The sequence below is a fragment of the Pantherophis guttatus genome, chromosome 8 (assembly GCF_059756535.1).
Source record: "Pantherophis guttatus breed Tessera chromosome 8, ASM5975653v1, whole genome shotgun sequence".
In the NCBI taxonomy this organism is placed as follows: Eukaryota; Metazoa; Chordata; class Lepidosauria; order Squamata; family Colubridae; genus Pantherophis; species Pantherophis guttatus.
Window position 1 is genome coordinate 7338783 of NC_142070.1, and position 239471 is coordinate 7578253.

Below are 239471 nucleotides of genomic sequence, written 5' to 3' on the forward strand. Positions count from 1 at the left end.
CACGCTGTTCCCTTGATTAATTGTTTTTACTGTCAGGAGAGAAGCAACCTACTAGAACCAAGGAGGAATTTCCTGACAGAAGAATTCATCAGTGGAACAGTTTACCTCCAGAAGTTGTGGGTGCTCCATCACTGAAATGGCATAGGGCCGTGATGGCGAACACGCCAGAGGTGGCACACAGAGCCCTTTCTGTGGGCACGTGCGCTGTTGCCAACTGCTCTTCTGCTTTCCAATGCGCCAGCCAGCTGTTCTTCCCAGGTGCCAGAGAGCCGGAAAATGGCCTGAAAATGATCCAAAAAAGGTCCAAAAAATAGGCCATTTTCCAGACGATATTTGGGCTTTTTCGGTTTTTAGGGCTGTTTTCAGGCCATTTTTTGGTCATTTTCAGGTTGTTTTTCAGCCCGTTTTGGGGGCTTTTTGGGGGGGGGGTTCACGGCTGTTTTCAGGCCATTTTTTGGGTTGTTTTCAGGGCTATTTTCAGGCCATTTTCAGACCATTTTCAGGGCTGTTTTCAGGCCATTTTTGGGTCGTTTTCAGGGCTGTTTTCAGGCTGTTTTGGGGCCTTTTCCTGGACCGTTTTCAGGGCTGTTTTCAGGCCATTTTTTGGATTGTTTTCAGGCCGTTTCAGGCCTTTTTCAGGCTGTTTTCAGGGCTGTTTTCAGGCCATTGTTGGGTCGTTTTCAGGCTGTTTTTCAGGCTGATTTGGGCCTTTTCGGGCTGTTTTCTAGGCTGTTTTCAGGCCATTTTTTGGTCATTTTCAGGTTGTTTTTCAGCCCGTTTTGGGGGCTATTTGGGGGGGGTGTTCCCGGCTGTTTTCAGGCCATTTTTTGGGTTGTTTTCAGGGCTATTTTCAGACCATTTTCAGACCATTTTCAGGGCTGTTTTCAGGCCATTTTTGGGTCGTTTTCAGGGCTGTTTTCAGGCTGTTTTGGGGCCTTTTCCTGGACCGTTTTCAGGGCTGTTTTCAGGCCATTTTTGGATTGTTTTCAGGCCGTTTCAGGCCTTTTTCAGGCTGTTTTCAGGGCTGTTTTCAGGCCATTGTTGGGTCGTTTTCAGGCTGTTTTTCAGGCTGATTTGGGCCTTTTCGGGCTGTTTTCTAGGCTGTTTTCAGGCCATTTTTGAGTCATTTTTAGGCTGTTTTTCAGGCCATTTTTGGGCTGTTTGGGGCATGAAAAATAGCCTGGAAACGGCCTGGAAAACAGCTCAGAAAATGGCTGAAAAACAGCCTGAAAACGGCCCAAAAACAGCCTGAAAACGGCCTGAAAAATGGCCAAAACTGGCCAAAAAACAGGCTTGAACGCGCCGGCCAGCTGGTCTTTGGGTTTCCAGTGCTCTGGCGTGCACGCACGCACATGAACACACATGCACACATGTATGTTCCAGTTTGGGCACTCGGTGCCAAAAATGTTCACCATCACTGCTATAGGGTTTCCTGCTTGAGCGGGGGGGGGGGGGGTTGGACTAGAAGACCTCCAAGGTCCCTTCCAATTCTGTTATTCTGAAATTCCTCCTTATTTCCAGGTTGGATCATCTACCTCTGAGAAACTTCCACCCATTGCTTTTTGTCCTGCCTTCAGATGCTATGGAGACTAAGTCAATCCCCTCTTGTCTGTGGTAGCCCTTGGAGGTATTGGAAGATGTCTATCATGGCTTGGAACAAGGACATCCAGGTTCATGTCCCTAGGATCTTTGGGCCAGACGAGCTCACAACCGTCTTCCAGGGTAGTTATTCTGCGAATCAAATGAAGAGAAACCTTTGGTTCCAGCAGGAGCGTTGACCTTCTCCAGGGGAATAGTATGGGTTAAAGAGAAGCCTGGAAGAAAACCAGAGCTCCTCTCCGTGGGTGCCCACTCTCACATTTTAAAAACGATTTGGAATCATAAACTCAAAGAGTTGGAAAGCGCCACAGAGTCCAATTAAAGCAACCCGGACAGATTGTTGTCCAGCTTTTGCTTGATCACATCTAAAAAGGGATGTTCACCAGCCTTCCTAGACCATCTGCTCCAATTTTGAAGGGCTGTTACTGTCAGGAAGGTTGTCCTAACTTTCAACAGAATCTGTGCTAGAACTAAAAAGTCCTCACACAAGAGATCTATCTATCAACTATCTATCTATCTATCTATCTATCTATCTATCTATCTATCTATCTATCTATCTATCTATCCATCCATCCATCCATCCATCCATCCATCCATCCATCTCTATCATCTATCTATCTATCTATCTATCTATCTATCTATCTATCTATCTATCTATCTATCTATCTCTATCTATCTATCCATCCATCCATCCATCCATCCATGCAACTATCTATCTATCTATCTATCTATCTATCCATCCATCCATCCATCCATCCATCCATCCATCCATCCATGTAACCATCTATCTCTATCTATCTATCTATCTGTCTGTCTGTCTGTCTGTCTGTCTGTCTGTGTCTGTCTGTCTGTCTGTCTGTCTCTCTGTCTGTCTGTCTATCTATCTATCTATCTATCTACCTACCTACCTACCTACCTACCTATCATTCTATCATTCTATCATTCTATCTATCCAACCAACCAACCAACCAACCAACCAACCATCCATCCATCCATTCATCCATGCAACCATCTATCTGTCTGTCTGTCTGTTTGTCTATCTATCTATCTCTATCTATCTATCTATCTATCGTTCTATCGTTCTATCGTTCTATCATTCTATTTATCATTTTATCGTTCTATCGTTCTATCATTCTATCTATCCATTCAACCATCCATCCACCCAGCCACCTACCTACCTATCATCCATCTATTATCTATCATCATCTACTAGCTTTTTACATCCATCAATCTCCCAAACTAGTATTCAGTCCTAGTGTCTGTCCGTCCGTCCGTCTGTCCATCCGTCTGTCTGTCTGTCTGTCTCCCTCCATCCATCCATGTTGGCTGGGAAATTCTGAGAGTTGAAGTGCAGAAGTCTTAAAACTACCACATTTGCAGACCATTAAACTGTCTAGGGCTTCCTGCTCCATGTAAGATCTCCTGTTCGAGGACGAGATTGGACTAGAAGACCTCCAAGGTCCCTTCCAATTCTATTATTCTATGTTCTTCTAATTGCATGGAATGATGCACGGAAGACCTCCAGATGGATTGAGTTCCTTTTAATTTGAACTGGTCAAAGCAATCCGAGGCCATTGGAATCATTGCTTTATTCACCCCAGATCTCAGTCCCTGACAAAGAAACTCAGAATGTTTGCCTTGCCAGTAGATGGCCTATTGGACCATACTCTCCAATTTTTACACTTAATTTAAAAAATCATTACATAATGCAATACGACTCAGACATTTGCAACTTAGCTATCAGTCGACTGAGCAATAAAATCCTTTCAACTTTATCCCCTATTTATTTTCCTTCGGCGAAATGCCCCCGTGATAACATTCCTCTTTGTTTCCCCCCCCTCTCCTGAAGGAAAAGCAAAATTTCCATCACCTCAAGTGGAAAATATTTTCTCTTATGGTGGCCACAAATGTCCGTGCCTCTTTTGGTTTATCCAAACAGTTGGTTTTTGCAATCTGCTATAAATCATACGAGGCCCAAAGCACGCAGTTGTTTTTATTCCTTTGAATCTTATTTATGAATAACAATCTTCCCCGTTTGCTTAGATCTTGAGATGAAGGCCAACTTCTCTGCAAAGACTGAAGGGCAGTTTTCAAATTCAAAACCTTAACCTGATGTTGCTAACTCAGGGTCAGGAAATCTACAGCAGGGGTGCCCAATCTTGGTAACTTTAAGACTAGTGGACGTCAACTCCCAGAATTCTGGGAGTTGAAGTGCACACCAGGGGTGTGAACCAAAAATTTTAGCAACCGGTTCTCTGCCTGGTTGCTGGGTGGGCATGGCCATGGTGGGCATGGTCTACTCAGCTTCCTGTTCTGTCCCCAACCACACGCACACACCAACAGACGTTCAAGAGTTAAAGACCAAACCAGCTGGCAAAATCCTTTTCCTTATGATAACAGAACTTGGCAACAACCTAGTGGCTGCCTGCCAAGAGTTTATTATTTACAAAGAGGAGAGATAACTTCTCCCCACTTCTGATACATCAAAAGAAACAGCTCAATAATTACGGAGTCAATCAAGTCCAGAGATAATCCAGCAAAGTCTATAGCCAAAAGTCCGGCAATGCAGAATGGCGTGGAAGCTTTCAGTTTTGTTCGTCACAAGGTTTGACTGGCCACCACGCTCCCTTTTATATCCTGTGGGGTGTGGTCCAGTGACTCAGCCTAATCTCAGGCATGCCTTTTCTTCTGTTGCGCGCGCTTATCTCTGCGACGCTGGCGTGGATCCAGCCAAGACTCATTACCCTCATCACTGTCCATCTGTGGCTGCATGGACGTGCTTGGCCCCGGCCCTATCTCTTGCCCTTCGGCGGACACCGAAGGCATTGCCAGAGGGGAGGGTCCTGGAGAGGGAGGCCTTGCCAACTCCTCTCCTTCACTCTCGGAGTCCTCTCCTGCCGATGACACAGGCTCAGATAACAGAGCCACAACACTTCCTGCACCACGAGGGGAGGGCATTTTCGCCTCTCCCAAGGCTCCGGAGGCTTTCCTTGAGCCCCTGGGACTCCGTAGCCCAGAAACGGCCCCAGTTCCGGATTTCCGGTAGGCTCGTTTTTCGCCCTCCCCAGGCTCTGGAGGCTTTCTTTGAGCCTCTAGGAAGGCAAAAATGGCCTCCCCTGGGCTCCGGAGGCCCTCTGGAGGCCAGAAACGGCCCCATTTCCAGACATCCGGAACTTCTGGGAGGTCCGTTTTTTGCCCTCCCAGAGGCTCCATGTGGGCCCTGCACTTACCTGGCATCCAAAACAGGCCACATGGAGACTCCTTGGAGGGGAAGGGCGGGGTGGGGCCAGCTAATTCTTGCAACTACCGGTTCGGCAAACTGTAAAATTAGTTTTCCCGAACTGGCTGAATCCCACCCCTGGCCCACACATCTTAAGAGTTGGTAAACTTGAGAAACATTGGTTTAGAAATCCCTATTGTAGAATTCTGGGAGTTGAAGTTCACAGGTCTTCAAGATTGCCAAGATTGGACACTTCCTATCCTACAGGTTCACCTGCTAATTCAACTTTCCATGTGCGTTTCTTTTTGTAGTTATGGATGCAGAGACCCCATGGCTAATGCCCCCCACTTAACAATCGCTTTGCAGGTCCAAATATAAGCTTCTTGAGGAGGTAAGTCTAGCTCCAGGCAGAGCTCTTGATGAAATTGACCTCCAGCTCAGCGATGCCCAGCGGTGCCTGGCCACATAATTATTTCTCCTGTGGTTAAAATTGGAAAATTTGACACCTGAATGAAACTCAGCACTGTATCTCAGCGTGTCTTGGAGCACCTCAATCAACAGCCATTGCCTGAGCTGTAGGAGATGAGAAGGATAATTTTCTCAAAAGGTCAGGAGGGTGACGTCAGGACCTTTATACCCCACTGGCCAAGCCTCTTGAAGTTACAGGGCCTCCAAGCCAGGCTGGTGATGAAAGTTAGTTAAAGGAGGAGACAGTGAGATCCTACAACCCATAACAAAAGCTTTGAGGAAAGTCTACAATAGAAATAAAGAAAAGATAGAGATAGAGGATGTAGATAGATAGGTAGGTAGATGATAGATAAGATAGATATACTGTATGATCGAAATAGAGATCAATTAGACAGACAAACATAGACAATATAGATATAATAAGAAATCAATTAGATATAGGTAGATAGATATAGATATGATAGAAATAGAGATCAGTTAGAGAGATGATAGATATTTGATATAGATGATACATAGATAGATGATAGAAATAGATAGATAATAGATAGATAGATATAGAGAAATAGAGAAGAGAGGTGGAAAGATAGATTGATGGATGGATGGATAGATGATAGATAGATAATAGATAGATAGCTGATAGATATAGATAGATAGATAGATAGATAGATAGATAGATAGATAGATAGATAGATAGATATAGATAGATGATAGATAGATAACAGGGATAGATAGATGATAGATAGATAGATAGAAATAGAGAAGAGACATGGAAAGATAGATTGATGGATGGATGGATAGATGATAGATAATAGCTAGATAGCTAGATAGCTGATAGATAGATAGATAGATAGATAGATAGATAGATAGATAGATAGATAGATAGATAGATAAATAGATAGATAGATAGATAGATAGATAGATAGATAGATAGATAGATAGATAGATAGATAGATAGATGGTTCGCCATCACTGACCTATTCTAATACACTTTTGGCTGCCTTTAAAAGTCTTACGTTTTCAAGCTTTGTCCAGCAATCTTCTTTTGGAAAACTTTGGTAGTTACCTTGCCTTTCTACAATGTTTTTATATATATTTATAGTTTTTTCTTTAACATCTGTAGTTGCTTAGTGAACAGTGTATTGTCTGCGTCAATATACTTTATACACAATACTCATGATAATACTAAATATACATAATCATAACCTTTCCACTTCTAACACTTGTGCATACATTGTAGTTACAATATATTCTATTATATATCCTTTCTACAATGTTTTATTGGTGCAATATACGTGTCAAATGCCACCAAGTAGTTCAGTAATCATGAGGACTAGAAACCGTGTAAAATGGAACTTTAGGATTCTTGCAAGACTGGGGAGCACACAGCAAGTGTGCAAGGGCCAGTGTGCCCAAATAACTTATTTTCCATCATGGAACAAACACTTATGGAAGGAGGACTGGCAGAAACTGGGGGCGGAGTTAAAAGAGAGATTAGCCTAGAATCCCTATGTAGTCACAAGCGAACCAACGTTTTGGAATTCTGTTTTTTTTTTTTTTTAATTTGATTTATATGCCGCCCTTCTCCGGAGACTCAGGGCGGCTTACAATGCGTTAAGCAATAGCCTTCATCCTTTTGTATATTTATACAAAGTCAGCTTATTGCCCCCACAAACTGGGTCCTCAATTTACCTACCTTAGAAAGGATGGAAGCCTGAGTCGACCTTGAGCCTTGGTGAGATTCGAACTTACAGTAATTGCAGGCAGCTGCTGTTAATCACAATGCTATTAGTCTGCTGAGCTACCAGGCCCTAATTCACCATATTAAACTCCAAACAGGTGCTGTTACTTGACAGTCGTCCTGTGCATAGACATTGGACCTTCCCATGTAGATCTGATCTTTTGGCACATATCCAAGTTATATCAGATGACCACCCAACGCACAAAAATGCCACAGACCGAAAATATGCATAAAATTACTTTATTTTCAGTATACATGTAATTTTGAAAAATAGAAATGCTAAAATATCTCATCTTCTTCATTTCTTGATTCCATAAAAGTCACAATAGAAAGCCTCATAAAAGTGTAAAATCATATGTTATATATAATATGGAATTTCACGGTTTTAGTTCTTAAATTATTATTATTATTATTATTGACAGGAGCCATAGGTTCCTCTGAGGGTTTCCTTCCCGCAGTTTCCATCGTCTCAATCTTCATTTTTAAATAAAGTGGCTGTGTTTTTCTTTTCCTTTTTTCTCCTCCCCCCATCAGTCACTCCTCCAAAGCAAATACAGACTTTTCCATCGTTTTTAAAGTCAACAAATAACAAATAACAATAACTACCCCAACAAGAAGACAAAGTTGTCTGAAAGTGCATTTCGATTTGCGGAAACAACATCTATGCAGTTGTGTAAAGGAGGGTAAAAGAAAAATAAAAAAAGAGAGGGGGTGGGGAGAGAGATAGGTGATGAGGAGCTTCACATTGTGACAAAAAAAATTATCTCTGGCTCTTTAAAAGTTCACTCCATGTTAACCCTGAGCAGAAATATACTTTGTAGAATTTGGCAGAAACTTCTGGGCATGCAGAGGGTAAAAAACGGGACGTAATGACGTCCCAGTGGATGGGCGGAGCCTCCTGACACCGGCGCTACCGGTTCGCGCGAACCGGTTAGAACTGGTCGGATTTCACCGCTGTTCTAACCTCAGCAAGTCCAAGTCTCGTCTTCCTTCTCTGCCTCCTTCGCTGCCTTGCGGTTCACGGAGGTTGTTACAGAACCCGAAAAATGGTAGAGACACACTCACATATTTTACCATAGAGAGGACAGGAATTGAGTGGCATCGCTGTACCTCTGTTGAGTGCTTGGCACGTTCTACAGATGCAGAACGAGGCCCCTCAATTCCTGCCCTCTCTATGGTGAAAGGCATTGTGCGTGTTCGCCTGGATCATTTGAATTAGGACCTCATTCTACAACGGGTAGTTCTCAACTTACAAACAGTTCATTTAGTGCCCGTTTGAAGTTACAACGGCACTAAAAAAAACCCCCAGACTTACGACCTGTTTTTCACCCTTACAAACCGTTCCGGCATCCCCATGGTCACGTGATCGAAATTCAAGCTCGACAACTGACTCATATTTACGACATCCTCGGAGTCGTGTGATCACTTTTGTGACCTTCTGACAAGCGAAGACAACGGGGGAGCCAGATTCACTTCAGAACCGTGTTACTGCAGTGGTTCACTTCACAACCGTGATGAGAAAGGCTTTGAAAGGGGGCAAAATTCACTTAACAACTGTCTCGCCTAACAACAGAAATGTTGGGCTCAATTGTGGTCGTAAGTCGAGGGCTACTTGTAAATCCTAAAAAAAGTACGTGAGGCTATATATCCCCTTTGGAGATTGGCAATACCCTGGTTTCCGTGTTTTCCTTATTTGTTGGGAAATTTAGCTTGGCTGGAAGGAGGAGTCAAGCAAGGGCCTAGCTTGGAGTCCTTGTGCGGCCGCAAGTGGCATAAGCTTGACTTCACCCACAAAATCCATAAAGCCTTATCTGACCGTTCCCAGGAGAAGGCAAGCAGCCTGGGGAGATTCTTGCAACATAGGTGGTAAACAATAAAGTTTCTGACTTTTGCAATTTACAAGTGGCTCTGGTTGATTACACCTGATATTAAGATACCGTACCTTATGTACTTTTCTTTTCTGCATGGGATAAAAGACATTTCTAAGGGTTGCAGGTCAATTTAGTAATACCGCAGGGAAGTATGAGCAAAACATTTCACCCTTAATATAGTCCACAACCCTTTCAAGAGTTATGGGTTGTCTAAACCAGCGTTTCTCAATCTTAGCAACTTGGCTGGCTGGGGAATTCTGGGAGTTGAAGTCCACACATCTTAAGCGTTGCCAAGGTTGAGAAACACTGATCTGAACACTGTGATTGGTTTAGGATTTGAGCCCACCTGGAGGTTTATCCGTATCCTACCAGCTGTCTGAAAGGAGTATAAATCCTTCCATTCCCCACCATCCAGTCAGAGCTGAAGAAGCCCCTTGGATGAGAAGCAAAACATCTTCAAAAGAAAACCCAAGAAAGTCCAGTTGCCTCTTGAAAAAAAAAAGCACCTTGGGGAACCACCATGACCTTGGATGACTGAGAGTCTCCACAGACAAGAATACAGGTAGTCCTCAACTTACAACAGTTCATTTATCATTGTCATTCCTAATGACAATGGCGCTGAACAAAGTGATTTATGACCGTTTCTCACACTTACGACCATTGCAGCATCCCTATGGCCAACATTCAGACGCTTGCCAATTGGTTCGTATTTATGACGGTGGCAGTGATCACACTTTTGCGATAATCAAGGGGGGAAAGCCAGAGTCACTTAAACACAATTGTGTTACTAACCTTTAACAACGGCAGTGGTTCGCTGAACAACGGTGGCAAGGAAAGTGGTAAAATGGGAGCGAACGTACTGAAGAGCCGTCTCGCTTAGCAACAGAAATTTTGGCCTCAATTGGGGTTGTAAGTTGAGGACTAACTGTACTTTCTTTGTGGCAGGACGTTGTGCCAGTTCAGCTGGCCTTAAAAAAAAGACCATTTTAAGTGCAAGGTCAATGCGCCCTTAAGAGCCAGCCGTTTAAACACAAAATAAAATAAATAAATTGTGCAGCTAAGTGTTCCTAGTACCTGGAATTCATACAACGAAAAATCCTTTCCCCAAATTTAAACAGTAAGAAGAACCCAATGAGGGATTTTTTTAAAAAAATTCTTCTTGCTGTAATAATGCCAGGCTTAGTGCAAAAATAACAACAAAACTTTTGTTCAGTGAGCATTAGATACCGAAGGGAATTCAAGTACATTTCATATCATTCAGCAGACGAAGACTGAAGACTTAGCTGTCGGAATCAACAGATAATTTGGCATATTCGGGGAGGTTTGCAAATGCAGGTAAGTTTTTATATTACGGGTGCAAAATATCACTGCTTGTTTCCAAATTCTAAACTTCCTTTTGTGCTCTTCAACGTTTATTTTGGCAGCTGGAGGGAGATGCTCTGAGGTATAGCCAGGTAAGGAAAGTACAGTAGTCCTTGACTTATGAACGTTTTGTTTAGTGACTGTTCGAAGTTACAATTGTTTGCGACCGGCCTTTTGGACTTGTGCCAGACAGTGTCCCCCACGGTGACATGATCAGGATGTGGGCATTTGATAACCACATGATCACTCATTTATGACGGTCGCAGTGTCCTGTGGCCACTAATTGTGACTTTCCTAGCCATCTTCCGATGGCTAAAGTCCACGGAGAAGCCAGCAGGGAAGGTTGCAAGGCAGGATCACGTGATGTCTCGCTTAATGACTTTAGCACACAAGGCAGAAAAATCAGGTGGGGGGGGGAAGGGGGTCACGTGATGATTCCTCATTTAACGGCCATGCCACGGATTGATGGACTTTCCACACTCCAATTGGTGGTCCTAAGTCAAGGACTACCCGTATTTCCTCTCCCACACATTAGAAATTTAATCCAGCAGTTTAGCCAATCATTATTGCATTGGCCCAAATACCAATTTGACGGCAGTGACAATAAACTGAATGGATAAAATCCTAAATTCTGTTGAATCGGTAAAGAGAATATTTTTTTTCCTAATATTGTTAATGCCGATTTGTTTTTTTTTAATATTGCCATTTTTTTTCCTATGCCAATGCCATTTTTTTTCCTAATATTGTTCCTGTGCTAAAAGGTCCTACTTCAACGCTCCAATTCATAAGTAATTTGTGTTATTACCACATTCATACTAAGCCGCTATTCATTTAACTGTGATTGGACGAAACCACAAGCTGTAAGCGGCTTACTATTTACATCCATGGATTCAGCACTAAACCGTCGACTAGGGGTCTCCAACCTTGGCAACTTTAAGACTTGTGGACTTCAACTCCCAGAGTTCCTCAGCCAACTGGCTGAGGAACTCTGGGAGTTGAAGTCCACAAGTCTTAAAGTTATCAAGGTTGGAGACCCCTGCCGTAGACCACTTTACAATTTACAATAGCTGGCTTCTCACAATTCGCGGAGCCCAAATCAAACCCTCCCAAGCCATGGTTTGTTTCCTCAGTTGAAGTACCAAACATCTTCCCGCTATCTGAAAACTCACCTAAGATGCCTCCACAGAAGTTATCCCTGCCCAAAGGGTTTGTTTGGATTCTAGTCTTGATATCTTTAATTTCCTGAAGGCCATTTAACCAGTTTCTGATTATTTTACTTCTTCCATTTTAATTCCTGTCATAGGGGAGTTTTTCAATCTTGGGAACTTTGAGAAGTCTGGACTTCAACTCCCAGAATTCCTCAGCCAGCCATTTTAATTCTATCATAAGACTAGAGGGTTTTTTTTCAATCTTGGGAACTTTAAGAAGTCTGGACTTCAACTCCCAGAATTCCCCCAGAATTAAGGAAGTTGCAGAGAGGACAGGAAAATGTACAGCTTGAAATCACAACAGTCCAGAAAACTAAGCTAGACGCAATTTTAATTTTAGGTCAAGATGGAAATCAAGAATTTAGGAGAAAGAGCGTCAATCCAGCCAAAATAAAGGTGGTCCTTGACTTACAACAGTTCGTTGAATGCCCATTCAAAGTTACAATGGCATTGAAATGACTGTTTTTTCACACTTACGACCGTTCAGCACCCCCATGGTTACATGATCCAAATTCAGAAAAACTTGGCAACTGTCTCATATTTATGACGGCTGCTGTGTCCCGCGGTTAAGTGATCCCCCCCTTTTGCGACCTTCTGACCAGCGAAGTCAGTGGGGGAGCGGGATTCAACGAACGATCGTGTTGCTAACTTAACGACCGAAGCCATTCACTTTAACGGCCGTGGCAAGGAAAGTCGTAAAACGGTGCAACCTTCACTTAGCAGCTGCCTCACTTAGCAACAGAAATTTGGGGCTCACTTGTAGCCGTAAGTCAAGGACTACCTCTCTTTTCGACAGAGGTGGATAAAGTAAGACCAGGGAGGGTTGGTAATTAAGGCGTAAAACCCACTTTCGTATCCAATCCGTTTTCTGCCCAACGTGCACACAATCGCACGCAACGGCGATTTTGCAAAAATGAAAAACGAACCACAAAGACGAATTTCAACAGAGACCTACCCAAGGCAAAAAGTCTGGGCCTGCCCCCCCACTTTTGCATTAGCCTATCCCATCTGAAGGCAATGTGTTAGTGATACCGCTGCACAACCTACTCTGGTGTCCTAAGTTGTTCGCACAGGGAGGGGGGTGTAAAAATCTCTGTGCGATCAAGACAGGCACGGCAGAAAAGAGGAAAGGGGCTCGGCGGATTGTTCCACTCGCTTTTAAACAGGTATCAGTTGGGGGGGGAAAATTGAGTATTCTGAAGAAGTATCCTTGATTTAGATTAGGGGTGTCAAACTCGGATTTGGCCTGCGGGGTGTGCTTAGATCTGGCCTGCAGGGCCGCCTTGGAAACAGCAAAGGACTGGCCTGAGGGTGCCTCTGCCAGGAAAAACGGAGCTCAAGAGCCCATTTTCGCTGGCAGAGCGCTAGTGACTAGTGACGTCAAGCTGGCCACGCCCACCCTGGCCACGCCCACCCCCAAGGTCAAACACAACCCTGATGCGGCCCTCAATGAAATCAAGTTTGACACCCCTGATTTAGATTGTTAAAAGGAAAGAAGAAATGGAAAGAAAAGAAAGACGATTTTTAAAAAAGTATTGATACAGCTGGTTTTTAAGTTCGATGCTAATATATAGCCATCTTTTGCAAACTTGGGCCACTTTTCGATGTGGGGACTTCAAGTCCCAGAATTCCCCAGCCTGCATGGGGTTCTGGGAATCGAAATCCATGCCTCTCAAAAGTTGCCAAATTTGTAAAAAAAACACAGGTATAATATACCCTTGAGCATGTATTTTTGGTGTGGTTTTTTTTTTGTTCTTTTTGTAAAAATCACATTATATAATATATTATACAATTATTATTATTATTACTACTACTACTATTATTATTAAAACATTTTATTTTTCTTTATATATTTTTTTTAAAGAAAAAAGCCCAAATCTAGAAACAAGAGGTAGAACTACTCAAAACTATATTTCCTGCTGCAGGAAAAAAGAAAGTCATTTTTTTTTTTTACACTAAGTTTTAAAAAAATGTTTAAAAATCAACCATTCTCACCCCACCCCACCCCACAATAAATGTTACAGATTAGGCCCCCATAATTTAAAACAGATAACACTTTGTCAACACAGCCGACAGCTTAAGAATCCATTTCAGTGTTACAGAATGAAAGTTGCATAGGAGCGGGTTATACAAACGTCACACATTAATGGTGAAAAGAAGAGAATGCATCTGTGTGGATTTGCACCTTTTCGACTGCTTTGCACCAAAATACAAAAGCAGAGGTGACATTAAGAGCATGTTAAGATAGCAGCATTTTTGCAGGAATCGAGAGTTTACCGGGCGTTTGCCTGAAAGTCAGTGTTGTTTTGCTTAGAGAGAAAGAAAAGAGAGAGATTTAAAATAAAAATTAAAATAAAATCAAAACCTTAATATCGACAAATGCCCCAAAGGAGCAGATAGGATGGGAAACACTGATTCGCATCTAAAAAATAAAAATAACAGTCCGTTTTGCTGACAACAAATCACGTTGCAATAATATATCCTTAATACTTGCACCCTCTTCTGAAATGCAAACAGAGGAGGCGCATATATTGAAAAGGCAGAAAAAAAAATTGGTCAGAAATGAAAGGGAAGAGAAATGGCTTGCGACGAAAAATACACAAATGGGTTGAAGCGAGGAAGAGAGGAAATAGAATAAAATCTAAAGGAAGAAGGATACATCTGGGTCTGTTTTTGTTTTTTTTAACCTAGATGGATAACAGCAACTGAACATTCGACTAGAGAAGACGACAAAGAAAATCCAGTTCCATAAAAGCAGGGCTGGTCTCCTTCAAAAACCTGGCTGCTTTCAAGACTCGTGGACTTCAACTCCCAGAATTCCCCCAGCCGGAATTCTGGGAGTTGAAGTCCACAAAGTCTTCAAGTGGCCAGGTTTTTGGAGGGAGACTCCCGCAATAAAAGATGAAGACGCAGTAGTTATGAAAGTGTGTTCTGTTCCCTTGCTATTCCGAAAGTAGGCGTGGTCTTCAGGGATGAGCGCTATTCTAATCTGAGGCACAACTTCCGTCAGGGTTTTGCGTAGGCCTAGAAAGATGAAATCACAGAGTTACCATTCAGAGATTGTACACCTCCAGGAAAGGCAGCACAATAAGACAGAGTTGGGTGGCACAGGAATTAAAAACCGGTTCACCCAGCACTGAAAATGTGAGCGTGTGCATAGGACGGCATAGCGCCAGGGTTGCAACTACTGATTCGCCTGAACCGGCTGCAGCCCACCACTGGCTCCGGAGCTATTGATGGTGAACCTAGGACACACGTGTCAAAGGAGACATTGCCGTGATGTTTTGGGCGACCTACCAGCGTTGGCCAACACCTGACAACTCTTCTTGAAAACCCACCTTGTTCTTATGTATTTTCGGAGATCATGTGAGAAGGAGATGAGGTCTTGCATAGTCTTTTGGACCAGGGCTCACCAACCTTTTGGACCCCAGGGACCACTAAATTCATAATTTTAAATCCTGCGGACCACTAATATGATCTGCCTAATGACCGGCTGGGTGGGCGTGGCTAGGTGGTCATGTGACTGGGTGGGCATGGCCAAATCGATGTCACTCACGTCAAGGGGCGCTTCACCAGCCTCTACTAACCTCCCCTCCCCTCCCAGCCACTCCCCGCCTGGGCTCCTTAGGGCCCCAACAGGAAGCTGTTGTTGGGGCTAAGTAGCCACCATGAGAAACAGTTGGCAAAACAGCTCAGTTCAAATTGGATCTGACCGAGGAGGAGGCTCAGCAGAAGCACCACACTGAGGACTACAAGCATAGGCTTTCCAAGCAGAGGGAAGACCTGCGGGAGTGCAAGGCCAGGTACCGGCACCTGGAGGCTCAGCGGGCTGAGATGGTCAGCCAGTTCCAGGCCATGATGTGGTCCCACTGGAATGAGGCCCTCCGGCTCTTTGCCACCAGCAGTACTTCCCTCTAGCCTTCGCCCAAAGCCCCGTACCAGGAGGCTGAAGCAGACCCTGAGTCAGAATTTCTGCCCCCCTCCGACCCACAGAAAAAGACCCCGAAGGGGGAGACTCTCTGCAGCAACACAACCGTTCATTGCACATATCCAGTCCAGGGACCGTAATTTGAGGAGACTTGATTTAGTGCAATATGAAAAATGCAAATAATTTTTCTGCGGACCCACCAAAGTTTTCTCGTGGACCACTGGTGGTCCACGGACCACCAGTTCGTGACTGCTGTTCTGGACCCTCTAGAAGTCACATATGAGAGCCGTCTGTCCCAAAAGTGCTTTTTCAGGAGGCAACTGGACTTTCTTGTTTTTTTTTTTCTTTTCTTTTGAAGACGTTTCGCTTCTCATCCAAGATAATTCAAGATGAGAAGTGAAACGTCTTAAAAAAAAAAAGAAAAGAAAAGAAAATCCAGTTGCCTCCTGAAAAAGCACCTTTGGGACAACTGTGACCTGGATGACTAGAATCTCTGCAGATTAATAGGCAATCCGTGTTCTTACGTGTTCTCTGGAGGCTCTGAAAATCTGTTCTGCCCCAGCTACGGACCCCAAAGAACACAGCACGCAAAAAGTCTATACAAAACTTAAATTTACTAAAAACTCAGTCTTTTCCAAACAAAGGCTGTTAATAAACTTTCTTAACAGCCTACAAGAAACCAAAGATAAAGTAATCACAATCTTACTAAGGTTGGCCGAAAGCCCAGAAGCAATTTGCAGAGAATCCAAACGCAAAGGAGAATGAACTAAAGTTGTTCCCTACAAATTGCTTTAGTCGTCTATCCTTAAATAGGCTAAGGGAGTGGCCAATTAGCCCCAAGCCTTACTCTCGAGGAGACCTCCTCCTGAGGAGCCACTCCTGCCTTTTGGCAGCTCTGCACGCCCGTGCATCGAGAAAAGGCTCCTCCTCTTCGTCCTCTTCACTTAAAGGAGCTTCTGGAGGTTCTGAAGGCCCTGGCTGAATCCCTGCTTCTGGCACATCTTCTCCAGCCTCCTCATTGTCCGATTCGAGTGCCAGCTGCACAGGCTGCTGGCGCAACACCACACCAGCCTCCTCGCTGTCAGAGTGAGCTACAATCCGCACAGGCCGCTGATGGGCCACAACACAATCATGGAGAACAGGCTGTATTTTGCATGATTTTTGAGGGGCTGCAGAGACCATGGGTTATGCTCTCACACAGACTCCAGAATCTGCGGAAGTCTCACAAGAGGGCCGTGTTCTCATGTATCCTCCGAACGTCCAAAAAACACATGGGAATGGACCACGAATTCAAGTGGTTTTTGGAGGCTGCAGGAGAACATTCTCTAAAGCTGCTTCAAAAATGAAGGCCTTATGTGACCCAGACCTGCCTTCATTTGTCTGTATGAAGTTTATGCCTAATTTATTGACGGCAACATTCTGGATGAAAGCCGTTTGAAACGGGTATCCTGGTGTTTTCATTAGGGGTCTGTGTGTGTTATACGTGTGTGTGTATGTGTGTATAAAATTTGGAAATACACAAAGCGGCTTACCTTGGCATATAGGAATGGAAGTGAGGAATTTGATCAGCATGATGTATGGCGTTCAAGGAATGTTGATTTTTCTTCTGTGTTATTGAAAAAAACAAACATTTTACTTAGAAAGTCCAATCCTTCTTTTCTATATGAAGACACTCACATGACTGAAATAAAACCTTGTGTTGCTTTTCTGGTCTGGTTATTAATTCCTAATATACTTTAAACAGAAGCTAATAAGGTAAAAGTTCCCCTGGCACATATGTGCTAGTCATTCCCGACTCTAGGGGGCGGTGCTCATCTCCGTTTCAAAGCCGAAGAGCCAGCGCTGTCCGAAAACGTCTCCGTGGTCATGTGGCCGGCATGACTAAATGCCAAAGGCACATGGAACGCTGTTCCCTTCCCACCAAAATTGGTCCCTATTTTTCTACTTGCATTTTTTACCTGCTTTCGAACTGCTAGGTTGGCAGAAGCTGGGACAAGTAATGGGAGCTCACCCCTTTACGAGGCACTAGGGATTCGAACCGCTGAACTGCTGACCTTTCGATCGACAAGCTCAGCATCTTAGCCACTGAGCCACCACTAATAACACTCTCAAAATATCAACTCTCAAAATAAACTAAATATGACATGGTAGTTAAACAGCTCCTTATATACAGACTATAGTACATCACTGCCTTCCCTTATATACTTCCTGCCCTAATGGACTTTTAAAAATTTTGAAATATGACTTTAATCAGAAGAAAGGTGGCATGCTTCAAACAAGGGCCAGCCCTCAGATTTCAAAAAATATTATTTCCCAGAATGAAGACAAGTTGGCAGTCAAGAGCTCTCTTTTTATGTGCATTATGACTGCCATCTCTTGATCACATGTTGCAGGCACCTCTGCAACAGATCTTTAAGATATTCTCAGAAAATGAAAGCAGCAAGTGAGAAAGAAAGAAAGGAAGGAAGGAAGGAAGGAAGGAAGGAAGGAAGGAAGGAAGGAAGGAAGGAAGGAAGGAAGGAAGGAAGGAAGGAAAGAGGGAGGGAGGGCAGGCAGGCAGGAAGGAAGGAAGGAAAAGAGAGGGAGGGAGGGAGGAAGAAAAAGAGTAAGTATGAGAGAGAGAAAGGAAGGAAGGAAGGGAGGAGGAGGGAGGAAGAAAGAAAAAGAAAGAGAGGGAGGGAGGGAGGGAAGAGAAGGGAAGAAAAAAGAGTAAGAGAGAAAAAAGAGAGAAAGAAAAGAAGAAGGAAGGGATGGATGGATGGATGGAGGGAGGGAGGAAGGAAGGAAGGAAAAAGAGAAAGATAGGAAGGAAAAGAGAAGAAGAAAAAAGAGTAAAAAAGAAAGAGAGAGAAGGAAGGAAGGAAAGGAAGGAAGAAAGAAAAAAGAGAAAGAGATAGGAAGGAAGGAAGGAAGGAAAGGAAGGAAGGAAGGAAGGAAGGGAGACAGGGACAAAATAATCTGGGGGCTAAGACACTCTTCTAAGGGGCCAGAGAGAGAGGCCCTAATCAGCTATATTAATTTGCCATTATCAAGCTATTTTCTAAATACTCAATGATCTTCTTTGCAGACAGAACATTTTCTATATGGTACAAATGAGAAGATTAGACAGCAGGAATAGAAAACTCCAGGGAAAAAGAAAGCATGCAGATCTACATGTGGAAATACATATATATATAAAAACTGGGCTAGAGACAGGCTGGGTGATTTGAAAGCTTAAAAGAGAATTACAGTGAGAGACAGCACTCATAGTATCTGCTCGCTTAGCAGCTGCTTCAATAACGCCAGAATCTCAGGGAGGGAGGGAGGAGAGAGAGAGAGAAGAGGTCAAACGTCACAATATGTCTAAGTGCTTCAAAGCAAATACATTCTTTGAAAGTCAACAAAAATTCCACAGGTCGGGTGTAGGGAGGGAACAACCTCTACTGAACAAGATTTTAAAAAATAAATAAAAATCCATGAATGTTTTAATGCAGACCTGTAAGGATGTCTACCCATCTACGTCTGCTCAGTTTTGGAAATTGCAATTATGGAAGCGTGCGAAAAAAATCAGCGCTACTCACTCTCGGTAGGCTTCCCATCATTGAGGAAAGGTTGCTGCTCCATGATGTCCATCGGGATTTTAATACTGGGCACGTTTTCCGTGAACGGACAATCAGACTGTAAAGGAAACGGGCACAGCGTTTAAAACAAAAAATGTTCACGTTCCTATTTCGCATCATTTATTTTCATTTGCTTGCTTCAGACCAGAGTTAAGGATCAGGTGGTATTCAGACGGTTCGGGAAAACCGGTAATGGTGACCCCGGTGCTATGCCGTCCTATTCAGCCACATTTTCTAAGCTGTGAGCATGGAGGACTGAGAATCTCTACAGACTTTTAGCTATACAATTTTGAATGGTGTGGGAGTAGGAATGGATTTCCAGAGGAATAATTGCAGACTACAGGAACCATTTGCACTACTCAAGTGACCCTGAGGACACAGAAAAATCTCCAGGTGCTTCAACGACCCTCTAAAAGGATGCAAATGACCAGCTGTCTGCAAGGAACATAAATCCTTCCATTCCACGCCATCCAGTCAGAGCTGGAGAAGCTTCTTGGATGAGAAGTGAAACATCTTCAAAAGAAAAAACTAAGAAAGTCCAGTTGCCTCCTGAAAAAAAAACACTTTTGGGACAACCATGACTTGGAGGAAGGAGAATCTTCACAGGCTCCCATAATCCTGGTCCTTCTTGGCTCTTATAAATTAGCCAAGATAAAGATGTCATCTTTTGTTTTAAAAGAGCAAACATGCTTACGTCATCGTTGTCACTGTCTACGCTGCCCTTCTTTTTCTTCTTCTTCTTTTCATCTTCTTTCTTCTTCTTGTCCTTTTCTGGAATGACGTCGTCAAGGAAACTGAGGTCATGTTGGGAGAAGAAATAATCCATCCCCTTCCTGACGGCCACAAGGGCGAGGATCTGTCAAGACAGAATTCAACATTCCCTTATTGGCACGTAGGCATTTTCCACCTCAATCCTCTAAGCTTCTACAGGTGGTCCTCGACTTACGACAGTTCGTTTAGCGACCGTTCAAAGTTACAATGGGGCTGAAAAAATGACTTACGACCATTTTTCACACTTACGACCGTTGCGCATCCCCACGGCCGTGTGATCAAAATTCAGACACTTGACAACTGACTCATACTTATGACGGTTGCGGTGTCCTGGGGTCATGGGATCCCCTTTTGCGACCTTCTGACAAGCAAAGTCAATGGGGAAGTCAGATTCACTTAACAACCATGTTATTAACTTAACAATTGCAGAGATTCACTTCACTGGCAAGAAAGGTCATAAAAATGGGGAAAAACTCATTTAACAAAACTCACTTAACAACATTAATTTTGGGCTCAGTTATGGTCGTAAGTCGAGGGCTACCGATACCGCAAAGCAAAATAATCAGTTGTGCTCCTAGAAGATTTAGAACAAAGTCAAATTTTGCTATGAAAAGTTAGAATATGAAGGCAGTGGTGAAATCCAATTTTTTTTTTACTACCGGTTCTGTGGGCGTGGTGTAGCTTGGTGGGCATGGCTTGGTGGGCGTGGCAGGGGAAAGATACTGCAAAATCCCCATTCCCACCCCACTCCAGGAGAAGAATACTGCAAAATCCCCATTCCCTCCCCAGTCCTGGGGGAAGGATATTGCAAAATCTCCATTCCCACCTCACTCTGGGGCCAGCCAGAAGTGGTATTTGCCGGTTCTCCAAACTGTTCAAAATTTCCGCTACCGGTTCTCCAAAACCTGTCAGAACCTGCTGGATTTCACCCCTGCCATTAAGGTTCAAGAGAACTAAAATTGACATTAGAAACCCATGAAAGAGGGGACCACTGTAGGCAAAATCTTGGAGACTGGTTTTAGGCCTCAAACAAGCTTAGATTGTCCTTAATGGATTTTGATTCTAAAGTTTAAAGAAAATTGCCAGTTCCTGTCAATATATTGGGTAGTATAATGGTGAGACACAACATTTGATAGCTCCGAAAGATGCAAGAGAACACCGGTGTGAAAATTTTCACCTACCATGACTGGGAATATGATAGCAGCTACCGTAGACTTCAAGATCCAAAGGAGGGCCAAGCACAAGGCTTGAAGGAAGGTGAAGAGGTGGACTCGGCGGAGGGGGACATGTCGCAGGTAGATGAAGTCAGGCTGATGCTTGAGAGGCATCAGGAGCAGCTTCAGGCGATCCATGAACTGAGGTGGAGAAAGGAACGTTCAAAGGGGCCATCACGGGGCAGAAAGAGCAAGTGATAACTTTGAGTTCTAGAAGTCAAGGGATCACCTTCCATCTATTATCACAATCTCTCACTCAAGTTATCAAGGAGAGGAGGGGATAGGGAGGAGGAGAATGGAGGGGAGGGGAGAGGGAGAGGAGGAGAGGAGAGGGAGAGGAGAGGGAGAAGGAGGAGAGGGAGGGAGAGAGGAGAGGAGGGAGAGAGTTGAGAGGGAGATGAGGAGAGGGAGAGGAGGAGAGGAGAGGGAGGAGGAGAGGAGAGAGAGAGGAGAGGGAGAAGGAGAGGAGGAGAGGAGAGGGAGGAGGAGAGAGAGGAGGAGAGGAGAGAGAGAGGAGAGGGAGAAGGAGAGAGGAGAGGGAGAGGAGGAGAGGGAGAGAGATAGGGAGAGGAGAGGGAGGGAGAGGAGAGGGAGAGGAGAGAGGGAAATGAGGAGAGGGAGAGGGAGATGAGGAGAGGAGAGGAAGGAGGAGAGAGAGGAGGAGAGGAGAGGGAGAGAAGAGGGAGAAGGAGAGAGGAGAGGGAGGGAGAGGAGAGGAGAGGGAGAAGGAGAGAAGAGAGGGAGAGGAAAGGGACAGGAGGAGAGGGAGAGAGGCAGAGGAGGAGAGGAGGAGAGGAGAGGAGGAGAGGGATATTACACAGCTTAACTTTTAGTTAATATTGATATCTGTGTAAACACTGGAGTTGTGTGATTCTACCACATGGGTTCTTTAGAAAAACACGAACCGGTGCAAAAACAATAGCTAGGAAGTTTTTGAACACTCTCCTAATTCCATACTTGAAAAACTCAAGAAGTCTGTTGCCAGACCGTGTAAAGTCTCAAATGTTCTTGAGTATATATCTATGGATTATGTTCTCGCCTTTCTTCCAAGAAGACCCTACTTTAGGTAAAACCTTACAAGGCAGTTGAATCTGCTCCTGATGCAGCAGAATATTCACGGCGAGATACTGGAATTGTGGAGTACATTTTCCAGAAGATCCACCTGGCTGCTCCTTTTGTTAGAATTTACCAATTACAACGTTCTCATTCTGTTTTATGGTTTATTAGACACTCTTTCCATTTTCTGGATATTCAAAGATTGCATTAATTAAGGCAAAGATTGCATTAATTAAGTATCACATTATGATATACAGTTGTGTCTGCTAAGGCTTATCTAGCTGATCTTGATCTTGGAACACTAAACCGGGTTTGATCTGCTCAAACGCAGAAAGTGGAAAATTGTACGAAGAGTGTGGCCAACCAACTCCTACAGTACAGCTGTTGACAAGGAAACCACATGGATACAGCCATGAACTCACCAGGAAATGAACTTGATCTGAGAAAGTCGACGCTAAATAGTTTATTATATACTTTCTCATGCGTTTGTTTCACAAGGAACTTTGTGGGTATTTGCTAAAAGACCAGGGTGTGTTTCTCGCAAACCTTATCTAAAGCTACGGGTAAGATTTATCATCTCAGGAGGACAACCTTTGCATTCAATAAAAATGTTCCAAAGATGAAATCTGAGCATTTCTGTAGAGGGCAGGACTATCTTGCTTCTTAATACGTTTTTTTAAAACTACTCTTCATGAAAACAAATATGTAACAATGGTGTAGGCAAGGGGGAAAAAAGGACTTGTGTAAACACCATGTGACTCCTTTCATACTTTCTCCAGAAACTTGATATTCAATAATAAATGATCAAAAATCAATAAGTCCTCAAATAACCACAGGAGATTTAGCTAGGTCCAATTATTTCTAGATTTAAGTTTCTATATGGTGACTGACGTACAGATAGTAACCACTTAATGCCCACAATTGGGACAATAGAAGAAGGAAGGAGTATTAGGTATGTTTGCCACCTTATGTTATTCGTAACAATAATAAAGGCAGGATACAGATAAATAAATGCAAGGATCTGTCATAGAGTCATTTTTCAGTGCCATCCTAAATATGAATGGTTGCTAAATAGGGCAGTCATTAAGCAAGGACTACCTATATGGGTGCTCCTTGCTTAACGACCATGTGAACATAACAACAGTGCTGAATGGGCGCAACTTGCATCGGGTCCTCAAAGATGTTGCCGTTGCAACATCTCTGCAGTCACTGGATTGCAATCTGGATGCGCCACAATTGGATCACAATTGCAGAATTGCATCCGTTGCAACCTTTACCGACAGCTTCTGGCCAGCAAGGTCAATGGGGAAGCCAGCAGGAAATCACAAATAGCGATCGTGTGAGGTTGCGCTTCATGACGGCATGGAATTCGCTTTAACGACAGCAATAGGGACTCCCGGGATTGTTGCCGCTAAGCAATGGGGACATAAGATGTCACACTTTAGGACCCCTGGGGAGGGAGGGCATGAGTGTTGCAATTTAGCAAACTAGTTAAATGTGCTTTTTGTCGACAATGAATGGCCATTTCTAGGTTGTAGAACAGGGGTGTCAAACTCGATTTCATTGAGGGCCGCATCAGGGTTGTGTTTGACCTTGGAGGGGGGGGAAGGTGGGCGTGGCCAGCTTGACATCAGTCGTGTCGGGGGCACTTGTGCTGGCCCGAATGGTCTGCCAGTGAAAATGGGCTCCCGGGCTCCATTTTCAGCTGTGACGGCCTCCTGCAACCCTCTGCCAGTGAAAACGGAGCTCCGGAAGGCCGAGGCACCGAGGCCGGTCCTTCACTGTTTCCAGGGCAACCGCGCGGGCCAGTTCTAAGTACCGCGTGGGTCGGATCCAGCCCGCAGGCCTTGCGTTTGACACCCCTGTTGTAGAAGAAAGGCAGTATGGGTTAATGTTTACCCCTTTTCCAGCCTGGGTCTCTGGAATATCTACTGCACCTGTGAAAAAAGAGCTGGATTGTGAAGGCTGACACTTACCTGCACTCCGTTGAGGGATGCAACACCCATGTAGAGGAACACACCATACAGGACAGGCATGGGAATAAACTAAGCAGAGAGATAAAAGGAAAAAAACTGGAGTTAAAAAAATCTGTAAGCTTTAATAACAGAGGAATACATAATCTCCAAATTTTCTACACATGCTTGCTGAGTGTCTGATTGTTTTTTCAAGTAAAAATATTTTATTGAAAAATAATTTTGAAACAAAGGCTACAGATCCCAAATGAATAGAGAGACAGTTAGCTCTCTGTTACTGAGCCCAAACTCTTTTGTTGCGAGGCAGTTATGAAGCAAAGCATGCTCCATTTTACAACCTTTTTTGCCACGGCTATTAAGAGGATCACTACAGTATACGGTCATTAAGCAAAACTGGCTTCTCCTTTTGACTTGGCTTGCCAGAAGCAGCACGCAGAACTGAACGGAGCTGAATGTTTACTGGCCGGATGCCTTTCCTGTCACCGATGTGGAGTTTTGTTCAGCAGATTTATTCTCATTGTGCCCAGAGAGAGAAATATCCGCTTCTACCTAGGATCGAACTCACAGCCTCCTGATTGTGAGGCAAGAGAGGCATCACTCTTTGAATTGTTGTTTAATGAATGTACAGAATCCTAAATTGCCAATGGGGAAAAATAAACACATAAAGAGCCCCATTCAAGATTATGAGGTAGGCAATCAACACAATTTTATCATCTTATATGACAGTGATGGCGAACCTTTTCCAGCTGATCATCACATGTGCGTGCATGCCAGAAACCAGGAAGAGGAACAGGCAATGCCGTCTGTGCCAGGTGACATGGCTCCGTGTGCAACTTCAGGCACGCGTGCCTTAGGTTTTCCATCATGGTTAGATAACATGCAAAGCTTGTCTAATATTTTCACAAATTTGTTCCATGGCAGTGTTTTAAAAAGAATGGCTGTCAACTTTCCAACAATAACAGAACCTTCCATTTCTGAGCTCTTTCATAGCATCTTTCATAGAACATGACATCTGCACATCAACATTCCTTGCCAAAAATGTTGTGCCATTCTAATTTTTAGAGCACAAACTGTATTTGCCATGAAATACACGTGTTATGGGATCAGTATGTTTCTGATTACTTTGTGCTAGACATTAGACTTAAAGTTTGACAAGTCACACACACACACAAAATTAAATTTAAACAAGGTATCTTCCCGTAGTAGCATTTTTTTCTTCTCCCTTAGCACAGGACTACTAAATATATTTAAATCTGTGTCATGTAATAAAAACTCAGACAAGTAGTTTGGATATTCTGGTTTCTGTTATTCACAAGTAACAAATGTTATTTACAAAATTTGTAATATTTTTAGATGCTGGATGCTGGAGAGCTGAATTCAAAGACAGAATCTACTGAAAAACATACTGCTCAGAAACACAGATTTAGGAACAGAACACTTATTTTATTTATTAAATTAAATCTGTTCCCCAGCCATCTCGTTGCCATTTGTCCATCCATGAAGGTAACACTGTGTTTCATATCCTTGCTAAGAATATACTGACGATCTTTACATTCAAAAAATCTATTCGTATTTGATAACTTGGTTACTAGAGATCTGATGATCTGCAATGAACGAGGAATGAAAGGAGGAAGGTGCGTTGAATATGTTCACTGCCTGGAGTTATTTGTAAAAATAATAAAAGCAGAATATAGATAAATAAAATAAAACCCTCCAAAGCACTATTAATAGAATGGTCCTAAATTGAGAACTTATACATAGAGTCTTTGAGCTATGAATATGCACATACAGAATAGAATAACAGAGTTGGAAGGGACCTTGGAGGTCTTCTAGTCCAACCCCCTGCTTATGCAGGAAACCCTACACCACTTCAGACAAATGGTTATCCAACCTCTTCTTAAAAACTTCCAGTGTTGGAGCATTCACAACTTCTGGAGGCAAGTTGTTCCACTGATGGATTGTTCTAACTCTCAGGAAATTTCTCCTTAGTTCTAAGTTGCTTCTCTCCTTGATTAGTTTCCACCCGTTGCTTCTTGTCCTGCCCTCAGGTGCTTTGGAGAATAGTTTGACTCCATCTTCTTTGTGGCAACCCCTGAAATATGGGAACACTGCTATCATGTCTCCCCTAGATCAAGTTCTCTTCAGAAAGTGATAACTACAATTCCCTCAGTCAAGAATGCCAGTTATTTTTCTCAAATTATCTAGGAATCAACAAACTGCTTTAATTAAACAAGATCTATCTCATTCAGTATTTTCAACATTCTTCTCGTCTTACAAGAGTTTGTTTTGTTTCAAAGTTACAATGCCACTGAAAAAAGTGACTTATGACCATTTTTCACACTTATGACAGTTGAAGCATCCCCCATGGTCACGTGATCAAAATCCAGGCATATTTAATTGTGAACGTTTTAACAGCGGCTAGAATTGTATTTGCTAAAAACTGGAAAGGAGAAAAGATACCTACTGATGAAGAAGTTATTAAGAAAATGATGGACTGTGCTGAAATGAGTAAACTGACATTTGAAATAAGAGAACAGGAAGATAAACAATATTATTTGATATGGGATTTATTTTATCAATGGATAAATAATAAAATATGGAGATAAATATGAAATATGAAGTGGAAGTTGAGGTAAATAAGTGAAATATTTCTCTATGAAAATAAGCTTTGGTCATATATTGATATTTTGAAGATGGGATTGAGCACAAAAGGATGTTAACCGATCGATACACTGTCTGTAATTGTTTGGAATGATGATGGTTTCATGTTTTATTTTTGTTTATAAAATAAAAAATTGTTTTTGTTGAAAAAAAAAAAAATCCAGGCACTTGGCAACCAGCACATATTTATGACTGTTGCAGTGTCTCCGGGATCATGTGATTCCCTTTTGTGACCTTCTGTTGAGCAAAGTCAACGGGGAAGCCAGATTCACTTAACAACCGTGTTACTCACTTAACAACTGAAGTGTTTCACTTAACAACTGTGGCAAGAAAGGTCATAAAATGGGGGGGAATTCACTTAATCACTGTTTTGCTTAGCAACAGAAGCGTTGGGCTCAATTGTGGTCGTAGGTCGAGGACTAGCTGTACATACTGCTGATTTCCAGATGAGCCGCAACTACGACTCCCAGAATTCCCTTTGGCTAAGAGCCATTCACAGTGTCTGATGAGGACTAGGCTCATGCAAGAGAGAGATTTAAAAGCAAAATGTGATGTGGAGCACAGGGGGAGGCACATCTAATTGGCTGCAATTATCAAACGTTGCAATTATCATGGGGAAAATGACATTTAGGACGTTTCCAACATAGGCCACACGACTGCGCTTGCGATCAATAAATCAATGTTGCTATTTCTGGCGCATCTTTGCCCAGCGCTGTTCGGAAAGGTTGGACTGGCACAAATCTTTTCTAGTCCTATCCGGAAAAGGTAATGATTGAACCGATGACCTTTGCATACAAAGCAAGTTACTGTATTCTGCTTTAAATGTTTGGCAGGAGCGAAGGTTCGAACGGGGCAAGCAATAAAAAAAAGAAAACTAGATAACCAGGAAAAACTCAGAAAGAGAAATGAAGGGTTTTTTTTTAATAACACGAGAGCCAAAATCAGCAGGAACATAAAGATCAGGAAACAAAGGCTTTTTCTACCTTCTGAATAACAGCTGAAAGTTACAAGGAAAACAAGGTGATTTTTTTTTCAGTTGATTGACAGAGAATGACCTTGTAACTATTTTGCACTTGGTTCGTTCTTTAAGGAAAGAGGAGATAAGGCCATGATGGCAAACCTATGGCAGGCGTGCCAGAGGTGGCACGCACAGCCCTCTCTGTTGCTGGTCTTCTGGTTTCCGGCACGCACATGTGCGCCAGCCAGCTGCTCTTCGCAGGTGCTGGAGTGCCAGAAAACGGCCTGAAAATCAGCCAAAAAACAGGCCGTTTCTGGGCCGTTTCCAGACCGTTTTTTGGGCCGTTTTAAGGGGAGAGAGCCTTCTTTGTGGGGGCACCTACTGTCTGGAATGAGCTCCCCCCGGAGATACGGAGGATCCCGGATCTGTGCACCTTCCGCCGCGCTTTGAAGACCTTTTTATTCCACCAGGCGGGCCTGGCCTAATCTTTTCCCCTCTTTTCTTTTTAAACATGCAAATTTTAATCTGTTTTTAAACGACTGGGGTGTTTTAATTTGTCTGGGCCAAATTGTTTAATTCGATTTTATCCTGTTTTTTAAATTTTGTATTTATGTATTTTACTGTTTGGCTGTTCACCGCCCTGAGTCCTTCGGGAGTAGGGCGGTATACAAATGTAATTAATTAATTAATTAATTAATTAATTAATTAATTAATTAATAAATAAAAACGGCCCAGAAACGGCCTGGAAAATGACCAAAAAACAAGCCATTTTCCGGGCCTTTTCAGGCCATTTCCAGGCCTTTTTCAGGCCATTCTCCAGGCCATTTTCAGACCGTTTTTTGGGCCGTTTTTAGGCCAAAAGTAGCCTGAAAACGGCCTGGAAAATGACCAAAAAACAGGCCATTTTCCGGGCCTTTTCAGGGCCATTTCCAGGCCATTTTTCAGACCGTTTTTGGGGCTGTTTTTAGGCCAAGGGTGGCCTGGAAACGGCCTGGAAACTGACCAAAAAACAAGCCATTTTCCAGGCCTTTTCAGGGCCATTTCCAGGCCTTTTTCAGGCCATTCTCCAGGCCATTTTCAGACCGTTTTTTGGGCCGTTTTTAGGCCAAAAGTGGCCTGAAAACGGCCTGGAAAATGACCAAAAAACAGGCCATTTTCCGGGCCTTTTCAGGGCCATTTCCAGGCCATTTTTCAGACCATTTTTGGGGCTGTTTTTAGGCCAAGGGTGGCCTGGAAACAGTCTGGAAACTGACCAACACCCAAGCCATTTTCTGGGCCTTTTCCAGGCTATTTTCAGGCCATCCTTTGGCTGTTTTCAGGCTGTTTTTGGGCCAGAAGCAGCCCTGAAAATGGCTTGGAAAACGGCCTGAAAATGGCCCCAAAACAGCCCAAAAAACAGCCTGAAAACGGCCTGAAAACGCCATTGGAACAGACATGCGCGTGCCGGCCATCTTCAGGTTTCCGGTGTCCGCTGCATGCACAAGCACGCGTGTTCCAGTTTGGGCACTTGGTGCCGAAAAGTTCTCCATCACTGAGATAAGGGATGAACCCACCATCCCTTCTTGAGCCTGGCGCTTGAAAAATATCTTTTTGCTATGCAGAAAAGATCTGTCTCCTGGCCTAGATGTTGAGACTTTAGAAAGAGTGCAGAGAAGAGCAACCAAGATGATTACGGGACGGGAGGCTAAAATATATAGAGAACGGTTGCTGGAATTGGGTATGTCTAGTTTAATGACAAGAAGGACTAGGGGTGACATGATAGCACAGGTCTTAGTGGCCAAGGTTGAGCAGTCCTACCTTAGAAGAAGGGATCAGAAATTACTCAACTAAAGAGCTGCTTATATGCTTGCTTAGCCTGAAATTCTGTTGGTCATAACGTTGCCTGATGCACTTAATTTCCTTGCTGAGATAATTTTCATTTTGAGGATTAGAATTCTTGGTTTGGACTGCTGAGGTTCAAGGATTCTCTTCTCGTTTTTAATCCCTGTTCTTGAATGCTGAAAGACCAGGGAACAGTACATTTCAACAACAGCTGGCTTTCTCTAGACCTTGCAAGGTCCAGCATTTTGTTTTGTTAATTCACTGGGTCAGCTCTCCATCTCTGTTTGCAAAGCTCTCTGCAAGCTATGCAGAGCCATCTCTTCATTCGATGCTGGAATTGTGGAAACCTTTTGGGAAAAGTGTATTTTCTAAAACTAGCTAATAACACCACTTTTTTTTTTTTTGAGTAGTACCATAAAATAATATATCAATGGAAAGATAATTTAATCAAGAATGTAAGGCAATAACTTTTATGAAGGATTTGCTGTTAGAAAAGCAGTTACAGTATACAGAAGAAAAGCGAAGCACATAGAAAAAAACAAGATATACAAAAATGATCACCATAGAAAAAACGAGATATACAAAAATTATGTCAGTTAATACTTAGTTGGGTAGCCTTTAGCATGAATTATGGCCTTACAATGTCTTCCCATGGAGTGAACCAAGTCTTTTAGTTCTGCAGCTGTTATAGTGTGAAACCAAGATTGAAGGATTGCTTTTATTAACTGGGTTTTATTGCTGGGTCGCTTCTGACTAACAAGTTTCTTTAGTCGGCTCCATAGATTTTCAATTGGGTTAAGGTCTGGGCTATTCCCAGGTCATTCCAGCAGTGGAATAGGATTATCTTGAAACTCCCCCCCCCAAAAAAGTGGTGTTATTAGCCATCAAACCTCAAAAATACACTTTTCCCAAAAGGTTTCCACAATTTTGGCTACTACTGTAGAAGAATATCATGAGCTGGACTGTGTGTTTTCAGCTATCAAAGCAGCAATAAAGTTTTTTTCAAATTAAGCTTGAAATTAGTCCTAATGGAGTTAAAACACAGGAAGCCTAAATTGGTAGTAATACAAAAAAAAAAAGGTGTATATTTTTATTACACAACTTTTGGCACACTTCATTTGAAACGAAGCCAGCCAACAGATAAAAATCATAGCTTTATCATATAATATCTCTTTCCTGAAAATAACACACAGTTTAATACTCCAAAGGCAGGCAGTGTTTACCCAAGTGGTTTCTTGCAAAAACTCTTTGTTGTGCTGGGCAAGGCCCTGGGAACTGTAAATCATGGTTGTGCCAGCCTCAGATTAGGCTGACCAAATTATCAGTCATTTGACATAGCATGGTTAGATAGGAATCTTTACTGCAAATTACAATGAAGACACGCTGAATAGTTGATTGTCAGCATGTTCTTTCTATTACACGGTTTAAACCCATTGCTCCTATTTGTCATGTTGTCAAGTAACATTTGTCCTCACGAACTTGCAACCAGGTGATTGTTAACTTGATACCTGTCTTGATTATAGGCACAAGCCAAACAATTCTGAGTTTCGTTGTCCTGAGGATAGGTAGGGTTTTTCTCTTAAAACTCCTTCCCACGCCTTACGTGGAAAGGATTTGAATCAGAAAGATGAGGAATTTAATGAATCCTTAGTATGAATCTGCAGTTCACTGAGTTCACCCCCCTCTCTCTGATTCATTAATTATGTGCATCGATTTACTCATTTATACAAATAAAGGTTGACAACTCATACAAACCCCATCTGTCATCTAAACTCTTTACCTGTCAGGTGCAAAAGATCAGGTCCACATGGGAAAGTTAAACAGATTTACATGCATGGTTATGCGCAAGAATATTCTCAACTAATGGTTAGCAGCTGCTTGGACTCAGATAAGGCTCAACAGAATTCATGGGGTTGGATTTGCGGCTACATACGGATTCTAGGCTATCACTCTTTTGTCTCCACCCCCAGCTTCTGCCATTTCTTCTTCTACTTCATCATATAGTTCCCACATAGTTCCATAGAGGCACCCACATTATTCTCTAACCAACATTCCTGGATGACTTGCTCCGGCTGCCATTTTTTAAAATTTGGCAATTCCTTTCATTTCAAAAATAATAATTATATATCGGAGGATGCCCTATTTGCATAGGAGCTTGCCTTTTGGAATCTTGATAGCTCTTAACTTAGGAAAAATCCATCTGGAATATGGATTCTGGTTTTTGACCCTAAACCAGCAAGGGTCATAGGAGGTATCTGTATTTGCATTTGTGTAGCAACATAGTGTGTTTCTATCTCTGGGTTCATGTGGGTCGAATCAGGATGGGTATGTATGTTGCCTGTTATGTTTGAGCGTGTGCGAACCGGGTGGATTTGTGTGTGCAAGTGTATTTGTGCTCTCTCCTCATGTTGTGTCTGTGCGTGTTTGCATTTGTGTACATTAGGAAGTATAGGGCAAGCAGCATACAGTACTTTTGAAAAGATACTATGGTGGTAATGAGGAAGACCATTGTCATTTTAAGGAGTTTAATGGCATCTTTTGATTTCCTGCTTCATATTAATAAAACTCTAGATCAGGGGTGTCAAACTGGATTTCTTCGAGGGCAGGATCAGTATTGTAGTTCTCCTCCCTGGGCCGGCTAGGGCGGGAGAGAGACGGGGTTAAGGTCTCCTCCACGGGCTAGCTTGGGTGGGGGGAGAGAGACAGGGCCTCCTGCAGCACACTGCTGGCCAAAACAGGGCACAGGGGCCCCCACCGCCAGAGGCACTGCGGGCCAGTCCTTTGCTATTTCATAAATCAAGCGTAGAGCGCAGGGTGCTTATATCTGGCCTGGAAATAGCAAAGGACCAGCCCGCGGTGCCTCCGGCAGCCAAAGTGGAGTGTGGGGGAGGGGACATGTGCAGGGGGGGGCCTACTACCACCAATAGCCTCCCACCGGCCAGTACGCTCTCATAGAGAGGGACTCCTCCGGGTGCCGTCAGCCAAACAGTGTCGACTGGCGGCCCCCAGGGGGAGAGCCTTCTCTGTGGGGGCACCTACCGTCTGGAATGAGCTCCCCCCGGAGATACGGAGGATCCCGGATCTGCGCACCTTCCGCCGCGCTGTTAAGACCTTTTTATTCCATCAGGCGGGCTTGGCCTAATCTCTTCCCTTTTTTAAATATGTAAATTTTAATCTGTTTTTAAATTATCGGGGTGTTTTAATCTGCCTGGGCCAAAATGATTTAATTTGATTTTATCTGGTTTTTAAATTTTTTGTATCTATGTATTTTATTGTTTGGCTGTTCACCGCCCTGAGTCCTTCGGGAGTAGGGCGGTATACAAATCAAATAAACTAAACTAAACTAAACTAAACACCCCATTTTGGCCAGCAGAGTGTTGCAGGAGGCTGTCCAGGCTGAAAACGGGGTACAGGGGAGTCACACGTTTTGGCTGCCAGAGGCACCGCATGGCGGGCCTTTGCTATTTCCAGCTGGCCCCGTGGGCCAGATTTAAGCACCCCCTTGGACCAGATCCGGCCTGCGGGCCCTGAATTTGACACCCCGTGCTCTAGATGTCTAGAGTTCATTTTTAGCTATAGCCTGTTTGGTTTCTTTATACTTTTGTTTACTAAATAAAAGAGAAGGGGGAAGAATCTTCACACAACTTCAAAGCTTTTCCTGCTGTGAAAATCTCACATTTTCATTCCCGTCCCAGAGTGATGTGCCAGTCAGTCAAGGTCTTTGCAGTCTCCTGACCATAACAGGGCCATGAACTCATGGGGCCAGGTACTGATTTAAAAAAAAAACAACACCTTGAGTTGTGTTGTTTGTTAAGAGTTTCTGCACAGAAACCGCTTGGCGCTTCTCTGGTGTCCTTATTATGGGGTTCCAGATAGCTTACAAGATATTTGGGTGTTAACTTGCTTGGTATGTCTGCCTTTTATGTTATGCTTCAACTCTTCTGCTTGAGCTAATAATAAAGCTTAAAACCTTATTAATCACTGCTTTGCTTATTGCCTCTGGATCCGAAAGAACCAATTGCCCGGGCACCTGAACACGGCCCCGTTCCTTGGCAAAACAGACACCTCCCAGCACACTCTACCATAGACGAGCCCAACCATGGTAACTTTAAGACCTTGATAGTACAGTGGTTTAGTGCACCCTGTTATTAACACAGCTGCCTGCAATTTCTGCTGGTTCGAATCTCTCCAAGGCTCAAGGTTGACTCAGCCTTCCATCCTTTCTAAGGTAGGTGAAATGAGGACCCAGTTTGTGGGGGCAATAAGCTGACTTTGTATAAAATATACAAAAGAATGAAGGCTATTGCTTAACGCACTGTAAGCTGCCCTGAGTCTCCGGAGAAGGGCGGCATATAAATCAAATTAAAAAAAAAAAGACCTGTGAACTTCAACTCCCAGGATTCCTCAGCCAGTATGGCTGGCTGAGGAATTCTGGGAGATGAAATCCACAGGCCTTAAACTTGCCGAGGTTCGACACCCCTGTTCTACAATCTAAGGCAGGGGTGTCAAACTCGATTTCATTGAGGGCCGCATCAAGGCTGTGTTTGACTTCATGGGGCCGGGGTGGGCGTGGCTGGGGTGGGCGTGGTCATCTTAACGTTATTCGTGTTGGGGGTTCCTGTGGTGGCCCGACTGCTCTGCCAGCAAAAACGGGCTCCCAAGCTCCGTTTTCAGCTGCGACGGCCTCCTGCAACCCTCTGCCAGTGAAAACAGAGCTCGGGAGAGCCGCCCACAGCACTCCCGAGCTCCGTTTTTACTGGCAGAGGCACCGTGGACCGGTCCTTCACTGTTTTCAGGTCGGCCCTGCAGGCCCGATCTAAGCACCCCATGGGCCAGATCCGGGCCCCCGGCCCTTAAGTTTGACACCCTTGATCTAAGGAAATCACTTCAATGCAGAGTTGTTCCCAGCTATTTTTGTATTTCTTCTGCACAACAGTAATTATGCAATCCTAGTCTGTTAATAAACAACGAAGGAGCTGTTGAAGCACCAGAGGGGGAAAGAGATTTTAAAGTAACAACAAAATGAGCAGAATCCTAATTGTACTTTCTCTGGCTTTTCATGCCCAGCAGGGAGGGGGGAAAAACACACATTAAGATGATGGATCTCTTTGTTTACAGCTGCAACATATCCCTTGGCGTTTGCTATGATCCACTGCAGTTCTGAAGACAGCTCCATACATTGATTCCAAGATTCAAAACATGCTATTCTTCCTTTACAAATCATGCAAACCAGAACTACCATGGCTACTGTACAAATTAATCCATGGACAGTCCTGCTAAGCAATTATTTTCAACCACGGGGTACAGCTGCAAACCCAGAACCGCTGTCATACAACCGAAACTGAACACTTTACAATGTGGAAAGTCTGCAAACGCATGCGCAAATCCCATATCGGGACTGGGAAGTTGGCAGCAATTGTCCAGACTTTTGGGAAAGCTGTAGAAGAAGAGGCAGAGACTAGGGATGGAGTCAAGAGAGGAATCATCCTGGAATTGTTCCAGTGGTGGGATTCAGCCGGTTTGGGCCGGTTCGGGAGAACCGGTTGTTAAATTGCTGGCTGCCCCCCCCCCACTTCCAGGAGTCCCCACGCGCCCCATTTTTGCTCCCAGGGGGGTGCTGTTGTGGTCCACCAGCAGCCCACAGTGATAGCAGCAGAGTCGGACAGTGAGGAGGCTGGAGAGGACAATGGGCCAGTCCTGGAGTCTGGGGAAGGCCCGGATGAGGGCTCTGCGTCGGAGGCAGAGATGGGACCAGGGCCATCTGCAAATGCATATTTATGCATTTTATGTTTTATTGGGTTTATTTGTTGTGAGCCGCCCTGAGTCCTACGGAGATAGGGCGGCATATAAATTATATTAAATAAATTAAATAAATAAATCTGGGAGTGATGCGCGGACACCGGAGCCAGAGGCGGACAGCAGAGAGGCAGAGGAACAGGAGGAGCCTGTTCCTAGTGCACGCATGCGAAGAGCTGCCAGAGGGCAAGAGCAGCTAAAGCAAAAAGGACGACTCAGAAGTAAGGCCAGGAGATGATTGGCCCCTCCCATAAGGCTTAAAAGAGCAGCAGCAGCTCTTGGGCTCTTTGTAGGAAAGCAACATTGCTGCATTTGTTTCTTGTTGGCATCCCTTGTTTCTGAACTTCATACGGCTTTGCCAAAGCAGATAAAGGTTTGTGATAAGGCCAAAGGACTTTTTCTGAAGGACTTGTTTTGGAATTAATTTGGACTAAGCTGGGAATGAAGTAATTCCCAGCTGTTATAATAAAATAGGTTTGTTTAAGACTAAGTGTGTCTTTTATGCCTAAGTGAGTCTAAGTCACAACAGATGCAGGAGGCCTAGTGCTGCCTGTCACACCCCCTGGCCATGCCCACTATGGCCACGCCCACCCAGCCGGTCATTAGGGCAGAGAACCGGTTGTTAAATCATAGTCACATGATTTACATACAGATGCTTGACAGCTGACTCACATTTATGACGGTTGCAGCATCCCAGGGTCACGGGATCCCCCTTTGCAACCTCAAAGTCAATGAGGAAGCCAGATTCACTTAACAGCGGTGTTACTAACTTAACAACCGCAGCGATTCACTTAACAAATGTGGCAGGAAAAGCCGTCAAATGGGCCAAAACTCATTTAACAAACTTTTCACCCAGCAACGTAAATTTTGGGCTCAATTGAGGTCGTAAATTGAAGACTAGCTATGTTTTCTGCTTTTATTGGATACTGTCCAGAGTCACATGCATGAGATGGATGGCTATATAAAGGATTAGACAGACAGACAGACAGACATTATAAAATTCTGGGTCAGTACGATTTTCATTCATCTTGATTTGGAAACCTGGTTTTCTTTTGTAAATGACAATAGTATTTTTTTTTTGGGGGGGGGGTCTGTTTTTCCCAGGTACAACTTGTCCAAAATCAGGGGACTTTTAACTTAGCAAAAATCAGCAAAGACAGAAAACAGCCCAGGATTCCCCCTAAATTCGGTGATCATCCTATGTGGTTGCAAAAACGTTTTCTGCACAAATGCCAAGGCAAAATTTCTACGCACTCTGTGATTCCTCTCCTGTTGGGTATATTTCTCTGTTCTTAAAATCATAGCAGTGATGTTTTGAAGTTCCTCTTTAATGCTTTCATTTTAGTCCTTTTAATATATTAAAAATGTCTCTTTTTTTTGAAATTCCTAGCTAAGGGCTTATTATTTCAGAATTCCATGAAGGATGAGGAAGAGATAAGCAAACTAAAAATAGATTTACCTTCAAGATGGGTGCCATGAACACCGAAATGCCTGTCAGAAGGAAGACGATACATCCAGTCACTCTCTGCTCCCTGAAATTAAACCCAGGAATAGCATAACCAATTCTTATTTGAAGGACATTTTATTAAACAAATTGTTGTAAGCCGAGGACTACCTGTATACCTCACACGAGCTTACAATATCACCAAGGTTTCAGGAAGAAAAGAAGGGTTTTTTTGCCACTATCACCTGCTACAAATTTATTTTAAAGAAAGACTTTGTCAAGTACAAGCTGCCAGAACCAATAAAGCAGAAGCTTTATTGCTGGTCACCTATGTTACAAGAATCTCACCAGATTGACTGCATTCTCTTAGGAATGGTTCGTGGACTTGGGGGAGGTCAGGCCTGTGTCGTTTTCTCCAGTGCAAAAACTCTAAGCTTGGTCCCTTCTTAACGCCTCCCTCCAGACTAGCTGGAGATTCTGCAGTTTATGGCATGTTAAGTCAATAATCTACTCTATCAAGGAATCACCAAGAACACTCTCACCGATACTGACAGGGCAAGCCGCTAGTATATGAAGATAAAAGCAAACCCCATTCTCTTCTAGCACTGATGATGTTACCTAGTTTGGTAATGAAACGTCTTGCAAGGAAAAAACCCAGCTCAGAGAGCATCAAGGATTCTGTTGTGACTCCGACCCCCGAGCCCGTCTTATCGGAGGGAGAAGATTCCGAAAGTGAAGGAGAGGAGTTGGCAAGGCCTCCCTCTCCAGGACCCTCCTCTCTGGCAATGCCTCAGGTGTCTTCCGAAGGCCAAGAGATAGGCCAGGAGCCAGGCACTTCCGAGCAGCTGCAGTTAGACAGTGACGGAGATAAGTCTTGGCTGGATCCCCGACAGCGTCGGAAAGACAAGCGCGCGCAGCAGAGAAGGAGGCGTGCCAGAGATTAAGCTGAGTCACTGGACCACACCCCACAGGGGATAAAAGGGGGTGTGGTGGCCATTCAGGCTTTGTGACGGACAAAACTGAAAAGCTAGCAAGTCATACTGCGTTTCTGGAACTTCGTTATATGCCTTCCTTGGATTTATTATGGACTGGACTTGACAATTCTTTGGCTTTGTGAACTTATTTTGGTTTATCCGACGGAGGAGGAAAACCTCCCTTTGTTAATAAAGTTTTTGGCAAGCAGCTAATTGGGTTGCTGCCAATGCTGTTATCTCAAAGAAATTCCTGACTGCTGGTTTTATTAACTCCTGGCTGACTGTTTGTGTGCGTGTGTGAGACGGGGACAGAACAGATTCCATAGTCCTCCTTCTCCTCTTCCTCTCCACAAACACCACTCCCTTCTAACACTGATGATGTTACCTAGTTTGGTAATGAAATGTCTTACAAGAAAAAAACCCAGCTCAGAGAGCATCAAGGACCCCATAGTCTTCTTCCTCCTTCTCTTCCTCTCCACAAACACCACTCCCTTCTAACACTGATGATGTTACCTAGTTTGGTAATGGAACATCTTGCAAGAAAACCGCCCAGTTCAGAGAGCACCAAGGACCCCACAGTCCTTCTCCTCATCCTCCTTCTCCTCTCCACAAACATTACTTCCCTTCTAACACTGATGATATAACCTAGTTTGGTAATAAAACGTCTCGCAAGAAAAAATCCCAACTCAGAGAGCACCAAGGACCCCCCAGTCCTCCGCCTCATCCTCCTTCTCCTCTCCACAAACATTACTTCCTTCTAACACTGATGATGTTACCTAGTTTGGTAATAAAATGTCTCGCTAGAAAAAAACCCAGCTCAGAGAGTACCAAAGACCCCCCCACAATGTACTCTATGTTATCTATGTCTACGACTCATAGCTCTAAGCTATGTTTGATCCCACAGTTCAGAAAAAAATGCAGCTGATAGTTTCTGGCCTGTGAAGAATGCTATTGTAGGCAGCTTCCTAGCATACTTAGTATTCAATCTCTTTTCCCATCAGATCAGCGTACCTAACTCCCAAAAACTTGGGTTGCTCGCCAGGTGCCGAGGTCTCCGTCTCCATCTTCAAACTGTCAATGTGAGCGATGGAGATCACGGTAGCAGCAACATACCAGGGCAGACCCATGAAGGAACAGATGATCATCAACACAGCCACCCAGAATAGATCCAGGTGATATCCAGCACCTTTCTGCAAAGGTAAGAAGGGAAAAAGGAAGGAAGAGGAAGGTTAATTTTAAGTGGGAAGTCTTTGCGGCGAGGATGGCAACCCTGGAGCTGAGATGCTGGCTTTGAACAATATTCTAAATTAGGATAAATATGATTAGGTACTTTGAGGTTCAGCATGTCACAAGATCCCAGATCCCGACTCTAGGGGGGAGTGCTCATCTCCGTTTCAAAGCCGAAGAGCCAGCGCTGTTCGAAGACGTCTCTGTGGTCATGTGGCCGGCATGACTCAATGCCAAAGGCGCACGGAACGCTGTTACCTTCCCACCAAAGGTGGTCCCTATTTTTCTACTTGCATTTTTTACGTGCTTTCGAACTGCTAGGTTGGCAGAAGCTGGGACAAGGAACGGGAGCTCGCCCCGTTACGTGGCACTAGGGATTCGAACCACTGAACTGCCGACCTTTTGATTGACAAGCTCAGTGTCTTAGCCACTGAGCCACCGTGTCCCTTGTGTGTCATGTAAACCACCACAATATGCTACAGCTTGGTTTTTCTGGGGACACAGTCTGTGATGTGAACAGAACAGACAGTGTTAAAAACTGTAGGCTTTAGCTTTTAAAGAAGCCTTTCTTTAATTAAGAGTTTTCTTTCTTGGGGAACAAAACCTATCCTTTTAAGCTTTTCAGAGACTTTGAATTTAAATGGGAAAATATCTGGAGAGACCCTCCACTGGTTAACATCTTCAGGTGGTCCTCGACTCAGGAGCCAATGGGGACCAGCATTTCTGTTGCTAAGCAAAGCAGTTGTTAAGAGAATCGTGCCAGATTTTGCAACTTTTTGCCACGGTTGCTAAGCGAATCACTGCAGTTGTTAAATGAACCGCAATGTCGCTTCCCCCGCTGACTTTGCTTCTCAGGAGTTGGCCACGCACCCAAATTTTGATCACATGACCATGGGGACGGTGCCATGGTTATAATTAGAAGGATTAATCCACACATTATCTTTTTTTCAGTGCCATTATAATTGTGAACTTTCACTAATCAATTGGTTGCAAGTCAGGACAACACAAAAAAATCTCTCTCTCTCTCTCTCTCACACACACACACACCAAGAACAGTTCTATCTAAATGCCTTTACAGAAGCTTTTTTAAAATTCAGTTAAGAGAAGAACATATTAACAGAGTAACACGACAGAATAACAAGAGTTGAATCCAGCTTGCCCCATTGGACTTTGCTTGTTGGAAGCCTACTGGAAGCTCACCAAAGGTAATCACATGGTCCCAAAAGGTCTATGGAGTGAGAACATAGAAGAACAGAGTTGGAAGGGGCCTTGGAGGTCTTCTAGTCCAACCCCCTGCCTAGGCAGGAGACCCTACACCACTTCAGACAAATGGTTATCCAACATCTTCTTAAAAACTTCCAGTGTTGGAGCATTCAAAACTTCTGGAGGCAAATCATTCCATTGTTTAATTGTTCTAGCTGTCAGAAAATTTCTCCTTAATTCTAAGTTTGTTCTCTCCTTGACTATGAACATAAACTTAGATACAGAGTGGCTTCTAGCTGTAATGTAAGAAAATGGATAGAAGTCATGGCTTTATTTATTTTATTTAGAGAAGGGCATCAACAGAGGTCATGCAAACACTGATAAACACATTTAAATAAAGCGTCAGCAAATCAGCGTTTCTGTTGACTGATGGAGTAGAGCAGAGTAGAGTAGAGTAGAGTAGAGTAGAGTAGAATAGAATAGAATAGAATAGAATAGAATAGAATAGAATAGAATAGAAGGAGTGGAGTGGAGTGGAGTGGAGTGGAGTGGAGTGGAGTGGAGTGGAATGGAATAGAAGGAGTGGAGTGGAATGGAATGGAATGGAATGGAATGGAATAGAATAGAATAGAATAGAATAGAATAGAATAGAATAGAATAGAATAGAATAGAATAGAATAGAATAGAATAGAATAGAAGGAGTGGAGTGGAGTGGAGTGGAGTGGAATGGAGTGGAATGGAGTGGAATAGAAGGAGTGGAGTGGAGTGGAGTGGAGTGGAGTGGAATGGAATGGAATGGAATGGAATGGAATGGAATGGAATGGAATGGAATGGAATAGAATAGAATAGAATAGAATAGAATAGAATAGAATAGAATAGAAGGAGTGGAGTGGAGTGGAGTGGAGTGGAATGGAGTGGAATGGAGTGGAATGGAGTGGAATAGAAGGAGTGGAGTGGAGTGGAATGGAGTGGAATGGAATGGAATGGAATGGAATGGAATAGAATGGAATAGAATAGAATAGAATAGAATAGAATAGAATAGAATAGAATAGAATAGAATAGAATAGAATAGAAAATATGGAATGGAATGGAATGGAATGGAATGGAATAACAGAGTTGGAAGGGACCTTGGAGGTCTTCTAGTCCAACCCCCTGCCCAGGCAGGAAACCATACACCACTTCAGACAAATGGTTGTCCAACCTCTTCTTAAAAATTTCCAGTGTTGGAGCATTCACAACTTCTGCAGGCAAGTTGTTCCACTGTTTAATGGTTCTGTCAAGAAATTTCTTCTTAGTTCTAGGTTGCTTCTCTCCTTGATTAGTTTCCACCCATTGCTTCTTGTCCATTTACTGCCAGCTTATCAAGTGCTTAGGAAGTGAGGGCTTGGCAGCACAAGGAAACAACAGCCAACGACTTAATAGTTGATCATCAACATCCATAATCAACCACTAGAAAGCTACACACAACCAGGCACCATATAAATACCCCACACAGAATAGCCCAAAGCACAAACACTGCTAGAGAAAACTTCCCTGAGGATGGGCTCTGCCATGAATCCAAAAACTCGGAAGACTAAACTTCTGGTCCCAAACAGTGGTGGGTTGCCCCCGGTTCAGACCGGTTCACAAGAACCGGTAGTAAAACCAGTGGGAAGCTCCGCCCACTGACCCAGACGTCATCGTAAGTGATCTGCGCATGCGGGCATGATGTGAACCGGTAGTAAAGGTAAGTAGAACCCACCCCAATGAACCACCCAGACTGGATCCTGTAGTATAAAGAGAGTTACACAGATGGTTCTAATCTCAATTTTGCTCCCACAGCAAATATGCTGAGAGATACTAAGGGAGAAAACTTTACGACAAGAACAACCAAATAAACAACTTTCTTTTTTAAAAAAAAAAATCCAAAGTGCCCTTCTGCATCTGAAGTGTGAAAATAAGATATTGTGAGTCAGGACATTTAAAGTGTTAAGTTTCTCTTCAGCCAATCAGGATGTCGAGGCAAATTAAATGAAATTCAGAATTCACCTGCAAATGACGGGAGTTATTCTCCGAGATAAATATAGCTTTTGGAAATAATGTGGCCTAGAGCAGACACTCTGCAAACCTTGAAAAGAAGTTAATTAGCACCAAGATTTGCATCCTGTCTTTGTCCCTTTTTCCCCCCCACCTTGTAAGTAAATTAAATGTCATCTTGTTCTCACATTCTGTGCGGTATCTCTGCCTTGCATGCAGCTTAAAAGAAAAATAACACCTTTCTTGCCAGTATTTCAAGTAAGGGACGAAGAATAAAAATTCAACCTAGTGAAGATCACAGTACAAAAAAGAATGGATCGAAGAACTTTGGAAACACGCAGAACTTGGAGAAGTACAAAAAAGAAAGAAATGGATTGTTAGGGGAAATGCTATTGAACCTCAGGCATTTTGTATTTTGAGTGTATTAACAGCTGCGCGGAGACCATTAAGATGATTGAAAGCAGATTCAAGGGAGAACATTGCTTTCCACTGAAAATACATACTTATTTTACCCATCTGTCGTCTTTATACAAAAATCTTAAAACATAATAAAATTATTTTTAAAATTAGCGCAACTTTTCTGAATCCTGGTCTGATTTCGGCTTGTGTGATTGGCTGGCTGTAGTTGCTGAGTCATTAACAGATTATGAGAGTTGGAAGGGACCTTGTAGGCCATCTAGTCCAACCCCCCGCCCAAGCAGGAGACCCTACACCATTTCTGACAGAGGGTAGTCCAGTCTCTTCTTGAAAGCCTCCACCACTTCTGTTCCATTGGCTGATTGTTCTCACTGTCAGAAAATTTCTCCTTATTTCTAGGTTGAATCTCTCCTTGATCCGTTTCCATCCGTTGTTCCTTGTCTGGCTTATGGGGTGCTATCTTCAAGTTCATAGTCCTTGGGTTTTAAGTACCATCTGTGTGATGTAAATTAATGCTTGGTGTTGTCGTTAGGATGTCTTCCGATGATGCCACGGCCTGGTTTCGGGTTGATTTGATCAGCTGTGTGTGTGATGTGGCCCAATTTCTTGTGATCTTGTTTGCAGCGTAGCTATTCGTTGGTCTTTAAATGCTGCCTTTGGGATCGTGGTTGATGTTCTTTCGTTCTAAGTGGTTGGTAGATTGGGTTGGTGTCACTTGTGTCTGTTTATTGATGTATTGGTGGAAATTTCAGGAATTCCCTTTCTCTCCTTGATTTCGCCTGGGTTACAGCTGTGGAGTTTCAAGATAATCCTATTCCACTGCTGGAATGGCCTGGGAATAGCCAAGACCTTAACCCAATTGAAAATCTATGGAGCTGAGTAAAGAAACTTGTTAGTTAGAAACGACCAAGCAATAAAACCCAGTTAATAGAAGCAACCATTCAATCTTGGTTTCACATTATAACAGCTGCAGAACTAAAAGACTTGGTTCACTCCATGGGAAGACGTTGTAAGGCCATAACTCATGCTAAAGGTTACCCAACTAAGTATTAACTCACATGGTGATAATTTTTGTATATCTCATTTTTTTCTACGTGTTTCACTTTTCTTCTTTATACTGTAACTGCTATTCTAACAGCAAATCCTTCATAAAAGTTATTGCATTACATTCTTGATTGAATTATCTTTCCATTGATATATAATGTTATGGTACTACTCCAAAAAAAAAAAAAGTGGTGTTATTAGCTAGTTTTAGAAAATACACTTTTCGCAAAAAGTTTCCACAATTTTGGCCACTACTCTAAATTGATACTAACACTTCAAGTGATCTTGATTCTATCACCCTCTGTAAAGCAGCCTAGGATTGCGTTAGCTTTTTGGGCAGCTGCAGAAGAAGTATTTCAACCGCTGCTCCATTTATTATTTTTGGAATATCTATCCAATTATAAGACCAAGCGCCTGGAGATGGAAATACAGAGTCCCAGATACCTCCTGAGAGAGAACTGGGTCTTGATGTACCAAGTAATCAGAATTTTTTTGTTACTGTTGTTGATCAGATCCTGAGGTTTTCCTATTTTTGCAGTTGAGTGAGTATCATATAATATGGGTAGTCCTTGACTTGCAACAATTGAGCCCAAAATTTCCACTGCTAAGCACGACAGTTATTAACGGAGTTTTGCCCCATGTTATGACCAATTTTTTTTTGCCACGGTGGTTAAATGAATCCGTTGTTAAGTTAATAACACAGTTGTTAGCGTGAATCTGGTTCCCCCATTGAGTTGGGTTGTCAGAAGGTCACTAAAGGTGATCACATGACCCCAGGACAGTACAACAGTCATAAGTACATGCCAGTTGACAAGTGTCCGAATCTTGATCATGTGCCCATAAAGATGCTGCAATGGTTGTAAGTGTGAAAACCGATCGTAAGTCACTTTGTTCAGTGCAATTCCAACTTTGAATGTTCACTAAATGAACTGTTGTAAATTGAGAACTACCCCAGTTGCTTTTCAAAAGAGCTGTTTCCTGAATCTTGCATTCCACAGAACAGTGGAACAAACTAAATTTAGTTTCCTAAGTGTGAATTGTAAATCATTGCTTGGCAAATGTTTGTGGAGATTCTCAGTCCTCCAGGTCACGGTTGTCCCAAAAGTGCTTTTCAGGAGGCAACTAACTGGACTTCCTTGTTTTTTCTCTGAAGACGTTTTGCTTCTTATCCAAGAAGCTTCTTCAGCTCTGACTGGATGGTGGGGAATGGAAGGATCCACCATCCAGTCAGAGCTGAAGAAGCTTCTTGGATGAGAAGCGAAACGTCTTCAAGGAAAAACCAGAAGCCCCTTGAAAAAGCACCTTTGGGACGATTGCTTGGCAATTAAGATATGGATGTATGTAAAATACGGTATCTCTGGAAGACGAACGGATGTGATTGAATGTTACCGGTTTTGGCAAACTCATAGGCTGGTATATCACCCTAGCTCTCCTATGGACGTTAAGCTTCAAATCGAATCAAATCAAAGTTTATTCCAGTCAAAGACCAGAGACCAGAAAAACTAAAAACACTCAAGGAATAACCAGTTAAAAACTCTAGAACAGTGTTTCTCAACCTTGGAAGCTTGAAGATGGGTGGACTTCAACTCCCAGAATCCCCCAGCAAGCGCTGCTTGCTGGGGGATTCTGGGAGTTGAAGTCCACCCATCTTCAAGCTACCAAGGTTGAGAAACACTACTCTAGAATAAAGTAATAACTAACAGATAAAATCTATATTAAAATCACAATTTGGCACCCAATCTGTCAGTTACACATGGCCTAACTATACTATAATATCAATCCTTAAAACTGTGAGGCCCATAATCATTACATGCTGAAATGCATAAGAGTCGTAATGCAAAAGGGTTTACTACAGTAGTTGTGTAAAAGAGCTGCGGTGGGTTAATCACGGGATTCTGATGAAACACCCCCCCACCCCCCACCCCCCGCAGTGCTGCTGCACACAGTCCTAGCCACCTGCGCTGTAATCACAGTCTGTTCGTTCTTAAGCAGCCATTGGAGATAAGCATTGTCGGTGCGGCCAGGATGCCTATCAATTATTGGAAGGATATGTTATTTTCGAATATCTCTATAGAACAGTGGTGTCAAACTCAACCTGATTCGGCCTGCAGGGTGTTTAGATCTGAACCGCCGGCCGATATTTCCAGGGGCCGGCTTGGAAATATCAAAGGAACAGCCTGCGGTGCCTATGCTGGCCAAAACGGGCCGCAGGGGGGCCATGTGCATCCTCTGTGCAGCCCGTTTTCGGCCTCCACGGCCTCCTGCAGCACTCTGCTGGCCAAAAATGGGCAGGGGGGGGCACCCCTGTGCCCTGTTTTGGCCGGCAAGGTGCTGCAGGAGGCCATCCAGGCCAAAAATGGGCATGGGGGGCGTGTGATGCCCTCCGTGCCCTGTTTTGGTGGGCAGGATGCTACAGGAGGCGTCCATCCCGTCTCCCTCCCCCTCTCCACCCCCCCCCCCAGGCTCACGGAGAACTACAGTGCTGATCCGGCCCTTGAAGAAATCCAGTTTGACACTCCTGCTATAGAAAGAGTATAAAAGGAGTATGTGTCCTACGGTCTCCACCTATCCTGAGCCACAGGAGCAGAGACTTTCAATCAATGGTATCTTTTTATACTTGCCGTCCAGGACGGGCCGATAGGAAGCGCATGGCACTGCGCGAACGAAAATGCATTCCGATGGGGACATTAAGCTTTATCTTGCTGCCATCGTGTATCAAGGACTGGTAAAATCCTATTTTGACAGACATTCTCTGCCAGTTAAAAGAACAGCTGATAAGGAAGGAATCGGCTGGAAAAGTGTGAGATGGGAGAGCCATATGGTGTGAAAATTGCACCTCGACGTTCCAGTACTGCTCAAGTTAATAAAATCTTGCATAGCCATCTCTTGGGAAATTCCTGTTAATGCAAGCAGACTGCACAAGTGTCTTAAATGATGTTCGAAAAGGTTTGCGCTGAAACTGTATTAACAGATTAAGAGAGTTGGAAGGGACCTTGCAGGTCATCTAGTCCAACCCCCCGCCCAAGCAGGAGACCCTACACCGTTTCTGACAAATGGCAGTCCAATCTTTTCTTGAAAGCTTCCAGTGATGAAGCTCCCACCACTTCTGTTCCATCGGCTGATTGTTCTCAATGTCAGAAAATTTTTCCTTATTTCTAGGTTGAATCCCTCCTTGATCTGTTTCCATCCATCGTTCCTTGTCTGGCTTACGGGGTGCTATCTTCTCTTCAACTTCAGATGGGTAAACCAGCTGGGTAAAAATGGAAGGTAAACTTAGCTATCCTGAACCTGGGCTGCAGTAATTCAGATCCAGCATGATCTTTGGTGCTTCTGAATGTGCCTTCCGCCATCTGACCTTCTCTGTTTTATTTTTCCCCGTGGGGATTCTGATCACACCTCCAGCCACCTGCAAAGATTCTGAATTCCCGGCCTACAAAAACCGATCTGATTTATCCAAGCACTGTGGTTGGTAGAGTTCCACATTTGGAGAAAAAAAAAATGCTAAATCAGACACCGAGGTGAAATAAACGAGGGATCAATTGATAAATGTTGATTTCGCAATGATAAAACAGCTGGTGGAATTCAAAGATATTTCCCTCTAGGGTGAACAGTTGGTCCATCTGTGTTTCCTGATTCAAAGCCAAGACAAAGCCCATTAATATTTCTTCAAAAAGCATTTCTCACTCTTTTAGTTAGGGGCAAATGCTTAGGTGACTGTGGCCTCAATGCATTATTTTAAGCAATAAACTTCTTCCAAGGAGACCTCATTAGGTCTCAGAACAGTTATTCTGCACCAATCTCCTGCAGAGATCTACCACAATGTGCTCTTAAAACAATTTGGCCCATCCCTGTTCCAATCTTGCATAACAAGGCACCAACCTTCAGCTTGTGCTCTTTACGGTTGACAATAACAGCTGTGATTTGCTGGTCCATGAAGAGGAGGATGGTGACCAGGAGAGCAGGAATAGCTGCGGCCAAGTATACCCACCACGGGTTTCCTCCGAATGGTGTGATAAACCAGCTTCTATTTGGATTTGTTGGCTTCACAGGGAAAAAGACAGAAAAGGGCAATCAAAAAGACATTTAAAAACATTTCAAGTCAAAGGAAGAGTTTCTGAAGTAAACCCAAGTTCACACACACACACACACACACAAACCGCAAACATTGCAAGGATGGGTCAAAGAACACTTCCTTTGCATTTTCAGATTCTCATATCTGCTACATTATATTATTATTATTATTATCTTTATTCATTAAATATGAAACTCAAGTCAACTGAACATTCAAAAATGCATCACAAATACCATTGACTGGTGCTAATGGTTGATACGGGTTGCTGCCAGCGTCCTAGGTATCAACCAAGTACTTTCTTAAGATGTATGATGTTCCAAGTAGTTATTATATATAATTCCAAGTTGTTGTTATTATTATTATTTGCATTTGCATTTGCACTTCCCATTATTCATAGGCATTGTCAGAGATAAAAGCAGAGAAAAAAGCGTGCACAAACTACTCAGCAATCCACAATGAAAACAGTGTCTATGGAGATTCTCAGTCATCCAGGTTATGATTGTCCCAAAGATGCTTTTTTTCAAGAGGCAACTGGACTTTCTGGATTTTCTTTGAAGACATTTCGCTTCTCATTCAAGAAACGTCTTCCGCTCTGGCTGGAATTCCACACCATCCAGTCAGAGCTGAAGAAGCTCCTGGGATGAGAAGCAAAATGTCTTCAAAGAAAAAGAAAGTCCAGTTGCTTCTTGAAAAAAGTACTTTGGGGACACAATGAAAACAACATGGCTAGTTTTGCAAGAACTGGATCTGGGATGGAAATGTCTAACTGTCCACCAGATGGTAGCAAAGAGATGGTGACTTATGGGTCTTTTGGCTGCCCTCTAGTGGTCACAATGTTTATTTTTTCAGGCCAGAGATGGTTGCCTTATGTTTGAACAAGATTCCCAAGATCTACTGGCAAGTAATTATTGCTGCAATATGCAGAATCAAGACATCCTGTAAGAGGTAGCTGGATTGCACATATGATTGCACAAGGTGAAGTTATTAGTTATATGCGCTTTTATCCTAAAACTTAAATCTGCCCCTTAAAGATCTGCAAAAGTGACTGGTTAAATTTACAGAAAGGAAAAGTTACCAAATATATAGAAGCTATCATATTAACCAAATTTAATTTCTAAAATAAAACCTTAAAAAAAACCTTAAACATTAAAGTTGTCTTGCTCTGGGTCTTTATTCTGGCCTCACACATTTGTTGATGCTTATCCCATCACCTCTGCTTAAAAGTACAGGTAGTCCTCGATTTACGACCACAATTCAGTCTAATGTTTCTGTTGTTAAGTGAATCACTTGTTAAGTGAGTTTTGCTCCCATTTACGACTGCTCTTGCCACAGTTGTTAAGTGAATCACTGAAATTGTTAAGTTAGTAACATGGTTGTTAAGCGAGTCCCCATCGACTTTGCTTGTCAGAAGTTCACAAAAGGGGATCACATGATCCCAGGACACTGCAACTGTCATAAATACGAGTCAGTTGCCAAGTGTCTGAATTTTGATCACATGACCATGGGGATGCTGTAAGTGTGAAAAGGTCATGTATCACTTTTTTCATTTCCTTTGTAACTTCAAATGGTCACTAAATGAACGGTTCTAAGTCAAGGACCACCTGTACTGAAAAACTTGCTCTGATGGGTCAATGGGTCCCTAAGGGTAAGTTCCCCATTGGTGCTTTGCACAGTGTAGTTGTCCCAGTGGTCTATAGCAGTAAATAATAGAGACACATATCATGATCCAGATGTACAATGAAGTCATACTTTGATATGATTATGCAATTGATTATAGGCTGCAAACATCCCAGAAACCACAGTGTGGTAGCAAAGAGCTGGTTTTATTGTGTATATCTTTGCTGCCATCTACTGGTCACCTTGATTTTGCAGCCTAGCTTTGATCCTCCTCCTCCATGTATTATAATTCTTTGCCTTCTTAAAAAAATGGAGGAGAGATGGCTTAACATACCTTGAATTCACTTGGCACGAGAAGTTTTGGTGTATCGACACCGACCAGAGCATCGATTCCACAGAAAATCAGAATAGAAATGATGATGGCAAAATCACTGATCAATTTCCTTGCCTGAAATGGAAAGAGAACTACATCAATGGCGGTTTAAACTTGCCTGTTTTAAGGACCTGACAAATATGCACAAAAAGGAAAAACCCAACACTGAAAATAACAAGTAGAGAATCAGCAACTAGAAACCCCCAGGAGCTTCGTCCGTCCAGCTGAAGAACATTCCAGAAGATGCTGGCATCCGTATGGGCAGACAAAAGAGACCAGGCTACAACATTCCCACCTCAAAGTGCCCTTCCCATCAAACTTAATTCATAATCCTGGTTTTCAGGATCTTTTCAGTTGACTGCATGCAACTTGTGAAAAGCTGTGCAAAGGTGAATGAGAATTTGGAAAAAGGGAGCATATGCATAAGAAAACATGCACAGCGAATGGAACAATAGCCCTTGCTTTTTTAAAAAAAACTAATATTACTGAGTGCAATTCAGGGCACAAACAAACATTAGAATAGAATAACAGAGTTGGAAGGGACCTTGGAGGTCTTCTAGTCCAACCCCCTGCTTTGATAGGAAACCCTATACCATTTCAGGCAAATGGTTATTCAATATCTTCTTTAAAACTTCCAGTGTTGGAGCATTTACAACTTCTGGAGGCAAGTAGTTCCATTGATTAATTGCTCTAATTGTCAGGAAATTTCTCTTAGTTCTTAGTTCATTTTTTTTAAATTTGATTTATATGCTGCTCTTCTCTGAAGACTCAGGGTAGCTTACAATGTGTTAAGCAATAGCCTTCATACTTTTGTATATTTATACAAAGTCAGTTTATTGCCCCCATAATCTGGGTCCTCATTTTACCTACCTTAGAAAGGATGGAAGGCTGAGTCAACCTTGAGCCTGGTGAGATTTGAACTTGCAGTAATTGCAGGCACCTGATGTTAATAATGCTTTAGTCTGCTGCACTGCCAGGGCTCCTAGTACGATTTGATAGCTTATTAGTAACCTTGACTATCATTAATTGTTGTATTTTATGATTCTTGATGAATGTATTTTATTCTCCTTATGTACACTGAGAGCATATACACCATAGACAAATTCCTTGTGTGTCCAATCACACTTGGCCAATAAAGAATTCTATTCTATTCTATTCTATTCTATTCTATTCTATTCTATTCTATTCTATTCTATTCTATTCTATTCTATTCTATTCTACTCTACTCTACTCTATTCTACTCTACTCTATTCTATTCATTCTATTCTATTCTACTCTTCTCTATTCTATTCTATTCTATTCTATTCTATTCTATTCTATTCTATTCTATTCTATTCTATTTCATATTTTCCATTCCATTCCATATTTTCTATTCTATTCTATTCTATTCTAGTCTAGTCTAGTCTAGTCTAGTCTAGTCTAGTCTAGTCTAGTCTAGTCTAGTCTAGCCCATTCCATTCCATTCCATTCCATTCCATTCCATTCTTCCATTCCATTCCATATTTTCTCTTCTCTTCTCTTCTCTTCTCTTCTCTTCTCTTCTCTTCTCTTCTCTTCTCTTCTCTTCTCTTCTCTTCTCTTCTCTTCTCTTCACGAAGTTAAATTCTTGACCTTGATCAAATGGTGCTGGATATACTGGAGAAATAACTGGGAAAACTATTATAAAATCATAGGACTTACAGTGGTTGGGAAATAACGACTGGTCTTGAATTTCTTCAAAGCCATGGAGCACGTGTAGGTTCCCAAAAAGAGAATGCAAGACATGAGTGTGATGTCAGGGACATATTTGCAATTATTCCCCAGGAGCTGTCCTCCAAAGTGCAAGCATTTCTTCTTGGTCAGGGATGACCATTCAATTGTATCGTTGTGCTGTAAACACAAAAGAGAGGGGGGAAAAAATTGGCATCTTTAAAGAAACATTCTCGTTTTCTCCCTCAATGCTAGTTTCTGTGCACTTTGGATGGCATGACCTTGGGACACTGCACCCGTCATAAATATGAATCAGCTGCCAAGCGTCTGAATTTTGGGGGACTTCCGGTGGCACCGCAGGCACCGAGGACGCTCTTTTCTTGAGCGCCAGCCCCGCGATCTCGTAAAGCCGCTAGAACAGCGCAAATCAGCTATATATCTTGGAATGGTCATTAAGTGAATGGTTGTAAGTCGAGGACTTACAATCTTTACTCTTCAGGCGTTATGGAACTGCAGTCCCAACATGCTTGAAAGGTCCCAGGCCTTTGTATAATGCATGTGAATCCCAGCATTTTATGAGTGATTAATTAATGACCTTGGGACACAGCAACGGTCACAAATAGGAACAGCTGCCAAATATCTGAATTTTGATCACGTGACTGCCAAGATGCTACAAAGGTTGTAACTGTGAAACACGGTCATAAGTCACATTTTACAGTGCCGTTGTAACTTTGAACGGTCACTAAGCGAACTGTAAGGGGGGGTGGGCTTCAAAAATTTTAGCAAGGGGTTCTCTGCCCAGTTGCTGGGTGAGCATGGCCATGGTGGGTGTGGCCTAGTTGGCCTCCTGCACCATGGCAGGGGAGCGTTTTTGACCTCCCCGGGCTCTATAAGCTTTCCTTGAGCCTCCGGGAGGGCAAAAACGGCCTCCCCAGGCTCCAGAGACCCTCTGGAGGCCGGAAACGGGCCCATTTCCGGAAGTAGGCCTGTTTTTCGCCCTTCCTGAGCCTCCAGCGTGCCCTGCACTTACCTGCATCCAAACCAGGCCGCATGGGGACTCCTGGGAGGGTGGGGAGGGTGGGGAGGGGTGGGTGGGGCCAGCCAGGAGCAGGATTTGGGGGTTCTCCAAACTGCACAGAATCTTAGCTAGAGGTTCTCCCGAACCCCTGCAAACCTCCAGCAGCCCACTCCTGGTTGTAAGTCGAGGACTAACTACCTGTACATAACTCAACCTTCTGAATGCATAGATATTCCTCCCCTGAGCTCAACTGGGAAGAATTTTTATTAGCCTAAAAGTGATAAAAGCATTCGCAAGCTCTTTGCATCAGGTCGCAATTTTCACAGGTTATCTTTTCAACAACGTAACTCTACAGCCCAGAGGGAGCAAAAGGACTTGCACTCTTCCCTTGACAAAGCTCTCGTTTTTTCCACTCAGAAGCGATAAGAGCACCCGTGTGCTGTTGCACTTCTGATTTTATTAAAAAACCCATGGGTATATATTTTATATCGACCTTTCATTAAATTTCTGAGCCATTTGATTTAGCTACAGCTAGCCAGGTCGCAAATGTGAGTCAGTCGTCATGCATCTGAATGTCAATCACGCAACCATGGGGATGCTGCAATGGTCATAAGTGTGAAAAACCGGTCGTAAGACACTTTTTTCAGTGCTGTTGTAACTCCGAACTTAGATCACTAAGTGAACTGTAGTTAAGTCGAGGACTCTGTACTGTGATTTGGTTTAAATCCTGTGAAACAGATGTTAATGCAACCCCAAGAGATTAAAGCAAAATAAGAGAAGGAAGGAGAATGTATTAAAAATCAGAGGAATGTAGGGATAGAGAATTAGAAACAGAGTGAAGGAAAGGGGAGAAAAATAAATAAAATTAAATTAAGAAATATTAGATAGGAATAAATTGGATTTGAATAGGTACGAAGGGAATATGTATGTAACTGAAGTGTGATTGAAGGTACAAAAACTATATATGGAATATGCATGATATTATATTGTAATATACACAGTGGTGGGATTCAGCCAGTTTGCACCACTTCGGGAGAACCGGTTGTTAACTTTCTGAGCAGTTTGGCAAACTGGTTGTTGAAAGAAATAAATAGGGCAGAGAACCGGTTGTTAAATTACTTGAATCCCACCACTGAATATACACGAAAGAAAAAGTGCTAGAAAAGTATGTACCAGACAAGTTGCACCAAGTCTAATGTTTTTAAATTGTATATTAAATAAAAATAATTTTAAAAAAAACGTCAGCAGTATAATTGCACTGGGCATAATTATTTCAAATATTACAACCCGATTTCTGCTTACCAATTCATCGAGCCAAGACAGAGTTGACGCAACCGTCTCATTGATCAACGAACTATTCACTGTAAGAAGAAAGAAATGCAGCACTTTTGAATATACCACTGTAAAAAATAATGAGGGGAAGCTGCAATTAAAATGAATCTCGCAACCCCTCCCACCTCCCGAAAATTAAAATACAGCTACGTCTTATAATCCTCTTATGCTAATCAGTAATCAGCATCCATAATGATCCTGCATTATATACAGTAAAAAAAGAAGTTATTATCCCATCACTTGTGCTTCTTGCCGTTCGCCGTGGGAAAAATAAAGAAAAAAATACAAGACTAATCGCCTCAAATTATCTTGATGCCTGAATGACAAAGGGGGTTACAATACTTCCCAGTGTAAATTCGTCATTAGAATTCCTACATCATCCAAGAGATGAAAGTGCTTTTTTCTATCTAAACTGAAAAGCTGAACTATTAAATGTTATGCCATGTTATCCTTTTTTCCTTATACATGAATAATAGTGTGAACAAACGTCTCGGCTTCCAATTAAGAAAATGGGGCAGCATTTCTTTTTTCTGGGTTCAAAAGGAGAGGCTCTGCCCCACAAAGAGTTTCAGAAAAGAGCAAACCATAACTGCAGGGTGTATGATAGAGAGAAAAAAAAACATTTATTCAAATTTTTTCCACTATTTATCCCAAGTGTTGGAAAACCTATTGCTGTTTAACAACCCTTCCATCAGGTGAGATTATGCTAAGAAGTAAGGGAAAAAAATAGGATGGAATGGGGCATGCAGGGCAGGGCAGGAGGAAGGGGAAAAGGAGAAAGCGGAAAGGGAGAGAAGAAAGAAAGAGAGAGAGAGAGAGAGAGAGAGAGAGAGAGAGAGAGAGAAAGAAAGAAAGAAAGAAAGAAAGAAAGAAAGAAAGAAAGAAAGAAAGAAAGAAAGAAAGAAAGAAAGAAAGAAAGAAAGAAAGAAAGAAAGAAAGAGGGCGGGCAGGCAGGCAGGCAAGCAGGGAGGAAGAAAAGAAGGAAGGAAGGAAGAAGGGAAGGAAGGAAAGAGGAAGGGGAGGAAGGATGAAGGGAGGGAAGGAAGGAAGGGAAAAAGGGAGGGAGGGAAGGAAGGAACGAACGAACGAAGGAACGAATGAGGAAGGGGAAGAAGGAGGAAGGGGAGGAAGGAGGAAGGAAGGAAGGGAAGAGGCAGGGAAGGAAGGAGGAAGGGAAGGAGGGAAGGAAGGAGAAAGGGAGGGAAGGAAGGAGGAAAGGAAGGAAGGGAAGGCAGGGAGGGAGGGAGTTAGGAAGGAAGGAAGGAGGGAAGGAGGGAGGGAGGAAGGAAGGAGGAAGGGAAGGGAAGGGAAGGAAGGAAGGAAAGAAAGAAAGAAGGGAGGAAGGAAGGAAGGAATATTTCAGTTTAGGGCCTTTGAGGAAAGCAGGGGGAAGATATTTAAAGACCTGGGGGATTTTTATTTCCACCCTGTCTTGCTCACTTTCGCACCATGCAACGCTTTCAGGTTTTTGCTTCTAAAACAGAGGGAAAAGTGGAACACTTGGACAGCCCAAATATACCCACACTTTCTACAGAAAGGAGCTAAATTAGCCTGTTGATCTGGAAGTCCTTCCCAGTTTCCACATGAAGTCAAAGAAGAAAGAAGGAACGAAAGAAAGAAAGAATCTCTTCCTTGCACCAGGCATGATTGCACCCTGTCCAATCATGTCCGACTTTAGGACGTGATGCTCATCTCCGTTTCTTGGCCGAGGGAGTCAGCATTGTCTAAAGATGTTTAATGAGGTCATGTGGCCAGCATGACTATATACCAAAGGCGGACGGAATGCTGTTACCTTCCCACCGAAGTGATGCCTGTTTATCTACTCGCATTTGCATGCTTTCTAACTGGTAGGGCGGGCAGGAGCTAGAGCAAGGAATGGGAGCTCACCCTGTCGTGTGGACCTCAGGTCTCGAAGCGGGGTTATCAGCTTTCCAGCTGACAAGCCCAGCATCTTTAACCACTGAGCCACCGTCTCCTTCCCCCCACTCCTTTTTGCACCAGAGCCATGTGCTAAAACCTTCCACCAGTTTCCCAACTTAACCGAATCATGAAACCATGAAATTCAAGTCAAATCCACGATAAACATCGTGGTTTTAATGGCAGTGCAGTGGAGAGGAAGCTAAACTTTCCTTAACGCTGTTAAGGAACAGAAACAAACATTGTTTGTTTGTTTGTTTCTTCTATACTGTCTTTTAACCAGGAACTTTTAAAAGTGGTGCCCATCCCTAGGGCATTTATCGTCAACAATAAATTCACAGGGAAGAAACCGAAGAAGGAGGCTGTAAATCTTTTCTTTAGAGGCAGCTAGACTGCTTCCCTCTTTCCAGCCACCCGCCCACCCTCACGACGTTAATCAATACGGACTGATGAACAGCAGGAGACACAGTAATCCAATCACAACATCTGGCAACTTCACGGTGTTCCTTTCCAGGGGAAGAATTTCAGGCTCGGTTGGCAACAGCTGTCAAAAGAGCAGTGAGGCTGCTCCTTGGGATACAGGTGCCAACCACATGTCCATGTTTTTAACTTCAGCAGAGTCCGCAGGATTGTCTGGGACGCTATCCATCCTGTCCACAACCTGTTTTCCTTGTTACCTTCTGGGAGGGGGGCTTTGGGGTACCCGAAGCAGAACATCTACATTCAGTCACCGTTTTGTTCCATATAGCATCAACCTTGGGAACTCTCAAGTTTCCTCTTTCCACTGCGTATTCAAAATGGACAGTGATTTTGCTTCTGTTTGTGTGTGTACACATATGTGTGTGTCTATGTATGTGTGTGTATTATATATATGTATATACGTACATATATATGCATATTCTTTCTAGCCAGGTTTTACCTACGTAAGCTAAGATGTTCCACAGCCCTAGTTCTGTGAAATCTCATTCACAAGTTTCTGGGCTTTTTGTATCTTGCTGAAAAGCAACAACTTTGTGCTGCAACTCTGCAACAGAAGCAATTTGCAGAGAACTAAGATCAAGGCATGAAGGAGAGTGAACGAAGTTGTTCCCTGCAAATTGCTTCAGTCGGCATTCCTCCTTAAATAGGCTAAGGGAGTGGCCAATTAGCCCCAAGCCTTACTCTCGAGGAGACCTCCTCCTGAGGAGCCACTCCTGCCTTTTGGCAGCTCTGCGCGCCCGTGCATTGAGAAGAGGCTCCTCCTCTTCTTTCTCTTCACTTATGGGAGCTTCTGGAGGTTCTGAAGGCCCTGGCTGAATCCCCGAATCTGGCACCACATCTTCTCCAGCCTCCTCACTGTCCAACTCGAATGCCAGCTGCACAGGCTGCTGGCATAGCACCACAGCAGCCTCCTCGCTGTTGAAATCAGCTACTAGCTGCACAGGCCGCTGACGGGCCACAACACCAAGTGTCATTTTTTCAGTGTTGTCACAGGAAAAGATATACTTAAATATTTACAAAATGTGAAGGGATGTACTCACTTTTGTGATATACTGTACGTGTGTGTGTGTTTGTGTATATCTATATGTATACAGCATCTTTTTTTATAGTGTGGTGACCAAAACTGGATGCAGTACTCTAGGTGTGGTCTTACTAAGGCTTTATAGAGTGGTATTAGGACCTCCCTTGATCTTGATTGTATCCCTCTGTAAATGCAATTGGTGAGTAAAGGTAAGTGGTGAGTAAAGGTAAGTAGAACCCACCCCTGGTCCCCAGGCCTTGAGTTTGACACCCCTGCTCTTCTGGGTGTAAGATTTCACTAGGCGCCACCCCAAAATGATATACTCAATAGTGAGCACTGGTGAGAAGTCCTTCTACGACTTCCATTTCAAGACTGAATGTGCCAAAAGTTCGTATTTAATCATAATTGAAAAGCATCTAGCAAAGGTCAACTCAGGCAAACAGGTAGGGTTCAGAACAGGACATCAGCTCATCTTCCTTTTTGGCAGGAGACCAGATACTCAAGGTTTCTTTTTTGTTTTTTTGTGTTTTGTTTTTTTTTTTGCCTCTGCCAAAGTCTGACTCACCTCAACTTAACAGCAATTATCAGATCACCTGTGCAACATTATTTAAATTTTGTTTGTTGTAGTCCTATTTTTTTTTAACCATGAGATTCATTTATTGCTGAGAAGATGCCTTCTATGCCAACTTCACTTGTGGATTTTTAAAAAAATTATCAATATTTTATGCTGGTTGCAATTGGCGCGCTCCGGATTTCTACCTCAACTCCCATAATTTCCCAGCCATCTATCTTTTCTTTCTCAGCAGAGACCTATATTCCTTCAATCACTACCTCTGAATTACAATATATATCTCCATTTTAAATCTTTACAGTGAGACAATAAAGAGCAATTTTCTTACAAAAGGTCTGTAGCTTGTTTTAGAGAGTTTATCCCAGGCCACAGGTATTTGCTTAATGAAGCTCTAACATACCAATAATTGTGAGAGGGATCTTGGAGTCTTAGTGGACAACCAGCTGAATATGAGCCAGCTGTGTGCAGCGGCAGCCAAAAATGCCAATGCAATCTTAAATTGCATTAACAGAGGGATACAATCAAGATCAAGGGAAGTGCTAATACCACTCTATAAAGCCTTATTAAGACCACACCTAGAATACTGCATCCAGTTTTGGTCACCACCGGCTGGGGAATTCTGGGAGTTGAAGTCCACAAGTCTTAAAGGTCCAAAGTTTGGAGACCTTTGGCCTAGGACTTCAAACCAGGGAAGCAAGAATCCAAGTTTTTATTAGAATTTAATAAAATAATTATTGATTAAGAATTCACCCTTCAAAACAAAGAAATAAAATTTTCCATCCTTACCTGGATCTGGTGGTGCACAGGTACAGGAATAAAGCGTAATTTCGTTCACTTTAAAATGGGAATTGATGGGGTAATAATCGGCGAGTTTGATCATCTTCTTGAAGGCATCATAGATGAAGATGAAGCTGATCAGAGACGAGAAGCCTTCTTCCGTGAACCGGGTGAAGTACTGAACTAAGAAGCTAGCATCGGTGGCCACCAAGATCAAACAGAGGAAGGCCGACCACAAGCCAATCCAGAGACGGAACTCCAGATAATCAAAGCCATTGTCTCTGCAAAGGAAGAAGCCAAGTGGGATTGAAAATAAAGAAAATAAACGAGGGGGAAATAGCATACACCTATTTAAATGGTATGCAGGTTCTTGACTTATAACCTTTCGTTTAGTGACCGTTCGAATTTGACTTATCAGCCTTTTCCATACCACTGTTGCAAGTATGTCCATGGTCATCTGATCAAAATTCAGATGTTTTTCAAGAAGAGATTCGACTGCCATTTGTCAGAAATAGTTTCCTGCTTGGGTGGAGGGTTGGACTAGATGACCTACAAGGTCCCTTCCAACTCTGTTAATATATTTTTAAAAAACTGGCTCATATTTAAAGGTGCTTTTCAAGAGGCAAAGAAGAGACATTTTGTTTCTTCAGTCAGAACTGAAGAAGTGTTCTGCCCTAGGCTCCCTTAAAAAGCAGGAGGCAGGAATTGTCCCAGCAAAACCTCTTTTATTTACACGACTGTGAATTACTGTATTTTTCGGAGTGTAAGAGGCCCTGGAGTATAAGGCGCACCTTAGTTTTTGGGGAGGAAAATTTTTAAAAAGCTGATTGGGAGGTGGATCAGCCTCCCGGAATATCCCGAATCAGCTGTCTCCAGAGGTGAATTTTAGCAACAGATTTGTTGGTTGTGAGCTCTGTGCCTTGTTTCTTTTTTGCTTTTTTTTTCTGCCTCTGAAACTTCGTTTCAGAAAAAACTTTTTTTCCTCCCTGTGAAAGCCTCTTAAACAGCTTCAGAAAAAAAGCCTCTGAAGCTCTGTTTGGGGGCTTCTTTTCTGAAGCTTCATTTCTGATGCTTTTTTCAGCCTCTGAAACCTCCGTTTGAGAAGCTGGGTGGGGCTACATTCAGAGTATAAAACGCACCCAAATTTTCACCCTCTTTTTTGGGGGGGGAAAGGCGCGTCTTATACTCCGAAAAATACAGTACTTTCATTCACGGTCAGCAAGGTTTGTCCAAACAGTTTTTCAAAGGAATATTTATCAACACAGACCTTATCTCGCTTGGCAAGCTGCCACGAAACTTGTTTCCAAACGCAGAGTAAGGCAAAACTTGGCACAGAGTCTCTTAAAGTCACAAACAGAACTTTTCACTCTTGCAACTACTGACCGAACGAAGTTTCCTGCAAAAGCCCCCTCCCCGTTCGCTCTTCTTTTGTTTCCTATGGGAGGGGCCAATCATCTCCAAGGTGTGACTTTACTTTCAAGTCAACCCTGCTTTCTGAATTGTTCTTGTCTTCTGGCAGCTCTGCGCATGTGCACATTGGGAACGGGCTCCAGCTGTTCCTCTGTCTCATTGCTGCCTATCTCTCTCTCTCTCTCTCTCCCTCCGACGCAGAGCCCTCGTCCGAGCTTTCCCCGTCCTCCAGGACTGGCCCAAGTTCCTCCCCAACCTCCTCACTGTCTAACTGCTGCCAGCTCTGCTTCAAAGAAAAAATGAGGAAGCTTCAAAGAAAAAATGAAGGAAGTCCAGCTGCCTTTTTGCAAAAAAGCACCTTTGGGACAACCATGACCTGGATGATTGAGAACCTCCGTAAATATTTGACTCATATTTATGACGGTTGCAGTGTCCCGGGGTCCTGTGATCACTTTTTGTGACCTTCTGAAAAGAAAAGTCAATGAGGAAGCCAGATTCACTTTACAACCAGATAACAACTGCAGTAATTCCCTTAACAATTGTGGCAAGAAAGGTCGTAAAGGGGAACAAAACTCACTTTAACAACTGTCTTGCTTAGCAACGGAAATGTGGGGCTCAATGCGGTTGTAAATCAAGGACTACCTGCATTATTTATTTTCGGGAATAACTAGTCATTCCGGAATTGAGGTCCTTCAGAAGGGCAGACTTGTGGGCCAACTTTTCTGGAGGACGCTTCTAGAATAGGTTGCTGTACATTTTTCTATCAGAAGCCCCCATGATATCACCAGCCCCTCTTCCTTTCAGACTTACTTGCTAAAGTTAAATAAAAGTCGTTCAAAGACCAAAACGGGACCGGTGCTGCTCAGAATAGTAAGTGGCTGGCCGGCAAATAGACAAAAAACAGCTCCTGTAACGGCTGTGCCCAAAAAGCTCTCCAACACCCCCTAGATGCAAAAAAACACAAGCAAATACATCCACAATCATTAAATTCGTTCCCACTCCAGTGTTTTAAATACCCAGCATGTCCCACCCAGAGAAGAATGGACAAATCTGGAAGCAAACTTCTTTTTTTTCCATTCCTGGAAAGCAAAATCTGTAAGGTTATTATGAGATCCCCTATTGTAACACTGCAGTTTAGAGCAGGGGTGTCACACTCAAGGCCGGGGGGGGTCAGATCCAGCCTGCGGGGTGCTTAGATTTGGCCCACCCTGGAAACAGCAAAGGACCAGCCTGCAGTGCCTCTGCCAGAGAAAATGGAGCTCGGGAAGCTGCAACGGCCTCCTGCAACCCTCTGCCAGCATAAATGGAGCTCAGGAGGGCCGAGCAATGAAGATGATTAGGGGGCTGGAGCAGGGATGGGTTCTAATTTTTTTTACTACCGGTTCTGTGGGCGTGGCTTATTTTGTGAGTGTGGCTTGGAGGTCATGTGACTAGGTGGGCGTGGCTAGCTGGTCAGAGTCAATTCTGGAAGGTCCTCGCACTTACGACCAGTCCTCGCACTTACGACCCGACTCATTTGTTTGCTTTTAACACTGATCAGCTGTAGGACGGCCCTTTGAAGCCCCGCGGCAAGAGTTTAAACAGTTTTTTTCCCTCTAGTCATCAGCTGGGACTCAGGAGGCAGCAATAGATTGGGGGTGGGACCAAATAAGAGGTAAGAATAACGTGGGTGGGAGGGGGGAGAACCGGTTCGGTGACGTCATATCGTCACCGCTACTGGCTCGGCCGAACCGGACCGAACCAGTAGGAACCTACCATTGGGCTGGAGGATAAAACATAGGAAGAACGGCTGCAGGAATGGGGTACATCTAGTCTAGTGAAAAAAAGGACCAGGGGTGAATGATAGCAGTGTTCTAATATCTGAGGGGCTGCCAGAAGAGGGGGTCAAGCTATTCTCCAAAGCACCTGAAGGCAGGACAAGAAGCCATGGATGGAAACTAATCAAGGAGAGAAACAACTTGGAACTAAGGAGAAATTTCCTGACAGTGAGAACAATTCATCAGTGGAACAACTTGCCTCCAGAAGTTGTGAATGCTCCAACACTGGAGGATTTTAAGAAGAGATTGGACAACCATTTGTCTGAAATGGTAGAGGGTTTCCTTGTTTGAGCAGAGGGTTGGATTAGAAGATCTCCAAAGTCCCTTCCAGCTCTGTTATTCCGTTACCAGTGAGAAGCTCCAAAGGTCTCCCTCCTTGACAACTCCTGAAGAAATCCCTGTATTTATGACCCCAAACACCCCCTTCCAGATATGAACGCTTTCATACACAGAGCCAGAATTTCCATCACTAAGCAAGGCGGTCGTTGAGTGAATTGTGCCTGCGCCAAAGGTGCTTTTTCAAGAGGCAACTGGACTGTCTTGTTTGGAGACGGCAAAGTCCACATTTTTGGACAGAGGGGACTGCTGGTTTGAAAGAGGGGTCAAAGAGGCCATCTGTGTCAAAATTGAATAGGCCTCTCTCAACAGAGCGGGAGGGATACCACATCATCTATCTCCTGCTTACAACACAGTCCTTTCAGCAGTTCCAAGAAGGCTCCACACCCATTATCACCACGCAGGTGACCCTGAGGGCAGAGACAAACCTCCAAGTGGCCTCAACAACTCTCAAAAAGAGCCTGTGGCAAGAAAGTTCATATAGTGGGGCTAAGTTCACTTAACAATCGTCTTGCATGGCAACAGAAATTTTGCAGTCCATTGTGGTCGTAAGTGGAAGACTACCGGTATTCTTCATAGTGACGTCCAAATTTTGGCTAATAGGTTTGGCCCAGTGAAATTTCATTTATTTGTAGGAAACCGGTCAAAAAACAACAACACTCAACAATCTCCTTTAAAGATTAAATGGTACTTTCATTTCCTTTCTGAAAGCTGCTCTTTTTATCATCCCCCCCCCTATTTTTTTATCCTTGTAGTTATTTTTGACTTTTATGATTCATATTTATTGTGTTTATTCAGTAGCCTCTGGGGCGTTTACATTAAAATACAGGACCGGGACTCTGTCTATAAATAAACAGATAAATCTAGCATTCGGTTCAAACCATTTAACATATTTGTATGTTAAATAACAGAAAGAAGACAGTTTTTGTGGAAGCACTAAACTTTGATTCAAGCCAGCCCCACAAGCCAAAACTACTTGCATCACAACCAAACCAAAAACAGCCTGTAGTACAGTGGACTAGAGCACTGTTATTAATATCTGCTGCTTGCAATTACTGCTAGTTTGAATCTCACCAGGCTCAAGGTCGACTCAGCCTTCCATCCTTTCTAAGGTGGATAAAATGAGGACCCGGTTTGTGGGGGCAATAAGCTGACTTTGTATAAATATACAAAAGTATGAAGGCTATTGCTTAACGCATTGTAAGCCACCCTGAGTCTCCGGAGAAGGGCGGCATATAAATTAAAGCAAAAAAAAAACAAAAAAAAAAAACATCCTCTCTATCTGCATGAGCCAAAACACTGGACAAGCAATGAGAGTTTCTGTACCCCAGTGGCTAAGACGCTGAGCTTGTCGATCGAAAGGTTGGCAGTTCAGCGGTTCGAATCCCTGGTGCCGCATAACGGGGTGAGCTCCCATGACTTGTCCCAGTTTCTGCCAACCTAGCAGTTCGAAAGCACGTAAAAAATGCAAGTAGAAAAATCGGGACCACCTTTGGTGGGAAGGGAGCAGCGTTCCGTGCGCCTTTGGCGTTGAGTCATGCCGGCCACATGACCACGGAGACGTCTTCAGACAGCGCTGGCTCTTCGGCTCTGAAACGGAGATGAGCACCGCCCCCTAGAGTCGGGAACGACTAGCACATATGTGAGAAATCTATCATGCAGCATTTCAAATTATATTTGAAAAGATACTATTCCAGGCTGCCACAAAGAAGAGGGGGTCAACTTATTCTCCAAAGCACCTGAAGACAGGACAAGAAGCAACGGATGGAAACTAATCAAAGAGAGAAGCAACCTAGAACTGAGGAGACATTTTCTGACAGAACAGTTAATCAGTGGAAAAACCTGCCTCCAGAAGTTGCGGGAGCTGGGTCAGATCATCACAGAACACTGCTTGTGTGTGTGTGTGTGTGTGTGTGCGGGGGGGGGGAGGTCGAAAGCCCTACTAAGCAGGTGTATACAAAAGTATGAAGGCTATTGCTTAATGCATTGTAAGCCGTCCTGAGTCTCCGGAAAAGGGCAGCATCGAACTGCTTGGTTGGCAAGAACTGGGACCAATTGATGGAAGTTCTTTCTGTCATGGGGCTCGGACTCTCGGGTTTCGAACTGCCAAGCAGTCAACCATTCAATGGTCTTGTGACTCAGCGTCCTAGCCACGTGAGCCACCGCAGCTCCTTGCGGTGTGGGATGAGACTTCCGGCAAAGGTGTGTTGCCCAATTCCATCCCGTTGAAAATGGCTTCTTCAAAAACGTGAGCCCACCTGCATATTTTCTGTCGCATCACCCAGCAGGCCTCCAAAAGTGATGGCGTTGGTTATCGTCGCCAGGTAAATGAAGAGAATAGCCGAGAGGGCTTGGATGTTGAAGGCATCGTAGAAGTCGCTGGCAAAGAAAGGGGCCTTCCTTTTGATGTCTTTGATTAAACCCCCAAAAAATCTAAAAAGAAGAAGAAGAAGAGGTTTCACACTGACATTAGTCCATGGGGCGAAGGAGAGCTTGAAAATAGCACCCCAAAACATAATTCGAGGGCTGTTGTAATGGCTTCCCTAAAGAAGGATGTGAGTTAAAAACGATCTGAAGGAGAACTTTGATTTAAAAAAAACCCAGATCATTTACAGGTAGTCCTTGATTTATGACTGCAGCTGAGCGTAGAATTACAATGGTAAGGTATTGCAGTCGTCAATCAAGGCATCATGTCATCAGACTTGATTTTTTTTTGTAGCATTTTGGCAACATTTGTTAAGTAAAGGCAGCAGCTGTCAAGTAAACACCATGCTCAATTAAATGAATCTGTTTTCCTCAATGGGAGGTTGTTTGTTTTTTTCTTTTTTCTTTTTTCTTTTTTTGCTGGAAACTGGATGTAAACGCTGGGAACCGGCATAAGATGTCACAAAAATCAGGGTCACGTGATCACACTGCAAATGGACGTGAAAGTGAGCCAATTGCCAAACGCCCAAAATGCAATTGTCAGGGTTCTGACAGATGCCCTAATTAAATCATGAGCCTCAAAACAAGCTTCAAAAAAAAAATATCCAGTTATTTATTAGGAGCTTCATGGTTCCCAAATGAAGCCAACTCCAACCCTACGTAATTTACGGTCCCAATCATGACCCTGTTTCCCCCCCTCCCTCCAGGATGTGTCATCAATCACAACCAACAACGGAGCAATTTCGTGGGTTGTAGAGATCACTCCCCTGTGGCCGCTGTGGGTAACCCTGGGAGACAGCCTTGAGAAAGATATGCCTGGAATGTGCTCCTGTCTTTGGCTGCTGTGCTGCTTCGCCTGTTTCCCATCCCCCTTGCCTATGACAACTCAAGGGCAGGCCAGGGATGCTTGGCGAGTTGACAGCAATCACATGACAGGGGATGTATGTGTGCAGTTGTTGTAACTCCCAAAACAGATTCTAAATAGTTCTAGGGAGGTCTGTTGTAACTTCAAATGGTGGTTAAGCAATTGGTTATAAGTCGAAGACTACCTGTATAACACACTAGCGAAGATATGAACTTTTGTCCCTTACTTGCCAGTTCGCTGCAATTCCTCACAGTCCCCGTGACCCCCTCCTCCATTTCCTCCCTCGTGAGGGGTATCTCCATTCATCTGGACATTCTCGCTACCTGCGTACAGGTTTTTCCTGGATGGACAGAATGAGAACAGAACTGAATGTGCACATTCGTTGCAAACGTCGCACAAACACAAATAACCAGGCATGTGTACTTAAGCCTTCGGTAATCTTCAGAAATTACGTTTGGTCTTAATAGGTAATATGAACTAACCTGTCCTGTGTTCAGAAACACTGGGCTCCAATACTGATGCATTTTAGTCATATTATTTTTTAAAATTATCTAGTTAGGGCTTTTAATTTTCCTAACATTTCCCTTTTAATGGACATCACCATGGGTCAAGGAATGGTTTGTGAAATAATAAAAATTATATATACATATACATATACATATACATATACATATACATATACATATACATATATATACATATATGTTTTCTGAGGTTTTCGCGGGTGTTTGTATGTAGGTCTTTGGTTATTCGGGTTTTCTCCCGTGTCTTGGCAACGTTTCGACGAAGTCTCATTCGTCATCTTCAGGCTGGTGTTCTCGGCTTCAGCACGAGAGATCACTCCCCTGCGGCCGCTGTGGGTAACCCTGGGAGACAGCCTTGAGAAAGATATGCCTGGAATGTGCTCCTGTCTTTGGCTGCTGTGCTGCTTCGCCTGTTTCCCATCCCCCTTGCCTATGACAACTCAAGGGCAGGCCTTGATTTTCCTAATCTTTTAACTTAACTTAAACAATAATTAACTTAAACAGTGACGCAGTGGTTAGAGTGCAGTACTGCAGGCTACTTCTGCTGATCACCGGCTGCCAGCAGTTTGGCAGTTCAAATCTCACCAGGCTCAAGGTTGACTCAGCCTTCCCTCCTTCCGAGGTCGGTAAAATGAGGACCCAGATTGTTGGGGACAAAAGGATGGCTCTGTAAACCGTTCAGAGAGGGCTGTAAAGCAGTATATAAGTCAAAGTTCTATTGCTATTGCTATAAGCAAAATCCATGCCACAAAATCTGTGATGACAACGGCATTGCCATAAAGCAATTTTTTTTTTTTTTCATTTTGCGGATGACTGGAAGGTAAAATAATCCATAGATTTTATATGTGATGGAAGTTGTTTTGTGACTCTGGGTGGTGGGGGTTGTGATATAAAAAAAGAACAGCAACTCTAAAATCCACACCTTCCATATGGCATTGCAGAATCCTATGGAGAAGTAACTTTGTGAGAGTTCAGGAATAAACTGTTCTGCTCTTAAGGATGTTGTCATTATTTTGAATCAGTCGCTTGCTTTTCCTCGATGCTTTATCTACTATTTTTTTTTCCTTCACTTTTCCCAAGAAGGAAAGATCTGGGCATAGGACCTGATTTTTTTTAGAGCCATTACATTTATCACCTTTTAAAGGTCAATGCCACCTTCCATCCTCAATATCAAGATTGTTAAGGAATCTGAAACAGATATCCTGGAGAAGACAGTATCATCCTCTTCTTCATCCAACCAGTTCATGTAACACATATTAAGTCTACTATTTATCCAGCCATCAGATTATTAATGAACAAGATCTATCCATCCATCTATCTATCTATCTATCTATCTATCTATCTATCTATCTATCTATCATCTATCTATCTATCTATCATCTATCTTCATCTAACTATCCATCCTCCCTCCCTCCAGCTATCCATCCCTCCATCCATCCAGCCATCCATCCAGCTATCCATCCATCCATCCATCCATCCATCCATCCATCCATCCACCCATCCAGCTATCCATCCATCCATCCCTCCATCCATCCAGCTATCCATCCATCCAGCAATCCAGCTATCCATCCATCCATCCCTCCATCCATCCAGCTATCCATCCATCCAGCAATCCAGCAATCCATCCAGCTATCCATTCATCCATCCAGCTATCCATCCAACTATCCATCCATCCAGCTACCCATCCATCCAGCTATCCATCCAGCTATCCATCCATCCATCCATTCATCCCTCAATCCATCCAGCTATCCATCCAGCTATCCATCCATCCCTCCAGCTATCCATCCAGCTATCCAGCTATCCATCCATCCATCCATTCATCCCTCCATCCAGCTATCCATCCATCCATCCATCCATCCACCCATCCAGCTATCCATCCATCCATCCCTCCATCCATCCAGCTATCCATCCATCCAGCAATCCAGCAATCCATCCAGCTATCCATCCATCCAGCAATCCAGCAATCCATCCAGCTATCCATTCATCCAGCTATCCATCCAGCTATCCATCCATCCATCCATTCATCCCTCCATCCATCCAGCTATCCATCCAGCTATCCATCCATCCCTCCAGCTATCCATCCATCCAGCAATCCATCCAGCTATCCATTCATCCATCCATCCATCCAGCTATCCATCCAACTATCCATCCATCCAGCTATCCATCCAGCTATCCATCCATCCAGCAATCCATCCATCCATCAATTCATCCATCCATCCATCCATCCAGCTATCCATCCAACTATCCATCCATCCAGCTATCCATCCATCCATCCAGCTATCCATCCATCCATCCATCCATCCATTCCTCATCCCTCCCTCCCTCCCTCCCACCCTCCAGCTATCCATCCATCCATCCATCCATCCATCCATCCATCCATCCATCCTCCCTCCTCCCTCCCTCCCGCCAGCTATCACACAGGATAGAACTCCATTACCTTTTGTCAGAAGATGGCAGAGACTTGGGGGGCTCTATCCTTATGGCAGGATCCCACTCCCCAGGAGGAAGCACAATGACTTCGTCCAGGAATTCATCAATCCCAGCGATCAGATCCTGCCTGTCTTTGGCTTTGTAGGCTATGTCGTGAAATACCTATAAAGGGATGAATGAAGAAGTGGTCACAGGCAGAAGGAAAAAGCCATCTAGATATTTTTGCATATGCAACTATATGCATCCTATTTATGTAACACCCATCTATTTGTCCAGGTAAAGCCTTCCCTATCGATAAAAGAATTATTTGTAACTCAAGGTTAAAATGAGGGGTTCCCTGGTATTGTCTGAGCTTGATTGTTTTCTTGCAGACGTTTCATTGCCCAACTAGGGAACATCATCAGTGTTAGTAAGGAATGGGGTTTGTTTTCCATTTATATTCCTAACAGGGCAAGACACTAGAATATAAATTGAGAGCAAACCCCATTCCTTATTGATGATGTTACTTAGTTTGGGTAAACCTCTGCAAGAAAACAACCAAGCTCAGAGAGCACCAAAGACTTCACAGTCCTCCTCCTCCACTCCACAAATCCCACTCCCATCTAGCACTGATGACATCATCTAGTTTGGTAATGAAACGTCTGCAAGAAAACAACCAAGCTCAGAGAGCACCAAGGACCCTTCAAACCTTCAGTACCTACTCTGACCAATAGTCTTCCAAGTTTAGAGAAATGCAGATTTCCTATCACTTGCTACGTGAGCATTTGAACTCAACATGTGCCCTCTACTATCTTAAGGCCATATCCAATCCACCAAATCTCTTTTTTTTTTGGTCCCAAGGAACTCCCTTCAACCACACCACCAAATTTCCTATGTACAGATGAGCATTTTGTAAGTATGTGTGTGTGTGAAGGCAGACTTGTGGTGGCTCCAGAGAAGATGAGCCACCACTGAGAAGGCGTCAAGGAAAGAAATTTGCCTGCAGTTTCCCCACCCCACCCCCCACCCCACAAAGTGATCAAATTCAAACTTCAAGGAAGAGATCTTTGATAAAATTCCCATGAGCAAAAGCTGATGTTGTAACTTCACTGAGTTGGGAATGAGTCAACGGCTTGGCAGGTGTGAATATTCCACTTTTGTTTGTATGATCATCTTCCCATCTCTCCCTCACTTCCCACACTTCAAATAAAGCCAAGATTAAGCCAATACTTAAAGAACTGACTGAGTGCGGTATAAAGACTATAAACTCTAAAGATCCATGGGAGGGAACCCTTAACACTTCCAAGTAGAGTGGAGTGGAGTGGAGTGGAGTACAATAGGGATAGGGATAGGGATAGGGATAGGGATAGGGATAAGGATAAGGATAAGGATAAGGATGAGCTGGGGTGGGGTGGGGTGGGGTGGGGTGGGGTGGGGTGGGGTGGGGTGCGGTGGGGTGGAGTGGAGTGGAGTGGAGTGGAGTGGAGTAGAGTAGAGTAGAGTAGAGTAGAGTAGAGTAGAGTAGAGTAGAGTAGAGTAGAGTAGAGTAGAGTAGAGTAGAGTAGAGTAGAGTAGAATAGAAGCAGAACAGAACAAGAATAAAACAGAACAGAACAAAACTGGAAGGGACCTTGGAGGTCTGCTAATCCAGCCCCCTGCTCAAGCAGGAGAACCTATTCCTGTGATGGCGAACCTATGGCACGCGTGCCACAGATGGCACACAGAGCCATATCTGTGGGCACGTGAGCGTTGCCCTAGCTCAGCTCCAGCACGCATGCGTGCACCGGCCAGCTGATTTTCGGGCCTTCCAAGCCCACCGGAAGTCAGGAAACGGGCTGTTTCCGGCCTCTGGAGGGCCTCCGGGGAGGGGGGGGGAGACTGTTTTCGCCCTCCCCATGCTCCTAGAAAGCCTCTGGAACCTGGGGTGGCTGACAAACCGGGCCCACCGTACCATCGCGTGCCAAAAGCGGGGGGGGAGCACCAGGGGGGGCCCGTGCGCATGTGCGGGGGCGGGACGCATTAAATTATGGGTGTGGGCACACAGGCATGTGACACACACACACCCGCCCCCCCCCCCTTTTGGCACGTGACGGCAAAAGGGTTAGCCATCCCTGACCTATACCATTTCAGATAAGTGACCAGTCTAGTCTCTTCTTAAAAACCTATCATTTCTGAAGGAAAGCATTAAAAGATTAGCACATTGTGGTGTCGAGGAGACTACGAGCCTATCAGCACAAAGGAAAAATTACCTCATCCGACATCAACGTGGCAATAGATCGACCGATTTCGTGGTAGGATTTTGCTTTGCCTTTTGGGCCCAGCAAAATGAACAGGAACCTGAACCCCAGGAAGAAAGCCAGCGTTATTATCATCTGCAAATCCACATACATTTTTTTTTTATTGAGAATGTTTACTTAAGCAACTACAAAGAAAAAATATGAAAAAGAGGGAATGGCTAGATAAGAGAAGGCCTAGTCTCCAGCCGCATAATGGATGGAGAATAGAGGTTCAGAAGGGGCTGTTCTGAAATTCTCAGGCTGTAAAGAATAGAGAGTAAGATTTGTACTTTTGGACTTGCAAGAATTCTGTTAATATAATCTTGCAATGAATAGAATTATTTCATCTGGCTTTGTTTCCTGACTGATCTACCTGTGTGTGAAGGCTGACAGTTTGGTGACGGGAAATAATTTCAAAGAGAAGCAAGAGTCTCACGGTTTCTTTGCAGCAGTGAGCAGTGATACCTACAAATTAGCCCATATGACCATCCAAGACAGAATAACAGAGTTGGAAGGGACCTTGGAGGTCTTCTAGTCCAACCCCCTGCCCAGGAAGGAAACCCTACACCACTTCTGACAAATGGTCGTCCAACATCTTCTTAAAAACTTCCAGTGTTGGAGCATTCACAACTTCTGGAGGAAAGTTGTTCCACTGATGAATTGTTCTAACTATCAGGAAATTTCTCCTTAGTTCTAAGTTGCTTCTCTCCTTGATTAGTTTCCACCCATTGCTTCTTGTCCTGCCCTCAGGTGCTTTGGAGAACAGCTTGACTCCCTCTTCTTTGTGGCAGCCCCTGAGATATTGGAAGACTGCTATCATGTCTCCCCTAGTCCTTCTTTTCATTAAACTAGACATATCCAGTTCCTGCAACCGTTCTTCAAGTTTTAGCCTCCAGTCCCCTAATCATCTTTGTTGCTCTTCTCTGCACTCTTTGGAGAATAGCTTGACTCCCTCTTCTTTGTGGCAGCCCCTCAAATATTGGAACACTGCGACCATGTCGCCCCTAGTCCTTGTTTTCATTAAACTGGACATACCCAATTCCTACAATTTTTTCTTCATAGGTTTTAGCCTCCAATCAGACATTCCAGCTGATGTGCAGCTGTCACATAAACATTTATTCAATCTCTCCAGGTAGGGATATCACAGCCATGTGATACACTCATGGCCATAAGCTTTGCACAGGAGGGTTCTTTAGATTAAAATTAACGACTTCCTTCTCAAGAAACAAATTCCCTTACCTTCTTCCTCATTTTATTGCAACGACAAATTTCAGTGGTATTGGCGAATAACTACTATGCAAATACTTGCTATTTGCTTATGTGTGCAATTCTGGGAGAAATAAAAGCTTTTCCTGCGATACCTTGCAGAAGCCAATGGCGTAAATTATTTATTTTCAATCGGCTAATTAGAACTGCCATATAAATAAATAAAGAGGTTTCTGAAGAGGGCAAATGGCTATATTGCAGCAAAGTAAATGCCATGGTTTGTTTTGTTTTTTAAATGAGAGCAAAGAGCAAACTCAACATGAGGGAAATTAATATTTCTACAGACAGCTGCATTAAAATCAACATTAATCTTCCCAGAACAGACTTCCTCATGCTGGCTGACACGTCCATGGAGACTTTCTGGAAAACTTGAGGAACTACTGGATTAATATTAGAACATGGCTAGAAGAAATGATACAACACTTTATTGATTTAAAACCTGAACTGTTCCTATTGCGTATCTTACCAGAGAAATATAGTAAAGAGAATACTTATTTGATTATACATATTGTAACTGCAGCGAGAATTGTCTTTGCGCAAAATTGGAAAGCAGAGAAAATCCTTTTAGAGGGAGAAGTAATTAAGAAAATATTGGAATGTGCAGAAATGAATAGATTAACAATGGTAATTCAAGAAAAGGAAGAATCAGAGTATTTTAAAGTATGGGGGCAATTATATCAATGGTTAGAGAAGATATATATATATATATAAATTTAGATAATTGATGAATTAATATAAACATAAGAAATTTGGGAAGAATGATGTAACAATTTAAATGAAAATATAAAGGTATGATAGAAATATAATATGAAAATGACGGAGGAGGGAGTAGAAGACACAAAATATGTACTCGAATGAAACCCTGAATGATTAAGGATGAATTGTTTGTTTGCATGTCTGCTTGTTTAAAAAAAATAATAACTTTTTTAAAAAAAGTTTTCCAGAAACTCTCCATGGAAAATATCATGGCTTATTAAAGCAATCACTGGATTGCAGGTTCATTTTTAAACTTTAAATGTAATTTAAAAAAAAAATACACAGCAACAGATAGAAAAAAACTCGTTTACCGAGTAGGTACGGGGACCTCTGTCAGAGCGCCAAGCATGACTGCTTGCTGCAACCGCACGAAGGCAATAAAAGGGTTTTCCAAAAAGTCGACTTCTCCAACCAGCACATTGGAGGCCTCAGCATCCCGAGGTAACTTCTTCATGAATTTGTTCTTCAGCTGAATGAAAAAAAGAGAAAAAAGGACGAATTTTTAAAGGACGAATCCTCCTTAGCATCAAACCAGAAAGCAACTTGCAGATGGTTTGTGGTTACCTTCAGTGGTGGGATTCAAATAATTTAAAAACCAGTTCTCTGCCCTAATGAATGGCTGGGTGGGCGTGGCCATGGTGGGCGTGGCCAGGGGGTAGGACAGGCAGCACTCGGCCTCCTAGGCCCAAAACGGGCCACGGGGGGGGGAGGTTGCGGCCCGGCCCCCTGCAGCCTGTTTTTGCTCCCAGGAGGCTGCAGAAAGGCCTACTAGACCCAAAATGGGGCACAGGGGGTGGGGGGGTTGTGGCCCGGCCCCCTGCAGCCCGTTTTTGCTCCCAGGAGGCTGCAGAGAGGCCAAGGCCCAAAAGGGGGCATGGGGGAGGTAGCATCTCTACAGCCAGCATCTCTACAGAAAAGAACTCAATACAAAGCAAAGAATGATGGAGAAATTGCTGTCATAAATAGCTGAAGCCACACAGAAGTCTTTCCTGCATGCCGGAGAGGCAGACCAGAGAAAGAACACAGTCTCTCAAGTCTGTTGCACATTTCCCACATGAACTGCAGGCAACAATCACACCAACTGTCAATCATGAGGGCCATCTGGAAGAGACAAGTGAAATATAACTCTACCGTTCCCTGATCCATTATTGATGGAAACTGCATAATAAATTATCTGACCTGATCTGGTAAATTGGATGGATGCAGAGGCTTATAGAATAGAGGATGGAGACAAACAAGAAGTTCCACTTGGTACTTTATTGAAAAATAAGTACAGACGAGAGAGACTATAGCTGTAATTATTCATCCCGTCCCCAACCAGCCAATACTCCTGCAGGGAAATGCCTATTATAATATTATAATGAAAGAGTCATAATCTTTTATTGTAATTTCATTGTAACGAAAGATGATTAGGGGGCTGGAGGCTAAACATAGGAAGAATGGTTGCAGGAACTGGGTGTGTCTAGTTTGATGAAAAGAAGCACTAGGGGAGACATGATAGCAGTCTTCCAATATCTCAGGGGCTGCCCCAAAGAAGAGGGAGTCAAACTATTCTCCAAAGCACCTGAGGGCAGGAGAAGAAACAATAGGTGGAAACTAATCAAGGAGAGAAGCAACCTAGGAGAAATTTCCTAACAGTGAGAACAATCAATCAGTGGAACAACTTGCCTCCAGAAGTTGTGAATGCTCCAACACTGGAAGTTTTAAAGAAAATATTGGACAACCATTTGTCTGAAATGGCATAGGATTTCCTGTCTGAGCAGGGGGTTGGACTAGAAGGCCTTCAATGTGCCTTCCAACTCTGTTATTATGAGTCAGGGACAGATATTTGAGGATACTGTTTTCCTCAATTTCTCATATCCCTCCAAAAAAAATGAATTCATGCCATATTATATGCCTTCAAAATAGCATTGCAACTAATATTGCTCTTCTCTGAATTGTCACGTCCAGTAGGAATCAAAATGCTGACTCTTTTAGGAAGAAACAAGGATTCTGAATTTTCACTTTGCAAACGGATTACAGCAGTTGACTTAGTGATGGTTTGAAGTTACAACAGCACTGAAAAAAGTGACTGATGACCATTTTTCACACGTACGACCGTAGCAGCATCCCCCTGGTCATGTGATTTACATTTGGATGCTTGCAAATTGGCTGATATTTATGACGGTTGCAGTGTCCCAGGGAGCCCTTTTGCGACCTTCTGAAAAGCAAAGATAACAGGGAAGCCGTTGAGTTTCACATAACAACTAATTTAACAACTTCGGTGATTCGCTTAACAAATGTGGCAAGGTAAGTCGTAAAGTGGGGCGAAGCTCCCTTAACAAATTTCTCGCTCAAGCAGATAAATGTTGGGCTCAACTGTGGTCGTGCGTTGAGGACTAGCTGTACCCTACTGCCTACCGACTTCCTTTCAGACAGGTGTGTGAAAAGGGCACCGTTTCGCAAAACTCCTTGCTTCATCGCTGGGGGTTAATCCAGGACACGAGAGCAAACACGGCCACTAACACTCATTGCCAGTGAATGAAAAGTTAGACAATCGCCAGTGCCGATGAGCGAAAGAAAGGCGAGGCTGAGTAAGTAAGGTCTTACACAACTCATAGGAGGAATAAGCTTCCCACAGCAGGAAATGGTGTCTACAGTTTTATTTGGCGAAGCGAGAGGTATTCTTCAACCAAGACAAGCACTTTATAAAACTTTAGAATTAGCGTGGACAAAATGAGGAGGGGGGGGTTGGAAACGGTCTTTCCTGTTGATATGGCAACCTGGGAGTCAGGAAAGCGCCACAAACACAGAGACAAGAGACTTCTGTCTACGATTCAGCTGGCCAAGGGCATCCAAACGTACTCTGCATCCTAAGCAGGTGTTCCCTGCAAAAACACCCTCCCCGCAAAAACAGAAACCCAATTCTCATGCATTTGGTTGGAGGACGGTCAGCTCGAATACAAATTTTCATCTGTGTCTGAAACTGAACGAAAAAGCATTTCCTCCCCTTTTTTCCCCCATCGACAGCCCCGTCCCATTCATTTCTGCAACTTCGTAGATTTAAAATATAAGCCGCTGGGGGAAGGTAGGAAGAGGCCACTGAGATTCACTTGGGGGGCAAAGGGGGGAGGGGGAAAGAAGGAGGTTTGTCAAGGATATGGAAACAAAGCCCAAAGAACGGAGCGCTTGGAGATTGGCAAAGCTTCTGGGGGAGGACGAGGGTCCAACTTCCTGTATAAAGAGTTCACCTAATCCTCAAAAATAAGAGACTGCGTTAACAAGGATCATTTGTGCATCTCTTCTGCTGGAAGATACTGGAGCCTGATGCTGTTTCCAAACAAACACAGAGGACACCTAACAGTCCCTTTTTGAAGACGAAAAATCCTGCAAGTCACAAAACACACACTTTTCACACACGCTCTCTTCTGAATTGAGGTCACTGCCTTCATGAGTCTCAAGGAATTTTTGTGAGATTTGCAACCTGCAGGACGGAAGTAAAAAACAAAACTCTTGCGGAAAGACTAACATTATCTATCTATCTGTCTGTCTGTCTGTCTGTCTGTCTGTCTGTCTATCTATCTCTCCATCCATCCATCCATCCACCTACCTACCTACCTACCTAATTTTTATCCTGACTTTATTACTTTATAAGTAACTCAAGGCAGCGAACATACCTAACATTCCTTCCACCCCTATTTTCTGAACAACAACAACCCTGTGAGGTAAATTGAGAGAGAGTTACCCAGCCAGTTTTCATGCCAAAGGCGGGACTAGAACACACAGTCTCCTGGTGATTGGCCCAAAAAGAGCCTTGGTAGTACAGTGGTCTAAGGCACCCTGTTATTAAGCTGGTTATTAAGACCAGCTGCCTGCAATTACTGCAGGTTCGAATCTCGCCAAGGCTCAAGGTTGACTCAGCCTTCCATCCTTTCTAAGGTAGGTAAATTGAGGACCCAGTTGTGGGGGCAATAAGCTGACTTTGTATAAATATACAAAAGAATGAAGGCTATTGCTTAGTACATTGTAAGCCGCCCTGAGTCTCCAGAGAAGGGCAGCATATAAATCAAATTAAAAAAAAATCACCCAGCCGTCTTTCATGCCTAAGGCAGGACTAGAACTCACAGTCTCCTGGTGATTGGCCCATAGTCACCCAGCTGTCTTTCATGCCTAAGGTGGGACTAGAACTCACAGTCTCCTGGTTTCTAACCCAGCATCTTAATCATTGCGCCAAACTGGCTGTCAATTTATCTTGGCCATAAATTATACCGCTACTTATAATTATGCCTTCACTTCCATCCATCCATTCATGTATACGAAGTTATCTTGCGAAGTAATCAGTAGCAGGATTCAAATAATTTAACAACTGGTTCTCTGCCCTAATGACTGGCTGGGTGGGCGTGGCCAGGGTGTGTGACAGGCAGTACTTGGCTTCCTGCACCCTGGGAGCAAAAATAGGCCACGGGGGGGGGACCGCCCCTCCATGCCCCATTTTGGTTCTAGTAGGCCTCCCTGCAGCCTCTTGGGAGCAAAAACGGGCCACAGGTGGAGTTCTGGAAGGGGAAGGGAGGGGCCTGTCAGCAATTTAAAACCAGTTCTGTTGAAGTGGTGCGAACTGGTTGAATCCCACCACTGGAAGTAAAATATAAATCTCTTCAGCTTGTGGCAACCTTTCCTTTCAACTCACTTACCGCATCAGCAATTCAACTCTATTTGTGGTAGAACTAAATAGGGAACCTCACTTCAAATTTGAGCAAGTGTAAATGCAAGCGAGAACAGCAGATCTATTTTCCCTGAAGATGAAAAGATGGGAAGCTTAGCAAGATAATGATAAGTTAACGAAGAATAGGGAAGGTTGTATAATAGTTGAACCTAGGTAACATATGCATATATAGCTATGCTTATCAGAGTCAGGAAGGGTGCCATGGTCTTTGTTAAAAAAAGATTACAAAAAAAAAAAAAATCCCCAGAAATAATGCCTATTTAAATTTCTTTAATGTTGACCTAGATAAAGGCTGAATTTGCCACTTCAAGCAGGAATGATATTTTAGATAAGGGCACTGAATGTTCCGGAAGGTCTGGACTTCACATCTGCCTAGTAGGTAGGAATGATTGACTACCACACTTAGAAAGAGCTCCTTAATTATGGGTAACTTCCATTGTTTTCTGACCAGCAAGTCCAATGGTGGTCAAGATGACATATTTCTCTACATGTCTTGAATTCTAGGCTTTCAGGAGCATGTTTGGTATTCCACCAGCACACCAAAACTTTGCTTCTGGTTGGGTTTCCACAAATAACCTCCTCCTCCTCCTCCTCTCATTTCTCTCCTCCTCCTCCTCCTCCTCCTCCTCTTTCTCTCTTCCCATTCCTCTCTTCCTCCCATTCCTCTCCTTCTCCTCTTCCTCCTCCCTCCTCGTCTTCCCATTCCTCTTTTCCTATCATTCCTCTCCTCCTCCTCTTTTTCCTTTTCCCATTCCTCTCCTCTTCCCATTCCTCTCCTTCTCCTCCCATTCCTCTCCTTCTCCTCTTCCTCCTCCCTCCTCGTCTTCCCATTCCTCTTTTCCTACCATTCCTCTCCTCCTCCTCTTTCTCCTCTTCCCATTCCTCTCCTTCTCCCATTCCTCTCCTTCTCCTCTTCCTCCTCCCTCCTCCTCTTCCCATTCCTTTCCTTTCTCCTCTTCCCATTCCTCTCCTCCTCACATTCCTCTCCTTCTCCTCCTCCCATTCCTCTCCTTCTCCTTTTCCTCCTCCCTCCTCCTCTTCCCATTCCTCTCTTCTTTCTCCTCTTCCCATTCCTCTCCTCCTACCATTCCTCTCCTCCTCCTCCTCCTCCTCCTCCTCCTCCTCCTCCTAATTCTATGATCTGAATCCCACCTTCTAAAATTAAAGCCCTGATTCTGTCAGGCTACCATTTTATAGCAGACTCTACCTATAATCTATTTGTTTCCATCATGTCAATGTCACTTGCCTTTATTTCACCAGTTGCAACCCTGACTTGTTTCCAAATAATCACACGTTCTTCCTTTCTTGATCGTGCCTAAGAGGCTTTCTGAAAATCAGAGTCTGAAACCTGATGATCAAAGCTAAACATTAAGATACTACAAAGCCGTTTCCCAGAAGTGCTGATAACTGAGTACATTTTTAATATCTGGCTGTCTTAATATTTTGGGAAGTGTTTTGTAGAAGGAGGAGTGCTAGACAGTGGAGGTGGGATTAAAAGAGGGATCAGTCTAGAATCCCTATGTAGCCACGAACAGACTAATTCCAGCCTCCCTTGAATTCCATGGACCCTGATCCAACTCCAAGCAGGTGTTATCCGTTAGTTGAAAATATTCCTGTGCACAGGCCTCAGGAGCAATCAATCAGTTTAACTGGACCTTCACGTGTGGACCTGATTTTTTGCGCCTGACATGTTTGTACATCTTATTTAAAGAATTGACTCCTTTCCTGCTGTTCTATTTAACAGCACAGCGTGTGGGATTCAGTGCTTTGCGCTTCGTTCACTCTTCATCCCCTGATAAATCACTATTTCATAATCGATCTTCAGTTTCTTAAGCATAACAAGCAAGACACTGAACGCCAGCCAAAGAGAAATTCTGACTGCAGTTACAGGAAGTCCTTGACTTACAACCACAACTGGGACTGGAATCTTGGTCACTGAGTGAAGCAGTCTTTAAGTGAGACCTCGGATTGTATGAAGAAAATCAGACAGAAAATGTTTAGTGCTATCGAGTGATATTGTAGGAGAAGACCAGGCTGGGCCTGTGGGAGGGGTGAAACACGTCATCAGTCTCGAGTCCTTTGCCAAGCGTCTGAATTCTGATCACATGGTCATAAGTCACCTTTTTCATTGCCATTGTAACTTAGAACGGTCACTAAATGAACTGTTGTAAGTTGAGGACTACCTGTACAAAATATCAGGTGGAAGGAGATGAACATCTCATACTACAGTGCATCTCCTGTGTTCCATAGAGCCAAATTAAGAATTATTTTAAAATTGATGCTTATTCATTTCAAAGGATCCAAAAGACAAGTACCTCTGCCCAAAAGTGAAATCTGAGTGAAAACTGAATTAAATTAAATTAAATTGCATTACAAAGTTTTTTAGCAGAATTTGGCTGAAATTAGAATAGATTAAAATAATCTATTAAATAATAGATTATAAATAATAAATTAGAAGAGGCAGAAGGACTGGTTAATGATTCAGATGAACACAGGTAAAATTATAAATAGAAATTTACTTCTCCAATAAAAGCAAATCAATAGCAAAAGCAATAGCACTTAGATTTATATACCGCTTAATAGTGCTTTACACCCTCTCTAAGCAGTTTAGAGTCAGCCTCTTGCCCCCAACAATCTGGGTCCTCATTTTACTGACCTCGGAAAGATGGAAGGCTGAGTTTACCTTGAGCCTGTCAGGATTGAACTGCCGAACTGCTGGCAGCCGGCAGTCAGCAGAGGTAGCCTACAGTACTGCATTCTAACCACTGTGCCACCATGGCTCTTTAATAAAAATAATTAAAAGTGCATCTAAACACAATGCATAAATATAAAAAAAAGTCAACCAAATAAACAGCTACAGCTAAAAGAGATATTCAACAGAGCTAGATGAGAAATACCTACTTAAAGCAAGGTTGCAATGGAACGGTATTGAGTGATGTTTAGAGAAAGAGAGTTGGATCGATCTGACAGTAACAGTTGGAGGTAAAAGAAGTCAGCGCGAGAATTCACAGGAAAAGGAGGTGACATGTCAACCCCATGAAAGGATGGGAGTTTCAGGACATTCAACCCCCAAGTCAAGAAAAAGTCATCCCTGAAAAGTATCTCTACAAATAATAGCAAAAGCAATAGCACCTAGACTTATATACCACTTTACAGCCTTCTCTAAGCAGTTTACAAAATCAGCATATTGCCTCCAACAATCTGGGTCATCATTTTACTGACGTCGGAAGGATGGAAGTTTGAGTCAACCATGAGCCGGTCAGGATCGAACTGCTGGCAATCGGCAGAATTAGCCTGCAATTGTTGTGGCCCGTCAGTGGCCAGAGGATCTGGCAGCAGATTTGGACAGTGAGGAGGTTGGGGAGGAACATGGGCCAGTCTTGGAGTCTGGGGAAGGCTCTGATAAGGGCTCTGCGTCTGAGGCAGAGAGGGGGCCAGGGCCGTATGCCAGTTATCAGCTGCCTTCTGAGTCAGTCATCAGTGAGGCAGAGGAACAGCTGGAGCCTGTTCCCAGTGTGCGCATGTGCAGAGTTGCCAGACGAAGGGAACAGCTAAAGAACAAGGGTCGACTTGGGAGTAAGGCTACAGGCCTTACTGTAAGGCTACGATGAATGTCCCCTCCCAAAGGGAATAAAAGAGGAGCAAAGGGGAGTGGAGTTTGCAAGAGACAATTAGTTCATTCCTGCATTCTTGCCAAGTATTGCATCATATGAAAGATATCAACCTGGCCACTCTCCAAGCCTGATAAAGGTCGGTAATTGTGAACTATCTTGAAAGACCTTGGGAGAGGAAAGACTTTGCTGGAGAGGAATTCACTGTAAATTAAATAAAAGGGGTTTATCGGGACAAGGATCCGGCTTCGTGCTGCTGGGGAAGCCTAGGTGAGAACAGCAATACCACAGCTCTATAAATAAGCTGTAACACATCATCTTAAACCCAAATCAAGCAAATCAAGTACTGTAATGGCTTCTTCAGATGACAACAAGCAACAGTTCTGGACTCTTTTTTCCCTTTTTGTCCTCACATTCTCATTCTTCTGGATCATAGACACTCTCGGTACCCCCCTTCAGAGGAGGACACCGATGGCCACAAAATTGAAGCTTACCTGCTCCTTGTCAGGTTTGTCAGAGATGTCGTTCAAACTAGAGGACGTCAAGTTTCTGGGTGTCAAAGCTGGACTACCTGAAAGTACAAGTGCCAAACCAATTAATACTACCGTTGTAATATGTTGAAGACGGAGAGAGGCTATAGCAATACCCGATTAAGATAACCTGATAATTACACAAACCTTGTTTGGAAACCTAGAATTAAAGAAGAACTTGAGTCAAGCTTGACTCTTGGTGACTATTTGGAAATGACCATGATTTTTCTCCAGATTCCAGGATTATTTTATTTTTTTTTAATTTCCCAGCTCTGGAATTTGCATGTGATCGTCCAGCAAAAGACTAATTAAGCCTAGCTTAGCTTCAAGTCGAGACAAGTTGGGCCAAGTATTGGCACTTGCTAACAAACGAATGTAAGACAATGACACCTATGTAGCCTGAACATAAACATAATTTCTAATCAAATGGAATATACAAGAGGATACTTATCTCATATAGCAGTCGTTAAAATTGTGCAAAAACATTAAAGATTCTTGGGACACATTAAAGACTGCAACTTTATTATTTATCGTTTAAGATGACCCTGTACTCCTGTTTTGGCTTAAAAAGTCTCCCTTTCGTTGTCACTGCCAAGTAAGCAGACATGGATCGACATCACTTCCTTACAGTATGATGGCTATAAAAGAGCTTTGTTGCAAGAGGGCCCCCCCCTTCCTTTCTAAGTCACAGACTTCCTAAAAACATCCCACGGATATCGTGTAAAATCAAGACGTGGGATCAAAATGGACATTGGAAAGTTCTTCTGTGCATGGCCAGTTTGTTTTTTGTCCATTCATCACAGTTGGTCAGGGAAAACATCCCAAGTGGAGAAGGAATGGCAGGACCTGGAGGTGGAGTTAAAACAAAGGCTCAATAAAAGAGAATATTTGTAATTCGGGGTTGAAATGAGGGGCCCTTGATGTTCTCTGAGCTTGGTTGTTTTCTTGCAGAAGTTTCATTACCCAGACTAGGTAACATCATCAGTGCATCAATCTAGTCTGCAAGAAAACAAGCAAGCTCAGACAATCCCAAAGAGGGATCAGTCTGGAATCTTTAAGTACCACAAGCTGTCTACATCCCCTGGAATTCCATTCAACCGTATCTAACTCTAATATGTACACTGAGAGTTTATGCACCGGAGACAAATTCCTTCTGTGTCCAATCACACTTGGCCTATTCTATTCTATTCTATTCTATTCTATTCTATTCTATTCTATTCTATTCTATTCTATTCTATTCTATTCTATTCTATTCCTATTCCTATTCCTATTCTATTCTATTCCTATTCCACTCCACATTTTCTGTTCTGTTCCTTTCCGTTCCACTCCATATTTTCTATATTCTATTCTATTCTATTCTATTCTATTCTATTCTATTCTATTCTATTCTATTCTATTCTATTCCTATTCTATTCTATTCTATTCTATTCCTATTCCACTCCACATTTTCTGTTCTGTTCCTTTCCGTTCCACTCCATATTTTCTATATTCTATTCTATTCTATTCTATTCTATTCTATTCTATTCTATTCTATTCTATTCTATTCTATTCTATTCTATTCTATTCTATTCCTATTCCTATTCCTATTCTATTCCTATTCCACTCCACATTTTCTGTTCTGTTCTTTTCTGTTCCGTTCCACTCCACATTTTCTGTTCTGTTCTGTTCCATTCTGTTCTACTCCATATTTTCTAGTCTATTCTAGTCTAGTCTAGTCTAATCTAGTCTTGTCTAGAATCTTCTGCATAGGATTTTTATTAATATTTCAGTTTAACTGGACTTCACAGGTGGACTTGCTCTTTTATAGCTGAAGCCAAGTTTTACACCGCACGTAAAGAATAACTGAACAATATCATGGCATAACAACTCTGTACTCCCTATCAGCCCTTCCAAATTGTGGATATATAAGATTTGTAGGACTTTTGCCTCCCGAGAATAAAATTCCCCTTAACTGATAGAAGGGAGCCATGAGGTCTTATTATTAGCTTTCAAAATAGCTAAACACATAACAAGGGTGAAGGAGAACAGAATGAGTCTAAAAAAGGCAGAAAGACTCAGTAAGAATATAGTGCGATACTGAACAGGTATAATAAGCAAGAGTAAGCCTGTCCAACAGGATAGGAGCACATGCATGCAGATAGGAGTGGAATAATGTACATTCCAACAATAACTGCCACGATTCGAGACAAAGAGAAATTTATTTTCTTTCAGTAGTCCTAGGTTTGTAATGTTTGATGGCATTCCATGCAATATTAATAGATTAACAGAGTTGGAAGGGATCTTATAGGTCATCTAGTCCAACCCCCTGCCAAAACAGGAGACCCTACACCATTTCTGACAAACGACTGCCCAGTCTCTTCTTGAAAGTCTCAAGTGATGAAACTCCCATAACTTCCAAAGGCAACTTCTGTTCCATTGGTTAATTGTTCTCCCTGTCTCCTTATTTCCAGGTTGAATCTCTCCTTGTTCAATTTCCATCTATTATTCCTTGTCTGGCTTTTGGGTGCTTTAGAAAATAGCTTGACCCCCCTCCTCTCTGTGGCAGCCCCTCAAATATTGGAAGACTGCTATCATAACTCCCTTGGTCCTTCTCTTCACTAGACTAGACATACCCAGTTCCTGCAACTTTTCTTCATATGTTTTAGTCTCCAGTCCCCTAATCCTCTTTGCTGCTCTTCTCTGCACTTGTTCTAGAGTCTCAACATCTTTAGGAAAAAGTACATATATTGCATGTATGTGGTGTGTGTGTGTGTGTGTGTGTGTGTGTGTATGTATACATATACATGCATGCATGCATACATACATATGTATTTATGTACATACCTATAATTGCATTATTTTCTCCAGCAAGGAGCTTGAACATTTAAGTCCATAGAATTCAGTAGTCAAAGCAAAGTTATTAGTAGTAGATCAGACCAGGATTTAACTCCACAGATGGGCTGAAACTATTTTTATTGAGAGTAATTTACACTAACAGAAGCTTGCAAATCAGACTGTGCTACACGTCTTCCCCTTTTTCTATTTGCAAAAATTATCTGTCTGAGTCATTCACACATACTTTCTACTTGTCTTGGATGTAAAGATATATTTTCTTCTCATTGCTTTGGTAATGAGAAGGAATCGCTAAACTTGGCAGCTTTAAGACTTGCGGACTTCAACTCCCAGAATTCCCCCATGCCTATAGATTTCTCTGCTGATGTGACATCACAGGACTGGCTGGCTAGGGAATTCTGGGAGTTGGAGTCCACACATCTCAAAATTGCCAAGGTTGGGAAACACTGACCTAACTAAGCTCAGAGACGCCCATTCTCAGTTCATGTTTACCTTTGAATCATGTTAAGCGTTTGTGAACTGTACACGTAGTCCCCGACTTACAACAGTTCATTTAGGGACTGTTCAAAGTTACAACGGCACTGAAAAAAGTGACTTATGACCGTTTTTCACACTTACAACCATTGCAATATGATTAAAATTTGACAACTTATTCATATTTATGACTGTTGCTACGTCCCAAGGTCATGTGATCCCCTTTTGCGACCTTCCGACGAGCCAAGTCAATGGGGAAGCCAGATTCACTTAACCACCATGAGGCTAACTTAACAACTGCAGGGATTCACTTAACAACGGTGGCAAGAAAGGTCGTAAAATGGGGCAAAATTCGCTTGACGGATGTTTCGCTTAGCAACAGAAATTGGGGTCATAAGTGGAGGACTGCCTGTGTGAGCAAGTGAAGCCAGTTACGCAGCGTGAAAACCTCCTGACTGAATTGTGGACTTGGAAAATTCCAACCCAACCCAATTCACACGTGGCTGGGGAAGTTTAACTAAACATTGCATATAATCCTAAGTAACTAACCAGTCATTCCAAGGGCAGATAAATAGAACTATTGCATGTCTCATATGTGATAAACCACCAACCATCACCAGAAAAGTAAATGATATCCAAGGCAAGGCTGCCGAGTTCAACTCTCTGCACCACTGAGAGGTGTGTGTGTGGGGGGGAAGGGAAATAAACAAGATTTCCATCCTAATTTTGCACCGACCTGCACAGAATGCGGCTAGAGAGCAACTTCTAATGCTCTTAGAGCAACTTCCCACTGTTCTAACCTGGCTCCCCAAACACGACAAACCCTCTGTAGTTAAATCAATGATTCCTTTATTAGCAGCCCCGGCAAAAAGTTTCTCTCTCAATGCAGGCTAACAAGTCCATCCAGCAGGGAAATGAATAGTTGTCTGTCACATCTATTCATCTCCGTCCCCTGCCTTTTATCCCCAAAGCTAGGGTGGGATTTTGCTAGCAGCGGTGGCTCTTCCGTCCCAAGGACCGGCCCATAGATTTCCACTGCTCTCCTCTCCTCTGCCTTCTGTGCATCAGGCACTGGACCCAGCTGTTCCTCCTCTTCCTCATCAGCCACCTGCAGACCTGGGGGCTGTTGACTCTCCAGCTGAGGGCTAACAGACAGCCCAGGCTCCACCTCTGTCTCTCTTTTTGACAGCCCTCTTCCCCCTTGGAGCTTTCAGGTTGCCTTGATGCTGATCCTGACTCCCACACCTCCTCCTCCTCTGATTCGGCTGCTGGAGGGGCCAGTGGTCAATAGGCCACAACACTCATTGGGCATCTGCACCATCACCAACCTAAGAGAATACAGCCAAAAGGAATTGCATGATGGGGGTTGCAGTCTATATCTGGGGAACCCTCGATGAGGAAGGCTTGTGCGCACTACTGTACCTTTCCTGCATTCAGCATTTTAAGTCTTGAACATTTCCCTTAATAACAACAGCACTTAGACTTATATACTGCTTCACAGTGCTCCACAGCCCCTCTCTAAGCGGTTTGCAAAATCAGTATATTGCCCCCAACAATCTGGGTCCTCATTTTACCGACCTCGGAAGGATGGAAGGCTGAGTCAACCTTGAGCTGGTCAGGATCGAACTCCTGGCAGTGAGTAATGAGTCAGCCCGCAATACTGCATTCTAACCACTGCGCTATCACGGCGCACTTATAATTTTGATACTAATCTCTGCCTATGCAGTGTGAGGTTTAAACCCCACAGAGTTCCTGGTAGGAAGAACTGGGGACTCTTCCAGGAAAGGATGGATTTGGGAATTGTCATCTCCGGATCTCTGGACCAGGGATTACAGGGACCCCACCCGGGTCTACAGCTTCCCATCGTCCACTTACTTAGCCATCCCACGCTGGGGCTGCGTTGGATTCCGATTTCATCATCCAGGGTGCAGGTTGCTAGGCAGGGCACAGAGCTCTCAAGTGGGTAGCGAGCTTTAGCGTTGCAAGCAGAAGGTAGAGCAGCAGTCAAAGAGCGGCAGCAAGACGAGAAGGAGACAACAGGATTAGGAAGGAGAGAAAGAAAGGCCACCTCTGCCCCAATGTGGGAGCTTCCAGATTGGTTGGCACTGCCAATTCCAGAACTTCCATTGTATCTAGAGGGTCTCAGGTTGGTGGGTGTGGGTGTGGCCGAAGTAAAGAAACAGAATCAAGACGTGAAAGTTTCCTTGCGTAAAGAGGTCATAGAGGACAACGTGAGGAATCCATTCATCTGCCAATGAAAATTTGAAGTGAATAGCTATCAAATGCACTGCATACATTTTCGGGCACCTGGTCATTTGTACTTTTGAGACTTGTTCTTCTTTGTGAATATCTGCATTGGCACATGAGAGGAGGGGGGGAGAGGAGAGGAGGGATGAGGAGAGGAGAGGATAGGGGAGGGCAGGAGAGGGGAGGAGGAGGGGGAGAGGGGAGGAGGAGAAGAGGGGAGGGGAGGGGAGGAGAAGAGGGGACAGGATGGGGAGAGGAGAGGAAAGGGGAGGGCAGGAGAGGGGAGGGGGAGGAGGGGGAGAGGGGAGGGGGAGAAGAGGGGAGGGGAGGGGAGAGGGGAGGGGAGGAGGGGAAGGGGAGGAGGGGATGAGATGGGAAGGGGTAGAGAGGAGAGGAGAGGAGAGGAGAGGAGAGGAGAGGAGAAGAGAAGAGAAGAGAAGAGAAGAGAAGAGAAGAGAAGAGAAGAGAAGAGAAGAGAAGAGAAGAGAAGAGAAGAGAAGAGAAGAGAAAGAAGAGAAAGAGAAAACCATACACATTCCAGAAAAAGAATACACGAAACTAAGCTGGAATTTAGCAACTGTTCATAAGATTTTGTTCTTTAACTTAATGACCTCATTCATATGACCTTTTTTGTCAGAAATATGTGAATTAGGTACTGTAAGTGGCATGGAGCCTAGGATGCAAAGTCCCATGGCTGTTTGCATGATATTGTATCATTTACTCTATATATTCACCTCCTCTCTGAACGGGAGTATCTTCTCCCAAACTACAAGTGAGCTGAGGCCACAAAATCCAGGTGTCCTGCCTCCAGTAATAAAGCTCACCCTTAAAAAGTTAAAAGTCTTTTTCCTAGGCCATGAAAACTTTTTAAAATTTTACCACAGGGTTAATTACAGAACTGAACAATTAGCCGATACCTAAGTTCTAGAGAGAGAAACAATGAGCTGTATTTTGGGGACTGGCTCTCTAAAACAAATCAGCAAAATTACTTATTTTGACATTTCATTTCCCATAGCATTCTAGAAATAAAGAATAAGTTTAAAAAACGATACTCCTATAAGATGAAGCAAATGTCCCTGAAATTGGATTAAGTGCTGGGCCTATATATTCCTAAGATCCTAAGAAAAAAGGAGACCCATAAATACATCATATTCATTTCCAACCTGCTGACTTCTAGATATTTGGGACTTCCATTCTGAACTCCCAGCCTTCGTGGCTAACTAAATTCTGACCATTAGGACCAGAGGTGGGTTCTAAAATTTTTTTACTACCAGTTCTGTGGGCGTGGCTTATTTTGTGGGCGTGGCTTGGTGGGGGGGCAATGTGACTGGGTGGGCATGGCCAACTATTTTTTTTTTTAGCCAGTGTTGTCCGAAGACACTTCCGTGATCATGTGGCCAGCATGTCTATACACCAAGGCGCACAGAACTTGTTACATTTCCACCGAAGTGGTACCTAGTTATCTACTCGCATTTGCATGCTTTCGAACTGCTAGGCAGACAGAAGCTGAGGCAAGGACGGGAGCTCACCCCACCTTGCAGTGTTCAGCTCTCGAACCTGGGATGTTTAGCTTTCCAGCAGACAAGCTCAGAGTCTTGAACCACTGAGCCATTGCCTTCCCATCTGATCTATAGTATCGTATTTATAGCACCCGACTACAAAACATCTGAGATTTGGATCATATTCAATCACAAGCTTAAATCCAGCCATTTTAGATAATGTAATAAATTGTTTTTTCAAAAAAAATAATGTTCAGGTTTTTAAAAAGTCAAGATGGGGAGGAGGAGGAGACGGATTTCATGTTTCATGAAGCCAGGGTCAATATTGGGCGCTGTATCTCGTCCCTGGACTAAATTTTCCCTACCTAATATGTTCCTAAATCAGGACAAGCAAAACTGAGCTCAGCGACCTAAGATGTTTTTTGGTAAAATTTCTGAGCACAACCTATTGGTTGTATCCTGGTAAGGATACCTAAAAAATTGAAAGCAAATGCAAAAACTTTCACACACATTATTTTATAACTCATCACGGAAGATGCTATAGACAAAAATATAAATCTGGCCCAAATTTTGCAGGTTGTTGCTGGATTCGAATGCATGCTGAGAAATGGCCTATGTGAGAAAAAAAACAATTTGTACCTGAACATTTGGAAATGTGTTATTCGCGTGATTCCAGCACGTTATGTTGGCAATGAATAAAAACGTGTTCCATTTTGTATGACTTAAAATAACGTGACAATGACTCATTAGCTTGCTCCTTTTAACCTGTCAATCCTCTCCTTCTGTTCTTTTTTTTTTTTCCTCTCGCTTTAGTTTGCAAGTTTCTGCATTATTTAACTATTTGAAATAAAGCAGAATAACATTTCGAGAATAAAATCCCACTGACCTGCCTCCAAGTCAATTAAACTTAATGAAAATTTCAACCTTCCTGATACATTTTTAACAACCTCCAGCTTTAAATAAGTAATCGTGATAAATAAATGATGCATTCTTTGTTTTAGGATAGGATCGCTGGGTTTCTCATTTCTAATGTGGCTTGTTACTTATCTTCCATTATTTTGTTAAGAATAGCTGGCTTTTAGGAAACTATAATCCTATATTTAAGAAATTATTTCGTTCGCTCTTAAAGCATGTTTTTTTTTTCTTCTTCTACAGTCTTCTCTTCAATTCTCATCTATTTCCCTCTTCACTCATATTCTGCAGTACTTAAGAGTAGGAAGAAAATCTTTCGAAAAGTGCAATTCAAATTTGACAAAAGAAGCAAATTAGAGGCATGTAGCATTTTAGAGAAGGTGACATTTTCTTTTAAGTAAAGTAATGCTATTATCGTTCTCATTGCAATTTCCATCTCACAAAGGTGATACAGTATTCCTTTCTGGATTAAGTTTGTGAGGCTTTCATCGTCTTTCCTATTGAAAAAAGCTTTTTTAGAGGGAAAAATGGATAGCTGTACTTAATCTCAAAATTACATCTAATCTCCAGATCCTGGGAAATTGTAACAGTTCAAGTATTTCTAATATGTTCTGCACCTTATGGGTCAAGCATCTGTTCTGTCATGATTTAGATTTTGAAAACCAGTTCCCCATATAATGATAATCTTGCAGGGAAAAAAAAACAGCCTTTCAAATCATAGTTTTATCAAGCAAGTGTCCCTGCCTTAAATTTGGTATTTTAGAAGAGATAATGCTTTTTCGCAATTAACTCCATTGTATTTCCATTGTGGTTTTTCCACCCTGCTACATTAAAAAGAAATAAGGAAGACAAAGCAGAATAATTATTCAAGTGTTATCATGATAGCTGGATAGCACCATGAATCTTCCGTTAGGTTATAAGCTGCAGCTGAACAGAATGTGCATCTGCCTGGATGTAACGCAAAGATCAACGTTTAAGAAGATTCTCCATCATCCAGGTCATGGTTGTCCCAAAGGTGCTTTTTCAAGAGGCAACTGGACTTTCTGGTTTTTAGAATAGAATAGACTAGAGTAACAGAGTTGGAAGGGACCTTGGAGGTCTTCTAGTCCAACCCCCTGCTTAGGCAGGAAACCCTACACCACTTCAGACAAATGGTTATCCAACATCTTCTTAAAAACTTCCATGTTGGAGCATTCACAACTTCTGGAGGCAAGTTGTTCTACTGATTAATTGTTTTAATTCAGGAAATTTCTCCTTAGTTCTAAATTGCTTCTCTCCTTGATTAATTTCCACCCATTGCTTCTTGTTCTACCCTCAGGTACTTTGGAGAATAGTTTGATTCCCTCTTCTTTGTAGCAACCCCTGAGATATTGGAAGACTGCTATCATGTCTCCCCTAGTCCTTCTCTTCATCAAACTAGACATACCCAGTTCCTGCAACCGTTCTTCCTATGATTTAGCCTCCAGTCCCCTAATCGTCTTTGTTGCTCTTCTCTGCACTCTTTCTAGAGTCTCCACATCTTTTTTACATTGTGGCGACCAAAACTGGATGCAGAATTCCAAGTGTGGCCTTACCAAGGCCTTATAAAGTGGTATTAACACTTCACGTGATCTTGATTCTATCCCTCTGTTAATGCAGCCTAGAACTGTGTTGGCTTTTTTTTGGCAGCTGCTGCACACTGCTGGCTCATATCTAAATGGTTGTCCACTGGGACTCCAAGTTTTCTTTGAAGACGTTTCGCTTCTCATCCAAGAAGCTTCTTCAGCTCTTAAAAAAAGGGCACCTTTGGGACAACCATGACCTGGATGACTGAGAATCTCTCCATAGACCTTTAGCTCCACATTTTAGGTATGGTCATGGAACAATACACCCCCACCAGCACCATTACAATGGGAGGGGGGAACGACACCAAGCACTGCTTTCTTCCCTTGGGGATAGCGCTGCATTTCAGCACGGCCCAGGGCTAATTAAAACCAAAGCATATCCACGACAATTCCCAGGCTACGGCAGAGATGTGCTAGAGCCATGCAACGCAGCGCTACAAGCCTTCGGAATCCATAACTCATAAATCCATCTGCTAAGCCAGGGATCCCCAACCAGAGGTGGGATTCAGCCAGTTCAGACCGATTCAGGCGAACTGGATGCTAATTTTACATCTGGTTCGCCGAACCGGTAGTTGCAAGGACTGGCTGGCCCCGCCCACCCCACCCTTCCCCTCCCAGGAGTCTCCACGTGGCCCATTTTGGATGCCAGGTAAGTGCAGCGCCCACGTGGAGGTTCCGGAAGTCTGGAAATGGGGCCATTTCCATTCTCCAGAGGGCCTCCATGGCCACGCCCACCCAGCAACCGGGCAGAGAACCGGTTGCTAAAATTTTTGAATCCCACCCCTGTCCCCCCGTCCATGGACTGGAACCGGGCCACGTCATGCCAGCCACCAGGCCGTGCAAACAAGCGAAGCCCCATCCGCGGGAATGCAAGTAGCACATGAAACCACGCCCCTTCCGGTCCGCGGGAAAAAACTCTCTCCACGGAACCGGTCCCCGGTGCCCAAAAGGTTGGGGGCCGCTGTGCTAAGCTACTCATGGATTAGATGCGTCTCCATGAGCTGAGAGTAGAGTTAGCTTTTCAGAGCATCTCTACGGGAAGGCTACAGCCCACCGACCTCTGCATTACCATTATCAGGGTTGGTTAACATCCTACTTGCACTGGAGACGGTCTTTCCAATGTCGGCCAATGACCGGAGGTTGGATTTTTTGGTCTGGTGCCGATGTTTCCTGAGCAGCGTGTAGATGACTTTGTCCTTCATGTCTTGCTTTAGCAGGCCGGTGTCGATCTGGTTGTCCACAACCATCTCTGTTGAGGCGAAAAGAGAGACCATCAACCGGATGAGAAGAGGCGAGAAAAAGTGAAAAGTGGACTGAGTTGACTTGAAATGGGAAAACTGACCACTTTGATTAAAGAAAAGAACCGTAAGTACTATTGTTTCCACATGGAAACCGCTTCTGGACTTCATGCTTGATGTGGAGAAGAATGAAGCTCTAACTTTGGGTTTTACTGATTAGACTGATAGAGCTTTACAGAAATGGCTTGTTCATATTATTATGAAAAAGCAAAAAGTGATTTGATGTTAATGCCTTATTTTACTGTAAAAGAGAGAGTCGGAAGTTAATGTTTCTTTTTCTTTTCCCCCCTATCTTTCCTCACTTCTCTTCCTCTCTCCCCCACCTCCCCACTGTTTTTCTATTGACTTTCGTATTTTGTATTTTACAATTTACTTTATAATAAAAAAATGTTAAACTAGAAAGAAAAGGTGAAAAGCTGGTTGGAAATTGGTGGCTGGGTCCATAAACCTCCAAGAGGCGAACAAATAGGGAAGATTTCCTCAGTGGGGTGATTCAGGTTGCATCCCGCCCATCCAGCTACCCTTACAGGTAGTCCTCAACTTACAACAGTTCGTTTAGTGACCGTTCGAAGTACCACATGCCTCGGCTTAATGACAACATGTGTGTTACTACCACCAAGTAACTATGTGGGCAGTTGATCAGGCAAATTAGTGAAGAATCAGACATTTTTTTCACATATCAAAATTCAACTGCCACAAAATTGGAATTATCACTACGTCTACCACACTTGTAACCAGCCCAGTCACACTATGATGCAGTATTATTCCTTTATATTTTTATATTTTATATATTAGATTTATATTAAAAGACTGGACAGCCATTTGTGCGGAATTGTACAGGGTCTCCTGCTTGAGCATTTCATCTCTTGTAAGTGCTCTCAAGAGGCTCAATCAAATCAAACTAGGAATTTAATTTATTCTATTGGAATTTATGTATTTATAGCTTCTATTGTATAATTATTCATTATTCCCAGGGCAATTTACAATAGAAATAAAAAGAACTTACATAAACATACAAACTCAATTGTAATAAACTTTAGGTGATATAATTTCTCCAAACCAGTCATAAACATTAAAAAAAAAAGCAAATATCAGAATATTGTTTGCACATTTTATTCTATAGTTACAGCTGGTTGATTCTTTTTCTGCTTTATATCTATAAACTGAAATTTCTAATGTAATATTACTGTTTGTTTTTCCTCGAGGTTATTGATATTCTACTAAGATTCCTCAGAGTTAATGAAATGTTTTCAGCATACAGAAACACTTGATTTTACTTTTTTATTATTATTACATTCCAACTTTTCCCCTACTTTCCTCTTTTACCAAAACCTCTAGGTTTTAATCTGACAAGTGGCAGTAAGTACAGATTGATTAGAAACAATTTACACCTTCTTGCCTTTTAAAGAAAGGAATTGCTTCTTTTCTTTACCTGTGGAATTAACTGTAAACAATGGACATTAAATGTATAACCCTACAAATAAGAATGTGAGTTGAGGTCCAATTCTCTTTCTTTTTTTTTTACAATAAGTTTTTATTTTATTTAATAACATATAAAAATTCCAATTTCAATTGAACAGTGTATTGTCTGGGTACAAATCATTTTAGGAAATAATAGTCAAACAGTTTACAACAGTATTCATTGCATTAGTATCAATAATAATAATAACAACATTTGTTTAACCAATTTAACACACCTTCCTTATATCACTGATCCTTCCATATATTTCCCTGTTTCTAGCTCTGTTTTTGTCAGCTAGCCACTAGTAAAATAAATATTCAAAAAATATCCAGTTTCTTTCTTTTCCTTAATTATAAGTGTTAGCCTATCCATTTCTCCACATTCTACTACTTTTTTAATCACCTTTTCATCTGTTGTGAACTCTTTACTTTTCATTGTTGTGCAAATAGTATTCTACCTGCAGTCAGTACTTGTAAAATCAAATATACATTCCCTTTATTATATTTGTCCAGTAAAATGCCCAACAAAAATGTCTCTGGTTTCAAATCAATATGCTGTTTTATCATTTTTTCCAGCCATGTATGTATTTTTGTCCAATATTTTTTTTGCTTTTTGGCATGTCCACCACATATGATAGTAGGAATTAGATGTGCTGGCATTTCCAACATTTTACAGATTTATTCTTAAACATCTTTGCTAACCTTGAGGGTAGAAAGTGTCATCTATAAAACATTTTATAAAGATTTTCTTTGTATGCAGTAGACATTGTTAATTTATAGTTTCTATCCCATAGTTTCTGCCATTTATCTAACTCAATCGGATAGCCAATAGTTTTTAGCCCATACTATCATTGTCTCTTTTACTTGTACATCTTCCATCTTAATACGTAACAAGTAGCTATATGTTTTATTAATTTTTCATCTGTCCCTGTTAATATCTGATCTAATTCTGTTAATTCTCTATATCAACCATACATTTTAACATCCTTCTCATATCTAGATTGCATCTGCACATATGACCACATATGATCCAATTATCTTCCTAGTTTGAGAGTGAGCTGTTTTAAAAACCGGAGAACAAAGCATGTTTTTTCTTGAATAGAGTCCAATTGCTTCTTGCATAACTATCCTGCAAATCTACTGAATCTGGTGGGATTCTAATAAATCACCAAGAATGCTATATAGCCTCAAACTCTGGACAGAATTTAGCTTCTTTCAGTTCAGATTCCACTTGATGGACCATCTAAGCCTACTGAACTTTGAGGAGAGATTATAAACCTAGCCTTTCAATCTCAAATTCAATGTCATATTCATAGTCATAGAATCATAAGACTGGAAGGCAGTGGTGGGTTTTAAAAATTTTTACTACTGGTTCTGTGGGCGTGGCTTGGTGGGCGTGACATGGCTTGGTGGGCATGGCAGGGGAAGAATACTGTAAAATCTCCATTCCCACCCCACTCCAGGGGAAGGTTACTGCAAAATCCCCATTTCCTCCCGATCAGCTGGGACTTGGGAGGCAGAGAATAGATGGGAGCGGGGCCAGTCAGAATATTTACTACCGGTTCTCCGAACTACTCAAAATTTCTACTACCGGTTCTCCAGAACTGGTCAGAACCTGCTGAAACCCACCTCTGCTGGAAGGGATCTTGGAGGTCTTCTACTTTACTTTCCCTGTCCAAGGCAGGAGTCCTCATACCATCCCGGACAAATGATTGCCAATCTTTTCTTGAAAACTTCCAGTGATGGAGCACCCATAGCTCCAGAAGGCAAGCTGTTCCACTGATTAATCGTTCTCACTGTTAGGAAATTCCTCCTTATTTCCAGATTGGATCTCCCTCTGATGAACATCTACCCATTGCTTCTTGACCCGTCTTCAGGTGTTATGGAGAACGAATCAACACCCTCTTCCCTGTGACAGCCCTTCAAAACAGACCTTTGGTAGCTTAGAAGATTCTCAAGAATGAGTATCTTTACACATTCTCTACACATTCTGGTAGAGAGAAGTTCCCTGAGGATGGGCTCCATTCAGAGTCTGAAAGTTCAGAAGACTAAATCTCTGGTCCCAGTGATCAACCCAGACTAGATTCTCAAGAATCTTTAGAAGACCAAGAATTCTTCTAAGTCAAAGATGCTACACACTGAATGGTCCATCTCAACAGAGACTTACCTACGACTTGAGGGAGCGTCGAGGCCTCCAGATCCAGCAAAATAGAGCCTTTCTCTATACATGTCCTCAGTTCAAACAAACTGTGGAGCGACAACGTGGCAACGTGGGGTTTACTCCATCTCTCTCCTCCTTGCTCAACTTTCTCTTCAAATTTTATCCACCTGTAACGAGCAAAAGAATGGATGAGGCTGAACTTTTATCTAAATGTGGATCTCAGCCTGCTGAAAATCTGGTAAGGTGAGACTACATCAGGGATGGCGAACCTTTTCGGCACCAAGTGCCTAAACTGGAACACGCGTGCATGTGTGCATGTCCGCATGTCGGAGCGCCAGAAACCCGAAAACCAGCTGGCTGGAGCACACATGCCTGTTTTTTGACCATTTTAATCTATTTTTGGGCCATTTTTCAGGCTGTTTTCCAGCTGTTTTTGGCCCCCAAAATGGCCCGGAAAACGGCCTGTTTCTTGGCCATTTTTCAGGCCGTTTTCTGGCGCTCCGGCACCCACGAAGAACAGCTGACTGGTACGCATGTGAGCACTGGAAACCAGAAGAGCAGCTGACGATGGCGCGTATTCCCACAGAGAGGGTTCTATGTGCCACCTCTGGCATGCGTGCCAAAGGTTTGCCATCATGGGACTAGGTTGATAAAACAAAAGCAAACCTACCAGAGCAAAACTGAAGGCCACTTTCCTGCTTTCACTTTCTGTTTATCCATTTAATCATCTCTGCATACCTGCCTGCCTCATATAGTAAATCTGGGCGGCCTACATAGTAATAATCAAAAGTATATAAAAGCCATTGAAACAACCAATTTAAATTAAAATAAACGGAAGATAAAAGCAAGCAAATAAATTTCCTTAGCATCTGCCAAAAAAGTAAGCAATAAATATATTTTTCTTAGCATTTGAAGCCTGTAGAAATTCTTAAGAGAATTGAGATACCTGATTGTGAATGTATTAACAGCAGCTAGAATTGTGTTTGCTAAAAATTGGAAAAATGAGAAAATACCAACGCAAGATGAAGTTATCAAGGTTGACTCAGCCTTCCATCCTTTCTAAGGTAGGTAAATTGAGGACCCAGTTTGTGGGGGCAATAAGCTGACTTTGTATAAATATACAAAAGAATGAAGGCTATTGCTTAGCGCATTGTAAGCCGCCCTGAGTCTCCAGAGAAGGGCGGCATATAAATCAAATTTTAAAAAAAAGAAAAGAAAATAATAGAATGTGCTGAAATGAGCAAACTGACGTTTGAAATTAGAGAACAAGAAGATAAACAATATTATAAGATATGGGACTTATTTTATCAATGGCTAAGATAAAAAAATATGGAAATGAAAGATGAAAGAGATTTTTATAATACAAGAATTCTAGAATTATATAAAATATAACGTAAAGAAGTATTACTATGAGACCGATTTAGTGATGAAATGAATGTTATAATATAAATTAATTCAAATCTTAGAATATTTTGTACAAAATGAGGGAAGAATAGCTATAGTGAAATAAATGATTAATGAGGACAATAATACATAGATATATATTAGATCGATAATATAAGAATTTAGGTAAACTGTAAGCTATGAATATGGTGAAGACACACAAAAGACTTGTAACCAACCGACACACCGTGTGTAATTGAAGATGGTTTTATGTTTTTATGTATGTTTGTTTAAAAATAAAAAAGGGGCTTTTGCCTGCCAAAAAAAGAAGAAGAAGAAGTCTGTAGAAATTCTCAGTCATCCAGGTCATGGTTGTCCCAAAGATGTTTTTTCCATTGAAGACGTTTCGCTTCTCATCCAAGAAGCTTCTTCAGTTCTTCCATTCCCCACTATCCTATCAGAGCTGAAGAAGCTTCTTGGATGAGAAGCGAAACGTCTTCAAAGAAAAACCAAGGAAGTCCAGTTGCCTCCTGAAAAAAGCACCTTTGGGATTAGCAAGTCAAAGTGACATAAGAATCTAAGACTCCTACTTAGCTGCAGACTCAGTCCAAGTGCAACTGGTTCGTACTTATGACCGTTGCTGTGTCCCCACGTCATGTGACCCCATTTTGCAACCTTCTGACAAGCAAAGTCAATGGGGAAAGCCAGATTCACAACTGTGGCAAAAAAAAATGTCGTAAAATGGGGCAAGACTCACTTAACAAAATGTCTCACTTAACAACTGAAATTCTGGGCTCAATTGTGGTCGTAAGTCAAGGACCACCCAGCCTTTTTTTAAAAAAAAAAAAACCACCACAGAATTAGAACATTCCAGACTCTTTTGGGGGGCAATTATCTTCTCTTTAAGTTACAAAACAGTAGCAAAGGGTTAGTTATGGGATTGCACAACTCCTTTCTCCAAATCAACACAACTTCATCAATCAAGCTGTGGGACCAGGAGCCAGAACAAAAGAAGTTCTGTGACTGTCCTCGCTCTTTAAATGGTTTAATCTTCAAGTGACAAAGCTTAACAACTTTTATGGCTTTGTTGTTTGAAGCTTCAGTGTCATCTAGTTACCAGAGCATCAGGGAAAGCTGCACAAACATTCTCCGAAAAGAACAAACCCACAAATACCAGCGCGTCAGCTAAGGGCTAATAACCTTTTCGCTCGCTATAACAGAACGAAATAAATTGCATCTGTACAACAGTTGGAGAAATATCTGAGCTAAGGGACTCGGAACCATTGAGAAATGTAACCATGGTTTGCTGAATAAGTCAAAACCGGCGGAATTCTACATACGGTGTTGCAATCGAGTCACGAAGCAGAGTTTACAAATGATAGTAAGGAGGGAAAAAAAGCAAAAGTATGCATGGAGCTGGAAAATGAAGTCAGAAGTCAGAATAACAGAGTTGGAAGGGATCTTGGAGGCCTTCTAGTCCAGCCCTCTGCTCAAGCAGGAGACTACACCATTTCAGACAAGTGGCTGTCCACTCTCTTCTAAAAAGAATCCAGTGTTGGAGCATTCACAACGTCATTCCACTGATTAACTCTTCTGACTGTCAGGAAATTTCTCCTTAGTTCTAGGTTGCTTCTCTCCTTGTTTAGTTTCCACCCATTGCTTCTTGTCCTGCCCTCAGGTGCTTTGGAGAATAGCTTGACTCCCTCTTCTTTGTGGAAGCCCCTGAGATATTGGAACCCTGCTATCATGTCTCCCCTACTCCTCCTTTTCATTAAACTAAACATACCCAATTCCTGCAGCCATTCTTCATATGTTTTAGCCTCCAAGCCACCATTTCTAAATGCACTGTTTTGTTTGTTTGTTTGTTTGTTTGTTTGTTTGTTTGTTCAACTTCGCTTTTCGGAAGGCCAATAGGGTGGGGATGGTCTGGATCTCAGGAGGTAACTGGTTCCAGAGAGCCGGGGCAGCCACAGAGAAGGCCCTCCCCCGCGGGCCCACCAGCCGGCATTGTTTAGCTGACGGGACCCGGAGGAGACCTGGGATCTTACCGGTCGCTGGGAGCTATGCGGTAGAAGGCGGTCTCGAAGATAACCTGGCCCTGAGCCATGTAGGGCTTTAAAGGTAATAACCAACACCTTGAATTGAATTATATTTACAGATGTATGCAATTTAAATGCATTTCGGTCGTTGGTTCTTTTAAGCAGGGGGCAAAATGCAGAAGAGTTTGGGAATTCATCCTAGAAGATGTCATTCAGGTCACTGTGCAACAGAATGCATAAAGTTCAAATACCTCAAGCAGTCTTAGCTGTGAGCTTCTTAGCAAAGACAATGAGGCTTTTGAAAAGCGGTCAGTAAAGAAGAAAACGCTGAGGAAAGGGTGGGATGAATTAATGTAAGACAGAATCATAGAGTTGGACGTGGGGGGGGGTGTCACATGTGCCCACACGCATAATTCAATGTGCCCCACCCTCATTATTAATAATAATGTCCCTTTCTGGATCGGGACTCCTTACGCACGGTCACTCATGCCCTCGTCACTTCCCGCCTGGACTACTGCAATGCTCTCTACATGGGGCTCCCCTTGAAGAGCACCCGGAGGCTCCAACTGGTCCAGAATGCAGCCGCGCGGGTGATTATGGGAGCGTCATGGCACTCCCATGTAACACCTCTCCTGCGCGAGCTGCACTGGCTCTCGGTGGTCTTCCGGGTGCGATTCAAGGTGTTGGTGACCACCTTTAGAGCACTCCATGACCTAGGGCTGGGATATTTACGGGACCGCCTTCTGCCACCGAGAGCCTCCCACCAGCCAGTACACTCCCACAGAGAGGGGCTCCTCCGGGTGCCATCGGCCAAACAATGCCAACTGGTGGCCCCCAGGGGGAGAGCTTTCTCTGTGGGAGCACCTGCCCTCTGGAATGAGCTCCCCCCGGAGATACAGACAAGTCCGGACTTACGTACTTTCCGTCGGGCCCTCAAAACCTTTTTATTTCATCAAGTCGGGCTGGCCTAATCTCTCCAATTGTGTATTTTAATTTGGATTTTAATGGGGGATTTTAACTGTCGGGCCAAATTGTTTAATTCATTTTTAAATTGTTTTTATATTTTGTATTTGATGTTTTTTTACTTCTGGCTGTTCACCGCCCTGAGTCCTTCGGGAGAAGGGCGGTTTATAAATTTAAATATTAAATTAAATTAAATTAAATGTATGGAGTTGCCTTAAGGAGCAGAAATATTAGAAATATTAAAAATGCACACAGGGGGAAAGTTACCTGCCATGACTGAAATTCAATAAAAACATTCTTTAAGGCAGAAAGCTGAGTTAGAAGAACTTTTTTTTAAAAAAAAACCAAGAGAAAATCTGAAAGGCTAATATTTAAAAGCATTGATGTCACGGACCCTGGACAATCCTGAGTCAGCGCTTCGATCAGCCCCTGCGTTACCTGACCCAGTAATTTTCCCCAAAGTGAAAAATAAAAAAGAGTTCAGACTTGGCAGAAAGATAAGTTATTATAACGTCACCGTTAAAAGTCTTCTCTAAGCAAAGCAAGGTCCGTGGAATCGCTAACCTGATTACATTAATGGCATCTTCATTAACTATTGCTTCACAGGGTCATTAATCTGGAACATTATCTCTAGGCATCTCTTCCAAAGAAACCATAAATTAGTTGGAACTAAGAAATGTTTTCGTATTTGTCTGAATTTTAAAAAAAAAACAGCCTCGAAGTGCTTCATTTGAATTAAGAGCCCAAGATTAGAGCCCAATAAGAACCTTGGTAGTACAGTGGTCTAAAGCACCCTGTTATTAAGACCAGCTGCCTGCAATTACTGCAGGTTCGAATCTCACCAAGGCTCAAGGTTGACTCAGCCTTCCATCCTTTCTAAGGTAGGTAAATTGAGGACCCAGTTTGTGGGGGCAATAAGCCAACTTTGTATAAAAATATACAAAAGTACGAAGGCTATTGCTTAACGCATTGTAAGCCGCCCTGAGTCTCCGGAGAAGGGCGGCATATAAATCAAATTAAAAAAAAAAAAAAGATTGAAGGTCTGAAGATCTACTCACTGAGTATATGATCACAGGTAGTCCTTGACTTACAACGGTTCGTTTAGTGACTAGTCAAAATTACGTCACTAAAAAAAAGCGACTTACGACCGCTTGTCACACTTACGACCATTGCAGCCACCCCATGGCCACTAAATCAAAATCCAGATAGTGGGCAGCTGACTCATATTTATGACGGCTGCAGTGTCCCAGGATGGTGTGTGTGTGTGTGTGTGTGTGTGTGTGTGTGTGTGTGTACCTTTTGCGAAATTCTGACCAGCAAAGTCAAAGGGAAAACCAGATCCACTTAGCAACTGCGTTACCAACTCAACAATTGCAACGATTCATTTAATGACTGCGGCCAGGAAGTTTGTAAAATGGGGCAAAATTCACTTAGCCAATGTTTCCCTTAGCAATATAAATTGCGGTCGTAGGTGGAGGACTACCCGTATATCCCAATAAGAGGATTCCATTTAATCATTAAGAATATAAATATTGCCCTGTTGCATAGACATCACTGCCCATCTAGTTCAATGCAAACAGTCCTCGACTTAAGACCAGAATTAAGGCCAGAATTTCTGTTGCAAAGCAAGATCATGGTTAAGTGAGTCACATCCAGTTTTATTATCATTTTGATCATGGCTGTTAAGCAAATCATTGCGGTTGTTCAGTGAAACACATGGTTGTTAAGCAAATCTGTCTTTCCTATTGACTTTGTTTCTCAGAAGCTGGCTGAGACAGTCAGTCCCATAATCATAGGATGCTGCAACTATCATATATATAGGCGAAAGGGAAGCAGTATGCTCCCTCCCACATGCTGGGGTAGACCAGGTGCCTCGATAGAAAAACATTTAATCTCTCCCCTGGCTCAAGCTGATGAAGGGAGGAGAACTTGTAGCTCAGAGGTTAATACAACTGCCTAACATGCAGGCAGCCCAAGTTCGAATCCAAGTAAGGGTATGGCTAGCTGATGAGAGCTAAATAGCTTGAAATAGATCTATACTAGTCTCCCTTTATTTCTTTATCAGCGAAATGTAAATTATATATGTGTGTGTATACATACATATACATACATACATATATGTATGTTGGTTGCATGACTGCAGAGACACTGCAATGGTCATAAGGGTGAGGATTGGTTGTAGGTTACTTTTTTCAGCGCCATCATAACTTCAAACAGTCATTAAATGAATGGTCAGAAGTCAAAGACTACCTATAGCCTGTTCTCATAATGGTCATCAACCACCTGCATAAGGAAACCCATAACTTCCATAAATAAGCTATTATGTTGTAAAGTATAAAAACCCATTTTTTATAAGTGGGTGGTTTTTTTTTTTGAGTGGACAAAATATTCTACATAAAACAGATTAGTTTACGTATCATGCTATCCCATGGTTTACCATATAAGCCCTTATTGAATTCACAAGATAAGACTGGGTCTTAATATCTACAGAGATTCTCCATCATCCAGATCATAGTTGTCCCAAAGGTGCTTTTCCAAAAGGCAACTGTTTTTCCTTGAAGACGTTTCGCTTCTCATCCAAGAAGCTTCTTCAGTTCCGACTATCTGAAGTCCAATTGCCTTTTGAAAAAGCACCTTTGGGACGGCTGAGCCTTAAAGTCAAGATTTTGCAAACCCACAATGACTGGGATCGTGCAACATGCTCAGCCAAAACTAAATCATCAATTATGGCTTAGTGCATTCTGTAAATCAGTTTGCATCTTGAGTAATTCTTAGCACAACCCAGCGAAGTCGGCTAGTTTTATTATTTCCATATAAGAGAAAGAGATTTGAGGCAGAAAGAGAACTTACGTGTAGTAAGTTACTAGCTAGTTACTAGTTAAGCAAAGATTTGAATGTGGGACTGCTTAATTTAGCATATATAGAGTAGAGTAGAGTAGAGTAGAGTAGAGTAGAGTAGAGTAGAGTAGAGTAGAGTAGAGTAGAGTAGGATAGGATAGGATAGGATACGATAGGATAGGATAGGATAGGATAGGATAGGATAGGATAGGATAGGATAGGATAGGATAGGATAGGATAGAATAGAATAGAATAGAATAGAATAGAATAGAATAGAATAGAATAGAATAGAATAGAACAGAACAGAACAGAACAGAACAGAATAGGAGAGTTGGAAGGGACCTTGGAGGTCTTCTAGTCCAACCCCCTTCCTGCTTAGGCAGGAAACCCTACACCACTTCAGACAAATGGTTATCCAATATCTTCTTAAAAACTTCCAGTGTTGGAGCATTCACAACTTCTGCAGGCAAGTTGTTTGACTGATTCATTGTTCCAACTGTCAGGAAACTTCTCCTTAGTTCTAAATTGCTTCTCTCTACATATACACATGTAGCCCCTATTTATCCTCTCATTTATATAAAGTTGACATTTGAAAACTATTTCAATATTTTTTTCAACTATTTCAATGATTGAAAACACCAGAGAAAAAGTAATACGAAATATGACTTTAATATACCTGTTTCTGGAATGCAACTTATTCCCATTCAGCTTTCTAAAGAGATATTTAAAATAAAATGCTGGAACAAATTCTTGCTGTTCAGAAGCATCTTCCTGAACATTGGACCGTAATGATCTCCGTACAGTGGAACCCCTTATTTTAGGAAATATTGAGCTTCCCCCAAAATTAACAGGTAGGATCGGTCCAGATTCTTTGGCGTGTAGGACTTACACTTTCTTCTCAAAAGACAAAAACGCAACCCCAACCTCAGCCCATCGAACGCTACTCACCTGGCTGTTTCCTTCCATTCAAACTCTTGTCCATCCACAGGTAGAAGTTCATCCAGTTCTGTGAAGAGCTGTGGCGGGGCGGGGCTGTCATCATCTTCTCCCAAGATGAAACGGATGCGCTCGGCGGCGGGAGAGACTGCAGAGGTGAAAATACTGCGGTTAACGGACTGTAGAACAACCAAGGAAGTGCGAGTTCTCTCCTTCACTTCCTCTCCAAAGCTGTTGGGCTGCTTCTGCTGCTGGTCTCTTCCATCTGACATGTTAACTTGGAATGTAGGCTGTTCTTTCTCTCCTTTTTTTGTCCTTAAAACTTCCCAGCTTCCCTACCTACGTCTCTGTTTCTCCCTTCTTACAACTTACTTCTTAAAACTTAAAGCTTGGGGTAAAGTTCAAGAGGACAAGAAGCTTCTCTCCCCGTTCATTTAAGTTGGGTGTTCACAGCTCCTTGTCAAAGGAAAACCAGAAGAGAACTTCTGGGCTCAGCACCAACTTGTTCTCTGGTAGATGCCCAGAGAACTTTCATATTCCGATCAGCTGAGGTCCTTTTCAAGACTTTTTTCTTTATAGGCAGAGAACCGGTTGAAGCCGAACCATCTGGGGGGCAGAGGAAGCGGCATCCCATTGCCAATTTCCCCTCCCTTTTGTGCAAAATGGGAACTTTCATTGGCTTGCGAGGCAGCGTGTTACCCCTTCTAAGACTCATTACCAATGTCAAAGGGAATATTTAACAAAATAGACTCTTTCCTACTTTTGCACAGAAAGGCTGTGTGTTTTGGTCCATTTAGTTATCCGATGCACCAGTAAAAAAGAGAAAAGAAAGAGAAAAAAAAGAAAGGGCACTAGGCAAACTACAGAGCATCAAATTGTGTTTATATTGTGTTTGCATAAATAAAAGAAATATTAATTGGGACCTTGGGTTCTCAAATAAGTGGAAATTCATCAGCCTCCTCTTAATCTAAAAAAAAGGGAGGAAGTAAAATTTGGAGGATAAATCACAAATTGCTCAGTGTATTCTCTGTAGGGTCTCAAACAAGGATACGACAGGTAGTAACAGGGACAGAACTATATGGTCCAACGTGAAGAATTGTGTAGCACCTCAACCTGAGCTTCATGGCATAGGTGTCATCAGACATGGTTTCTTCTCCCTAGATCTAAAACTCTTAATTAATCCAAAAGATTATAAATGTCTAGAGTTTTGATAAAGAGATCTGCTGTTCTTCCAGGTTTCATTGTCCGCATTTGAAAGGAGGTTAATAGAATTCCATTAGTAAACCCAGAACTCACCTAAAACTATTTTGAAGATCTGATCTAAGGTGCATTACTTTACTTTCTGCATCTCACTACACTCTGTGGATTGGTAATCTTTAGAATAAGAGGTGATCCTCAGCATGTGAAAAATGAAGAAATAAGCCATAGGGACAGCAACACTCTTATAATTAAATTTATGAATGCAAATTATTAAATACTTGCATGCATGAAAACCAACAGACAATTAGGATACAATGGGGTTAGAAACTGGAGTGATTAGAAGGTTATTGCTAAGTTAATCATTTTCATTAGTTACTCCATGTATACACATTAGTATTACTAATATCTAATACTGCCAGTTAAAGTCTTCCTTTGCTTATTAATCAGCTAAAAAGTCTTAAAAAACAGACTATGGTATAAAAAGAGTTTGGAAATATCTTGTGAACTCTTCAAGGAATATTCTTAAATAATTGAAAGACCGATACAAACAATATTTCCCACACTATATACCAAGGTGTGGGTGGGTGGGTGGGTGGGAGGAAAGGAAGGAAGGAATCCACTCCAGTCAAAGCTACTCAATACAACTCTTTACAAGAGAGAAAGAAGATAGTTCATTGACTCCAATTTAATTCATTCAAATAGTTGAGATTTGGCAAAAGTTCTACTAACCTTTGCCCTAACTAATATATTTTTGGGGAGGATTGAACCCAATTCTTTCCTCATTTCCTAGGTCACAATCCCAGATACTTTTACCTCAAAAAGTGGCCCAGTGATTTCTTAGAAATTAATTGGTAAAGGAACCCCTTTATCCGAGGGAGCAGCTTCCATAGTAGATGCAACATCTCCAGTAACCTGCTCCAAGAAAGAAATCCTTACTTGAACATAGATTACTAACTTGGAGAAAGCCTCTTAATTCATTGACAAGTCAACAGTTCAGGAAAAAGTAACAGCTAGGACCCACATCCCTTATCCAATTATTTTGCAGGTTTTGAGATGTCCAAATCCCTATTGAGGACTGTTAAAAGAATCACTGGTTCCATGGAACGCTGACCAAGGTGCTGATTTTGACTTCCATTGAATGTTCCACCACATTGAATACCTCCTAATCTGCCAATACCTGTAGTCATCATCATCCTTGGGAAGGATTGGATGGGTGGTTAAAAAATACCAAATTCAGTCTAAACATTTGGCTGACTATACAACAAACCACAATAGGTCCTTGGGAGAGACTTGACTTCTGGAGCACCACTTGAATCTCATAGACATTGACAAAATCACCATCAGTCAATTGCAAAAGGCAGCTTTACTTGGAACAGCTTATAACCTGTGATGATACCTTTAATATTATATTTTTAAAAAATAACATCTGCCTATCTTAGGTCCTTGGGAAGAACTTGATAGGTAGATAAAAATATCAAATTCAGTCTAAACATCTAGCTGACTGTGCCACTAACCATAATCATATCATCTTAACTAAATAAAGCAAGGTGTTCTAATTTAGGCATCCAGATATATAGATTGTAATTCTCAATATCTCTCAGCCAACATCTGGTTGGTCAATGAAGGAAAAGTAGTTGAGACTCAACTGTCCCAACAGTTTCCATATACACATGTGGTTTACTTATTTAAATATAATGTCCTGGTACGGCCACACTTGGAATACTGCATCCAGTTTTGGTTGCCATGATGTAAAAAAGATGTGGAGACTCTAGAAAGAGCGCAGAGAAGAGCAACAAAGATGATTAGGGGACTGTAGGCTAAAACATATGAAGAATGGTTGCTGGAACTGGGTATGTCTAGTTTAATGAAAAGAAGGACTAGGGGAGACCTGATAGCAGTCTTCCAATATCTCAGGGGCTGCCACAAAGAAGAGGGGATCAGGCTATTCTCCAAAGCACCTGAAGGCAGGACAAGAAGCAATGGATAGATACTAATCAAGGAGAGAAGCAACTTAGAACTAAGGATAAATTTCCTGACAGTTAGAACAATTAATCAGTGGAACAACTTAGCTCCAGAAGTTGTAAATGCTCCAACACTGGAAGTTTTTAAGAAGATGTTGTATAACCATTTGTCTGAAGTGGTGTAGGGTTTCCTGCTTAAGCAGGGGGTTGGACTAGAAGACCTCCGTCCCTTCCAACTCTGTTATTCTATTCTATTCTTAATGAATCCACCCATTTCTACAATTAAAGTAGAGTTGTACAATTGTACAGTCTTTCCTTCTATTTTCTTTTTGACTTGGCTTTAAATGGCGTTTCATTTGGAGTTATGACAAAGTTCCCAATACAGAATTTTTTGGATCACAAGATCTGCTGCACCTCAACCTCCACCAAACGTTCATTTTAGTACCATTGGAAATTAATGGGCCGTTCATTAGTTATTTTCAAGCTCTCTTTAGTTTAGAACAACATTTTTTTTTCATCTTGGCCTCCAGAGGGAACAGGTTGTGCTCAGCAAGTATTACATACAATCGAGGGTCAAGCTAATTACCCTAAAGTAATGAACTTCAAACTTTTCCCTCCTCCTCTTGGACCCACATGGGCAACGGACAAATTTCTTTTGCTTAAAAAAAATAAATAAATATCCAGGCTCGTACAGCATCTCAATTCATTTGACACACTTAATAAGATGCTGAAAAAGATACCATTAAGGACTTTTTTTTTTTTTTTTGCCAGTTTTACTAATTTTCCCTTTCATGGTGCCTCAGTGCTGGGGTGACAAACTTAGGATGTAAGTCCCAAAGATGCTTTTTCAAGAAGCAACTGGACTTTCTCTGTTTTTTCTTGAAGATGTTTCTCTTTGAAGACGTTTGAAAACAAAGAAATCCCAGCTGCCTCTTGAAAATGTGCCTTTTGCACAATTATGGCCAGGATGTAAGCATAATGGATAACTCGATCCATGATCTGAAGAACATTCTAATTTGTGAAGTCGAAAGTTATCAAAGTTAGTTTTACAGTTTTACAGTGTTTTAACAACGATTTTACCCCAAAATTCTGATGTGGATGATTACAAAATTGCAGTACAATATATTGTGTGTAATATGTTGTAGATTTTTTATTCAGCTGTGATGATCATACATGACCTTCCATTCCACACGTCCCAAATCAAAAGCTTTGAAGAGTCAGTCAATCAGTGACTCATTCATATGAATCAGCTCAAAATGAAATTAATGGCATAGAACTTACCACCCACTCATACAATACTCTCTTCCCCTTTTGTTTCATCAACAAGAGGTAAGAAATCTGCATAATAGATTTCTATATGAGTCCTTTGTAAATGAAAAGTATGCATACGTCAACAGGAAAGATCTACACAGCACCTCTATAAATCTTTAAGAGATTAACTATTTATTCTGGCAGCGTTGGAAAATTCTAGAAGCTGAACCCCCAAAACATCTGGAGTGCCCCATTAATGAAGAGATATGGCCAATGAGAAATAGAAAGACAATGGACAAAACAGTATTAGTGACAGATTTCTAACTTCTTGACCTAGAATTAAATGGTGTAAGAAACTCTAAGCAAGGATTAGCCAAGATAGTTCTCTGCACTATATTCTATGCTAGCATTCACCAATGTTAAGCACCTCAATCTATTTGCCAGGTCAGAAGTATTTCCTGACATACTTGATGCCAAGGAAAACAGTGCCACTGACCACGTACAAAGTGCTTGTCACCAATCTAATGCAGCACATTCTCTTAAAGAGACGAACATTTATTCAAAATAATTACCATGGTGGATATAAGCTAATGTACAGGTAGTCTTCGACTTACGACAATGGAGTCAAAAATTTAGGTTGCTAAGCAAAACATTTGCTAAGTGAATTTTGCCCCATTTTACAAGCTTTTTTTTTTTGGGCAGAGTTGTGTTAAGTTCTCACTGCAGTTGTTAAGTTAGCGACACGGTTGTTAAATGAATCTGGTATCCTCATTAATTTTGTTTGTCAGAAGGTCGCAAAAAGTTATCACATGGCCCCGGGACATTGCACCCGTCATAAACATAAACATGAGTCAGTTGCCAAGTGTCTGGATTTCGATCAGGTGACCATGGGGATGCTGCAATGGCCGTAGGTGTGAAAAACGGTCATAAGTCACCTTTTTCAGAAAAGAAGCTCCTTGGATGAGAAGCTAAACAATTCCCTGATCTGCCGTGCATTTTAATTTGGGGCATTTGGGGTTTTAAATTGGATTTTAACATTTTAATTCTATTTTATTCTGTGAGCCGCCCCGAGGCCCCCGGGAGAAGGGCGGCATATAAATATGACAATAAATAAATTTATTTATTTATTTGTTTGTTTCCATTTCTATACCGCCCTTCTCCAAATAGGACTCAGGGCGGTGAACAGCCAAAGTAAAAAACAGAACATACAAAATTTAAAAACAGTTTAAAATAATTAAATATTTTGGCCGTAAATTAAAACAATCCAATTTAAAATCAATTTAAAATTTAACTCAAGCCAGCCCAGCTAGTTGAAATAAATGGGTTTTCAGGGCCCAATGAAAAATCCGGAGGTCTGTTATTGTACGTATCTCTGGGGGGAGGTTGTTCCAGAGGGTGGGCGCCGCCACAGAGAAGGCTCTCCCCCTGGGGGTCGCCAGCCGACATTGTCTGGCGGACGGCATCCTGAGGAGGCCCTCTCTGTGCGAGCGTACTGGCCGGTGGGAGGCTATTGGTGGCAGAAGGCGGTCTCGTAAATACCCCGTAAATAAACATCTTCAAGGAAAAACAAAATCCAATTACACTTGTACCTTTGGACAAGTGTAAAATAGCTTTCTCAATTTGATGCCATCCAGATGGGGTTACAGCTCTAAGAATTTCTCACCCGACATGGTCCTAGTTTGTTGGCTAAGATACACCTGCACCCATACACAACGAGAACACGTTCATTCACCAATCAACAATTACAAAAGGCGTGTTGCCTTTCCACAAATCACTACATCGCTTAAAACTTTCTCCCACTGGGAAAAAAAGAAATCATGGAGGCAAGGGGACTCGGTGATCTTATTAACACTATGTTGTGTAATAAATGCAAAATGCACAGGTAGAGTATAGGTCAGTGATGGCTAACCTTTTTGCCGTCGCGTGCCAAAAGTGGGGGGGGCGTGGGGGGTTGCGGGTGCGGGTGCCCACATCCATAATTCAATGCGCCCCCCCGCACGTGACCCCCCCCACACTTCCCCCTGCTTTTGGCACGCGATGGCACGGTGGGCCCGGTAGGCCCATTTTTCCACCTCCCCGGGCTCCAGAGGCTTTCTAGGAGCCTGGGGAGGGCAAAAACAGCCTTCCCCATCCCCCCGGAGGCCTTCCAGAGGCCGGAAACAGCCAGTTTCCCGACTTCCGGTGGGACCAGAAGGCCTGAAAATCAGTTGGCCGGTGCGTACATGCACGCTGGAGTTGAACTAGGGCAACACTTGCGTGCCCACCAATATGGCTCCGCGTGCCACCTGTGGCACCCGTGCCATAGGTTCGCCATCACGGGTATAGGTGGTACCTGTCTCAGGAATTCTGGGAGTTGAAGTCCACAGGTTGTAAAAGGGCCACATTTGCCCACCCCTGGTCTACTACTGTTGTGTGTTCCTGGAATGGTGTTTGTGTATAGTCTGTTTGCATGGATGGGTTTTTTTTTTCCGTTTGTTCCCTCTTTGCTTCTCTAATATGGTGTTTGTACCTTTTTCCCCATTTTCACCAAATCCTCCAGCCACTACTCTGAATCTCAATTCCTCTCTCTCTTTCGTTTGCCTTCCTTGAGTGTTAACATTTGACAGCATCACCTGCTGTTTGGGATCCTGCCGTTTTACACCTCCCCTTTGTTTTGCAAAATCAACAGTTAATCCTTGGGGTTGGCTTCATAAACAGCAAGGCAGAAAGTGGCCTCTTTAAATCTCTCCTCCTTTAGGGGGTCTTTGTTTTTTGTGGCTCGGCATAGGATTTCTTGGCCTGTTTCATTCCATCTCATGTCCTCCTTTTATCTTGGTCTGAGTTTTTTTTTTTTCCCCTTCTTCTCTCCACTGGCTTATTTTTTGCTGTTGACATTTTGTAAGAACACCTGCTGTCAATTCCTCATTTTATCTATCTTTCTGAGCCCTCTCTAATGAGCTCAGGAAGACTTCTGTGACAGCTATCCGTGTTCAAAGCACGAAAGATATGATGGTCTCATCCTGGTGACTTCAGAAGCACATTAAATCCAGGATAACAGAGTTGGAAGGGACCTTCCAACAATTAATCAGTGGAAAAACCTGCCTCCAGAAGTTGTGGGTGCTCCAACACTGGAAGTTTTAAAGAAGAAATTGGACAACCATTTGTCTGAAGTGGTGTAGGGTTTCCTTCTTGAGCAAGGGGTTGGACTAGAAGACCTCCAAGGTCCCTTCCAACACTCTTATTCTATTATGTCAATACAACACAGTACAATTTAAAACAGTAACTTTAAAGCCCAAAACTTACAGTGAACTTGACTTGTCTTGACTTATTTGGGACTTAATTCTACCTGGGAAGTGTTAATACTAGAAAAACAAAGTCATTTTTTCAGAAGCTCCTTAGCTAATTATAGTCCAATCTAAACAAGTCGCCCCTCCCCTCTCCTTTAAAGCTTTGGTTAATGAAACATTGGCAATTAACGTGCTTAGTAATTGAAGGGCATTTAACATTTAGAGTAGTATTTTACAACCCACTTACGTGCTAGTTTCCTTATGCTTTGGAGTTAATTGGGGGAGTTAAATACCTTGTTAGTTATTAGGCAACTAGGCAAAAAAAAAAATGAACAGCTGTGGGGTATTGGTTTTATGGCAATCTGGATCCAATAAGCAAAAAATTGGAATGAGAAGTGTATGAGGGATCATATGATTAGACAATTAAACGCAAAGGAGGGAAGTCATCAGAGAAAAGTTAACTCGATTACGTTTATGGGTAAACAAGGGGGGGAATGCAGATAACCGATTACTGCTTTGAAGTTGGCTACTTGAAGCTTGCACAAGGAAAATCAGAGTAAAAAATCAAGACTAAAAGAAAGAAAGGTTATGACAAATGAAACAGTAAGGCAAGGAGCCTAAACAGAACAAAGCAAGGAAAGAAAGAATAGAAACTATAAAGTAAAGGGAAAGGTTCCCCTCACACATATGTGCTAGTCGTTCCCGACTCTAGGGGGCGGTGCTCATCTCCCTTTCAAAGCCGAAGAGCCAGTGCTGTCCGAAGACATCTCCGTGGTCATGTGGCCGGCATGACTCAACACCAAAGGCGCACGGAACGCTGTTACTTCCCACCAAAGGTGGTCCCTATTTTTCTACTTGCATTTTTTACGTGCTTTCAAACTGCTAGGTTGGCAGAAGCTGGGACAAGCAACAGGAGCTCACCCCGTTACGTGGCACTAGGGATTTGAACCGCTGAACTGACGACCTTCTGATCGACAAGCTCAGCGTCTTAGCCACTGAGCCATGATGTCCCATTAATAGAAACTATACACAACAACTAAAAATGGGTTACCAGAAGAAAGAAACTTAGGACAGGCTGTTGATCAGTTTTGTACTTCATCGTGAGCATCGGTGAGTTTTGATTTTGGCTTGAACGGATCTTCCCTATGATAGAACTTTAATATAAGAGGAAAGGTAAGAAAGTATTGAAAGTTGTCCTTGACTTACAAACATTTGTTTTAGTGATCTTTGGAAATTACAATGGCACTGAAAAAAAAAAAATCAAAATTTGGGTGCTTAGTAATCAACATGTATTTATGAGAATAGCAATGTCATGTGATCGCCATTTGCAACTTTTCCAGGTAATTTCCTACAAGCAAAAGTCAATGGAGGAAGCCAGATTCATTTAACAACCCCATGGTTCACTTAATAACATAGAAACATAGGAAACAGATCAAGACCTAGTAGTCCCGTGATGGCAAACCTATGTCACGCATGCCAGAGGTGGCACGCAGAGTACTCTCTGTGGGCACGCGCAGTGGTGAAATGTAAAATTTGTTACTACCAGTTCTCTGGGCGAGGCTTGGTGTGGGGGGGGAGGGTAATGTGACTGGGTGGGCGTGGCCAACTTTTTTTACTTTTAAAACCATTTTTTCTACAACCTCTTCGGCTGAAGAGGTTGTAAAAAAATGCTTTTAAAAGCCTCTGACAATCCCAGCTGAGTTGCCTGATCTGCAGAGGCTTTTTTTTCTTTTAAAACCATTTTTTCTACAACCTCTTCGGCTGAAGAGGTTGTAAAAAAAATGCTTTTAAAAGCCTCTGACGATCCCAGCTGAGCCACACAATCATCAGAGGCTTTTTTTTTTTTTTTTTTACTTTTAAAGGCATTTTTTCGGCCAAAGAGGTTGTAGAAAAAATGCTTTTAAAAATTAAAAAAAAGCCTCTGATGATTGCGTGGCTCAGCTGAGCATGTGGGAGGGGGACAGGGATTTTTGCTACTGGTTCTCCAAACCACCACCCCCACCATCGCTACCGGATCCGGCGATCCGGTCCAAGCCAGGAGCATTTCACCCCTGGGCAGGCATGCCATCACCAGCTGCTCTTCTGGTTCTATTGTGCACATGCGTGCTTGCCAGCTGGTCTTCACATGAAAATCAGCTGGCCGGCATGCGTGTGTGTGCTGGAACCCAGAAGAAAGCAGCTGGCCAATGCCGGACCAGCTGTCTGGGGTGCATGCGCGTGATGGAATCCGGAAGATTCCAGCCAGCTGCTCTCTTCCGGGTTCCAGCGCTCCGGTGCTCCGATGCGCATGCATGCTCCAGTTTTGGTACTCAGTGCCGAAAAGGTTATCCATCACTTGTTAAGTAGTCCGTCGAATCTGCCCTTTGAGTTTTGAAAAAAAAAAAAGTGACTTATATGACCATTTTTCACGCAACCGTTGTAGCATCCCCATGGTCACATGATCAAAATTTGGACGCTTGGCAACTGGCTCATATTTATGACGACTGCAGTGTCCCTGGGTCATCTTTTACGACCTTCCCACAATCAAAGTCAATGGGGAATGCAGATTCACTTAACTGAGTTAGTAACAACTACAATAATTTTTTTTTTTTAATTTGATTTATATGCCGCCCTTCTCCAGAGACTCAGGGCGGCTTACAATGCGTTAAGCAATAGCCTTCATCCTTTTGTATATTTATACAAAGTCAGCTTATTGCCCCCACAAACTGGGTCCTCATTTCACCTACCTTAGAAAGGATGGAAGGCTGAGTCAACCTTGAGCCTTGGCGAGATTTGAACCCTGCAGTAATTGCAGGCAGCTGGTCTTAATAAGCTTAATAACAGGGTGCCTTAAACCCCTGTACTACCAAGGCTCTTTTTTCACTTAACAACAATGGCGAGCAAGGTTATAAAACGGTACAAAATTCACTTAACAAATGTCTTAGCAACAGATATTTTGGGCTCAATTGAGGTCATAAGTCAAGGACTTCTTGTATTGCCAGAAGCAACCTAAAGAATTTATTATTTAAAAAATAATAGCCAAAGCTGACAGGATGGTCAAATCTTTAAAAGACCTCAGGCCTCTAACAAACGATCTTGTGAGATTCCAGCATGCCTCTGTGATATAACACAGTTACTGGTAAGTTAACCATCCAACAATTATAATCTTCTAAAATGACCACTAAACGCCCTCTCTTCCTTACTCCTTTCCTTCAACCGTCTGCTTCCATCTTTGGACTGAGGATAATGTTAAACATCTGCATCTAACCAAAGTTCACCACAAACCAGTTTTCAGATAAAGATTTCAAAATGTCACCAAATGCGGTTAGTCAACAATAACCATCACTATCTTCAAAAGTCAAAGACAGGAGAAGATAAGGAAGGTAGGAGAAGAAAACGATGTCCACAAGGCCACAAGTTATGTCTAGATTGTCAAATAACCGAAACATTTCAACCCAAGATAATAAGGACTAAAGCTGAGAGACTCCTCCTTACTTTCACTAGGACTGTACAAATGATAGGAGTTTAAAGATTTGATTTGATTTGATTTGATTTATTTTATTTTATTTTATTTCGAATTTATATACCGCCCTTCTCCCGAAGGACTCAGGGCGGTGTACAGCCACAAATAAAAACATAAAATACAAACATTAAAAACAATTAAAAGGATATATATCTATTTGGCCCCATAATTTAAAAAGTGACAAACCAATTAAAAACATTTAAAAAACTTTTTTTTTTTTTAAGCCAGCCCGGCTTGCTGGAAAAAGAAAGTTTTAAGGGCACGGCGGAAGCATAAAGCGAAGAGAAATAGTAATTTGCACAATGATATCCATATATATATATGCACGTTTTGGTGTATTCGGGTCTTTTCCTGTTTAAGATTGAGAGTATCTTGGCGACATTTCGACGAGGTCTCACTCGTCATCTTCAGGCTGGTGTCTTCGGCTTTCCTCGCACAAGCACGAAGCCGAAGACACCAGCCTGAAGATGACGAGTGGGACCTTGTCGAAATGTCGCCAAGATACTCTCAATCTTACACGGGAAAAGACCTGAATACACCAAAACTTGCATACCTCTACCTGTGAAAATCTATGAATATATATTTGTTTTCTCTGAGAGAAAACTTCTCTTCTTCTTCTCTGAGAAGACCCGAATAACCAAAGACCTACATATATATATATATATATATATATATATACTTTTCTTCATGATATAATTAATCGGGAAGGTTAACTCACTGTTTCTCGTTTAAGCAAATGTGTGAAACTCATGCTGATATCTTCTGAGGCAATTCAAAACGTTAAACCAAATTAGACCGAACTGGAGCTGAACATCCTACCTTGTTCTAAAGCAGGTAAGCCTAAATTCCAATCTGGCTGAAAAGAAAGCCAAGAATAATCGGCAAAATTGTTTGACTGCGTCTCCCTCAGGGCCAAGCGAAGGGATGGTGTGGAAGGCACAAAAGCCATTATTGAAACGCCTTGTGAAGATCCCACAGGTTGAACGCGTTCCCCTAAAAATCTCTGCCGTTTCTGACCCACTCAAATGTCTTTTAAGAACAGAAGCTAACAAGATTTTAATGAGTGACCAAAGTGTGCAATAGTGAGAGTACAAAGGATTTCCACCAAGCAAACAAAAAAAAAGGAAAAAGATAAAGATGGGTTGATGAGGAGGCCTCTGAGGATGAAACACCAAACAACCTCTTGCTGATGCGTTAAACACGTAATTGCTTTAGGAAAGTTAGGAAGGTTGTGTCAACGAGAGAAAGTCTTTGTTCCATAAAACAAGGAATACAGGACGTCCTTGACCTACAACAGTTCATTTAGCGATTGTTCGAAGTTACGACAGCACTGAAAAAAGTGACTTATTTTTTTATTTTTTTTTTAATTTGATTTATATGCCGCCCTTCTCCGGAGACTCAGGGCGGCTTACAATGCGTTAAGCAATAGCCTTCATTCTTTTGTATATTTTATACAAAGTCAGCTTATTGCCCCCACAAACTGGGTCCTCATTTCACCTACCTTAGAAAGGATGGAAGGCTGAGTCGACCTTGAGCCTTGGAGAGATTCGAACCAGCAGAAATTGCAGGCAGCTGGTCTTAATAACAGGGTGCACTAAACCACTGTACTATCAAGGCTCTTATGACTTATGACCATTTTTCACACTTATTAACTGTCGCAGCATCCCCATGGTGCTGCAACCGTCATAAATATGAACCAGTTGTCCAACATCCAAATGACAACTGGTTCATATTTACGACGGGGTCACGTGATCCCTCCCTTTTGTCACCTTCTGACAAGCAAAGTCAACAGGGGGGAGGGGGGAGCCAGATTCACTTAACAACCGTGTTGCTGATTTATGAACGGCAGCGATCCACTTGACAATCGTGGCAAGAAAAGTCGTAAAATGGGGCAAAACTCACTGAACAAATGTCTCGCTTAGCAACATAACTTCTGGGCTCAATTGTGCTCGTCAGTCAAGGGCTCTATTTCCTGCAAGACACTCCATTTTAACAGACCGTTTTCAACCGAAAGCACAAGAAGGGAGGGAGAAAGGGAGAAGCCCACTCTGCTAATTTGTGGAGACCCAGACAGAATGAGCAAACGGTGTTATGATAAACATGGCCAGATTCAGTGGTGGTATTAAGCCGGTTCTATCCAGTTTGGGCAAACCGGTAGGAGTTTTTACTGCCTGTTCTGTGGGCGTGGCTTATCATGTGACAATTCTTTAGGATTTAGCAGAGGTACTGGTCTACCAGGCTTTTAACTACTTGCAGAGCTGTACCGGTCTACTCATTTGTTTTTGGAGGCACCGGTCTACCACCACACTGCCTTTTAACACTGATCAGCTGTAGGGCGGCCCTTTGAAGCCCCGCGGCAAGAGTTTAAACAGTTTTTTTCCTTCTAGCCAATCAGCTGGGACTCGGGAGGCAGCAATAGATTGGGGGTGGGGCCAAATAAAAGGTAAGAATAATGCGGGGGGGACGGGAAGGCCCAGCTCCCGAACAAAGAGAACCGGTTCGGTGACATCATATCATCACCGCTACCAGCTCAGCCGAACCGGCCCGAACCGGGAGGAACCCACCACTGGCCTGGACGTCATCACATCCCATTAATGCAAGTTTTTGACCCTCTGCGCATGCACGGAAGACCCTGTGTGTCAGCCTCCGCTTTTCTATTGCTTGCTTGCTACAGCTACTATTGAAACGGGGGAGGGGGGAGCTGTCTAGATAGTTGGGAGGGGGAAAGTGAGCTGGTGGAGTGAATTGGAGTGTCAGCGTTGCAACACTGGCATAGAGAGAGCAGAGGACAGGGAAAGATAAACTCTGAAACTTTTGCCTGCAAAATCCCTTTGAAGCTTGGTTGTCGTGGAGATCAGGGAAGGGGGCACATTCCTGAGAAATGACAGGGAAAAGAAGTCTGAAGAATGACTTGGAGGACAGCCAATGAGGGGCAGAGTCTTGGGTATCGGAAAGGGAGGGATTGGGAGGCAAAAGGTCAGTCTTGTCCGCGCAGAATCCGGTGGCTGAGCTCAATTAAAGAAAGATTTCCTTAAAGATTGGCAGTTTGGAAATTCATTTAATTTTGAGACAGTACCGCAGTCTGACATGGAGAAAGTTTTCCTCAGCGTTTCTCTGCAGCTGGGAGGCGCTCTGATAACCAGTCAAGGTCAACCGTCCTGGCATACCAGAAGGATGGAGCCATCGGAAGCTGCACCCCACATGATCCCTTGGGAGGATGTGGATTGGATAATCCTGACTGGACCATTGGGGGGAGGGGAGAGTTTTAAGGATGTTTTCTATATGTGATTTTCGCGCCTATTGCCTCAGACTTTGCTTTTCTTTGGTTGCATTCAGTTCACACTCAGTAAAAGTACCTTTCTCTACGAAAATGGAGTCGAGGTTTTTCTTTCTCGAGTACTGAAAGGAGGCATGCCTGACACTGTGCATGCGTGGAGGTGGCACATGTGAGCGAAGTGAGCACGCATGTGCGCTCACATTTACGAACCAGTACCGAAGGTAAGTAAATACCAAACCTGGCGAGATCGTATGGCAGTTGAAACACAACTCAGGCTGAGGAAAGCTATGTACAGTAAATAGATAATGAAGCCGTAACTGAATCATGCCCAGATGTCTCTGGTGTGGCCGAGAAAAACGAAAGAAAGCCCCAGAAGAAACAGGTCATTACAACAGCAATTAGAAATCCCATTAAAAGATTTGCTTGTTTCTACAAACGCTGCAAATGCTGAGCTTACATTTTCACTGTAGTAATAATTAGGCCTTGCCCAACGTTACAGTATCCTTCAAATGAGAATGCAGTTGATAACATCATCAGATAAAGTCGTCAAAACAGTTACAGCATAACGTGTTACTCATCGACTAAAGTTACCAAAACATTCTCGCTCCAAATATTTAGGGGATCCTTTCCAACACATTGCCACATCAACGACTGGTCGTCGTAATCCCAAATTCCTGCTGCTTAGCGTGACCTCCAAACAGATTTTTATGTGCCACACACACACCTTCAGTTCAGTTCTTCTTCAGTTCAGCCGGATGAGAAGCGAAACGTCTTCAAGAAAAAAACAAAGAAAGTCCAGCTGCCTCTTGAAAAAGCAACTTTGGGATAGTTGAAGAGAGTTTGATTCGATCTACTGAGAATAGCTTGCAATTGAGCAGAACTTGACGATGGTGTTGTGGTCCGCCAGCAGCCTGCAGAGCTGGCAGCGGAGTCGGAGAGTAAGGAGGCTTGGGAGGAACATGGGCCAGTCCTGGAGGCTGGGGAAGGCCCAGACAAGGGCTCTGCGTCGGAGGCAAAGAGGGGGCCAGGGCCATCTGGGAGCGATGTGCGGACTCCGGAGCCTTCAGAGGCAGACAGAGCAGCAGAGAGGCAGAGGAACAGGAGGAGCCTGTTCCTAGTGCACGCATGCGCAGAGCTGCCAGAAGGCAAGAGCAGCTGAAGCAAAAAGGACGACTCAGGAGTAAGGCCAGGAGATGATTGGCCACTCCCATAAGGCTTAAAAGAGCAGCAACAAACCTTTGGGTTCTTTGTAGAAAAGCAACATTGATTCCAATGCTTTTTCTCAGCGTCTCTTGAACTTTGTGGGGGGAAAAGCCTTTGGCAGGTTGCCAAAGACATCAAAGGTTGCTGATAAGGCCGAAGGACTGGTTATGAAGAATTTTGTTTTGGACTAAGCTGAGAATGAATTAATTCTCAGTTGTTTTAATAAAATAAGTTTGTTCAGGATTGAATTGTGTTTGGTAATCACTATTTGGGCCTCGGTCACAACAGATGGTGGAGAACACAAGCCATCACTTTTGGCCCTGCAACTGCCATGCTGAGGCCTTTTCGCAGCTTAGATCCATCTTATGTTAGCCATGTTTTAAAGGACAATGTCCTATACTAGGGATGTCAAACACGATTTCAGGGTTGCATCAGGGTTGTGTTTTACCTTGGGGGGCCGAGGGTGGGCATGAACAGCTTGATGTCACTCGTGTCGTGGGAGTGGCTGTGGTGGCCCAAGGGCTCCCGAGCTCCGTTTTCGACTGTGACAGGCTCCTGCAACCCTCTGCCAACGAAATTGGAGCTCGGGAAGGCCGCACACAGCCCTCCTGAGCTCCATTTTCACTGACAGAGGCACCATGAAAAGCAAGTGTCTTTTAATTTCTTGGCTGCAATCCCCATCTGCAGTGATCTTGGAGCCCAGGAAAATAAAGGCCACAGTAATGCACCCCGAAGGTTTTCTCCACATAAGGCCAGATAGAAGGAAATTGTGGAGTATGAATTCTGACACCCTTCATCACCCAAGTGTGAATCTCTTGGTGATTTTCCCAGGCCAGGAAAAAAGAGGCTACTTCTTAACCATAAAATAATTGCTTATTTAAGGAGGAAGCAAATTGACGGAATATCATGCAGTGAGTGATTGAACAGGCTGACCTAGAGAACTCTGTTGTTGTTTTTTTCATGCCCCACACAAAACACAAACAAGAAGGAAGGAAGCAGTTTATTCTGGGTCCAGCTTAAAAATAGAATCTTTCTCAGTGAAGATAAAAGAAAAAGAAGACACAGAATATTTTCGAACTTGGGACTTTGTTTTATCGATGGTTGGATAAAAGGGGTAGAAATTAGGAATTTAAGAAGTGTGACTATGTAAACGAACTGACCCAGATAGTACGTTGTTCATTAAGCACATATCGTATGTAAAGAGAAAACAAATAAACAAATATATTAAAAAATAAAATCTTTCCACTAGCCTCGATATCACAGCAGATGGCCGCAACTACCCTGTTTCCCCGAAAATAAGACCCAACCAGAAAATAAGTCCTAGCATGATTTTTCAGGATGCTTGTAATATAAGCCCTACCAGGGGTTTAAGATTGTCAGCCAGATGGATGCATTTAGTGCCGTATTTCCCCCCGAAATAAGACCTAACCAGAAAATAAGCCCTAATGCGTCTTTTGGAGCAAACATTAATACAATTATTTTCAGGGAAACATGGTAGTCAACCTTGACTGATCTCAGAAAAACTAAGCAGTCTTGGACAGGAGGCTATCAATAAGGACTGGGAAGATGAAAAGGTATCTCACAAGAAGGCTACCATAAACCACATCCATTACTTTACATAGCGGTTATAAAGATGTTATAAAGAACCAGGCTGAGCTAACTCTTAGGCACCAGGCTAAAAACCAGGAGCCGTTCTTCATATGTTTTAGTCTCCTGACCTTTGATCATCTTAGTTGCTCTTCTCTGAACTTTTTCTGGCCATAAGTCACTTTTCTCTGTGCCTTTGTGACTTCGGTCACTAAATGAATGGTTGCAAAGCAGACTACCTGGTATTCAGCTGGTTCAGACCAGTTCAGGCGAACTGGTAGCGGCTACTGCCACCCACCCGGATGTAATGCCATCCTATTTAGCCACGTTTTCTATGCCGGGCGTATGCATGGCAGCCACACGCATGAGCAAAGCGCAGGCATGGAAGGCCAGGCGCATACACGGAAGGCGCGTGTGTGTGAAGCAAGCATGCGCTCGTGCAGCAAACCACTGGTAAGAATATGTGTAACCCGCCGCTGACTACCTGTATATGAACTGTCAGCCAATAGAAGAAGCTGATATGTGAAGTGGGGACTTCTCCTTCAGCAAATGTCCTCAACCAAAGACTGGATGCCAGAAATTGCTACAGCAAATCCTGCACCAAGGAAGAGTTTGGGTTACATGTCTGATAAGATCCCTTACAACTCTTTGATTTTCTGCTTCTACGAATCAGGAAAGATTTTCCAGCTTGATATGATTATTATTTTCAGCTGCTACCCTGTTTCCCTGAAAATAAGACCTCCCCTGATAATAAGCCCAATCGGGCTTTTGAGCGCAGGCACTAAAATAAGCCCTCCCCTGAAAATAAGCCCTCACCGAAAATATTTAAATGCATGTGCATTTAATGCCATTTAAATGTGCATCCCTGCCATTTCCTCTGGTTTCCTCCATGTGCCCCAAAATAATAAGACCTTCCCGAAAATAAGGCCAAGTGCTTATTTCGTGGTTCAAAAAAATATAAGACAGGGTCTTATTTTCGGGGAAACATGGTACTACCAAGCAGGATCCATCCAGGTCAAAAAACCCACTCAAAAAAAAAAAAACACACACACACAACCATACACTGGAAAGCTGCACTGGTTGGATCAAGGCAGCGTTGTTAGGCAAACAACTATGACAATACTAAATCGTTTATCTGAGGCCACCCAGATAAGAATTGTTTTTCAACCTGCTTCCAACTATCTATTACTTGATCCAGCAAGAATTAGGTTTAAAATTACCTAATCTTTGAGTAGCGAAAAACATGGGAGGTATATTCAGTCAACATGCTGGGAAAATTACCACCATCCCTATCTGAAAACACAACAAAGCTGCATAAAATACAGCAGGCTAATCATGCTTTCAAGCTGGCTTTGCTTACACGTTAAGTTTTAATCCATGATTATTGTTTTTTAACTTTACTTGAGTGAACAAGCCACAAAGGGTTTATTTACAAATGCTAAGGCAGGATAATGGTTGGGTTTGTATGTCACCCAAAGCCCAAAAACACCAAATAGATCTTTGTTTTAGTTGATACCTGAATCGTATCACTCATTTGTGGTCTGTCATGATGTTTTGTGGATCGGCCTTTATTAGCATCCACTCCATGTCTGATGTCATCAGACTTGCCTATTCTGCAGTACAACATAATATTAGCTACGTAGTTTGCATCTCCATATTTTTTAGTCTCGCAAAAAATAAGAGAGAGACCATTTGGTGTGGCAGTTAAGATGCTGAACGAGAAACTAGGAGACTGTAAGTTCTAGTCCCATCGTATGCAGAAAAGCCGCCTGGGTGACTTTGGGCCAATCACCAGGAGACGGTGAGTTCTAGTCCCACTTTAGGCATGAAAGCCGATTGGATGACTTTGGGCCAATCACCAGGAATCTGTGAGTTCTAGTCCCGCCTTAGGCATGAAAGCCAACTGGATGACTTTGGGCCAATCACCAGGAGACTATGAGTTCTAGTCCCGCCTTAGGCATGAAAGCCAACTGGGTGACTTTGGGCCAATCACCAGGAATCTGTGAATTCTAGTCCTGCTTTACACATGAAAGCTGGCTGGGTGACTTTGGGTCACTCACCAGGAGACTGAGTTCTAGTCCCGCCTTAGGCATGAAAGCCAACTGGATGACTTTGGGCCAATCACCAGGAGACTGTGAGTTCTAGTCCCACCTTAGGCATGAAAGCCAACTGGGTGACTTTGGGCCAATCACCAGGAGACTGTGAGTTCTAGTCCCGCCTTAGGCATGAAAGCCAACTGGGTGACTTTGGGCCAATCACCAGGAGACTGTGAGTTCTAGTCCCGCCTTAGGCATGAAAGCTGCCTGAGTGACTTTGGGTCAATCGCCAGGAGACGGTGAGTTCTAGTCCTGTTTTACACATGAAAGCTGGCTGGGTGACTAGGAGGAGGAGGGAGGGGGAGAGGGAGGGGGAGGAGGAAAGGGAGGAGGGGGAAGAGGAGAGGGAGGAGGGGGAGGAGAATCACTCTCTTTTTAAGTCTGTTTCTCAGGACAGAACAAAATATTGAATTATTTGGCTGGTTTTTCCACAAAATAGGCAAGTCAAAACTGGCCATCTTTTTGGGGTTCAAACCACACGCTCCATCACAAAGCAGCTGATTATATTTTAGCCTAGTCAGCCAATCTGCATTTCTACTACTTAGAAGGTGCACTTGGCATTCATTTGTCGGAACAATTAATTGCCCGTTAGAGTTTGCAAACTTTCTCACAGTTCCCAGGATTTCTGGAGAGAGGTTGTTTAATCCACTTTTCCCAAAGGGGTCAGCTTGTTTAATCCCTGCATTCGTCTCTTATCTATCAAAGTCTCTTCGGTTTACAAGATTTGCTCTGTAAGGTCTGGGGCCTTGTTTTTTTAAACTCCTGCTACACAATGCAGCAAATTCTTTTGACTTTCCCTCAGCAGTTTCACGTGAGCGAATAGCATAGAAGAGCATTCGATGATTTGGGTGGCTTAGATCACTGTAGCCACACACGGTAGCGGCCTGGGATGGGATTAGAGAAAATGTTATTCTGTTAAAAAGATCATTAAAAAGGTCGTTTCAAGGGCCTCCCGCCCTGTTTTTATTCAACTTTAGATGTTTTTCAGATGTACCACACAAGACCACAACGTGTTCCTTTGTGATGGGTGTATTTTTAACAGCACATTACCAACCACTGAGCTGACTAGGTGGCTCAGTGGCTAAGACACTGAGCTTGTCGATCAGAAAGTTCGGCAGTTCGAATCCCTAGTACAGGTCTTCTGCGTAAGCAGGGGGTTGGACTAGATGACCTCCAAGGTCCCTTCCAACTGTTTTATTGTTACATCATAAGCCTGCTTCAAGATTGTCCTGTGTAGTCATGAACACAGAAAAACTATTTGTTTCTCTGTCATGGCTCAGGGCCAAGCTATCTTCGAGACCGCCTTCTACCGCATAGCTCCCAGAGACCCAGCGGTAAGATCCCACGGAGTTGGTCTCCTCCGGGTCCCGTCAGCTAAACAATGCCGGCTGATGGGCCCACGGGGGAGGGCCTTCTCTGTGGCTGCCCCAGCTCTCTGGAACCAGTTACCTCCTGAGATCCAGACTGCCCCCAGCCTATTGGGCTTCCGGAAAGCGGTGAAGACCTGGCTTTTCCGGCAGGCCTAGGGCCGCTGATCTCGCTGTTGCGATCTTGCGAGATCCGGCCATGAACGGTGTGCATGGGCTTTTAATGTTTTTAAAATGCTTTTATAATGTTTTTAAAATAATTTTCCTATGTTCTTTGTTGCATTATTTTTTGCTGTAAGCCGCCCAGAGTCCCTTGGGAGTTGGGCAGCATAGAAATTCGATAAATTTAAGATTAAGAGCCTTGGTAGTACAGTGGTCTAAAGCACCCTATTAAGACCAGCTGCCTGCAATTACTGCAGGTTCGAATCTCGCCAGGCTCAAGGTTGACTCAGCCTTCCATCCTTTCTAAGGTAGGTAAATTGAGGACCCAGTTTGTGGGGGCAATAAGCTGACTTTGTATAAATATATAAAAGGATGAAGGCTATTGTTTAGCGCATTGTAAGCCGCCCTGAGTCTCCGGAGAAGGGCAGCGTATAAATCAAATTTTAAAAAAAATTAAATTAATTAAATTAAATTAAATTAAATTAAATTAAATTAAATTAAATTAAATTAAATTAAATTAACTCTCCCCACAGAGCGTGCTCCATGAACACTGAGACATCATTTCCCATAATCCTCAGCCTTTGGTCGCAAGTCGAAGACTTCCTGCATGTAAGAAAACAGTTGATAATTTGCAGCCAAATTCCAGGCGGTGAGTCAAGATTTTCCTATTCAACCTTATTCAAAATCCATCCGAGGTACACACTTTTTTTTTTTCCAAAATTGAAATACCGGTAGTCCTCGACTTACGACCGCAATTGAGCTCAAAATTTCTGTGGCTAAGTGAGAGAGTGTTTAAGTGAGTTTGGCCTCAATTTACGACCTTTCTTGCCACAGTTGTTAAGTGAATCACTGCAGTTGTTAAGTGAGTAACCCGGTTGTTAAGTGAATCCGGCTTCCCCATGGGCTTTGCCTGTCAGATGGTCACAAAAGGGGATCACATGACCCCGGGACACTGCAACCGTCGTAAGTATGAGCCAGTGGACAATGGCTCAAATTTTGATCACACAACCATGGGGATTGCTGCAACTGTCCTAAGTGTGAAAAATGGTCTTAAATAATTTTTTTCAGTGTCGTTGTAACTTTGAACAGTCACTAAATGAATTGCTGTAAGTCGAGGCTTACCTGTACCCTATTTTAACTGCAGAAGCACGATAAAAAGTGTTTTGGATTCAAAACAGGGCTTAGATTTAGACTTAGAATAACTTTATTGTCACTTTGAATCAGTGGTCAAGTTCTGTGGGCGTGGCTTGGTGGGCATGGTGTGGCTTGGTGGATGTGGCAAGGGAAGGATACTGCAAAATCTCCATTCCCTCCCCACTCCTGGGGGAAGGATATTGCCAAATCTCCATTCCCACCTCACTCTGGGGCCAGCCAGAAGTGGTATTTGAAGGTTCTCCGAAATACTCAAATTTTCCGCTACCAGTTCTCCAGAACCTGTTAGATTTAAAGTAGACTAAACATAAACATGACAAAATAAACAAATAAATACAGAATTATGCATAAAAGGTAAAGGTTCCCCTCGCAGATATGTGCTAGTCGTTCCCGACTCTAGGGGGTGGTGCTCATCTCCGTTTCAAAGCCGAAGAGTCAGTGCTGTCCGAAGACGTCTCCATGGTCATGTGGCCGGCATGACTCAACGCCAAAGGCACACACAACGCTGTTACCCTCCCACCAAAGGTGGTCCCTATTTTTCTACTGGCATTTTTTTTTACGTGCTTTCGAACTGCTAGGTTGGCAGAAGCTGGGGCAAAGTAACAGGAGCTTCACCCCGTTACGCGGCACTAAGGATTCGAACCGCTGAACTGCCGACCTTTCGATTGACAAGCTCAGTGTCTTAGCCACTGAGCCACCGCGTCCCTTGCATTTGCGCCAATTATGCATATGCCCACGTATATTATATGACACAGAGAAACAGCACAATCTAGTTCAGATGTATGCATGTACATGGCGAGAAAAACGAATCTTGCGAGTTTACCAGGGCACTTCAGTATCCAAACAGTTTTCATTTGGAATATTTTACACACCTCTAGAAAACGGTGCTTACCCCCATTTGGCTGCTATAAAAAGAACACAGAGGCCTGGAGGTATCTCACTTGAACAAAACAAGGATTATTGGAAACCTATAAGTAGCAAACGTGTATCCACACAGAGTTATCATTCACTTGGGACATTATTTCCCACGCCTTTGCTATCAGTGTACCTAAGAACAGACGTCGTTCGAAAGATCTGAGGATATTAAGATTATCCAGAGATGAGAGATACAGAGGTGAGCTGAAGAACAGAGATCAACATTTACTTGTTGGCTCCGAGGTTTATATATGTAGACTGCGAGGGTCTTTCTCTCACCCAACTGTTTTCACAATAACATCCATGAAATTATCTACCTCCAGCTAAATTAGGCTGAAAGAAAATACTCTACATTCCCAGAAGTGTGTGAGACTACAGAAAGCTTAGATTAGTAGATACAGGTAGTCCTCAACTTACAACTATAATTGGGCGGGGAATTATGGTTGTAAGTCGGTGCGATTTAAGTCTGGTGCTGGAGAAGACTCCTGCGAGTCCCTTGGACTGCAAGGCGAACCAACCGGTCAGTCCTAGAGGAGATCAACCCTGACTGCTCTTTAGAAGGCCAGATCCTGAAGAGGAAACTCAAATACTTTGGCCACCTAATGAGAAGGAAGGACTCCCTGGAGAAGAGCCTAATGCTGGGAACGATTGAGGGCAAAAGAAGAAGGGGACTGCAGAGAACGAGGTGGCTGGATGGAGTCACTGAAGCAGTCGGTGTGAGCTTAAATGGACTCTGAGGGATGGTAGAGGACAGGAAGGCCTGGAGGAATGTTGTCCATGGGGTCATGATGGGTTTTATACGACTTCACAACGAACAACAACAAAAATCAAGTAACTAGATTTGAACTTACAACAACTTTTTACTCCTTCGGAGAATGTGGCAGCCGTTAAGCGAATAGGTAAAGTGAATACTTGTTCAGGGAATGCGGCAGTCGGATTATAAGTAGCTCTGGGGATCATAACTTTGAGTGTTCATTAAGTACCTGGTCATAAGGTGAGGACTACCTATATTGAAAAGATCTCCTAAACCAAAAATAACCAAATCTCCATGCTATGCCAGCTGGGAATTCTAGGAGTTGAAGTCCACTTATCTTAAAGTTGTCAAGGTTGAGAAACATTGCTCTATATTATGCAAGTGTCTCTCTGCAATGTGGCTCTAACGAGACCCTAATGAAAAGCAAAAGAGAACCCAACAAATCTCCAATCTGCTGACCTCTGCAATAAGGAATCCAATTTTGTGTGTGTGTGTTTGTCACTGTTTTCTTCACCTTATATAAATCTGGTAAATTCAGCCACACATAGATGACCCATAATCTACAGGAAGACTGAGCATTCAGTCTGCCTCATAAAATATATATTTCTGAAGCAAAGAAAGTAATAGATATGAAGCCTCTCTTTTCAAAACGCTAATTCGTTTTTTGCAGGCTCAAATAATTATTCCAGATGTTTATGCATGTGTGTATCTGCATAACCACTTCGCTGGGGGGTGAGGGGTGGGGAAATCTATCCATATGTATTCTCTAGAACTCTGTAGCAGAATGGGGAGGAATTTGGTATTGTTAGTTATTTAGTAAATTGTTAATAAAGGTAAAGATTCTCCTCGCACATATGTGCCAGTCATTCCCGACTCTAGGGGGCGGTGCTCATCTCTGTTTCAAAGCCGAAGAGCCAGCGCTGTCCGAAGATGTCTCCGTTGTCATGTGACCGGCATGACTCAACGCCAAAGATGTACGGAACACTGTTACCTTCCCACCAAAGGTGGTCCCTATTTTTCTACTTGCATTTTTTACGTGCTTTCAAACTGCTAGGTTGGCAGAAGCTGGGACAAAGTAACGGAAGCTCACCCCATTACTCGGCACTAGGGATTCGAACCGCTGAACTGCCGACCTTTCGATCGACAAGCTCAGCGTGTTAGCCACTGAGCCACTACGTCGCTGATAAATTGTTAAATTGTTATTAGGTTAGCATAATTTCATTCTAGGCAGTATTGGTAGCCAGTTACTTTCTCCCATGGCGTCTAGTGAACTACACTTCAAATAGTGTCAAACGTGACTCATAATAAGTCAGGTGGACATTAAACTCATTAAAAGGCATGCAATGCATTATTTTCAAACGACTGCCAAGGAAAAGCAGGAAATATCGTGAGAGTAAGAAGAACATATCAAAGTACTCTCAGTGTTCATAGTGGGAAAAAGGGAGATTAGCTATTTTTAAAAAATTGAATAAATCAAACATGGGTCTGTCCCAAATTACTGGAATGTAAATAGATCCCCAATTAGCATTGTTTGTTAAAAACACAAGATCAGCCTTCATTAAACAAGAGAACTCCCACGTCCACAGGTCATGCTAGGCAAAGTCAATTTTAATAAGCATTAGGAAAGGAGCTAGCAAATCCAGTTGCAAGGTGTGACAAAAATAGCATGCTTCCTGACAAGGCCTGGGAGGAAGCGGGGAAGAGGAAAGCAATGGTGGTTTGCTAGAATCCCCATGTCCCCGTTCTTCCTTTTGAGAATCTTTGCTAGACAAATTCTTGAATACAGCTCATCTGCCTGGAACCGACATTGTTACCAGGGGGACCTTTTATCAGGTTCGCCTGATTCGCCAGTTGCGGCCCTTTCTCGATCACGCCCTCACTCACGCCCTCGTCACCTCTCGCCTTGACTACTGCAATGCTCTCTACATGGGGCTCCCCTTGAAGAGCAACCGGAGGCTCCAACTGGTCCAGAATGCAGCAGCGCGGGTAGTGATGGGAGCAACATGGCGCTCCCATGTAACACCGCTCCTGCGCGAGCTGCACTGGCTCCCGGTGGTCTTCCGGGTGCGCTTCAAGGTGTTGGTTATCACCTTTAAAGCGCTCCATGGCATAGGGCCTAGCTATCTGCGAGACCGCCTGCTGCTACCGACAACCTCCCATCGACCTGTGCACTCCCACAGAGAGGGCCTCCTTGGGGTGCCATCAGCCAAACAATGTAGGCTGGTGGCCCCCAGGGGGAGGGCCTTCTCTGTGGGGGCTCCCACCCTCTGGAATCAGTTGCCCCCGGAGATAAGGAGAATCCATGACCTCAATGCCTTCCGTCGTTCCCTGAAAACCCATCTTTTCCAGCAAGCCGGGTTGGCTTAAGAAGAAATTTTTAAATTCTTTTAATTAGTTTATGATTTTTTTTTAACTTTCGGGCCAAAATTTATATATATTTTTAAATGTTTTAATATTTGTATTCTATGTTTTTTATCTTGGCTGTACACCGCCCTGAGTCCTCAGGGAGAAGGGCGGTATATAAATTGGAAATTAAATTAAATTAAATTGTATATCGGACATTAATACAATTGAGAGTCCAGAGATATTTCACCAGAAGAGTCCTCCATTCCTCTTCTTACAATAGAATACCTTATGCCACCAGATTTGAAATTTTGGGCCTGGACAACCTAGAACTATGCCGCCTTCGGTCTGATCTAAGCTTAGAACATAAAATTGTCAGCTACAATGTCCTACCTGTCAATGACTTCTTCAGCTTCAACCACAATAATACACGGGCAAACAATAGATACAAACTCAAGGTAAACCGCTCCAAACTCGATTGCATTAAATATGACTTCAGCAACAGAGTGGTCAACACCTGCCTGGAATGCACTACCTGTTGTGACCCAGGCCCAAGGAAGTAGTAGGAAAATCAGTCCGTGAAAAAACAAGCAAACTTTATTCGAACAGCTGAGAATTACTTCATTCCCAGCGTCGTTCAACTAAATTAAAGCAAATTCCTCCCAACACAAATTCCTCAGTCCTATCGCAGACCTTGGCCCAATTAGGCAAACTGCCAAAGGCCTTTCTTGCAAACATTCAGAAGTCACAGATACAAAAATAAATACACAGATACAAAAAAGTAGACAACGAAGAAGACGAAGCTACCAACGTTGTTTTCCGGCACAGCCCAAATGCCGTTGCTGGTCTGTTTTAAGCCTTATGGGAGGGGCCAATCATCTCTTGGCCCTACTCCCGAGTCGTCCTCTTTGCTTGAGCTGCTCTTGCCTGCTGGCAGCTCTTCTCATGCGTGCATTAGGAATAGGCTCCTCCTGTTCTTCTGCCTCACTCCTATCAGTCTCTGGAGGCTCTGGAGTCCGCAGCTCATTCCCCGATGGCCCTGGCCTCATCTCTGCCTCCGACGCAGAGCCCTCATCTGGGCCTTCCCCAGCCTCCAGGACTGGCCCATATTCTTCCTCAGCCTCATCGCTGTCTGACTCCAGATACAGTTAGTTTTCAACTTACGACTGTAATGGAGGCTCGTGAGTTCATTGAAGCCTGGCACTTCACAAGCAATTCCATCAACAGACACATTGACTTACAACCAGCCTATGAACCCCTCCAAATCAACCACACAGAGCACCGATCCTCAACCAACCCACGCAATCCTCCCCCCCAGCAGTTCACCTCCCAATGACCCTCACCTGATGTAACCACCCCATCACAAGACCCATCTGTTGTGGTCAGCTGGCAGCCTGCGGAGCTGGCAGCAGAGTCAGACAGTGAGGAGGCTGGGGAGGAACATGGGCCAGTCCTGGAGTCTGGGGAAGGCTCTGACGAGGGCTCTGCATCGGAGGCAAAGATGGGGCCAGGGCCATCGGGGAGTTATGTGTGGACTCTGGAACCTCCAGAGTCGGACCTCAGTGAGGCAGAGGAACAGGGGGAGCCTGTTCCCAGTGCGCACATATGCAGAGCTGCCGGAAGGCAAGAACAGGTAAGACAAAAGGGGCGATTCAGGAGTAAGGCTTGGAGATGATTGGCCCCTCCCATAAGACATAAAGGTGGACCAAAGGGACATGAGCCTTTGCAGGAAGCAACTTTGTTTGTTCTGGTCGGTTTAAATTCTGAAGCTCCGTTTTGACTCTGTGCTCCGTGTAGCCTTGCAAAGCAAATTGCCAATTAGGTCTTTGGCAGCGTGTCAAGGGAGATAAAGATGGGTGCTTATCAGCCTTATCCCGAAGGACTGTGGCAGACTTCTGTCGGACTCTTTACAAACTATTTATTACAGGCTGTGAATGAATAGAATTCACAGCCGTTGAAATAAAATGAGGGGTTTTGGGACTAATCGTATGCTTTTTACTGGCTCAGGAAGCCTAGGTCAGAACACAATTCCAAGACTCTCACTGATGACTCACACCTGATCCATCACAAGACCCTCACTTGACACACCCACATCTGAAGCCATTATACACAAAAGAACACCGACACTGACATCCCCTAAACTCCGCTGAGGATGCTACCTAGCTTGGTAATGAAACGTTCGGAAACCAACCCACAATCTCAGAGAACAAACCTTCCCCCGCTTTTCAGCTACAGTATTAGAAAACTTAGAAAAAGTCTGAAAACAAAGCATTCCATCTTTAAAGAAAGAAAATGTTAACTACAAGCTTAAGAACTTTTTTTTAAAAAAAAATGAAATAAACAGCAAAGCGCTAATTAAGACTTTGATTTTAGAAAGCATTAAACGGATTAAGGGTCCAGATAAATCTGAAATAAGACTTTGGAATTAACTATAAGAAAAGCTTCCCGTGGGAAAGTCGATTTGTTTTGAGAATAAAACTGATAAACAACTTCAAAATTGGATACTAGAGGGCACTAAAGATTTTACTTGAAGGGGAAGAATGTATAAACAAGATTATCAGCAACAGAATGACACAAAATATTAAAATATTAGGAATACTAAAGGACACTTTTGAAAAATGGAATCAGATGTTAATATCAACACTGTCAAGATGTTTGCTAGTATGAATAGGCTGTGTCCAAAAAGATACTTGGATTAAATTGAGACTTGGTGGCGCAGCAGACTAAAGTGCTGTTATGTAGCACCAGCTGCCTGCAATTACAAATCTCATCAGGCTCAAGGTTGACTCAGCCTTCCATCCTTTCAAAATAGGTAAAATGAGGACCCGGATTGTGGGGGCAATAAGCTGAACTTTGTATAAAAAAGAACACCGCTTGTGGGGTGCGAAAGCCCTACTAAGCAGGTATATACAAAAGTATGAAGGCTATTGCTTAACACATTGTAAGCCGCCCTGAGTCTCCGGAGAAGGGTGGCATATAAATCGAACCAATAAATAAGTAAATAAATGGCAGAAGAGGAACAGGTTGTATTTGACAAGACAGAAATGGCATTGGAATGGAGACTAAAAATGTCAGGCTACAAGAATGACATGGAAAAAAGCTGTTTCATTGGACATACAAAAGAAATCAGTTGATGTTTTTAAAAATCAAAACAATTACAAATATTAAACCAACAGAATCACCTCAATAATTCTTCTATTATGGATTTACAAAAGAGGTCGATTAAAGCTTGCATAAATCTTGTTAAAAGTGTTAAAAAAAGAAATGAAAAGAAATCAAATTATATGACATTTCTTGAATGGACTAGATATGAAGTTTGTTATAAGTAAGTCAAAGGGATATAAAGTTGGTTTACTTGATCAAGTTTAAAACTGATGCATTGTTATTTCTGGCACCCTTAGTGGACTTTTGCTAGGACTAGTAAACAGTAGTAAATGTATGATGTACAAAATCAGAAAAAAAGAAGTGGGATATAAAATTAATGAATCAAAAAATCAAAAAGGCAAGTCAATATAAAAAGCTTTCAGTTGTTGGAGAAGGCTCTGAACCAGGGAAAGGTGGAAGGTAAGAGAAGAAGAGGATGACCAGAAGCAAAGTGGATAGACACAGTTAATGCAGCAATGGATGAACCACTGGAACAGATCATGATGGAGAGAATCTAAGTCAGTGGCATATAATTTGATGGCATATAATCAATCAGATTTAACAGATTAACAGAGTTGGAAGGGACCTTGCAGGTCACCTAGTCCAACCCACCATCCAAGCAGGAGACCCTACACCATTTCTGACAGATGGCAGTCCAGTCTCTTCTTGAAAGCCTCCAGTGATGAAGCTCCCCCAACTTCCGAAGGCAACTTCTGTTCCATGGGTTGATTGTTCTCACTGTTAGAAAATTTCTCCTTATTTCTAGGTTGAATCTCTCCTTGATCAGTTTCCATCCATTATTCCTTGTCTGGCCTTCAAAAATAGCTTGACTCCCTTCCTCCTCTCTGTGGCAGCCCCTCAAATATTGGAAGACTGCTATCACGTCCCCCCTGGTCCTTCTCTTCACTAGACTAGCCAGGCCCAGTTCCTGCAACTTTTCTTTGTATGTTTTAGCCTCCAGTCCCCTCATCATCTTGGTTGCTCTCCTCTGCACTTTTTCTAGAGTCTCAGCATCTTTTTTTATCACCACTCAATTTCTCTATTGGACTTATGAGTTCCCCAAAAATAAAAAGCCATTTCATTCTGAAGTGCACAAGTCCTCAGGTCTGCCAGGAGAGCTATCATAAATGTAGAGGTAATCCTCAATTTACAACCATCCATTTAATGACTGTTCGAAGTTACAATGGCACTAGAAAAACTGACTTATTAGGACTTACAACCATTGCAGCAATCCGACAGTCCTGTGATCAAAATTCAGAGGATTAACAACTATGTTTTTATGGAGATTCTCAGTCATCCAGGTCCTGGTTGGTCCCAAAGGTGCTTTTTTTTCAAGAGGCAACTGGACTTTGTTTTTTCTTTGAAGACGTTTCGCTTCTCATCCAAGAAGCTTCTTCGGTTCTCTTTGAAGAAAGACGTCTTCAAAGTTTAACAAGGAAGTCCAGTTGCCTCTTGGAAAAGCACCTTAGGGACACCTGATCTCTGAGCAGTGGTGAAATTCAATTTTTTTTTACTACTGGTTCTGTGGGCGTGGCTTGGTGGGCATGGTGTGGCTTGGTGGGTGTGGCAGGGGAAGGATACTGCAAAATCTCCATGCCCACCCTACTCTAGGGGAAGGATACTGCAAATTCCCCATTCCCACCCCACTTTGGGGCCAGCCAGAGGTGGTATTTGCCGGTTCTCCGAACTACTCAAAATTTCCACTACCGGTTCTCCAGAACCTGCTGGATTTCACCCCTGTTTCTGAGGGAAGGCAGGAAACAGCCATCTGAACTTTAAATCCAGATTCTGGACAGTCCTGTGGAAGTCCGTTATAATTTAATGGCCAGTTGTAAGTCGAGGACTACATAGCATATAAACCAGGGGTGACAAACTGGCGGCCCACAGCCCAGATGCGTCACATGCAGGCCATGCCCACCCCAGCTCCGCAAAGGGGGGGGGAATGTCGCGATATGTCACATGACAGCAACGTGAGTTTGACACCCGTGATATAAGTGATGTTTGAGCAGGATTGTGGGACACTACACATCCTCTTCACAGCCTGTTTTCCTTGTTACCATCTGGGAGTGGGCTTTGTAGTACCCGAAGCAGAACATCTAGATTCAGTCACAGTTTTGTTCCATATAGCATCAACCTTGTTCCTCACAGTAAAAAAATGACAATAAAGTTATCTTATCTTAACTGATTTATTTATCTTATGGCGATGTGGAAGCTTTGCTCGTAGTTTGTATATGAGCAGGAGAAACTGCCTCTCTATGGGGTTTCTTTGGAAATCGAACTAAGAACGGTTGGGCAATCACCAAAGGCCACACAGAGTGAATCCAAAGCTAGATGGAACATTTTTCAACCAGATATTAGAACACAGGATTCTAACTAACAGCAGATTGCTCAACCCTAAATTCATTTTGTTCCTCCTTCGATGTATTTCTTGGGCAGCTTCCAATCCTAATATTTGCCACTTAAAGCATCCAGAATTTAGCTTACTAAATATATCCAAGAGATTAATGGGCCTATAGTTAGTGGGGTTAATTTAGTTATCTTTTTTTTAAAAAAAAAAACAGTTGTGTCCTAACCGTGGTTAAAGTGAGAAAATTTATCAATTAAAAAGGATAGCCTGTTAACTAATCCACACAAAAGCAAGATGTATTTAAGGGTTAACCAGTAGTAGTGGGTTGCCCCCAGTTCGCACCGGTTCTATAGAACCGGTAGTAAAATCGGCGGGAGGCTCCGCCCACTGACCCTGACGTCATCAAAACACTTCTGCGCATGCGCAGAAGAGTATGTGTGCGCGCGAGCACTTAGCATCGGAAAATTGGGGCTCAGTTGTGGCAAGTACAATCTTAGCTATTGCTATTAATGGAGGCTAGCTTCAGCTTAAGGCAGTGATGGCTAACCTTTTCCGGACCGAGTGCCCAAAGCACACGTGCGAACCCCCAAAATGCAATGAGTGCATGGCCCGCCTGCATGGGCCCATCCCCGTGCATGTGCGCCCTGCCCCATGCATGGCCCCACACATGCACCCCACCCCCCCATACATGTGTACGTGGCCCCCCACATGAGCCCCGCCCCCGCGCATGCATGCAGCCCCTGCATATGCCCCGCCCCTCACGCATGCATAGCAGAGACCTGAAGACCAGCTGGCCAGTGGGAGGCACACACGCATGCGCGGTGGAGCTGAGCTGGGGCGACAACTTGCATGCCCACAGAGAGGGCGCTGCATGCCACCTCTGGCACATGTGCCATAGGTTCACCATCACAGGCTTAGGGGAACATTTCTCATCTGGTTCCTTGATCTCAGATTTGACAACAATACTATTATTTTCAATTCGGTGACAAAGAAGAGGGAGCTGGAAAGAGGGAAAGGGAGCATGCAGTCAGAAATCAGCCTAAATTTGAGCGAGAGATCCTGGTGAGGGTTATGCCCAAATATTACGTCAACTGAAGCTTACATCCTTCAACTAGATATCTCCGTTCTGATTTGCATGTTAAGACCTAGAAGCCAAATGGGTAGTTCTTGACTTACAACCACAATTGGATGAATCACTGCAGTTGTTAAGTGAATCATGCTGTCAACTCACAAAGCATCCCTGACCTGCTCTCAAGTTGCCATAGACAAGGGGGATGGGAAAACAGTGCATGGCAGCCAAAAACAAAAGCACATTCCAGACATATCTCTCTCAAGGCTGTCTCCCAGGGTTACCCACAGTGGCCGGAGTGGAATGATCTCTACAACCCGGGAAATTGCTCCATTGGCAAATGTCACTGATGACACACCCTGGGGGAAGGGGTGAAACAAGGTCAAGCCTGGGTCATAAATTACGTGGGGTCAGAGCTGGCTTCACTTGGGAACTTACCATGAAGCTCCTAATAAATAACTGGATTTCTTTTGAAGCTTGGCTCAAGGCCCATGATTTAATGAGGGCATCCGTCGGAACCCTGACACATACAGCTGTTAAGCGAATCCAGCTTCGCCACTGACTTTGTCAGAAGCCAACTAGAAAAATCACACATCACATGATCCTAAGACACTGCAACCACATAAATACATGTCAATTGCCAAGAACTGAAATCTTGATCACATGACCATAGGGATGCTGTAACGGTTGTAAATGCGAGGACTGGTTGTAAGTCACTTTTTTTAAAGTGACGTTGCAACTATGTAAAGTTGTTAAATGAATGGTTGTAAATCAAGAATTAGCTATGCCAACAGTGAAAGGAGTTCTTGGATTATTTTCAGCGGCTACTAAATTAATAAATGCTGGATAGAAAAGTGGGCATTTGGTACCCATTATTGGCTGGTCTAATTAAACGTTTAGTCAGGGTCAAGATTTCAACATAGATTGCTACCTTGTCTTGGAAACTGACTTTCTAGCCAAGTATTTTCCATCCATTAGCATGGACTTAATAATGTTACTTAGAAGCAGCGACAGAAGGGGAATGAGAAGACAATAGAAAAGCACTCTGGATAACACTGATTTCTGTTGCTATTTTTATAATCTCAACAGTACAAGAAATATGTACTTTTTGTTTCCTAGACATTTTTATACATTTTTTTCCCCTTGAATAATGCTTTTTTTATCCCTTTAAAAAGTACATTAAACCCAAAATTTGCTCTGGATATGTAGTGACAAAATATGTAATATCTGGTATGGTAGGTACATGGTAAAAAATAAATGGAACATTTTCAGGAAAAGAGGTTTGATTTTTTATTATTATTAATTGCTGTCTTCACTAGAAGAGTTTTTTTTTTTTTTTTAATTTTGATTTATATGCCGCCCTTCTCCGGAGACTCAGGGCGGCTTACAATGCGTTAAGCAATAGCCTTCATACTTTTGTATATTTATACAAAGTCAGCTTATTGCCCCCACAAACTGGGTCCTCATTTAACCTACCTTAGAAAGGATGGAAGGCTGAGTCAACCTTGAGCCTGGTAAGATTCGAACCTGCAGAAATTGCAGGCAGCTGTGTTAATAACAGGGTGCATTAAACCACTGTACTATCAAGGCTCTTTTAGAAGAGTTGTAGAAGAGTTGTAGAAACCCTTTCTACAAAAAATATTCCCCAAGTTCGAACTCTGAAGTGATTTTTAGTATTTGGAAATCAGTATTTCCTGGCTGAATTTTGTGAAACTTTTATACAGTAAAGTGTCTAAAAATTTGAGATGTTAAAACGAAGTATTTCGATCCATCCTGAAGAGAGAATACAGTAAAATCTCCTTGCACCCATTTATTTCAGTTCAGGGGTGTACAACTTTGGCAACATTAAGACTTCCAGACTTCAACTCCCATAGTTGGCTGGGTAATTCTGGGAGTTGAAGTCCACAGGTCTTAAAGTTGCCCAAGATGTACACCTCTGTTTTAGGTAGAACATTTGTGTTTTTGTGTTTTTTTTTTCTTTTAATGACCTTGTAATCCCTTGCATCGGGGTGGAGTCAGGACAACTGAATGGAGATGAATGTTTACTGGCCGGATGCCATTCCTGACGCCAATACGGAGTTCGCAGCAGGTATTTTCTCTTTGTGCCCAGAGAGAGAAATATCTGCCACTACCTAGAACAGGTAGAACACTTGTGTTCTCCTTGCAAAAAATGTTAGTGGTCAGTGTCCAATCTTTGGCCACTTTAAGACCTGTGGACTTCAACTCCCAGAATTCCCTAGCGAACATGGCTGCTTAGGGAATTCTGGGAGTTGAAGTCCACGGGTCTTAAAGCTGCCCAAGATGGACGCCTCTGTTTTAGGTAGAATCCTTGCGTTCTCCTTGCAAAGAATGTTAGTGTCACGTAGTGCTGGAAGTCGTATTTCCTGACAGTTTCCCTTTCCTAAGAAAAATGCAAAAGTCCATTACTCACTCAGTGGCTTGAGGATGTGCCCGCCGCCCTCATCAATATTTTCCGCATCTGATTCAATGATTTTCTCCTTTTCTTTCCTTTCCTTCGGCCTCCTTCTGTGGTGCCTTCTTCTCCGATAACTCTTAGGTACATGGACCCCAATATAGACCGTATGGTGACCTGTGAAAAATAAAGATATTTTAGATTCCTCAACAATTTTCAGTTTGTATCAAATAACATTAACATAGTTTCGCTGCATAAGTAAAGGGGGAAAAGTCATTTTTTTGACAACATGTAGGTGCCAAATATTATTATTATTATTATTATTATTTATTAGATTTCTATACCGCCCTACTCCCGAAGGACTCAGGGCGGTGCACAGCCAAACAATAAAAACACATACAATACAAAATTTAAAAAATAGAATAAAATCAAATTAAATAATTTTGGCCCCGACAAATTTAAAACCCCAAACTTTTAAAACCAATTTAAAATTGAATATATAAATACTAAAAAATATTTAAAAATTTTTAAAAATCTTTTATAAAAGAGGGGGAAAATTAGGCTAGGCCGGCCTGGTGAAATAGTAAGGTCTTTAAGGCGCGGCGGAAGGTGCGCAGATCCGGGATCCTCCGTATCTCTGGGGGGAGCTCGTTCCAGATAGTAGGTGCCCCCACAGAGAAGGCTCTCCCCCTGGGGGCCGCCAGTCGGCATTGTTTGGCTGACGGCACCCGGAGGAGCCCCTCTCTATGGGAGCGTACCGGCCGGTGGGAGGCTATTGGTGGTAGTAGGCGGTCCCGCAAGTACCCGGGTCCTAAGCCATGGAGCGCTTTAAAGGTGGTAACCAAAACCTTGAAGCGCACCCGGAAGACCACCGGGAGCCAGTGCAGCTCGCGCAGGAGAGGTGTTACATGGGAACGCCATGTCGCTCCCATTACCACCCGCGCGGCATAACAGATGAGCAGCAAAACCAGATCTGATATTCATTGACAACACAATAATCAGCATTTTTCCAATAACTCAACAGGGTTTAGGAAGATTTCTTTGCCTCCACATAACAATGGTATACAGGTAGTCCTTGACTTACAACCATTCATTTAGTGACTGTTAGATGTTACAATGGCACGTTAAAAAGTGACATGACCAGTTTTCATATTTACAACTGCTGCTGCATCGGTCACATGATCAAAATTCAGGCCCTTGGCAACTGGCATGTACATATGCCAGTTGCACTGTCCTGGGGCCATGTGATCACCATTGGTAACTTTCCCAGCTGGCTTCTGACAAGTAAAGTTAATGGGGGAAAGCCAGATTCATTTAAGGATCCCATGATTCACTTAACAACTGTAGAGGTTTGCCTAACAATTGTGGCAAAAAAAGGGTCATAAAACGGGACGATACTTAACTGCCTTTCTTAGGAATGGAAATGTTGGGTTCAATTGTGATCATAAGTCAAGAACTACCTGTATGCCAATTCAGGAAGCCCAAGGAGCTGCTGATCCAGCTCTACAGAGGAGTTATTGAGTCTGTCATCTGCACCTCCATAACTGTCTGGTTTGGTCCTGCAATCCAACAAGACAGACCCAGACTTCAGAGGATAATTAGAACTGCAGAAAAAACAATGGCTACCAACCTGCCTTCCATTGAGGACCTGTATACTGCACGAGTCAAAAAGAGGGCTGTGAAAATATCTACAGAGCCCTCGCATCCTGGACATAAACTGTTTCAACTCCTACCCTCAAAACGACGCTATAGAGCACTGCACACCAGGACAACTAGACACAAGGACAGTTTTTTCCCGAACGCCATCACTCTGCTAAACAAATCATTCCCTCAACATTGTCAAACTATTCACTACATCTGCACTACTCTTACTATTAATTTTCTCATCGTTCCCATCACCCATCTCCTCCCACTTATGACTGTATGACTGTAACTTGTTGCTTGTATCCTTACGATTTATATTGATTGTTTCCTAATATGATTTGATTGCTTATTTGTACCCTATGACTATCATTAAGTGTTGTACCTTATGATTCTTGACGAATGTATCTTTTCTTTTTATGTACACTGAGAGCATATGCACCAAAGACAAATTCCTTGTGTGTCGAATCACACTTGGTCAATAAAGAATTCTATTCTATTCTATTCTATTCTATTCTATTCTATTCTATTCTATTCTATTCTATTCTATTCTAAGCAGGTTGATGAAACCAATGGACAATGAATGATATGCCTAAACATTAGAGAAAGAAGGGGACTTTGATCCAGAGTTATCACTGTTAGTCCCACTGTCTTTCTAATTTCAAAATTCTTGAAGAACATCTCAAGATGTTATTCAAATGAATAGAACACACTGTCCGAGTTTGGTTTGTAGACCATTCAACAATCATGGAACACATGTTGTCATTGAGAGAAAGAATTTAATGGGAATTAAATTTAATCAAATTAAATATGAATTTAATTTCATATAGAAATGTAAACAAAAATTAATTAGCAAAATATATAAATTTTTATTGCGGTATAAAACGGAAGAGGAAATAGTGAAAGATACTATGATCAAATGGGCAAGGAATTTTAATCACGTAATAGAATTAGAGAAGTGGGAAAAGATGTGGAGAACAAATATGAAATTGACAACATCAACGGCATACAAGAAAAACCAGATGAAAATGTTTCATAGATGGCACTTTCCACCAGCTAGAATAGCGAAAATGTTTCCTAGTAATTCACCGAAATGTTGGAAATGTAAGAGTAACTATGGAACATATTATCACCTCTGGTGGACCTGCCCAGTGGCAAAGAAATTTTGGGCTAAAGTTAAAAAGTGGATAGAGGAAATAATTCAGAACTCAATAAAGGGAGAACCTGAGCAGTTTCTACTAGGGATTTCCATAGAAAACTACACCAAGGAAATACATTATTTAATATTACATATCCTGACAGCAGCCCGCATAGTCTATGCACAAAATTGGAAGAAGGAAAACCTACCATCAGAAGAAGATTTAATTAGAAAAATTTTAGAATGCGCAGAGATGGACAAATTAACAAAAGAACTCAGGGAGAAAGAGGATACAGAATATTGCAAAGTGTGGTGTAGATGGTATGAATGGTTGGAAAATAGGAAAAATGAGAAAGAGGAATAAAGGAGAGAGGGGGGGAAATGTTGAAGATCAAGGAGCAATGTAGACGAAATAAAGAAAGATAGAAAATAATTGTTGAATAAGACAAAAGTTAAAATATGCGTAAATAGATGTAAATAGCAAGAAAGGATCACTTTGAAATAGCTGAAGGAATAAGTGATATGTATATAAATGTTGTGTCTTTATATTTTGTTTTAATGTGTTCAAAATAAAAATCTTTTTTTTAAAAAAAGAAATGTAAATGTGGAAATCCTTTGATGTGGTTAAATAATCCTGGTTTTTACCCACTCCTTTCTCAGAGGTTTAGGGTGGAGAATGGCAGACTAGAGATATGTTGATCTGAATAAGCATTTCCCATAAACTTAAAAACACGTTTATCATCTCTCTGTGCTATCAGATGCTAATATTTTCATAGGCATTCATAGGCATTCAGCTCAGCAAGTCATAAGGCTAAGAAACAGGATATAATAAAGGAGAATATTTGTAGCTCAGGGTTGCAAGAAAACAGCCAAGCTCAGAGGCACCTCAAACAGGATATAAGTAGGGGCTTATTATCAAATGTGGTGAGTACCTCATGGGGCTTTGCTGTATTTTATGTACCAACCCACTACTGTTAATTTTCAACATTAAACCAATGTTCAAACTTTTGCTACTTTTATCCTGTTTTCCTTTTTTTCCCCCTCTAACATTGTACTTTATTTAAAATATTTTAAAATATCTTTTAGGCAAGAATATGTAGAAAGTTAGCACCCCTCTCCTGGAAGAATGAAATATTCTAGGAAATATTAAAAAGGCAGAATATTTCCCCTAAATGAGAAATAGAAATCTTAAGGAAACTCAATCCCAGCAGATATTTTGGTGCCAGTTTATCTGGAAGACAAAAGACCTTCAGCTCCAGGGTGATAGGATTAGCCCTCACTCAAGATCCAAACCAGGACAAAGCCATTAAGCCATAATAGGAATTGCCCAAAGCCCCTTCATTACATCACCCAGCAAGATTCAACCAAGCCTAGGACTCAAGACAACCTACAAAGTTACCCCTGCATGGCCCCACAGGAGTCTGACAACCAATCAGAATACATTTCTTACACAGGAACAGGAAGCTCTAAGGCGGAGCCCAAGAGAGGGTATAAATCTCTCTCCTCTCTCTCTCTTTCTCTCTCTCTCTCTCTCTCTCTCTCTCTCTCTCTCCCATGTGTTTGATTGCCTAGGACCTCAAAATCATGTGGTCCTGTCCACCATTAAACCATCTTTCCAATCAGCCTCCATGTTTCCAGTGTCTTTCTCCCCACTTGGAACTGAACCCAGAAGGACATTTCTTCCAACAATTAGTTATAAAGATGTTTTCACAGCTTTTAAAAACAAATTTGTAACCTACATTTTCCCCTATAAATAATTTCAGTTGTAAATCTATGTCTGCCTATTAGCATTTAAAAAATATAAACTATTAAGAAGCAGTTATAGCTATAAAAATAGGAGTGTTAATCAATACATCGTCTCGCTTAAAGTCAGTTATAGCTATAAAAAAAGGAGTGTTAATCAATACATTATTTCACTTAAAACCAATTATAACTATAAAAATAAGAGTGTTAATCAATACTTAGTCTCATTTAAAACCAGATAAGCCACATGACTAATTAACGTACAATTTAAGTGCTAATAAAACAATGTAGAATCCAGTAAAAGTAATAATATCACGGAACTTATTTAAGGAAAAAAACTGAGAAGAATTTTATCTTCACCATTTACCTCAACGACTCTAAAGAAGGAGCTGCAGGTATCATACAAATAAATAAAATGAAAAAAATGGGCCTTTTGCAAAGTTGGCAGTCCATGACAGGTAAAGTACATCAAAATAAAAGGGGCTCATTCTGCATTACAGGTGGTCCTCAACTTAGGACCTGTTGCTTAGCAACCATTGGAATTTACGATGGGTAACCCAAAAGGAACTTATGACTTGGTTCTGGAATTTCGATGGCTGACCTGCCCCCCTTATCAGGTACAAAGGATCAGGACTATATAGGTAGGCCTCAACTAATGACCACAATTGAGCCCAAAATTTATGTTGCTAAGTGAAAAAAAAAAACCAGTTAAGTGAGTTTTGCCCCATTTTACAACTTTTCTTGCCACATTTGTTCAGTTAAATGAGTTTTGCCCCATTTTACGACTTTTCTTGCCACATTTGTTCAGGGAATCCCTGCAGTTGTTAAATTAGTAACATGGCTGTAAAGCGAATCTGGTTTCCCCATTGACTTTGCTTGTCAGAAGGTCGCAAAAGGGGATCCCAGGGTCCCAGGGAACTGCAACCGTCATAAATGTGAATCAGTTGTCAAGCATCTGAATGTAAATCATGAGAGCATGGAGATGTTGTAACGGTCGTAAGTGTGGAAAAATGCTCTTAAATTACTTTTTTCAGTGTTGTTGTAACTTTGAGCGGTCACTAAGCAAATTGTTGTAAATCGAGGACTATCTGTAAATTAAGCTGCAGTTCCCAAGGTTTATTGCTCAGGCCTATACAGAAGAATCTACTCGACTAAAATTCAACACTAAGTTGGTGCCAGAGAAAGGTCAGCGGAATTCAAGAGGGGTTGAACTTGGACTGTTTGTGGCAACATAATGATGCTAAGCTGATGACACACTTAACTCCACCTCCAGCTCCTCCTCCTCTTCCTACACCCATGTCTGCATTTCAGGTGCTTAGCAACTGGCCATATTTATGTCCATCTGCCATGTCCTGCCGTCACGTGGCTGTCATTTATGATGTTTTTGCAACATTTTGTTACTACCACCGCAAAAAAGATCATAAAACTGAGTCCAGTCATGTGGTAACCCACTTTAGAACTGTCATGACTTACGACCGTAATTAACAGTCTCCATTACAATTGTAACTTGCAAGCGTAGTAAAGTGTAGAAAAAGGAGAAAATAAAGGCATCATTTAGAAATTGTTATCAAGTGCTTCTCCCAATACATGTAGTCCTCAACTTACATCTATTCATTTAGTGACCCTTTGAAGTTACGACGGCATGGTCACATGATCAAAATTCAGATGCTTGGTAACGGACTCATATTTATGACGGTTGCTGTGTGCCAAGGTCATGTGATCCCCTTTTGCGAGCTTCTGACAAGCAAAGTCAATGAGGAAGCCGGATTCACTTAATAACCATGTTACTAATCTAACAACCGCAGTGATTCATTGAACAACGGTGGCAAGAAAGGTTGCAAAATGGAGCAAAACTTCATTTAACAACTATCTTGCTTAGCCACAGAAACCTGGGCTCAATTGTGGTTTTAAGTCAAGGACTACCTGCATATTTCTGGGCGGAAAGCTAGGTTACCTTGGACAATGTAAACAATGATCATTGTTTTAAAGTCTTAAATTGAGATAAGAGAAACAAGACAAACTGAAAACTTTTCCTTGTCCACTTACACGTCAACCACATCAACAATCTCCACCAACCACCATATGCTGGGTTTCTGTTTGCACCATCTTTGGTCTCAGGTTAACCAAATCTACCCTGTGATTATGTGATCAACAGATTAAGGAGATGATCTAATTCCATTGGTAGCATATTGATGCATCCATTTCTAAAATCAAGCTGACCACAGAAGCAAAACAAATTTACTGAGATTTTGACTACAATGGCCATAAACATTCTGCTAAACCTTCCAAATTCTCCATTGTCCAGGATTAGAGTGTTTTCTTTCGCAGATGTTGTTTTTAATCTTTAGAACTATCCTGATCTTCAAAATAGAAATGTTTTATAAGATAACGGTAAAGGTTCCCCTCGCACATGTGTGCTAGTCGTTCCCGACTCTAGGGGGCGGTGCTCATCTCCGTTTCAAAGCCGAAGAGCCAGCGCTGTCCGAAGACGTCTCCGTGGTCATGTAGCCGGCATGACTAAACGCCAAAGGCAACACGGAACGCTGTTACCTTCTCCCCAAAGGTGGTTGACACAGGAGAACAAACCCATTGTCAACTCCCAAAGCATCCCCGGCCTGCTCTCAAGTTGCCATAGGCAAGGGGGATGGGAAAACAGTGCACGGCAGCCAAAAACAAAAACACATTCCAGACATATCTCTCTCAAGGCTGACTCCCAGGGTTACCCACAGTGGCCGGAGGGGAGTGATCTCTACAACCCGTGAAATTGCTTTGTTGGCGAATGTGACTGATGACACACCCTGGGGGGAGGGGGGAAACAGGGTCAGGCCTGGGCCGTAAATTACGTGGGGCCAGAGTAGGCTTCACTTGGAACCTGGGGACATGAAGCTCCTAATAAATAACTGGATTTCTTTTGAAGCTTGACTCAAGGCTCATGATTTAATTAGGGCATCCATCCCTGACACCCACAAGGACAAGATTCACCAGTCCACCTGCATTTAAAAGACAAAGGCCACTCTTTTGAAGACCGCAAAGTCCACATTCTGGACAGAGAGGACCGTTGGCTTGAAAAAAGAGGCCATCTATGTCAAAATTGAACAGCCCTCTCTCAACAGAGAGGGAAGGATATGACACCAGCTATCTCCAATCTACAATACCAGTTCCAAGAAGGCTCCACACCCATTTGCACGACTCAGGTGATCCTGAGGACACCGACAAATCTCCAAGTGGCCTCAACAACTCGCTAAAAGAATGCAAATGACCAACTGTTTGCAAGGAATATAAATCCTTCCCTTCCCCACCATACAGTCAGAGCTGAAGAAGCTTCTGGGGCTGGGAAGTGAAACATCTTCAAAGAAAAGCCAGAAAGTCCAGTTGCCTCTTGAAAAAAAGCACCTTTGGGACAACTATGACCTGGATGATTGAGAATCTCCATGGACAAATGCAGGAGGAAGAAATTCAGAGAAGAAAAACAACAAAGAGAGAGAGAGAGAGAAGGAAATAGAGGGCCACAATATTCTTAATTTATTGCGGTTCTGATTGTTGCGTACGATTGAACTGGAAATCTTTTAAAGTGCAGGGCTCTAGGATGCTGGCAATAATTGGGCCAAATTTTTCTTTGCTTTGTATTTCCACAATGAAAAGAAATAATGGTTATTATATGTTTTCATTTTAGCTGCTGTTCTATTTTGAGAAACGGTACCTTTTAAATGTTTGGTAAACTGCTCTTGAAAAAGTATGGTTTTGAAGGGCAGCTCGCCAATTCTCTCTGTCTCTCTCTCTCTCAAATTAAAAACTTCCCCAGAAACTCTTATCTTACCATCATAAAGAAAGTAAGAAACAAGCATTGTTAAGATAATCTGCTTGTATTCACAGCCACAGAAAGCTGTACAAATTAAATCCAGCATTTTCAACGCCACCTGGAAAGAATGCAGTTCCTGAGAGAAAAAAAAGAATAAAGATAAGATCCTCAAAGCTTTGGATCTGATGAATGCACCATGCATTAAAAATTACAAGTGATTTGTGGTTCATTTAGCACGTCGTTACTGGAAGTCACCGTAATCTATTTGGCATTCTGTAAAGCGTTCTAATTAACCCTTCACATCAATCTCAGCAGCTGTTCAGCATCCATCCTTCTTGTTGGTAAAGGTAAAGGTTCCCCTCGCACATATGTACTAGTCGTTCCTGACTCTAGGAGGCAGTGCTCATCTCCGTTTCAAAGCCAAAGAGTCAGCGCTGTCCGAAGACATCTCCGTGGTCATGTGGCCGGCATGACTCAATGCCAAAGGTGCACAGAACACTGTTACCTTCCCACCACAGGTGGTCCCTATTTTTCTATTTGCATTTTCTTATCTGCTTTCAAACTGCTAGGTTGGGAGAAGCTGGGACAAGTCACGGGAGGTCACCCCATTACGCGGCACTAGGGATTCGAACCGCTGAACTGCCGACCTTTCAATCGACAAACTCAGCATCTTAGCCACTGAGCCACCATGTTTCTTCTTGTTACAGGGATTTTAAAATAAAAAACGTGAACCTTTCTGGTTTCCTTCTCAAATTCCAGCACACCAGTTTGTGAAATCTGGAGCCCTTCATTCTCTATGAAGTCAATATTACAAAAATGCCCAAAACCTTATCAAAAAAAGGATAAAGGTAGGGCCTTTGAATCTTTTCCTGTTCTTTGCCAAATTGAGTTATCTGGTGCTACTCATCCAAAACTCCACCATGTTAGGAATGTAGCATCATTTTTACCTATCAAGAAAGGAATGTGCCAGGAAGCACATAAAAGGAAAACTATTCCTTCTCAACGCTCTTGTGCAAAGAATTAACAGGGCAAAATGACCTTAAGTATTTGTCTGCATGTTTTATTCCATTATCAGAGTGATTATGAGTTCTGAAGAATGAAAACTAATAAGGCAATGGCTTAATGAACTATAATGAATTTCCACAATGAAAGTAAACACTTGATGGTCAGAAGATGGGAGAAGATAGAAGATAGATAGATAGAATTCTTTATTGGCCAAGTGTGATTGGACACACAAGGAATTTGTCTTTGGTGCATATGCTCTCAGTGTACATAAAAAGAAAAGATACATTCGTCAAGAATCATAAAGTGCAACATAGGGTACAAATAAGCAATTGAATCACACTAGGAAACAATCAATATAAATCGTAAAGATACAAGCAATAAAGTTACAGACATGCAGTCATAAGTGGGAGGAGATGGGTGATGGGAACGATGAGAAGATTAATAGTAGTGCAGACTTAGTGAATAGTTTGACAGTGTTGAGGGAATTGGTTTAGCAGAGTGATGGCGTTCGGGGAAAAAACTGTTCTTGTGTCTAGTTGTTCTGATGTGCAGTGATCTATAGCAGTGGTCCCCAACCCCCGGTCCGCGGACCGGTGCCGGGCCGTGGAGTACCTGGCACCGGGCCGTGCAGCGGCCGGGGGACATGAACGCTGCAGCGCAAAGGCTCCTGGGCCGTGCGCAAAAGCTCCTGGGCCGTGCGCAATGGGCCGTGCGCAAAAGCTCCTGGGCCGTGCCCCCACCCCTGCGCGCGCTCAGCGGGCCGCGGCGATAAAAAGGTTGGGGACCACTGATCTATAGCATCGTTTTGAGGGTAGGAGTTGAAACAGTTTATGTCCAGGATGCGAGGGGTCCGTAAATATTTTCACAGCCCTCTTTTTTGTATTGGTAACTAGCTATGTTAGCCAGTGTCATCAAAACATTGAATTATTATTAAGCTCCTTTTAATTGTCTGGATTTTTCAGTATATGCTGCCGTAAGACACTGAGAGTTGAGTAACACGGAAGTGTTAATATACACTCCTCATAAACCAATACTGGGGAAAGTGTGATTCACTAGAAGCAGACTATCAAATCTATCAATACAGCCATCCATCAAGCTGTTGACGGCTGCCCAGTGCTGGATTCCAGCAATATCTGCTAGACTACACATATCCCATTTCTGTTTTGTTTAGAGTAATATTTCTCAACCTTGGCAACTTCCAGATATGTGGACTTCAACTCCCAGAAGTCTCAGCATCCAATTTTGCTATCCTAGATGTCCCAGAGGTGGTTTTTCAGGAGGCAACTGGACTTTCTTGAGGTTTTTTTTTTTCTTTGAAGGCATTTCGCTTCTCATCCAAGAAGCTTCTTCAGCTTCTGACAGGATAGTGGGGAATGGAAGGATTTATATTCCTTGCAGACAGCTGGTCATTTGCATCCTTTTTAGAGAGTCGTTGAGGCCACTTGAAGGTTTATCTGTGTCCTCAGGGTCACCAGAGTGGTGCTCCTGTCAGAGCTGAAGCTTCTTGGATAAGAAGCGAAACATCTTCAAAAGGAAAAACAAGAGAGTCCAGTTGCCTCCTGAAAAAGAACCATGACCTGGATGACTGAGACTCTCTACAGACTTTTAGCTATACAATTTGGTATGGACATCTTTTGAATGGTGTGCAAGTAGGAATGGGTTTCCAGACTTAAAAACTGCAGACTACAGGAACCAGAAGAACCACTCAGGTGACCCTGAGGACACAAATAAACCTCCAAGTGGCCTCAACAACTCTCTAAAAAGGATGCAAATGACCAGCTGTCTGCAAGGAATATAAATCCTTCCATTCCCCACTATCCTGTCAGAAGCTGAAGAAGCTTCTTGGATGAGAAGCGAAATGTCTTCAAAAGAAAAAAAACAAGTCCAGTTGCCTCCTGAAAAAGCACCTTTGGGACAACCAGGACCTGAAGGACTGAGAAACTCTACAGACTATCTTACATGTTACCCCTTCTAGCTTTGCTTACCTCTCAAAGAGGTAACCACTGCCATAATGAAACGAATTAAGCCTACATACCTACAAGCTTTGAAAGGAAGAAGACTTGGAATTCAAATATAATCGCAGAAATATGAAATGCAGTAAGTTTTGTCTCCATGGAGCAACAACACCTCTCCAGTGGCTCTTGTGTTTTGTCAACTTATATTAATTCACCTTGTTTGGGCTGGAAAATTTTGGAGCCTCCGAACATCAGCGCGGAATTGATTTTTATTCCACTGTAATAAACAAACTTCATTCTCAGCCCAAACTGTCCAACAAATATAACAAATCCGGCAACTTTCCTTCTGTAAAATGAACTGTGTTGGTGAGACAGAGGTGTGGGCCAGGCAGAAAAGCCGTAAAAAGAAGATGATTTGAAAGAATCAGAAAGAGGTTCCTTCAGAGACAAAATTCCCAACTTCAACCCTTTATCTCCTAGGGGAGATACGATAGTATATCTATCAGGACTAGGGGTGACATGATAGCAGTGTTCCCATATCTCAGGGGCTGCCACAAAGAATAGTGTAATAGTGTAAACTACTAGGAGTCAAACTAGGGGGTTTCACAAGTGCTTTGAACTACAAATCCATGGCTATATCAACTGGGGCTTAAGGGAATTGTAACATCCGGCCTAGTACAGTGTTTCTTCAACCTTAGCAACATTAAGCCAGGCTGGAGAATTCTGGGAGTTGAAGTCCACACATCTAAAAGTTGCCAAGCTGCAGAAACAGTGCCCTAAAGAATCGACATGTTTAATGCCAGATTATTTTCTTAAGTTTTATAAGGCTAAAAAGAGTGCAGAGAAGAGCAACAAAGAGGATTAGGGGACTGGAGGCTAAAACATACGAAGAACAGTTGCTGGAACTGGGTATGTCTAGTTTAATGACAAGAAGGACTCGGGGAGACATGATATCGGTGTTCCAGTATCTCAGGGGCTGCCCCAAAGAAGAGGGAGTCAAGCTATTCTCCAAAGCACCTGAAGGCAGGACAAGAAGCAATGGGTGGAAACTAATCAAGAAGAGAAGCAACTTAGAACTAAGGAAAAATTTCCTGACAGTGAGAACAATTAATCAGTGGAACAACTTGCCTCCAGAAGTTGTGAATGCTACAACACTGGACGTTTTTAAGAAGAGGTTGGATAACCATTTCTCTGAAGTGGTGTAGGGTTTCCTGCCTAAGCAGGGGGTTGGACTAGAAGACCTCCAAGGTCCCTTCCAACTCTGTTATTCTATTTTATTCCTACACCAGAGCCAGCCCTGTCCTGTTCAGGGACTTCAAATGGCCACGTTTTTCCAATGTCATATGTAGTTCAGTAAATATGTGTTTTTGTATCCTAAAGCTCTACCTGCTGAGCAAGGAAAACAAATACCACCCCAAGAAACACTCAGAAAGAACAGCACCAGAATGCATCTAAACATAGAACATAATATAACACGGTTGCAAGGGACTTTGGATGTCTTCTAGTCCAATCCACCGACTCAAGGCTGGAGTCTTACACTACCCCAGTCAAATGGTGTCCAATCTCTTCTTAAAAACCTCCAGTGATGGAGCACCACCAACTTCAGCAAGCTATTCCACTGATCGTTCTCACACTGTCAGGAAATTTCTCCTTAGTTCTAAGTTGGATCTCTCTTTAATGCTCTTCTACCTGTTACTTCTTATCCTGCCCTTACAAGTGCTTTGGAGAATAGGTTGATCCTCTGTTCTCTGTGGTAGCCCCTCAGATACTGGAAAATTGCTATCATGTCATCCCCTAAACCGTTTTTTTGTTGTTGTTGCTATTAACGAATAGAATAGAATAGAATAGAATAGAATAGAATAGAATAGAATAGAATAGAATAGAATAGAATAGAATAGAATAGAATAGAAGTAGTGTCGAGTGTAGAATAGAATAGAATAGAATAGAATAGAATAGAATAGAATAGAATAGAAGTAGAGTGTCGAGTGTAGAATAGAATAGAATAGAATAGAATAGAATAGAATAGAATAGAATAGAATAGAATAGAATAGAATAGAATAGAAGTGTTGAGTGTAGAATAGGATAGGATAGGATAGGATAGGATAGGATAGGATAGGATAGGATAGAATAGAATAGAATAGAATAGAATAGAATAGAATAGAATCAGAATCAGAATCAGAATCAGAATCAGAATCAGAATCAGAATCAGAATCGAACAGAACAGAACAGAACAGAACAGAATTCTTTATTGGCCAAGTGTGATTGGACACACAAGGAATCTGTCTTAGGTGCATATGCTCTCAGTGTGCATAAGGAGGATAAAATACATTCATCAAGAATAAAAAGATACAACACTTAGTGATAATCAAGGTTACTAATAAGCTATCAAATCGCACTAGGAGACAAATAAAAACAATAGAATTGAAAGATACAAGCGACATGGTTATAGTCATAAGTGGGAAGAGATAGATAATAGTAAGGAAGAGAAGAAGAATAGTAATACAGTCTTAGTAAATTATTTGACAGTGTTGTGGGAATTAGTTGTTAAGCAGAGTGATGGCATTCAGGGGAAAAACTGTCCTTGTGTCTAGTTGTCCTGGTGTGCGGTTAGAAGTTGAAACTATTTATGTCCAGGATGTGAGGAGTCTGTAGATAAAATCTTACAAATGTTTCCAAACCAAGCTTTTTATGAAGAAAAATTGCAAAAATTGTTCTACGTCGATCATCCGTAGCATTCTACAGACTAATGTTTATGCAAACCCCACTTGTAGGATGTCTCATAGACCCACTCCTGAGCCTAAAAAGGCCTTTTTGGAAAAACAAACAGCTACCTCAATACTCAAAGAGAAGACAGACCCCTTACCTTCTACTTCCTCATCGTCGCAGACGTGCTTAAGGAAAGAAGCCCCTCTGTCCAGCACAGCTTCATCCTCCATCCTGCAATGGCAGAAGACAAAGAATGAGTAGTGTGGAGACTTCTCTTGGAGGCAGCTGCCTGAACCGTCCCAACTCCTCCGAAGATTAACTCGCAGCTGTTGCTCATGTTACGAGAGAGCAGAATCTCATTTCCTTCAGACATGCCACACCTTCGTTCTGACTTTTTATTTTTTTTCCAGTGATGCTCTCCCGGGCCACCAGCTCACCACTACGAGCTCAAGCTCTGAAACCTTCTGAGCAGGTTGCAAAACTGATGGGTGGGTGGGTGGGTGGGGGAGAGAGACAGAGAGAGAGAGAGAGAGAGAGAGAGCAGGGAGAAAGAATCAAAGCCGAATAGGGTTTCTCTTTCTTTCCTCCAATTAAAATAAAAAAAAGACAAGAGCAAGAAAGGAAGGCGCAGGGAAAGCCAGGAGTGATGTTTGCATCAAGGACTCCCTGCAGAGGAGAAGACTACAAGAAGATCTGCTAAAGACCATGAGTCAAAGACGAGATGTCTCGTGCAAGGCAGGGGTGAAATCCAGCAGGTTCTGACAGGTTCTGGAGAACCGGTAGCAGAAATTTTGAGAAGTTCAGAGAACCAGCAAATACCACCTCTGGCTGGCCTCAGAGTGGGGTGGGAATGGAGATTTCGCAATATCCTTCCCCTGGAGTGGGGAGGGAATGGGTATTTTGCAGTATCCTTCCCCTGGAGTGGGGTGGGAATGGAGATTTTGCAGTATCCTTCCCCTGGAGTGGGGAGGGAATGGGGATTTTGCAATATCCTTCCCCTGGAGTGGGGAGGGAATGGGGATTTTGCAGTATCCTTCCCCTGGAGTGGGGTAGGAATGGGGATTTTGCAATATCCTTCCCCTGGAGTGGGGAGGGAATGGGGATTTTGCAGTATCCTTCCCCTGGAGTGGGGTGGGAATGGGGATTTTGCAGTATCCTTCCCCTGGAGTGGGGTGGGAATGGAGATTTTGCAATATCCTTCCCCTGGAGTGGGAAGGGAATGGCGATTTTGCAGTATCCTTCCCCTGGAGTGGGGTGGGAATGGAGATTTTGCAGTATCCTTCCCCTGACACACCCACCAAGCTATACCACGCCCACCAGGCCACGCCCACAGACCCGGTAGTTTTAAAAAAAAAAGGATTTCACCACTGGTGCAAAGTCTGAATTAAGGTGCCTTAACCAGGCTCTTAACACCAGCAAAGCACACTTTTGTGGCAAAAGGACACCGTGTATCACATGTCGCCCTTAAACAAATCTGACATTTGAGGATTAGCCATACACCAACGTGCCAGAGCTGTAGCCTATATGAATATTTTATTATACAGTCCTTCTTGCCTCTTCTTTCTTCTCCCCTTTCCTCTTCTGTACCTCTCAAGTATACATGTCTCATTGCTTCTTTTCAATGCTCAATAATAAATAGGAAAGTAAGGCTGAGATGTAGGCAGTTCACTTAGTGGAAGTCTAAAGTTACAAAGTTCGGCACTGAAAGAAGTGACTTCTTTTCCACACTTACGATTGTTGCAGCCCCCCTGTGGTCACGTGATCAAAATTCGGACACTTGGCAACTGACTCATGTGTATCAGCCTCTTTTAAAGGCCCCATAATCCCCTGCGGGATGGAGTCTGCGCAACTGAATGGAGCTAGCAGAGTGTTTTACTGGCCGGATGCCTTTCCTGTCGTCAGTGCGGAGTTTTGTTCAGCAGATATATCGTCATTGTGCCCAGAGAGAGAGAAATATCTGCCTCTACCTTGGATCGAACTCACAGCCTCCTGATTGTGAGGGGAGAGCTCCACCTCTAGGCCACCGCACCACTCCTGACTCGTACGTATGATGGTTGAAATGTCCCCAAGTCATGGGATCATGTTTTGTGACCTTCTGACAAGAAAAGTCCACGGAGATCTTAGAATCAATGGTTTACCGTGTGATGAAGCTGGGAGAACTTGGCTGTTATCTGATTCTCAGTGGACAGTTTTATACAGGTTGTCCTCCACCCTTACCACCACAATTGACCTCAGCATTTCCGTTGTTGAGCGAGACCATTGTTGAGCGAGACCGTTTGCCTCATTTTATGATCTTTCTTGCCCCCGTTGTTAAGTGAATCACTGCTGTTGTTAGTGACACAGTTGATAAGTGAGTCTGCCCTCCCCCTTGATTTTGCTTGCCGAGGGACACTGCAACCGTCATAAGCATGAATCGGTTGGCCAGCGTCTGAATTTTGATCACGTGACGCTGCAAGAAGTCGTAAGTATGAAAAATGGTCGTAAGTCCCGTTTTTCAACGCCGTTATAACTTTGAACGGTCGCTCGATGAACTGCTGTAAATTGAGGATTACCTGTAATGCTTGTTCTTATCTTTGTGTCCTCTCCTTCTGATGGAAGGACCCTCTCCCCAAATCCCCAAATCCGGTCAAATTCATTCTAAAGCAGTGTTTCTCAACCTTGGAAGCTTGAAGATGGGTGGACTTCAACTCCCAGAACCGCCCAGCCAGCGCTGCTGGCTGGGGGATTCTGGGAGTTGAAGTCCACCCATCTTCAAGCTTCCAAGGTTGAGAAACACTGTTCTAAAGGCATCGAAATTCTGACCAGCTAAAATGTGGGTTCTGCAGAATATGAGAACAACCATTTGTACTTAATTAAGACTCCCACGATCACTGAGGAAAACTAATATTTTTCTTTGATTGGTGTGAAACAACCCCAACAGAGTTTAAAAGCAAATTGTTCCCCCCAAAAAATAAAAGCCTTACAAAAACAGAACAATTTCTCTAGCTAAATAGATGGGAGTGCTGCCATCTTTCGGCCAAAAAATTCATCGCAGCCTTGATTTTTTTCTTTTTCTTTTTCTTTTTCTTATTTAACTTTTATTTTCCCCCAAAATAAGATACCCCCTGATAATAAGCCCAATTGGGCTTTTGAGCACATGGCAATAAGGCCAAGCGCTTATTTCAAGGTTCAAAAAAATATAAGGCAGGGTCTTATTTTCGGGGAAACATGGTACTTATTTTTGGGGAAACACGGATACACGAATCAAGTGCACGGCTAACACAAATCACCATTGTGGTAAGTTTTACCGGAAAATTATTCATCATCGGTCATTTCCTTCTCCTCCCACCGATATGTGATAATGGAAGAAAAACAATCTCTTTCTCCCCCAAGATCATTCATAAAAAATGTCTTTAATGAAGAAGTATCAGCAGAATTAGATTTTAACACACAGTTACATATGCGAGTGTGTATCTGTGTGCAGCTTTTGAAACTGTAGTGATGTTGAAAGCTTTCTAATGGGAAAGCTCTCACTTTTTAAAAGTTTAAAGCATAAATCAGTTGGCTCTTACAAGGAAAGAGATTCGTCTCTTAGTACACCGACATATCCAGTGGGGAAATTCAATTTTTTTTATTACCGGTTCTGTGGGCGTGGCTTGGTGGGCATGGTGTGGCTTGGTGGGCGTGGCAGGGGAAGGATACTGCAAAATCTCCATTCCCACCCCACTCCAGGGGAAGGATACTGCAAAATCCCCATTCCCACGCCACTCTGGGCCAGCCAGAGGTGGTATTTGCCAGTTCTCCAAACTACTCAAAATTTCCACTACCGGTTCTCCAAAACCTGTCAGAATCTGCTGAATTTCACCCCTGATTCAGACATGTCTGGCTGGGGAAAATCCCTGCAAAATATTAACGGGCAATTATTAAGCTGTTATCTTAAAGAACACTATCAATGTTTTTGTAGTTATTACTTATAGCCAACCTCCCATGCAAAAAAAGTGATCATTAAAACAATGATAGGTCCTAAATTTTCAATCAACAATGGGTTCAATCTAAAAACGCTGACGAGTGATGATCCAAAGCACCACTGGCATTTAATAGACCTGTCTGTTTGGAATAGCAGGTGAATTTTAATCCATGAATTGAAATGAAAAGTGGAAACTAGAAGACTTCAAACCCATCTCCAAGGTTTAAAGGTACCCCATCCTGAGTGCACCTTCAAATACCTGCTCTTCGGATAATTTTGGGAAGTGCCCAACTTCACAAACATCATGCAGTTCATGGGAAATGAAGGTTGTCTGTCTGTCTGTCTGTCTTTCTATCTCTATCATCTATCTATCTATTATCCCTATCTGTATCATCACTTTATCTCTATATCTATCCATCCATCCATCTCTATCATCCCTATCTATCTATCTATCTATCTATCTATCTACTTTCTATCTCTATCATCTCTCTGTCATCTCTCTGTATCATCTCTCTATCATATCTATCTATCTATCTATCTATCTATCATCTTTCTATCTCTATCATCTATCTGTATCATCTCTCTATCATATCTATCTATCTATCCATCCACCCATTCATCCATCCCATCCCATCTTGTCCGTCCGTCCATCCGATTGGTCTGTTTGTCTGTCTGTCTGTCCGTCCATTTGTCCGTCTGTCCGTCCATCCATCCATCCATCCATCCATCCACCCTCCATCTATCTATCTATCTATCTATCTATCTATCTATCTATCTATCTATCTATCATTTATCTCTATCATCTATCCATCTATCTATCTCTATATCATCTATCTTTCTATCATCTATCTCTCTATCAAATCTATCTATCTATCTATCTATCTATCCAGCCATCCTTCCCCATTACAATGTTAAATGCTCTGGAAAACCATGTCCAGTTTTTATGCAATAGCCAATCTGTCACAAAAGCCAGTTTAATCTAGTGGTTAAAACAAAGAAACAGAGGATTGTGAGTTCTAGTCCCAATGTAGGCAAGAAAGGCAACTAGGTGACTTTGAGCCAATCACCAAGAGATGGAGAGTTCTAGTCCCACCTTAGTCATGAAAGTTGGCTGAGTGACTTTGGGCCAATCAGCAGAAGATGGTGAGTTCTGGTCCTGCCTTAGGCATGAAAGACATTTTGGTGACTTTGGGCTAATCACCAGGAGACGGTGAATTCTAGTCCTGCCTTAGACATGTGCGAAGTCGCCCTCTCTCTCAGCCCACCCCACCTTAAAGTGTTGTTGCTGTGGAGGAAGGATTATTAGGCATTTTCATCATCGTGAATTATTTATAAACAACAATAAAGGTGCGATTAAAATTAAATCAATAAATAATAAAATCTCTATTGACAATTTTGTCAATGAATTAATAGCTCATCCTGGGATCTGACCAAATTCTCTGTTCAACGTGTCCATTTTTATCAATGAAGTCTCTTTTTCTCAAATTCTGAATAAGGACATAAATATATTCCAGTTCAAACACTTTATTATAGGAATGGCAATCCATGATCAATAGAATGACGCCATTATGAAAAAGATAAAATGTAAAGTATATTTATGCAGAGACGGGGACCTAAAATCAAGAAACATCTAGTTCAGGATTTTACAAATGACCAATATCAACCCCCAACCTCAATGGGACTAATCATTGTTTTTGTTGATATTACTACTGCCAATACTATTTATTAAATTATTTTCATATAATAAAATTTGGGGGGGCAATGGACACTCTGAAACCTCATGAAGGAGTCAGTAAGCCGAGGAGTTTTGGGGACCACTTATTTAAAGTAAAGATAAAGGTTCCCCTCGCACATATGTGCTAGTCAGAGGTCTTCAAACTTGGCAGCTTTAAGACTTGTGGACTTCAAGTCCCAGAATTCTCCAGCCAGTTATGCTGGCTGGAGAATTCTGGGAGTTGAAGTCCACAAGTCTTAAAGCTGCCAAGTTTGAGGACTTCTGTGCTAGTCGTTCCCGACTCTAGGGGGCGGTGCTCATCTCCGTTTCAAAGCCGAAGAGCCAGCACTGTCCGAAGATGTCTCCATGATCATGTGGCCGGCATGACTCAATGCCAAAGGTGCACAGAACGCTGTTACCTTCCCACCAAAGGTGGTCCCTATTTTTCTACGTGCTTTCGAACTGCTAGGTTGGCAGAAGCTGGGACAAGTAACGGGAGCTCACCCCATTACGTGGCACTAGGGATTCGAACCGCTGAACTGCCGACCTTTCGATCGACAAGCTCAGCGTCTTAGCCACTGGGCCACTGCGTCCCTCATACCTCTTATTTAGCTGGTTCCTTTACTGTTAATTGAATCCAGTGGGAATCATCCAGTTATTTCCTTAGTTTGCATTTTCATTTTATTTCACTTTAGTTAAAGCAATGCCACTTTGTTTTCACGAATTATCTACTTCTACTTTACTTTATTTATGGGTCATAGCCCCAGACTGCATAAAAAAAAGATACAATATAAAATACAGTCTAGCACACGTAATAAAAACTCCTCTTATCATGCTCATTTTATTTTGTTGTCAACAGTTCTACAAGCTGCAAATAAAAATCTTGGAAAAGCACAAGCTTTTTTTTTTTTTAATTGAAAAAGTTTTACAATTACATTTTCTCCCCAGTTTCCCGCCCCCAACCCTCCCTGACCTCCCTAACCCTCCCTAGCCCCCCCCCAGCCCCCCCTCCCCCCCGGACTTCCACAAAATATAATCCAAATCAAAATCCCCTTTTTATAAAACTTGAACCCCTCCACCCCCTGTATATTTTTCACATCTTCACAAAATTCAAATATTCTATCTCTATATAATACTCTATATTTATTTATTTATTTATTTATTTGTTTAAATTTCTATACCGCCCTTCTCCAATGTAGGACTCAGGGCGGTGAACAGCCAAAGTAAAAACAAGACATACATACAAAACATACAAAATCTAAAATCTGTTTAAAATAATTAAATAATTTTGGCCGTAATTAAAACATTCCAATTTAAAATCCGTTTAAAATTTGACTCAAGCCAGCCCAGCTAGTTGAAATAAATGGGTTTTTAGGGCCCGACGAAAAATCCGGAGGTCTGTTATTGTACGTAGCTCTGGGGGGAGGTTGTTCCAGAGGGCGGGCGCCGCCACAGAGAAGGCTCTCCCCCTGGGGGTCGCCAGCCGACATTGTCTGGCGGACGGCACCCTGAGGAGGCCCACTCTGTGGGAGCGTACTGGCCGGTGGGAGGCTATTGGTGGCAGAAGGCGGTCTCGTAAGTACCCCGGCCCTAAGCCATGGAGCGCTTTAAAGGTGGTCACCAACACCTTGAAGCGCACCCGGAAGACCACCGGGAGCCAGTGCAGCTCGCGCAGGAGAGGTGTCACGTGGGAGCGCCTCGTCGCCCCCAAAATCCCCCGCGCGGCCGCGTTCTGGACCAGCTGGAGCCTCCGGGTGCACCCCAGGGGGAGCCCCATGTAGAGAGCGTTGCAGTAGTCCAGGCGGGAAGTGACGAGTGCCTGAGTGACTGTGCGTAGGGAGTCCCGATCTAGAAAGGGGCGCAACTGGCGTATCAGGCGGACCTGATAAAAAGCCCCCCTGGCCACGGCCGCCAAATGATCTTCTAACGACAGCCGTGCGTCCAGGAGGACGCCCAAGTTACGAGCCCTCTCCGTGGGGGCGAGTGATTCGCCCCCAATAGCCAGCGATGGCGTCAGCTGGCTATATCGGGACGCCGGAAGCCACAGCCACTCGGTCTTGGAGGGGTTGAGTTGGAGCCTGTTTCTCCCCATCCAGGCCCGCACAGCCTCCAGGCACTGGGACATCACTTTAAGGGCATCATTGGGGTGGCCTGGGGTGGAGATGTACAGCTGGGTGTCATCAGCGTACTGATGGAACTCCACCCCGAAGCCACGGATGATCTCACCCAGCGGCTTTACATAAATGTTGAACAGAAGGGGCGAGAGGACCGACCCTTGTGGCACCCCACAAGCAAGGTGCCTCGGGGTCGACCGCTGCCCCCCTGTCAACACAGATTGCGACCGGTCAGAGAGGTAGGAGGAGAACCACCTCAAAACGGTGCCTCCCACCCCCAACCCCGCCAACCGGTGCAACATGATACCATGGTCGATGGTATCAAAAGCCGCTGAGAGGTCTAACAGGACCAGGATAGAGGAGCAACCCCTATCCCGGGCCCTCCAGAGATCATCCACCAATGCGACCAATGCCGTTTCCGTGCTGTGCCCAGGCCGGAAGCCGGACTGGAGCGGGTCTAGATAGACAGCTTCATCCAGGTACCGGGGAAGCTGTTGCGCCACCACACTCTCAACAACCTTCGCAATGAAGCGAAGGTTGGAGACTGGACGATAGTTAGCCAAAACAGCCGGATCCAGAGAAGGCTTCTTGAGGAGGGGCCTCACCACCGCTTCTTTCAAAGCGGCCGGCAGGACTCCCTCACTCAAAGAAGCGTTAACAATCTTCTGGAGCCAGCCTCGTGTCACCTATAATACTTTATAATACTCTATATAATACTTTCAGTTAAAAGCTATCTGATATTTCCTAGTTTGATATTTATTCTGTACATAATCTATCCACTTTTTCCACTCCCATACATAAGTCTCTAAGCACAAGCTATCTTGAGATCTTTTGTCTGCTAAAATAAGTTGTAGGTAGAACTGTTCTATTCAGCCTGGAAATGGACTAAGAGGTGTTAATAACCCATTAAGAATCTCTTAGTAAAACTTACAATAGAACTAAAAGATGTTAATAGCTCATTACAAATGTCAGTAAAATTACAATAGAACACAATTTTTTTTCAAATTTACTACTTCCCTTTTTTACAATGTCTTTCGGCACTGGCGGTCTTGCAAGAGCTGCAATAGTTATGCCGCTTGTGTTTCAGATATTAAACCTCAGTATTTATTTATTATTGTTTGTAAAAACTAATCCAAAGATAACGTTGGTTGCAAATCAAAACTTATTGTGAGCCAACTGAACTCTGAGTGACCTCTTGCTATCTACTTTGATCAAAACATGTAAGGCATTCCACTTTTGAAAATAATAATAATAATAATAATAGATGTACCAGTACATGAAAACAGCAAAATACAAGAGAGAGAACTGGAGAAGATAACAAAATACAAAGACCTGCAAATAGAAATAGAACTTTGTGACCAAAAAAAAGCAAAGGTAGCACCAACTACCATGGACTTCACTTGAACACCACTGGCGTTGACCAATTCACCATCAGTCAATTGCAAAAGGCAGCTTTGCTCAGAACAGCTTACATCCTGTAACAATACCTTTAACGCCATCAAACATCTACATCTGTCTATCCCAAGTCCTTGAGAAGGGACTTGAAAGGTGGACCAAAATGCCAAATCCCAGTCTGCACATCTGGCTGACTATGTAACAAACCGTAATATAGTAATTCGCATTAGCTTGTAAGTGTAACATCTATCTTCTACAAGCAGGGGTTTCCAAACTTGGCCACTTTTTAAGAGTTGTGGACTTCAACTCCCAGAATTCCCCCAAACAGCATGGCTGGCTAGGGAATTCTGGGATTGAGGTCCACAAGTCTTAAAGTCACCAAGTTTGGAAATCCCTGTTCTACAGTGACAGGTAACAGCCGATGAATGGTCCAAGAAACAAGAACAAAATGATGCTATGTCACCAACCACAGTTCAGAAATTGTGGGGCTGGGCAATTAAAAAAATAACTAACAACAACCTTTCAAAGGTAGGGTAGGGTAGGGTAGGGTAGGGTAGGGTAGGGTATGATAGGATAGGATAGGATAGGATAGGATAGGATAGGATATAATAATATAATATTATATAATTAATAATATAATATAATATAATATAATATAATATAATATAATATAATATAATATAATATAATATAATATAATATAATATAATATAATATAATATAATATAATATAATATAATATAATATAATATAATCAAGAGCCTTGATAGTACAGTGGTTTAGTGCACCCTGTCATTAACACAGCTGCCTGCAATTTCTGCAGGTTCGAATCTCTCCAAGGCTCAAGGTTGACTCAGCCTTCCATCCTTTCTAAGGTAGGTGAAATGAGGACCCAGTTTGTGGGGCAATAAGCTGACTTTGTATAAAATATACAAAAGAATGAAGGCTATTGCTTAACGCATTGTAAGCCGCCCTGAGTCTCCGGAGAAGGGCGGCATATAAATCAAATTAAAAATAATAATAATAATAATAATATTATAATATAATATAATATAATATAATATAATATAATATAATATAATATAATATAATATAATATAATATAATATAATATAATATAATATAATATAATATAATATAATATAATATAATATAATATAATATAATATAATATAATATAATATAATATAATATAATATAATATAATAATATAATATAATATAATATCAGAGTTGGAAGGGACCTTGGAGGTCTTCTAGTCCAACCTCCTGCTTAGGCAGGAAACCCTACACCACCTCAGACAGATGGTCTTTTACAAACGTTTTACAATCTTTTATTTTATCCTATTTATTTTATTTGTAAAGTCTTTTACAAATGTAAAGAGATTGCCGCGTTTGACAGTCCTAATTTTAGAGGCAGCAGAACAGATTGTACAGTATAAAATGCTGTGTACTGTATCTGGCAAGGTAATACAATCACACTATTCATGAAACTGTAGCAGGATACTCAGACTGCCAAACAGCAGAATTCAACACACTTGGCCCAACGCTAAGACCGGCCCAGGGAAAAAAAAAAAAATTATAAAAATGCAGAAACAAGATTTGAAACAGATTCCGTTCAGCACTAAACCCAGCCACATGAAATATTCAGAAGCCAAATCTCACCTTCAAAAATTATTTCATTATCGTTTTGCTTCAGGAAGACTTCTGTCGCTCGCCAAAAATCCGTGCCAATTTCTTACCGGTTTAGTGAATGCAAAGTATTCTGATATGAACAAGGTTTGCTCTCTCTCTCAGGATCTTCTCAAAACATGCTGTTTCTAGCCTAAAGCTTGCAAAAGTTGCACTTTCTGAGAACAAATGACTTATGCTCCTTACTCCAGCTATGTAATTTCCTCTCTTAAGACCATTACTTCCGTCTTTGCTCTCACTTTTTAAAAAATCACACGGAGGCCCCGCGTGTGCGTATGTGTGTCCCTGAGCAATAGCCTGGAACACACAAAAGTTTTATTGCTGTTCTGTGTCACAATCCAAGTTCAGAGCTTTGCCACAGACGTAAGAATTTATGGACCGGCGTTGCAGCTCATTGCTACCAAAAACAAAAAAACAAAAAAAACCCTTATTATTGCTATAATTGCTAAAGTTGCTTTCAGAACCTGCAGGGGGGAAGAAACTTAAACAAATCTCCACCCAAAACTTCCTGAAAAGAATGTCAACCAGCTAAAAAATCCTATAAGGGTTAGAGTTAAACATAACCAATGAAAGGGCTCCATTGAAATGCTATTCCTTCAGGAACCAGTGAGAGAAGGAAGGGAAGGGGTGAAAAAAAACGAGCAGCTCCATTAATAGCTGCAAGCCTTTACGTCAAGACATGGAGAAAATGTTAGCCTTCACTCTGACGGGCCCCTCCCTGTTGTGAAATAGGATCTCCCTTCCAGCCGTACATATACCAGGGGCTGCAAAACGGTGTAAAAGGGCAAGATAGCATGCACAGGTCACTGGACCACAAGGTAGAAGAGGTCAAATTTGTAGGAAGTGTGTGTGGGGGGGAGAGAATGGGGGCCGTCGGTCCTTGCAGAAAACGTTTCGAGGGACTGACCAGGTGTAGGAAGTTAGCACCCACCCTTTTCCTAGAAGAATGAAATATTTTGGGAAATATTAAAAAGGCAGACTGTTATGTTTTCCTGGATGAGAAATGGAGAAGCATGTTTTAAAGACAAAGCAGCTCCCACCTTCCTGCCCCCACAACCTTTGTTAATGGACCAGAGGCAGAAACCCAATCCTTTGTCAAAGGACCATCATCTGTGTGGAGTTGGGATCGTGGAAACACCCAGGAGCATGGAAGAGTTCAGAGGCAGATGCATGAATAAATGTCTTAAATGTATTTATTCATATAATAAAGCATATTAATTATGTACAAAGGCTGTCTCAGTATTCATTATAGGATAGGGGGCACACAGTGTGTGTGACTACCCTGATCAGAGATCAAGTCTCATGAGGAACAAACGCGAAAAAAGAGAGATGGAGAGAGCAAGGTGGAAAAGGTTGGAGGGGGTTTTATACTCGGGGTAAGCCCCTCCTTTCCACATAGCGGTGGAGACACTCTCTGCCTCCACTGGTGTCTATATGACACATGTGCCAATGGCTTGCAAATACTTGACAATCTGCAACACAATGGGACCCATCTAGCAACAGAAACTCCCCACATGGCACCTGGGAAGATTACATCAGCCAGCAAGGCTAGCTAAGACCCCCACCCCCTGGGAGTCTGACAACCAATCAGGATACTCTTTCTGGGCCCCAGGAAATTCGAAGCCAGAGAGAGCATAAAACCCAAAAACTCCGCTGTATCTGTCCTTTTCTGTTCAGGAACTCAAGCCATGTGATCCTGTCCACCATTAAACCATCTTTCCAAGCAGCCTCCATATTTCCAGTGTCTTTTTCCCCACTTGAACCCAGAAGGATATTTCTTCCAACACAGGGTTGACTTCTCTATGGAGGGATAATAACTTGGGGTAAGGCCATGGTAACATGGATAATAACTTGGTAAGGCTTGGAATAGAGCATTCAATTTTGGTTACATATCAAAAAAAAGATGTTGAGTCTCTAGAAAGAGTCCAGAGAAGAGCAATTAAGATGATTAAGAGACTGGAGGCAAAAACGTATGAAGAATGGTTGCGGGAATTAGGTATGTGTAGTTTAATGAAAAGAGGGACTAGGGGGGGCATGATAGCAGTGTTTCAATATTTGAGGGGCTGCCCCAAAGAAGAGGGGGGGTCAAACTATTTTCAGAAGGCAGGACAAGAAACAAAGGATGGAAACTAATCAAGGAGGGAAGCAATCTGGAATTAAGGAGAAAGGCCACTGGACTCTTGTTTTTTCCTTGAAGACCTTTCGCTTCTCATCCAAGAAGCTTCTTCAGTTCTGCCCAGGCTGACATGAATCCAAAGAAAGCGAGAGCTTCCAGGCAAAAACCTATTCAGGTATTCAGGTCGTCCTTGATTTGCAACACAAGCGGGACCAGATTTTTTCTATCGCTAAGCAATAGAGTCATACCCATTTTTTTTTTGACTTTTTGTGCCATGGTTATTAAGCAAATCACTGAGGTTCTTAAGTGAGTCATGCGGTCATTAAGTGAATCTGGCTTCCCTCTTAGTTTTGGCATGTCGGAAAGCTGGCTAGGAAGCTCAGTAATGGTGATCACACGACCCGGGACTTCTGCACCCATGGTAAATACATGTCGACTCCCACGTGCCTGAATTTTGATCACACGATCATGGGGATGTTACAATATTTGTAAGTGTGAAAACCGGTCGTCAGTTTTTTCATTGCTGTCGTAACTTCGAATTGTCACTAAATGAATGGTTGTAAGTCGAAGACTACCTGTATAAGCCTATCCATTGAGAATCAGATAGCAGCAGCAGTTATCTGCAAATTCTCCCAGCTCTCTATCACAGCAATCTCCAATTCCCCATCTATGGACCGGCACTGGGCCGTGGCATGCCAGAAACTGGGCCATGGAAACAAGCGAAGCCCCATCCCTGGGATTTAGGCAGCTTGTGAAACCAGGCCCACTCCGGTCAGCGGAAAACTCTCTCTCCATAGAACCTGTCCCTGGTGCCCAAAAGGTTTTGGGCCGCTGCTCTATCACGCAGTAATCCATTCATTCTGCAGATCCTTTCCATCATGCCTTCAAGGAAGTACCTGAATCCTTACTGCTAATGACAGGAAAGGACTAATATAGCTAGCTAAGGATTCGTGGTGGAAAGGCTCTGGAGGTTTTGAAATATAATATAGATATAAGCAAAGAAAAAAATATTTATACACTACTTTCAGAGGTGGGCTGCTACCAGTTCGGACCAGTTCAGGCGAACCTGTAGTTGCGACCCGCCCACCCGCCCTGGTGCTATCCCGTCCAGTGGTGAAATTCAATTTTCTTTACTACCGGTTCTGTGGACGTGGCTTGGTGGGTGTGGCTTGGCAGGCATGGCAGGGGAAGGATACTGCAAAATCCCCATTCCCTCACCACTCCTGGGAGAAGGATATTGAAAAATCTCCATTCCCTCCCTACTCTGGGGCCAGACAGAGGTGGTATTTGCCGGTTCTCCGAACTACTCAAAATTTCCGCTACCAGTTTTCCAGAACCTGTTTGAACCTGCTGGATTTCACTCCTGATCCCGTCCTATATCGCCGTGTTTTTGAAGCTGCGCTCATGCATGGAAGGCCGCGGAAGCTCACATTTTCGGTGCTGGGCAAACTGGTTGTTACATAATTTGATGCCCACCTCTGACTACATTTTTTTAAAAAAATTGATTTATATGCCGCCCTTCTCCGGAGACTCAGGGCGGCTTACAATGTGCTCAGCAATAGCCTTCATCCTTTTGTATATTTATACAAAGTCAGCTTATTGCCCCCACAACTGGGTCCTCAACATTTATCTGCTAAGTGTACATAGCAATACATAGCAATAGTACTTAGACTTATATACTGCTTTACAGTGCTTTACAGCCCTCTCTAAGCAGTTTACAGAGTCAGCCTATTGCCCCCAACAATCTGGGCCTTCATTTTACCCACCTTGGAAGGATGGAAGGCCGAGTCAACCTTCAGCCCGGTGAGATTCGAACTGCCAAATTGCAGGCAGCCAGCAGGCAGCAGAAGTAGCCTACAGTACTGCACTCTAACCACTGCGCCATCGTAGGTAGTATGTTTTTAAAACAATCTACATACCTGAATGAAAAGTAGTTTATTGCTAAACAACGTTAATCGTCATCTGATCCTTCAGCAAACTGTAAACTCTTTGCTAATGCAAAAAAATGTGTTTAAAATGCAATATTTCAAGCACACAGCCAAGCCTAATAAAACAAGGCATGCCTGTATTATGAGGGCAGCTTTCAGTAAGACGGTGTGGCAATCTATTTTATGGACCTGGGAGTATAAAACATAATATGCATTTGCACCCGGTGTAAGTACATTAAACATTTCTGCCACCTTCCACATTGCTAGGAGTGGGGAAGAAGCTAGAGAGGGTGTGAAATTATGTTAAAATCTAGATAAGCTTCATCATGGCCAGTGTTGGTTGCTCCTGGTTCGGTCCAGTTCTTGCGAACCGGTAGTAATGGCGGTGGGAGGCTCCGCCCACCCGCCCTGACGTCATCACTGACGATCTGCACAAGGTAAGTGGAACCCACCCGATCATGGCCCATTCACTAGAGAGCTTCTTTGCAAACAACCGAAATGTAAAATATCAGCTTGAAGTTTCTTAAATGGACCCCCCTGTAACACAAACATCTGTGTCCGATGCAAATCCAAGATAAGTCCCTGCAGCAAAACAGGCTAATGGAAAATATACATTCCAGGGCTATCTCTCCCTTTTTTTTCTTTTTTCTTTTTCCCTAATAAAGACAATTTCCATAGCCTTCTTCCTTTCCTGTTATAAACACTCCTGCAAGTCTTCGCAATTTGTCAACATCCTTCTCAAGAGGTAAAAAAAAAAAAGAAGAAGAAGAATAAAAGTCAGTGCCTCTCCTGAGATCCTATCGGCTTTTCTCTTTAAGAGGCAGGTTACATAATGGAAATCTTTGTACTGAGCTCTGCTGGCATCATTGCTGGCATGAAGAAATTTAAGAATTACAGCCTTAGGACCAAGCTGCATGTTACCTAAAATGCAATTGTGTGTATTTGCCTTGAAGGGAGAGGCAAATATTTTCCCCCTTCCTTCAGTTGCTTAGTTTTACAAAATGTCATTTCCTTATATTTTGCACTTGGCTGGCTGGCTAGCTGGCTTTTTCTTTCCTTCCCCCCCTTTCCCCCCCCTTCGTTCAATTTTATCTTTTTGGGAAAATAGTGTTGAAAGAAATGTCCATCTGGGTTCAGTTCCAAGTGGGAAGAAAGCAGGGTGGATTTGATTTAAATCGAGTTGATTTAAATCACAATTTAAATCATGATTTAAATCACTAGTAAAAAGGCTTGATTTAAACCAACTCGATTTAAATCATAATTTTTAAAGAGCAACTGTCATCTCTGCTACTCCTGCAACCCACTGCAACCCACTGTTGACTCACCGATGGTCCCAGTGTTGCAGAATATACAGCCTCATGCTACATAACTAAGCTCCATTTCATGCTGAATAAACTAAATTATTTATGTATCTTAAATAGAAAACTATCTTATGATAGATTTTTACCCCAAAAGTTTTTTATTAAAATAAATTCGATAAAAATCAAAAAAATCCGATTTAAATAAAAAAAAATCCAATTTAAATCAAAAAAATCCGATTTAAATAAAAAAAAATGTGATTTTTTTTTATTTTTTTAAAAAAATCATTGATTTTTATCCACCCTGGAAGAATGACACTGGAAACATGGAGACTGCTTGGAAAGATGGTTTAATGTTGGATAGGACAAGGTTTGAGGTGCTGGGCAAAAAAGAGCACAAGAGGGCGAAAGGGAGAGAGAGATTTATACCCTCTCTTGGGCCCTGCCTTGGAGCTTCCTGTTCCTGTGTAAGAAATGTACTCTGATTGGTTGTCAGACTCTCATGGGGCCATGCAGGGGTAACTTTGTAGGTTGTCTTGAGTCCCAGGCCTGGTTGAATCTTGCTGGGTGATGATGTAATGAAGGGCCTTTGGGCAATTCCTATTATGGCTTAATGGCTTTGTCCTGTTTGAATCTTGAGTGAGGGCTAATCCTATCGTGTCCAGAGGGCCATGTCTTTTGTTTTGTAGATAAGCTGGCCCAGCCTTTGTCTTGTAGATAGGTTGGCACCAAAATATATGCTGGGGGGAGGGGGGGCAGGGAGTTGAGGCTCTGAGTTTATGTCTTTTAGAAACATGTTTCTCCTTTAGGGAAAATATAATATTCTGCCTTTTTACTATTTCATTTTTAATATTTCATTTTTCTAGGAAAGGGGTGGGTGCTAACTTCCCATAATAGTAAAACAATTGTGATCCAGTCAGAATTGGTACCAGTAGAGAGAAAATTAGAGGCACTCTTCCATTACTGGCTGCTCCCTTCCCAGTATGGCTATACATAAAAAGCAGAAAACATAAAATAATGAAAGGAGAAAGAAAATCCTACAGGAGGCCTGCCACTTTTTTTTTTAAAAAAAGGCTATTCTAAAACGTTGTCTCCGTGCCAGCATCTGGAAGAGAGAATTAAACCCTTTATTAACCCTTATGTGAGTGCCTAGGAGTGACCCCCCCTATATGACAGCTGGTTAGTTTAGCCATAAATAACTCATGACTATTTTGAGCCAGAAGTAATCCCTTTTAACTCCAGTGATGACGGGGTTATGCCATTCATATGACACTGTCCCCACCCATAATCCAGTTAAGCCTGCCATGCAAATACAACCCAATGTTTTCGTAAGGATTACCGAAAAAAAACGCATGAAGTACTTCAGACGTGCGACTAATTAATTTCCATTCTTTATTTCCCCCCCCCCTTTTACGCTTCCAAGAACAATAGCCATCAGCTGCCTCTCTTTGAAAAGTTTATTAGAATTTATTAGGTCACCTGCTTGCCGCTCACCTATGCTGGTGCCCACATATTCACTTCAAAACATCCTTCTTTGCCTGGGGAAAGTGAAAATTGTCTCTCAGAAATTGAAGACGTGAAGCAATCCAGAGGCCAGCAGGGAAATCTAACTCCATATTTTTATTTTATTTTATTTCCAACATTCTAAACCAGGGATCAGGGGTCCTGAAACTACAGACCCTGGGCCGGATACGTGCAATGAACGTTTGTGTTGCTGCAGAGTCTCCCCTCTTCGGGGTCTTTTGTGTGGGTCGGAGGGGGGCAGAAATTCCGACTTGGGGTCTGTTTCAGCCTCCTTTGGGCGAAGGCTGGAGGGAAGTGCCGCTAGTGGCAAAGAGCCGGAGGGCCTTGTTCCAGTGGGACTGCATCATGGCCTGGAACTGGCTGACCATCTCAGCCCGCTGAGCCTCCAGGCGCCGGTACCTGGCCTTGCACTCTCACAGGTCTTCCCTCTGCTTGGAAAGCCTATGCTCCTAGTCCTCAGTGAGTTGCTTCTGTGGAGTCTCCTTCTCGGTCAGATCCAATCTGAACGGAACCAGCTGTTTTGCCAACTCTTTCTCATGGTGGCTGCTTAGCTCCAACAACCGCTTCCTGTTGGGGCCCTAAGGAGCCCGGGTGGGCAGGCGAGGAGTGGCTGGCAGGGGAGGGGTGAGTAGAGGTTAGCGAGGTGCCCCTTGACGTGAGTGACATTGAGTTGGCCACACCCACTCAGTCACATGACCACCTAGCCACGCCCACCCGGTCATTAGGCAGATCATATTAGTGGTCCGCGGGATTTAAAATTAGGAATTTAGTGGTCCCTGAAGTCCGAAAGGTTGGTGACCCCTGTTCTAAACTGCCTAGTTGCCAAACTACAAAAACAGTGCACAGAACATTGGAAAAAGCTAAACCATACGCAACTTTCTTCCCATATACAATTCTCCTCTTTCTTCCTTCCATTCAACCATGTCCAGTTCTCAGAGTTTGCTTGGACAAGTCACTGCAGTTTTCTTGACAAGGTTTTTCAGAAGTCATTTGCCATTGGTCTGCTTCCTAGGGTAGTGTGTGTGTGACTGGCCCAAGAACACTCAGCCGGCTTCATGCCTAAGGTGGGACTAGAACTCACAATCTCCTAGTGATTGGCCAAAAGTCACCCAATCAGCTTTCATGCCTGGGGTAGGACTAGAACTCATAGTCTCCTGGTGATTGGCCGAAAGTCAATCAGATGCCTTTCATGCCTAAGGTGGGACTAGAACTCACAATCTCCTAGTGATTGGCCGAAAGTCAATCAGATGCCTTTCATGCCTAAGGTTGGACTAGAACTCACAATCTCCTAGTGATTGGCCGAAAGTCAATCAGATGCCTTTCATGCCTAAGGTGGGACTAGAACTCACAGTCTCCTGGTGATTGGCCGAAAGTCAATCAGCTGGCTTTCATGCCTAAAGTGGGACTAGAACTCACAGGCTCCTGGTGATCGGTCCAAACTCACTCAGCTTGCCCTCATGCTTAAGGCGGAACTAGAACTCCCAAATCTCCCGGTTTCTAACGTAGCGCCTTAACCGCTCCACCAAACCAGTTCTTACAACCTTCTTACTTAATCAAGCATGAATGAAAACAGGGCCAACCAAAACAAAATACAGTGTCATATTGTGGGAGACGCGGAAAGGAGGAGCGACGGTGACAAGCCAGGCTATCAATAACAAACGAGAAAGGAGGCAGGCACCGACCGACTGTTTCAAGACAGCTGTTTCCCTTGGCCCGCTGGGGTTACAATGGCGCTCTTTCACGCCGGATCATATGCTCAATATCCTCTTACTATTTGCTTGGCAGCATGAGGATCCTTAGTGGGGTATTCACACCCAGCTTCCCCTAGCTTCCAGATGTGGTAAGTTAGAGTTTCCATCACTTCCTCAGTGGTGGGATTCAACCGGTTCGCACCACTTCGGCTGAACCGGTTGTTAAATTGCTGGCTGGCCCCACCCCACCCCTCCCCTTCCCTTCCCGACCCTTGCAGAAGTCACCCTACGGCCTGTTTTTGCTCCCAGGAGGCTGCAGGGAGGCCTACTAGGCCCAAAATGGGGCACAGGGGGCCGCCCTCCCCCCCGCAACTCATTTTTTGTTCCCAGGGGGATGCAGGAGGCCAAGTGCTGCCTGTCATACCCCCCTGGCCACACCCACTATGGCCACACCCACCCAGCCGGTCATTAGGACAGAGAACCGGTTGTTAAATTATTTGGATGCCACTACCGCACTTCCTGATGACTGGATAATCGACGTTCTCGGTGGTCTTAGACAGAGGTTCTCTCCCAAATTCTTTATCTTGAAATCTTGAGGGCTGAACCTTGGGATTTAAAATTCCAACGTAGACAGTTTAACAAGCACAGAGTAACCACCACAGCCTTTGTTTAACAAACACAGCAAAAATGAGAGTCAGTCACATGGATGAATCGTTTTATCACCATCGTTAGTTACCGCAACGATGGTCAGGTTGCATTACAATCGTAATTTTGAGGACTACCCCTGTAACTAGATGGGCACATGGTGTTTCCTGCCAAGGAACAGTCAATAACAGTCACGTGCATATAGGTCTTTACAACTACCGTGTTTCCCCGAAAATAAGACCCTGTCTTATATTTTTTTGAACCCTGAAATAAGCAATTGGCCTTATTGCCATGCACTCAAAAGCCCAATTGTGCTTATTATCAGGGGATGTCTTATTTTGGGGGGGAAATAGGGAAGTAGGGAGACCCTTGCATTCAAACAGCTCTGCTTTCTAAGCTTCCCTTCCCATGTTTAAAGGAAATCAAGGGTAGGATATGAAACAATCCTACCACACACAGCCGTGTTATAATAGCACAGTATTTCTCAACTTCGGCAAACTTTAGGATATGTAGATATCAACTCAACTGGGAGCCTCCAGGAGTCGTTTGCGGAGATGGGCGGCTATAGAAAGCAAATAAATAAATAAAAATAAAAACTCCCAGCATTTCCCAGCAAACATGTATGGACTTCTCAGAATTCAGGGAGTTGGCGGCCACACATCGTAAAATTGTTGAGGTGGAGAAGCCTTGTTATAATACCTTTAATGCCAGCTGGTGCAAAGGGGTTGACAGTTACAAGAGGTTTTAAAAAGTTAGTGTATACAAAAGTCTATTTTACATCTCTCCTAATTGTCTGTGTGTCTATCTGTCTGTCTGTCTGTCTGTCTATCTATCTATCCCTACCTACCTACCTACCTAATCTATCATCTACCTACCTACATACCTACCTACTTCCTGTCTGTCTATCTTTCTATACCTACCTACCTATCTATCTACCTACCTTATCTATCATCTATCTATCTAACTCTCTATCTCCCATCTATCTATCCCTACCTACCTTATCTATCATCTATCTACCTATCTACATCCTGTCTGTCCGTCTGTCCGTCTGTCTGTCTGTCTGTCTGTCTGTCTATCTGTCTATCTATCTATCTATCTATCTATCTATCTATCTATCTATCTATCTATGCCATCTTCCTATCTTCCTCAACAGGAAGAATATTTTTTCATGCTTCAGAATAAAATCAGCAAGCGCGAAGTGATTTAACAAGTACAATAATGTTGTTTATACTGTGACTGTAGTCCGTTACCTTGCTGTATCTTTTGACAACATCTGAGAAAACAAAACTGAACTGCAGATAATAAACTGTTTCCTGATCACTCCTGGGCAGTGTAGCGTGGGGGCAACAAACTTAATTGAGATCACCCATTTATGCCTATGAGTTGAAAAGAAGAAAGCCATTGGATAACTGTAGAAGTATAGCTTCGACTGTCAGTGGCCCTGATGAGTTACACAGAGTGTCTTAGTAGCTTAAAGCTCCTGGAGTGTACCTGGTCATTTGTCTGTTACCGGCAATGTGTGGAAAAATCCGCATTGTATAGAATGCCTAGGAAATCTATAGAATGCATGATTTTTCTAGGTGAAGAATGATACGTCTGAGTTCCTTTAATATGCTATATATCAGGGGTCACCAACCTTTCAGACCTCAGGGACCACTAAGTTCCTAATTTTAAATCCCGCGGACCACTAATATGATCTGCCTAATGACCGGTGGGCGTGGCTAGGTGGTCATGTGATTCAATGTCACTCACTTCGAAGGGCGCCTCGCCAGTTTCTACTCAACCCTCCCCTCCCAGCCACTCCTTGCCTGCCCACCCGAGCTCCTTAGGGCCCCAACAGGAAGCAGTTGCTGGAGCTAAGCAGCCACCATGAGAAAGAGTTGGCAAAACAGCTGGCTCCGTTCAGATTGGATCTGGCCGAGAAGGAGGCTCAGCAGAAGCACCACACTGAGGACTAGGGGCATAGGCTTTGCAAGCAGAGGGAAGACCTGCGGGAGTGCAAGGCCAGATACCGGTGCCTGGAGGCTCAGCGGGCTGAGATGGTCAGCCAATTCCAGGTTCATGATGCAGTCCCACTGGAACGAGGCCCTCCGGATCTTCGCCACCAGCAGCGCTTCCCTCCAGCCTTCGCCCAAAGCTCCACACCAGGAAGCCGAAGCAGACCCCAAGTCGGAATTTCTGTCCCCCTCCGACCCACACAAAAAGACCCCGAAGGAGGAGACTCTCTGCAGCAACACAAACGTTCATTGCACATATCCAGTCCAGGGGCCATAGTTTGAGGACCCATGACTTAGTGCAGTATAAAAAATGCAAATAATTTTTCTGTGGACCACCAAAATTTTCTCATGGACCACCAGTGGTCTACAGATTACCAGTTGGTGACCGCTGCTATATACCACTGATGGCGAACCTTTTAGACACTGAGTGCCCAAACTGCGCGCGAACATGCATGCACGCACAAACATGTGCATGCACAGACATGCACGCATGTGCAACAGGGACCCGAAGACCAGCTGGCCAGCAGGAGGCGGGGCATCCCAACTCCGGCAGCACGGCAAGATCTTTTTCTTTCATCAGCTTCTGTTTCGTCGTTCGCAGGGAAACAGAAGCTCACGAAAGAAACACCACGGAGATCTAACCTGAGGCAACAGCGCTGGCGCCAGCAGAGAGAGGATGGCCATAGTTTGCCATCACGGAACTAAGGCTTGCAATAAAAGTCAAAAATAACAAGAAAAAAGTGAAGGAAACAATTGGGGAAAGTGGCAAGAAGGTGACAAGCAACAGGGAGAAAGCAGAATTGCTTAACTCGTTTTTCATATAATACCTAGGCATTATGCAGAATGACAAGAATTATTTAGACAAAGTTGAAAACAGAGTCATGAAAAGAGTTAGGGTTATGATGTACCCTTTATTGAAAACACCTATATGCAAAATCCAAGAAGAAATGCAAAATAAAGTACAGGACTTTCTTGCCAAAAGGAAAAACAAGAAAAAAAGTCCAGCATAGAGATAATCCTCAACTTTTTTTTTTTTTGCTTTAATTTATATGCCGCCCTTCTCCGGAGACTCAGGGCGGCTTACAATGCGTTAAGCAATAGCCTTCATACTTTTGTATATATATACAAAGTCAGCTTATTGCCCCCACAATCTGGGTCCTCATTTTACCTACCTTAAAAAGGATGGAAGGCTGAGTCAACCTTGAGCCTGGTGAGATTTGAACTTGCAGTAATTGCAAGCAGCAGATGTTAATAACAATGTTTTAGTCCACTGTACTATCAGGCTTTTACAATTGAGCCTTTATATTGCTAAGTGAAAAATTTGTTAGGTGAGTTTTGCCCTATTTCATGACTTCTCTTGCCATGTTTGTTAAGTAAATTTCACAGATTAAACTGATTTCACAGATTGACGGTAACATATCCATCACTTAGAGCAGTGTTTTTCAAGCTTGACAACTTTAAGATGTGTGGACTTCAACTCCCAGAATTCCTCAGTGTTTCTCAAGTTTGGTAATTTTAAGATGTGTGGACTTCAATTCCCAGAATTCCCCAGCCACCCTTGCTGGCTAGGGAATTCTGGGAGTTGAAGTCCACACATCTTAAAATTACCTAACTTGAGAAATACTGACCTAGAAGAACTGGCTGGGACACTTCTCAATTGGGACTGAGAATCACAATCTTGCACAACCTCACTGCTGCTAAATTCCATTCCCACTTGTCAGAAACAGGGTTGAAATGCAAGAAGAAGGATTTCAATCACAGCCAGTTTTGAGATCTCTTAATAGCCTCGCAAAAGACACATCTCGCCGAGATCCGAATTTTCACATATCCGTTAAACTCTATTTTCGAGCCACAGATTCATTCTTCCTAATGGATGCAAATGAACCCTGCAATGATGCAAGTGTTAAAGATGCTATTAACAGTCCTGACGCAGGAAGATTCTTAACCCAGAAAAGCATTTGGAACGGAGGTCTCTACGATTGCCTCACTAATTCCAGGTGTTTAGTTAATAGAATTAAGAGTTAGGGCATCCGGTAGGATGCTGTGCCCTTCTTAATTAATCCAGGAAAAAGAGAGAGAGAAATTATGCAAATAAAATGAGGACCAAATCTGAGATAGCTTGACATGCATGTTATTTATCTCTTCGCTGCTGAGTAGGCACAGCCGCCCCCAAAAATTATTAGAGATTATTATTAGATTACCAAAATCTCTAAACTGACTTTCCCATCATTACTCAGTTATGGGCTTAAAGGGTAAACTTGGGCCAAGACATTTTATCTCTCTGCAACAGCTACACCCTTCAGCAAGAAAGCAACAGCTACACCCTTCAGGCTTTGTGGCAAAAGACAAACGGTATAATGATTACAACAGCCATAAATCAGACTCCAATTGCATTTGCTGCCATGTTAAACTGCTTCTTGTTGCGCTATGCAGCCTCTTAATTGTGCAAACAAGTTTTGGGGAGAGAAACCGATTAAACCATGAATCTTTCGGTGCCCAACTTCTCTTGAGCCTCTATGGCTGCGAAAAGGAAGAGGAAATTAATAACAGGGAAACCAGGTTATCTACAGCCTTTATCTTGAGTTTCTTTATTGCTCCAGTAAATGGAACAAATGCCCTAGGACCAATGCCAGATAACACGAGAGAGCGGGTTCAAAGATTTTAAAATCCACTCAATATGACTTTGTTTTGAAACTCAACATTAAGAAAACTGAGATAATGGTATCCGGCCCTCTCAATTCCTGGCAAATAGATGGGGAAGAAATGGGAGGTAGTGACAGATTTTATTTTCCTGGGCTCCAAGATCACCGCAGATGGGGACTGCAGCCAAGAAATGAAAAGACGCTTGCTCTTGGGGAGGAAAGCTATGGCAAAGTTAGACAGCATACTAAAAAGCAGAGACATCACCCTGCCAACAAAAGAGCGTATAGTCAAGGCTGTGGTTTTCCCAGTTGCAATGTATGGCTGTGAAAGCTGGACCATAAGGAAGGCTGAGAGCCAAAGAATGGAGGCCTTTGAACTCTGGTGCTGGAGAAGACTCCTGCGAGTCCCTTGGACTGCAAGGCGATCCAACCGGTCAGTCCTAGAGGAGATCAACCCTGACTGCTCTTTCGAAGGCCAGATCCTGAAGAGGAAACTCAAATACTTTGGCCACCTAATGAGAAGGAAGGACTCCCTGGAGAAGAGCCTAATGCCGGGAAAGATTGAGGACAAAAGAAGAAGGGGACCACAGAGAACGAGGTGGCTGGATGGACTAACTGAAGCAGTCGACGTGAGCTTAAATGGACTCCAGAGGATGGAAGAGGACAGGAAGGCCTGGAGGAATGTGGTCCATGGGGTTGTGATGGGTCAGACACGACTTCGCAGCTAACAACAACAACAAGGACTTTAATGGAAGTTAAGAGTACAGGTAGCCCTCGATTTAGGACTACAATTGAGCCCAAAACACACACACAAAAGAGAAATTTGTTCAGTGAATTTTTACCCCATTTTTACAACCTTTCTTGCCGCAGCTGTTAAGCGAATCACTGCGGTTGGTAAGTGAGTAACCCGGTTGTTAAGTGAATCTGGTTTCCCCATTGACTTGACTTGTCAGAAGGTCGCAAAAGGGGATCACGTGATCTTGGGACACAGCAAACGGTCATAACTGTGAACCAGTTGCGCCAAGCTTCTGAATTTTGATCACAGTCATGGAGATGCTGGAAAGGTCGTAACTGTGAAAAATGGCCATAAGTTTACTTTTTTCAGTGCTGTTGTTAACTTTGAACGGTCACTAAACGAACCGCTGTAACTCGAGGACTATTCTGTACTTCATAACGACCTCCCTATCATTGGATTCTTATCAGAAGGTTCCTTGCAAAAGGCGATCACATGACCCTGGGATACTGCAACCGTCGTAAATATGAGTCAAACCGTCGTGTGAAAAACGGTCCTGTCACTTTTTTTCCAATGACCTTGCAACTTCGAACGGTCACTAAATGAACTGTCGTAAGTCGAGGACTGACTCTATTCCCAGAGGGCAGCTGGAGGCTCACCTTTGCAATGTACTTCCCTACAGTCTGTTTTTCCTCCCAAATTAATATATATATATATCAGATGCCTTCTTGAAGTTTCTAACTTAACCTCCTCCTGCATCTTCCAAAAGACACCAGACCAAATATGTAATAATGTCCAACAAAGCAGGTGTGGATTCACAGGGGTTCGGGAGAACCTGTAGCTAAGATTCTGTGCAGTTCGGAGAACCCCCAAATCTCACTCCTGGCTGGCCCTGCCCACCCCCCCCACCAGGAGTCCCCATACGGCCCGTTTTGGATGCAGGTAAGTGCAGAGCGCGTGCAGAGGCTCGGGGAGTGAATGGTTGTAAATCAAGGACTATCTGTAAGCATTTAAATTTACGCATCAAAATTTCTGACCTGTGTGAACAGATATTTTTCCTATAGCTTTTTCAGTCATACATTTTACTACATAACATTAGCTTTCTTATTAATCCAGCTTCGCCCCACTTCCTTCTCGTTGCTAATTTTCTAATTAAAGAAAAAGGAATATAAAGCAGAAATGGTTAAACCGATTATTTTATTCAAAGTGGAAAATATGTTTTTATTTGGATGTCACTTCTGGAATTTGTGCTTGTGAAGAAAAAAAATAAAACTTTGGTTTTGTCGATTAGAAAGATCTGATGTTATAGGAATGGCTAAACGTTATTCTGTTATTCTACTTTACAAGAAAGAAATGCTACGCGGACAATTTCTCACAATGTCCAATCTACTGGATAGTGGTGTTTGGGCATTTATGAACTACAGGCTCATATGTCCGAAAGGGCAGGGAGATAGAACAGGATATAAGAGCCTATTCATTAAAGAGCCCTTCTCAAGCAGGTACCCTCATGCTCTTTTATAATTAACAAGAGTTATGAGGAAGTGTGGGGATTGATAATTGCTACCTGAGAGGGGAGGAGTGGGATAAGCTGCTTTAAAGACCCAGCATCCCAAAATACTGAGCATTTTTGACCCAGGTGCCGAGAATAAGGAAGATAATCTTGATGGAGAAAATAGAATAGAATAGAATAGAATAGAATAGAATAGAATAGAATAGAATAGAATAGAATAGAATAGAATAGAATAGAATAGAATAGAATAGAATAGAATAGAAGAGTTGGAAGGGACCTTGGAGGTCTTCTAGTCCAACCCCCTGCTTAGGCAGGAAACCCTACACCACTTCAGACAAATGGTTATCCAACCTCTTCTTAAAAACTTCTAGCGTTGGAGCATTCACTACTTCTGGAGGCAAGTTGTTCCACTGATTCATTGTTCTAACTGTCAGGAAATTCCTCCTTAGTTCGAAGTTGCTTCTCTCCTTGATTGGTTTCCACCCATTGCTTCTTGTCCTGCCTTCAGGTGCTTTGGAGAATAGCTTGACTCCCTCTTCTTTGGGGCAGCATCCTGCTGTGGTTATGTGATCAAAATTCGGACGCTTGGCAACTGACTCATATTTATGACCGCTGCAGGGGTCCCATGTGATCCCTACTTTTGCGACCTTCTGACAAGCAAAGTCAATGGGATAGCCAGATTCACTTTACAACCAGCGTTACTAAACCAGCAGAAAGTTGGGGCTCAATTGTGGTCGTATGTTGAGGACTATCTGTAAACCAAAGAAATATTGGGAGTAGGATTCAATACAGAAAATTCTGAAAGCGAAGATAAAAGATGAAACCAGAATTTTTTTTCTTTTGGGCTTAATGGAAAAAGACTTTTGGGGAGGCGGATTGTGTGTCTTATATACGTTGACAGCAGCAAGACAACGGTACACACAAAAATGGAAAGACTTTTTGATTCCCACCATGGACGAATGGCTACAGAAGCTGATGGAGTTTGCAGAGATGGCTAAATTCAGTGGTGGGATTCAGCCAGTTCGCACCATTTCGGGAGAACCGGTTATTAATTTTCTGAGCAGTTTGGCAAACTGGTTGTTGGAAGAAATCATTAGGGCAGAGAACCGGTTGTTAAATTACTTGAATCCCACCACTGGCTAAATTGACCCTTTGGATCAAAGAAAAGGATATAAGTACTTTTGTTTCTACTTGGAAACCGCTTCTGGACTTTGTGCTTGAGTTGGTGGAAAAAAATGAAACTTTGATTTTGGGTTTCACTGATTAGATTGTTTTGTTGTCGTAGAAATGGCTAATTTATACTATTATGGAAAAGTAAACAGTTGTGGTTCGATGTTAAGGCTTTATACTACTGCAATAATAGGGAGTTGAAAGTCTACCCCCCTTTTTTTTCTTCTTTTCCCCCTCTCCTCCTCACTTCTCTTTTCCCTTGCTTTTATGTTTTTCTATTTTATTTTACAATTTAATAAAATGTTATAGGAAGGAAGGAAGGAAGGAAGGAAGGAAGGAAGGAAGGAAGGAAGGAAAAGAAAGAAAGAAAGAAAGGAAGGAAGGAAGGAAGGAAGGAAGGAAGGAAGGAAGGAAGGAGGGAAGGAAGGAAGGAAGGAAGGAAGGAGGGAAGGGAAATGAAGGGAAGGGAAGGGAAGGGAAGGGAAGGGAAGGGAAGGGAAGAGAAGAGAAGAGAAGAGAAGAGAAGAGAAGAGAAGAGAAGAGAAGAGAAGAGAAGAGAAGAGAAGAGGAAGGAAGGAAGGAAGGAAGGAAGGAAGGAAGGAAGGAAGGAAGGAAGGAAGGAAGGAAGGAAGGAAAGGAAATGAAGGGAAGAGAAGAGAAGAGAAGAGAAGAGAAGAGAAGAGAAGAGAAGAGAAGAGAAGAGAAGAGAAGAGAAGAGAGAAGGAAGGAAGGAAGGAAAGAAGGAAAGAAGGAAGGAAGGAAAGAGAAAGAAAGAAAGAAAGAAAGAGAGAGAGAGAGAGAGAGGGAAAGAAAGGGGAAGGGAAGGGAAGGAAAGGAAAGGGAAGGGAAGGAAGGGAGGAAGGAAGGAGGAGGAGAGAGAGGAGGTCACCAAAACAATGAGAATTAACAAATAAAAAGTTCTTTAAATAAAGTAGCAGCAAGAAACCAGAAGAGGAGGAGAAAAAACTCGTTTAATAAGCAAAGCGATGCTGGAGACCACACACCAAGTTAACAAATCTTCAGTCACAATTTTTTTTCCCCTTCTTTTTGTGGCTCTTCCTAATAGCCCAAGCAAATCGTGAAATACTTGACAATGTCAATCAAAACTGAACTCGGGGTGACCTCTTCACTAGCGGCTGGATTGAAATACAGTGAACTGTCCTTTTAACAAAAGCAAACAAGAAAAGGCAGAAAGAGGACAAGTTTTCTGCATTTTTTTTAGTGGAATGTTTTGGTGCTCAAATGATACCTCTCGTGAGGGTAGCGCAACAGGTGTGTCCGGAAAACAAAGTAATGAATTAAAGCAAACGTGTGCTCCAACACTGACCCCCATCCTAGTTAAGAGCAGGGTAGATAAAAATCAGTGCTTTTTTTAAAAAAAATCAAAAAAATCAGATTTTTTTGATTTAAATCGGATTTTTTTGTTTTTTATCGATTTTATTTTAATAAAAAACTTTTGGGGTAAAAATCTATCGTGAGATAGTTTTCTATTTAAGATACATAAATAATTTAGTTTATTCAGCATGAAATGGAACTTAGTTATTTAGCATGAGGCTGTATATTCTGCAACCCTGGGACTATCAGTGAGTCAACAGCGGGTCAAAAGAGTAGCAGAGATGACAGATGCTCTTTAAAAATTATGATTTAAATCGAGTTGATTTAAATCAAGCCTTTTTACTAGTGATTTAAATCACGATTTAAATCATGATTTAAATCAAATCCACCCTCGTTAAAAGAGATTGGATCTATCCCAGGGGTCTCTAATCTTGGCAACTTTAAGCCTGGAGGACTTCAACTCCCACAATTCCCCAGCCAGCTGACCGGGGAATTGTGGGAGTTGAAGTCCTCCAGGCTTGACGTTGCCAAGATTGGAGACCCCTGATCTATCCTTTATTTTCCGAAAACTACTGGGGGCAAGACAGCAATTCAAGACGTTAGCACCGTGATGGCAAACCTATGGCACACGTGCCAGAGGTAGCACACAGAGCCCTCTCTGTGGCCAGCTGCTCTTCTGGTTTCCGGCACTCACATTGCGCACCGGCCAGCTCCGGTTCATGGGTACCGGAGCACCGGAAAACGGCCTGAAAATGGCCCAAATAACAGACCATTTTCCGGGCCCTTTTCAGGTCGTTTTCAGGCTGTTTTCAGGCCCTTTTTTTGGGCTGTTTTTAACCTGAAAATAGCCTGAAAATGGCCAAGTCAGCTGGTCTTTGGGTTTCTGGTGCTCTGGCGCATGTGAAGACCAGCTGACCGGCACACATGCGTGTGCTGGAAACCCAGACCAGCTAGCCGGCGTGCACATGCACACTGGCCAGCTGGTCTGCACATGCACGCGCGTTCCAGTTTTGGCCCTCGGCGCCGAAAAGGTTCGCCATCCCTGCTGTAGCATCTGAAGAGCCAGTAGCTTGTCCACCTGCATTTCTAAGAGCATGTTTCTCATTTCTACAGTTGACAATATACATCTGAGAGATTAAACACAGACTGGAGATTGACAGATGTCCAATTTCCTATGCCTCGAACCATGATGAGCAAAAATTAAGCCAAGTCAAGATGAGGAAAATGAGTCCATGTGTTCAGTTCAGGCACGTTTAAAACTTTTAGCGTTTCTTGTTGAGGTTGTCTTATCGAGGTTGTTCTCGACGTACGACCACAATTGACCCCAATGTTTCTAGGGCTAAGCAAAACAGTTGTTAAGTGAGTTTTGCCCCATTTTACCACATTTCTTGCCACAATTGTTAAGTAAAATCACTGCACTTCAGTGGTGGGATTCAAATAATTTAACAACCGGTTCTCTGCCCTAATGACCGGCTGGGTGGGCGTGGCCCTGGTGGGCGTGGCCAGGGGGTGTGACAGGCAGCACTCTGCCTCCTGTGAGCAAAAACAGGCCGCGGGGGGTGTGCCACACCCACCCACGACCCATGCCTCATTTTGGGCCTAGTAGGCCTCCCTGCACTTACCTGGGAGCCAAAATGGGCCACGTGGGGACTTCTGGAAGGGGCGGGTCCAGCCAGCAATTTAACAACCGGATCAGCTGAAGTGGTGCAAACCGGTTGAATCCCACCACTGCTGCAGTTGTTAAGATAGTAACACGGCTGTTAAGCGAATCTGGCTTCCCCATTGTTCTGACCTAGGCTTCCTGATACAATAAAAGCACACAATGAGTCCCAAAAACCCTCTTTTTATTTCCACGGCTCGGAATTCTGCTCATTCAGAGCCTGTTCATTCCTAATCTGTTCATTCACAGAGGAGACCCAAATAACTGTAAAGAGTCCGACAGAAGTCTGCCACAGTTTTTCGGGATAATGGTGATAAAACACCCACCTTTATCTCCCTTGACACGCTGCCAAGACCTAATTGACAATTAACTTTGCAAAGCCACAGGGAACACAGAGTCAACATAGAGCTGCAGTCTTGAAACTGGCCAGCACGAACAAGAGTTGCTTCCTGCGAAGGGCTCATCTGCCTTTGCTCCTCCTTTATGTCTTATGGGAGGGGCCAATCATCTCCAAGCCTTACTCCCAAGTCGTCCCTTTTGTTTTAATTGTTTTTGCCTTCTGCCAGCTCTGCGTATGCGCGCACTGGGAACAGGCTCCCCCTGTTCCTCTGCCTCGCTGAGGTCCGACTCTGGAGGCTCCAGAGTCCGCACATAACTCCCAGATGGCCCTGGCCTCCTCTCTGCCTCCGATGCAGAGCCCTCGTCCGAGCCTTCCCCAAACTCCAGGACTGGCCCATGTTCCTCCCCAGCCTCCTCACTGTCCGACTCCGCTGCCAGCTCCATAGGCCGCCGGCAGACCACAACACCCATTGACTTTGCGCATCAGAAGGTCGCAGAAGGGGATCACGTGACCCCGGGACACTGCAACTGTCATAAATACAGGCCAGTTGCCAAGTGAATTATGAATTATGATCATGTGACAATGGGAATGCTGCAACTGTCATAAAAATGGTCACATGTCACTTTTTTCAGTGCTGTTGTAACATTCAAACGGTCATCAAATGGACTGTCGTAAGTCAAGGACTACCTGTATCCTTGTTACACTTATGTAACAGGGATCAGGAAAAGTACAGATTACAAATTAGTAGTCTAGTGCAGCGGTCTCCAACCTTGGCAACTTTAAGCCTGGCGGACTTCAACTCCCAGAATTCCCCAGCCAGCAAAGCAAAAAAGCGAAACTGGCGGGGGAATTCTGGGAGTTGAAGTCCGCCAGGCTTAAAGTTGCCAAGGTTGGAGACCCCTGGTCTAATGCATGCCAGGTGACCTATGACCTCCACATAAATCTTTAAAACAAGCATTTCTCAAGGTCACATAACTGCCTTTCATAAGTATCCTGAGATCCTGGAAAAAGACACAGCTGCTTTAAAAAGTTGAGACTGTTGTGCTATATTCAGACCCCTACATGCGCCAAAGCATATTTTTGGAATCAAACAGGAGCGCTGAACAGCTCTATTATTTATCTGTCAAGCCCAGAATATCTTCTCCAACTCCGATGTAGTCATTCTAGATAACTTTCTCTGAATGACTGAGACTTCAATTTTTAGATTTCCCCAACCAGCGCAGCTCAAGCAAAAAAGCTCACTAGGGAATTTTGAGAGTTTGCTCCAAACACATTTGTAGTCCTAGAGTTTCATGTTACAACAAGTTTTCTTATTGTGTATTATGTAAAATATCTTTCCGGATAATGTCACCAGGATGTGGAAGCTATTATGGAACTATGGAATTTCACAACACACATACTGACCCAGCCAAGAGAGATTGCACTATCTAAATGTGTGCAGCTCATTCTTAAACATCTCTACTACAGAAAGAATGTTTTCGTGTCCTTTAGCAGATCCTACACCGAAGAAGGATTTAACTCAATCATCTGTTCAGCCCATCTCTTACAGTTCCATGCAAATCACACTGGCTTTCTATTGCAATATGCGGATGTTGCAATCAGAGGAGCTCCTAAATATCAAAGGAGCTTTTTATAAAAGCAGACATAAAAAAAAAGCTTTGGATGTTGCCAATTTTGAGCAGTAAGAAAAAAAAATCTTCCTTAATATACATAAGTGCTTAATAAACAGTGTATGGTCTGGGTCAATTTACCTATACATAATATTAATAATAATAACAAAATTTACTTGTATATAGTAGTATTCTTCTGAATTCTTTTTTTTTTTTAATTTTATTCAACATTTTTCACCTTTAAAATCATAATTACACTTTTACAGTTTTCCGTTATTGGAATTTTTCATAATTTCAACATTATCCTATATGTATATGTATCCAAATTGTGTACATATACATTCTTATTACTTAAGTACTTATTTATATAATATATACACTATATATCTACCTACTACACATTAAATATATATTTTTTCGTTATATTATCTTCTCTTAACATTCACTATACATTAATTGTAGACTCCTTCTCCATTCAATTATACCACCTATTCCATGTCTCATAATATATTGTTTTCTCTCTGTCCTTTAATTCCATCGTTAAACTTGTCTAATTCTGCACATTCTAGCACCTTTTTTATAATCATTGTGTTTGATGGAACATGTTGTTGTTTCCAATTTTGGGCAAATGAGATTCTGGCAGCGGTGATTATAGGGAGCATGAAATATTGAATTTCTTTACTCATCTTTCCTTTTATAATCCCCAAAAGAAATAACTCTGGTTTCATGTCAATTTTTAGATCAGTAATTTCCTCCAACCGCTTTTTAATTTTTAACCAGTAGTCTCTTGCTTTGGGACATGTCCACCACATGTGGTAGTATGTCCCTTGCTGGTGGTTACATTTCCAGCAGTTTGGTGGGCTATTAGGAAACATCTTGGCCAATCTCTCCAGGTATTCTTCTAAATTTTAATTTCTACCTCTGCTATCTATCTATCTGTTCGGTATCCCCTTTATCCTTTTATCTTTAATGTTAACCTATCCATTTCCGCAGAGTCTAATATTTTTTTTTTTAATTATGCTTTCATCTATAGGAGTTCCCCCATCCAGCACATGGATGTTGACCTACAGACTGAAGGCAAAACATTGCAAGTTTACAGTTTTAATTGAAACTCCTGCAAATCAGCAATAATGTTGGCCAAAGATTTATTTTGGTCCAAAATGCAGTGGCTCTTTCGCATTGATTCCCAAGAGGGTTCTGCATTCAATTTAAAGCACTTTAGCTGTAATAAGACCTACACTACAATTCAGAGCGCTGAGATAGTAGGTAGTCCTTGACTTATGGCCACCATTGAGCCCAAAATTCCATTGTTAAGTGAGACCGTTGTTAAAAGAGTTTTTGCTCCATTTTACAACCAATCGCATGACATACACCCCAGGACACTCCAAACTCATTTTGTGACTTTTGCCACAATTAAGCAAATCATTGCAGTTGTTAAATGAATAATGTGGTTGTTAAGCGAATCAGGCTTCCCTCATTGAGTTTGCTCATTGGAAACCAACCAGGAATGTTAGAAACAGTGATCATATGACCCCAGGACAGTCATGTGTAACCGTCGTAAATACAAGCCAGTTGCCAAGTGCCTGAATTTTGACCCCACGATCATTCGGATGCTGCAATCATCGTAAATTGGACATAAATCGTCCATTCCTCTAACCACAATAAAATACCTTATGCCACCAGACTCTATGTACCACCTGGACTAAATAAATTGCTGCTTAAATCAATAAAGTAAAATATTATCTTAAGCTTTTGCACTGAATCTGAATCTATTTTCTTAATTTGGGAATTCTCTATACCAGGGGTCTCCAACCTGGGCAACTTTTAAGACTTGTGGACTTCAACTCCCAGAATTCCAGCTGGCTGAGGAATTCTGGGAGTTGAAGTCCACAAGTCTTAAAGTTGCCCAGGTTGGAGACCCCTGTTCTATACTGTGTGAACCCTGAAAAAGAATTAACTCGGTCAGTGTCGTAACTCTGTTGGGTTCATGGTTTACTACATAAATATTACACAGCAGAGTGCAGCATTTAATGTAGAAACAGGCCAAGAAAGAGAAGTTATTCAACTCTGCCAGATTGTACCCTCTGGTTAAGGAGTGTCTGGTTTAACTGTACTTTGAAGCGAAGCGTTTCTAGAGGTGGAACAATTTGCACATATCTAGGAGCACACGTTGTGAGATGCAAATTCCAAGGTTGCCTTAATCATCTATGGCAGGTTCAATGTCCAGATTCTGGAAGGAACCCACGGAACCTCTCATAGAGCTCTTGAGGTGTAAAAACAAAGGACGCTACAAGCTGGAAAATTAGTAATTTGTTACAGGTAGTTCCTAGACTTACGACCACAATTGAGCTCAAAATTTCCATGGCTAAAGCAAGATGGTTAAGTGAATTTTGGCCCAATTTAAGACCTTTCTTGCCACGTTAAGTGAATCACTGCAGTTGATAAGTTAGTATAGAATAGAATAGAATAACAGTTGGAAGGGACCTTGGAGGTCTTCTAGTCCAACCCCCTGCTTAGGCAGGAAACCCTACACCAGATAAATGGTTATCTAACATCTTAAAAACTTCCAGTGTTGGAGCATTCACAACTTCTGCAAGCAAGTTGTTCCACTGATTAATTGTTCTCACCGTCAGGAAATTTCTCCTTAGTTCTAAGTTGCTTCTCTCCTTGATTAGTCTCTACCCGTTGCTTCTTGTCCTGCCCTCAGGTGCTTTGGAGAAGAGCTTGACTCCCTCTTCTTTGGGGCAGCCCCTGAGATATTGGAAGACTGCTATCATGTCTTCTCTAGTCCTTCTTTTCATTAAACTAGACATACCCAGTTCCTGCAACCATTCTTCAGATGTTTTAGCCTCCAGTCCCCTAGTAACATGGTTAAGTCAAATCTGGCTTCCTCCTTGACTTTGCTTGTCAGAAGGTCGCAAAAGGGGATCACACGACACCAAGACACTGCAACCGTCATAAATACGAGCCACTCACAAGGGTCCAAATTTTGATCACATGACCATGGGGATGGTTATAGTGTGAAAAATGGTCGTAAGTCACTTTTTCAGTGCTGTTGTAACAAAGGTCACTAAACAAATAGTTGTAAGTCGAGGACTCCATGTATTGCCATCTAACAGTAATTCAGATGTTTGCAGCCCTGTACAACTAGTCCTTGACTTACTACAATTGAGCCTAAAACTTTCGATGCTAAGTGAAACATCGGTTAAGTAGATTTTGCCCCATTTTTCGACCTTTCTTGCCACAGGTATTAAGTGAATCGCTGCACTTGTTAAGCGAGTAACACCGTTGTTAAGTGAATCTGGCTTCCCCATTGCTTGTCAGAAGGTCGCAAAAGTTGACGGCATCACCGTGGGACACTGCAACCGTCATAAATATGAGTCGGTTGCCAAGCAACTGAATTTTGATACACATGAGCTTGTAGCTGCCGCAAGAGTCAGAAGTGTGAAAAATGGTCCTAGGTCACGTTTTTCATTTCCCGTTGTAACTTCCAACGTCACTAAATGAACTGTGGTAAGTCGAGGACTACCTGTAGAATTGGGGGCCGTTTCTGTGGAAGGGTGAGACGATGACTCCTGATTTTTGCAACTACCCCATCTTTAACTTCAACGCAAGATGTTCCATTCAGGAATGTGTTGCATTAGGGTCACTGCTGTGACCCAGCTCATGTATTAACTTACTGGATTTTATCGGAGAAGCCAAGACACAAAAAAAATTGGATCGTGGCACTGCTGGACTTAAGCCTTATGCAAGCATCATGGGGCCATGCGAATGCCCAGAAAGTTTACAGACAGGACAAGTGTTTTGAGTGGGGCAGGAAGACTTCACCCACACTTACTTCCAAGCAAATGGTTGAAAAAAAAAAAAAAAGAAATTAATCGCTCACTCATAAAATGCTGGGATTCAAAGAACAGAATAACAGAGTGGGAAGGGACCTCAGAGGTCTTCTAGTCCAACCCCCTGCTCAGGCAGGAAATCCTATACAGTGTCAGACAAACGGCTGTCCAGGCTCTTCTTAAAAACTTCCAGTGTTGCAGCATTCACAACTTCTGGAGGAAGTCATATGCATTATACAAGGTCTGGCACCCTACAAGCATGTTGGAAGTGAAGCTCCATAACTCCTGAAGAGTAAGCGTTGTATTGTTATAGGACTGTGATGGCGAACCGGTGGCACGCAGAGCCATATCTGTGGGCACGCAAACGTTGCCCTAGCTCAGCTCCAGCGCACATGCGCACACCAGCCAGCTGATTTTTGGGCCTTCCAGAAGTTGGGAAATGAACTGTTTCTGGCCTCCGGAGGGCCTCTGGGGTGGGGGGAGAAGGCTGTTTTTGCCCTCCCCAGTCTCCTAGAAAGCCTCTGGAGCCTGGGGAAGGTGAAAATGGGCTTCAAGTCCCACCGGAAGTCAGGAAATGGGCTGTTTCTGGCCTCCGAAGGGCCTCCAGGGGGGATGGGGAAGGCCGTTTTCACCCTCCCCAGCCGCCTAGAAAGTCTCTGGAGCCTGGGGAGGGCGAAAAACGGGCCTACTGGGCCCAAAAGCAGGGGGAGCATGGGGGGGGTCACATGCGTATGCATGGTGGAGCGCATTGAATTATGGGTGTGGACACATGCGTGCGCGATCCCACCCCCCTGTGCTCTCCCTGCTTTTGGCACGCAACAGCTAAAAGGTTTGCCATCACTGTTGTAGGAAGTCCTTGACTTACAACCATCCACTTAATGACCATTCCAAGTTGCAACAGCACTGAAAAAATGACTTATGACCAGTTTTCACACTTATGACCGTTGCAGCAGCCCGGTCCTCAAGTGATCAAAATTCAGACACTTGGTAATTGAGTCATATTTATGACGGTCACAGTATCCCAGGATCCGATTAGCGCCTGACCTTCGCACCTTCCGCCGTGAATTAAAAACTTGGCTTTTCAAATCCCTCGACCTGGACTGATGGGGTTTTAAGGGTTAAATTTTTTAAATTTTTTAGATTTTAGATTTTATTTTGTATTGTGGCTTGTGTTTCTATTATTGTGAGCTGCCCTGAGTCCACTGGGAGATAGGGCGGCATATAAGCCGAATAAAATAAATAAAATAAATAAAAAAAGTATGACTACTTCTTGTGACTTTCTGACAAGGGAAGCCAATGAGAAAGCCAGATTCACTTAACAACTGAGTTACTAACTTCATCATCTTCTTTTAAAGACCCCGTAACCCCTTGCAGAATGGAGTCTTGAGCAACTGGATGGAGCTGAGTGTTTACTGGCCGGATGCCCTTCCTGTCACCAATGCAGAGTTTTGTTCAGCAGGTATATTCTCAGTGCACCGAGAGAGAGAAATATCTGCCTCTACCTAGGATCGAACTCACAGCCTCCTGATTGTGAGGCGAGAGGTCAACCTCTAGGCCACCACACCACTCGAGTTACTAACTTAATAACTGCAATGATTCGCTTAACATTCGTGGCAAGAATGGTTGGAAAATGGGGCCAAACTCACTTAGTAACTGTCTTGCTTAGCAATAGAAACTATCGGCTCAATTGTGGTTTTAAGTCAAGGACTACTTACCTGTGTTTTCCATTTCATTCGTGTATTAATCCGCCAGCTCAATTCTTACACAAATGTGCACTCAAAGAACATGGACTTTGGTTTTAATTATCAGCACAAATTCATCGAATAAAGTTTAAGGATCAAGTGCATAAAGGCAGTATTAACTTGATAGCCAGATACCATAAAAAGGTTAATTTTGATCAAAAGCTATATGCTAAGGGTATAAATAAGGGTACTGAATAACGTTTGGCCAATAAGAGATGCCTATGTTACAGGTAGTCCTCATTTAGTAACCGCAATTCGGACTGGTCACTCTGTTGTTAAGCGACAAGGTTACCAAATAACACCACGATTGTGCTTTATGATCTTCCTTCAGTTTTCTTTTGCTTTACCGAAGTTGTAAATGTGAGGATTGGTTGCAAAGTCATTTTTTCATCCCCGTTATAACTGTGAGCGGTCACTGTATGAGGCAATCACTAAACAAAGGCTATCTGTAGGAGGAAACAGGGCTGAGGATCACATAATAAATGGAGTTGTGTCACATATGTAAGCAGGAATGTGGAGGGAATGTTCTAACTACGATGAGCTGATTTTTGTGGCCTTCACTATATAATTTTAATATGTTTTCTGTCTCAAAAAAAGGCTTATTAATTTGAAGCCACCATGTTTAGAGTGATCTAGACTGAGATGACCATAAACAGCCCTCAAACAAATAAAAATAAAAAAACACTGAGGTACAATCTCAAAGGTGCTTTTTCAAGAGGCAACTGAACTTTCTCTGTTTTTCTTGGAAGACGTTTCGCTTCTCATCCAAGAAGCTTCTTCAGCTCTGGCTGGATGGTGGGGAATAGAAGGATCCATCCAGTCAGAGCTGAAGAAGCTTCTTGGATGAGAAGTGAAATGTCTTCAAGGAAAAAAACAAAGAAAGCCCAGTGGCCTCTTGAAAAAGGCCCTTTGGGACAACCATGGATGACTGAGAATCTCCATAGACACTGAGGTGCAATGTTTCAGATTTAAATAAAAATCTGTAGAGTTGTCACAGCCAGTAATGCATCAATCCTACTTAAATTGAGTGCTAAGCACTGCAAAGGCCTAGTTAAAAGTCCTTTTTCTAATATTTATCCCATGCAGTATTGATTGAGCAGGGGGTTGGACTAGAAGACCTCCAAGGTCCCTTCTGTGATTCTGATTCACTGCATTGTACCCATTTCAGCACTTTTTTATCAAAGCAAAAGGGCATATATATTTTTTTTCCCTTATCACAACATCCTTGTAAGAAAGCAACTCCCCTGTAGCCAACAAACAGGTTAAGGTCACCCTGCTCTTAAAATCTCTACTCAGAGAGCAACTACTATAAGCACCCACGTGCTGCTCCAACACATCACTAATTCTCAAGTATTTAAGATAAGGACAGAGCAAATACTGTGACCGGGAAGAGGTTCATTTACATAACAATGAAAGCCTCATGAATTGCATTTCCCTAGCGTGCTAAATTTGGTTAGTGTTAATATAGTTGATGGCATAATGTATGTGTGGTACTAATCCAGTTCTTTTGCTCCGGTTATGCAAACCCAGAGAAGGGGATTAATTAAGTAACCAAGTTATAAGGACACAGGACGAACAAAGCAGAGTAAGAACCATCTGAATACCTGTGGAGATTCTCAAACATCCAGGTTCATAGCAATAGCACTTTAGATTTATATACCACTTCACAGTGCTTTTACAGCCCTCTCTAAGCGGTTTACAGAGTCAGCCTCATGCCCCCCAACCATTTGGGTCCTCATTTGACGCACTTGGAGGACACAGATAAACTTCCAAGCGGTCTCAACGACTCCCTAAAAAGATTGCAAATGACCAGCTGTCTGCAAGGAATATAAATTCTTCCATTCCCCACCATCCAGTCAGAGCTGAAGAAGCTTCTTGGATGAGAAGCGAAACGTCTTCAAAGAAAAACAAGGAAGTCCAGTTGCCTCTTGAAAAAGCACCTTTGGGACAACCATCTGAATAGTTTTCGACTTTGTGATCTGCCATGCTTAATTTAAGAGGGTATGCCAACACCTTCTGGTAAGTGGGCAGCTTTCTTTCTAACTTTGAACAGTTGTGTTCCTGGCAATTCCAATTTTCAACCATGGTCAAAAGCAACTTTTTTTGAGGATAGAAAAATAAGGTGCACCTCTAATTTCCGCATGCAACAAACAAACTCCGCATACAGAATAACAGAGTTAAAAGGAACCTTGGAGGTCTTCTAACCACTGCAACACCAGGAGTTTTGGCTTGAACTAATAGATCATGAACATTAATTTTGGGTAGAAATGGTATTGTTTTTATATTGTTCATCAATTGTTTTGCTTTGTTATCCTCACCCATAATTGATTTGAGCAGCTTACAAATATTGTAAATCATGTATGAATTCCATTGACACATAATGCCCATAAGGATCATCCTCAATTTATGACTACAAATTGAAAACAGAATTTGTGTTGCTAAGCAAGACAGTCGTTAAGTGGGTTTTGCTCCATTTTATGACCTTTCTTGTCACAGTTGAATAAGTGAATAAGTGAATCAGAGTAGTTGTTAAGTTAGTAACATGGCTGTTAAGTGAATCTGGCTTCCCCATTGAGTTTGCTTGTCAGGTCGCAAAACGGGATCAAATGACCCTGGGACATTGCAACCGTCGTAAATACGAGCCATTTGCTAAGTGTCCAAATTTTGATGATGTGACTACCAGGTCATTAAGTGTGAAAAGTGATCACAATTCACTTTTTTTCAGGGCCATTTGTAACTTTGAATGGTCACTAAATAAATGGCCGTAAATCAAGGACTATCTGTATGATGTATTTTTATAACTCTGGCTGTCTATGCATGCTATGATTCTAGTCTCCTGTTTCGCCCGTCTGTTGCTCCCTTTCAACTACACTACATCTTACCTTTGTGTGGGAAAATGACGCAATGATCATATCTTGTTCAACAAGTTAATACTCAAATTTGCTACGCAAATTTCCAGGAAATGAAAGGGGAACTTTTTTTCCCCACAAAAAATTAATAATTTCCCAACCTTTAACATTTCTTTAAAAATATTGTGAAAGAGAAGTTCTTGTAACTGTACTTCTACATTTATATCAGAAGTAAAGGAAGCAATATTTAAATAGATATTTAAATAAATCTACTTCTGTGCTACTATCGCAGCACCATCGAGAGTGTCCTGACATACGGCATTCTTGCATGGTATGGGAGCAGCTCTGTAGCGGACAAAAAAGCTCCCCAGAGAATCATGAAAACTGCCCAGAATATCATCGGACTCCAGCTACCAGCCCTGGACGACATCTTCGAATCTCACTGTTTGAGGAAGTTGCATAACATTCTCAAGACACTCTTCCCATCCTGCTTACAATCTTTTTGGACTGTTGCCTTCTGGCAGAAGATTCAGAATAATTAAAACTTGGACCACACGTTTTCTGAATAGTTTTTATCCCAGAGCTATGATTGCACTCAACAATGAACTAAAGGGCCACCATCAGTGAGCTGTTGGGCAGCATTACTTGGTCTGTTGTGTAGATGTTTGGGTGGTTTAGGGGTGGGGAATTGTGGTGGGTGGGAGTGTGTTTGCGGATTGTTATGTGTGTTGGACCTGGTCTTTGGGCGTTAAGTGAATTTCGTTGTATGGGTATACTGTGTATACACGTACAATGACAATAAAGTTATTTTTTTTTCCTTAGAAAGGGGTGAAGATTCATTTTCTCTTTTCAACTTAGAGAGAACTGAGACCAGTGGTGGGTTCCTCCTGGTTCGGTCCGGTTCGGCTGAGCCGGTAGCGGTGATGATATGATGTCACCGAACTGGTTCTTCCCCCCCGCCCTCCCACATTATTCTTACCTTTTATTTGGTCCCACCCCCAATCTATTGCTGCCTCCTGAGTCCCAGCTGATGACTAGAGGGAAAAAAACTGTTTAAACTCTTGCCGCGGGGCTTCAAAGGGCCGCCCTACAGCTGATCAGTGTTAAAAATAAACAAATGAGTTGGGTCGTAAGTGCGAGGACTGGTCGTAAGTGCGAGAACTTTCCAGAAATGACTCTGACCAGCTAGCCACGCCCACCTAGTCACATGACCTCCAAGCCACACCCACAAAATAAGCCACGCCCACAGAACCGGTAGTAAAAAAATTTAGAACCCACCCCTGACTGAGACCATGTCTATCTACGGCAGGGGGATTAAAATCATGGCCTGGGGGCCGGATCCAGCCCACAGGGTGCTTAGATCTGGCCCGCAGGACCGCTCTGGAAACAACGAACAATCGGCCTGCAGTGCCTCTGCCGGCGAAAACGGAGCTCGGGAAGGCTGTCTGTGGCCCTTCCGGGCTCTGTTTTTACTGGCAGAGGGTTGCAGGAGGCCGCTGCAGCCGGAAACGGAACTCGGGAGCCCATTTTCGCTGGCAGAGCACTCTGGCCACCACGGGTGCCCTCCATTACACGAGTGATGTTCATCTGGCCACGCCCACCCTGGCCACATCCACCCCGCCACCCCGCCCCCCCGCGGTCAAACACAACCCTGATGCAGCCCTCAATGAAATCGAGTTTGATACTCCTGATTTAAGGGCTATAACAAGTTGGTTAAAAAATATTGCATTTTATGTTCCAAAATGAAAATAATCCAACATGGTTTATTCATCTGTATTCTGTAGACCTGAACATCTGCCTGTCTTAATTGCAACAGACGGTTAAGACACTGGAGCAGTGGTGAAATCCAAATTATTTTACTACCGGTTCTATGGGCATGGCTTGGTGGGCGTGGTGTGGCTTGGTGGGCGTGGCAGGGGAAGAATACTGCAAAATCCCCATTCCCACCCCACTCCAGGGGGAAGGATACTGCAAAATCTCCATTCCCACCCCACTCCAGAGGAAGGATACTGCAAAATCTCCATTCCCACCCCACTCCAGGGGAAGGATACTGCAAAATTTCCATTTTCACCCCACTGCAGGGGAAGAATACTGCAAAATCCCCATTCCCACCCCACTCCAGGGGAAGGATACTGCAAAATCCCCATTCCCACCCCACTCCAGGGGAAGGATACTGCAAAATACCCATTCCCACCCCACTCCAGGGGAAGGATACTGCAAAATACCCATTCCCACCCCACTCCAGAAGGAAGGATATTGCAAAATCTCCATTCCCACCCCACTCTGGGGCCAGCCAGAGGTTGTTTTTGCCGGTTCTTGGAACTGCTACCGGTTCTCCAGAACCTGTCAGAACCTGCTGGATTTCACCCCTGCACTGGTGTTATAATTTTAACAAAGCTAAGAATGAATACTTTTATCAACATTTACACACGTTCTTTTAAATAATGCTGCTTACAAGCTACAACAATTTGGACTTTAAGGTAAATGGGGATTAAAGTAGATAGTACATATCATTTATGCTCATCAATTCCAGGTTAAATAAATGAGTTACTTGATCAAAATATTTATTCCCTATGGCAGAACTTGGTATTTAAAAACTTTGTCTCTCTTTTAATGGTGAGAGATTCAAAATTTATTCATGTTTAGTTTTTTTAAAGTTCAGCTATTACCAGATTTCTGAACTATCACAAATTTTATTAGTACAGGTAATCCTCAATTTGCAACAGTTCATTTAGTGACCATTTGAAGTTAAAACGGCACTGAAAAAAGTGACTGATGGCTATTTTTCATACTTACGACCGTTGCAGCATCCCCATGGTCACATGACCAAAACTCAAGACGTTGGCAACTGACCCGTATTTATGACGGTTCCAGTGTTCCAGGGTCACATGATCCACTTTTTGTGACCTTCTGACAAAGTCAATGGAGAAACCAGATTCATTTAATGACCGTGTTACTAACTTAACAACTGCAATGATTCACTTAACAACTGTGGCAAGAAAAGTTGTAAATTGGGGCAAAGTATTTGAGTTTCATCTTCAGGATCTGGCCTTCTAAAGAGCAGCCAGGGTTGATCAACTCTAGGACTGATCAGTTGGATCGCCTTGCAGTCCAAGCAGTGGTGGAATTCAAAAAAGAATTACTACCTGTTCTGTGGGCATGTCTTGGTGGGCATGGCAGGGGAAGGATACTGTAAAATCTCCATTCCCACCCCACTCCAGGGGAAGGTTACTGCAAAATCCCCATTTCCTCCCAATTAGCTGGGATTTGGGAGGCAGAGAATAGATAGGGGTGGGCCCAGTCAGAGGTGGTATTTACCGGTTCTCCGAACTACAAAACATTTCCGCTACCGGTTCTCCAGAATTGGTCAGAACCTGCTGAAACCCACCTCTGAGTCCAAGAGACTCGCAGGAGTCTTCTCCAGCACCAGAGTTCAAAGGCCTCCATTCTTTGGTGCTCAGCCTTCCTTATGGTCCAACTTTCACAGCCATACATTGCAATTGTGGGAATGTTGTGGGAAAACCATAGCCTTGACTATACGCTCTTTTGTTGGCAGGGTGATTTCTCTGCTTTTTAGTATGCTGTCTAACTTTGCCATAGCTTTCCTCCCCAGGAGCAAGCGTCTTTTCATTTCTTGGCTGCAGTCCCCATCTGCGGTGATCTTGGAGCCCAGGAAAATAAAATCTGTCACTACCTCCATTTCTTCCCCATCTATTTGCCAGGAATTGAGAGGGCCGGATGCCATGATCTTAGTTTTCTTAATATTGAGTTTCAAGCCAACTTTTGCACTCTCCTCCTTCACCCGCATCAAAAGGCTCTTTAGTTCCTCTTCGCTTTCTGCCATTAGAGTGGTATCATCTGCATATCTGAGGTTGTTGACATTTCTCCCGGAAATCTTAATTCCAACTTGTGATTCGTCTAGCCTTGCCTTTCTCATGGGCTAACCAAATGCCCACCATTTAAATCAACAATATATTATCCCTGGGAAAATATTGGTAATGCCAAAGACCCAAAATCAAAAAGACAAATACGGGCAAAGATAACTGAATATATCTTCCAGAAGCCAATCAGGAAGATAAGAGTTACACAGAATCAGAGATGGCGGATTTTATTTCCGCCATCGATGTATTTTATGTCTCAATATTTTGTATTTAAAAAGAATATAAAGCAATGTGTGTTATCCTCCTGCGTTCAACTCTTGATGAAAATCAAAGTTGAAAATCAACCTTGCCTAGACTAATGTAGAGGCAAATGATTGCCTCTTGATCACACTTTGATCACACTAGAGAGTGTCAAGGCCTTAAGAACTGACCTTTATAAGTTAGCTGATATCAAGAACATAATGTAATTTAGATTAATGGGAGTCACAGGAGGAAACCCCAAAGTGCAGATGGCAGATAAGTCTTTAGATCAAGAGCAGATGCAATTATGAACACAGAAATTCAGATGACTCCAACCGAAAGCACGAAGTCCGCTATGCCATAAACCCTACAGGGTACGGCAGAAAAATCACAAAGCAAAAACAGTTAGCTAAACCCTAATTGAAAGTGGAAATAAATCTAACTGCACGATCAAGAAATAATATGGGAAAAATTGAGCTACCTCTCAGCTCACAGGCCAATGAAGCCTTGGACAAATTCCAAAATAGGGGATTGGCATGCTAACAAAGGATAGGCTTATTACAATATTACAACAATTTGGGTGGGGGAAAAGAGACACACATACACACACACAGAACAAAAGAATGTTAAACCAGCAGGCTGAGTGGGTAGTGACGATGGCTTAGCTTAGAGCCAAGGACGTAACAGGAATCCCCAAAGAAAGGAAAGAGAGGGGCAGGTTAAGAAATGCGTTTTGTATAAAGACTGCACGAACTACATTTTGTTAGCCTTGTGACAAATTGTAGGGATTTCACGCGGCTTACGGAAACAGGTCTTCCTAGAATGGAGAGCTGATGTCAGTTTAATCAACCCAAGGCAGCTGATGTGTTTGCATTCCATTTGTTCTTTCTAAATGGGAACAGGTTTAAAATGTTAACCGGAGATGTCATGTCAAACAATCCAAACGCTGAAGAGAAAATAGCAGACTTGGTCTAACTTTTTGCACAAGCTAAACCAGCTGAAGCCAGGGAAACCCAGTTTTAAAAAGACTGCATGAGTGATCACCCGGTACTGTTACCTTCAGCTATGCAGGCAACAAGTTGGCCTTGCCACTGATGTCACCACAACATGGTAACACCTGAGATGTATATCAGTTAATTTAGGTGTATCTTGGAGCAACCGGTGTATATCTAGGCACAATTCCCTTTCCCTTCTGTTAGAACACAAATGCATCCAGCTTTCACTGAAATGGCAGAGAAAGTATGTTCCACTACTCTACTTTTTCTGCATTAAGCAGTGGCCCCTATAGACAAAGTTGTCCTGACAGATAAGAAGGATCTTCAAATGCCTCAAAATAAAGCCTAAAGTCTAGTGATTAAGGTACCAGGCTAGAAACCAGGAGATTGTGAGTACTGCAAAGAACTTGATACTCTGAGCTTGGTTGCTTTTTTGGAGACGTTTCATTACCACACTAGGTAACATTATCAGTACACTACTATTCAGCCCTGAACTACAAATATTCTCTTATCAGTTCTAGTCCTGTTTTAGGCATGAAAGCTGGCCAGGTGACTTTGGACCAATCACCAGGAGTCTGTGAGTTTCAGTCCCGCCTTAGGCCTCAAAGACAGCTGGGTGATTTTGAGCCACTCACAGCCCAACTCATCTTACAGGGCTGTTCTGCTGGGGAAAATAGGAGGATGAAGGTATGTTTGCCACCTAATTTGTAAAAATAACAAAAGTAGAAATATAAATAAAAACTTGGTGGTTCCATATCATGAATGAGTCTCTCACGTGTGCCTCATTTGCACTCAGAACAAACAATGCCACCTAACTCCATGCACAATCCCTGTGCCCTGTTTCTCCCAAGTGCCAGTCAAACAGGTTCTGAGAATAACACAGATTTATATGAAGTGTCATATCCATGCAAAGGGCTTGCGGTTTGGCATTTGAGTAAATTCCCCGGGGGCTCAAATGCCTTATTAAAAAAAACAGCTAGTTAAGTAATCCTGCAAGGGCAGAACTCATACATGCAGAAATGCATCCATTTCTGATTGAATCAAAGCATGCTATTTGTTACTTTCTCCAGCATTGCTCTGGTGTTTCCTGAAATGAGCCATAATTACTCACAGGATTTAATCCTTTGGAGATTATGATCCGGTTCCTGAAAGTCAAACTGGATAATAGCCCAGGCAGCTTTAGTTCGGTTTTAAAGCAAAACTGAGATAAGAGTGGGGAGACATTCTTTTCGTTCTTCCTTTACAGATCGAGCTGTAATTAAACGGAAGTACAAGAAATATGTAGAGTAACCTTCTCCCACAAGGTGCTCACTAGTGGTGGGTTGTCCCCGGTTCAGACCGGTTCGCAAGAACTGGTAGTAAAGCCGGGGGGGGTAAGCCCCACCCACCACGCCAGATGTCATCATCGGCGATCTGCGAATGCGCAGAAGCGCGATCCCATTGCGAACCGGTAGTAAAGGTAAGCAGGGAGCGGGGGGGTCACTCATGCATGTGGGTGGGTACACACACGTGCAAACCCCCCGCGTTCCCGCCGCTTTTGGCACGCAACAGCAAAAAGGTTAGCCATCACTGCTCTAGATTGTATAGCTTTCCCCCAAAATGCTTTATCCTTAGTTACTCAGAGTCAACATTTAGACTCTATCCACACCTCAAGTTGTGAGAAAGATGTAAAGTATGTATCTTTTAGTGCCGATTTCCAAAAGATGTCCGGATTTACAGATCACAACAAGCCAAAATATGACTAAGTTTTGATTATCGTACATTATGATGTGAACCAGCTACAACTTACTCAAAAAACATGATTAATCAAAACACGATTTAGCATGATGCATGAGCTTCATAGTTAATAGCCCTCTGCTGTATAATTAATTCCTCCAGTCATAGCTGCACACATAAACTCCATCCAATATGCTATTGACACCTTAACGGATCTTCTACCTCAAGATCAAATCGAAGTTCACAGGGGCAGCTGATTTTTCTTGGCTGATTTCAACCTGGTGGATCACTTCCACTGATAATGCATCTACTAAAAAAAAAAAAATCCTAAGTGTGATGTAATTTTCCTACAAAATGTAATATGTACATCTCACATAGGAGGGGGGAAAAACAATTGAGGGGGACACTTGCCAGAGAAAAGAAACAGAATGGAGCAAATATTTCTGCCTATAAGTGTTCAGTCCATGGGAAGGAAGGAAGGAAGGAAGGAAGGAAGGAGGGAAGGAAGGAAGGAAGGAGGGAGGGAGGGAGGGAGGGAAGGGAAGGGAAGGGAAGGGAAGGGAAGGGAAGGGAAGGGAAGGGAAGGGAAGGGAAGGGAAGGGAAGGGAAGGGAAGGGAAGGGAAGGGAAGGGAAGGGAAGGGAAGGGAAGGTAGGAAGGAAGGAAGGAAGGAAAGAAGGAAGGAAGCTTTTCATTTCTAGATTCTTATTCTCATGACTTCTCCCCTGCTCAAATGTCAATCTGATTTTCCCCCACGCATCTTTTCCAAAGAGTAGCACCAAATATGTCAGTCTTTTTGCAACTTATACCACTGTTCCCATTTGAATCTATTCCAGTTGGTAAAAGGAATTTCAACTTTTCTCCCAAGTTCCAGTCCCACTTACTTTTTCCCACTACGCTAATTTGATCTTGCACCCCATATATACCCCTGGCAGTAGCCCCTTCTTCTAGTCCCAGCTTCCTCCTACTCTAAAGACACTGCAAACTTTCCCTGTCATCTTTTCCCACGCCTTTCTCCAAACATGTTTCAAGAGTTCTTGCATCACAAGAACCCACAACTACAGCCGACGGCAAGAAGCAAAGTAGAAAGTGTGATTTCCCAAGCCATTCGCCTTCAGGTGGAAGGAAATGAACTCCGACAACCCCTTATCCCCTACCTGAAGTACCCACGGACAGCAAACTCCCAGCATGGAAAACCCGGGGGCTGCATTCCTACAACCAATTTAAACCTAGTTACTAACCAATCCGGTTTCCAGGCTCTCGTCCTATACGACTCACCCCTTAACCCTAAACCACCCAACATGAAACCCAACCGAGGTCAACGCCAACCGAGAAGCAAGCTGTGCGAACTGGAGCTGACAGGTCACAGCCCCAACTTGGCTGAATGTGTTGTGTGAATGTGGCGCCAGCAGACACTTTCTGCAGAGGCTCAAACAACAGGTGTGGATGGAAACCCCCAACTCGGCACCTGCCGGCACCTGCATTCATTTTTGGTCACCACATCACAAAAATAAGATGTTGAGACTTTGGGGGAAAATGCAAACAAGAGCAATTAAGATGATTAAGGGCCTGGAGGCTAAAACATATGAAGAACGGTTGCAGGATTTGAGTTTGGCTAGTCTAGAGAAAAGAAGAATTAGGGGGGGACATGATAGCAGTCTTCCAGTATTTGAGTGGCTGCCACCAAGAAGAGGGGGTCAACTTATTTTCCAAAGGACCAGAAGGCAGGACAAGAAACAATGGATGGAAAGTAATCAAGGAGAGAAGCAACCTGGAATTAAGGAGAAACTTCCAAACAGGGACGACAATTCACCAGTGGAACAGCTTGCCACCAGAAGTTGTGGATGCTTCATTATTGGGGGGGTTTTAAGAAGAGACTGGACAGCCTCCTGTCTGAAATGGCATAGATTCTCCCGCATGAGTGGGGGGCTGGACTAGAAGACCTCCAAGGTCCCTTCCGGCTGTATTCTGATTTCTGATGGATTCACAGCTACTGGAACCTGATCGCAAACTATCATTAGATTGGCAGCTAAGGATTTGACACTAGGCTACCTACCATCTGGTAACTGCTTGGGGTTTGGCAGCTACGATATGGTAGCCTCTGAAATTTATTTATTTTTATTATTATTTTATTATTTAAATTTTTATACCGCCCTTCTCCCGAGGGACTCAGGGCGGTGCACAGCCACAATTAGACACATATATCCATAGGGCAGCGGTGATATAGGGCAGCGATCACCAACAGGTGGTCTGCGAGAAAATTGCGGCGGTCCGCAGAAAAACTTGTTTGCATTATTATATGGCACTAAATACCATTTATCTTTTTTTTTTAAATTTCATATTAGTGGTCCACGGGATTTAAAATTATGATTTATTTATTTTTTTTGCTTTAATTTATATGCCGCCCTTCTCCGGAGACTCAGGGCAGTTTACAATGCGTTAAGCAAAAGCCTTCATACTTTTGTATATTTCTACAAAGTCAGCTTATTGCCCCCACAAACTGGGTCCTCAATTTACCTACCTTAGAAAGGATGGAAGGCTGAGTCAACCTTGAGCCTGGTGGGATTTGAACTTGCAGTAATTGCAGGCAGCAGATGTTAATAACAGTGCATTAGTCCAATGTACTGCCAAGGCTCTTTTAGTGGTCCCTTGAGATCTGAAAAGGTTGGTGACCTCTGATATAGCATCTTCCGCTTGATGAAGGAAGGGGGAAGGCTGGACTAGAAGACCTCTAAGGTCCCTTTTTCCAGCTCAATCCCGATTCCGATTTCCTTCTCGGTTTTCCCACCTCACAGGGTTGTCGGGAGAAGTAGGGGAAAGAAAAAAAAAGCAACCTGGGCACGAAGCAGGAGACTTGGTTCCCCCCCCCCCCCCGCGCGAGAAAAGAGCCTGTAGTCCAGTGGACTGAAGCACTGTTATTAACAACTGCTGCTTGCAATTACTGCAAGTTCGAATCTCGCCAGGCTCAAGGTTGACTCAGCCTTCCATCCTTTCTAAGGTAGGTAAAATGAGGACCCGGTTTGTGGGGGCAATAAGCTGACTTTGTATAAATAGACAAAAAGGATGAAGGCTATTGCTTAACGCATTGTAAGCCGCCCTGAGTCTCCGGAGAAGGGCGGCATAGAAATTAAAGCAAAAAAAAAAAAAAAAAAGCAAGCAAGCGGGTGGGAATGAAGGGGGGGGGAAAGAAAGCTGAGGAGAAAAGCGCCCGCTTGGCCGCCTTCACGCGACACGTGTTTGGTGTCGTGTGAAGCCGGGTCAAGCTCCCCCCTCACCCATAACACTCTCTCCTCTCGGCTAGCGTCGAGACCTCGGACGGGTCAAGGAGAGAAAACACGAAGCCACCCCCCGCAATTCCTAAACCCCCCGAAGCCAAAAAAACAAAAACTAAAGCCTCACCTCCTGGGGTCGATTTTCCGCCGGTCGTCCAGCTTGGCGGCTGTTTCGGAGCGGCAGAAGCGAAACGAAGAGCCCGAGGTGGTCCGGCACGAGGTGGGCGAGTGGGGGGGGGGGGCGGCAAAGCGGAGCGGAAAAAGCCGAAGCTCTTCGGTTTCTTTCTTCGTTGACTCTTTTTTCTCTCTCTCTCTCTCTCTCTCTCTTTCTCGCTTCTTTGGCAACTTTTCGGAAATCCGGGCTGACGCGCAGGGCTGAGAGGAGCGGGAGCCGCGGAGGCGGCTAGGCTTCCCCGAAGACGACCTTCCTCCTCTTCTTCCTCCTCCTCCTCCTCCTCCTTCTCCTCACGCGACCCCCTTGGCCGGCTGAGCGAACGAGCGAGCGGGGAGACCCTCCTCAAAAGCCGGGCTCGGCCAAAGCGCGCGAGGCGGGTTTCTTGCTTGGGGTTCCTTGCTTGGGTTGAGTTGACCGGCTGACAGCCGGGCGAGCGAGCGTCTTGCCGGTTTTTCCGAGAGTTGGGTGGGTGGGCTTTTGTGAGGGGTCGGCGGGGCCAGCCCTCTTTTTTCTTCTTCTTCTTCTCCTCCTCCTGCTTTTATACTCCTGTGGTGCCGGCGTGGATATTGCAAAAAAAAAAGCCTGGAGAAAGTCGCCCGTCCCGTTTCCCGCCCCCCCTTCTCCCCCGTGCGAGGTTTAAAGCCGCGGCTGGGCGCTGCGGGGCCGTCCCCCTTTAGCCTCGACCCCTCCTCCCGGATCCCATTTCCCACCCCGCCAGCCCTCGTGTTACAGCCAGGAGCGTCACGGGGCCCCGGCAGGAGGAGGAGGAGGAGGACGAGGAGGGAGAAAGGAGGAGCCAGGCAGGCCAGGTCCGGCTTTCTGGTGTGACGAGGAGGGGTCGGTAGAGGCTGAGGTGAAAAAGGGAGGGAGGGAATCCCGTCGGTCCGTGAAAGGTTTGAGTGGGGGGCGGGGGATGGTGCCGGTTCTGTTTTGGGGTAGAAGTGGGGGAGCTGCTGGGTCCAGAAGGCGAGAGGAAGGGGGTGGTTGAGGGGGTAATTATTTTTGAGCAGGTGCTTCGGAAAAGCTCCCCCCACTTGAAAACTCTACCCCAAAAAAATCTCTTTTTTTCTTTTTTTTCCTCATTTTAAAAACAAACTTTATTAAACAGAAAAAGATAAAATATCATATCAAATACATACAAAATACACTTATATACAATAAAAATAGAAAAAACAATACAAAACTACACAAACTATATATATCTGTGCGTGTGTGTGTGTGTGTGTGTGTGTGTGTGTGTGTGTGTGTGTGTACAGTTAATATTTCGGGTTTCTTCACGTGTAATTGTGAAACCCGAAATATTAACTGTACACACATATATACCCGTGAAAACTTACATAGACATCTCTCTCTCTCTCTCTCTCTCTCTCTCTCTCTCTCTCTCTCTCTATATATATATATATATATATATATATATATATATATCTTTTCTCTTACTTTTGGTAGGTTTTATGTGTGTTTTTCTTTTAGCCAGGTTTTTCCTACATAACCAAGATTTTTCTGCAGAAAAATCTGAGCTAAGGCTGCAGAAAAATCTTGGTTAAATAGGAAAAACTTGGCTAAAAGAAAAACACACACACACACACATATATATAGTGACTTATTACATCATTTATCTTGTTGACGGTGGTTGTTAATTTTATTTTCATACAAACTTTTACATTTATTTTTTTTACAGAGCCTGTAGTACAGTGGACTAAGCACTGTTAGTAACATCTGTTGCTTGCAATTACTGCAAGTTCGAATCTCTCCAGGCTCAAGGTTGACTCAGCCTTCCATCCTTTCTAAGGTAGGTGAAATGAGGACCCGGATTGTGGGGGCAATAAGCTGACTTTGTATAAATATATAAAAGTATGAAGGCTTTTGCTTAACGCATTGTAAACTGCACTGAGTCTCCGGAGAAGGGCGGCATATAAATTAAAGCAAAACAAAAAACCAAACAAACTTATCCATTCGTGCCATCTATTCCATACCATATTTTGAGTCTACCTTGTCTTTTAACTCAAAATGTTAATTTATCCATTTCCGCACAATTGTAAATTTTCTGGATTACTAGTTGATCCGTTGGCAATTGATCCGTTTTCCAATGTTGCGCTAGTGCCAATCTGGCTGCCGTAATTATATGTAGTATTAAATATTTTATTTCTCTCCTAATATTTTCTTGGATCATGCCTAATAAAAAAATTTCCGGTCTTATTTCCTCTTCTGTTATTTCTGTTAACCAAATTTTTATTTTTATTATTATTATTTTTTTCTTTGAAGACGTTTCGCTCCTCATCCAAGAAGCTTCTTCAGCTCTGACAGGATGGCGGGGGAATGGAAGGATTTATATTCCTTGGTCATTTGCATCCTTTTAGAGAGTCGTTGAGGCCACTTGGAGATTTGCCACTGTGTCCTCGGTTGTCCCAGAGGACAACTGCTGTTTCAAGAGGCAACTGGACTTTCTGATTTTTCTTTGAAGATGTTTCACTTCTCATCCCAGAAGCTTCTTCAGCTCTGACAGGATAGTGGGGGAATGGAAGGATTTATACTCCTTGCAGACAGCTGGACATTTGCATCCTTTTTAGTGGGTGGTTGAAGCAACTGGAGGTTTTATCCGTGTCCTCAGAGTCACCTGAATGGTGCAAATGGTTCTTGTAGTCTGCAATTTTTAGCTCTGGAAATCTATTCTTATTCCCACACCATTCAAAGGGTGTTTGTCCCAAATTGTATAGCTAAAGGTCTGTATAGATTCTCAGTCATCCAGGTCATGATTGTCCCAAAGGTGCTTTTTCAGGAGGCAACTGGACTTTCTAGTTTTTTCTTTGAAGATGTTTCACTTCTCATCCCAGAAGCTTCTTCAGCTCTGACTGGATGGTGGGGAATGGAAGGATTTATACACCTTGCAGACAGCTGGTCATTTGCATTCTTTTACAGGGTCGTTGAAGCACCTGGAGGTTTATCCGTGTCCTCAGGGTCACCTGAGTAGTGAAAATGGTTCCTGAAGTCTGCAATTTTTTTCCTCTGGAGATCCATTCCTACTCCTACTACACCATTCAAAGGGTCTTCATCCCAGCTAAATGTCTATGGAGATCCTCGATCATTCAGGTCATGGTTGTCTCAAAGGTGCTTTTTCGGGAGAGACCTGGACTTTCTTGTTTTTCTTTGAAGACGTTTCGCTTCTCGTCCAAGAAGCTTCTTCAGCTCTGACTGGATGGTGGGGAATGGAAGGATTTATACTCCTTGCAGACAGCTGGTCATTTTGCAAGGAGTCTGCAAGGAGTATAAACCCTTCCATTCCCCACCATCCAGTCAGAGCTGAAGAAGCTTCTTGGATGAGAAGCAAAACGTCTTCAAAGAAAAAATGAAGAAAAGTCCAGTTGCCTCCTGAAAAAAAAGCACCTTTGGGACAATTGTGACCTGGATGGCTGAGAATTTCCATAGACATTTACCAAGGAAGGTTTGTCTGAACAGCTGCGGGTTCTCCAAATCCTAAATCGGGGCTCTCCAAAGTTGCCAACTTTTAAGACCTGTGGATTTCAACTCCCAAGAATTGATAAGTTTGTAAAGTGAGTCACCCAGTTTGTTAGGTGAATCTGGCTTTTATTTATTTATTTTGCTTATCAGAAGGTCGCAAAAGGGGATCACGTGACCCCGGGGACGTTGCAACCGTCATAAATATGAACCAGTTGCCAAGCGTCTAAATTTTGATCACATGATTATGGGGGATGCCGCAAAGGTTATAACGGTGAAAAACTGTCGTAAGTCACTTTTTTTAGTGTGGTTGAAACGGCACAGTCACTAAACGAGCTGTTTGTAAGTCGAGGATTACCTGTATTTGAATTTTGACTGTGGGGATGTCGCTATATTTGAAATGTGCAAGGGCTAGTTGTGGCTTTTTTCAGTGCCACTGTAACAACAAACGATCGCTGAACGGATGGTTCTCTACCTGTAGAATGGAATGGAACGGAACGGAACGGAACAGAACAGAATAGAATTTTTTATTGGCCAAGTGTGATTGGACACACAAGCAATTTGTCTTTGGTGCATAAACTCTTAGTGTACATAAAAGAAAAGATACATTCGTCAAGAATCATAAGGTACAATACTTAATGATAGTCATAGGGAACAAATAAGCAATCAAATCATACTAGGAAACAATATAAATCGTAAGAATACAAGCAACAAAGTTACAGTCATACAGTCATAAGTGGGAGGAGATGGGTGATAGGAATGGTGAGAAGATTAATTCTGTACCAAGAGAAGTCACGAGTGCGAAACCTCTTTGTCTGTTTTCATCCCTTCCATCTGGAGGTTTCATTGCAGAGAAAAATATTTTATTTTTCAAGCCATAGGAACCAAACTGCTCAGTGGCAAATCCAGTAGTTACAATCGCCCAAATATCTGCAGGGCGTTATTAGTTTTAAGTTCGGTGGTTGTTGTTTTTTTTGTGGTTTGCAAGATTACACAAATCCAGGTGTTTGGTCAGGATGGGGAACGTATGACTCAAAGCCAGAGAAAGGGACCATTTAAACAAACAACATAAAGATGTTGTGTGATGGCAATCCACATGTGAGCCTATAGATCTGCCCTGGATTAACCATTAAGGAAAACAAACACTCTGTTTAGGGCATCAAAGGAAAAGTTGCTATCATGCCCTTAACTCTTTCATTGACACTCTCAAAGTCCGTGAACAGCACTTGTTGTGTCTTAAACCTTGTCGGTTGAGCAATGGAAGAGCCAAAGGGCACCATTGTTAGCTTGTACTTGGGGCAACAACTGGCCTTCATCTGACCTGCAATCTATTTAAGGATGATTAAGATACAGATTATAATACAGATTGAACAGACTTGGGAGGGACCTTGTAGGTCATCTACTCCAACCCATCGCCCAAGCAAGACCCTTCACCCGTGATGGCAAACCTATGGCACCATCCCCAGCTACTCTTCTGGTTTCCGACGTGCCAATCAGCTGGTCTTTGTGGGAACCAGAGCACCAGAAAACAGCCTTGAAATGGCTTGGAAAACAGCCCAAAATCAGGCTGTTTTTCGGCCCTTTTTTGGGTTGTTTTTCAGGCCGTTTCCTAGGCCATTTTCAGGCTGTTTTTTGGGCTGTTTTTGGCCTGAAAAATGCCCCCAAAACATCCTGAAAAATGGCCTGAAAACAGTCCCCAAAACAGCCCAAAAAAGGCATGTGCGCACCAGCCATCTGGTTTTTGGGTTTCCGGCGCATGCACGTGCGTTTAGGTTTGGGCACTCGGTGCCAAAAATGTTCGCCATCACTGCCCTACACCATTTCTGACAGATAGCAGTCCAGTCTCTCTCTCTCTTTTTTTTTTTTTAATTTGATTTATATGCCGCCCTTCTCCGGAGACTCAGGGCGGCTTACAATGCGTTAAGCAATAGCCTTCATCCTTTTGTATATTTTTATACAAAGTCAGCTTATTGCCTCCACAAACTGGGTCCTCAATTTACCTACCTTAGAAAGGATGCAAGGCTGAATCAACCTTGAGCCTTGGAGAGATTCGAACCAGCAGAAATTGCAGGCAGCTGTGTTAATAACGGTGCATTAAACCACTGTACTATCAAGGCTCCTGATAGCTTCCATCTTCCTTCTTGAAAGCTTCCAGTGATAAAGCTCCCACAACTTCTGAAGGCAACTTCTGTTCCTTGGGTTGATTGTTCTCACTGGTTGATTGTTCTCACTGAAAGACAATTTCTCCTTATTTCCAGGTTGAATCTCTCCTTGATCAGTTTCCATCCATTATTCCTTGTTTAGCCTTCAGGTGCTTTAGAAAATAGCTTGACCTCCTCCTCTCTGTGGCAGCCTCTCAAATACTGGATCACTGCTATCATGTCTCCCCTGGTCCTTCTCTTCACTAGACTAGCCATGCCCAGTTCCTGCAGCCGTTCCTCGTATGTTTGTTGCATGCAAGGGCACTCCAAAGAGGCAATGTGGGAGTGACCCTCCTGTTTTTCCACACCACGCAGGTAGTCCTTGACTTACAGTCATTCGTTTAATGACCGTTCAAAGTGACAACAGCCCTGGAGAAAACAATAAGCGGTTTTCACACTTATGCAGCATTCTCATAGCCATGCGATCAAAATTCGGACGCTTCGCAGATGGCATGCCTTTAATGATGATTGCAGTGTCCCGAAGTAATATGATTCCCGTTTTGCGACCTTCTGACAAGCAAAGTCAATGGGGGAAACTAGGTTCGCTTAACAACTGCAGTGATTCACTTAGCAACCGTGGCGAGAAAGAAAGGTTATAACATGGGGCAAAACTCACTCAACCACTGTCTTGCTTAGCAAAGGAAATACGGTTGTAAGTTGAGGATTACCCGTATAAGAGAAATCCATAGAAGCAGAAGCCTTCCTACCCTTCTCCATGGTATGCTTGCACCAGAAGTTAAGAGAAATTTAACTTAAAAGTTCTTCATGAAAAGCTCATGATCAAATGAGCACGTGTCCCAGCTACGGACCCCAAAGAACGCAGCACACACAAACGCTCTACAAAGCTTATTTTACTCAAATAACTTAGTCTTTATCATTCAAAGGCTGTTAATGAACTGTCTTAACAGCCTACCGGAATTTTAAGATAAGGGAATCACAGTCTTACTAGAGTTGGCTGAAAGCCCAGAAGCAATTTTGCAGACACGAAGGAGAGTGAACTAAAGTTGTTCTCTACAGCTTGTTGCAAGTGGCGTTCCTTCTTAAATAGGCTAAGGGAGTGGCCAATTAGCCCCAAGCCTTACTCTCGAGGAGACCTCCTCCTGAGGAGCCACTCCTGCCTTTTGGCAGCTCTGTGCACCCGTGCATTGAGAAGAGGCTCCTCCTCTTCATCCTCTTCACTTAAAGGAGCTTCTGGAGGTTCTGAAGGCCCTGTCTGAATCCCTGCCTCTGGCACCACATCTTCTCTAGCCTCCTCACTGTCCGACTCGAGCGCCAGCTGCACAGGCTGCTGGTGCAGCACCACACCAGTCTCCTCGTTGTCGGGATCAGCTACAATCTGCACAGGCCGTTGATGGGCCACAACAGAATGCAATGAATCAATGGAAGATTCTCCTGAGGCTTTTTGTAGCTTTCTGCTCTGCCTTGTCTTGAGGTATCATAGAATCATAGGGAAGGAAGGCACCTGAAGGCAAGACAAGAAAAACGAAAACTTATGGAGGGAGATATCCAACCTAGAATTCAGTAGAAATTTCTGACAGTTAGAACAATTAATCAGTGAAACAGCTTGTCTTCAGAAGCTCCATCCCTGGAGGTTTTCAAGAAGAGCCTGGACAGGTGTTTGTAAAGGATCTCTTGCTTGGGCAAGATCACCTACAAGGTCCTGTTAGAAGAAATATCCTTCTGGGTTCAGCTCCAAGTGGGGAAAAAGACACTGGAAACATGGAGACTGCTTGGAAAGATGGTTTAATGGTGGACAGGATCACATGGTTTGAGTTCCTGAACAGAAAAAGGGGCAAGACGCAGTGAGTCTCTCTGGCTTTGAACTTCCTGGGGCCCAGAAAGAGTATCCTGATTGGTTGTCAGACTCCCAGGGGGTGGGGGTCTTAGCTAGCCTTGCTGGCTGATGTAATCTTCCCAGGTGCCATGTGGTGAGTTTCTGTTGCTAAATGGGTCCCATTGTGTTGCAGATGATGGTCCATTGACAAAGATTGAGTTTCTGCCTCTGGCCCCTTGACAAAGGGTAGGGGCAGGAAGATGGGAGCTGCTTCATCCTTAAAACGTGCTTCTCCATTTCTCATCCAGGGAAACATAATATTCTGCCTTTTTAATATTTCCCAAAATATTTCATTCCTCTAGGAAAGGGGTGGATGCTAACTTCTTACCGTCCCTTCCAACTCTTGTTATTTTGCAATTCTTTAAAATCACCCAGGCAACTGGATGAAAAGAATTCCATTTTTTACTGACAGTTGTTTTTGAGATGGATGGATAAACAGATTGACAGACATGTAGGCATACAGGGGGAGAGGAGGGAGGGAACGGGAGAGAGAGAGAGAGAGACTGATTTATCAGAATGACATCCACCACATGCTCACAACCCCAAAAATCTGCATAGGAGATCTTTCCAAAAAGTTCTTTATTGTTTCCAGGCTGCTCTCCAAGATCCATCCAGTTTATCCATTCTGGTTTTAATTGCTTCATTTTGCTGCCACTTATCTTAGCTGCTTTAAAAAAAGAAATTACCCATGAAGGTGATTACAGAGTGTTGTATCAATAAGAATTCAAAGAAATAAATGTTTTTTTTGGGTCTCCCGGGTGTTTGTTTTGCATCTTTGTCTTGAATATCTGTTTTGCATTGCGCACGGATATTGGCAGGCAACCTTTCCTCAGAAGCTCAGCTTTCCTGCCAACAAGTCTTCATTTTATAAGCTGCGGGTTCAAGGCAAGCCGAGCTCATTTTTTTACAATACAATCTAGTTTACAGGCCCTGACAAATTCTGGAAGCTACCATCTGATGGTTTCATTGCCAAGCCAAGATAAGCAAGTGCTCGGTGCATCCTTTTCAATAAAGGAGAATATTTATGGCTCGGGGTCCAAATGGAAGGTCCTTGGCTGCTCTCTGAGCTTAGTTGTTTTCTTGCAGACGTTGCATTACCCAACTAGGTTACATCATCAGTGCTGGTAGGGAAAGCAAACCCCACTCTCTGCTAACACTGATAATGCTACCTAGTATGGGTAATGAAACGTCTGCAAGAAAATAACCAAACTCACAAGTCATGCTTTTCACTTATATCAAAATTCTTCAGTAGATATAATTGCTGAATCCTGACCAATCATAATTTGCACAATTAGGAAATAAAATGGAATCAGAATAGAGCTGGAAGGGACCTTGAAGGTCTTCCAGTCCAGCCCCCTGCTCAAGGAAGAGATCCTACACAAGTAGTCCTTGACATATGACCGCAATTGGGATCGGAATTTTCATTGCTAAGCCATGTGGTTGACAAGTGAATTGCATCCAATTTTACAACTTTCTTTTGACATTAAATGAATCCTGACAGCATGCAAAGTTGCACATGGCAACCACATTAAGCTGAAATGCTCCAACTGTTGTAAAAACATGCTGGTTGCCAAGCGCCCAAATTTTGATCCCGGGGATGCTGCAATGGTCATAAGTGTGAGGACCTGTTGTAAGTCTTTACTTTCAGCACCGACGTTACTTCGAATTTGTAACACCACCCCCATCGGCAGAGAATTTAATGCTTAAGTGCTGGAAGATAAAGCAATGATTTTGTGTGTGTGTGTGTGTGAGTGAGTGAAATAATTGCACAAAAGCTAAGCACCCTTTACTTGTGCAGCTGAATTAATTCCAAAACTGGCAAAGAATCGGCAAAGAATCCAACTTGTATGATATTTCAGATGATGAAAAAGGATGATAAGAAATAACCAAACATTTTACAAGCCCTCGAATTTGTTGGAAGAAATATCCTTCTGGGTTCTGCTCCAAGTGGGGAAACAGACACTGGAAACATGGAGACTGCTTGGAAAGATGGTTTAATGGTGGACAGGATCACATGGCTTGAGTTCCTGAACAGAAAAAGGGCAGATACAGTAAATCCTCGGGTTTTTATGCTCTCTCTGGCTCTGCATTTCTTGGGGCCCCGAAAGAGTATTCTGATTGGTTGTCAGACTCCAAGGGGGTGGGGGTCTTAGCTAGCCTTGCTGGCTGATGGTCACATGTGCTTCCCAGGTCACATGTGGTGAGTTTCTGCTGCTAGTGTGTAGAGGGCTAATCCTATCTTTGTTGGATCTTTGGCAATTCCTACTATGGCTCTGCCTGAAGGAGGTAGATCTTTGTTATGTAGAACAGACTGGCCCAGGCCTTAATGGCCCATTGACAAAGGGTGGGGGGCAGGAAGGTGGGAGCTGCTTCAAAACATGCTTATCCCAGGGAAATATAATATTCTGCCTTTTTCATATTTCCTAAAATATTTCACTCTTCCAGGAAATGGGTGGGTGCTAACTTCCTACAAATTTTTAGCTTAATTGTGGACCTAAGTCAAGGACTGCCTGTATTCAGGCTACAATTTTATCCCAGGCTTATATTTCATTAATCTATGTGTTGTCTTGGCTGTGGCTGTTCTTTCTACTTTTCAAGGCTACTTTTTCTACCCGTTATCCATGCAGATCGAGCATGTTTGGTATTGTAGTCCAACACATCCGGTAAACATGCGATACGGGAAAGCAAAGCTAGTACAACCACTGAAAAACATATTTTTTTCCCCTCTGATTGCTGGTTGCATATTTGAAATGACCAGGAAATCTATGCACTAATTGACTGGTGTTTTCAGTCCAGGGAGTTATCTAAGCTGATCAGGGTAGTGATCATTTTAAGAAAAACAGGTCAGTATTGTGGCTTTCTAGCCAAGTGACTCAGTTCAAAAACTATGAGCGATAAAGGAAGGTGTGTCCCGGGGTAACAGTAAACACAAATGGACACTAATCAAGCAAATTTGTTAGACTTTCATTCAGGAAGTATAAAGTTCCCTGAAGTAAGAACTATCCATCATATACCATAAATTGACGTATGTTTTGCTGGCATACTTTTTGGCAACAAACATATCCTCAAAAGGTAAGTGGCCCTGATTTAAGAACAAACAACCAAAGAGAGATTATCCAGGAGGGGGAAAAAGGCTAAGAAAAGCTTCCTATATTGAATAGAAACTTTTATTTGAAGTAAAATATATATATATATCTTAACCTTCCTTCGGGGAAATACTGCTAGTTCTCACTTAAACCCATTTGTTCAGCTAGTTCTCGGCTTACAATCATTTGTCCAGCTAGTTCTTGGCTTACAGCCATTCGGCCAGCTAGTTCTTGGCTTACAGCCATTCGGCCAGCTAGTTCTTGGCTTACAGCCATTCGCTTGCAACTGCTCAAAATTTCAACGGCACTGAAAAAAGTGACTTACAGCTGGTCCTCGCACTTATGACCGTTTCAGCATCCTTACAATCATGTAAGGATAAAAATTTCAGCACTTGGCAACTGGCATGTATTTAAACTCCACATTTAAACTATTTGTGACTGTCAGTAAGGTTTGTGTAGCCAGAAGGACGATACAGATAGTCCTTGACTTACAAAAGTAACCAAAGTTACAACAGCACTGAAAAAAGTGACTTATTACTGTCAGTGGACAGCCAGTTAAATATGAGCCAACAGTGTGAGGCGGCAGCCAAAAAAGCCAATGCAATCCTAAATTGCATTAACAGAGGGATACAATCAAGATCAAATGAGGTACTAATACCACTCTATAAAGCCTTAGTAAGACCACACCTAGAGTACTGCGTCCAGTTTTGGTCGCCACGATGTAAAAAAGATGTTGAGTCTCTAGAAAAAGTGCAGAAAAGAGCAACAAAGATGATTAGGGGACCGGTGGCTAAAATGTATGAAGAACAGTTGCAGAAATTGGATGTGTCTAATTTAATAAAAGAAGGACTAGGGGAGACATGATAGCAGTGTTCCCATATTTCAGGGGCTGCCACAAAGAAGAGGGAGTCAAGCTATTCTCCAAAGCACCTGAAGGCAGGACAAGAAGCAACGGATGGAAACTCATCAAGGAGAGAAGCAACTTAGAACTAAGGAGAAATTTCCTGACAGTGAGAACAATTAATCCGTGGAACAACTTGCCTTCAGAAGTTGTGGGAGCTTCATCACTTGAGTCTTTCAAGAAAAGATTGGACTGCCATTGTCAGAAATGGTGTAGGGTCTCCTCCTTGGGTGGAGGGTTGGACTAGATGACCTACAAGGTCCCTTCCAACTCTGTTAATCTAATCTAATCTGTTTTTCACACTTAAGACCATTGCAATATCCTCGTGGTCACATGATCAAAATTCAGACACTTGGCAACTGGCTCCTATTTATGACCGTTGCAGCGTCCGCAGGATCGTATGATTCCCCTTTTACGACCTTCTGACAGACAAAATTAGCGGGGAAGCCAGATTCACTTAACAACCCTGTTACCAACTTAACAACTGCAGCGTTTCACAACAACTGTGGCAAGGTAGGTCATAAAATAGGCAACGCACATTTCACAACGGTCTTGTTTAGCAACGGAAATATTGGGCTCGGTTGTGGTCATAAGTCAAGGGCCACCTATGAAGAAATATTCTTAGTGGATTGTGATAGTGCACAAAAAAATATGGGACATGGTGTTTAGAGAAATTAGAGCATTTTTGAATGTAAATTTAGACATGTCACCCAGGATTGCAATTACTGTTGCTGGTGGAAAAACGGGATATAAATGAAACAAAAAAGGAATTGGTTGTAAATTTGATGATGACAGCTAGATTAGTGATGGATAAATATTGGGGACGAAATTGGGATATTCAAAAAAATGAGTGGTATAATGAAATTTGGAGTATGGCAACAAATAATAAATTAACAACAGAAATTAAATTTAAAAAAGGGATGATCAAAGCAAAGAATTATAATAAAATATGGGGGGATTTTATAAGATCAGTGTTGGTGGAAGGCAAAAGGTGGGTTGTCCCCGGTTCGGACCAGTTCGCAAGAACCGGTAGTAAATCCGGTGGGAGGCCCCGCCCACCGCCCCGGATGTCGTCATCAGCAATCTGCACATGCGCAGAAGCAAGGCACACGATCCCATTGCGAACTGGTGGTAAAGGTAAGTAGAAACACCTCCCCCCCCGATATGTCTGAGTGGTGGGTTTCAAATTTTTTACTACCTGTTCTGTGGGTGTGGTTTGGTGGGTGTGGCATGGCTTGGTGGGCGTGGCTTGGTAGGCGTCGCTGGGGAAGGATACTGTAAAATCTCCATTCCCTCCCCAATCCAGGGGAAGGTTACTGCAAAATCCCCATTTCCTCCCGATCAGCTGGGACTCGGGAGGCAGAGAATAGATGGGGGCGAGGCCAGTCAGAATTTTTACTACCAGTTCTCCGAACTACTCAAAATTCCCACTATCGGTTCTCCAGAACTGCTCAGAACCTGCTGAAACCCACTTCTGCTATGTCTGTATTATTTGTATTTAAATTTTTTTTTTAAAAAAAAATTTTTAAAGAAAGATTATTAGTGCCTTGGCACAGAAAATCTCCTTTTTTTCCCCATACAGAATTGGCAGGATTTGTTATTGGGAGTTGTGCTTTATCCCTTGTCTACCTGGTGGAGTTAGTTCCTGGAGCAGCCAAGACAGAGCCAGGAATGAAAAGAAGGCAAATATTGTACCAGATCCAGAGCTCCGCTTACTTCATTCTGAGCATTATGCAAACTCGCGAAGCAGACCTGCCAGTTCTTACAAAGGTGCTGAAATGTTCTCTTCCTTTTTATTGGCCCAGGAAGCTTGCTTCCATCGTTGCAAAATAAGGCAAGATATCTTTGGGGATTTTACAATGTTACTGGGCAAAAGAATGAGGAATTCACCTACATTGACGGTAATCTCAGGCAATCTTAAGAAACAGCAGGTTGGAATGGTTATTTCGAAAAATGTTTGCAATTTGTCTCTGTTACAGGTAGTCCTCGACTTACAACCATTGTAAGCCATAAAATGCCACAGCCATATTTGCTGAATGGATGGAAACTAATCAAGGAGAGAAGCAACCTAGAACTAAGGAGAAATTTCCTGACAGGGAGAACAATTAATCAGTGGAACAGCTTGCCTCCAGAAGTTGCCTTCCATCAGTTGGAAGATTTTAAGAAGAGATTAGAAAAAAAGCATTTGTGTGAAATGGTATAGGGTTTCCTACCTGAGCAGAGGATTGGACTGGAAAACCTCTTAGATCCCTTCCAACTCTTGTTATTCTGTTATACAACAGATTAGGGCTGTAAGTAAGTAAATCTCATTTTGGTGTAGAATATTGTAAACATACATTACTATGTTTACCTCCTAAGCTGATTCATTATGACACAGGGAAATTTTGAACTAGTAATTTGCAGTAGCAATTCATAACATATCATTGCTAAAGCCAATTTGGTAATCCTAGAAAAAAAGAAAAAGAAGAAAGGAAAAGGAAGGAAGGAAGGAAGGAAGAGAAAGAGAGAGAGAGAGAGAGGCAAAGGAAGGAAGGAAGAAAAAGAGAAGGAAGGAAGTAGGAAGGGGAAAGGGAAGGAAAAAGAAGGGAGAAAAGAAATAAAAAAATAAAAAGAGAAAGACAGAGATAGAAGGAAGGAAGAAAAAGAAAGAAAGAAAGAAAGAGGGAAGAAAGGAGTAGGGAGGGGAAAGGGAAGGAAAGGGGGGGGAAAGAAAGAAAAGGAAGGAAGGAGTAGGGAGGGGAAGGGGAAGGAAAGAAGGAAAGAGAAGGGAGAAAAGAAAAAAACAAAGAAAAAGAAAGAAAGATGAAGGAAGGAAGGAAGAGGGAAGGAAGGAAGGAAGGAAAATAATTAAATTATTTGATCCAGAGAGCAAAAAGATAAGAACATCTGGGGAGGGGTCTTATCATTGCCATCCTGTTGTATTCGATTAGTCCCCCACAGCCCTAGGTGTAACATTAAGCCACCTAAGTGCCTGCTTGGGGCATCCAGGGAAGGGAGTTTGAGGCTGAGGGGCCACCTGGAGATGAGAAACTGGCCAAATTAGTTCTAACGCTAATTTGTCAGGGGGTCTCGAGGTCTCGTCACTCTTACTGAAACATTTTGCAAAAGTTCCTATCAGTCTCCTGGATTAGAACAGCTCCTCCTTGCAGGTTCTTCTTTTATTATTTTGGAGCCCTCTTCTGGGGAACCCGACTTTCTTCTGCCTGCTTTCAACGATCTTTTTCCAATCCCACGTTTTGAAAAGGCACAAAGGAAGCAGGATTTAGTTAACACTGACACCTGGCTAAAACAGGGGCTGGCTTTTCCAAAATTACTGAAAAGGAACAAAGGCGATCGTTCTCTTGAACTGGATTCATAATCAAGATTAGATGTGGAGATTTTTTAGATACCCTGTTTCCTCGAAAATAAGACCCAAGCGGAAAATAAGTCTTAGCGTGATTTTTCAGGATGCTCGTAATATAAGCCCTACCCCCAAAATAAGCCCCAGTTAAGATTGTCAGCCAGATGGATGCATTTAGTACCGTATTTGCCCTAAAATAAGACCTAACCAGAAAATAAGCCCTAATACGTCTTTTGGAGCAAAAATTAATATAAGACCCGGTCTTATTTTCGGGGAAACACGGTAGCTCTAGGAACTTCACGGGCCCAGCTTTCAATGCAGGATTGCTTCTCGAGTTACAACCATTCGCTGAGTGACTGTTCGAAGTTACAACGACACTGAAAAAAGCGACCCGCAACCATTTTTCACACTTATGACAGCATCCCTGTGGTCAAGAGATCAAAATTTGGATGCGTGACAACTGGTTCATATTTATGACGGATGCAGCGTTCCCAGCATCACGTGATCCCCATTTGCGACCTTCTGACGAGCAAAGTCGATGGGGAAGCCGGATTCACTTAACAACCTTGTTACTAACTGAACAACTAGCAATGATTCCCTTAACAGCTGTGGCAAGGAAGGTCATAATAAGGGGCAAAGCTCATTTAAGAACTGTCTTGCTTAGCAATGGAAATTTGAGGGCTCAGTTGTGTGTTGTAAGTCGAGACACTATCTGTTCGTTACTTTTAGTTTGGCAAGATTTCTCTCTGTAGGTGTGGAACCACAAAGGAAACGGCTTAAAAATAGTTCGTAGGTGTCTTTCTTGGTTTCTGGAGAGCCAGTTCTGACACAATGGCATCTAATCAATCAATCAGCAGCATTTAAGTAGCTGCCCAATTATGATTCCCATAAGAATCCATTGAGAAAAAAATTCAGATTTTTTTTTTCCCCTCTGTATAAGCCAGATGCAGGAAATTTGGTCCCTGCTGTTTGGTCTTCAAAAGTGTCCTTCCCAACACAGAGACAGATAAAGTAGACATGTATCTATGGAGATTCTCAATCTTCCAGGTCATGGTTGTCCCAAAGATGCTTTTTTTCCAAAAGGCAACTGGACTTTCTGGTTTTTCTTTGAAGACATTTCGCTTCTTGTCGAAGAAGCTTCTTCAGTTCTGGCTGAATGGTGGAGAATATACCGTATTTTTCGGACTATAAGATGCAATTTTTTTTGTCTCCCAAAAGGGGGTGAAAATGTCTGTGCGTCTTATAGACCGAATATTGCCGAAGCCCCGCCCACAGCCAATTTTTGGCCTCTGCATGCCCTGTTTTTGGCCCTTTTTTCAGCATTTTTCAGGGCTTTTTTCAGCCCATTTTGGGGGCTTTTGTCAGCCTGTTTTTCAGCCCATTTACGAGGCTTTTTTTGGCCCATTTTCAAGCCTTTTATTGGCCTGTTTTTCCAGAAAAAACAGGCTGAAAAAAGCCTTGAAAACGGGCTGAAAAAAAGCCTCAAAAATGGGCCAAAAAACGGCCTGAAAACGGGCAGAAAAAAGGGTCAAAAACGGGTCACATGGAGGCATAAAACCTTTTTTTGTTGTTTTCCTCTTCTAAATTTAAGTCTGACTTATAGTCAGGTGTGTCTTACAGTCCGAAAAATACGGTAAATTCTTCCACTCTCCACCATTCAGTCAGAGCTGAAGAAGCTTCTTGGATGAGAAGCGAAACGTCTTCAAGGAAAAACCAGAAAGTCCATTTTGCCTTTTGGGGTTGGGGGGGGAAGGACCTTTGGGAGATAAGTTAGACCCAGTTTTAAAACTAGACAAAATCTCTTTCCAACAACTGGGAGGGAAAGAATTAAAAAGGAAAAGATGTATAAAAAATATGAAAATAAGACTTGGAAATTTCTCCTCCTCGCCCTTCTTTGTGAAAAGATCAATTAAAATGTGTTGCAAAGTGTTTCGTTCTGAAACATATTGCAACTGTACCAGTACGCCTGCGGTGGGCGTGGCAGGGAAAGGATACTGTAAAATCTCCATTTCCACCCCACTCTGCAAAATTCCTATTTCCTCCCAATCAGCTGGAAGTTGGGAGGCAGAAAATAGATGGGGGTGGGGCAGTGGTGGGTTCGGCCCGGTTCTCCCGAGCCCGTAGCGGTGACAATATGATGTCACTGAACTGGTTCTGTCCCCCCGCGCTCCCCCACCCACCCATCCACCCCCCGCATTATTCTTACCTTTTATTTGGCCCCACCCCCAATCTATTGCTGCCTCCTGAGTCCCAGCTGATGGCTAGAGGGGAAAAAACTGTTTAAACTCTTGCCGCGGGGCTTCAAAGGGCCGCCCTACAGCTGATCAGTGTTAAAAGCAAACAAATGAGTAGACCAGTGTCTGCAAAAATAAATAGGTAGACCAGTGCCTGCAAAAATAAATGGGTAGACCGGAACAGCTCTGCAAGCAGTTAAAAGCCTGGTAGACCAGTACCTCTGCTAAATCCTAAAGAATTGTCACATGACCATCAAGCCACGCCCACAAAATAAGCCATGCCCACAGAACCTGTAGTAAAAAAATTTAGAACCCACCCCTGGGGTGGGACCAGTCAAAATTTTTACTACTGGTTCCCCGAACTACTCAAACTTTCCACTACCGGTTCTCCAGAACTGGTCAGAACCAGCTGAAACCCACCTCTGAATTGTACTCCAATCAACTGTAAATGATGAAGTAGCCTGTTCAAATAATTAAATAATCCAAATTCTAAACAATGTTCCTGTCTTTTTCCCATGCTGATACATTTCATGGCATCCTTTTAAACACGAGAGATTGTAAACAACCTAAAGAAGGAAGAATGTTAGCTTCTTATGGTTCCCCCACCCCACCCTTCTATTCGCACATAAAGGGCACCAGAAGGTCTGTATCCTGTCTATCTGTTTAGGACTTTTGCGTCACTCCAACCTAATCATTGCTGGTCTCTCTTAAGCCCAAAATATTTGTTAATTGAAAAGGAGAATGCACAGAAAAAGGAATTTTATTTACAAGAATGAGAACCAGCCACATTTCAAAGGGAAGCAGCAAATCTTCAACACTTTTAATTAGGAGAATAGAGTTGGAAGGGACCTTGGAGGTCTTCTAGTCCAACCCCCTGCTTAGGCAGGAAACCCTACGCCACTTCAGACAAATGGTTATCCAACCTCTTCTTAAAAACTTCCAGTGTTGGAGCATTCACAACTTCTGGAGGCAAGTTGCTCCACTGATTAATTGTGCTCACTGTCAGGAAATTTCTCCTTAGTTCTAAGTTGCTTCTCTCCTTGATTAGTTTCCACCCATTGCTTCTTGTCCTGCCCTCAGGTGCTTTGGAGAATAGCTTGACTCCCTCTTCTTTGTGGCAGCCCCTGAGATATTGCAACACTGCTATCATGTCTCCCCTAGTCCTTCTTTTCATCAAATTAGACATACCCTATTCCAGCAACTGTTCTTTGTATGTTTTAGCCTCCAGTCCCCTAATCCTCTTTGTTGCACTCTTTCTAGAGCCGGGATGGCGAACCTATGGCGAACCTGAGCACGATAATGTTGCCCTAGCTCAGCTCCAGCATGCATCGGCCAGCTGATTTTCGGGCCTTTTGGACCCACCGGAAGTCGGGAAGTGGGCCGTTTCTGGCCTCCGGAGGGCCTCGGGAGGCAGGGAGGATGGGGAGGCAGTTTTCACCCTCCCCAGGCTCCAAGAAAGCTTCTGGAGCCTGGAGAGGGCCAAAAAACAGGCCCATCGGTAACTTTTTTGCCGTCATGTGCAAAAAGCGGGGGGAGTGCGGGGGGTCACGCGTGCATGCGCAAGGGGGTGGGGTGGGGGTGCATTGAATTATGGGTGTGGGCACGCGTGCACACGACCCCTCCCCCATGCTCCCCCACTTTTGGCACATGACTGCAAAAAGGTTAGCCATCCCTGTTCTAGAGTCTCCACATCGTTTTTTTTACATCATGGTGACAAAACTGAATGCAGTATTTCACATGTGGCCTTACCAAGTGTATTTTGAAGTTGCAGGCTGCAGTAAGGGCGACAACACTTTGGAAGAGTTGTCCCACCTCAATAAAGGAGAATGTTTGTAGCTCAGGGTTGAAATGAGGGATCCTTGGGGGTCTCTAAGGTTAGTTGTTCTCTTGCAGATGTTTCATCACCCAAACTAGGTTACATCATGCATGCTAGCTTGGAATAACCATTTGTCTAGGCTGGAATAAGGTCTCCTGCTTGAGCAGGGGGTTGGTCTAGAAGACCTCTGAGATCCCTGCCAACTCTGTTATTCTGTTACATGTACCAGTTTTGCTTTTTTTTTTTTTTTTAATTTGATTTATATGCCACCCTTCTCCGAAGACTCAGGGCGGCTTACAATGTGCTAAGCAATAGCCTTCATCCTTTTGTATATTTATACAAAGTCAGCTTATTGCCCCCACAAACTGGGTCCTCATTTCACCTACCTTAGAAAGGATGGAAGGCTGAGTCAACCTTGAGCCTTGGCGAGATTCGAACCCTGCAGTAATTGCAGGCAGCTGGTCTTAATAAGCTTAATAACAGGGTGCCTTAAACTCCTGTACTACCAAGGCTGCTTAAGATTTATATAAATGTCTACTACCTCTAAACTTTTTCTCCTTAGTTCCCCTTAGTGTGTGTGTGTGTGTGTTTGTGTGATGATTAATTACTTTATCAACACATTCTAAAACGATTTAAAATCGTTCACCGCATGATTACTCTTTTTGGAATCTAATGACTCCATTCATTTTTTCCTCTTTTAAAATTTCTATTATTTTTCTTTTATACTTTGAGGTATTTGCTTCCCACCTGCTTTGCGCTGTCATTCAATCTTGCGCTGGTTATTTTTTATTTTTTAATGTTTCTTACGAAGCTATCATACAAACTGTGTTTACAAAAAAATAAATCCTGCTGTGTTCAAGAAAACTTTTATTTCTGGGTAAAAACACTCTTTTGAATGAAAAGCCATAAGTGGCCTGATTATATTTGAAAGAGTGGTTTGTGTACTGAGGGGGGAAAAAATATCATTTCAATAGAGCTTGCCTGTAATCCAACAAAAAACTCCAAACACTAAATGTGCCCAATTTATAGAATAATTTCCAACCACGTAAAGGACGAAAAGCCGCAGGGCAGCCTCCTGCAATGTGGGATCCTTGTGATGGTCTTCTCAACCACAATACCCATAAACCCTACCCAATACCACCCACACAAGGCTGGCTGAGCTTTATGGGTGTTGTTATCCCATGCATCTGGAAGGCACAACTAGAGAATGAATGCCCCTGCCTTTATTGATTTATTTTAATTGCCCCAGCCACCAAATCTTTCTGTCCTTATTTTCAAATTAACCCAAGAATCTCCAAATATTGTTCACAATAATAAAACCCTTGTACAGTTACCAACACATTCCAAACCAGGTGAAAACAGGTTAAAATACAACTCTGTCTCGATAAAAGTAAACAGTTTACCCGTGTTCTGCTTTCCACTTTAATCGATGCTTTCATAAGTTATTTTGCATATTTGATGAGCAACTATTGATCTAAGACAGTGGTAGGCAACCTTAAACACTCAAAAGAGCCATTTGGAGCTGTTTCCCACAGAAAAGAAAACACCGGGAGCCACAAAACCCTTCCCGTGCCTGACTATTTCTTGGGCGGCCACAAAACTAGCATATGTAGTTGAATTAAACGTTCTGTTTTCTTCTGAAACTTTTCTTTTCTTGGATTTATCCATGGCTGGCTTACCGGGAGTCAAAAAGCTCAATAAACCATGTGCCGGCAGGTGTCGCACTTTGGCGGTTGTGACGCATATTTTGAGTGACAGGGAGCCTCAGCAGAGGGGTGAAAGAGCCACACGCGGCTCCAGAGCCACAGGTTGCTGACCCCCTGAGCTAAGAGAATTCTTGACTTAAATACTGTAAGATAATAGACTTTGGGATTTGATTACCGAAAGGTTTCCCTAACTTGGCAAGTTGAAGATGTGTAGACTTCAACTCCCAGAGTTCCCCAGACAACCAGATGCTGGCTGGGGAATTCTGGGAGTTGAAGTCAATATAACTTCAAGTGGCTAAGATTAAGGAACGTTGGATTACTGAATCAAATGGTATTTGAAATGGAGCCCTCTTTTTTGTCGGTCATCCTCAAACTTTTCTAGTTCATTGTTTCCTTGGGCTGCACGCAGAGGTGGGTTTCATATAATTTTACCACCGGTTCGCCACAGAACAAAACTGTGAGCGTGCATGCACTCTCGCTTCGCTTGTGCGCCTTCCACGCATACGTGCAGCCTTCCGTGCATGTGCTCCCGCACGCAGCTTGCACGCGCAGCTTAGAAAATGTAGCTAAATAGGACGGCATAGCGCTGGGGCAGGTGGGCAGGCCCACACGCAGGTTCCCCCTACCGGTTCCCCCGAACTGGTCCGAACCAGCTAAATACCATCACTGGTTGCATGATCAGTTCTGTATAATGCTCAACCATCAGTTGCTGCCTATTTTTTGGGTGAGGGCAGCAATGTTATCCCTTTCTTCAGCCATTCTTCCTTCCCCCCCTCCCCCTCCTCCTCTTCCTCTCAGTAGGCTTCCAAGAGGGAAAGAAACAGATTGGTCTTTCCAGAACTTCCTTGAATGAGGCCAAGACATTCCATTAGGCATCTGGCCACCGATTCGGAAGTACCAAACATGAGACTGTCTCAAATGTAATGAAGAAGAAGGGTGGGGAGAGATGAGAGATGACATCATCTACCTCCTAAAGGATGATAACCGATGTTAAGATGTCACCAGTTGAGAGAAGATTGCAGAATTATCACCTCGGATTTTGCTAGACGTTTTGCATTGTGTGTGAGAGAGAAAGAGAGGGAGGGAGGGAGGGAGGCAGTGGTGAAATCTAATTTTTTTTACTACCGGTTCTGTGGGCGTGACTTGGTGGGCGTGGCTTGGTGGACATGGCAGGGGAAGGATACTGCAAAATCCCCATTCCATCCCCACTCCAGGGGAAGGATACTGCAAAATCCTCATTCCTCCCCACTCTTGGCGGAAGGATATTGCAAAATCTCCATTCCCACTCTGGGGCCAGCCAGAGGTGGTATTTGCCGGTTCTCCGAACTGCTCAAAATTTCCTCTACCGGTTCTCCAGAACCTGTTAGGACCTGCTGAATTTCACCCCTGCACTGAGGGTTCAACGAAGGATCTCCCATGAGTTTCAGAAGCGAATCCAGGAGGAAGATTCTAGCCATACTTCCCTCCAATCTTTTGTTCCTCCAGAAGTTAATCTATATCCCTCTGGTTTGTAACAAATCATTTGCTGTATTTTCTAAGGGTCACATCATCCACATAAATACTTGGTTAAGCCGTGTTGATTTTATCCGAGCAAAAGAATGCATGGGTTTCTTGCAGGTGCCCAGTTCCTTATGAACATCTGGCCCCAGTTATCCCAATATCTGTAAAAACAGACCAGTTTAAAGGTCATCTCTCTTGGCTGGCATAACAGGAAACCATCTCTATCTAAACTTCTGCTGTATATATTATCTGTCTTTCTCATCTATCTACCTACCTAAATATCTATCTATCATCTGTCTATTTCTCATCTATCTATTACCTGTCTGTCTGTCTGTCCATCCGTCCGTCCGTCCATCCGTCCATCCATCTATCATCTATCTATCTATCCATCCATCCATCTCTATCGATCCATCCATCTATCTATCTATCCATCCATCCATCTCCATCCATCCATCCATCCATCTCCATCTATCCATCCATCCATCCATCCATTCATCTATCATCTATCCATCCATCCATCTCTATCCATCCATCCCTATCCATCCATCCCTATCCATCCATCCATCCATCCATCTCTATCTATCATCTATCCATCCATCAATCCATCCATCCATCTCTATCCATCCATCCATCCACTTCTATCTATCATCTATCTATCCATCCATCCATCCATCCATCTCTATCCACCAATCCATCCCTATCTATCTATCTATCTATCTATCTATCTATCTATCTATCTATCTATCTATCTATCTATCTATCATCTACCTACCTACCTACCTATTTTACCACACATGGCTGGCTGGATAAATGAGTGGATAGAAGTGTGTTTTGTGGTTTGTGTGGTTGTGTGGTTTCCTTTCTTGCTGGGTCTCCCATGTCAGTTCTACAGCACCATCACCATGGTAGCATATTTAAAGTCAATAACCTGAAGTTTCCATTCAATTGCGTGACTACATGCATTCCTCTTTATTGTTCTACTCATAGAGCACTCGGGGCCAACGGATCCAGTGCAAGAACCCTTGTCAAAGTGGGACAGCATTGAAAGTCAAGAATGGGCCCAGCTGACTAAGCATGGAATACGGTCCTCCGGCTGCTGAGCCTGGATATGAAACTGTCTCCTAGGAGAATGAAATATAATGTGAGAAAAAAAACTAACCCTGAGGTTTTTATAAATAGAATATAGAGATACACAAATTAGGATATAATTAACTGCTACCATCTGTTAAGCTAGCGGCAGCCAAAACGGCAACTGGAATGCCGGGCTGCGTTAAGACATGAATGACAAGAAAATAATATGGAACTGGTAATAATAGCACAGCTCAGAAGCACCACACGGGAATGGATTCCAACGGTTCTCCAGTATGCAAATGGCAGCTTCTTCATATACAGCACGAGGAGAGATTTGAACGGCTTCCTAATATTGAGCTCCATGAGCTTCTGATGCTTCCTGTGGACCTTCTATTCCATCTTCAGACTTCACTCCAACATGGCCATTCTTAGAATGCATGGAGGGAAAATAATAAGGTTTTGGGAGGTTTTTAAGAAGAGATTGGACAGCCGTTTAGCAATAGTTAATAGCAATAGCGCTTACTTATATATCACCCCATAGCACTTTACAGCACTCTGGGCATTTACAAATGTCAGCACATTGCCCCCAACAATCTGAGTCCTCCTTTTAGCAACCTCAGAAGGATGGAAGCTCAGGTCAATTTTGAGTCCCATCAGGACCAAACTCCAGATAGTGGACAGAGTTGGCCTGCAATACTGCATTCTAACCACTGTGCCATCAGGGCTCTTCAGTGATAGATGATTTATGGATGATAAAGATAGAAAGATAGATAGATAGATAGATAGATAGATAGATAGATAGATAGATAGATAGATAGATAGATAGATGATACCATAGATAGATGATAGATAGATAGATAGATAGATAGATAGATAGATAGATAGATAGATAGATGATAGATAGATAGATGATAGATAGATAGATAGATAGATAGATAGATAGATAGATAGATAGATAGATAGATAGATAGATAGATAGATAGATCCAAAGCACCTGAGGGCAGGACAAGAAGCAATGAGTGGAAACTAATCAAGGAGAAAAGCAATTTAGAACTAAGGAGAAATTTCCTGACAGTCGGAACAATTAATCAGTGGAACAAGTTGCTTGCAGAAGTTGTGAATGCTCCAACACCGGGAGTTTTTAAGAAGAGAGGGGTTGGACTAGAAGACCTCCAAGGTCCCTTCCAACTCTGTTATTCTATCTATAATTGAAAATAGGAAGAGAAGAACCTGGGGCTACAAACCAATCGCCTTTATGCAGCCCACTACTCTTTTCCAGCTCTGGCTTCACCCTAGGCCAGCATTTCCTAGCTAAGAAATCTACTAAATCTACAGTAGTGGCCAAAATTGTAGAAACCTCTTGGGAAAAGTGTATTTTCTAAAACTAGCTAATAACACTACTTTTTGGGGGGAGTACTACCATAAAATGATATATCAATGGAAAGATAATTTAATCAAGTATGTAATGCAATACCTTTTATGAAGGATTTGCTATTAGAATAGCAGTTACAGAATAAAGAAGAAAAGTGAAACACGTAGAAAAAACGAGATATACAAAAATTATCACCATAGAAAAAACAAGATATACAAAAATGATCACCATGTGAGTTAATACTTAGTTGGGTAACCTTTAGCATGAATTACGGCCTTACAACGTCTTCCCATGGAGTGAACCAAGTCTTTTAGTTCTGCAACTGTTATTGTAATGTGAAACCAAGATTGAATGATGGCTTCTATTAACTGGGTTTTATTGCTGGGTTGCTTCTGACTAACCAGTTTCTTTAGTCGGCTTCATAGATTTTCCATTGGGTTAAAGTCTGGGCTATTCCCAGGCCATTCCAGCAGTGGAATAGGATTATCTTGAAACTCCAAAAAAAAGTGGTATTATTAGCCATCAAACTTCAAAAATACACTTTTCCCAAAAGGTTCCCACAATTTTAGCTACTACTGTAACTGAATCGTGCAGCAAGATTTCTAGAGAATCTAAACATTTCCATGCATTTTTCATACACAGTTACAGAAATAGGTACAAATTAGATTTCATTTGATTTTAAATTAAAGCTTCAATCTTCAGGGATAGCTCATATTGCAATTTAAGGCTACCATATCACAGCTGCCAAACCCCAAGCTGTTACCAGATGGTAGCCTAGTGTAAGATCATTAAAGGTAAAGGTTCCCCCCGCACACATGTGCTAGTCGTTCCCGACTCTAGGGGGCAGTGCTCATCTCCGCTTTGAGGCCGAAGACCCAGCTCTGTCCGAAGATGTCTCCGTGGTCATGTGGCCGGCATGACTAAATGCCAAAGGTGCACGAAACGCTGTTCCCTTCCCACCAAAGGTGGTCCCTATTTTTCTACTTGCATTTTTTACGTGCTTTCGAACTGCTAGGTTGGCAGAAGCTGGGACAAGTCACGGGAGCTCACCCCGTTATGCGGCACTAGGGATTCGAACCGCTGAACTGCCGACCTTTCGATCGACAAGCTCAGCATCTTAGCCACTGAGCCACCGTGTCCTGTGGTAAGATCATTAGCTGCCATCTAATGATTGTTTGCAACCCAGATCCGGTAGCTCTGAATCAATCAATCAATTAATTCAAAGTTTTGAAAATCAGTTTCCCATCAGTTAATTGACCAATGCAGGCAAAACCAGTTTTTCTGTATAATTCATGACCTGTTTTCCCTGAATGCACCTGAGTAACATTCACTTCAGCCTGGAGTCCTGTGACCAACGCAGACCACTGTTCAGCCTGGGAGCAAACCAGTTCTTCCAGCAACATCACATTTTTCTTTTAAAGGCCGAGCAAAGTGCTTTTTATTTAATCTACTTTCTGAGTTTCCGGGCCCGTCATACCGATGGGACGGATGCCAAGTTGACAGATATTAAATTCTGCATGAAACCGGATAAAGATAAAACCAGAAAGTTTTCTTTGGGGTTTAATGGAAAAAAGACTTGGGGGGGAGAGGGGAAATTGGAACTTTGATGTTATATATGTTGACGGCAGCAAGACGACTTTATGGACAAAAAATGGGAGGACATTTTGAGCCCCACAAGGGACGAACGGCTGCAAAAGTTGGTGGACTTAGCAGAGATGGCTAAATTGACTGCTTTGATCAAAGCAAAAAATACAAATACTTTTATTTCTCCTTGGAAACCGCTTCTGGACTTTGTGCTTGAGGTGGAAAAAAAATGAAACTTTGATTTTGGGTTTTACTGATTCGATAGATTTGTCGTTACAGAAATGGCTAGTTTATATTATTATGTAAAAGTAAAAAGTTGAGGTTTGATGTTACTGTTTTATTCTACTGCACCAAAGGGAATCGGAAGTTCACCTTTCTTTTCTTTTTTCCCTTCTTTTTTACACCTCCTTTTCCCTTTCCCTCCCTTATTTTTCCTCCTTTATTTTGGTATTTTATATTATAAACCAGGGGTGGGTTCTAAAATTTTTTACTACTGGTTCTGTGGGTGTGGCTTGAGGGTCATGTGATAATTATTTAGGATTTAGCAGAGGTACTGGTCTATCAGGCTTTTAACTGCTTACAGAGCTGTACCGGTCTACCCATTTATTTTTGCAGGCACTGATCTACTCATGTATTTTTGCAGGCACTGGTCTACTCATTTGTTTGCTTTTAACACTGATCAGCTGTAGGGCAGCCCTTTGAAGCCCCGCGGCAAGAGTTTAAACAGTTTTTTTCCCTCTAGCTATCAGCTGGGACTCAGGAGGCAGCAATAGATTGCGGTGAGACCAAATAAAAGGTAAGAATAAGACGGGGGGGGGGGCAGAACCGGTTCGGTGACGTCATATCGTCACCGCTACCGGCTCGGGAGAACCGGGCCAAACCGGGAGGAACCCACCACTGTTATAAACTAATAAAACTGTATAGAAAAAGATCTTCATGAAACCACCATTAGCTATTGGTTAGCTAACGGAAGCTATTGGAAGTACAGGTAGTCCTTGACTTACAACCAAAATTTTCATTGCTAAGCAAGACGGTTGTTAAGTGATTGATGCCTGATTTTATGATCTCTTTTTGCCACAGTTGTTAAGTGAATCACTAAAGTTATTAAGTGAATCGCACAGTTATTAAGCAAACCTGGCTTCCCCCAGTGACTTTGCTTGTCAGAAGCCAGCTGGGAAGTAATAATAAGTAAATAATAATAACAGTAACAAAGTTGGAAGGGACCTTGGAGGTCATCTAGTCCAACCCCTTGCTCATGCAGGAGACCTATACTAAGGATTCGAACCGCCGAACTGTTGACCTTTCTGATTGACAAGCTAAGCGTCTTAGCCACTGAGCCACCTAGCCAGTGATAATGGTAATTCCCCAAATCCTGGGATGTTGCAACCTACAGAAATACGTGCTGGTTACCAAGGACTTGAATTTTGATCTTGTGACTGTGGGGATGCTGTGGAGGTTGTAAGTGCAAGGACTGGTTGTAAGTCATTTTTTTCCCGTGTCATAACTTCAAATGGTCACTAAATGAAGGGTAGTAAATTGATAAAAGGATTGCAGGTGGTCCTTGATTTATGACGATTTATGCCCAACTGTTAAGTGTCCATTCAAAGTTATGATGGATGCTGATGGACTGAATTTATGATTTATGTATCTGAGGAGTAAAAAAAGATTAAAGTGGGAGGGGAAAGAGTAAGATGGCAACTACTCAATAGAAAGAAGGGTGGAAGTAATGATTCTAAAAAAAAGTTTGTTCTTTCTCTTCCCTTTTGTCTTGTTCTCTTCCCTTTTGTCTTGTTTTATTTTCTCTTAGTCTCATCTTTTCTTTAATTTTTATATTTCTCCTGTATTCAAAATTCTAGTAAAAATAAAAAGAGGGAGGGAAGAAGGGGAAAGAGGGAGGGAAGGAGGGAAGAAGGTAGGGAAGAAGGAAGGAAGGGAGGAAAGAAAGAGGGAGAGGGAGGAAGAAAAGGAGGGAGGGAGAAAGGAAGGAAGGCAAGAGAAAAGGAAGGAAGGAAGGAAGGAAGGAAGGAAGGAAGGAAGGAAGGAAGGAAGGAAGGAAGGAAGGAAGGAAGGAAGTGTTAGAAGAAATATCCTTCTGGGTCCAGCTCCAAGTGGGGAAAAAGACACTGGAAACATGGAGACTGCTTGGAAAGATGGTTTAATGGTGGATAGGATCACATGGTTTGAGTTCCTGAACAGAAAAGGGGCCGAGACACAATGAGTCTCCAGGTTTTATGCCCTCTCTGGCTTTGAACTTCCTGGGGCCCAGAAAGAATATCCTGATTGGTTGTCAGACTCCCAGGGGGTGGGGGTCTTAGCTAGCCTTGCTGGCTGATGTAATCTTCCCAGGTGCCATGTGGGGAGTTTCTGTTGCTAGATGGGTCCTATTGTGTTAGTTTCTGTTGCTAGATGGATCCTATTGTGTTGCAGATGATGGTCCATTGACAAAGATTGAGTTTCTGCCTCTGGCCCATTGACAAAGGGTGGTGGGGGCAAGAAGGTGGGAGCTGCTTTGTCTTTAAAACATGCTTCTCCATTTCTCATACAGAGAAACATAATATTCTGCCTTTTTAATATTTCCTAAAATATTTCATTCTTCTAGGAAAGGGGTGGGTACTAACTTCCTACAGAAGGAAGGAAGGAAGGAAGGAAGGAAGGAAGGAAGGAAGGAAGGAAGGAAGGAAGGAAGGAAGATAGCCCCTTCTTTTTTTCCCTCTTTAATCCTATCCTATGGGCATGCAAAAAACTCCTGCTCAATAAATTAGCCCCCTGGGGAAATGTGGTCCTGAAAAGAAACTAAAAATACCGTATTTTGCTTTGAGGAGAACATGAATCTAAGCGGTCCACTAGCACCCATCGACCCTAATGCCTAGACCATGAGAACTAACAGCAGGAAGCAGGAGCCCAGGAGAATCATGAACTCACTCTGTACTCCGTTGAGTAGTCCTTTTAGGAATCAGGTAGATTCCTGCCAATGAGTAACTCCCCCACCGCTCATCCTCCACTCTCTCCCCTCTCCACTTAATGAGTTGCTTTTCTCAGAGGTAGACTGATGTATGCACACCACATCCCGGTATGAGCAATAGGCAAACTTTCCCTGCTGCGTCTCTTGCAGTACGGTGGAAACGGTCACGAAAATCGTTACTCATCGGGGCGGTGTCATTTGCATAACACACGCGTTGAAACTAGGGTTGGGCGCAGGAAAGTTTGCAGAACAGATTCGCAGCTGGAAGGCACTTTGCCAAGTTGGCACCGGCAGCCGAAATATCAATCAGCTGAAAGTGAAATTAAGATCCATTGCTATAGTTTCCCAGCCCCATAGAATGAGATCCAGGATCGAAAGCAATCAAGGCTGCTGAATGGCCCAAGCTGAAGGCAAATCTTGTTCCCAGGCATAAGCAAGGATTCATCATGGGTGGAAAACGGTCTTCCTAAACAAGGATTGTCTTTGGGCTGTGTTAAGATTTAATTTAATTTAATTTCATTTCATTTAACAATTTTTATTTTTTATTTTATTATGTTGTTATTTTATTTTATTTTATTTATTTTATTTTATTTATTTTATTTTATTGATTTGATTTGATTTAATTTAATTTAATTTAATTTAATAATTTAATTTAATTTAATAATTTTATTTTATTTAATAATTTTATTTTATTTTATTTTATTTTATTTTATTTTATTTTATTTTATTTTATTTTATTTTATTTTATTTTATTTTATTTTTACTGGAACAGTAAAGTGTATAATGGGCCAGAACACCCAGTTGTAGTTGATTGATTGGAAGTGCTGGCTCTTGCATGAGGCAATCTACGTTATGATTGGTTGCTGGGTGTAAAGGGGGAGTTTCCCTTTTTTCCCGCCTTTTTCTCCTTCTGGGTGTTTTGTAGGCTGTTCTGTGATTTACCTGACAGTTTACCTCATGATGTAGTGACGTGCCTGACAATCTCGACGGATATAAATAGAAATGTAAAATATATTTATTTATATAAAACTACAAATTGGTGTCAGCGTTTCTGACTCATTTGGACACCAGCTGCGCAATTCCTTGACAGGCTGGCTGCGGGTGTTGCACGAAGCAATCTAATGTTAGAAAATGCCCTCATATATTAGTTTTGGTTGCATATTGATGATTGTGAACTTTATGAATTTTATGAACACAAGTAGTCCTTGATTGACAATCATTCATTTAGCAACAGTTCAAAGTTACAACACTGAAAAAAGTGATATTGTTTTCCTCACAATCATTGCAGCGTCCCCATGGTCACATGATCAAAATTCGGACGCTTGGCAACTGGCATGTACTTATGACAGTTGCAATATCCAGGGTTTATGTGATCCCCTTTTGCACCTTCTGACAATTAAAGTCAATGGAGAAGCCAGATTCACTTAACACCGGTGTTACTAACTTAACAACCGTAGCGATTCACTTAACAACTGTCTTGCTTAGCAACAGAAGTTTTGGGCTCAATTATGGTCATATGTCGAGGACTACCTGGTATATAAAATATGTCTTCCAAGCACATCACAGAGGTGGTTAGGGAGCTGTGTTGGAGCAGCCGGGATATGCTTTGTCCCTGCCTGGTATTTAACTGAGTCCAATCATGTTTTAATTTCTTCTTTTAATTTCTTGGCTGCAGTGATCTTGAAGCCCAGGAAAATAAAAACTGTCACTACCTCTGTTTCTTCCCCATCTATTTGCCAGGAATTGAGAGAAATTAAAAGATGCTTGATTCTGGGGAGGAAAGCTATGGCAAATCTAGATAGCTTACTAAAAAGCAGAGACATCACCCTGCCAACAAAAGTGCGTATAGTCAAGGCTACGGTTTTCCCAGTTGCAATGTATGGCTGTGAAAGTTGGACCATAAGAAAGGCTGAGCGCCAAAGAATGGAGGCCTTTGAACTCTGGTGCTGGAGAAGACTCCTGCGAGTCCCTTGGACTGCAAGGCGATCCAACCGGTCAGTCCTAGAGGAGATCAACCCTGACTGCTCTTTAGAAGGCCAGATCCTGAAGAGGAAACTCAAATACTTTGGCCACCTAATGAGAAGGAAGGACTCCCTGGAGAAGATGCTGGGAATGATTGAGGGCAAAAGAAGAAGGGGACGAAGCAGTCGGTGTGAGCTTAAATGGACTCTGGAGGATGATAGAGGACAGGAAGGCCTGGAGGAACGTTGTCCATGGGGTCGCGATGGGTCGGACACGACTTCGCAACTAACAACAAAACCATGTTTAGTGTTCCCGAAATCAGCCAAGGTTGTTTAAGGTTATGAAAGGACAATAGAGGGAATATTCAGCAGGAACTGCTGTTTGAGATTGGGAAACCGATGGAAGGGATTAAGATCAGGTGGCTGATAAAAATCAGCGGATGAAATTTTGCTCCTGAGGAGGCGGATCATCAGCGGGAGAAAAAAACTGTGTTGTGCGTTTGTGTATGTGTGTGTGAAGAGGGTGGAGACAAAGAACTGATTTGATTTTGGAAAACATGAAACCAAGAAAGAGGAAGAAATGATTCAGGCCGGAACTTTTGTGGACCGAAGATTGGAACGAGAAAGTTATGGAGAAGAGCAACACAATCACTGCAGTTGTGATACAAGCATTCTTCTATCACAGCTCACTTAACGACTGCAGTGACTTACTTAATAGCTGTGGCAAGAAAGGTCAGAAAAAGGGACAAAGCCAGGGATGAAATCCAGAAGGTTCTGACAGGTAGCAGAAATTTTGAGCAGTTCGGAGAACTGGCAAATACCACCTCTGGCTGGCCCCAGAGTGGGGAGGGAATGGGGATTTTGCAGTAGCCTTCCCCTGGAGTGGGGTGGGAATGGGGATTTTGCAGTATCCTTCATCCAGGAGTGGGGAGGGAATGGGGATTTTGCAGTAGCCTTCCCCCAGGAGTGGGGAGGGAATGGGGATTTTGCAGTAGCCTTCCCCTGGAGTGGGGTGGGAATGGGGATTTTGCAGTATCCTTCATCCAGGAGTGGGGAGGGAATGAGGATTTTGCAGTAGCCTTCCCCCAGGAGTGGGGAGGGAATGGGGATTTTGCAGTATCCTTCATCCAGGAGTGGGGTGGGAATGGGGATTTTGCAGTATCCTTCCCCCAGGAGTGGGGAGGGAATGGGGATTTTGCAGTATCCTTCATCCAGGATTGGGAGGGAATGGGGATTTTGCAGTAGCCTTCCCCCAGGAGTGGGGTGGGAATGTGGACTTTGCAGTATCCTTCCCCTGGAGTGGGGTGGGAATGGGGATTTTGAAGTATCCTTCCCCTGGAGTGGGGAGGGAATGGGGATTTTGCAGTATCCTTCCCCCAGGAGTGGGGTGGGAATGGGGATTTTGCAGTATCCTTCCCCTGGAGTGGGGAGGGAATGGGGATTTTGCAGTTTCCTTCCCCTGCCACACCCACCAAGCCATGCCCACCAGACCACACCATGCCCACCAAGCCACGCCCACAGAACCAGTAGTAAAAAAATTTGGATTGCACCACTGGACAAAGCTCACTTAACAACTGTCTTGCTTAACAATGGGAAATTTGGGCTCAACTGTGGTCGTAAATCAAGGTCTACCTGTACTTACTTTATACAGAAAGGCTCAAAAATTTCCGGACTTTTAATTTAGGAATCTTTCTTCCTCTTCACCTTAGAAACTAGGCGCGTGCAAAACGCTGGCAAGGTTTAAGGCAGAGAAAGTCCGATGTGTACTTACAGATAAGCAAACCTTAATTTCTATGACTTACCACGACTGAGTGCCTCTATTAATTATATTAATAATCGTGGTTACTGTTCTTGCTTGATAACCTGTGGAGAAATAGGACTGGGCCAGCTGTTTGGATGGGGGCCCGATACATTTTGCCTGGAAGATAATTCTCAGGCGGCCACGCCAGGATTAGCGTTATCTAAGCATTTCCATCTCACCGCAGATCTGAACAGCTGGGAAGTCGAAAGATTGCCAGATAATTCCCAGCATATAGACCATATTTCTGTTTAAATCCTTCCAGCTTTCTTCCAGTCCTTGCCAATTCAGAAGGCCGTTTACAAAGTACTTAATGCGGATGGCTTGGAGGCGAAGGAAAAGAGTTGACCTCTCTTGATTTGGCTACAGCAGGTTTAAAAGCCCGACTGGCGAAGAGCGAGCCGGCAGCGGCCCCCTGTGGCCCAGCAATACATTTTCCCAAGCGGTTGTGGGCCCGTTGTGACGCTGTGGTTTGACAGTCTCAAGTTAGTTTTAGGGAATTCTTTGCGGGTCCTGCCAAGAAGCACGTGGGACCCCGACACTGCTGTTGTGTCACAGACAATGAAAGACCTGGAGGAAGGTTTCCCAACGGTGGACCTTTTTATAACCCAATAGAATTTATAACTCTCAACAAGCAGCTGGTTCTGGCCATGATTTGGAAATAACTGCAAATTTCCTGCTGGCAAAACCCTCCAAAACCTGTAGAGAATGGTGCAGAAAGAACAAAGAATGTTCTTTCTGCGCCAACTCAGGAAGCTCAAACTGCCCAAGGAGCTGTTGATCCAGCTCTACAGAGGAATTATTGAGACTGTCATCTGCACCTCCATAATTGTCTGGTTTGGTTCTGCAACCCAACAAGACAGACCCAGACTTCAGAGGACCATTAGAACTGCAGAAAAAATAATGGCTACCAACCTGCCTTCCATGGAGGACCCGTATACTGCACGAGTCAAAAAGAGGGCTGTGAAAATATCTACAGAGCCCTCGCATCCTGGACATAAATTGTTTCAAATCCTACCCTCAAAACGACGCTATAGAGCACTGCACACCAGAACAACTAGACACAGGAACAATTTTTCCCCGAACGCCATTACTCTGCTAAACAAATAATTCCCTCAATACTGTCCAACTATTTACTAAGTCTGCACTACTCTTAATCTTCTCATCGTTCCCACCACCCATCTCCTCCCACTTACGATTGTATGACTGTAACTTAGTTGCTGGTATCCTTACGATTTATATTGATATTGTTTCCTGATTGCTTATTTGTTCCCTATGACTATCATTAAGTGTTGTACTTTATGATTCTTGATGAACGTATTTTTTCTTTTGCAAGTTTTGGTGTATTCGGGTCTTTTCCCGTGTAAGATTGAGTATCCTGGCAACGTTTCGACGAGGTCCCACTCGTCATCTTCAGGTTTTGTGCTTGTGCGAAGAAATCTTTTATGTACACTGAGAGCGTATGCCCCAAAGACAAATTCCTTGTGTGTCCAATCACACTGTTCCAATAAAGGAATTCTATTCTATTTTAGATTTAAAAAAAAAAAAAAAACAGTAGTTATTTATGAATACAGGTAGTCTTTGACCTAGAGTTCAAAGTTACAAGGGCAGACAGAGTTCATGTGAAGTCCAAAGCACTTCCAAATTATTTTCATACAGGTCGTCCTTGACTTACAACCATTCATTTAGTGACCGCTTGAAGTTACATCGGCACAGAAAAAAAGTGAATTATGCTCTTTTTTCACTTATGACCGTTGCAGCATCCCCCTGGTCACGTGATCAATATTCAGATGCTTGGTTAACTGGCTCACATATATGACGGTTGCAGTGTCCTGGGGTCACGTGATCAACATTTGTGACCTTCTGACAAAAGCAAAGTCAATG

General features: G+C 42.9%; 1 protein-coding gene and 1 pseudogene across 7 annotated transcripts; one reads left to right on the forward strand and one right to left on the reverse strand.

Moving 5' to 3' along the window:
- Positions 1-14318: 14318 nt before the first annotated feature.
- On the reverse strand, positions 14319-205470 carry SLC4A4 (solute carrier family 4 member 4). Of its 7 annotated transcripts, none has more exons than XM_034431263.3 (27): positions 204721-205470; positions 153162-153235; positions 139036-139194; positions 104021-104156; positions 95856-96016; positions 92026-92178; positions 86543-86638; positions 81326-81402; positions 72830-72987; positions 70470-70557; positions 68249-68403; positions 65514-65627; positions 64257-64431; positions 60656-60789; positions 58445-58716; positions 53640-53698; positions 51311-51499; positions 49592-49705; positions 47448-47609; positions 38673-38851; positions 36703-36775; positions 24011-24079; positions 20946-21119; positions 19688-19849; positions 18955-19051; positions 16927-17000; positions 14352-14490 (listed from the first exon to the last, which is right to left on the reverse strand). In XM_034431263.3, the coding sequence occupies exons 2-26, from the start codon at positions 153232-153234 to the stop codon at positions 16960-16962; spliced, it is 3270 nt and encodes a 1089-aa protein (XP_034287154.2). In that variant the 5' UTR covers position 153235; positions 204721-205470; the 3' UTR covers positions 14352-14490; positions 16927-16959. The 7 variants fall into 7 exon arrangements, with proteins under 7 accessions (XP_087731354.1, XP_034287154.2, XP_034287155.2 ...); XM_034431264.3 differs by lacking the exon at positions 204721-205470 and adding an exon at positions 163838-164535; XM_060687038.2 differs by lacking the exon at positions 204721-205470 and adding an exon at positions 153385-153451.
- Positions 65940-68191, forward strand: LOC148112546 (uncharacterized; annotated as a pseudogene).
- Positions 205471-239471: the final 34001 nt, after the last annotated feature.

What these genes read in the sequence shown, in the direction of transcription:
- SLC4A4 (XM_034431263.3), bottom strand. Translation starts at nt 153,234, where the DNA reads ATGGAGGATGAAGCTGTGCTGGACAGAGGGGCTTCTTTCCTTAAGCAC. An exon ending in GAGGTCCCCGTACCTACTCG is followed by an intron (nt 70,558 to 72,829) that starts GTAAACGAGTTT and finishes CCTGGGGTTCAG; the next exon opens with GTTCCTGTTCATTTTGCTGG. An exon ending in GTAAAGAGCACAAGCTGAAG is followed by an intron (nt 38,852 to 47,447) that starts GTTGGTGCCTTG and finishes TTACCTTTGCAG; the next exon opens with AAAGGTGCTGGATATCACCT.